Below are 288,358 nucleotides of genomic sequence, written 5' to 3' on the forward strand. Positions count from 1 at the left end.
CATGGTATGAAACTAGTATAGAAGTTTTAACACTTGGTAATGCTACCCATGATCATTCTCATACATCAAATTGATGACGCTATGCATTCAACATTTAGGTTTATTAATATTAAACCTCAGATGAATGAGTATGCCTTTGATGCGCCAATCTATTGACAGAAAATGACTGTGGGAGTATCTGACAGCAGTAAAACTGTAGGTTACAATTTGCAGCCTTCATCATCACCTCAGGGGATCGGTTGATTGCCTGTGAGACCTCGTCATAGGTTCTCTTATATCGTAAAATAGCTCATTGAGCTAATGTTTCTTGTTAGCATAATTATTTTACCTAACTTTGAATAAAGATTCTTGTATCTTATATCTTATTATAACCTTCAAATTTCCTATGGTTTGAGGTAGCTTATAGCTAGGCAAATGATTGATTGCTACATTGCTAAAAGTACATATAACTTGTTATACCTCCCTTTGCCCCTCCCCCCCCCCAACCCCAAAAAAAAAACCAAACAACACAACAACATTGAATACATGTTTTTTATATTTAATATATTTTTTCATCTGAGTAACAAATATACTGGCAGTGCAACAACCATTTTACTAGTGAAAAATGTCCCTTTAAGTAAATACAACATCAGCAGGAATCATTCTTAACCTTAGAGGACCACAACTTCTCAAAATGTCTTAGCATAACAGGTTTTAGTCTCATATTTCATTTTAATACCCTATTTACTTGCTTAGACTGGATTTTGTGGAATAAAAACAAATTTTATCATAATTTTCTGAAATATAATTTCCTTTAACACTCTCAAAATTCCGAGGAAAAAATTACACAAGTAATATCGGAAATGAAATATTAAGCACCTAGCTTGATCATGTTCCAAATTTCTAAAAACTTTTTGAAGTATTACAAGCTGAAGTATTTTAATTAGTTGAATAAGTTACTTTAAAACTTGATTTTACAAAATAAAAGATAGTTTGTTATTATCATTAAAATAATTTCCTTTAAAAGTTTCATTACTCTTCGAAATGAGAATATTAAATAAATAATACCCCAAAATAAGTGTGATCAGCTTATTCCTGTTTTAAGGGACTTATTTTGCTTAGTATTTAATATTGCATGGTTTACAATAAGCATTGCCATTTTCATGATAAAAGATAATTTCATCACTGTAAACAAACATGGTGGCAGACGGTCTTAACATTTTTTCATTACGACCTATGTATCAAATCAGAGGTTTCAAGATTTTTCTCCGATTTTTTTCACATTTTTTTGCCTGCGTCTTATATATGCTAACGACCTAGTCACATTGAATTAGGTAGTGAAATTGTTATCATGGACTTAAGATTGTTTGGGAAATTGAGGCCATAAGATAGCTGAAAAATCTGTAATTTGTATTTAATGGCTTAAAAAAGTAAAATCCAATTAATGTTTGTATTTAATGGCATGAAAAAGTAAAAAGCAATGAATATTAGAAGTTCTAAAATAATAAAACTTAACACGTAAGAATGATCAATGTTGAACTATATGTCTTTGAATAAATATATATATACAATGAATTCCCTTATTTTAGTTTTTAATATTTTTCTTTTTTCTTTTAGCTTGATTATGACGTGACACTGAAAGCTTATAGGATCAAATTTGAGTCATTTTCTTAGAAACCAGTACTGATGTCCATTTTGAAAGGCCAATGTTTCCCTTATAGGGATTAAACCCACAACCTGTCCGGTTAGCGCAGTGGTTAGCGCACTCGCTTCTCACCAAGGCGACCCGGGTTCGATTCCCGGCCCGGGCGCATGTGAGTTTGGTTAGTGGTCACCAAGCCGGACAAGTGGGTTTTCTCCGGGTTCTCCGGTTTCCCCCACAACACAAGACCACACTCTTGTGCAACATCTTGCCAACGAGAGTGACTTAGTATAAGCTATCATAGCTTATTTCACAATCGTTGTAAAATATATAATGGTTAAAGTAACCTTTTGTGTGAGAGGCAGACATATATACCACTAGACCACTCTCAACTTTCACTCAAATATAACAAATAAATCAACAATCTATGCATATATAAATTAATAAGCTTTTCCACTAATTTCAGAAATATGACAAAAGGCATTGTTGTCAATTGCTGAAAGCTTATAGAATCCCGCCTGAGTCCGTTTTCTCCGTACAAACCAGAACTGATAACCATTTTGAAAGGTCATGAAAATGTAACCCTTCTGGGGATTAAACCCACAACCTTTTGGGTGACATCTACACCACTAGACCACTCTCAACTTTCACTTCAATATAACAAATAAATCAACAATCTATGCATTTATAAATTAATAAGCTTTTTCACTAATTTCAAAACTATGAAATAAAGCATTGCTGTCAATTGCTGCTAGATTACAAAATCTCGCTCGAGTCTGTATCCTCAGTTGAATAAAGTATGGATGTCCATTTCGAAAAGCCATGAAAATCTTTCCATAGTGGGAATCAAACCCACAACTTTTTAGGTGAGAGGCAGACATCTATACCACTACACCAAAATCATCTTTCACTGAAATATAACAAAATATCAACAATCTATATATAAATCAAAATTAATAAGTAATCGTCTGCTTTTCCACTAATTTCCTGAATATGCCGTCCTGCATCGCTGTCAACTGCTCGTACGAGCCTAACTCCGCCACAGCTCCTTTGTCTAACACAGCTATCTGGTCCGCCTCTCGTATAGTGGAAAGTCTATGCGCTATAGTTATCACTGTTCGGCCAACCATAAGTCTGTGTAAGGCCTCTTTCACGTAATATTCACTCTCTGAGTCCAACGCACTGGTTGCTTCATCCAAAAGGAGAATTTTCGGATTCTGGAATTAATAAAGTTCAGTGAAATATTTTCAGTAATTTCAAGTCTTGATAATTTTTGTGGTCATTTGTTTCAAATTAAGTACACCAATATAATAGAATACTATGAATGCTGGTTAAACAGAAACATGTGTGTGTAGAAATCTTGCATTCAGTTTATTACGAGTGACCAGAAAGATGAGCCCAGAGGAGTGAAAACCAACTCTTGTCTGTTGTTTCTTTTCTTAGCTTAACAAGGGGCATAACTCAAGTAAAGCCAGAATTAAGCACCTTCCTCTACCTGTGCAATATCTCTGGAAATATGTGTACCAAGTTTCATTTGAAATCATGAATGCTTTTCAAGTTATGGCCAAGGTAAGTTGTAGCAAGAGAAGTACAATGCTAACACCACCAAAGCAGAAATACTTCAACTTTTTTTCTTTGAAAAAAAAGGGCTTTTGAAAAAGAGGATATTCTTATAAGCAAACCCTACTACATTTTATTAATTTATTGAATGGCCACATGCAATATCTATAAATATCAATTAATGGACATCATTATTTCAAACTGGATTAATTTGAAAGCCGCCATAACATCTAAATAAAGTAAATCTTGTGTTTAATTTAAATAGCATTGAGACTTAAGCTTAATTTATTTGTTTCCCACTTAATTTCTCTCTTACTTTGATTATTGCCCTTGCCAGAGCTATCCTCTGCTTCTGGCCACCTGTAAAAGACAAATCAAATAAAGTTATGAAGGACAAGGCAATCAGAAATATGATTATCAAAATATAATTACGTACACTACTTGTACAGGCAAGATATATAGGATCTGTCACAGACCATCGTCGTATAAAAAAACAATTTTACTATATCAGTGTGTGTGTACCACGTAATAAATTGCGTCAGAAATGCTACGTCGGAAGGCAATATTTTGCTTCGAATGAAGACTTTAAACAAAGATAGCTTTACCATTTATTCACCATATTTAATGAAACATAGCGAAGAGTATACCACTTACAGAACCCCGCCTTTGGTCGTTTACCAGAGTTTGAGTGAGAGTTTAGTTTCTTAGAACACTTCGACAAACCATTTTTTGCAAAACCAAAGCTTGAACGGGCACTGCTAAAACATTACTTTGGAAATAGGCTTGTCGAAGTGTTTGGACAAACTAATTAACTAATTAAACTCTGGTAATAAAAGGAAGGCTGGGCTCTTTAAGCGGCATAGACTGCCCTTTGTTTAATTTAAAATGGTGTAGAAAATGGAGTTATTTTTGTTTAAGTGTTCAATTTAAGCAAAATATTACCTTCCGACAAAGCATTTTTGTACACACTGTATATGATTTCCAAAGAGTTATAGCTTTAAAACAAATATGAAATGTAATTTTTTATCCTTTTTAAGCATTTATTAAAAAAGAAAAAAAAATTGTATCAGTGTAGGATCGCAATTTATTTCACCTCGTGAACACCTCTAGTAAATATTCCACTCATGGACATGGGTATGATACACGTGAAATATAGATTTTGGTGATCTCTCGGTGAAATATACTACAATTTTACACTGAGCAAACAATTATCCTCTTATTACACAACAAGGTAAGAATATGTGTTAGTAGGCGAGCCTTTGGAATGATGGTTATATTACGCTGGAAACTAGGTAAACAATGTGATAAAAAACAATAAAAAAACACCAATATAAATTTATTACAGTCTTAATAAAACTTTCAAAATGCTTTCATTAACACTGAATTTAATCTAACAGCAATCTACTTCTTACTAGGATCTTATCAGCCATTGACATTAAATACACATTTTTGTATGATTTTGTACTATTTTAGCTTGATAGAAAAAGTCACACCATTTTGGGGGGGTTTGACGGATTTTGGTCGGGAAAAATTGTAGCAAGCGAGCGAAATAAAAAATACAATTTTTAAATTTTGATGGAAAACAAAAGCTGTAAAAGGCAAAAACATTTTCCTTTATTAACTTATATCTATAGGAACAATTACAGCATAATTTACCCTTCTAAGAGGAAGATAAAGAAATTAATGCTATTCAACTACAGTCACAACTCGCTATGTTAAAGTCGGCCAGACCTCTAGAGAAACTATAAGATATTAAAAATTCAATATAACCGACATACAAAACATGTCTTACTTAACCCAACATATTCGAAAAAAAGTTTGCCATAACCAGATCATCGAGATAACAGAGTTCAACATATCGAGTTTCAACTGTATAAATATTTATTTTATTGGCTGCCCTTCAGATGTTCTCACAGACATAAATTCACAAGATTTTGAATTACTTTTGGCAAACATGGCTTCACAAAAGAACCTTTTTGTTATTTTTATTTTTTGGTGAAAAAAGTGGAGGTCTCCGAACTTTTTCTAAATATTTTTTTCAAAGGTTAGTAGTTGTGATGCATCTGTCAAAACAAAAATTTGATTTGATGTTGTCTAATCCTGCTGCAAATAAATATAACAATCATTAGCACAATACCTGACAGCATAAGCCCCCTCTCTCCGACTAAAGTGTCGTACTGCTGTGGAAAGTTTCGGATGAATATATCAGCAAACGCCTGTCGTGCAGCGTCTTCCACCATCTCTGATGTAACAACAGATGGGTCAGTTGCGCCATACCGGATATTGTCAGCTATTGAACATGAAAACAGGGCTGGTTCCTGAAGAAAATATTGTAACATGTATGTTTCTTATCATATCTTTTTTTTAAATGCTCAGGTGTACCATACATATAATGGTCAGCGATCAAACAAATAAAACGAGGATGGTCATAAGTCCCTTTTATATTATTTAAAATGTAAAGTATTAGACATCGATAACATTGATGAAATTTGAAATAAATCACAATATAGGTAACTTGATTGAAGTGGCTTGAACCAAATTTTCTGGATTAGGTAACATTGGGCCGATTGTTCAGAACTTTGTTAAAGTTAACAATGTTGTTAACATCATCGTTGTTAACTTTCAAATTAATATTCCTCTGTAAGTTCAACAGATACACTGATGATCTACAGTTGTCCTAACAAGTGTTGAGACAACAGTTTCAGCTGTACTTTATAATATTTCAATATCTGAGCACATCATCAAATATTTCACCCTTCAAAGTTAACAACGATATCATTAATCTCGTTGTTAACTTTAACAAAGTTCCGAACAATCGAGCCATAATCTTTTAAATTCATTTAATAGTTACAGTATATGTAACTCAATTATGTTAGTGAGGATTTAGAGGTGACTTGTAAAACCCATTGTAAAACCCATTAGCCAAGCTGAATTGGACATGGTTATATTATCCTAAGGGTGATCTTTAAAGCCGCAATCTCACAGATTGAACGATTTTACAACTTTTTCATTTTTTGTCTCAGAATAAGCTAATATTCGCATCAGTGTTTTCTAATCAGTCATATAGGATAACACACAATAGAACAGGTCTTTATTGTTTGGAAAACGGTCTAAATTATCATTTTTCTTAATGTATCAGTAATGCTTTTAGCCATAAAACATCAATATTCAAGCCTAAATATTAAAAACAGCTATCTGATCTTTTATCAGCAGTCATATATCGACGATTTTCAAACATTTCCACACAATTCGGCTCATTCCAAGGTAAAAAAATAAATAAAAAGTTGTCAAAACGATCAATCTGTGAGAGTGCAGCTTTAAAACCCTCCTTGTTTGTATAGACTTGTAATTAAAAATCCTTTAATGACATGGTAGTCAAGGTTGTATATATTCTATTTTATTTTTCTGTATTTTAATGAGATACATGTACAAGTGATTGATGTCAAAACAATTATCTTACCTGGCTTACAACCCCAATCTGGTGCCGCAGCCACTGGGGATCGATGTCTCTTATATTTACATCATCCAGGTAGATTTCCCCTGTGTTTAGGATAGAAAGACGTTTATTATTCTATAATTTATTATAAATGTCTTGGTATTGACTTGCAGATTTCAGAGAGTATGTTTCCCTTGTGTATAGAATAGAGAGTCATATATTATTCTATCAGTCATTATAAATGTCACGGAAATGACTTGCAGATTTCACAGAGTATATGAGTCTTCCGGGCCAGTCAGCTCAGTTGACAGAGTGCCTGACTTGCAAGCAGGGGGTTCTGGGTTTGATTCCCGGGCTGAGCCCATACTTTTCTTAGCCAATGACATTTGGCACCCATCAGAGGACTGTGACAGCACTGTTTGGCAGCATAATGTACTCTCAGTGTTAATTTTTTTATTTCTTAGCACTGGTGTCTTGAAATTTGATGATGAATATCCAGTTTGCAGGGGGAAATGTCTTGGTACTGACTTCCACTGGTCAATGTGTATGTGATTGATCCAGGCTGGTTAGCTCAGCTGGTAGGATGTCTGATTTGTAAGCAGGGGATCCAGGGTTTGACCACCCACTACTTTTCTGAGCCTATACAATTTACCATCAATGTATAAAATATATTTCAGAATAAACTTGGTTATATCTAAAATTTGCTGTACATGTCCAGTAGTGATTTTGAACTGATTTTGTCAATATTCAAGGTCAGTTTCAAACTTTTTTACATTAAGTCTCCTACAATACCCTGACATTTGCAGAATGGTATTAATTTTCAAACTATACCCTTGAAGGGTGCATCTTGAATCATTTTTAGTCCAGGGCCCATATTCAATAACATAATGAGTCTAAGTTAAAGACTCAGACCCAGAAAAGCTAAATTTTAATTCTGTTGAAAAAAAGGTATTTTACTGGCAAAGTTGTTTAAAAGTTATGTATGTGTTACCAATAATGTTTTCTACAATCAGTAATACACCTTTTGTCACAATTAGTTATATGATAATATTTTTGAAACATTTAAGAATTCAGTCTCCTGAGCCTGAGTCTGAAACTGAGAGTCTGAAACTGAGAGTCTGAAACTCAAGTCTGAATCTCAGAGTCTGAAACTCAGACTCAAGATGCTAGTGAATACGGACCCAGCTAAGTTTAAGTTAATAAAACAAAATAAGGAAAGATATTCGTACCTGAGTTAGGATCATAAAACCGAAGCAGAAGACTTCCCAGTGTGGATTTGCCCGAGCCACTTGCCCCCACCACTGCAGTTACAGTTCCTGGAGGCATAGTAAGGTTCAGCCTGGACAGGATAGACGACTCCTCTCGACTTGGGTACTTGAAATTCACTTCTCTGAAGTCAATCTTGCCCTGGAGGGGTTTTATTGGCACAATCCCACCTACAAAATAAATCACAACAGTTAATAATTATAATTTAAATTAGGGTCTTTGATTGGCGGAAATTCGAGGCATGGTCAAACTCAACCGGGTACTTGAAATTGTTCATTTTGCCACTGAGGGGAGCTACGAGCCTTATCCCACCATCATAAGTAAGTTTTTATTGTATCAAGCTTTTCATGGGGCATGATCAGACTCAACAGGATACTAGATACCTTGTCATGTCTTGGATACTTAAAACTAACATTCCTGTAGTCTATCTTGCCATGTTGAGGTTGAGTTTCAGTTTCGTTACCTCAACTTGAAACTGGCAAAACTGAAAATCTTTATTTCATTGTAACTTTTCTTACTAGTTGAGTTTTGATGATTAATTTTAAAGAATTTTATTAATATTCAAAATCATGCAATCTTCACATTAATATTGTAAAATGAATTGAATAAAGACGATTCTTTGTAATTCATCAAAAGTGCCAGTCTCCATTTGGGAATGATAAATGTTTCATAAATATGGCCCCAGATTTCACTATTACCCCCGGTCATAGTGGTGTTTACCGTTAGGTAATCTAGCCAGGCAAATACATTGTTAGGAAAAAGATCACTTATCTTTGTCTGTGAAACTTAGTAGCTGTGAAAGTTATGATCAATGTCCTTTGGGTGTCTGAAAATTAGGTACGCAAAATAAATTATTTTTGAAAATAATTATGGGTGTCCTAATTTTTAGAGTGTCCAAACTCTAACGTGAATTATGGTAATCCACATCTGATTCTATAAGCAAACCGGTTTACCAGTAAATGGAACTTGAGGCACTCTGTCGGTTAACTCCCAGATCCTGGTACTGGCTCCGAGACCTTTATTCAGCTCGGAGTAAAATGATGTCATGCCTGGAAGTTGAAACACAATTTTTACAGTCATATGACTAGGAAATCTAACAAAGCCTGCACTGAACCCCGTGCCAACTACGAACAGAACAAGAACAGCTTCCTGCCTCGGACCATAAGAGACTGGAACACTCTTTCTCCAGACCGGGTTCAGATCACCTTTGAAGACTGCTTCAGCACCACTCTGCAGAAGTACACAGCCTTAGCAACACAGATGTTTTTTTTAATTCTAATTGAAAATATGCCTTATATGATATAAGGCTTTTACCGCTTTGATGGCATCACTTGCTTGCTATGCTCTTATGCCCAAGGCAGTAACGAAGTAGAAGTAGACTTTGAAAATGTTTTATAACTATCTCCTTCTGCCTTTTGTTATGTCTGTCTTGATTATTATTGATTAAGTAGCATACAGAAGGAAGGCAAAGAGAAGCCCTATCTTAAACTAATGTAAAAGGTTGTATACATTCTATGTATAAAGCAACTCTTATTTTGTTTTGCTATTGAGCCAGCTTAAATAGTGACACAGTAAGGCTGTGTGTTCAATCAATTCCACACAGCAATTCCATTTCTTTGTTATAGTAAAGATTAAAGTTTTCATATGCTGACTACAACACCAAACTGGGCTAAACATTTTTCATCGAAAAACAGATGACAGTGATATACAAAAATATATGCACATTTGCGTATCAATCAAAAATAACCTTATATCACTTGAACTTATGTTCTATTTATACATTCCCTTTTTCATTTTAGAATATGAATCACCTCAGGAATTTGGCTTAAATATTCCATTTTTTTACACAAAATCACCATTCTTTTCGCGTACTATGTTTGCAAAAGCTCTCCTAACCTATGTCTATAAAAAATTGTGATGTAAACCTTGTGAAGTCTGTCTAACCTGATAATGAGATACCGATGTATGCTGCATACAGGAGGAAGGCTGAGAGCTCCCCAATGGTAAGCATCGACTCGCTCATCATGTACCCACCAGCGTAGAACACAGACAAAACAATCAGGTTCCCCGAAAACCCTGTCTGAAAAACCCACACAGGCATATAAAAACAAGTGTTGTGAATCGGACCATATTTTACTATCGATTATCGGATATAGAACAAGAGCTGTCACAGAGACAGCGCGCTCGACTAATCCGCCGCTTTTCAATGTAAGGATTGAAAAGTTTTGGCAATACATGCATGGATCACTGTTAGATTAGATTTCAATGCAATACATGGTGTGTTGAGATATTAACATAAATGTGGTTCCATGCAAAATTTTAACGAGAATTTGTAAGTCTAATAATAAAGGGCCATTATTTGCAAAATACAGTTATCTAACTTGGTTATTCAATTAAGTTGGGTGGTTGAATACCATTGTATAAAGTCTCAATGCAATACATCAAATAGTTGCTGAGATATCATCCTTTGTGTGCTAACATGCAAGACGTTAACCAGAATTTCTAAGTCGCATAATAAAGGGGCAAAAATTATATATTATAAAAAAGATAGAGTTATCTTACTTGATTAATTAGAAGGTTAAACTTATTTCTTACCGAGCCCCAGAAGACAGCACTGGCCAACGCCTGCTTGTATCCGAGACTGAGGACTTTCTGAAGAGCTTTGTTGTACGATTCCATTTCCTCTTTCTCCTTGGTGAACGATCGAACCGTGCGAATATTGCTAACCTTCTCCTCTGCGACCTAAAAAGAAGCATATGCATCTTCTGTACATAAATGTAGGGAATAATCATGCCATTGTTTTACATAACCTTAGGTCATGACTACAAAGTCTGAATCTAGACTCAGAAAAGCACTTGTATGAAATTACAAAGAATCATCTTTATTCCATTTGTTTTACCAAAATAAATGACTTTGTTAATTTGGACATATTCAGCAAATTTTATCAGCGATTCTCAAATAAAAGAAAGTTACAATAGAATAAAGATTTGCAATTCTGCCACTTGAGTCTGATCTCAGAATTGAGACTCGCCTGGATGACCTATATTCACTTACATCTCGAGTCAGATTTGAGACTGAGGCTCAGAAAAGTGAATTATAAAATATATCAAAATGTCTTTACTATTACTATGTTTGACACAATAAGTTTGCATGATTGTAAAAATAGGTTATTTGTAATAGATTTTAGCATTAAATCTCTTGTAAGTGCATATATATTAAATAATACATATGAGTTAGAAAAAGCTGCAGGTAAACGCAAAATTTTATCAAAAACCTTGGAATGCAATCTTGTGATGCTGACTGATTAAAAATACTTCTATGAAATGAATTTATTCCAAAAAACAATAACACAGACATTGCATTAAACCTAAAACATTTTGTTATAATAAACAATTTGGTAAAGCAGACTTGAAAGTTAAAGCACAATGTATGCGTACCATAACAAAACATTAGGCCTAAAAAAAAATACATTTGGTTCGGGTTACCCGACCCTACCTACGGAATAGGCGCCGACCCTAACGTTTTTATAGTCAGTTTGAAAAAAAAAATGAAAAACTAAAAAAAAAAAAAAAAAAAAAAAAAGCCTTTTTTCTTTTTTTTTTTTGCTTTTCAATATGTAGTTTAAAACCTTAATTGCTTATATAGAAGATAACTTTAACACCATTCTCCAATGATGAAAATGACATTCTTATATAAAGCCTAATAAAAAAAAAAAAATAAAAAGCCTACCTACCCTACCTATTTTTGAAAAGGATGTAACCCTAACCAAACAATTTTTTTTTTAGGCCTTATTGATAATGATTAGTAAAAACACACAAACATATATTAAAAACTGCAAGTTTTTTTTTAAAGTTTATATCTAAACATCAGTCGAACACCTTTATCAGTAGATAAAAAAAGAATCATAGATAAAAAAACAAACATATACAGGAAGTGATGGAAAAAAAGAACCATATACAGGAAGTGATGACAACGTTATACAATTTTTAATGACAGCGCATATTGTTGTTTTCATCATATTAAAAGAAACATTGTCCATTTAGTCACACTCCATCTAAGGAAAATACTTACAGAAGTAGCGGCGGCAAGGGAGTCCTGGACCTGAGTGGTGATCTTGCGTACATAGCTGCCGTAGATTTTTGACATCACCACAATAGGCGGGACGATCCCCATAGCAATCAGGGCCAGTTTCGGGGATGTGTAAACCTGCAAACAAATTAATATTTAATATTATAATTGGTTCAAAGGTTCACAAGAGCATCAATTGTTACTTGTACCAACGCTATCTAACCGACTCAAAATATGTATGATCTTTTTGTTTATCAAAGTGCAGAACTTGAATTTTCATCTTTAAGCCATAGACAAAATGTTCATAAATACAACATGTAGACCTTTAGGGTTGACTTTGTAATAAATACGGCACCAACAACCCATGTCATTGAAATTATACACAAGAGTATAATTTCAATCATGAGGATAGCAGGTGACGTAAATGATTTGTACCATGTTGTCATGAACAATGTTCTTTAAATGGAGTACTGCATAAGTGAATAGCTTGGTATTTTATCAGCACAGTTATTTGAGAGTGGTTACACTTACACCCATTTTACTTGTGTACCAGTATTCTTTCTTTATGCCTATACATTGACTGGTATAACTAGGGTTTAAGCTCTCATAGAAAGCAGCATTGGCACCCTTCTGCCTTCACAGAATGAAATTGTTAATGATAATGAAATATCAATTTTCTTTTGATTAATACTTAAACAATGATTATAAATACATACAATTTTTGATTTGGCATTTGAAATCTATTATTACCGGGGTACTTCAATTCAACAGAATTCTTTCAAATTCATAATATGTTCCAAGTTATTCTTAGTCCAATACAATGTGCCCTTTTCACCCTTAGTTCCCTGTACTTTTTCTGCAGCACCCAGCCCTTTGTAAAACCTGGCTAAAGGTCTAAGTAACAAGTAAAATGTGTGTAACATACACCCATTCTAGTTGTGACCTTTCGATATGGGAGTCAGTGCCCCAGCCTGGATTTGACAAGGGCAGGGTGCTAAAACAGAAAGGGCACTTTTAATATGCATTGAGTGAACCTTAATGGGGCACTTGCAAGGGCAATTGTTCAATTCTTATGTGTTGTAACTACTTTCAATACTTTCAATACTATTAGTTTGGTATGGATACATTAGCTGCTATCCTTACTTTTAATGAAAAAAATATGTATATTCATTATTTTTATACTTATTTTTGAAAAAAGACTCTATCAAACAAAAGGGCACAGTAGGGTCCAGTAAAAAGGCAGCAGGGTGCTGAAAAAGGGCAGTATGGTGCCCCACCCTCTTTTTAGGCCTAACTGGAGCACTTGGGAGTCAATGTGTAGATATAAAGAAAGCATACACTCTTAAAAATGGTACAAGTATTTATATATCAAATCAACAAATATCCTAGGATTATTGCAGATCGTTCTAAGGTGTACACAAACGGTTAACTAAACTGTGATTGCTATTTTAAAATCAGGGATCGAACATTAAGTGTCAACTTTGTTTCACTTTACAATGCTGAAAACCTTATATATAAAAGCTAGCAACTCAATATTAATATTTTGACAGATAATAAATTTATTTAAACTCTATCAATGTTTAGAACTTCCTTAAACTAATGACAAAAAAAATAAAATAATGGGCCAATTGTTCAGAACTTTGTTCAGGTTAACAATACTGTGAATAGCATCGTTCTTAATTTTAATTTTAATTTTTGTACCATTTTTTGCTACGCTCATTTAATTAAATACAACACATACAGCTGAAACAGGTGTCTCAAACGTTGTAAGAAATATTGAAGAGGCCGAAAAAAAAGAATTGTTTGGTTAGGGTTACATCCTTTTCAAAAATATGTAGCGTAGGTAGGGTTCTTCTTTTTTTTATAAGGCTTTATATAAGAATGTCATTTTCATCATTGGATAATGGTGTTAAAGTGATCTTCATTTAAGTTTTCAACTACAAAGTAAAAAGCAATTAAAAAAAAATAAAATGTTTTTTTAGTTTTTCATTTTTTTTTTCAATCTGACAATAAAAACGGTAGGGTCGGCGCCTATTCCGTACGTAGGGTCAGGTAACCCGAACCAAATGTATTTTATTTTTAGGCCAGATCACAAAGGTGTCTATGAAAGTTCAAGAGCAATACCAATTTGAAAGTTAACAGTGATGAGGTTAACAAAGATTAACAAAGTTGTTAACTGGCCCTTTGTTATTTAAGATAAGACAAGGTTACTAATCATACCATCATGCCCGTAGCACCAAGGGCCTGTGCCAAAGCCCTTAGACCATCAGAAATGTTGAAAGTAACAGATCGGCCAACAAGGTAAGAGTCTGTAGACAGTCGGCTTATCAGCTCTCCTGTTTTCGTCTTGTCGAAAAATCCTATATCTTGCTTCATTACTGATGAAAATAGTTTTTGACGTATTTGTTGAATAATTTTCATTGCTGAAATAAGGAAAATGGAAGTGTATTATTTTGTTTCTCAAGAAACCAACACTGTCAATTGTAACAGAGCAGTAATAAGGGGTTTTTAATAAACAAAAATTGTTTAATTTAAAATAGCAATTTATTTTGAAAACAAATTTAGAGAAAAGAAAGGTTTATTTCACATCCAATAAGCCATACGGCCCACGAGGACAATCACAATATTAACAAATATTTACAATGGAACATACACATGATGAGGAGAAGGCACACAATAATTGTTTAAATAATGCTCTGATGAAAATAATAATACTTATAATGGTAAGTTGTATAACATTGAAAATACTGTATTCAATTTTATTATTGCAGCACATGTATATGTCAGACTTGAATTTATAACAACATCATTTAAAAGGAGATATAAAATTATTAATTAAATACCTAAAACAGATGAATTACTTTATAAAACTATTCATTTTTCAGCCTACATACAATACCATTTCAGTATCAAAATCAAACACTTTATCAAGTTTTACCTGAAACGTCCATGAGATATGATCGTCCAAAGTTAGCAAGGGCACCCACAGCGAACACAACCAGGAGATATGAGCAGATGGTTGTCAGTTTCTCCATGAGGGTGCCGTCATGGGCTGACTCATTAATGATGTCTATAATCTTCCCCATGTAAAACGGGACAGCCAAGCTGACAGAACTGGAAATGACTAGAAGACAGACAGCACCTAAAAATTTAAAATAAATTATATTACCATAATGAAAATTAGCTTAAGTTACCATGTTTATAAAAGTTACATCAAAAGCACATGTATGGCTGCTATGGTGAATAAAACACAAACTTAACTCTTTCTGACTGAGGGCATATGCTCTACTGGCATAACTTTATTGGTAATATACTGAACTAACATTTAAAGGGAAGCAATCAGGTAACCACATATGTTCCACAAAGGCTAAGAACTACTATAAAAATACACAACTGTACAAAGTTGTCTCACTTAGAAAAAAACTTTCGCAACGGCTGCAGCATATCTTAAAGGCCATAATCTAGATATGCATGAGTGGATCTGGCTGGTTTAAATTTTATTAAGATACAATCAAAACTAAAGACTGTATGGCATTAACAAGCAACTGTTTACAGACGCCCACACATTCGGACAGACACTACTGCCCCATCGCATAAGCTCTTCTGACCTTTGGCCAGTAGCTTTAAAACACTACCATATGTTATGTAAGCCGAATAAATGTTACTTCTTATTATTACATTTTACAGTATATACTACACAATGAGATGTACATGACTTGTAATTGAAATTCTTATTTGTGACTAGAAGTTACATTTTACCAGCAATTTTCCATCGCTCCGGATGTGCAGCTTTCATAAGTCTTCGCAGTTCGGAAGCTTTCGGCACTGATGTGTTTTTTTTGACAATGTTACTGGTTTTACCATTTGTGCCATTTTTTGGAAATTTCACATGAGACACTGAGAAAAATCTCTTTGACACTACCGAAAAGCATTGTTTTGGCTGGGTCCTCCTCAGAAATGAATGAACAACAAAATAACATTTTGAGTTTCTATATAACACACTTGTGTTTTTCATGTTGCACCTTCCAAACAATGAGCACAACATATTGCTTGGTGTCATACGCTGAACATTAATTGATGCAATTACCTGCAAAAGTTAAACTACAAACAAATCACAATCAAACCACTTGATGTATTCAATTGTCTTGCTGCAGTGCACATACATGAATCAGCGGTAAACACATACATGTAAAAGAATACATTTAAATAAATGTACAATGTATTTTGAGAACACTGAGGTAATGAAGTCTAACTGGAAGACGAGGAGAAGTATTTCTGTAAGCCAACATGTGCTCCAGTATTCTAAAGAAGTTACATAGAATGTTGATAGCATGTGTCTCATATATGATATGATATAACATGGTCAGTCAACAAATTGAAATGCCATTAGAACCAGCTGTGAACTTGTTGACATCAGATGTTTAGTTGAACTATGGAAAGTTCATTTCAGAATTTTCACCAATTCAACAATCGAAAATATGCTTAACTAGTTTGCTAAATTTCACATATTTTTTCCTTAAATCTCGGCTATCAGATGTCCAGATGCTCCCTGAAGAGACGAAAACATGCTTTTATTTGATGACATTGCAGGACACGAGTGGCTTATGCAATGCACGGTGACATCCGAGTTCTTCCAAATGATGTTTACCTTTACTAGTTCTCAGCTGTAAGAATGACATTGGCAGAAAAAGGGGTACCATAAAGCAGTATCATTTAGACGCATGGAAACAATCGTAACAACTCGGCCATCTCCGGCAATCTTCGAGAAATAGTAGTAAGGATATACGAAAGTGCGATGCGGCTGCCGGCGATTAACACCGATTTCAATCCGCGTAAAGAAGGCCCATTGTAACAATAAGGAAATGGATTGTGTTAAATTAAATGTGCGTGTTTAAGAGAAAATATTTATTGTAACCTCAAAAAATGTTCGTTTTATGAATATTTAGATGTTTTCTTATAGTTGAAGCACTCTATTTCCTCTAGAAAAATCGTGAGCACACAGAAAATGTACTTGACAGTCATTGAAATGATCATACGGTTCATGGCATGCATGAATCATTACATCGGATTAAATGCATGCATGGACTAAATGTCAACATTTTCTCAACAGTTATAGGATTACCCTATGAAATGTAAGTTTTAAGTCATACTTTGCCGTGTTATTTTTCAAACCATGCCTTGCCATTAAAACAACATGACTCTTCTGTAAAATCATTGATTGCATTGTGCAGACTTTTATGGATTGTGGTAGGATGGGTGTGAGCTTGGCACCCAGTCAGCTTTACCAGCTGAAATCTATGCATGCTTTTACTTCAGCATTATTGGGTTTGGGCTGCAGTTTTTTTTGTGTAAACAGTTCTGTGGGGTTGAGGTGGGGCGGTGACTATCGACGCAGTAAGCTCAATTGTTAGAGTACCAATACAACGTTCATGTGGATATGCCCCAGACAATTGTAACCACGGCCTCCCCAGGTCTGGGGAATAGTGGGGACTCTGACTTTCAGTACAGCCAACCCTGGCTAAAATCCCCACCCTGCGTGGACGATCCATTGGCAAAATCCCTGCCAAATGCCCCCACACCCCAGGGACTCTAGGTAAGGTCCATTCCCCTCTATATTTTAAGCGAAGATAAAACCACCGCATTCAACCAGCAATGCAGGGCCACCTGATAGGTAAAAACACAGCCCCTTTCCCCTGGTTAACCCCAGTATTCCCCCGGACCTGGGGTGTGGGGGGTTACAATTGACTGGTGCACTAAGTTGACAGATCTCGTCTTAAAAATGTATTTGTTCAAGGCAGATCATGCTTCACTTTACCTCCTAGGCTGTGGATAAAACCCACTCATTAGAAGTTTCCTTACACATTATACTTGTCTAAATCTATAATTATTAGTCTCAATATCTTTGAGTAAATTGTCATTTTTTATTAAAAACAACAACACCAAAAGAGTAACTGATAAGATACTCAACTGATGTATTTTCTTTGTAAATAAAAGCCTTAAACAAATATTTAGCCAGGTTACTAAGCTTTTCAGCAATGTATACCAGACTTTTTTCAATAATACTTAATCTATTTTGAATAATTAGCCTTTAGATCACTCTTCACCAACTGACTCTTTTATGTCAAACTCCATAAAATGCAAACAAGAATAATTACAGTTTGGATCAACATGTCTCTTAATTTTATTTTTAATATCAGTCAAGTAATAACAGAGCCATGTGTATGCAATCCAATGTAAAACAAATGATAAATTAGGTTTTGCTCCCATTTTTACTTTCATTTCTGTGCCAAGCCCTTTTAAGTGCATTGAGTCTTTTGGGAGACTTCACAATATTTCGGGCGCTTAAACCCCATATATGGCTTTAAGTTGCCATACAAATTTAAGTCTTCATTACAAAATATACTGTATGTCTCCACTTTAACCATAAACACACAATGAGAGGACTATTTAAAGCATTACCATGTGTCAGAATTATAGATCTTTCTTTACATTTTATTTGTCTAATTGTATTACCGGTCTCTTTAGCAATATCCTTGTGCCTCTTTGAGTACTTGGCTTGACAGTTTGGTTTTTAATACATTGTTTTGAATGTTTTATTTGTACACAACAATGATGATGACACTATGCTATGCCAAAACCTTAACACATTTTCTTCAAACAAAAAAGGACAGTCATTCAGAATAACTTTTATTACATCATTTGAGAAAATAAACTCATCTTATCAACGAAATAAACATGCATCTGTAAAATCACAAGTCATGTTATGTGTTCGTTAAATTCAACTTAATAAAGAAAATAAATATTGGTTGCAGTAAGCAATGCGCATCACTTCTAATAAACATTCCAACAGACTGAAAAATAAATCAACACAAATGGAAAAACTGTTTGCAAGTCAGCTAGTATCTTATTTTATGCCTTATCAGATTGCTATGCAAGCTGGAAGCTTACAAAATCACTCTTAAGTCTGTTGCCTAAGAAGAAACAAGTATTGACATCCTTTTCCTGAGGTCAAGAGAAAGTATCTTGGAGGTCTTGAACTCACAACCTTGAATTTGGGGCTTATCCTCTAGACCACTTTCACCTTTTCACATTTTAAACAGCCCAGTTTACAATATGGCATTTGCAAGGATGTGCTCTATTAACAGATTTTCTGAAGTCTTAAAAATTGAACTGAACAAAATAGTTCTCCTATATTTGGTCTGCCGATGCCATCTGTTTCTGTTTTTGTAGTTATCTTCCCTCCATAATATAGGAAAACCACTTAAAGCGTATATAAATCCTTTACCATTTTACCCTTTTAAAATATATGTTTGGATTTATTTAATAATCACGGACCAACAGATGACTTTTTTCTTCAACTTCACATCAGTATGTAAGTCATCAAATATTTGAGATGACAAGATGTTCCACTGAACGCTTTGTTTCCATCTTGCACTAATTTTTCCAAGAAAGGTGTTGCAGTTGTGTTAAGATGATTGCATGTGCATTGCAGGTCAATCCTCATACAATGGCATTTTTGATTACATTCCGATTCCAGTGCCTGAAATAGAAAACAGAAAATACAACAATAATAGGAATTATATTTTCAGATCAATTATTTTAAAAGCCTGTACAACAACAGAAAAGTATTCACAAAACATTAAGTGCAACACCAATTTAAAGCTGCATCCTCACAGTTTTACTGTTCTGACACCTTTTTTATTTTTGTCTTTAAACAAGCCAATTGGCAATTATTGTGCAAATGTATGGAAACCAGTGATATTAGACTGCTGACATAATATCAGATCACAGTCTTTCATATACAAGTTTGAAAATTTGGTAAAAATTCCTCCAACTAGTCATATAAGGTCACACATAATAGAACAGATTTCAATTGTTTGGAAAATATTTTTTTGCTATTGCTTTAAGCCATATAATTAATTATATGTGTAAATTTAATTTAATTACTCCTTTGGGCTTTTGAAGAATGACCAAGAAGAACTGTCAATCTGTGAGAGAGCAGCTTTTAGCTCTGGATTGCTGGTTAATTAAAAAATATGAAATGAAATTGTTATCATGATTAAATTCATCTACAATGTTGATATTTTAATACTGTCAATCCTTGTTGGTTAATTGTACAAACATGCAGGTACTTTTGGGCTTAAACCAATAGGATACTTGACTGTTAAATTATTGTCCGAATTTCGAAAATAGCACAACCATTACCTCATCTGCCTTTTTTCATTAGAACAATCCGGGAATCAGAGTCAGCTGCACCCCTGGTACCATACTCTTCTCTGAAAATGACAATAAGATTAAAATTTAAATGTCTGCATTTCATTGGCACAGTAAAAATGTCAGCATTGTTCAATGTTTCTGCATCACCACCACTGGTGGATATCAAAGAATTTAGTCTTGAAAGAAATGTGTGCTGGTTTATGTGTTCAAACTCATTTTGTTAAACCAATAGAATGAAGATCTAATTTATTTAGAGAACTATATTAGTGAACAGGGCCGAGGTATTCAATTGTGCCATTACATTAAGTTGTTTGCTACCAACACTCACGGACATATAAACCATACATCCTTGGTTAAAAGAATGTAAATTTTAATTATAAAAAATTAAAGTTAATGATATGAAATGTATGAGATAAATACACTGAGAAAGAAAGTCTAATCGATCTAAGTAAAGTCAGATTCAGAATTATTTGTTATTAAAAAAAACAAATAGCGTATTTGTTTTCTTAATTTTTGCCACCGATCACTGGAGCTTCAAAATTGTTATTTACTAAATTAGAATCTGTCAAATGAAAGAAGACTTTACCCCACCCACTAGGAATTAATGACATTTCCAATTAGTTTCTCATTAGGGCTCTTTTAAAACTATTTTTATATTTTATTAAAATACAATAAGTATAAAAATAACACTTACACACAAATAAGTGGTAAAAGTTCGCTCCTCATTCTGTCTTTGGACTAACATACCTCTTGGTTGTTTGAACATCTTCTTGGTCGGCCATGATGGACTATTTTCTTACGACAAATTATGGGGTCCCTAGACTTACCGAAACACGATTATTTACCGAAAGACGGATAAAATTACCGAAATACGCATGAAAGTTACCGAAAGACGCCTTCTAATGCATTTATTTTTAAATAATCTTGTATATATAATGATTCTACACATTGTAGCCAAAAATTATAAAAAAAATAATGACTTTATTGACAAAAGAATTTCCCTTTTTTAGTCAAATACAGTTATCTCCCGTCGTCAACCGAAATACGATTTATGGATATGGTTAAACTGGAGTAAACATGATAGAAATTTACCGAAAGACGCTTGCTATTGTATTTATTTTTAATATTCATATATACTAAACAGGCTCAGACTTGCCCTGGTTTGTAAGACTTAATGACTTTCCGGACATGGCATGTTGGAGTCGGTAAGTACACAATTGTACCATTTTCACTACTTATAACGTTCTTGATATCGATATTGAAAGTTTGTTAAATGCTATTAGGTAAAATTATTAACTTTGGAATAATTTCGTAAAATAACCCGCAGGTAAATAATACGTAACGTAATAAATATTCATGTCAAAACCTCTTGTTTCACCAAACCACATATACGGTTCACGAACACACATACTACCAATACCGGTAACATAGTTCTACAATTAACATTATGGTATTTACTCAACGCGTGTCACAGAGCCAAAAAGGGTTTACCCAAATTAACACACTTTCAATAATACCAAACTGTCCCCAAAAAACGTGCCGCTACTTTGTGGGGTGTCATATACCGGGTGATAATTATGTTGTTTTAAACATCGCCTGATTTTGTGTATTTGGTGTGGTCTGGTTATTATTGTCCATAAGTAAGCTAATTTATCTGAAGATGAGAACTTCGCTGTTTAAAAACTTCCTTTTTCAATTTTCATATAAACAAAAAATTAAAATTTGAAAGCCCTGAACTATACTGTAGATCTAAGTTAGTTTAAAAGAAAATGATTTTAGCGACATTTTCGACCTATTTCAAAGGCAATGTTTCAAGTATATTCCAAAATACTTTCAAATGCTGTATATTGATCTAACATTTCCATAAAAAATATAAATGCTATTATTTGAATCCAAATTCATAATCATTTTCATAATACAACAACTAATAAGTTATTTTTACCTGCGTTAAATCGTCTTTCGGTTGGCGAAGGGAGACAACTATTTCACTGACATATTGTTTCTATTCAATTGAACAATAAGTAAATATTTTCATGAACTTTTTCATTTTTATGAGTGTGTTTTAGTTATGTGAATATTATGAGATCATCATTAATTGGAATAATTGATTATTTTGGAAGCTTTTATCTGTCTTTCGGTTGGCGAGTCAGCACGCGGAATTCGATCTCGAACACTGAAATTTCAACATGCGTCTTTCGGTAATTTTATCCGTGTTTCGGTAAATAATCGTATTTCGGTAAGTCTAGGGACCGCATGGAAAGTTCGAGTGGAAATTTCCGTTCATGTTAAGCGTCTAGAAGATTGACCTCCCAAATATACTTAGGACATAAAAAACAATATATTATCCGTTTATTACTGTTTTTCATTGGTAAGTACATATTCTTAAGACACAGTTGATATAATCGATTGATTTTGTTGCTAAAAGAACGTGAAATTTTCAGAGACATATCTGGAAAAATCGATATTTGTAGAGATATTTTGACGTCAATTATAAAATGAAGCATTCAACAGTTTTATAGAATATAATAGTTTGAGGGAGAGTTCTTTATTTCTCAGGCCTCAACCTTGAGGGTGATTTAGCTAATAGCTTTGTCGTGTGATTTTTTTAATTAGCTGTTTAATTAGAAAAAACCCATATTAATTCCAAGGTAATTCAGATGATTTTTTGCTCATTTATTAGCCTGTTGAAACCAGTGTAGTCCAGTTTTGTCAGTCACACTCCTGCTGCTATTCCTAGTACAAAGATCTTAATCAACCCCCAATAAGCCCATGGCTGAAATTTAGCAACACATTAGAAAATACTGGAATCATGGACTACTTCTACTATGTTTTGACTTTAAAAAAAAAAGCATGCGGCATATTGCTGCTTACCTCAACATGCAGGTATTTTAAGAGTGCCGCCAGACATCCAAAAACTTTAAGTCTGACGGTCCTGATCGGTAAATTTTGACTTGGTCAGTAGGGGTTTGTTACAGTCAGACCAACAGTTTTTACGTCATAATGAAAAGAGATTTATCATTTATCAAACACCGCTTCAAAGTAAGAAAAAATATTTTGTTTTATAGAAAATCCCGTTTTATCAATGATTTTATCAAATAATCATTAGTTTAGGAATTCGATGTCGTATTTGGAAGTGTTGATGATGGAATGCATGTACCACACCCATTTGGTTACTCCTAGGCCATTATCGAAAACAACCTTGGTGGTATTTGGACGGTTTACATACTCAAAAAGTGGCACGTTTAAGTCCGCTGCAAGTAGATCGCGTAGTAATTTTATTTAGAAGTTAAACTTTATGACTTTACTCGTGGGAATCTTCATGATGTTTACAATAGTTCACTTCACTGGCAATCAATTTAAACTGAGATCAATAAATACAACTCTAAAACAATACTTTTAATTAATGCTATAATTCAAAATTTTACGAACTACTTCAACTGATGTACATCGGCATACATCCGAGGTTGTTTTCGATAAAATGGCCGAGGAGTTCCGAATGGTACCACACCAAGTCAAACACCATGCAGCATTTGCCTCCCTTTGCAATAAATTACCAAATAAAGTATATTTACGTGTAGCGATGTTTTGAAACGCTAAAATGATAGACTTTTGTCAAAAATATTGGAATGTTTTAAGGATAGTTCCAAACAAAAATACTTCAGAACATGTTTAATGCATAGGTACTGGTCCTGTCCGAAAAAAAATATACATTGCAAACTTATCAACCAATCAAAATTGTTATTTCGGAGCAAACCTGGCAAAAATAACTGGTTAATATCAAGTAAAATTAGCAACAAAGGCTTTGAAGAAGAAAGTTATAAAACCAAAAATGGCGGACCGGCAAATTCTGTTTTGGACCGACAAAATATCGCAGGTTGTCGGTCAAAAAACAACAACACTTTTTCTGAACTGTCGGTATGTCTGTGTGACTTGGGTACAAAAGAAGATTGCTCACAGAATGGCTTTCATCAGATGGAGAGAGTAAACAATCTTATACAGTACACTTGAAAAGGTTCATTCTTTTTGTGCTTTGTTAGTTTTTGTTACTGTAACATTGTTAGGCTGATGTCAACTACATTTGTAAAAGCGAGGTTTCTATTAAGTGAGTTCCCTTTAAGATGCCACCCATGATAAGCCATCTTCAAATATTATATTAAATCAGTATTTAAATCATGATGAAACCATCATTAATGGATAAAACAACATTATAAATTAACATTTGCAAGCTGTAATGCTTAATATTTTGTATATGAAACCTTTTTTTCCATGAATATTGTTAAGATCTATATTTAATAAACCTAATAAGTTAGTATTGGCACAATATTGAAGAAAAACACCAGAAAATCTTAAAGGTGTATGATATGTAAGCTGATATCATTGCCCAAACATGCCTGCGGTGGGGGAGGGGGGGGGAATCCCCTTGAATTTTGATCCTTCCCTTAGTCTCCTGACTGGGGATGGAAATCCCCCAGAATAAAACATAAAAACTAAAGAGAATTTTTTTAACAGGCAATAATGACAAAGTGAAACCACAGTCTGTAAGTGAAACAGAATGTGAAGAAACAACTCCACATGGGAGAAAATGACTTAAAATGAACTACAATGATTTTTTTTTTTAATAAATGCCAATAGGAATCAAGCTTATCAACTTTTACAAGAAGTGTTTAATTTATTTGTATCGAAGGCAAACAAATATTACTATTTTGGAAATGGAAGAAATAAAGAATGTTTATAATATTTATTTGATTCACTTATTGTCTGAAAGTCATCATTTCTGATAGTAGGCAGAATTATTTTTATTGACTTTGAAGGGAGGTAACCCATTTAAATATTCTCAAAAATATATTTTTTCTACAACATATTTTGTTTTATATGTGCATTACAGCATACAGTATTTGCATATGACATGATAATGTCTCAGAAAAATTAATTTGTTCCTACTTGCGTCTAAATTAATTTTGATGTTTCACCAACTGACCGTAGACCTAAAAAAATCGACTGATTTTTTAGCCTTCCTGAATAAATCCTCAGGAAAGGTCTCAAGAAATATGTGGGGCTTCCGTTAAAGGTAATTTGGAAGTATATTACTCCCTAGAAATGGGCTAAAACTTCCAAAATTGATGCCTTGGAAGTACAAAAACTTCCATAAGTTGCAGGCTTGGAATACTAGGCAGTTGCCTAATTCTGGATTTGCCTAAATATTCGGAAATCGTTTAAAAAGCGTTTCCGCGACCGTGATCTATATAGAATGATCACAGTCTACGCAACTGACCTCCATAGCAACAGAAACAACACAAAAGTGTAGCTATTCGAGTATAACCCCAAAATAAATACCTCTAAACTTTCGCTTTCCTAAATGTCAATATTAAGTCATGAGGGAGATTACGTCACACAGCGCGAGCTTTTATATTGAGGTTCGTCAGGGTTATCTTTAAACACTAGACCTATTATACGATGTTTATGACTTATCGTCAATCAAGAAATACAATGCCAATTACATATAAAGTAAATAAATTGACGATGTCATTGTTTTGTGTTGTGCAGCATTTGATATGAAAATGAAGCAAAAATGAAGCAGATTCGTACTTTCAAAATTATGCAAATTCGGACAAATTAGTAGTTCGGATACACCGAAAATACACATACAAATACTTCAGAGAAGTATATAATTTATATACAGGTTAAACATTTAATACATGATGTTCATTTAAGTAGCATTTCAATATTTGTGTTGACTTGATAATGTTTACTTTGTTCTTTGAAAAAATCCGAATATTTAGGCACTGAATGCAGGTTTTTGGACGTCGTTTATGCCCTTATTTCGTACTGAATATTATATATTATAATTAATTGTTTTTTCTTTTATTCTTTTCCATTTTGGTTGATATAGTACCCAACAAAATTTCATGCACTTAGGTTCAGTAATTATGACAATGTTTTAAGAAAACTTCAAAATTGATCCGGAATTAGGCAACTGCCCAGTATATCAAAACCAGGTGTCAATGTTATTTTAAAGGTGACGTTTTCAAACAGCCATTGGTGACATGAATTATAATAATATAAAATTGTTGAAAAAAGTTGAGCAAATTGCTGTGTTCAAGGGACATAAACTTCCACATTTCAGTGAAAAACTTCCAATATTGATGGTAAGGAAGTTCATACTTGTAGTGGCATGTTTGGCATTGCCCCAAGTGATTACTGTAAAAGTAGTTTGATGAAAAAAAACTGTAACATTGGTTTATTTCAATACAAGTGTTTAATTCTAGTCAAAGAAATACATATATAAATAATTGATATTATCATAAATTAAAATACTGTTTAAGCATTGTTTTATCACTGCGTTATCCATTTCTTATTAAAAATCTAACTGAAATTTAAATTATCTCACCAATTTTGGACAAATGGGAGCAGTTCTCTCATTTAAAATCTTACCGTATTATATCATGTATAGGACGCTAGCATAGATAGGACGCAGGCAAAAAAATAGTTGAAAAAAACAGGTAAAACCCCTTCATATATATAAGATAGGACGCAGCGGAAAAATGTCAAAATTGGAGCCGAAAAATCGAGGTTGGTAAAGTATTTATAACATATATTGAAGTAAAGAAAAAATGTATATAAGGCATATTTCGGTAACTGTTTCGATACTTATCGGCGTATTTTGGTAATTTAGCATTTCGGTAATTTAGTGTACACAACAATGATATAAGTCTTGACATTTTGAGAACATTATAAGACTTATACAAATGCTGTAATAGTCCTGACGCCCCTTCTGACTGACAGTCAACCGTTGCAATAGTTCTGACATGCATTCTGAATGACAGTCAACCGTTGCAACCGTTGCAAAACTGTGTATTGTCAAAACTGATGATTGTTTTGATAAGGCTTGTCGCTGCGCGGAATAAAGCATGTCAGGCATAATTAATTGCACGTTGGTAATTATCCTTGCCAGCGGAAGGCACGACAGGTAAAGTGCGAACAAACAACCATACGGTATTACCATCGCAATAGTTTGTTCTATTGATGTTTTTCTAATGACACACAGCGGGTGTTTTTCACACCTTCGCACATTTGAAAAGATTTGATAGTGACAATAATGCTACTTTGCGTTATGCACATTCCTTTATCATTTTTTTAAAAACAGTAACATACAACAAAATGTTTTGTGAAATATCGAAACATTAAAATCATGAACAACGATTATTTGATATTTACCTCCTTTCCCGATTTTCCGTTGCCGTTATAACTCAATCCAGTTAAATGCTGACTCACATCAAATTTTTGTGAGTAGCGTCCCTTTTGTAAAAAAGTAAACACTCATGTTTGTTTTCAATTTATTGAGAAATAAATTATTTTAAAGTAAACATTCAATATATTTCTGCATGTGTTAACTTGCGTGATTTTACCTATGTCAGTTGTTCTCTTCGGTGACGCAGTATAGATACTTACTATTACTGCGTTCTTCCCCGGTCCGATATTTTCGACCTGAAATGGACTTGGAAAAAAACATGAAATTCTAATAGCATAGAAAGGACGCAGGCACTTTTTAAGACGAGAATTGGGGGTAAAAAAGTGCGTCCTATGCATGATATAATACGGTACATTGAATATACCCTGCTACCCTGTATCATTTAGTCGTTTGATCTGGATTATTACCATTGATCAAGATTGCTGATTGCTTGAAGTTGTATTCACAGGAGTACTTTACCGAATCCAGGACAATTTGGCACAGTTAAGTACATGTACCATGACCGCTTTCGTATTATGCCTTTTAAAGGCTGTTTGACCTTGAAAAATTGTCAGTTTTCCACCAAAGTCATAATATTTTACCCATTTGTAAGTCATAGTTTTCATGAATGAATACAAAAGCAATGTATGTCGTAAAGAAGCAAACAAGATCTTTACAAGATCAGCTCTTTTAAAGTATCATAAAATGGGGTGTATGAAAAAGTCTAAATATGTTTATTTGTTATTATGTCAGGTTTTTTGGCATGATTTTGTATTTTCGCATAGTCAGAAAACTACCTTATTGCAAGGCACAAGTGATGGATATTTTTTTTTTGAAAAGCCTGCGTCTGTCAATACTCTTCAAGTCTGTTCAAATGACTGTTTCAATCAGCCAATCCGAAACCAGGATGTATACACATCAGTTTCAAGATTGTAGCAGAGGCTTGATTTATGTGAACAGAAGTGGTTTTGAAATATTATGGATTTATTATTGTCACTAATTTAAATAAATTTTGTGATAAAAGGAATAGCGATTTTATTGAATAGCGATTTTATTGATGAAGACTGGTTAGGAATTCTTTATTGGCAATTAAAAGAAAGTGATGTATAAATTGAATTGTTTACATTGTAATGTTGTTTACCATCTTTTATAAGTTAGACCATTCAATGAATACATTGTAAGTTGAGCTATAATACTCACTCTGGTGTCAGCGTCACACCTTGATATTAAGGTTTTGCATGTAAGCACCTTTAAGTCATTATCTCAGCAAATACATCATACATTGCATTGAAACTTAAAAAGTGTGATCCCAATTATCCAACCTACTTAATTAATGAAGTTAGATAACTCTGTTATGAATATAATGCTAATTATGGTCTTTGATTATTTGAGTAATTCTTGTTAAGGTTTTGCATGAAATGTAAGCATGCATAGCTTAATATCTCAGTAACTACTTGACTTTACAACAGTACTCAACCATCCAACCTACTGTACTAACTGAGTTTGATAACAGAATATGGCCCTTTATTAATTGACTGAAAAATTCTGGGTAAGGTTTTAAAACGCTTGTAGTCGCATAAATTTAAAGTGACACTCTTATTCAAAATCAATACATACATTTAATCTAATTTTACAGTAATCCATGCATGTTTCATGCAGTGACGATATGCACATGTATGGCAAAGCCCAAAGCCCTGATTTTAATAATTGTCCTGTTATGCCATTACTTCCTCCTTAATTGAATTAAGTGGGAAAACACTTCCTCCTGAATTGAGCTGAGTGAGAAATCACTTCCACTTAAATTTAGCTGAGCGGGAAATCTCTTCCTCATTAATTGAGTTGAGTGGGAAATCACTTCCCCTAAATTGTGCTGAGTGAGAAATCACTTCCCCCTAAATTGAGTTGAGTGTGAAATCCATTCCCAATTAGTTGAGTTGAGCGGGAAATCACTCCACCTAAATCAAGCTGAGTGATAAATCATCCCCCTTTAATGAGCTGAGTGAGAAAGAGTATGTGGTTTATTAAGTTTGTTTATACATGTAATCTGGTTTGTGTATTAAGCTCTCCTGAAATGGGGCTTTTATGGGAATGAAAGTTGCATAGTCAGGTATTCATATGGCTCAATTCAGTTCAATATTTTATTGCAATATCACACATGTTTATAGCAAATACATACATGTGCAATGCATGGATATTAGACACAAATTGTTTTAATAGCAGAGCAGAACATTTTTATGGATACAAACAAGAACATATTTATTAGTTTGCAGATGCTAAGATGTTTGCATTATAATATATAAATTTGGATAGATTAATGAGAGATTTATTCAAATTGTTAGATAACACATTAATAAACTTTTGCTTTGTTGGCCATGACTTTGTGTAGTAATATCTTTCAATATATTTGGCTCGTTTGCGTATTTTGGACATATAAGTAAAAAGTGATATTCACTTTCAATCATTCTTTAGATGCAGTAGATGCATAATATTTGATGTCTTGGTGTATTAATGTGATAATCTACCACATTCAATTTGAAGATCGTGTGATGACATCCTAAATTTCGACATTGCTTTTCTAAACTTTGAATCTTTTACAACATTAAGATAGTTTTCTGTGCGAAATGTTAAAATAGACAATATGTTTCAAGACGTCTTGAGTTATTTATGGATGAATACCAGCTTTGGTGAGAATTATCTAGTATGGTTGTCTTACAGCACTAATATCGATTAGCATATTAAACTGACTTACCCAGAAATAGCCAAGCCCGTGTTCATTGAGAATCTGTAACTCTGTATGCCCAGTTATAGCCCTTATAGTTAAGTTCATTATCAGCATCGTTTTTTAGCATAAATATAAGTTTAAAATATTAAGAAGTTCTCATTTCAAGTAATTAACCTTATCCAGTACTTCATAATTAGTATTTTCTGTGTATTGACATCGGTATTTGACCATGTTCGCCATAGAGAGCTTCGCGATTGGTAGAGCATCTCACACCTTATATTTTCCGACAAAATTTCAAGTGTAAAATTTCTAGCTCTTGTCAATCATGGTAGCAATAAGCCAAAATAAATTAGCCATTCCACAGTTGTTTTTCAGAACTCTTGTATATTTACAGGAGGGAGATAAATAAGAATGTCTGAAATGTCCGAGTACATCCTTCCCCGAACAACGGGAATTTGTGTACTTGACTGTGCCGCTGCCTTTAAGGACTTGACGGATACAGAGAAACAGTATGCCCATTTCCTAACCGAGGCAGCCTGGTATGGTGGCCTTATTGTCCTTCATCAGGTAAGGCAGGCTTTCTTTTCCTACTCTTCCCTATTTTTTTTTGAGCTCCTACTTTTCCCTATTTTTTCTTGAAAAAGCCCTACTATTCTTACTTTTTTTGTAAAAATAGCTCGAGACGTAATAGAAAAGTTTAAACTAAATTGGATTATTTGAAATTATTCAAATCTTGATTTTAATTAAAAGTAATTTTTGTTGGTTAAGTTTGATTCAGAAGGTCTCCAGTGTTGCAAGAGGGGTTCTATGATGAGAATGAGTGGTGCATGTTGACAAGTCAGAGACACCATTTACAGGTTCATCTCCTCATCTTGTGAATAAATCCCTTTTGAAGCACTGGTTTCTAAGCAAAGATAACTACATGCACATTATAATTGATGGATAGGTTTAGTTGTCATTTATTTTCATCCAAAAAGGTAAGTGACCAGCCCTACTATTGCTAATTTTTGCTCTTAACCCTTAGGCTGCTGATGGCGATTTTAAAGGCTTTGCAAACAGCTTGGAACCAGACCAGGCACCGAGTAACTCGGCGCCTGGTCAGGTTCCAAGCTGTTTGCCACTCAGTCAATATATCCCCAAAGTTTTAAGTAAATTGAAAGAAATTTAGAATAAAGCAGACGATATTTTTGAGCAGACGACAATTTACCCAGCATGCAAAGGGTTAATATCCTTATTTTTCCCTACTTTTTCAAAAAAAATCTCCTACTTTTATCCCTACCTTTTTGTTATTGGTTACTTGAAAGCCTGTGTAAGGTTTAGTTTAATTTCTTATTTGTTTAACAAATTAACTTGTCTGATGTTGGTGTCATCAAGTTCATCCATTTTGTTTTTGATTCCTTATTTAAAATATAAACTTTTTTGGGATGGTTGCCTGTGCCCTTTAGAGGGGGGAGGGGGGGGGGGGATTTGAGTGTCATTTTGCAAATTTAATTTTATACAACATAAGGGTTTTAGCTTTAGTATTAGGAGGGTGCTGCACCCTGCCCATTTTTGGAGTCCAGCATTCCGTCTGCGGTCTGCCATCTTAGAATTTAAAGCTGCACTCTCACAGATTTACCATTTTTACAACTTTTTTTTATTTTTTGTCTTGGAAAGAGCAATTTTTTTTTGAAAATATCTGCAAACTAATGATAAAAGATTGCTGACAAAAGATCAGATCGCAGATTTTCATATTTCCGTAATTTTTGTCAGCAGTCTTATATAACTGGTTACTATGGATTTTCGCAAAAATTGGCTCGTTCCAAGACAAAAAATAAAAAAGTTGTCAAAACGATCAATCTGTGAGAGTGCAGCTTTAATGCTTTAGGAAAAAATGCTGAAAAGCTAATGCTATGATTTTAAATACATACAAACTTTAAGTAATTATATCTGGCAGATGAAAACTAAAACTAAGTTCTTTACGGCCAAATGCAATATGACCCTTTCAACCTCAGCAACATGTCCCTTTTCTGCAACCCTGTGACAGTTTGAAAACCTGGCTAAAACCCTACACATAATTGCAAATGTATAATCTTCATTTTTACCAACATGAAAATGTAATAAAAACAAGTTGCTAAATTGAATAAATATATTTCCATTTCAGACATCGCCAGAGGCACCAGGAATTTTTCTGCTTCTCCAGAAAATGTTTCGGTCCCAGCCGATACACGATCTGGAGAGGGCAGCCACGTCAGTCGGGCTCTCGCATCTGGAGTTTGAGGTTTATATTATGTTAACTTATAAATAAAAAAGTTATATGAGGACAATGAGGTCAAGAATATCCAAAAAAAAAAAAAAAATCCTGCAAGATTTAAATCAGATATCCTTTATATTCTTGTTTGTGGTTTAGAGGTGAATGAAGTCATTTATGTATGAATACTACCCCTGAACAAGATATTAGTTCAATTTGGATTGTCTTTTCTATGTTTTACTAACTGTAATGTTGTCAGTGTAATGTATATAACAGACCCAAAACAGGTAGGTTTAATATAGCTTTATTACATTCATACTCATACGCACACATTCTTGAATCTAATCAATAACTGAACTATCAACATACATGCAACTGTTAGCCAGAGGCGGGCTTATCATACACAGAGGCGGGTTTATCAATACTGGGCTCTGATTGGCCACTACTTCCCTCCTTTACACGGAATTGATTTTACTTATATGAAAAAAGATTAATAAATCATATAAACATATTTTCATGAATTATTCATAAAACATTGTATTATTTCTTTTTAACAGAAACTATCATTTTCTTAAATATCATTGCAATAATCAAATCACTTGCAAGTTTGCAACCATGTATTAAAATAAATAAGATTATTGTCTGTCTATAAATTAACCTCTGACCCTTTTTCCGCCAATGTAATGTTGTCAGTGTAATGTATATAACAGACCCAAAACGGGATGGTTTAATATAGCTTTATTACATTCATACTCATACGCACACGATCTTGAATCTAATCAAAAACTGAACTATCAACATACATGCAACTGTTAGCCAGAGGCGGGCTTATCATACACAGAGGCGGGTTTATCAATACTGGGCTCTGATTGGCCACTACACTAACATTACACAATGAAACCATTTCAGATAGCCAATTCTTGTTTCAGGCTGTGCTTATTTATGCTGCTGGGTTCTTCTCGAACATGGGCAACTACAAGTCGTTTGGAGGCACCAAGTTCATACCGGATCTTGACAGTGTAAAACTTTTTCTTTAATATAGATTAATTGCTTTGAGGAATAAGATCGATGTTAGACAAATAATATAAATACATACATATATATATATATATATATATATATATATATTAGGGATGCAAACGAATATTCGAATATTCGAATATTCGATCGAACGTTTGATATTCGAATGTCAAAATCGGTATTCGAATATTCGATGTTTTTTGTTTGATAACAAATAAACCTTTTGCCTACAACTGTGTTGTTGTATTTATTCACTTGTCTTTTTACAACGACTGATCCCTTATGCCAGGGGCGTGAACGCTATGACACTATACACGTGTCACATGTTAATAAGGGACATATCGTCGGCGACTATATAAACAGTACCCGTAAATTTACGAAAAATGGCTATTAGACAAGTGACATCAAACAATTATTTTCGGTAAATTTTAATGACCATGCCAATAAAAGATATACGGAAACAGCAGCCAAAGTGGTGTCATGGCTGCCAATTAAGCTGTGCAATATAGCTCAAATCGCCGTAATAATATGAATGACATGTGCTAGTTATGTGCTCTAAACTATCTTCCATGTTTCAATATGTCGCTCGTGCGATGAAATGTAACTGTATAGTATAGCGTTTTAGGATAATGTTGTACAATAAATGAGTCAAAATTCAGGGTCATTTTCGTTTTATTACTGAACTAATCCCCGATTAGGTTTGGATTTACATAGATATATTAAGTAGAGATCAATCCCAGAACGAGCCTCTCGTCCTACGGAAAGACCCTCCGTTGGTGATCACGACATTCGACCGGGAATTTACGATCATGTTTTTTTGCAAATATGAATGCTGTGGAATTGAAATTAATTTGGCTTTTTATTTGTTCAAAATATTTTGCTTTTTGTTGGATTTATCAGGGTCCGTCGCGTGTACCGGCTATGGCAAAAGCCCCGGCTATAAATGTAGAGAATAATAATAGTAGTTAACTACATTTTCTTAAATATTAATTTTGTTAATCGAATATTCGAATATTCGATCGAAAGAATAACCGAATATTCGAATATCAATTTTCCCATTCGTTTGCATCCCTAATATATATATATATATATATATATATAAAATATGTATAGTCGAAGCCCATTGGCTCGATATCCCAGGGACCAGCCAAAAAACTTTGAGCCTCGCAAATATATAGCCAAGCCGGAGAGTTTACGTAGAGTAAAAAAGAAATTGGTCCTTTACATCAAGTTTGAGCCAATGAGGAAATCTATATATTTTTAGCTTCAAGAATAAGGAGGGCTATACTAATTGCCTCATAGACAAAGATGCGTCTATGACAAAGTGGCGTATAGTCCTTGGACAGCTCTTGTAGTAATGATTATCATTCATAACCAATATCTGCATTTGCTGATGGAGTACGCTAGTATACATGCACTTATCTTGTGAATTTTAGATCAAATTTGATCTGGTTAAAATGCTGAATACATCAGTAGCTCTTGTGAATTTAAGAGCAGTTTCGCGCTGGTTTCTAGAATACATCAGTTGATCTTGTGAATTTTGGGGCAGTTTTGAGCTGGTTTCTAGAACACATCAATATTTTTTTTGAAATCAAGAGCAGTTTCTAGGTGGTTTCTAGAACACATCTAAAACCTTGTGAATTATAGAGCAGTTTCAAGATGGTTTCTAGAACTCATCAGTTAGTCTTGTGAATAATAGAGCAGTTTCTAGCTGGTTTCTAGAATACATCAGTAAATCTTGTGAATACATCATTAAATCTTGTGAATACATCTGTTCAGTACATCTTGTGAATTGAAGAGCAGTTTCTAGCTGGTTTCTGGAATACATCAGTTAATCTTGTGAATTTTAGAGCAGTTTTAAGCTAGTTTCTAGAATACATCAGTAAATCTTGTGAATTTTAGAGTTGTTTGGAGCTAGTTTCTAGAATACATCAGTAAATCTTGTGAATTTAAGAGCAGTTTCGAGATGGTTTCTAGAATACATAAGTAATTCTTGTGAATTTTAGAGCAGTTTCTAGCCGTTTTCTAGAATACGTCATTTAATCTTGTGAATTTTAGAGCAGTTTTGGACTGGTTTCTATAACACATCTGTTAATCTTGTGAATTTTAGATCAGCTTGGAGCTAGTTTCTAGAATACATCAGCTAATCTTGTGAATTTTAAAATTATTTTGAGCTGTTTTCAAGAAAACATCAGTTCATCTTGAATGTGAATTTAAGAGCAGATTTGAGCTAGTTTCTAGAATACATCAGTAAAACTTGTGAATTTAAGAGCAGTTTTGGACTGGTTTCTAGAATACATCAGTTAATCTTGTAAATTTTAGAGCAGTTTTTAGCAAATGTGCAAAAGTACTCTATGTTAAACTTCCAAATTTCAGAGCAATTTTGAGAAGCTACTGTTGGTAAGTGCAGCGGGGAAGACTGACATGACCGGAATGAAAAGTTTATGGGATTCCGTGGTTGATCGGATGTATTCGATAGAGGAGGACAAGGACAAGGCTCTCGGGCTTGGTGAAAAGGTTTGCTGATTGTGTTAAACTATTCTAATTTATTGTTGCTTGATTGTCAAGACAGCTGAATGCTGATGGGGTTAGAACCCATGACCACTTGGGTGAGAGGCTGACACCATATCCACTAGACCATACTCGATCTGATGGGGTTTGAACCCACAACCTCTTGGGCAAGAGCCAGACACCTATACCACTAGACCACTCTTAACCTGCTAAAGATCAAACCCACAACCTCTTGGGCAAGAGGGGTACACCTACACCACAAGACCATTCTAACCCTGATAGGGTTCAAACCCACAACCTCTTGGGCCAGAGGCGCACTCCTATACCACAAAAACACTTTCACCCTGGTGGGGAGCAACCCCACACCCTCTTGGGAGAGAGGCAAACACCTATTCCACAAAACCACTCTCACCCTGTTGGGGATCGAACCTACAACCTCTTGTGCAAGAGGCATGTACCTATACCACAAGACCACTCTCACCCTAGTGGGGATCGAACCCATTACCTCTTGTGCAAGAGGCGTGCACTTATACCACTAGACCCCTCTCACCCTGATGGGGATCAAACCCATAACCTCTTGTGCAAGAGGCGCCCACCTATACCACTAGACCCCTCTCACCCTGATGGGAATCAAAATCACGACCGTTTGGGCAAAAAGCCCACACATAGACCACTCTCACCCCATGCTTATTGTATTATATCAGTTAAATACTGTAGATTGGTAATATTGGGAGGCATATGTATTAGTTAGATGACATGAAGTAATATCTTAATGATGAAAAATAGGCGAAATGTGCGTAGACAGCGAACCTGTCTTAATCAGTTTGATATTACTTCAGGTCATCTAACTGACTTAGAATACAACCTCATTGGCTGACCCATTATCAACACTTAACCTTATTGAAGCATGCACAAATCCTCACAGGGTACGACCACGTATTACTCGAGCAATTGTGATATCGAGGATGCAGAAATCGCCCAGGAGTTTATCACAGCGAAGGAACTGAGTCCGTACAACACACGCCTATTCAAAACGTCCACCCCAGGGCAGCCTGTGGAGTATGAGATTAAACTGGCATCTGCGGAAACTGAATGTATGTCAAACTGTTAATTTCAAAGTTATACCCTTTTTCAACTTGAAAATACAACAACAGACAAGTGTTGTTTTTCTAGTTCCATGGTGATCTTGAATTGCTTTTTAGCTTTTCTGTATTTGGAAGTAAAAAAGGTGCGGTTTTGTCTGATATCATAGCCTTGGTCAAGTCTGCATCATGCAAAATCTTGGCCAGTAATAAAATAATAATAAAAAACTGTTGAAGTTCATCACATGTTTGCAGTGGCAATTCGCACCTGTGTAGCAATGCCAGTAATCCTGGCTTTAATGATTTTTGAGTTATGTCATTTGATAGAATGAAAAATATTAGTATTAATGATATGAATAAAACATCATATTCATGGTCATTCAATATGAGCTACAGTAATACAAATACATAATTGGTGCCGAAGAGAACAATCGATCTGGCAACTTCAAACTTTGAAAATACATTGTAAGACATTTTATAACAAACTAAAATGGAAACAACATTGATCACTTGATTTAAAACTGCGATCGCTCGAGGAAGCCCAGGCCCGAGCGATCGCAGTTTTAAATCAAGTGATCAATGTTGTTTCCATTTTAGTTTGTTATAAAATGTCTTACAATGTATTTTCAAAGTTTGAAGTTGCCAGATCGATTGTTCTCTTCGGCACCAATTATGTATTTGTTGTGGAAATAGCTCATATGTTCGAAGGCTGTTGTATACTAAATGTGAAAATGTAAAAGAAAAAGCAATAAATGAAAGAAAACAGTAGCAAAGTTTATTATTACAAAAAGCACATTTTCTTAACAACAACTTTGGAATATGACAGTGCATATTTTATAATGGCATTAGTCAGACTTAAGTTTCGCAAAAATCAAGGATGGATAACTGGTGCATCTTGTCTGTCTCACGGTACTGTTAAATCATAAGAAGGAATTCTTTCCAGAGATTCTAATGTTGGACTGTTATTGTAGTGCTTTATTACATTTCTCATACGTACATACTTGTCATTAACTTATTACCGTAATTCACCTAAGAGTTCGGACACTCTAAATATTCGGACACCCATAATTATTTTCCAAAATAATTTATTTTGCGTACCTAATTTTCGGACACCCAAAGCATGGACCTATAAACTGCTTTATAGGTCCGTGCCCAAAGGACATCAATGATAACTTTCACAGTTACCAAGTTTCACAGACGAAGATTATTGATTTTTATTTTTACAATGCTTGGCTTGATTACCTAACCGTATACACCACTGTGACAAGTTAATTAATTACTACCCATCCTAAACGATTTATTGCCTGTTGAAAAGGAAGTGTGATATATTTATTTGAGGATTAAACAAACAACAAGGGCAATCAAGGGATTAAGAAAACATCGACATGACATGTTTGTAAAACGATCTGCCAATAAGCTTTCAAACTTGTACCACACTTATAGACGGTAAGAATCAATAATCGTACAGTTATACATTAATCCTGCATAGCAATGTCCATGCTCTCCACGAGATCCTCGTGGGTATAACTGTAAGTTATGTGACGTCACACAGTGTGACTCTGATCCGAAGCCGATAGAATGTGTTTATTCAGTTCAATGCATGTATAAAATGGTGTTTTAATTAACTTGATGAAGGATTTACACTTATAGGCGTAATAAATAAGTTTATGACCATTGATTACTACGGATAAATTAATAAATGGTAAAATGCAAACATGAAGAAAAAAGGCAGGTTAAACAAACATGTAAATAAAATGTAAAAATGGTAATTTTCTATGTTTTCGGACAGCAAAAAAATAATTATTTTAAGGTGTCCGAACTCTTAGGTGAATTACGGTACTATTATTTTCTCAAATGCCCTAAACAAGCGGTCATGCGTAAACGGTGATAATCGGTTTTTCACACCTTATCAAATTTCCTTTGATCTGTCAATGCAATTGCAACTTTTTATCACCTGGCAATTTGTTTGTTTATTTTGGAACAGGCTTTCTGGAAAAAGTGTGAAATTATGACCTTGCGGTAATCATAAGGTTTTGCGCATGATTTGTGTATTTGGGACTGGCAATGGTGCTCGACTCCTCGACTTATTTAGGTTTTGATCCAGCGTCAGTATATTTTATATGAAAATAGAAGGAATATTGGTCGGGACTTAGCTTTAACCTTGACTGACAGCCAGTTCTTAAACGACCGCCTGTTCGAACGACTGCAGTTTTACTGTATAATAAACCTCTTTACCAAATTTGAAGATAACTTGTTTTTTATGTATTTTAATAAAAACTTGCTTTATACAATTTGTATATACATGGTGTTTCATTAGACCTATTCCGAATGGGGCGTTCCATGGGTAGCGGCATACATAACACCCTTTTAAAATACTATAAAACTCCGAAAATAAGCATAAAAGAAACAGAAAATTTGATTATTTCAGTGTAAGAACATATTTAATTTCACTCGTGAAAATATGTTTTTCTATGACACTCGTGAAATAAAATACGATCTTACACTGAAATAAACAAATATCCTACACTTTTACCAGATTTGTTCCAAATGACATTTTTTTCCTGTAATTATGACCTCAAGTCTGGTTGGTGCATGTCAGTATACAATATCTTTATATTCCAGCTGGCACTATACCAGGATGCGATGATGACCTTCTGGGCACACACCAGTTTACGCCCAAAGACGGGAGCCCTGTGACATTCAAAGTTACCAGGGGGGACTACTCTGGCCTTCTCAAACGCATTATAGAGAACTTGGAGAAAGCTAAGGTAACCTTTCTATTAAGTAACGGCGTTTATTCCTTAACCCTTTAGCACATAGACAAGTGGCCAGATTACACCTCCCAGTCAATAGCCATCTTACTGATAAGCAGTCCTTATCTGCATAGGTACTTTTCTGGATATTTGAAAATGAGAAAATGAATACAGCAGTATGACCTTAAAATCAATGTTACTCCAAATAATTGTGTCCAAATCTTTTTTATGTGAATTCATTTTTTATAGATAATTAAATTATCTAATAAATGGTGTCAATGATGAAATATTAAATTATTTAATTTCAGCTGTGAATGTATTTTCAAGATGGATTTGTAACATTTCTTTGAAATGTCATAATTGCATTAAATCAAAGGGTAATAAAATGCTGGGATCGATCTAATTTTTATTACCCCTATCATAAAAAAGACCCATCTGGATTAAAAAGCCGACAATTTATGTTCTTGTGTATTAATGCACAGAAATATGTCAGGAATATCCGGTGTCATCCAGCTGAGAGATCCAGTCCAAGGTGTCTGTTTAACTTTATTACCCCCTCATAAAATTGTTTACAAAAAAAGAAAGCCGATAAATGATTTTCCGGTATGAATAAAAAGATCAAGATCAAACAAAACGCTTGCACATGACCTATTTTACAGCCAAAACTATGATGGACATTATATAAGCTTCACAGAAAATTTACCCATCATTTACTAATTGTTTCTTTTGTTTGTAAACAAAATATTACCTTTAAGTAAATATAATCTCAATTGATTTTAATGGTAAACTGAACTGACGTAATATATTTAATGATTTACGCATCAATGAATTTGGGGGAAATTCCATACAGTACTTAGCTCGTGGTCTTATTACGTCACAATGGGATATCACACCTGCGATTGGGAGTATAAACACCTTCTCAATTTAGCAGACGATATTTTCAAGGGAAAATCAATACACAAAAGGTTAAACTATAATTTTATAAACATCCGGGATATTGTTTACAAAAAGAAAGATGCAAAATTGAAATATTGAAATGACCCTATTGAAATATGCGGGCCATGCGTTTACATCCAGTAATGGATAGGGTCGGCCAAATGCGTATACATCTGGTAATGAGCTATGTCGGCCTATCTCGTATACATGCGCTAAAGGGTTAAATATAACCTCAAAATTACCAAAAAATTCAGCTTGACTATTTGAAGAATAAGGAGGTTTAACTTCTACAGAAAAGGTCTGCGTTTTCGCATGTTACAGTTCCAAGTTACTCTAAAAAAATCTCTCATATATGTTACTAATATAAGGCCACTACTTTTATATAAATTGGTTTACAAAACCGGCGGGTCTAATTTTCCGAAAAGTACAAAAAAAATAAAAAATGAATTTCACTTTTTTTTTCAAAATTATTTTCCCGACCGTATTGATTTTGGTGCGAAACGAAAGAAAAACGAACAGATAAGAGTACGAATGCAGTAGATGTCGACTGGTTTGTTGTTCCGTAGCCGTATTCGCCGATTTATAGTGATAGCATGTGAGCCAGTCAATTGTTATGGCAGCGCCGTTGGCAATGGTGGAATTGACGATAGCAGTCATTCTTTGTATGAAATAATTAAGTTAAATATGCAGGAGTTGTTAAAATAACAATAGCAAAATACATTGGCAAAGTTAACAGCCGACACAAACAATAACTGTCACGTGATTGTTGTTTTTTCCCCGCAAATTTAGGTCATGAAATTATTGTTGTTTATAGATAAAATATAAGTGGCAGCGGCTGCCATCGAATAAGTAGACACAAATATCTGTAAATTATGTGTGAGAAAAATATTTTATAACATTTTATGGTTAAATATCAAATAACAGTGCACTTAGTGTGAGTGGTGAAATCGAAAGTAAAATTTCTAAGTTGACACCGGTGACCTAGTTTCACAAGTTCGGTCGGTTGTGTTTATGGATTTTAAATCACAAACTGGTTTGGAAATACTTGTCATTGAGTCAATGTAAAGCTTGTGTTTATTCTAGATTACATCTTTATTCATGTTTGGGTTAATAGTAGTGTAAAAACAATGAGAGTTGAACACATGTGTCAATGACATTTACTAATGCCAGGAGTTGTGTGCAAGACATTTTTAAGATAAAACAACACGGAAAACTATTTTGAATAAGTCCATTTTAATTTGTAATGAACTTGATATTAAACTATAAATGAGATTTGTTGTTGTAACCAAGGAATACTCTTTAAAATGAAAAATAAACAATCATGAAATATAGATGCCCTGTGAACGCATGATACACAAAATGGCGGAGTTGGGAGAAGATGAAAATATCCGATACATAATTATGGATTTCACTGTTACTATCATTGGTACATAAAGTTAAGTCACATGCTAGATTTATTATTGCTATGTGATTTTTATGTACTGATGTGGTAATTTGCTGCAATTTGAAATGGATTTGCTGAACATCGCATGGTAAATATCCCGGTCCGAAAATATCTGGACTTAGCATGGATTGGGTTACACACCACTAGGACCCCGCATGGTAAAGATTATTAAAACTCAAATCTAGGTCTAGTTTGGTTTTTAGTTTTTCAGGAATTGTTTGCACAATATTAAAGCACAATGTCTTCATACAATATTACTTCCTTATTTACAAAATTGAAAATATTTCACTTTATTGACATTTTCCAATATTGAAATAACTGAAACAATGCTTAGAAAATGTAATGTATTGTCTTAATACAGTGCATTTTTGTGTATTTTAAAGCGTAAAATTTGCCTTCCCTTTTTTCCAATTTAATATTGGTCAGTTTTTATAGGTTCTGCATTCACTTTTGCTTTAGCATACCCTTAAAGCTAAACAAATGTCCTGCTGAGTAATATTCAATGTATCTTTGATAAAAAGTGTAGTTTATACATGTAAACATGTTTTACAGTCAATTTCATTGATGTTTTATATGCACAGTATGTAAGATTTAAACTGTGTGTTTAATTAGAACTTTGAAACTTTGAGTGTATTAAAACATGCATTAATAGCAGTTTAAAAATTTAAACTGTCAAGTAAATGATATAAATTTTCAATGTTTTTATGTTGTTCTCTGATTTTCACCCTTTAAGAGTATGTTTTGTGACTTTTTTCCTTTTTTTTTTTTTTTTTTTTTCGACCACCCGGTGGACATTTTTTCCAAATGAAAATGAGTCTAAGATGAAGTTAAATTCTGGTTACATGACAGGAGGTCATAGCCAATGAAAATGAGTCTAAGATGAAGTCAAATTCTGGTTACATGACAGGAGGTCATCACCAATGAGAATGAGTCAGATTAAGTTAAATTCCATTCACATGACAGGATAGCTTATAAGAATGGGTCTTAAGATTTACTTGAATTCTGGTTTCTTGACAGGAGTTCGTAGCCAATGAAAATGAGTCTAAGATGTTGGATGAGTACATCAAGTCGTTTGAGACAGGCTCCATACCGGCGCACAAGGAGGGGTCACGATATTGGATCAGAAACAAGGGACCAGTGGTAGAAACGTGAGTTCAATGATTTAAGTTTTAGGCAAAGTAGTTTAAAGCTGCACTCTCACAGTCCATTTTTACAACTTTTTCTATTTTTTGTCTTGGAAAGAGCAAATTTTTGCATAAACATCTTCAAACCAATGATATAAGATTGCTGACAAAAAATCAGATCGTAGTTTTTCATATTTCCGTTCGAAAAATAATGTTTTTATGGCTTAAACCGTTACTAACGCTTTAAGAAAAATGCATAAAACATCAATTTTTGAACTTAAATATAAAAATCTGCAGTCAGCAGTCTCATATAATTGGTTTCCATAGATGTTCGCAAACATTGGCTCGTTCCCAGACAAAAAATAAAAATGTTGTCAAAACGTTCAATTTGTGAGATTGGCAATAATGTTAAATTTTGATGCATGGTAACCCCACATAGTTTTGGTATGTTTGCTGACTTCTTAGGCCCAAGAAATAAATGGTTGGGTGAGAGGTTACATCCGTTTCAAGAACAGGTAGGGTAGGAAGGCTTTTTATTTTTTTATTAAGCTTTATGTAAGAACTTTATCGTCATCATTGGAAAATGGTGTTACTTTAAAGGTTTTAAACTAAACATTAAAACACACGCTTAATTTTTTTATTTCATTTTTAGCTCTACTGGCCAAAGTCCAGAAAAGCTTATGCGATGGTAATGTGTACGTAGTATGTGCGTCCGTGCGTCTGTAAACAATTCCTAGTTAACACGATACAGCCTTCAGTTTTGATTGTATCTCGATAAAACTTGTACAGTTTCTACATATCCATTAGAGCTTGGTTCCTTTCGAAAACCAGCTAGATCTGCCCATGCATGCCTAGATTATGGGCCTTGAAATGATTAAATTATGGGCCTTGATAGTATAAAAAATGCTATTGTGTAAAAAATGCTTGCGAACATGATACAGTCTTCAGGTTTTGATTGTATCTCGATGAGACTTGTACAGTATTCAGATATATCCATAAGAGATTGGTTCTTTTCGAAAACAGTGATGTTGACCACACAAACCCAGCCAGTATCTGAGCATAGGCCCTTTTGGGCCTCTTGTTTTTACTGACTATAAAAACGGTAGGGTCGGTGCCTATTTCGTAGGTAGGGTAATTTGATTTTGTGATATCAGCTGAAATCCTGTGTGAAAGTACCTATTGTGCTGTCTTTAAAGGCCCAAAAAGTGTGTTCGTAACATTGTTGTTTTTGTATAAGGGTTATAGTATTCTTTTTCCAGAGTTTCACTTATTAGTACATCAAATAACTTATTGAACTTATAAAAAAGGCTTCCCAAGTTTTGAGTTAGTAAACAAATATAAATGAGTTTTAACTTGAAACCTTAGTGTTGAAAGACGCATTGAAAATGTTCTTTTGGAATAAAAATTGATAAATTTTCGAATTTTTTTTTATATAATGACAATTTAAGAAAATTACATGTATAGTCAGGGATATTATTTTACCTCAGATTTTTGATTGCTTCAAAGGGATTAAAGCCTTCGTAGATCATGTTGAATACAGTAAAAAAAAAAAAAAAATTATTTAATACCGCCTGTGCCTTGCAAATTGGGAATAAAAGTCGACTTTGGGAAAAATACAAAATCAGGCCAAAATAGATAAGATAATGGCAATTTTACATTTTTTTTGCAAGGGGAAACAGCCTAGAAGGCAGTAAATTGTACCAAAAAGAATGCAGTGTTCGACACTAACGGGGTCCCGGGATCCCGAGGACACCAATTTTTCAGGAGGGACACCTAACTTCGAAGTCCGGTATTCCGTCGGGACACTTAAATTTTTGACAGATAAACGCTAAATATCAATAAATAAGTAGCATTTAATTAATTTATTACCTAAATTCGGGCTCCCCTAAATTTCTTGACAGCACATGTCAAAACGATATTATTAATTATCATTATCGGACTCATCAAAGCGAAAGTATAGCTGACTATTTGACTATAGTTACGTCATGAATCTATAAATAAACAGGTCATTTCACATGGCGCATGCAGGTTAACGCTTCCGTTTTGTTGTTTACATTTTAAACAAGGTCAGAGCTGACAGAGATTTATTATTGGTAAAATACTTATGTGGAATTGTTTTGCTTATGTGTCAGAACCGCCCAAAAAGATGCCAACTCTGGTGTAGTCCAAATAATTGTACGTTGACGGATTTTTTTTAGATTTTTGATATGGCAAATCCTTCACGTACAAATTGTTTAGTATCAAAAGTGGGTAGTTGTTCCGATCAGGATTCCGGGTTAAAGCATATAGCGTCTGTAAAATATCATAAAAACAAAAAATATTACAAGATAATGTTATTTTATATTAGTTCCGTACACAAAAAAATAAATATCCAACTTATAATTATGAGTTTGACGGCTTTTTTTCATTTCATTCTGTCAAAACATAACGATATATACATGAAGGGCACCTGCAAGGCTTTTAGGGCACAGTTTTAAATCGCTCGGAACATTTCGGCCATGGCCGAGTTGTTACGATTGTATAACGAGGTCTATCTCGAAGCTTTGTCGGAGGAGGCCGAGCTATTACGATTGTATTGAGTTGTTCCCCTTCGCATAATTGTTGTCTGTGTCAGTCAACTTTCGTTTTATTGGAAAGGTAAACAACTTGTTTTAATGCACTTAATGCTTGTTTAGTGCAAAATAACATTTCACTTACATGGTAAAATATGAATATAACTCTTTATGATCAATTTCAACCATAAAATACTTCACTTAAAACAATTTCAATATTTTTAAAACACCCCCGTTTTTTGCACATTCCCGTTTAGACGTTAGGGATTGGAAGAATCCCGTATAACACGTCTATTATTTTAGACTAAACTCTGGTGATACCTTTTATATAATATGATACGACCTTTTGAGTATTTACAGTAACATTTACGACACAAAAGAACAGCATCCTACATTCAGCATTCTTTGTTAATTGGCATTCAACTTATCAATATTCTTTGTTTATGCTTTGATAAAAAAATAATAGAAATAAAATTTGCAGGGTTTTATTCTTTAATTCAATCAATTTATAAAATTGTATGACTTTTTGGCGCGAAAATTAACATGTATACACAATTTTTGGTCGTCTGCTCTTCCAGTATGCACTACGACTGTTGGGCAGTCTGATTGATTTATCAACAGCTCTACTAAATATTGATTGGAGTTTTCACAAGCCAGATGTAATATTCCTACAGTTTCTTAATGAAAAGCACCGACATTTGACAAGACCCTGAACCATGATGTATTTTATGCGTATTTTCCAAAAATCTAAAAATAGTAACAACATCAAGCTTTTGTTTAAGACTCTGAACCATTATGTATTTTATGCGTATTTTCCAAAAATCTAAAAATAGTAACAACATCAAGTTTTTGTTAACATTGTATCCACCTCTGTTTTTGACTGAAAACAAAAGGGACTTAGACATTCTCCCGCTTTTGAACCCAATCTACCAACTTAGAGACCAAAATATACGTCACTGCCATTCAGTGCTACTAACCTGTCATTACATGCTGCTGAAAACATGTATAATATGGTGTTGTATACTTGCATTGCAAATTGAAAAGTAAAAGGATGTTGAATTTAATATTAAAACAGGCTCAACAATGAAAAAAATGTACAAAGTGGAAGGGACGCCTAATTTCAGGAAGGGACACCTGATTTCAAATGTTGGTGTCCCTTCGGGATCCCTTGGAAAAATGGTTAGTGTCGACCCCTGGAATGACTGGAATATAAGGATGGTGAGGTTAGCATTTCAATTTTAAAGCTATATGACATTTTGTGTTTCAGGTACATTGGATTCATCGAGTCTTACAGGGACCCCTTTGGTGTAAGAGGAGAGTTTGAAGGTAAGACTTAAAGCTGCACTCTCACAGATTAAATGTTTTGATAACTTTTTTTATTTTTTGTCTTGGAAAGAGCATTTTTTTGCGTAAATATCTGCAACCCAATGATGATATAAGATTGTTGACAGAAAATCAGATCGTGAATTTTCATATTTCCGTTCAAAAATTAATGTTTTATGGCTAATAGTTTTAAGAAAAATGCATAAAACATTAATTTTTGTACTGAAATATAAAAATCTGCGATCTAATTTTTTGTCAGCAATCTTGTATCTCTCGTTTTCATGGATTTTCGCAAAATTTGGCTCGTTCCAAGACAAGAAATAAAAAAGTTGTCAAAACGTTCAATCTGTGAGAGTGCAGCTTTAAATGTTCTTTAACAAACAAAAGCCGATCATGTGGCCTATAAGTTAAGATACCTGCTGTTAAAGAGGTTCCATTGTAAGCTTTTCTGTGGGTTTTTTTGTGTGTTTTTTAAGAAGAAAAAAAGTTGTTGTCATAGCATTGGTATTGCTGTCGTCATCGGAGTGGTTGGGCAATAATTTTTACCATGGCCAAATTTATACATAAAAATGTTAAATATTCAGATGAAACTTGGTACACTTTTTGCCAAGGACAATAAGAACCTGTAAAGCAAGGCCTGTAACTAGTCTTAAATAATTGTCCAGTTATTCCCCTTGTTTGACTGACAAAAACTCAGACGGGCATTGGTGTCTGCTCTGCAGCCCTCTTCTCAATCTTCAGCTAGCTTTGTTGCCTTATCAGTTAACCTAAATTCTGACTCAGAATTAATGTTTTTTTTAATCAATTCTTGGACAGCTGTTTTTTTGCCCAGAAGGGCATTAGGCATAATAAACGTCTATAGTCAATATTTGTATGATACTGATATGAAGTTTTGAGGTTGGCTTGCTATTATAATAAACCATGCTCACATTCAGCTTTGATTCTTAACATTTCTGCAGCTTTCGTAGCAGTAGTGAACAAGGAAATGAGCGCCAAGTTTCAAAAGCTGGTTGACCAGGCAGAGCGCCTGCTGGGTCTTCTGCCGTGGCCGACAGCATACGAGAAGGACAACTTCATGCGACCAGACTTCACCTCCCTTGACGTTCTGGCTTTCGGTGGATCGGGAATTCCCGCCGGCATCAATATACCCAACTGTGAGTTTATGACGGGGGTTGTTTTCTTAAGGCAACACCGATTTAATTTTTTGTTCAACAGATTTTGGCGGGATTAATTTCTTATTTCTTAAGTGAAAAATAGGAGCAATATTTTTAAATTTATTTATTTTATTTTTTTTGAAAATTAGGTACTAATTATATTTTTTTTGGCGGGGGGGGGAGAGGAGGGGGTGGGGGGGTTCTGAATGCAGTATATCCATAATTTGAAAAAACAATTTGGTTTGGCTTAAGTAAAGCTGTGTATTGATATTGTCACTCCAGAGTAATGACCCTTGAATAGCGCAAACTGTATTAACAGTGTCAGCTCTCTAAATTTGGCTGTATGTTCAACCATTTATCACCAAACTTGGTGTCCTCAAAATAAGACGACATATTTTGGGACTGTTGTTGTTTAAAAAGTCTGAGTAACAAAACATACCTAAATCTCGCTTTATGTGTATTTGTCATCTGATACAAGAATTTGATTGGACAGTGCTCAATTATTACATTAAAGCATTGCTTGATAAAAAAAAAATGAACTATAAATGCAAACGAAGTGTACTGGGTACTGTTGCCACTAATTATGCTCCCTTCAAAGAAGAGGGGTATATTGCACATGTCGGTCGGTCCGTCGGTAGACCAAAGCTTGTCCGAGTAATAACTCAACAATTCCTGGACGTATGGTCATAAAACTTGACATGAAGGTTGGGCCTGACCTGTAGATGACCCCTTTTGATTTTAGGGCTCATTAAGTCAAAGGTCAAGGTCACAGTGACCTTTAATGATAAAATAATTTTAAAGCTTGTCGTAGTGATAACTCAACAATGCCTAGACCTATGGTCATCAAACTTGATATGGAAGTTGGGCCTGACCAGTAGAATACCCCTATTGTTTTTGGGGTCATCGGGACAAAGGTCAAGATCACAGTGACCTTGATTGGTTAAAGGTTGTCCGAGTGATGACTCTACAACGCCTGCACCCATGGCCCTCAACTTGACTTGGAGGTTGGGCCTGACCAGTAGACCCTATTGATTTTAGGGCTCATTGGGTCAAAGGTCAAGGTCACAGTGACCTTGAATGATAAAAGGTTGTCCGATTGATAACTCAACAATGCCCTCAAACCTGACTTGGAAGTTTGGCCTGACCAGTAGATGACTCCTATTGGTTTTAGGGGTCAAAGGTCAAGGTCACAGTGACCTGTATATGACCCCTCATGATTTTAGGGGGTCAAGGTCACAGTGACCTTGAACGAAAAAAGCTTGTCCATGTGATAACTTGGAATGCCTGCACCCATGACCCTCAAACTTGACATTCAGGTTTTTGGTGACCAGCTGATTACTCCTATGGATTTTGAGGTCAAAGGTCATGGTCATAACACACTCTATCCTCACACTTTGAATGGTCATAATCTTAAAACGGCATCCAATGTCAGTGACAAATCAGCTGTCATTTCGGTCCATGCATATTTCATTCAATTGTCCATATTATCCTGACAACATGGCGCTCAGGGTGTGGGGGGGGGCATAATGTTTGACAAACATCTCTTGTTATATCATACATGTGATAACGTCCCGGACGTCCGGGATTGTCCCGGAAATCGTATCTCTGTCACGGAGTCACGGAGGGTGCATGTTTGTCCCGGAAAGTCATAAAAAAAAACGAAAAAAATAAATAAATCTCGGAATCGGAATCGATTATCTTAATTTTACCAATGTAAGTCAGCTATTTTGCCTGTCCGGGACACTGGTCGTAAAACACAGGACATGTTGACACTAATCCGTTAATTGGTACGTGTGTCGTCGAGGTCATCGTCAATCACCCGATAATTGATCTATCGGCCTATTGTTGTGCTTAACGAGTGGGGAAGGGTTCTTGTATACAAATTCATTGTTTTCATATGGATTTGTTTGGTCTTATGAATGATAGCTTTTAATTGATGAATTGATATTTTTCACACATTTTACCAACAAACGAGCATGAAGGTAAGTTCAAAGAAAGTGACAAAATGAGTAAAAAAAACAAAATTAAAACACGGAAAACATCCCATATTCCTTTCAAATTTCAAAGTCGATACGTCGTTATACTTTTAACAACTTATGCGTCCATAAGGAATTTTAGTGTTTTGACCTTTTTTCCGAACTATCGTGTGTATTTTTACGCCGAAATAAAACTGACGTTATGGGGTTTACAGGTGGTTATATAGAGTGCTTTAATCACGTGACCATGGTAAGTCACGTGATCGCTTTATACAGCCGATTGTTGACACGTCTCTATCAAAATTATATGCATCTCCAAACGGAAAAAAGCTCATCGACTGGAAAATCTTCTTTATCGTCTGAAAAATATTGTGTGTCATAAATTGCAAACGTTTTAAATGTGATGAAAAAATAAATATTTTGTAACGCATGTTCTCAAAAGCGCGGGAAAACAGGTGCCCGTATAGTTGTTTATTTCCTGTTTTGATGAAACCGAAAGTAGACTGCATATCCTCCTGGTTAGCACTTCATTTAAAGCCTGGGAAAATATCTGGTGGTTTTATTTTTTTCAAGAAAATGCAGAAAAAAAAAAACAACCATGTCAAGTAAAAAATACGTCTTGGCAGTCAAAATAGGTACATTTTCCCGACGTTAAAATAGCCCCAGATATGCTATAGAATGCACCACAGACGTTCCCCATTTAAAAAAATTTCCGGGGGGGCATGCCCCCGGACCCCCCTAGTGTGCGTTGACATTACGATGGGTGTCCCGGAATCGACCCAAGAAATTATCACATGTATGTGTTATATAGTGTTTTAGCCAGGAATGAAAAAGGGTAGGGTGGGCCCAAAAAGGGGCAGGGTGCTTTCTTTCAAGGGAAAAAATGTGCAAAATATTAGCTTTGTACTGTTGTAAAACGGCCATGTACCTTATTAAAGTCCATTTTATGTTCTGTCCATGCACACATTGTAGTAATATTCCTACAGAATACTCTTAATTATTCTCCCTTGGTCATTTTCACTTAAGACACTTTTTTAACCACTTTGGATTGCTGTCACCAGGGCTCCCACTTGGCTAATTTTTTGGGGAGAAGTGTCTTCTACCTTCTGTCAAATTAGGGAGAAGTTGGGATACTTTAAGGAAAAGTGATACTTATTTTCATACCTGATACAAATACTGTCTCATACCACAAAACCTCAATTTAAATTCACGTTTACTTTGATTGCTTTTACTAGAATAAATGTTCTTAAAAATGGCTGAGCATAAGTGTGCTGGTCACCTTTGCAATATAACATAGTTTATGTCCAAAGAGCATCTAAAATGAAAACAAAAACAAAGACATTTGAAACATTTGAAACAATCGGAATGGCCTTATAAATGAGGTGTTTAAAACATTTAAGTGCAGGGGGGGCCAATCTTATTTTGGTACGATCAGGATAGGGTACAAATTTCACATTCAGCTTTCCTGTTATTTGCTTTTCTTTTGTTAAATATTTTTTGATATGCTGACATTTTAAAACCAAATAACATTTCAAATCTCTGTCCTTCATGAAAACAACTCACTAATACTTAATAGAACATTGAGAAATAAACTCTAAAAATTGTTCTGGCAAAATGGCGATCTAGCGAATCTTCAACTTTTGGACATGGTACAAATGGGGAAAAATACTGTGAGTAAACACTACATACAGCAAGAAAAAGGTTTTGTAGTAACTAAAGAATTTTTTATCATGAATATTTCACAAAAAAAACTATCAAATATTTGTCAATAAGTCATGTCTTTGATTTTCTTAGCGCCAACTTGCCAATGACAATGACCGTCTGCTTCAAAAGAAACAATGTTTAAAAAAGGTGTGCCTTGTGAACAATGCAAGTATCAATTGCTTTAAATTAACTTGTACTTGACAACATTCCTTCTATTGAATTTTAACGTACTTTAATCATTTGACCAGTGTCTTCTCTAAGTACATTCTTATTGGTTGACGTTCAATAACTCTGCCTTCTTGCGATGTTTCTATAATTGATTGATACAATTCATGTCACAAATTATCAGATTAGTAGATTATTGATTATAAATGGCGATTTGCGATGTTTTAATGTTTCATTATGAACAACAATTAGCACCCTGATTAGCGTAAATTACTGTTAATCCGACCCGCAGTGATAGAGGTTGTGTGCCTTATCACGCAATGATCTGTGACAGATTAGGAGACGGTGACATTGACCAATGAAATACTTTTAGGGCGTAAATTTGTGATAAACAGCGATCTGAAAAGACAGAAGGGTGCAAGAGGGCGGGGAAAAATATGACAGGTTGTGTAAAAAAGGGCAACGGGGCAGGTCATATAAGGGAAGGGCGGGACGCCCTTCCATACCGCATTAGCTAAAACACTACTATAAAACTTTGCAGTGATTTTATAAATGTCTGTTTTAGATGATGATATACGTCAAAATGAGGGTTTCAAGAACGTGTCACTGGGCAACATCCTCATTGCTGGCTACAAGGACACAAAAATCACCTTCCTTGGAGAAGAAGACAAGGTGATTTAAGAGTACTCTAAATTGTTTAGTTTCGCTGGCTTTTTATCAGCTCATCTATTTTTAGCTCACCTGTCACGTAGTGACAAGGTGAGCTTTTGTGATCACTCTTCGTCCGTCGTCCGTCCGTCCGTCCGTCCGTTCACAATTGCTTGTGAACACAATAGAGGTCACAATTTTGACCTAATCTTTATGAAACTTGGTCAGACTGATCATCTCTATAAAATCTAGGTCAAGTTCGATATTGGGTCATCTGGGGTCAAAAACTAGGTCACTAGGTCAATTAGTAGAAAAACCTTGTGAACACAATAGAGGTCACAATTTTAGCCTAATCTCAATGCAACTTGGTCAGAATGGTCATCTCTATAAAATCTAGGTCAAGTTCGATATTGGGTCATCCGCGGTCAATAATTAGGTCACTAGGTCAATTAGTAGAAAAACCTTGTGAACACAATAGAGGTCACAATTTTAGCCTAATCTCAATGCAACTTGGTCAGAATGATCATCTCTATAAAATGTAGGTCAAGTTCGATATTGGGTCATCCGCGGTCAACAACTAGGTCACTAGGTCAATTAGTACAAAAACCTTGTGAACACAATAGAGGTCACAATTTTAGCCTAATCTCAATGCAAGTTGGTCAGAATAATCATCTCTATAAAATCTAGGTCAAGTTCGATATTGGGTCATCCGCAGTCAATAACTAGGTCACTAGGTCAATTATTAGAAAAACCTTGTGAACACAACAGAGGTCACAATTTTGACCTAATCTTTATGAAACTTGGTCAGACTGATCATCTCTATGAAATCTAGGTCAAGTTCGATATTGGGTCATCTGGGGTCAAAAACTAGGTCAGTAGGTCAAGTAGTAGAAATACCTTGTGAACACATTAGAGGTCACAATTTTAGCCTAATCTCAATGCAACTTGGTCAGAATGATCATCTCTATAAAATCTAGGTCAAGTTCGATATTGGGTCATCCGCGGTCAATAACTAGGTCACTAGGTCAATTAGTAGAAAAACCTTGTGAACACAATAGAGGTCACAATTTTAGCCTAATCTCAATGCAAATTGGTCAGAATGATCATCGCTATAAAATGTAGGTCAAGTTTGATATTGGGTCATTCACGGTCAATAACTAGGTCACTAGGTCAATTAGTACAAAAAACCTTGTGAACACAATAGAGGTCACAATTTTAGCCTAATCTCAATGCAACTTGGTCAGAATGATCATCTCTATAAAATCTAGGTCAAGTTCGATATTGGGTCATCCGCGGTCAATAACTAGGTCACTAGGTCAATTAGTACAAAAACCTTGTGAACACAGTAGAGGTCACAATTTTAGGCTAATCTTAATGCAACTTGGTCAGAATGATCATCTCTATAAAATCTGGGTCAAGTTCGATATTGGGTCATACGCAGTCAATAACTAGGTCACTAGGTCAATTAGTAGAAAAACCTTGTGAACAAAATAGAGGTCACAATTTTAGCTTTATCTTAATGAAACTTGGTCAGAATGATCATCTTAACATAAGCTAGGTCAAGTTCCATATTGGGTCAACCCAGGTCAAAAACTAGGTCACTAGGTCAATTAGTAGAAAAACCTTGTGAACACAATAGAGGTCACAATTTTAGCCTAATCTCAATGCAACTTGGTCAGAATGATCATCTCTATAAAATGTAGGTCAAGTTCGATATTGGGTCATCTGCGGTCAACAACTAGGTCACTAGGTCAATTAGTACAAAAACCTTGTGAACACAATAGATGTCACAATTTTAGCCTAATCTCAATGCAAGTTGGTCAGAATAATCATCTCTATAAAATCTAGGTCAAGTTCGATATTGGGTCATCCGCAGTTAATAACTAGGTCACTAGGTCAATTATTAGAAAAACCTTGTGAGCACAACAGAGGTCACAATTTTGACCTAATCTTTCTGAAACTTGGTCAGACTGATCATCTCTATGAAATCTAGGTCAAGATCGATATTGTGTCATCTGGGGTCAAAAACTAGGTCAGTAGGTCAATTAGTAGAAATACCTTGTGAACACATTAGAGGTCACAATTTTAGCCTAATCTCAATGCAACTTGGTCAGAATGATCATCTCTATAAAATTTAGGTCAAGTTCGATATTGGGTCATCCGCGGTCAATAACTAGGTCACTAGGTCAATTAGTAGAAAAACCTTGTGAACACAATAGAGGTCACAATTTTAGCCTAATCTCAATGCAACTTGGTCAGAATGATCATCGCTATAAAATGTAGGTCAAGTTTGATATTGGGTCATTCACGGTCAATAACTAGGTCACTAGGTCAATTAGTACAAAAACCTTGTGAACACAATAGAGGTCACAATTTTAGCCTAATCTCAATGCAACTTGGTCAGAATGATCATCTCTATAAAATCTAGGTCAAGTTCGATATTGGGTCATCTGCGGTCAATAACTAGGTCACTAGGTCAATTAGTACAAAAACCTTGTGAACACAATAGAGGTCACAATTTTAGGCTAATCTTAATGCAACTTTGTCAGAATGATCATCTCTATAAAATCTGGGTCAAGTTCGATATTGGGTCATACGCAGTCAATAACTAGGTCACTAGGTCAATTATTAGAAAAACCTTGTGAACAAAATAGAGGTCACAATTTTAGTCTTATCTTAATGAAACTTGGTCAGAATGATCATCTTAACATAAGCTAGGTCAAGTTCCATATTGGGTCAACCCAGGTCAAAAACTAGGTCACTAGGTCAATTAGTAGAAAAACCTTGTGAGCACAATAGAGGTCACAATTTTAGGCTTAACTCAATTCAACTTGGTCAGAATGATCATCTCTAGAAAAATATAGGTCAAGTTCGATATTGGGTCATTCGCGGTCAATAACTAGGTCACTAGGTCAATTAGTATAAAAACCTTGTGAACACAATAGAGGTCACAACTTAAGCCTAATCTAAATGTAACTTGGTCAGAATGATCATCTCTATAAAATCTAGGTCAAGTTCGATATTGGGTCATTTACCGTCAATAACTAGGTCAATAGGTCAATTAGTAGAAAAACCTTGTGAACACAATAGAGGTCACAATTTTAGCCTAATGTTAATGCAACTTGGTCAGAATGATCATCTCTATAAAATCTAGGTCATGTTCGATATTGGGTCATCCGCAGTCAATAACTAGGTCAGATATTAGAAAAACCTTATGAACACAATAGAGGTCACAATTTTAGCCTAATCTTTATGAAACTTGGTCAGACTGATCATCTTTATAAAATCTAGGTCAAGTTCCACATTGGGTCATCCGCGGTCAATAACTAGGTCACTAGGTCAGATAGTAAAAAAACCTTGTGAACACAATAGAGGTCACAATTTTAGCCTAATCTTAATGAAACTTGGTCAGAATGATCATCTTAACATAAGCTAGGTCAAGTTCCATATTGGGTCAACCCAGGTCAAAAACTAGGTCACTAGGTAAATTATTAGAAAAACCTTGTGAACACAATAGAGGTCACAATTTTAGGCTTATCTCAATTCAACTTGGTCAGAATGATCATCTCTAGAACAATATAGGTCAAGTTCGATATTGGGTCATTCGCGGTCAATAACTAGGTCACTAGGTCAATTAGTAGAAATACCTTGTGAACACAACAGAGGTCACAACTTAAGCCTAATCTTAATGTTACTTGGTCAGAATGATCATCTCTATAAAATCTAGGTCAAGTTCGATATTGGGTCAATTGCCGTCAATAACTAGGTCACTAGGTCAATTAGTAGAAAAACCTTGTGAACACAATAGAGGTCACAATTTTAGCCTAATGTTAATGCAACTTGGTCAGAATGATCATCTCTATAAAATCTGGGTCATGTTCGATATTGGGTCATCCGCGGTCAATAACTAGGTCACTAGGTCAGATATTAGAAAAACCTTATGAACACAATAGAGGTCACAATTTTAGCCTAATCTTAATGCAACTTGGTCAGAATGATCATTTCTATAACATCTAGGTCAAGTTCGACATTGGTCCATCCGCGGTCAATAATTAGGTCACTAGGTCAATTAGTAAAAAAACCTTGTGAACACAATAGAGATCACAATTTTAGCCTAATCTTAATGAAACTTGGACAGAATGATCATCTTAACATATGCTAGGTCAGGTTCGATATTGGGTCAACCCGGGTCAAAAACTAGGTCACTAGGTCAATTAGTAGGGGCCATACTTTTCATTGGATCTTTATGATAATAGGTCAGAATGTTCACTTTATTTAGCAAAGCTACAGGTGAGCGATACAGGGCCATCATGGCCCTCTTGTTTTTAGGAATAACTCAAATGTTCCTAGATATTCCAATGAAACCTGGTACTCATGTTGCCACCGGGGACAATGCGCACATGTGTACCAAGACCCATAACTCTAGCTTTGATTATAGTAGAGTTATGTCTCTTATTTAATACTAAAATAACTCACATGTGCTCTTGTTAGCTCACCTGTCACGTAGTGACAAGGTGAGCTTTTGTGATCACTCTTCGTCCGTCGTCTGTCCGTCCGTTCACAATTGCTTGTGAACACAATAGAGGTCACAATTTTGACCTAATCTTTATGAAACTTGGTCAGACTGATCATCTCTATAAAATCTAGGTCAAGTTCGATATTGGGTCATCTGGGGTCAAAAACTAGGTCACTAGGTCAATTAGTAGAAAAACCTTGTGAACACAATAGAGGTCACAATTTTAGCCTAATCTCAATGCAACTTGGTCAGAATGGTCATCTCTATAAAATCTAGGTCAAGTTCGATATTGGGTCATCCGCGGTCAATAATTAGGTCACTAGGTCAATTAGTAGAAAAACCTTGTGAACACAATAGAGGTCACAATTTTAGCTAATCTCAATGCAACTTGGTCAGAATGATCATCTCTATAAAATGTAGGTCAAGTTCGATATTGGGTCATCCGCGGTCAACAACTAGGTCACTAGGTCAATTAGTACAAAAACCTTGTGAACACAATAGAGGTCACAATTTTAGCCTAATCTCAATGCAACTTGGTCAGAATAATCATCTCTATAAAATCTGGGTCAAGTTCGATATTGTGTCATCCGCAGTCAATAACTAGGTCAATTATTAGAAAAACCTTGTGAACACAACAGAGGTCACAATTTTGACCTTATCTTTATGAAACTTGGTCAGACTGATCATCTCTATGAAATCTAGGGCAAGTTCGATATTGGGTCATCTGGGGTCAAAAACTAGGTCAGTAGGTCAATTAGTAGAAATACCTTGTGAACACATTAGAGGTCACAATTTTAGCCTAATCTCAATGCAACTTGGTCAGAATGATCATCTCTATAAAATCTAGGTCAAGTTCGATATTGGGTCATCCGCGGTCAATAACTAGGTCACTAGGTCAATTAGTAGAAAAACCTTGTGAACACAATAGAGGTCACAATTTTAGCCTAATCTCAATGCAAATTGGTCAGAATGATCATCGCTGTAAAATGTAGGTCAAGTTTGATATTGGGTCATTCACGGTCAATAACTAGGTCACTAGGTCAATTAGTACAAAAACCTTGTGAACACAATAGAGGTCACAATTTTAGCCTAATCTCAATGCAACTTGGTCAGAATGATCATCTCAATAAAATCTAGGTCAAGTTCGATATTGGGTCATCCGCGGTCAATAACTAGGTCACTAGGTCAATTAGTACAAAAACCTTGTGAACACAATAGAGGTCACAATTTTAGGCTAATCTTAATGCAACTTGGTCAGAATGATCATCTCTATAAAATCTGGGTCAAGTTCGATATTGGGTCATACGCAGTCAATAACTAGGTCACTAGGTCAATTATTAGAAAAACCTTGTGAACAAAATAGAGGTCACAATTTTAGCCTTATCTTAATGAAACTTGGTCAGAATGATCATCTTAACATAAGCTAGGTCAAGTTCCATATTGGGTCAACCCAGGTCAAAAACTAGGTCACTAGGTCAATTAGTAGAAAAACCTTGTGAACACAATAGAGGTCACAATTTTAGCCTAATCTCAATGCAACTTGGTCAGAATGATCATCTCTATAAAATGTAGGTCAAGTTCGATATTGGGTCATCCGCGGTCAACAACTAGGTCACTAGGTCAATTAGTAGAAATACCTTGTGAACACAATAGAGGTCACAATTTTAGCCTAATCTCAATGCAAGTTGGTCAGAATAATCATCTCTATAAAATCTAGGTCAAGTTCGATATTGGGTCATCCGCAGTCAATAACTAGGTCACTAGGTCAATTATTAGAAAAACCTTGTGAACACAACAGAGGTCACAATTTTGACCTAATCTTTATGAAACTTGGTCAGACTGATCATCTCTATGAAATCTAGGTCAAGTTCGATATTGGGTCATCTGGGGTCAAAAACTAGGTCAGTAGGTCAATTAGTAGAAATACCTTGTGAACACATTAGAGGTCACAATTTTAGCCTAATCTCAATGCAACTTGGTCAGAATGATCATCTCTATAAAATCTAGGTCAAGTTCGATATTGGGTCATCCGCGGTCAATAACTAGGTCACTAGGTCAATTAGTAGAAAAACCTTGTGAACACAATAGAGGTCACAATTTTAGCCTAATCTCAATGCAAATTGGTCAGAATGATCATCGCTGTAAAATGTAGGTCAAGTTTGATATTGGGTCATTCACGGTCAATAACTAGGTCACTAGGTCAATTAGTACAAAAACCTTGTGAACACAATAGAGGTCACAATTTTAGCCTAATCTCAATGCAACTTGGTCAGAATGATCATCTCTATAAAATCTAGGTCAAGTTCGATATTGGGTCATCCGCGGTCAATAACTAGGTCACTAGGTCAAATAGTACAAAAACCTTGTGAACACAATAGAGGTCACAATTTTAGGCTAATCTTAATGCAACTTGGTCAGAATGATCATCTCTATAAAATCTGGGTCAAGTTTGATATTGGGTCATACGCAGTCAATAACTAGGTCACTAGGTCAATTATTAGAAAAACCTTGTGAACAAAATAGAGGTCACAATTTTAGCCTTATCTTAATGAAACTTGGTCAGAATGATCATCTTAACATAAGCTAGGTCAAGTTCCATATTGGGTCAACCCAGGTCAAAAACTAGGTCACTAGGTCAATTAGTAGAAAAACCTTGTGAACACAATAGAGGTCACAATTTTAGCCTAATCTCAATGCAACTTGGTCAGAATGATCATCTCTATAAAATGTAGGTCAAGTTCGATATTGGGTCATCCGCGGTCAATAACTAGGTCACTAGGTCAATTAGTAGAAAAACCTTGTGAACACAATAGAGGTCACAATTTTAGCCTAATCTCAATGCAACTTGGTCAGAATGATCATCGCTATAAAATGTAGGTCAAGTTTGATATTGGGTCATTCACGGTCAATAACTAGGTCACTAGGTCAATTAGTACAAAAACCTTGTGAACACAATAGAGGTCACAATTTTAGCCTAATCTCAATGCAACTTGGTCAGGGATGTTCCTTGCATGAAGCTCTACCAAAGTTGTTCAAAGACATGGATTCCATGCGAAACTCTGGTTGCCATGGTAACCGATAAGAAAAACTTAAAAAATTTTCTCCTTCAAAACCACAAGGCCTAGAGCTTTGATATTTGATATGTATCATCACCTAATGGACCTCTACCAAGATTGTTCAAATTATGCCCCTGGGGTCAAAAATGACCCCGCCCCGGGTCACGTGGTTTACATAGACTTAGATATGGAAAACTTAACAAATCTTCTCCAAAACTAGAAGTCCTAGGGCTTTGATATTTGGCATGTATAATTACTTTATGGACATCTACCAAGACTGTCTAATTATGCCTCTGGAGTGATAAGAGGCCCTGCCCGGGGGTCGCAAGTTTTACATAGGCTTATTTAGTGAAAACTTAAAATCTTGTCTAAAACCACAAGGCCTAGGCATTTGATTTATGGTACCGTATTATATCATGTATAGGACGCTAGCATAGATAGGACGCAGGCAAAAAAATAGTTGAGAAAACGGGTAAAAACCCTTAATATATAAGATAGGACGCAGCGGAAAAATGTCAAAATCGGAGCCGAAAAATTGAGGTTGGTCAAGTATTTATAACATATATATTGAAGTAAAAAACAAACAAAAAATTGTATATGAGGCATATTTTGATAACTGTCTTGTGTATTTCGATAATTATCGTCGTATTTTGGTAATTTAGCGTACACAACAATGATATATGTCTTGACATTTTGAGAACATTTACGCATATTATAAGACTTATACAAATGCCGTAATAGTCCCGACTGACAGTCAACCATTGCAACCGTTGCAATAGTCTCGACATGCCTTCTGAATGACAGTCAACAGTTGCAACCGTTGCAATCGCAACAAAACTGATGATTGTTTTGATAAGGCTTGTCGCTGTGCGGATTAAAGCATGTCAGGCATAATTAAGTGTCGGTAATTAGCCTTGCCAGCGGAAGGCACATCGGGTAAAGTGCGAACAAACAACCATAAGGTATTACCATCACAATAGTTTGTCCTATTGATGTTTTTCTAATGACAGACAGCGGGTGTTTTTCACACCTTCGCACATTTGAAAAGATTTGATAGTGACAATAATGCTACTTTGCGTTATGCACATTCCTTTATCAATTTTTTAAAACAGTTACATACAAAATGTTTTGTAAAATATCGAAACATTAAAATCATAAACAACGATTAATTGATATTTACCTCCTTTCCCGATTTCCGTTACCGTTATAACTCAATCCAGTTAAAGTGCTGACTCACATCGAGATTTTGTGAGTAGCGTCCCTTTTATAAAAAAGTAAACAAAAAAGTGTTTTTTTCAATTTATTTCTCAATAAATCATTTTAAAGTAAACATTCAATATATTTCTGCGTGTGTTCACTTGCGTGATTTTACCTATGTCAGTTGTTCTTTTCGGTGACGCAGTACAGATACTTACTATTACCGCGTTCTTCCCCGGTCCGATATTTTCGACCTGAAATGGACTTGGAAAAAAACAGATGAAATTCTAATAGCATAGAAAGGACGCAGGCAATTTTTAAGACAAGAATTGGGGGTAAAAAAGTGTGTCCTATGCATGATATAATACGGTATGTAGCTTTACCTTGTGGTTCTCTACCGAGATTATTCAAATTATGCCCCTGAAGTGATAAGAGGCCCCACCTAGGGGGTCACAAGTTTTACATAGGCTTATATAAGGAAAGTGTTTAAAAATCTTATTGACAAATTCGAGGAAATACTGTATTTGCCGATTTTAGGTCATCTGGGGTCTGTCCCTTTAAAACACACTTCCATGAGTGCACAAACAGGTGTTGCAAAAAAATCTTCCATAAAAGCATTTAAAAAACCAGTCATGCACAAAGAAGCAATTAGGATCATTTGGTGTTTTTAGTCATTATCTTTTTTAAAATGATTTAGTCAACAGAATATACAGTGAGAAAATGGGCTAGCTAAACTTCGTTATGCATGAATATTCATATTCAACTGTTAACTTCCCTTCTATTTACGTATTGGCTGAAAGGTCTTTCATGCAGCCAATCAAATGTCTAGATTTAACCATATTAATTATTCATGAGTACAAAGTGTCTGCACTTAACTTGCCCAAGGTATTCAATGGAGCTCTATGTAATGAATAGACTGGTTACCCAGGATGAATAATGTGATGCAGTTAACAAGTACAAGTACAGACAGACCAGTCCACTTGGTACAAAAGTTTATAAGGACTTGTTTACCAATTTTATGGTGGCAACATATTTTTTTAATTTGGTTGAAATAAAGATATTTTACTTACCTTTATGAACAAAGACCAAACGGCAAAATGAAGACACCCTTTTGAACATAATTAAACAAATCCAAGCCAAAAATGGTTCAATGTTTAAAAGTGTTTCTATTGCTTTTCACTAAAAATAAAAATAGAACATCTTCTGTCACTATTTTAGATTTTTAGTAATTGTAACAAGTGTTTTGTTCGCATTTCACCTGCAATAAAAAATAGCATTTCTGACCCTTTGAATCATGAGCGAGTTCCTCTATGCAAATCTCATCCTAATATTTGTTTATGAATTTACACTTCATGTAGATATTTGTTAAACACTTCATGTAGGTATTGTAAAATATGCACTTCAGGAAGATATTGCTAAATATGTCAATCAGTTATTCTTTAATAAACACTTTATATAGTGTTTTTTTGTAAAAAAAAACACTTCTTTTCAGTATTTGTTAAACACTCCTTGCAGGGATTTGTGATACACCTAATATATGTGATAAACACTTTATGTAGACATTGTAAAACCCCCACTTCATGTAAGTATATGTTAAACACTTTATGTAGGTTTTTATTAAACACTTCATGTATATGTTGCAAAGAAACAGTTCATGTAGGTACATGTAAGTATTTGTAGAGCTCTTCATGTAGACATTAGTTAATTAAACACTTCATGTAGTTATATGTTAAACACTTCATGAAGTCTTCGTAATGCTATTAATTAGACATTAGTTGATTAAACACTTCATGTAGTTATTTGTTAAACACTTCATGAAAGTATTTGTAATGCTCTTGATGTAGACATTAGTTGATTAAACACTTCATGTAGTTATTTGTTAAACACTTCATGAAAGTATTTGTAGAGCTATTAATGTAGACATTAGTTGATTAAACACTTTATGTATTGTTAAACACTTCACGAAAGTATTTGTAGAGCTCTTCATGTAGACATTTGTTAAACACTTCATGTAGATATTTTTTAAACACTTCATGAAAGTATTTGTAAAGCTCTTATGTAGACATTAGTTGATTAAACACTTCATGTAGTTTTTTGTTTAACACTTCACGGAAGTATTTGTAGAGCTCTGCATGTAGACATTTGTTAAACACTTCACGGAAGTATTTGTAGAGCTCTGCATGTAGACATTTGTTAAACACTTCATGTAGTTATTTGTTAAATGCTTCATATTGATATGTGTTGATGTTTTTTCAGGAGTTGTACACCAAATGGAAGATTGAATCTTTTGAGGTTCAAGTTGGACTGCATGAGCTTCTTGGGCACGGCAGTGGGAAGCTCTTCAACCAGGTACTATAGCAGGAACAAGTCTCACTTTATATTAAGGCCCCCCAAAAAAGAAATGCTTTCTGATTTCACTGCCCCAAAATAATATGGTAGGTAGGTCAGGATTTAATTGTGATTCTTTTTTAAGATTAAATTGTATCTGAATATCAATGTCACACTTCAAAACAGGTCTGAATTAACATTTACCAGAGAGCTCTATAAAAACAAAACTTTAAAAGCATCAACCTAATCAAGAAACTGCTGAAAAGATGTACCCAAAAGAAGAAAAAAGAACAGGCAATTTTTTTTTGGTCGGATTGCAATGAATAACTAGAAATGGGTGGAAAAAAATAGGGAAGGTCAGTAAAGCAGATCCAAACAAGTTTTTTTTGTTATACCTTAACATAAGTATATCATTATCACACCCCTCGAAACAATGAAGCAGATATGTAGGAGTCAACATACATTGTCTGTGTATAATTTGTGCATGGGGGAAATTGATAAGTTTAAAGCCTGGTATAAGTTACCGTATTATCTATAAATGATCATCCAAATGAATTGTATCATTATAATAATAATAATATTTTTTACGCCTTGGAAAAAAGTAACTGTGTTTTCCATTGATCAATTCATGATTAGGCGACTATGAATTAATTGCTATATCCATGCCTGCCACCTGACCACCGCCCCTTAATTTTTATTTTCCAATAATATTGTTAAACTTCGGTCTGTATTTGTATATCGGTCTGGGACTATCTGGGAATGGCGTTAATTCATACCTATGGTGTTGATGTGTATTAGTTATCTTTCATATTTTTAAAAATACGGAATATATTGCAAGCGAGCCGAAGGCGAGCGCAGCAATATGTTCCCTATTTTTAAAAATATGAAAGATAACTTGCTTACAGCTTGTCACGTCCGCACACCCGGCAAAACGTTGACTGACAAACGCCGACTCCACCCAAAAATTGAATGACAAGCCAGGGAAATAATCTAGTGGCGCGGCACCGGTTCTTTGATGTCACGTGATGTCTGGTGCGGTACATGCAGACCTAAGAATTAAATTGTCGCAGTCTCGTGTTGGCTTTTGTTCTAAAAAGTTAGCGTCATGGACTTTACAATTCTGGATAGTGATAATGAGTTCTTTAAAAAACTTTTTGTTTGAAGAAATGTCGAATTTTGATTCTAGTTATAATGATGTTACAGTGTCACTTAGACTATTTAATTGTGAACAAAAACATAGTACCGTAAATGACTGGGTATAAGACGATAGGGGGTATTAGACGCAGGGAAAAAAATCTGTGAAAAATCCGAGAAAAAAACTTTTAATCTATGTTTTTGGTTAAAAGACGCATAGAAAAAATGTCAAAATCGTCCGGCATTTTCAGCCACCATGTTTGTTGACAGTGACAAAAAAAAATTTTTTCGTGAAAATGGCGATGGTTATCTTTAAAACCATACAACCATACTGTCGAGAATGAAAAGTTATGTTATGCAAAAAATATTTTGACAGTGCCCAACTTTGCTTTTTTATATGTAAGTTTGATTATTGTTTAATTCAATTTATTATTCAAAATAATATTGAATACCGTAATTCACAAGAGTGCGGACACCATAAATTAATTATTTTTTTCGCTCTCCGGATACATAGAAAATTATCATTTTTACATTTTATTTACATGTTTGTTTAACCTGCCTTTTTTCTTCATGTTTGCTTTATACCACTTATTAATTTATCCGTAGTAATCAATGGTCATAAACTTATTTATTACGCCTATAAGTGTAAATCCTTCATGAAGTTAATTAAAACACCATTTTATACATGCACTGAACTGAATAAACACATTCTATCGGCTTCAGATCAAAGAGTCACACTGTGTGACGTCACATAACTTACAGTTATACCCACGAGGATCTCGTAGAGAGCATGGACATTGCTATGCAGGATTAATGTATAACTGTACGATTATTGCTTCATATAGTCTATAAGTGTGGTACAAGTTTAAAAGCTTATTGGCAGATCGTTTTACAAACATGCCATGTCGATGTTTTCTTAATCCCTTGATTGCCCTTGTTGTTTGTTTAATCCTCAAATAAATATATCACACTTCCTTTTCAACAGGCAATAAATCGTTTAGGATGGGTAGTAACTAATTAAATTGTCTCAGTGGTGTATACGGTAAGGTAATCTAGCCAGGCATTGTAAAGATAAAAATCAATAATCTTCGTCTGTGAAACTTGGTAACTATGAAAGTTATGATTGATGTCCTTTGGGTGCCCGAAAATTAGGTACGCAAAATAAATTATTTTGGGAAATAATTATTAATTTTTTTTATTTTTGTTGAAATTATAAATGTCTTACGATATACCGTATCCCGATCTTCAACTACCGTTTTAACCCGTATATACTCGATCAATATGACGCGAGTAACATCCCTTTCTACATAAATCTAAACAAACTCTCGGCTTGAAATTGACCTCAGAAAAAAGTTCAAAAAATGGATACTGGGTATTATACGCAGGCATTTTTTTGCATCAAAATCTGAGGGAAAAAAGTGCGTCTAATACCCAGTCATTTACGGTAATGTTCGAGCAATCATCGATGTTTAATTAACAGTTGTTTTGTTTTCATGTTAAAATATTGTTTTAATAAACACACAAGATATGTTGTTGATTAATTTTGGTTGCAAAATTTAATAAACACACAAGATATGTTGTTGATTAATTTTGGTTGCAAATCTAGGGGTCGGCCACTTTAGAATGCCTGTATTATGGAAAGCATCAACATTTTACAGTAAACAATACAGGCTCCGCCTACTTTCTAGAAAAGTCACGTAGGCCAAATATCACTGTATTTTCTCTGTATCGGAGTTCATATCAGGGACGAATTGCAGAATATGGGAAATATTTTTCAAATTTAAAATGAAATGCAGCAATCTCATTGGCTTTCAAAGTAGGACAAACTGTAAATAGCATTCACATGCAAAAAAGGAAAATTGTTGTGAGGTGTTCTTGGCTCGCCTGGAAACACATGTGTCCCTATATGCAATATGAAAAAACATGAACACATATTCACGGGGAAAAAGTTATTTAAGAAAAATAAAATGTCACCTCCTGCCCCCATTAAAAAAAAATTGGATGAAAATCTAGCAGTTAAGTTATATTGATTGGCCTTAAGGTAATAATAACTTTTAAGCCTCAAATAAAAGTTACTGTAAGAATCTGGGGGCCGTTTCAATGAAGGATTTTAGTTTTACCTTTAAAGCTGCACTCTCACAGATATGCAATTTTTACAACTTTTTACAATTTTTATTTTTTGTCTTGGAAAGAGCATTTTTTTTTGCATAATATCTGAAAACCAATGAAATAAGATTGCTGACAAAAAATAAGATCATACATTTTCACATTTCCGTTCGATAATTAATGTTGTATGGCTTAAACCGTTACTAACAGGTTAAGAAAAATGCATAAATTGTCATTTTTTTAACTTAAATATAAAAATCTGCGATACAATTTTTTGTCAGCAGTCTTATATAACTGGTTTTCATGGATTGACGCAAAAATTGGCTCGTTCCAAGACAAAAAATAAAAAAGTTGTTGAAACATTCAGTCTGTGAGAGTGCAGCTTTAACCATCTTAAATCCGTATAAGGTTTCAAATGGCAACATATTGATTGTTTTTTTTCAACGACATTGTTTTTTTTTTTATAATTCTTGCTACTGTTCAATTTATTCACATATGTAGCAAAATTATGAAACTATGACACTAAGAAATTGCAATTTTCAACCAAAATTGACTTAGCATCTTTATTGGAATGCCCCCCAGTAAACAACATTATTAGATTATTTTTAGACTCTTACAGTTAGAAGTAGAACTGAAGTCAACATTTTTGTTAGCACACTCGCTTCTCACCAAGGCGACCCAGGTTCGATTCCCAGCCAGGGTGCATGTGAGTTTGGTTAATGGTCACCAAGCTGAACTGGGAACTGGGTTTAGTACTCCAGTTAACCCCACAACACAAGACCACTCTCTCGCGCAACATCGTGGCCATGAGAGTGACTAAGTATAAGTTATCATAACCTTTTTTACAATCGTTGTAAAATATTTAATGTTTAAACTAAGTATACATGTCTTTTTTTCAGGATGAAGATGGCAAATTCGACTTTGATCAAAACTCTGTGAAACACACCGAAACAGGGGAAAAGGTATGTAAATACACAAAACAGTGATTTCTTTTCCATTAAAGTGACACTCGTATTTAAAATTAATACATACACATGAATAACAAACATAAATTTTGAGTGATTAACCTTTAACTACCTACTAAATAATGCATTTATGGAAAATATTAATTACTGATAACATGATTGTAACCGTGTATTTAATTGGTGAAAAGGCGGGTCCTTTAAATGATTAAATGATTGGTGGGTCCTAAAAGATTTATGGTGATCTACTTTCATCTCATAAGATAGAAATACCGTGTTTTCTGCACCTTTCTTTTAAAATAAACACGGTTTCCTGCATAAGAACCATTGTTTTCGATAACTTATTTGGGAGTAAGAGTACATCTTTAAATCTGCCGTTTATAAGCTAAGTCCTCACAAAGAGCCTTCATTTCACCATAACTATGAAAATAATATGACCCAGACATAGTTGAATAAAATTGTCTATTGGTTTAAATATATTTTAGTTCATGAAAAGGTTCAAATGAAAATGTGTATTTCAATACCAGTAGGTAAGAATTTGATCTGAAACCAAAAGCTTATAAAGTTCATCTTCCTAATATATTAATCAAGTAAACATATATTTTTTCTTTACTTTCATTTGGCATTATATTTTTACCCAACCAGAGCACAAAGTGCTCAGCTTGAGCTATTTTGATTGGTTGCTAGTCTGTCGTTAACATTTTCCTTTAGCAACGTCTCCTCCTTTACCACTAGAACAATTTCATTCAAACTTCACAGGAATGTTCCTTGGGTAGTCCTCTTCCAGATTCCTTTAAAAAAGTGGTTTCCATGCAGAACTCTGGTTGCCGTGGCATCTGAAAGAAAATCTTTTGAAAATCTTCTTATCAGAAACCGCTGGCTCGATTCCAACATAATTTCCAAAAAATATTCCTTAAAGCTGCACTCTCACAGATAAAACGTTATGATAACTTTTTAAAAAAATATCTTGGAACGAGCCAATTTTTGCGAAAATGCATGGAAACCAGTGACAAAAATTTAAAAAACATAAAATCTCCTCCTCAGAATCCACTGGCCTGATTTTAAAATAATTTAACTGAAATGTTCCTTACGTGACTATATATCAAATTTCTTCACCCCACATTGATATGTAAAAAAGCATTGCCACCAGGCACGGGGCAGGTGTTTACCATATGTCTATATGGATAACTTTACAAAATCTTCTCAGAAACTGCTAGCTCGATTTTAAAATAATTTTACAGAATTGTTCCTTAGGTGACCCTCTATCAAACTGCACCCCCTTATGCTGTTTCATAAAAAACAATGGCTGCCATTGGTGGGGCTACTTTTCAATATATGCCTACATATATGTATATGAAACCTCGAAAATCTTCTCTTCAGAAATGTTTGGCCTGCATAATAATTCAACAGAAATGTTTCGAAGGTGACCCTATATAAAATTCCTTCACCCCATGTTGATTCATAAGTAAAATGGCCGCCAGGGGCAGCGCTTTTTCACTACATGTCTATATGGAAATGTTCCTAAAGTGAGCCTGTATCAAATTCCTTTATATTCTCAGAGGAATGTTCATTAGGTGAATTTGTTTTCTTTTTTTTCATTAATATTATTTTCTATTAATGTCTTTTATAATTGTTTTAGGGTTAGGTAGGTGAACTTTAAATTTTAAATAAAAAATATTTAGTTTTTTATACATTATTATTGATTTTTTATGTTTTTAACCAGGTTTTCACATAGTGAAACCTGGTTATTAGAATGGCGAACGTCGTTGTTTGGGCTGGCGGGTGGGCCTCCGGGCGGCGTCAAACTCACCTATGAAACTGAATAACTTTAGTAAGGGTTGACATATCTTGACCAAACTTGGTCTATAGAAAGAGGTTATGGGTACTTTTCATGGGATTGCGTTTGGGGTCCCTAGGGTCAAGGTCACTGTTACTAAAAATAGAAAAACGGTTGAAACTGAATTATTTTAGTCAGGGTCTACATTTCTTGACCAAACCAGGTATAAAGGAAGAGTTTATGGATACCTTTCATGGGATTGCGTTTGGGGTCCCTAGGGTCAAGGTCAAGGTCATTGTTACTAAATATAGAAAAACGGTTGAAACTGAATAACTTTAGTTAGGGATGACATATCTTGACTAAACTTTGTCTATAGGAAGAGTTTATGGATACCTTTCATGGGATTGCGTTTGGGGTCTCGAGGGTCAAGATCAAGGTCACTGTTATTAAAAATAGAAATATGGTTGAAACTGAATAACTTTAGTTAGGGATGACATATCTTGATTAAGCTTGGTCTATAGAAAGAGTTTATGGATACCTTTCATGGGATTGGTTTGGGGTCCCTAGGTTCAAGGTCAAGGTCACTGTTACTAAAAATAGAAAAACGGTTGAAACTGAATAACTTTAGTTAGGGATGACATATCTTGACCAAACTTGGTCTTTAGGAAGAGTTTATGGAGACCTTTCATGGGATTGCGTTTGGGGTCCCTAGGGTCAAGGTCACTGTTCCTTAAAATAGAAAAATGGTTCAAACTGAATATCTTTTGTTAGGGTTGACATTTCTTGACCAAACCTGGTCTATAGGAAGAGTTTATGGATACTTTTATGGGATTGCGTTTTGGGGTCCCTAGATTCAAGGTCAAGGTCACTGTTACTAAAAATAGAAAAACAGTTGAAACTGAATTATTTTAGTCAGGGTCTACATTTCTTGACCAAACCAGGTATAAAGGAAGAGTTTATGGATACCTTTCATGGGATTGCGTTTGGGGTCCCTAGATTCACTGTTACTAAAAATAGAAAAATGGTTGAAACTGAATAACTTAAGTTGACATATCCTGACACAACTTGGTATAAAGGAAGAGTTTATGGATTGCATTTGGGGTCCCTAGGTTCAAGGTCAGTTACTAAAAATAGAAAAACAGACACCGGCTGAAGTTCTTCTGTCAATTATTAAAAACCTGGTTTTGTTGCATTGTGGTGTTTCTTGTTTTATTTTATTTTTATAATTATTTTATTGTTTTACAATCATTGAAGATTTCAACTTCAATCTTTATGAACTTATTCACAGTAACAATGTGCTGTAAGAGTTATGGCCCTTAGTAACATTTTAAACAAATTCTTATTTCATGTTTAAAAAAATGGGTCATATTATAGTTTCACCTGTGGCACAGGGGCGGGCAGCGTCCAGTATGTTGTCCGATCAATATTTTTAGAACCTTTTGTAGAACCAAGTGAGCGATATCGGGCCATCTCGGCCCACTTGTTTCCAGAAATTAGGACTTTTCCTGCTTATATTTCCAATTAGAAATCCACAGATAGTTTAAAAGATGTGCAAGGTTAAGCACTGAAAGATCTTATTCATGCACATTCATTAATAACCAGTGAGCAATTGCAGTTTAGCCAATATAATCAGACGTCGTAAATCTGTCTTTGAGACTCGGACTCGGAAAATCTTTTAGGGGCATGAATCATCTCTTGTATATTTATTTTGACAGATAATGATAAATAATAAATGATTGTTAAACATGGTATTGCAACAGATATGGCCATTATAACCATCGTTGCTCTTCTTTTAACATCTGTTCAATAAAATGATGATTCGCCGTTCTGAGTCTTGAGATTCAGACTCAGATTCAGACTCAGATTCAGACTTAAGACTGAAGTGAATATATGGCGACAGTGGATTAGTTAATAGTAGAAAACATAAAAAAAAGTGTAGGTATATGATTGGAAAAAAAGTTTATTTAAGGAAATGAAATATGTTGTACTGAGTTTTAAGGCTTGTTTGAAAAACAGTTGGAGTATTGTGACTGCCTTGGTGTCAAGACTTGGCATTGTTGTCGACGTTGCGCAAAAACTTGAACCTTAGCCATCACTTCGGAACCGTTGAAGACATTGGGATGAAACTTATATATATATAATGAAGTTTCATTCAGTATATATATATATTATATTTATATATATTGCCAGAGAAAAAATGCACATGTACAGCAAGACCCAAAACTCTAGCTCAAATAAATGTTGAATAATGAGTTAAGCTATTGTATTTACAATGTTAATGTGTAAGGATTAGATGGTTACTGTAGATGGTTTTTAATTCGTGAGGATATATTTGTGATTTTGGGGTTTGGGCTAATACCACGAAGTCTAAAATTGTCTGACCCCTTATTTAATCAACTGAAAGCAGTATTGTATGGATTATTTCGTTTTTTAAAATGGGACATCATTGATTTGTGAAAAATTGTGAAAAAACAATCTTGTGATATAAACAATATAAAGAATTTATTAAAACAGAGGGTAGCAGTGTAGCAACAGAAGACCGCTTTTATAAACAATTCTTTGAAACTGCATTTTAATTAAAAAAATCTTGAAAACTAGTTTCTGATGTTATATCTTGGAAACATTGCACTTTTTGCTTTCCAACTAATATAATTCTCTTTATCCATATTTACCCAGATCCAGAGCTGGTACAAGCCGGGTGAAAATTGGGACAACATGTTTACCACCCTCGCATCGACGTACGAGGAGTGCCGGGCGGAATGTGTGGGCCTCTACCTTTGTCTATCAACTGATGTCCTTAGGTAAGAGAGAATGAATTCATCCATTGTAATCAGACTCTTTGATCGACACTTCTAAGCCCTTCTTAGACTTCTGAATTAGGACTTGAACGCTTTTGGGCTGTGGGCCTGTGCTTATTTCAACATCACATGTGATATCTGAGATAGGGCCAGGCCCAATATCACAAAAATACTTAAGTCAAATCTCAAACTCAATCTCAACTCATTTAACTATAAAACATCAAAATTTATTGAAAAAAAATAATATGATTTTACACATAAGAAAACTACATTCTATCATTGAATATGTTGATTTAAATCTTTGGTCTAGATTCCAAGGGAAAAATATTCTACAGCCAAAAATATACTTGAGTACAATTCATTGCCTTTTAACAATTACTCAAGTATATTTTTTGCTCTAGCATTAGTTTTCTTTGAAATATTGTCAAAATCTTTCAATAACATATTCTTTGAGAAAATACATTTTCAAAAAGTATAAAAACATACAAGATTTTGAATAATACTATGCTTTTTTGTGGTAAATTGAGTTGAGACTGAGACTTAACTTGAGTATTTTCGTGATATTGGGGCCAGTTGTTAGAAAAATAAAATGTTCCCAATTACTGGACTCATATATTTCTTGTGTAAAGGTAGTTCAATCAGAGATATTTTAAAGACAAATTAACTTAAGGGAATTTTAGTAGGTGAATTATTACTCTTTTCAGCAATGCTCGATTGTCTATAAAAGGAGGTTTTGTCGTGCCTGTCAGATCAGAAAGTCTTGGTTGTGCCACATGGGTTTAAACCATGCAGATTTGCTTAACAATGAAAATGATGAAATATGGACTGAGTGTCACTATTTATCCCCTTATACTTGTAAATGCCAGGATATTTAGGCTCAAAGACAGAGATGATGTCTATGTTAATGCAGGGATGTGATTTGTCCATGGATTCGCGGAATTCCGCGGATCTAATAGCCCCAGGGAACCCCCTGCACCCCCCCCCCCCCCCCCAAAAAAAAAAAATAATAAAAAAATATTTATTTTTTTCAGCTGATTTAAAAAGTTACCAGAGTGCTTTTGGTTGTTAGAGATGATGTTCCAGTTAGCTTCAAATTTAAAGTCAAAAGAACCCTCAAAAGAGTTTCTAAAAATCCAGCTTTTCTTCTACGGCAGTGTGCTTTTGATCCCAAAAGTGCCCCGAAAACTCTTGGCCGAAATGGTTTCAGCCCTTTAGTTGCCAGGTCAATCACATCCCTGTAATGGGTTGAACATGTTCAGAGCTGGCCTTCTATCACGGGAGTTCTACTCTCCAGAAATGCAGAAAATCTTAATCAATCATTGATGTTAAAACCACCCTCCACATTGTAATTCCAGGATATTTGGGTATGAAGACGATGATGCTGATGATGTGATCTATGTCAACTGGTTGAACATGGTCAGGGCTGGCCTACTCTCTCTCGAGTTCTACTCTCCAGAAATGCAACAGTGGCGACAGGCACACATGAATGCAAGGTCAGTAGTCATCATGATAGAAGAGGTTTGATTTAAAGGTACACTCTCACAGATTGTCAGTTTTAAAACCTTTTTAAAAAATTGTCTCAGAATCAGCTGATTTTGGCATGAATCCCTTTAATTCAGCATATTAGATAATATACAAAATAACAGATCTCAATTGTTTAGTAATCTGCTGAAAATTTCATTTTTCTTAAAGCAAAGTAATGCTTTTAGCCATAAAACATCAAATTTTCAAACATAAATATGATAAACTATGATCTGTTATTTCATCAGCAATCTTATATCACTTTCTTCCAAACATTTATGCAAAAATTTTCAAAGACGAAAATTAAAAAAAGCTGTCAAAACAATCAATCTGTGAGAGTGCAGCTTTAGCTTTACAGATTTGACACTCCAAGAATAGATTACATAAGAATTTACTTGTCGCCAACTGCATCATAATTTTCAGCGTTTATTTTGCAAGTTAAAGGGAATTGAAGCGGGGCCGCTTGATAGGGGAACGATATTTTTATGATGCATAAATATTGCAACTGGTAGCACTACATGTACATGCTAAACCATTTTAAAGTTCATCATAATAATGCACCATTATGATGCATCAATAGTTCAGCTAGTAGCACTATATGTTAACCATTTAAGAAAATGTTAAAATTAGGTAGTTCTGTCTGTTTCAAAAATTTATTGCATTGTTAACTGGTGGATAGAGATTGGCTGTAGATTGATTAGGGTTATTCCATTTAAACATATAACCCACAGGGGAGAGGCAATTATTTAAATAGTGTATAGGTGGGTGTCTTTTTTCGCTAATTTGGACATCACTAGGGTAATTTTGCTTCTGTAGGGGGGTGGCATAATTTAAAAGTGTCTTCCCCCCCAGGGGTTATATGTTTAAATGGAACAGCCTTTAGCCCACTCTCAATAGTAGAAACTTCAATCATTTTGCTTATCTGAATATTTAAGTCACTGTGATCACTGTTACGTAATTTTGTACATGGTGCTTGCAGCTTTAGAACCTCAGAGAAGGTTTTAAATCTACCTTACATAGACGGTCATTGAAATATCTATGATCAGCCACACCTTGCCTTCCATGTAAAAACAGAGCATAGCAATGGGATGATTTTAGCTTTGATACAAGAATTGTAGTTGCACATTAACCTATGTTGCACTATTTTGTCAACATTATTTACTTTAATAATGAATATTTATTGAAATGGTATTTATTTCAGTTAATTATCAAATGGTGCTAATAAAGTGTTAACAGAATTTGTAATTTGGCTATTAAAGATGTTTTCTATATGTTTTGTAACCTATCTCACGTATTTACAGGTTTGTGATCCTGAGGGTGCTGTTAGAAGCTGGCGAAGATCTCGTAAAGATCAAGAAGACTACTGGTGAAGACGGGAACCCTGACATTGAGATCACCCTTGACAGATCCAAGATCAACTCTGTTGGGAAACCAGCCATTGGGGACTTTCTCAAGAAACTCCAGGTAAGAGAGAAATAATAAAATTATTAATTCCTCAGTTAACCCTCAATTAAGACTGCTTTGCAATGGCAAAAATTACAAAAATCTTGTGAGCATATTGCATCAGTTCAAAATGACGCGCTGGCAAATGGCAAGGGGAATAGTATTGTTAATGAAACCAATCCACCTAAACATGGCCAAGATTGTGACGCAAATGCTCTGGAATTCACTGTAACTATCCCTTATAAGCAAGTTTTAACTGGCCATTTTGTGATGTCGAAATTCCTGATATCAAAAACTTAGAACTTATGTCCAGGATCATATTATAAATAGTTACAAGTTACTTACCATGAAAAGTTATATTTTATTATACACCCATCATAAATCCACATGTTATACGTATCACAAAATATAGTAGTCTGTTTTCACTGTAATGCTATAAGGCTGTATTCCACTGTGCTGATGTCTTACCATAAACAAGTGTCTTTGGGCGATGCTAAAATGACGTCTTAAGACAAAATAGTGCATCATTAAAATGACAATTATGATGAAAACATGTGTCTTTTAAGTGATTTAATCAGTAATTTATATAATAAAAGGATTATTAGTTCTGGGTCGCATGTACGTAAACATTTTTCCAGATTTTGATTTTGCACAGCTAGCACCTTGTGAAATTTGAATTTGCAAATTCCACTCAAGGTCAATACATGCATTTTCATGTTTAACTCATTTGACTTCAATGATAAACGACAAAGAAAGCATATGTATAAAGATTGTTTCAATCAAAGGGACTGTACACCAGATTGGCACCATATTTTTTTTCTGTGACAAATCTCAGGACAATTATTAAATAAAATGTTTTACACTTTGACAACAATTGTTAAAAAAAATACCAAAATTAAAAAAAAAATCGCGTCCGGGTTCACCGGTGTCGCCAAAATTGCAGTCCAGTGTTGTATCCACTGTGCTACGAAGGCTTACCCTGAACAGATGTAATATTTATGCTATATACCTTACTTGGTAATATCACGTGATAACATCCACTAGCCAATCTAAAAAAAAAAATTAAAAAAAATTAATGGTCAAATAGGAAAAAACTGCGAAACATAAATTAATTGTAAACTATGGGGTACTTCAGTCAGTAAGTTTCAATGCATTGTACACATTGATACCAAGATTACGTCAGTTTTCGATATTTTTCTGGGTTTTTTTCCCGCTTTTTCATCATATGGAGTACAGTCCCTTTAAAAGTCTCCAAACTCATCAAAAGTTTTTTGCAGTTATTGCCCTTTAAAGTTCTTATTATTCCCTTTTCCATTAAGGTGTACAAGTCCACATGTGATGTGACAGAGGGCCGCAAGATGTACGAGTATTACTCTGACGTGCACGACAGCGACGATCCCCACTTCATCGACCTGCGCGAGATTGTCATGGCGCGTAAACAGCCAAGGAAAATGTTTGTCCAGCACAATACATACCTTCAGGATGGTAAGCTTTTATAGCTTTAAGATTGTCTGGTAACCGCAGTGGTTAGCACACTCACTTCTCACCAAGGTGACCCAAGATCGATTCCCGTCCTGGGCACACGATCCCAGCTTGGGCACAAGTGACCACACTTATGTGCAACATTGTGCCAACGAGAGTGACCTAGTATAAGTTATCATATTTTTTTTCACAATCGTTGTAAAATATATAATATTTAAACTAAGCTTTTAATGTCTTTGTGTTTGCAAGTCCTTGTAGTTAGATATCCATAAGAGCTTGATTATTTTTTCTATCCAGATCAGCCCATGCATGACTGGATTATGTCCCCTGAAATGGTGTAGCCTATCAAAAGTATACTTTAAAAGAGACAATTTGTTAAGAGCCTTGTATTATTATAGTGTTCAGAATAAAAAAAGTCATGCCAGTAGAGCAAAAGCCCTCCGGGGGGCCTCTTGCTTAAATTTTTTGAGTAATTCTCTGAACGGAAAAAAAAATACAATAGTGTCTCTTTTTCATTTCATCGCTTTTTACATGTTTGTTCAAAAGATTAAAGGATTTTAATAACTTGCTCCTAGTTTTTACCACTATCACTAGGAAGCATTTTCTGGCTAAATACCTTCAAGGTCCAGCTACATTTGGGGTTAATTGTCTGCTCAAATTTTACCAACAGTTTAAGGATTTTGAAAAACTTGGCACAAATGTTCACATCTTCAATCTTACATGCATAGCTCTGAAAATAAATCATATTGCAAACTGACACAATATGATAGGGTTATTGGTACTTTCTTTTGATACGGCTTGTTGTACTGGACATGAGTGGATTTTGCAGATTCTGAAAAAAAATCATGAGAGTCGAATACGACATTCTGGATCATAATGCAGTACTAATATCCTTTTAATTCTATACATTACTGGTTAAATCACTTAAAAGATACATGTTTTCATAATATGTAATATTTTAATGATGCACTATTTTGTTTTTATGATGTCATTTTAACATCGCTCGCAATGATGCATTTATGATGCGATGTCAGCAGAGTGGTATAACTAGCACATAATACGGCCGTATTCCACTGGTTTTCAACATGGATTATCATTCCTTGAAATATGAATTGCGTGTGGATCTGCAGTGATTTTTAAAAAAAATATTTTTACCGCCTGTGGCTTGCAAATTGGGAAAAAGACCAGATTGGGAAAAAATACAAAATCAGATCAAAATAGCAAATAAAATGGCAAATATACATGTTTACCTTTTTATGCATAGTTTATGTTATGAAACATAATGTGCATTTATCAAATTGGAATTTTTTTTGGGGGGGGGGGGTGGACATTTTTTTGCAAGTGGAGACAGCCTTCAGAAGGCAGTAAATTGCACCCAAAAAATCATTGATCTATGATGGGTATATTAAAAACAAAACAATTTCTTTGTTACAGATGGCACTGTTAACCTGAAGATTTACGAGGGACGTGCAGAGGACCTAATTCAGTCATGGGTAGATCGCTTCCCGACACCCGATGTTGACGGAGATATCCAAGAGATCTGGGAGAATGACAGACAGTACTTCGAATGAAGCTCCGTTTGGCATCAGCAGTGCCATATAGTTCCTTCAAAACTTGCTTTTGTCGTACATAGTGGTATTAAAATTGAGGACTTTTATTGAAGTGACCTTCTAGTACTTCAAAAACTCTTAAAGGTTTAAAGCCAATGTAATTTTTTTTTTTTATGAAATTATTTTTTGTCGACAAATGTTCTACTCATGTTGTTATATTTTTTGTGAGAGATATTTCTTTCTGAATCTCTGCTTCCAACTTTAGGCCAAAATTTCTGTGTCTGTTGCATTTACATGACAAGACCTGCATTTTCATGTTACAAGTGAAAATATGTAGAAAGTTAACTTGTGGAGATCAGAAATGAGTGTTAGATTTATGGAAAATGATAATTTATAAAAAAACAACAACAGTATTTAGAATAACTAATTTACATACTTTATCTTCATTTGCTTACTTAAGCAAATATGCTTTATTATTGTTCTAAGTGTAATATATTTTATTTCTTATAGTGAAGGTCAAAAATATAAAATGTTGTTTCTGGTTTTGCTGTCCCCTCCCAAACTTAAGTGTATAAGTCAGGTTTTCATTTATTTTATTTTATTAATATTTGTAGGTTAAGTTGTATTTAAATATCATTGTCACTCTAAAATGCAGCACCATTGGGTCTGGATACATACCATTGGGTCTGGATACATACCATTGGGTCTGGATACATACCATTGGGTCTGGATACATACCATTGGGTCTGGATACATACCATTGGGTCTGGATACATACCATTGGGTCTGGATACATACCATTGGGTCTGGATACATACCATTGGGTCTGGATACATACCATTGGGTCTGGATACATGTTTACTTGAACACTCTATGAAAACAATACATTTAGGTGATTTCCTGAATCTAGAAACTAAGAAAAAGATTTACAGCGTCAAAAAACTTCAAAAAAATTGTCAGGGGTTATTAAAAATAAAAAATAGAATCGGGTGGGAAAAAAGGGTTTGTCAGCGAGCCGGAAACAAACAATTATTTATTTATTCTTATGCTTTCTTTACATTAAATACATGGTCCATGCTGTCACTATTAATGATTTTGTGTGTGAAATTATTAAACTTTAGAAGTCAGTGTCTTCTGTCGTTAAAATGGCCATAGTAAGATACTCTGAACCACATTTAAACCTTGAGTACTTGGCTTTAGTTAAAAGAAACAGGGATGATCATTTTCAAGGGATGTTTTAATAAAGATCTACGTGGATTTTAGCAGTATGACAAGGCCACATCAGTAAGTCAAGGTTAAATTCTTGACCTACTGATGTGTCCTTGACCTACTGATGATGTGAACTTGACCTACTGATGTGTTCTTGACCTTGACCTACTGATGTTAACTTGACCTACTGATGTGTTCTTGACCTTGACCTACTGATGTGTTCTTGACCTACTGATGTGTCCTTGGTCTACTGATGTGAACCTGACCTACTGGTGTGAACTTGAACTACTAATGTGTTCTTGACCTACTTATGTGTTCTTGACCTACTGATGTGAACTTGAGCTACTGATGTGAACTTGACCTACTGATGTGTTTTTGACATACTGATCTGTCCTTGACCTATTGATGTGTTCTTGATCTGCCAATGTGAACTTGACCTACCAATGTGTTCTTGATCTACCAATGTGTTCTTGACCTACCAATGTGAACTTGACTTACTGATGTTAAGTTGACCTACTGATGTGTTCTTGACCTACCGATGTGTTCTTGACCTACCAATGTGAACTTGACCTACTGATGTTAACTTGACCTACTGATGTGTTCTTGACCTACTGATGTGTTCTTGACCTACTGATGTGTCCTTGACCCACTGATGTGTTCTTGACCCACTGATGTGTCCTTGACCCACTGATGTGTCCTTGACCCACTGATGTGTCCTTGACCCACTGATGTGTCCTTGACCCACTGATGTGTCCTTGACCCACTGATGTGTCCTTGACCCACTGATGTGTCCTTGACCCACTGATGTGTTCTTGACCCACTGATGTGTCCTTGACCCACTGATGTGTCCTTGACCCACTGATGTGTCCTTGACCCACTGATGTGTCCTTGACCCACTGATGTGTTCTTGACCCACTGATGTGTCCTTGACCCACTGATGTGTCCTTGACCCACTGATGTGTCCTTGACCCACTGATGTGTCCTTGACCCACTGATGTGTCCTTGACGTACTGATGTGTTCTTGACCTACTGATGTGTTCTTGACGTACTGATGTGTTCTTGACCTACTGATGTGTCCTTGACGTACTGATGTGTTATTGACCTACTAATGTGTTCTTGACGTACTGATGTGTTCTTGACCTACTAATGTGTCCTTGACCAACTACTGGTATGGTTTTAACATAGATCATGTAGGTAATATTATACTACATTTCATCTCATTAAATTATTGAAATATTGCAATTAAATGGTCGATCAGCAGATGTTCTTGTAATAGAGGCAGTAGAAAGAATCTATATAGTTGTAGGAACTGTGAAAAAATCATTTTCCATTCAATGTATATATTTCAAGATAATTTGAAAAAAGATTTCTTTTTAAAAAAATGCAATAACTTGTTGCCAACCATTTTTTAAGATATTTGAACTGTTTTCGATCAGTGTGTTTTGCATATGAAAATTGTGTACACTACAAACATTTAAGGGAACATGCAGACGATATGGTTTTATAGCGAAATCTCGTGCGGCAGTGCTATTCTCGGATGTATATGGACGGTTTACATAATCAGTAATCGGTATGTTTAAGCCCGCTGCAAGAAGATCGCGTAGTAAGTTTATTTAGTAGTTAAACTTAATCACTTAATGAATTCTTAGTAATGTTAATTATGTTTGCAATAATACACCACTGGCTATCGATTTAAACTTAGATCAATAAATACAACTCTAAAACACTACATTTAATAAAAGATATAAATTTAATAAATGATATAATTAAAAAATTTACGAACTACTTCTACTGATGTACCGGCATGCATCCGAGGTTGTTTTCGATAAAATGGCCGAGGAGCTCCGAATGTCTCGAAGCTTGCCGGAGATGGCCGAGTTGTTACGATTGCCGGCACCATAAGCAAAATACACGAAAGTGATTCACGCGATGCACGAAATACTTAGCGAACAGCAAAATGTATACAGAATATTTATTGTTTTACATATTTAATTTTTGAAATGATCGAATCAGGCGGATAGGCTTCATGGATTTTCGCAGGGATTTTAGAACGTTACAATGATTATAAAATCGACTATAAAACATTATCGATTAGTTCATCTCCTGAGTAATGAGACGGAACGCGCATTTTTTTCGAGTTCCATTACTTTTAAGTAGTTTATAAATAATGTTAATGAGTTTTTATATACATAATGGCGAAAAAAACATTTCGTTTCTTTTCTCCTTTCGTTTCACATGAAATGATGGGGTATTACAAAGTATCATTATATACATCGATTTAACCATTAATTATTAAATGCAAGTCACCATAAAACGTACTTTAACGAAACCATATATTATGTAGCGCCCGCAGTAGTCAAGAAAGAAAACACTCAAAAAGTATAGAGACTAAATGAATTAAAGCCTCAGTGCCACTTAGGATTAAATAAGAGAAAAGGGTGAGTAAATAACTATACAGTAAAAGTCATACCGGTCATTGAATCTATTGATAACTGTTAAAGAATCTAACCCGCAAAAAGCTATTAATATCTCATATTCATCCATAAATCATTGTTATATGTTCCTAGTGCCCATATACAGTCTTTGCATCATTTGAAAGGTGATTGCTTTCTGGTTACTATTATATAAAATAAAATGACTAACAGTGGATCATTCGTGAAGTTATTTAAGGAATGAATTGCGGGGTTGATGTCATTATCGGGGTATTAACGCAATTGGGTTGGTCAATGTGTGTGGAAATCACTTTAAAACGTAAAAATTGAAACACTTCTGGCACAAATATATTTAAAATATAATAACTAACACTTTCTAAAATGTTGATCTATATTTTACGGGACCTGCTGACACAATACACCCAATAACAAGTGCAATAGCTTTCATGTATATTGTTATGCAATGAATTACGCTCCGAATATCCGAAGATGTTGCGTCCATCGATTGATGAACGCATTGCCGCAAGGCAGTTCATTTAAGGAACGGAAGTTGAGGTGTAAATATTACAGTTTATACCTTTGCTCTATCTTTCAACTGAAATCGGCATTTGAAGGCCAACCAAACTTGTTTGTACTATCATTATACAGTTATATTTTCTGCACACACAACATTCTTTCAAATGATATTAAACTAATATGGGGTCACCAGGCATCTTAAATTCACATATTTGTGATGGGATACCATAAACCGATCATAAGTTGAAAACAGACGTCATTATTAAAAACAAAGCACTGAAATTGCTGAACGACTGAGCGATGGTTGCACCAATGGGTTACTTGTCAGTGCTGGTACACAATCCATTACAAAATGTCAGTCATTTTTCTGATGTTTGTATGTGTGGAAAGCGAGAATTTTGGACTTAAAATACATCAGTGAGAATGTTTTATCTTCCAGCGTTTTGAACAAAGTCTTAAATACGATTAGGGTTTCTTTAAAATTATCCGTTTGCTATCCTCAAATAACTAATTATGTTGTGTGTTTTTGTGAAACATTGAATAGCTTTTCGTAAAGATTACACATTTTAGGTAAGATCCTAGTGTGGCTAGGGAACGTCCATAGTTCATTTCATAGTTCATTTCCAAAAGGGTACAATTTTTTCAAAACCAAATCGTTTGATTGTTGAGAAGCATCCAAAATATCTGGGTACGAAACTTACATGAAACGAAACGTACACATTTCGCAGTTCGAATACTTTCTACTTGTAAACGTTTTCAAGCTCAACATCCAACTCAAGTTATTGTCAGTATATAATTTTTCCATTTGTATATTGTTTGCATTTGTAAACATTACTGCTCATCAGTAGGGTTTCGTCCGCGGGAGGGAACTATTTTCTCAGTGGCGGAGTCAGCCAGTTGTCAATATGAGTAATATTTAACCACCACTGCAAGACTTTTGGAAAATACTCTCTAACCTATGCCACTTTTATAATATACAGTCTACACTGAACGTTTAAACTGCATGATTTCTAAAAATGCGCATACTACTGAAGACCACCCGAGGTCTCTTTCCGTGAAGTGTTATTAAAATCCGAGTGGTTAAAGAGGAGAAGGCGGGACGACGGCCGGACGATGGAAATCGAATATCCGACCTTAAAGGTGAGCCACATTGCTATTGATATGATTTTGTGATAACAGTTGTTCAACATTAAAGATATTTTTTAGTTTAATGATGCATAAACAGGATTCAGTAATTATGAAAAGCAGTTTATATTTGTTATCAGATCAAAATGTTCCAGGTCAGTGATGCATAAACAGAGGTTGGAGAGTAAATTTCAATGGTGAACAGGGAACAGTAATTAGGAAACGCAATTTTGGATATATTTAAATGGATTATTTTTGCCTTAATTGTTAATGGACCAACATTAAAATATTGAGATGAAATATTTTCAAAATAATGATGGTAAATATATTTTTTTTAAATATATTCATCGTTATTTAGAATGGTTTTAACAATGATTTCAATGAATACTTTTATATTTTGAACAGTTATACTAGTACACTAACAAGAATGTATTTTATATGTTGAATTATTGAATTTTTCTTTAAGGTTTTTGATAAAATGTCAAAAAACATTTTTACCGAACACAAATAGAGAGGATTTTAAAACAGCAAAGACAAACATTCAAGATGCTACCTTGGAAATGGTGCCGCAAGAAAAATATTTTGCAAGAGAGAAAACATGGCAGTATTGTCCCAGTTGTCTCAAAGCAGTCGCACCACCAATCAACGGGACCGACCCAAAACTCAGATCCATTAGCAAAAAAGGCAGATATGCAGCACCGAGGCGATTATTCAGACACAGACAATTTAACGAAGGAAGAGATGAATAACCGCGATAGAAAATCAAACGCAGGCAACTCAACAGGTATCCAGCCAGTAGCACCAGAACCTTGCACAGGCGCTGTTGTGATCAGTGGGGTGTCATGTAGGCTTCCACACTCTGATAACATGCAGGAATTCAGGGATAATCTCATGACTGGAGTGGACATGGTAACTGAGGACAGCTCAAGGTGGCAGCCAGGTACTGTTAACGTGACACTCGTATTTAAAACATTCAAACATACACATGTATAACAAAAATACATTTTAAGTGATACACCTTTAAAGTGACACTCTTTTTTAAAATCAATACATGCACATGCATAACAAAAATACATTTTGAGTCATAAATCTATACTACTTATTAAATCACGCATTAATGGCAAATATTTATTATTGATCACAAGATTGTCACCGTGTATTTATTAGCTGAAAACAAATTTTAAATGACTAGTGGCTACTAAAAGATTTACAGCAACCAACTATCGTCTCATAAGGTATAAATACCGTGTTTTGTACCTTTCTTTCAAATTAAACACAGTATCCTTCATAAGAACCATTGGTTTCGCTATTTATCCATCCTTTTCGGTATATTAAAACAATTGTATTACTTGTGGTACATCTTATTTGGAAGTGAGAGTGCATCTTTTTCCATTGCCTCCAACCTTCAGCTTGACTGCATGGATTGTCCCTTCACGGACGTAAACGACTCATAATGTATTGTTCAATGTATATTCATGTAGCAGATTTATTTATGTTAAAACACACTATTTTTTACTTTATATTACCAAAGTAAATTAGTTATGAAACTGGAAGATCATATTCATTAGAAATGTATTAGAGGTTATTTGAGAAATACCCTTTATATTTGCGCTCTCACAAATCCGGAGTTTATTTATGGGACAAGAACCACTAACAGCTATTGGATTGAAAAGGGTTGGTGCATTTACACCAGCCAATATTTTGAAAATGATCTTGACGAGGTTTAAATCTTCAGCACGTAAAGTATTGGTATACCAAAGTAAAAAGATGCAGAGAATTTTAGGGGTGGGTATATAATATGTACATAATGCGATATGAAATATGTTGCAATTGAATATCATTTCTCTCTAGTATGTTTCATTTTACATGTGTTTTAATATTAGTATTAATATGGTGATGGTTAGGGTTAGTTATGCCTAGCATATACACATTGGCCTTGAAAGCTTATAATTTGTAACTTTGTAATTTGCAACAATAAGTTATATATATAAAACAACTTATGGACTTTTCAGTTTTTCTTTTCTTTTTGATATAATGATGAATGTTGAAATATTGTAAATATTACTCGACCATGGTAGTTTGGACGAGGTTGCTTGCAATGCAGTAAAATATTTACTTAACTGATTTGACTAGTTATATATCTTTATATAGGATTGTATGGTCTCCCAAAGAGAAGTGGTAAACTAAAGGATCTGTCTAAGTTTGATGCCACATTCTTCGGTGTTCATCCCAAACAAGCGGACAACATGGACCCACAGTTACGACTGCTGTTGGAGGTCACGTATGAGGCCATAGTGGATGCAGGTATGTGAATAGTCAGCGGCCAGAAGATGGCGACTTTATTTGTATTACTTTTTTCATTTTGCTCTTTGTAAAAAACAACTTCGTTCTTGAGATGATTCCAATAAAATACTTTTAATTTTCTCGATATTTATTTGTTTTAAAAAAATCAAAAAAAAAATCTATAAATTGTAATGCTATATGTCGAATAATGCTTTGGTTTCTGTAATATTTGTTATTTTCAATAGTTATTTAAAATAATCAATTACTGGTTCCTTGATATAAAACGCACAATACATAAAGATATAGTTGTGCTGATTAGATTGGCAAAGACGTAGGTAAATACACAATTATTCGATGTATCGGTCTCAAGAAGGTACGTCATAAATGTAATGTTAATGTCAATCAAAGACCTCTACAGTTATTCGCATGCACAGTTTTTTACGGCGACAGTGTTTGATGCCATGCTTCAACTTTCTCATGTTTTGGTCATTAAGGGTTCTTAAACTTCCTTGTATTACTACAAACTTAATATACAAAATCGGTATATCCATAAAAACAAATTTGTAACTCGGAAAAATACCAGCAATCGTACAGGTTCTAAAACACTCCCGTTTTAATACAAATTTAATATTTAAAATGAGCTGCAGCATAACCGTTTTTTCCATGAAAACAAATTCAAAAACTAAAATCAACAACTCAAAAGCTCAAAAGTCAATTGGTGCTAGGTTTGTCCCTTTAATGTCCTTATTCTAAACATAAATAAGGGATAAGGAACCAAATCAACACTTGTTATATGTAAATCCAGTGAAAAGTTCACTCACATGGCAGAGTTTTTCCGGCTCTTTTTTGGTCCGATTTCGGCCCCATTCCTCTCCTGAAAAAGTTTATATTTTCCCCTACCCAGGTAAAAAAAGCCTTTCCCTATCAAAGGGCCCCGTCAGTATTCCATAAAAAGTGGAAATGCACTGCATGGTGTGAATGGAAATACTGTTCTGGGTTTCTTTTGTTTTAATTTTAAGTCCGGACATATTTTTGTTTTTTGAACAGGCGTGGATCCAAACACAGTGAAGGGATCTAGGACAGGAGTTTTTATTGGAGCGAGTACCTCGGAAAGTCATGAAGCGTGGTCAACGGACCCTGAATCTACGGTTGGTTACGGCATGACGGGATGCACACGGTCAATGTTTGCTAACAGGCTGTCTTTCTTCTTTGATTTTAAAGGTTAATATTTTGTACCTCATTGCTAATGAAATGTCCTGTTATCAACAATGTCTGTTTTCACTGACTGCAAGAACTAGGCTTATGATATGCATCATGTGTTTCCGGACTTCGTTACCGGCTTACGCACGTGCCGTCGGGTCGGATATTTCGATTTGTACCGGAAACATATGATTGATATTTTTTTATGCATACCTTAAATTATCCTGGAAAAATTGACGTGGAAAAGACATTTTTTTGTACAATTCACCAAAAAGCGCGTGTAAAGTTGTTTATTGACGCCATGACGTGAAATATTAGATCGTTGTTGAAGTCAAATAGTTCTTCTAAAATCGTATTTTTTTTACGATTGTATATTTTCATTTTTTAATTAGTTGCATCTATAGGGATACATGTTTGAAAATTTCAATGGGGAGGTTAATGGATAATTTTCATTATGTAAGAATTTTTTTTTTTATTATAACACCTCTCGTGCATCTCTACTTAAGATTTGTGGCTAAAATACCCGTCAACGTCTATCCGACTTACAAGGAAATGCTATCCATACTTTTGATTATATGTCTCTTGGTACTAAATTCCACTCCATTATAAGTTCCACTTAATTCGCTCCATCTTCCAGGTCCAAGCTATGCTGTTGATACAGCCTGTTCCTCAAGCCTGCTAGCGCTAGACCACGCCCTCTACAGCATACGGTCAGGACTATGTGACGCTGCCGTTGTCGGGGGATCTAACCTATGCCTCAAACCTGCCATGGCCGTTCAGTTCATGAAACTTGGAATGTTGTCCCCCGATGGAATGTGCAAGTCCTTTGATGCAAAAGGTTTGTATGTAACACTTTATGAAGTCCTGCTTCATAAATATGTCATATTTGTTGACGCAGCCTTTTGTGAGTTATTTGAGCTACAATGCCTTTACACCAATATAAACTATAACCTCGATGGTTGTGAGTTTTGGTACAGGTATAAACAACAGGTCAAGTTGGACAATGACTGACTTAAGGATTAATGGATTTAAACACATATTTAACATTTTTAAATCATTGAAATGAAGATCGCCTTTGGCTACAAATTACCAATTTACGGAGTTAAGGGTCCTTTTAACATAGAATTTGCCAACGATGTCTGGAAAATAACTCGTGAAAAGGTTAATGGATTTAAATAACTTCTACAAATATTGAACACCATAGAAATAAAGGTTAAGTTCGAATTTGATACGAAAAAAATGTGGAGTTATGTCCGGTGTACGTATGAAAAATTATGACCTGAATAACGGATTTGAATATTTTTTGATAAATGGGTTAAGCACTATGCAAACATATCAAGTTCGACTTTGGTTACAATTCTAAAATGTTTGACGGAGTAATGATCCCTAACCAAAGAAATATTTCGTCTTTCCCGCAGCGTTGTGTGAGGGTATTTGTTACTCATGTGATAACTTTAGTTGCTTTTGCAGGAAATGGATATTGTCGTGCAGAGGGTATTGTTGCGCTTTATTTACAACAAGAATCTGTAGCAAGAAGAATATATTGCACTCTATTACACACCAAGACCAACAGTGACGGAAATAAGGTCGAAGGTAGGTATTTGTGATATTTTAATATGAATACAATAAACTTCACAAACACGTCAAGTTTATTATCTTAAACGTTTCGGCGTAACGACTTGATTTCTTAATGAAACTTTACTGTTAACAGTTTTTGTCCGTTTTTGTCCCGATGAATTTTGAAAATAACTGAAATTGTAATCTTGTAATTCAATGGAAACTACAGGTACAAGATCAGTTGCCAAAAATAAAGATAACATCGTTCAGAGGCTAAATGTTTACGGCATACGGGCACTTATGAACGCCATATATCAAAGTATCATTATGCTAAGGTTTTAGCATGTTTATGTAAAGGACAATGTGCTGCAGAAAGGGACAGCGTGCTTAAGTGAAAGGGTTACTTGATTTTAGGCTGTAAGAACTTGACTTTAACGATTTTGACAGAAACCGTTAGGAAATGTTTTTGATTGATGTAATATACGGTTTCAACAACAAAATATATATCAAGTGTGTATGCATTTATAAACATAATCAAAACCAATATATTTAATTTTCTTTATTCAAATCCATGAGGGCTGAATGGTGCAACCAAAAAGGGACAGGGTGCAGAACCCTTTCATACTCTTTACTATGCTGTTAGCCATATTCATATTCACATATCAGGTATAACATTTCCATCCGGAGAAGTGCAGAAACAGCTTCTGGCGGAGGTTTACAGCGAGGTCGGAGTAAACCCAGCCCAGGTGGCTTATGTTGAAGCCCATGGGACGGGCACCAAGGCGGGTGACCCGCAGGAAGTCAACACGATCTGTGACGTATTCTGTAACGGCCGCATTGGGGCTCTGCCGATTGGGTCAGTAAAATCCAACATGGGACATGCTGAACCTGCGTCTGGGCTCGCTGCAGTTGCTAAGGTGATCGTTGCTATGGAGGAGGGTCTTATCCCTGGCAACTTGCACTATCATGAGCCTAATCCGGAGATACCAGGTTTGATGAATGGTCATTTAAAAGTTGTAGACAAAGCTACGCCGTGGAATGGTGGAACTGTTGGAGTTAACTCATTTGGATTTGGCGGATCTAATGTTCATGCAATCCTCAGGTCCAATGAAACACCTGTTTTACCAGAAAAGGGGTGTAAAAAGAAGAGGTTGTTTGTGTATGCCGGGAGATCAGAAAATGGTCTCAAAGAAACCTTGTCCAAGGTTCAAAAGCACGAAACTAACCTCCATCTCCACAAGCTGATGCACGAGACGGCTCACATGTCAGCCAATAGTCATCCTTATAGAGGATTCACTGTGCTCAATGATAGTGATGTTGCACATGTACAGGTCAGTATGAATACAATCGAAATATGACTATGTATTTGTTTTCTTTATCAAGCATCTGGTGTTTTGTTATTCAAGAGAATTTGCAAACGTGTTATTTCATCTACATGTACTAACATAATACATGTTTCTCCAGAGGGTGACAACCGAGTCCAGGCCGGTGTGGTTTGTGTTCTCTGGAATGGGCACACAATGGCATGGTATGGGAAAGAAAATGATGGACGATGGTGTCTTTAAAGAGTCCATTTTGAGATCCGACGGTGTTTTGCAGCCGTACGGGGTCAAACTGTACGATCTGCTTATGAATGGAGATGACACCACATTTGAGAACACTGTCAACTCTTTTGTAGGCATAGCTGCTATTCAGGTATGTTTCAATAAACGTGAAGCTGTAATAAATAATGAACAAAACTGAATGTATACCATTTACAAATTAAGTCGGTTTGATAGAATAGTGCATATATAATAGCAGTATTTCTGATGCGTCTTGACTGATACGGGTCTCATGTTAGTCAATATATCACCATTCAGGTAGCCCAAGTGGATATGCTCAGAAAAATGGGCGTGTCTCCTGATGGTATAGTTGGCCACTCCGTGGGAGAGCTAGGGTGTGCCTACGCTGATGGAGGTCTGACAGCTGCGGAAACTGTACTGGCGGCCTACTGGAGGGGTCGGTGTATACAAGAAGCTAATCTCCCTTCTGGTGCAATGGCAGCTGTTGGTAGGTTTTGTATATTAACATAGTTAATATAGAGAGTAGCATTGACAAGTTATATAGAGTTTATTTTAAAGACATTTAACAATATTCCTACGCGTACATATTTGCTCTTTTTATAGTCAATGGTTATCCAAATTTCAAGTTAATTATAAGTAAATAATATTTAATAACTTATAATCTTATATAGGTCTCTATTATATCTGTAAAACGTTTACAATCTAGAACAAGTTGACACTTATCTTCGGGTACATTACACAAATTATATTTTATCTTTCTGTATATGGAATAGCTACAGGCTTATTGAAATACTTAACGAAAATATTTCTTACTTTAAGCCCGATTACTTTGTTTGGAAGTGTTACAGTATGTCTTAACACAGCCAAAGTGTTTCAAGCCCTACACAACACAAGTTTTTCAATGTAGAATAAGTTAACTAATTCAAATACCTTGTCTGAAGAAACCGCAATTAGCAGACGTAATTTGTTGCCTTCTTTAATCAATTGCAAGACGCCGGTATTCATGACACTTCTAAAGTAATTCCCTAACTTATGTCCATTTTTGAAGTAATATATCATTTGTCATATGAAATAGTTATATAATTATTTTTGAAATAGATTTTATTGAATTTATTTTTATATTTGCTTTAATGTTTTAAACACGGTGCATCGACAAAAGTCAGGAAAAGACTTCAGATGTTTTAAGAATACCGGCACAGGGCATGAATTATGGTTCAAGCGGGCCTGGTCATGCTCAGATTTGAGCATTTTGCTCGAATGTGAGGTCAAGAAGTGCCGAGGAGTCGTAACAGCATGTAACATTAAAACATCTAAAGGCACAATGCCCGTGTTAGGGTATCAAGGGGTCGTGAAAAAGTCTTTTCTAACATTTATTAAAATTATGTTTTTATAGGTCTTACGTGGATTGAGGCCCGTCAGCAGTGCCCAGAGGGAGTTGTTCCAGCTTGTCACAATTCCAGGGACACCGTCACCGTGTCAGGGCCTCTTGAGGCTGTTAGGGCGTTTGTTCAACAACTCAAGGAGAGGGATATCTTTGCCAAGGAGGTCAACACAGCAGGAGTAGCGTTCCACTCGTACTACATGAAAAACGTTGCATCCTCTCTGAAAACTGCGCTCGATGAGGTATAGAAAACATGAAATCATAACAAGTATGTACTGTTTGAACTCTGAAAGTACAACATGAAAGTCTACTTTCTTAAAAGAACACATGCAATTATATATAGTTACATGGAACATATCACACCGACAATTAAATGCAAAAAATAAGTTGTATTTTTACAATCCCGAATTTTTATTATTGCCAATAATAGTATAGTCATAACTCTTTCATCAGATTACACCACTAGTTTTAAATTTAGGTGATACCAGCCCCAAGACCCAGGACAAGCCGCTGGATAAGTTCTTCAATCCCCAGACACCTGTGGTCCTCGGAACTGGCTATGAAATGCTCAGCTGAGTACCACGTGAACAACCTAGTGAGCCCGGTGCTTTTCCAAGAGGCCCTTCAATGTGTCCCTGATAATGCTGTTGTGATTGAAATAGCTCCCCACTGTCTCTTACAGGTAAAACAAGTTTCGATAAAACTGAATCGAGTTAAAATGATAAACTAGGGTTTTAAAATATGATTTGCCTTGTTTCAATGGCTTTACAAAACTATAGCATACTTATTCTATATATAATTTATGGTCCTGTCCTCTCTATTTGAAGCCTATCTTGAAGCGATCGCTTTCGGACGAATGCTGCATTGTAGGGTTGATGAAGAGGGGTCATGAGGACAATATGATGTTTTGCCTTTCAAATCTCGGAAAGTAAGAACAAAGGGCATTATAATTTTGGTATACACACAGTCACCGTTTTTAAAACGTTTTGTTTCCCAGAAATTCATGTTTCAATTGTTATCAGCATCCTATAAAACTGCATCCCATTGGCCGAGTCAAATATGTGCCCTACCTTGAACCGGACGTGACTTCCATAATTTATAGTTATGCTTTATATTGTCACGATTCTTTCTAGGTATTACCAGCACGGTTTAAAACTGACCCTCCCCCCCTCCCGAGTTGTCATTAACAGTACCTCCCTTGATTGATTGGTTCTATGTCTAGTTTAATGTTCATATTCCAAATCCTACCTATCAATCTTGAAATACGAAATTATGTCGACGAAAACAAGCACATAATCAATAATGGTACATCTTTGAAATTGTAAAGACAAAACAATACCAGGTTCATTATCCACTAAAGTTAACTCTCTGTATGGTTTACTAGTTCCAAGCTGCTTCTATTCTCATTCCATCATTATATAAGTTCATTTTTTTTCTTTGTTATTTTTTTAAAAACTAGTTCAAGCCAATTAATGCTAACCATATACATAGTTTGGAATATACCATTTAGTTTGATGCTTTATATTGCAATGTCTGTTTCTAGGTGTTACCAGCACGGTCTTAAACTGAATCCCCTTGGTCTAGCAACAGATGTTTCCTACCCAGTGCCCAGGGGGACTCCCATGATTTCTCCCCTGGTTTCTTGGGACCACTCCCTTTCATGGAACGTACCTACTGCTGATATGTTTGCGGGATGTGGAGCCAGTACGCCATGTGGGTGTGTCCTTGACATAGATGTTTCATCTGACTCTGAGGATCACTACATGATTGATCACAAGATTGATGGGCGCGTCTTATATCCAGCAACAGGATATCTGGTTCTAATCTGGAAGCTCTTGGCCAAATCGGAATGTAGAATGTATGACGAAATGAGTGTGGAATTCAGAGACGTCACATTTCACCGAGCGACATTTTTACAGCAAAACGGTATGACAACACACAATCATGTGACAAGCTGCATTTTGAAATAATCCTTTTAGAATACATTTGTTTGTTCAAAATTGACCTTGTTCACTTGCCACTGTTTTAGGTAAACTTCAATTTGAAGTTTCACTAATGAAAGGAACTGGTGCGTTCGAAATACTCGAAGGAGGAAGTGTAGTTTGCACGGGAAATGTTATTCAAGGTCCTCAATTTACATCCCTTTTTAATACGCCTGAAATCAAAAGCAGACTCGAACTTTCCCAAGTTGATATTTATAAAGAGTTTCGACTTAGAGGTTATGAGTACGGTCCAGCGTTTCAAGGCATAGTCGCAACTGATCTCAAAGGTCAGTATGCATACATGCTTGTAAAAACATGTTATATTTAATCGCACGTGAAAGCTTTAGAAATAACTGCACTTCAACTTCTAAATTTATTAAATAAAGTTACTAAACTACATTTATTTGTATAACAATAATACAATGAAAAATACAGGGACAACCCCAGTAGTTAAAAATTAACACAAGATTCTTTAGGTAGATAGATAATTTGATTGGTATCTTGAACTGTTTTTCATTTGTAGGAACCAAAGGTCAGCTAGAGTGGACTGAAAACTGGGTAACCTTCTTGGATGCCATTGTACAAATGTGCGTGTTTCATATTGATGAAAGAAACCCGGCTTTACCAACCCGTGTAAAGAGTTTGCTGATAAATCCGTTAAAACACAACGAAGCTTTACAAGCACGTACATGCGATAAACAAGGTAGACAATTATCAAAACATTATCTTGGCTTGACATATCTTCAATTAGGCACATATGATTTTGAAATTATGTTACAAAATGCGTAAGCTTGAATATATGCTGTAATTATTTGTAGGTGTTGCTGTTGAATTTGACAAGAACACTGGTACCTGCATAGCAGGTGGCGTTGAATTGCTGAAGCTTCGCACTACACCAATTGCACGCCAAAAGGATACTCGGCACCCCGCACTTGAAGTGTACAAATTTACACCTTGCATTGATTCGACCCTAATCCCGTGTGCAGACTCCGTAGTAGTACAGTACAACGCGACGTGTGCGGCTCTTGCAAAAGACATTTTACAAAAAAAATCCTCAACAAACAAGAAGCTCAAATCACTGATTTCTGGAGGGAATGTGTTTGTCTCGCCAGGAATGAATGGTAGTGCTCAACAAGGTGTTGCAGATGCTGAATATATTGGCAATGATAAATACGCACTCTTCTCTTTGCTGAATGAGATGTACGGTGATACAACAGACACTGGTCAGGTCCAGAAGAACATAAAAATGCTCCAGAAAGATGTTCTTTTCAGACAACTTCTTGATCCGGAGACACTCCAGCCGTGTCTTGATCTAGTTATTGAAAATATGACTACTCAAAGACTCAGCATTGTGGAAGTTGGAGGTGTTCGAATGATGCAATATTTGGAACCTCTCTTGGTCAAGCGACCAAATGTAAAACACTCTTATTGTTTTACTAGTTTGGACAGCTCTTCAGAACAAGTGAGTGAAGTCGAAAACATTCATTGGAGTTTGGACGAGTGTTTACCAACATCTGTTCAGAAACCTCATTTGATCATGCTAGATAATATTCTTCACAGAGAAAAGCACATTGAAAATAGCTTAGAAAATATTTTGGAATCTATAGAAAACGACGGGTTTCTTTTGGTACACGAGCAAACAAGGAATTTCGGGCTTTCACTTGCATTAAATGTTTCTGATATGCTATGCGAGGACAGCCAAGCCAACAGAAATCTCGGTTTGTTTTGCACAGCTGACCAATTGAAACAAATGTTCTTGTCAGCTGGCTGTGAAATTATTGTTGAACGATCGGATAGATTCACATCGTCGTTATTTCTACTGAGAAAGAAACATGAGCTAGCTATTGACAAACAGCTTTTTCTTGATGTTTCTGATACAACATGCTTCTGGGTGGAAGAATTAAAGTCCACAATTGCAATTCTGCAATCAAAACCAGAAGGAGAGAATCTATGGTTGAGGGCAGACAACGATTTTACTGGCATATTGGGGTTAGTTAACTGCTTGCGAAAGGAACCGGGAGGAAAAAAGATAAGGTAAAAATAAATTCACGGTGTGCTGGCATATTACTTTCCAGGCAGGTTGACGAATTTTAACCTTCATTCAAAAGACAAAGATTTTACTGATTAATACAAACTATAATGTTATATGTTAATACATCAATCAATAACGAACAAGAATTACATTCATCTTAAGGTATCTGACTAATGAATATCTTCTTTAGATACCTGTCGATCTATATTGTTTTTGTATCAGTTGAAAGGGTATTGTGTGTACAAAAGAGAATACTTATCGAAACTATTATAACAAACAAGCTTTGTTCGACCTGCAAAGATTTCAAAATTTGTCGTTTACGTCCGATTTTAGTTAAAATAAATTGCAAATATACACACTGAAACAGCTAAATGTATGATATACTTAATATCATTTATTTTTCCTGTTTGATAATCAGTAGCCAAATACCTTTTAAATGATACCAAAAAACATATGGGTCAACATGCTTCAGTATTTAACAGTTAAGGGAGCCATCATCGAACTAGCTTATTGGTGGGTAGGAGTCTTTAAATAGTTTAATTTTTATGTATTTCCTGTGTATGTCCCTGCTGTTGAAATATACAACGAGTTATTTTTTATTCAGATGTGTTTTCACAGACGGAAGCTTGAACGATCATGACAAAAGAGAAATGTTAAAACAGTTGTTGCCGAAAGACTTGGTAATGAACGTGTACAAGAAAGGAATATGGGGGACTTACCGACATTTTGCTCTTGAAACAGGTGCAGTTATCGGTCATCTATCTTTGTTTATAATTATATATTAACGATGTTTATTTGCATAGTAAATAACGGTCAACACACTTTAATTCTTTTATTTTATGCTTCTGTTTTACCAGTACAACATTTTAATTAATTTTCCGAATGTCAATGTTTGAACCATGAAACAACTAGGCATGTTTTATTAAAGTAACACTCTTATTCAAAATCAAAACATGTATAACAAACATAATTTTGAGTGATAAACCTTTAACTACTTACTAAATAATACATTATTTTTTTTTTATTAATTACTCATAATAAGATTGTTACCGTGGTTTTTAAAGCTGAAAACGCAAAAATATGATCAATGATTGGTGAGTGCTAAAATATTTACTGTGATCTATTATCGTCTCATTAGGTAGAAATACCATAGTTTCTGCACCTTTCTATGAATTAAACTCGGTATTCTTCATAAAAACCATTGTTTTTGGCATTTATTCATCCTTTTGGTATAATAAAACAACTGTATTATGGTGAATCTTATTTGGTAGTAAGAGTGCATCTTTAAAACAAAAGCCACTAAAGGGATAAATCCGTAAGCCTAAAATATCATCAAGTCCTTTTGAAATTCCCAAAAACAAAGGCAAAACATACACTTAACGAGATACCTACATAAGGCAACAAACAAATTACATACATTTCAAAATATCTTTTTAAGTTATGTTTGGGTTTATAACAGCCTTCACACAATCATTGCAAACCTAATACGGAAGAGCTGCTCGGAGTTTAAATAGGTTAACGAGAGTTCTTCATCATACCAATTATTGCCTAAACATTTACGCCGCGCAAACTAAATGAAATAGTCTGGAAGACAATATAAAACGAATTCATGTTTGTATGTTTCAGTGCCTCTCAACGACTGCACTCATGCCTACGCCGATTTGAAGATGATAGGGGATCTTTCAAGTCTTCATTGGATCGAATCCCCCTTACGTTTCTCCACACCAGACAAAACAACTGACATTTTCACGGTCCACTTTGCATCTCTCAACTTCCGTGACATCATGTTAGCCACAGGCAAGCTGCCCTCTGACGCCATCCCCGGAGGCATTGCCAAACAAGACTGTCTATTGGGAATGGAATTTTCCGGTTTCGACTCAGCCGGAAGGAAAATTATGGGACTTTTGCCTGCCAAGGTCTAACATAAAATCGCGCACATCGACGATAATATTGTCTTAAACAATTATATTATTCCATATTCATGCGAAAAGCTACAGAAACAAGCTCAGTAGCAAAAATTTTAAACATAAATCCGGTGTAATGGCACTGGGTAAACGCCAAAGACATAAAAGATAAAAGCATGCTTTTGATTTGAATTATTTAAATAACATTTACAAAAAGGTTTTACTGACGTCAGTTAAACATGTCCATAACCATGTATCAATATCGATCTGTTAATTTTTAACAGGGCTTGGCAACGACAGTAAGTGTTCACAAGAAATTCATATGGTCTGTCCCGGATAACTGGATGCTACAAGAAGCAGCAACTATACCAGTGGTGTACGCAACAGCGTACTATGCCCTGGTTGTCAGGGGCAACATTCGCCATAATGACAAGGTGTTGATTCACTCCGGCAGTGGAGGAGTGGGTCAGGCGGCAATTGCAATTGCTCTTGACAAAGGATGTGAGGTATTTACAACTGTAGGTTCCAAACAGAAGAAGGAATATTTGCAAATGAGATTTCCGCAGTTACATAACAAACATTTCTTCAACTCCAGGGACATCTCATTTGAGAAAGGTGTTCTTACCGCAACAGAGGGAAAAGGTTTCAGTATTTACTTCTTATGAATCTTTAAACATTGTTGACATTATTTGTATAAAACATGGTCTCACATAAGCGTTACCTGTCTAAGTTTAATTATGTAATGGTATCACTCATTTTTTTCAAATGTGATGTTTATTCAAAAACAAATCAATTTTGGTAGTCTATGACATAATTATCCAAACGCATACTATTTATTGACGAAAGCTTAAGGTGAAGTTACTTTTTTATAATGTTATATTTTATGTTATTTATAGGTGTTGACATTGTATTGAATTCTCTTGCTGAACAAAAACTACAGGCAAGTGTTCGCGTGTTGGCAGACCATGGCCGGTTTCTGGAGATTGGAAAATTTGACTTTTCTATTAACTCTCAACTCGGTATGTGGATAAATGACTTAATTGACGTGAATGGTATTTTTTTCTTACATTGATTATGTATTAAACTTCATGTGTTTTCTCCATGTGCATATGTTTTCAAATATGATTTCAAGGAATGGAAGTGTTTCTGAAGAATATCAGTTTCCATGGCATTTTACTGGATTCTTTGTTTGATGATGGGAACCAAGATTGGCCAATTGTATCCGATCTGCTGGTCTCTGGCATAAAGTCAGGCGTTGTTCGGCCCCTGAAAGCAACGGTGTTTCAAAGAGATGATATGGAAAAAGCTTTCAGATTAATGGCACAAGGAAAGCACATAGGAAAAGTGATGATTCAGGTACGAATTGATTTTTTTTTGTTACGGAATCACCTGTTACTGGTTTGATCTCAAAATATTTCACTGTTGAAAGAAGTACAATAAATGAATTCGAAAATTATCAACTTCATTGTTTCATAAATTGTTAGCAACAATAATATACTGTCAAATATGCACGTATCAAGTAAACGTACGTAAAAATGACGTCACTATAAATATCAAATTTTCTTGGTACAACAAATCAAAAAGACAAACATAATCTTTGTGAACCATAAGTCATATAAAGGTGATTGAAAACAAAAGCTGACATTGAATTTTCGTACTTACTAGTATAACATAAAATGCAAATGGTAAACCCATTCGAGAGATTTCTGGCAAAAATGAAATTCTGTAACGATTGCTGTTGAAAGGACAAAGATACTTTGTATGAATAGGTCATAAGATTAGATTTCAAAGATTTTGAAGTAACTCGCAACAAATGTTCACCATATTGAGATGATGTCACACTTAGAGGTCAAAGGTCATGTGACTTTATTCAACATATTGTGACGATGTGCATATTGGGTGACATCAGTTTTTCATTAAAACGACCGTCATTTACATTTATTTTATCTACAAATCATCTATGTTCGTTTGTTTGTTTATTTCATATTTCAGAAACAGACCACACTACCTTCTTTCCCTATATGATAACCGTCTAGTTACATTTATCTTTATCTGCAAATCGCCTACTAGTATTTACATCTTTTATATCATATTTCAGAAACAGGTCTATCTACCTTTTTTTCTATATCCTAACATTGGTGAAGGTCTAAAGCATTTGGTTTAAATAATGAGTAAAACTAACTCTCTATTACTGTGCAAATCATCTTCCTATCCTCTTTGTGTCAAGGTACACAGAGATCAGCAAAAACCTTCGTCGGAGTCATCTGCAATACCCGCAGTGCCACGATTTGCTTGTGACCCGAGCAAGAGCTACATTATTACTGGCGGTCTAGGAGGATTTGGTCTTGAGCTGGCTCAGTGGCTGGCTGACCGTGGAGCTACGAGTCTGGTTCTCACTTCAAGGTCTGGGATCAGAACTGGCTATCAGGCCAGAAAGGTCCAGAAACTTAAGGTACAAACTACATCAATTTGCTGAATATCCATACAGTATGAACGCAAATGTTTGGCGCATGTAAACAACTAATCAACGCGTACGTGTTTAGGGCACAAATAGAACATGCATCGAACAACAGTGTACCGTGTTTGAAGCTGCTAGAATATTTCTCAATTCGTGACTAATTGTTTACGACAATTGTGTTTTAAGATAGTAAGTTTTAAAATTTAAGGGAATTGGCGTACACGTTATCATTTCGACACATGACGTATCGACGGAGATAGGAGCAAGACAAATCATCCAGGAAGCAAAGAAACCAGTTGGCGCGGTTTTTCATTTGGCAATGGTAAAATAGTTTTAAAGTTTCGTACCTGTAAATTTCTATTTTTATAGAAATAGTAAAAACCTAATACAATTAAACAATTAAACAACACAGGAAATCAATAATGAAAACGAAAAATAACAATATGTTTTTTTACTTCTTTATTCTTACGAACTGGAAGTCAAATTTTAAATGCATTTTCACTTGAAGATAAATAGAATCCTCAGAGAAGTGAATTCAGAGCATTTATCATTTTGTATTTATCACAACGGTTAAAAGATTTATTAAAGTTCTATTATCGTTCACATGTGTGTACACAGTGATTTTTTGGAATTATGTTTTACGCCTGTGCCTTGCAATTTGGGGAAAAAATCAAATTTGGGAAAAATACAAAATCAGGCCAAAACAGCTAATATAATGGAAAAAATGTTTTAACTTTTTTATGCATACATTATGTTGTGAAAGAAAACTTCTTGTCATTATTTTGTTTATATTTCAACAAATTCATTGTTTTTTATTCATTAACGTAATCTGCATTTGTCAAATTGGGAAAAAATTATACAATTTTGGGGAAAATGGACAGTTTTTCGCAAGGGGAAACAGCCTTTAGAAGGCAGCAAATTGCACCAAAAAAATCACTGGTACATAGTACCACAATCTATCGACAGGTGTTGAAAGACGGGTTAATTGAAAATCAAGACCAACGCAGCTTCAAGATAGTATGTGAACCGAAAGCTTTGGGTTGCATAAATCTGGACAAAGCCACGAGAGAGCTCAGTAAAACAACCTGTGATCTGTTCGTTGCTTTCTCATCTGTAAGCTGTGGACGGGGAAATGCTGGCCAGTCCAATTACGGATTTGCGAATTCCGTGATGGAGAGAGTATGTGAAAAGAGGAAAGAAGACGGATTCCATGGTATATCTTTGTTTTCGGGTATTTTTGTTTGTTTCAATTAGTTCAAAAGTGCATAAATACTATATATGTCAAATACACGAAATACACTTATACTCTTAATGTTTTTCCTTTGATTTATCATCGTGCAGGTTTGGTCATTCAGTGGGGAGCTATTGGGGATGTTGGAGTTGTTTTGGAAAACATGGGAAACAATGATACCGTGATTGGTGGAACGTTGCCTCAACGCATCTCCTCATGCTTAGCGACCCTCGACACATTTCTGAACCAGTCTGCCGTGGTCGTGTCGAGTTTTGTGCCTGCGGAAGAGGACAAAATTAAACAAGAAAAGGAAAAAGAACATCATCTGAATGCCATTTACATCATTTTAGGTACGATAAATATATAAGAATACCGTAAAGTAACTGTATTGCATTTTAAAAATCAAACTTATTTTAACAAATCTTAAATAATACATTTATCCAACGTTTTACAGGTGTCAATGATCCAACCAATATCAATAAAAGCGCTACGTTGAGTGACCTTGGTATCGATTCATTGCAAAGTGTGGAAATCGGACAGGTTTTGCGACGCGAACTTGACATCAATATGTCTGTTAATGAAATAAGACGCCTGACCTTGAATCAAGTGTCAGAAATGTCACAGGCTGTTGTCGAAGAGGAAGAAAATTATACAATTTCATTAACTGAAACAATTGAGAACAAAAACCTGACTCCGATAGAACTTATTGTTCCGTTGAATTCTGCTGCAAAATCCAAAGAAAGACTTTATATCATCCATCCAATTCAAGGTATAAATGATACGTATCTATCTATGTATGTCTGACAGTATGTCTGTATGCCTGCCTGTCTGTCTGTCCTGCCTGCCTGCCTGCCTGTCTGTCTGTCTGTCTGTCTGTCTGTCCTGCCTGCCTGCCTGCCTGTCTCTCTGTCTGTCTGTCTGTCTGTCTGTCTGTCTGTCTGTCTATTCGAGTGTTCGTACCTTTCTACGGTTCTTTAAGTTGTCAAAACACAGTAAGAGCAATTGAAGACATTATTGAAAGTGAACATCAAGCAACTTTATATACATGTATACACCTAAATTGTGAAAACGTGATATATGCAATATATTACTATGAATTATTAAAATTGAATTATATTATGGAAAATGTGTGTGTCTGATAATTTAGGGACGGTCCAGGTCCTTCAACACATGGCCTCCTTCATGAGTTGTGAAGTATTCGGCGTCCAATGTACATCTAAAGTGCCTCTTACAAGCGTGTCGGAGATGGCAAAGTTTTACTTAACTGTAAGTTAAATAATAAATTGATGAAACTAAATAAACATTCTCATTTGTAAATTTTTCTTGCTCTATTACATTGAAACATTTGAGAACAAAATATATTCAGCTTGAAACGTTGTTTTACACTTTAGTTTAAAAAAAATAAAACATGATGTCTATAAAAAAACAAACAACCATTCATTCACAGAAAATCAGAGCACACAATGGTGGTGCCCGTTTCCATCTAGCTGGGTATTCGTTTGGAGCAAGTGTTGCCATGGATATAAATATTCAACTGTTTCAACACGACTCAGGCTCGGTACTGAAGTCGTTAACCTTTATAGAAGGAAGCCATAGATCAATAGCAGTGCACATGAAGCGGTTGAGAGAGATTCATGCAACCAACGATGTCACTGCATTTGAAACTGAGCTGCTGACGAACTTAATGGACAGACTCGAAATCAAAACGCATAAAAAGGTATACTTAGTACATGTTATTTAACTATTTAGAGTTTTGGTTAAAGTGACACTCTTATTCAAAATCAATACATAAACATAAATTTTGAGTGATACACCCTTAAATTCTTCCTAAATAATGCATTTATGGAAACTATTAATTACAATTAACAATATTATAACCGTGTATTTAATAGCTGAAAACACAAAAATATTAAATGATTGGTGAATGCTAAAAGTTTTACTGCGATCTACTATGGTCTCCTAAGGTAGCAATACCTTGTTTTCTGCACAATTCTTTCAAATTAAACTCGGTTTCCTCTATAAGATCTAATGTTTTCGACATTTGTTTATCCTTTTCGGGATATCAAAACAATTGTTTTAAATGTGTTAAATCTTATTTTTGAGTAATAGTGCATCTTTAACATAAAAGATCTACAGAAAGAGGTAATATATTTTTATAATTATACTTATCTCGACAGGTGCATTCTCAGCTGCAATCGGCTAAAAACTTTGAGGAGAGACTTCAGCTAACCTCCGAAATAGTGCAAAAGTTGCGGCCCAACCTTTCTGCTTCCTCTGTCAAAGAATTTGCAAAATCGTTCTACAAAAGAATAGCAATTGGGTTAACTTACAGACCTGAAATGATAGATCTTTCCAGAAACGTACATTTGGTGTGTGCAAAGGACAGTATTGGTCTATTGAACAGCGTTGGAGCAGATTATGGGTTGAAAGAGGTTGGGTTATTATTATTATTACTATTATTATTATTGTTATTATTATTATACAATTTTTTACTGATAAACTTTTAACTTTTTAATAAATAATGCATAAATGAAAACTATTCATTACTGATAACAATATTGTAACCGTGTATATAATAGCAGAAAGTGCAAAAATATTAAATGATTGGTAAATGCTAAAAGATTTACTGTTGTCTGCTATAGTCTCATTAGGTAGAAATACCGTGTTTTATTATCATTTCTTTCAAATTTAACTCCGTATCCTTCATAATAACCATTGTTTTCGACATTTATTCATCTATTTTGGAATATTAAAACATTATTAATTGTGATAAATCTTATTTGGGAGTAAGAGTGCACCTTTTATGTCACTGAGACGAGCCGACTACAAGACAAGGGTTAAACGAACAAAATGGAACAAAAGAACACAGCACACAACAACATAATTTATCACATACTGCCATTTTTTTATTATAATGGTTTATACAATTTTATCAGTGATATACAATAGTATGTTTTGAGACAGTGCAATAAAATAACCATCACATATATGCCTGTTCTTTAGTGGCCCATTAGGGGATAAAGCGTGGACAAACCATCAATAACGTAATTCTCATTGGGTTGACGTCATCGAGAATTTAAACCGATTTTTCAATTAAATATTAATTAATATCAAGTTAAATTAGTTCAAGCAGTAAACAAAAAAATATATGTCTCATTTATTTATTTGTCTCGTTGACATAAACAAATACCCTTAGTGGCATTGTCAGTATAAACAATGAAATAATGAACTGGCGACGAACCTTGACAGTGATGGAATTCTGATAGTCAGGATTCAACCTTCTATTCGATTGAGACTAACATTCGCTCACCTTTTTAACCCTGTTGCATCGTAGCGTTTAGACTGCAGGCGATGGAACCAACTCGCACACGTCAGCTATCGTAGGCAACTGATAGCGATATTTTCAGGAATCTCTATCCGTGAAAATATAATTCAACATTCCGTTTCAGATATTTTGTGGCAAAATAGATGTCCATCAAGTTTCGGGCGATCACGAAAGCTGTGTATTTGGTGACGGCGGAAAACAAATCGCAGAAGTTCTTGACAGAATTATAAACATAGAATGACAGTACATGTATTACAAAGAACACTGGTCTTCTACTACTGCAAAGGGTGAGAGTGGTCCAGTTGTATAGATGTACGGTTCGATCCCCTCTAATATGTATATGAAAAACTACAGAAACAAGCCCAGTAGTCGAAAGTTAAACAAAAACCCCGTTCAGTGGCACAGGGTCAACGCCAATGACACAAAACAGTTCACAGACCAGAAACACGGAACAACAACACAAAAATCCACAAACAACACACTACATATATAATATATAAACAAGGGGTGTTTATTATGGTACCAAGCTTACTTGCTCATGTCCTCTCATTATGGGCACCAGAACTGCGTTTTTTTTCTCGGAAACGGACTCGAAAGTGATTTGATTAGATACCAGCTTTTGGCACTATCGAGCTTAAATAAATCATTATTATATTCCTAAATGCTTGTATCAAAACCGTGATATTGGAAATACATTTTAATAGGGAGGACAGGTATTTGAGAATTTGCATTAACCACATATCTTAGTCAGTGCTCATAATTAAATTGTATTGAATTTTGTGTACATTATGCTGCTTATGTATGATCATACGAATTATACATAGATATTTTAGATTGTTTTATTTCACTTGTCGCAGAATTTCTACATAACAACATAAACATGTATATATACACATTTTGTGCAAACCATTGTAGAATGTACCTACATGCGCCCATTCAACTCTATGTTACTGCATTGTTTTGATTTCTGGTGTAAACTTTGATGATAATGTATGAGCACAATCATCAATACATCGATTAATTTGATATTGTTTTATTTCACTAGCAACAGAAGAAATATTACACTATACAACTCGACACAGATATAAACATTTTTTCAACACAATTGTAGAATGTACTCTATATTAAACGTCTAATATTTTGTTTACTGTTTTCTTTAATTAGCCCCAACAAATGCTTAATGATATATCTAGTCAATTAAATAATACGAAAGGGTATTCGTCTGGCTGACACGTGTGTTGCATTTATATGACTTGGCCCCAATATCACGAAAACACTCCAGTCAAATCTCAATCTCACTCTCAACTCTTTTTATCAAATTACAGCATCATATGATTTAATATTTTATTTTATAGAAAAAATTTTAGAGCAAAAATTGTATTTGAGTCCAATTTATTATTTTTGAGTTTTACTCAAGTATTTTTTGTGCTGTAGAAATATTTTATTCTAGAATATTGAACTATAATGGTAATCAACATAATGCATGTGAGAATCTGCTTTTAAAAATAGTAAAACATAAGTAATTTTTAATAATGTCATATTGTAATGTGGGAAAGTAAGTTGAGATTGAGATTTGACTTAAGTATTTTCGTGATATTGGGGCCTGATTTACCCTAGAGAGCAAATGTGTGCATACATTTATATACGCTCATACCCGCGAGGACAAATTTACCCTAAGGTCAATTTTGCCACATATCTAGAGACGGGTAAGTTTGCCCCCGTTGGTATTACATGTCAAATCCACGCAACAATTGATCTTCCCCTGGGATTATTCGATTGTCGAACTGTTTGCTTTTATACTTAATATTTTACAAATAAAACAAACAAACATTAAGAAAAGAAATCGTTATGAATACAAATACAAAAGTATTTACTCTATCAAACTTGTGTTTAATTTTCTCGGGAAGCTGGTTCCTAAAAGGACTGACATGTTTAAGTTTCATATTATATTAACCATATAAAGGCAAGACCCCTCCTGATTTATTCTCTTTCGGTGTTAAAAATATCCATATGCATTACTTATTTATCACATGCATGCTATTTTTTTCATTTTTTTCATTCTGTGTTTATAACTATGAGCTGTATATGCTTAAGTTAAATAAACATTCTGTTCTGTTCTATTCTGTTCTGTTAAAACCGGTCCCTTAGTTTGACTTGTATATTGTGGTGGTGATGCCGTCAAGGAGTTAAACGTAGTTCAAATCCGACATGTTCGGATACGATAAGAGCACAGTGTATAGCGCCATTGCCACGTGATCAAGACCAGCAATTAGCCAATAGAATGCAATTATATTTCGCAGAGGCAGTTATGTTCTTCTGTAGCAATGTGTGGATACTGGCAAAAAATCTATGTAATTTGATATTACTTTAATTTTAAATGTCTTAAATATCGCTGCAATAAAAAATAGACTTAATAAACAAACACTACATTCTAATCAGGAAAACAGCAAACAGTGCGTACATGCTTATATTTTGCGATTAAATGTAAAACAGCTATTCGATATCTGAAAATGTACATTCAATACATAAAACAAATTATTTCTAATGTTGTCTGCTCGGATAATTTGTTTTTGAAACATTTCATGTTTGGTATGCAAACAATTTAAGAGAGGCCTACTGTGGTAGCAAGACTCATATTCAATTTTCCGAGCATGTTCTGGCTAAACCTAATCCTGACTTAGTGGTCAGTTGGTCTAGTAATGTTCCACACCATAGGCCCCAATATCACGGAAATACTAAAGTCAAATCTCAATCACAACTCATTTTACCACATTTAAAACCAGGTATTATTCAAAATCTTGAATGTTTAACTATTTTGTAAAAACGTTTTTCTAATAGAATTTGTTAATAAAAACTTTCTTTTTCAATTTCAAAGAAAACTAATTCTAGAGCAAAATAATATGTACTTTAATAATTGTTAAAAAACGAGTTGTATTGAAGTGCACTTTTTTCTATAGAATAATTTTTCTTTGGAAAATTGATCAAAGTTTGTAACCATTATGAGGGCACGCATTCACTTTTAAAAAGAGGAAACAACTATTATACGGTTTTCTACTTAACCATAGAATTATAACGCTTCACTTGTTTTACAAATTATTACCAGACTACAATAGGCACAGCGTATTATCCGTTGCAAAGTATATTGTAAAGGCTATTCTTTTCTGTTATATTTTGTATTATAAAATTTAACATTTATACTTTTCATAACTTTTTCACCACTATTTTGTACTTCTCTGATATTTGTACTTTGGGCCGGAAGCCTTGTACTACAATAAATATTATGTTATGCAGTTATGGTATGTTATGTTATACGATTTTGAATAACTTTTGATGTTATATGGTAAACTGAGTTGAGATGTAACTCAAGTATTTTGTATTATTGGGGCCTGAAACCTAACACACTTAAAAATGTAATTCCAATTAGACAAATAACTCATTTTAAATTTAATAAAACAAACAAAAAGCTTTTCCCGATCATGATGCTTAAAAACAATTTCCTTCAAAAGTATCAAACGTTTTTAAAGAGGACTTTTACACGTTTTATTCCAGAAGAAAAATAGTTTGTCGAGCTTGGTCCTGTTATGAGGGATTGGATTGAAACTGGGGTAAACAGGAAATTTCCAGTAATTTAGACCAGAAGCACTGAGGTGTCTGATGACGAAGACTTGGTACTTCGTGTGGACACAGACAGTGGGTCTCGAAGAAAACACAAAGAATGTCATTGATTATTAAAATCGTTGTTTACATTTTGTTTGTTAATAGACAGGTTGATCCGGCCTCAAATAATTATCTTGCAACTCACGATTCCTTGGGTGGAGCGTAATATTTGCGCAGCCATTGATGTAAAAACACACAACACAGGTATTAATTTATTATTTATATCGCTTATAACAAAAGTTATAGAATGAACCTCAAGCAGATGTTTGATTCCCAAGAAGAAGAATTCTTTGAGGGTCTTAAAGGGACCTGTTCACAGATTTGTGCGATTTCTTATAAACTTTGTTGAAATTAAGTTATTTTGCAGACATTAATTAATAAACACCAAACAGATACAGGCAGTTACCTGTTTGAACAGATTTGTTTTTAAATTAAAGCCTAAATTTATTCAATTTTCAACACACGGTTATTGGCAATATAGAGAGCATATTCTGTCACATTTTAAATGGGCTTTTTTGTATTTTTAGTGAAGTGTTATCATTGAATCAAGCAATATTACAAAAATTCTTTATTTCGAACTTAAAATCAAGAATTTTTCACATTTTACACACTATTAATTTGTTCAATGCCTGAGTCTATAAAACGTGAACTAGACCCTTTAAAGAGGCTAGTTGGCAGAGTATATACTAAGCTTTCGTAAAGCAGAAGACTTAGAAAGGTAAAACGCAACATAAAAATGAATCTCTATTACCTCTTCTTTGCAGTGTTGCTAACCTCGTGTAAAGCAGACACCAGTGTCCAAAAGTATTTCAGATACAATGGACCGGGCGTCATTTCTGGTACAATAATAAACTCTCTGACCGCACGATCAGGAATTAAATGTGCAAGTACTTGTTCGCTGACCGGCACTTCCTGTGACGCGTCCCGCTACCACGAGGCCACCAAGACATGTGAGCTCCTGTCAGGCCACCCAAACGGAGATGTTCAGTGGATAAACCATCCAGACTGGAAAATTTATACTTCGCAGGTATTTTTTTCTACTTATGATTTCAATTAATGCCGCTACACAAATGCAAAATAGAAGATTTATTACACCACTTAAGCCGCTCGCTTTTCATTATGCTGGAACACTATGACCGTACATCTTAATTTATTATACCTCTCGTGACTTTGCCTGTATACAAGAAATAGTAAGATGACATGAAGTAAAATATTAATGATAAAGAAAGGGCGGAGTTTCTCAGGTCATCTTACTTAGAATACAACCTTATTGGCTGACACATTGCCAATGCAAAGTCTAAGGCAGGGAATGTGTATCGGATGAGTGGCAGTAGGTGGACCTTTTAACACCCGCGAAATTTGAAATTCTTATGATTAGGTCTTATTCTTAATGATTGTCTTTCTGCACTCTTATTGGCTGAAAATGTAGGTTGTTTTCTCATCATTGCCACCGTGCAAATCACGTGACCATATATATTTACTGTAAAGAAACTAAATTATATTTAATTGTGAAAATGTTTTTCACCCATAGTGACAGCGTTTCGCAGACGTAACGGGCTTTATTCGTGAGGTTTTACAAAATATTTATATATTAAATTAATACCAAATCCAAAGGAGGATGATAGCTAACGCCTCGGTTGACATTGACTTTCTCGTGTATACTATCACCCTTCCTCAGTGTGTGTATACCACGTGATAAATAACGTCATGTATACTACGTCGGAAGGCAACATTTTGCTTAAAATGAATACTTAAAACAAAGATAACACTTCTTTTACTACATCATTTTAAATGAAACAAAGAGCAGTCTATGTCGCTGAAAAAGCACCGTCTTCGGTTATTTACCGGAGTTTGATAAGGTGATTAGTTTCATCAAACACTTCGACAAACCTGTTTCCAAAATGATGTTTTGACATTGCTCCGTCAGACGGCTTTTTTGTGAAAAGGTTTGTCGAAGTGTTTTAAGAAACTTAACTCTCAATCAAACACTGGTAAAAAACCGAAGGCGGGGCTCCGTAAGCGGCGTAGACTGAGCTATGTTTCATTTAAAATGGTGTAGAAATATCTTTGTTAAAACTTAAAAAGCCTTCATTCGAAGCATTATATTGCCTTCCGACGTAGCATTTCTGACGCAACTTGTCACGTGGTATACACACACTGTCACAAATGTCATAGAAACTCCTTTAGCCAGATATACTTTCTGATTCATAATTCAATAAAGGGACACAATTCATGAAAATTAAGTTGAAATTCGCAAAAAAGAAAGACTAATGTAATAGTTGTAATTGTTTTACTTTATTTGGACGGGTATTATATGGTGTCGGCTTACAACGAGATTAACTTATTTGTTATATGTAAAATTGCCAGTTCACCACTTTATGATGACCTTGCAGAAAAGATGCCAGCTTTAACACTATTTTCAAACAATATATTTACACTTTGTATGTATCTATATACATGGCCGCATCCCTGAATGCATCCAAGAAAGAGGCCCTGCAAAGTATCATTTAATGTGTTCAAATATGATATAAATCATGTTTAAACTTGAAAATAATTACAGGATTGCATTGCACACATCAACAAATGCTAAGTTACTGAAGTTGGGAGAAATATTGTTTTTAAGAACTTCTTGAAGGAATACAGCGACCAGGAAGCATTTCGTTGTGGGCCGACACCATATCCAGTATCACTTCAAAGCACATCCGAAAATATATTCAGGCATAAACAGTATTTGTCATTGCTTTACTTTTCTTTATATTTTATTTACTCTGTGATTGTCTAATCTAAATTCAACGATCATTTCGCTTCTTTCTTGTATTCAGCCGATATCCTGTGGACCAGGCTGGTATGAATATGGCTCCTCTTGCTATCTGGTGGTAACAACGGGTACCACTTGGCAGGTGGCTAGAGAAAACTGCAGCGCTATAGGCGCCCACCTCGCCGTTATAACTGATGCCTCCGAAAACGCGTTTCTCGTGGACCTACTGAACAACACGCTAAATATGGAATCAGACATTTTTTGGATCGGCGCAAATGACGCAGATGTCGAGGGCACGTTTGTTTGGGAGACGATGGAACCGTTTACCTTTACAGCTTACGCTCCTAGCCAGCCTGATAGCAGTCCAAATTTCAACTGTATGGGCATGCGTCCGATTAACGGATGGTATGACATTGTGTGTACGGCTTCCTATTACTATGTATGTGAACGTAACTCGGGTTAACAGTGAAATACTGAATGAGCATGGACGATTTTATTTATAACGCCTCGGCCTTTTTCCATCGAAAACAACACTGGGTTTATATGGAACGTTAACAATGTCAGATTTCCTAATGCTGCAAGTAGATCGCGTAGTGATTTAAATATAGCAGTTAAACTTACGGACTCTTAAGAATCTTAATTATTTATGAAATAATTTACTTCTCTGGCAATCAATTTAAACTTAGTAATACAGAATACATGTTAAAACATTACAATTAATTTATTAATTATTATTTTTATTTAAGTGGTTACGAACTACTTCTCTGAGTACCGGAATACATCCGAGGTTGTTTTCGATGGAAAATGGCCGAGGTTACCTATTAAATGTTAAAATGTCGTATTGTTCAGATGTAGAAGGAAAAGTGGCTGATTTCTGCCGGAACATGCTGGATCTACTTGATCTACTTTTTATCGTTTTCATTTGACCGCATTGTCTGTCCTCGTACACCGGATACGATAATTTTACCGGATATAGAGTGGTTTCCTTCAACCAATTTTATCTTTCTTAGAAGAAACTTTGTTCAAACATTGTTGAATATTATAACACAAGTTGAGCTTTCTCCCAATATATGGTGTTGAGGGTATTGAAGCGCTAGACAGTATTATCTTGGCAATGCGAATTGGTCAATTGACTATACAATATATAGTCAATTTATTTAGTGGTATCTGACCTTTAGAACAATTCCTTGATATCATCGCAAGGTAATGTCAATCAACCAATCACGCAACAACTAAATCGCAGAAAGCTGTTAATAACTCCATTGAAAATTGTGGTCTTCACAGACGATATTTGAGCACATATCAACATTTGTTGAACGGTTCCAGCTGTCAGTATCTGAATTTTAGCATTCCTTATGATTTGCAACACTTCATTTCGTAATAGAAAAAAGTGCATTTTACAAACCATGAGCGAGTCCCGTTTACAAATTGTAACTATTTATCCAAATCCGTCCTTTTGTTTACATATATTTTTTTCTCCGTGTACAATCGTATTCTTATTATATTAATGATTACCTTTATTGGTTTATTTACATATAATGTGAGAAAGTCCCTTTAAATCATCATACACAATTTAATTCCGAGGACATAAAAGGCATGCATATTTTTGTTCCTAAAATGGTAGAGGTTTCCTTTCACATAGACGTTATAATATTAATATCACTATCATAATTATTCATTAAATTGACGTTTTGATGCATTTTTACATTTTTGATGTCTTTGTAAAAGTTCGTAGGAAGAACATTCTGCTTGAAAGAAAAGAAGCATGATTACTATAATATTAATATACTCGTTTATCATTATTTATTGGTATCGATTCATGATACAATATACATCGTTTTTTCTATGTGTAAAATCCTAATCAGATTATATGGATGAATACCTTCATTGCTTTATTTATCTTCAAACATTATGCAACAAAAAAGGAGGGTCTAACATAAATGTCATACTAGTGATAAAATATTTATTTATGTCTATTAAGAGTAATAAAAGCAGTAAACAGAGGATATCTTTCAATGCTACAATGCATTAATTCGATATGATATGCGATAAAAAGATATCTAAGTGAAACTTAAAACGTCACCATGCATTTTTAAAGGACGATTAATGGCTATTTACAATAATTTGCACATTCTTAAACACCCAAAGCCATCACTATAAGATCAATGTACGAGTTTTGAAGCATTGTTTAAGAATTTAAGAACGTCCCCGCCCTATTCCCATTGGCCTTCAGACTGCTGGCGGTTAGTGAGATCGGTCACACCCGTGGCCTGCTGGCTTTTGAAAAAAATGATGAGTAGGATTGTGTTTCATAGGTGTACCTAGTGACAAGGTAAAGTCACATGTAAAAAGATTATACCTAATGTTCTACACATCGGGGATTTAGTTTTATATTATATATGTATTTTGTTTCTATATTGATGTAATTGACACATTTCGTAATAAAACTGCACCTATTTAACATGTTATATTTACCACGTCCGTTGAATATGTCACCCGTTATGCTAATTCACGCTCCTGAACCACGTCCCTCACTAAGGCGGCCTTGAGCTCATTCACGCTTGTTAACTTAACCACGTCCCTCACTTAGGGGACGCCTTGAGCTCAATCACGCTCGTTACCTTAACCACGTCCCTCACTTAGGCGGTCTTGAGCTCAATCACGCTCGTTAACTTAACCATGTCCCTCACTTAGGGGACGCATTGAGCTCAATCACGCGTGTACCTTAACCACGCCTCTCACTTAGGCGACGTCTTAAGCTCAATCTTGGCTCGTAAGCTAAACCACGTCCCTCACTTAGGTGACGTCTTGAGCTCAATCACGCTCATTACATTAACCACGCCCCTCACTTAGGCGACGTCTTAAGCTCAATCTTGGCTCGTTAGCTAAACCACGTCCCTCACTTAGGTGACGTCTTGAGCTCAATCACGCTCATTACATTAACCACACCCCTCACTTAGGCAACGTCTTAAGCTCAATCTTGGCTCGTTAGCTAAACCACGTCCCTCACTTAGGTGACGTCTTGAGCCCAATCACGCTCGTTACCTTAACCACGTCCTTTACTTAGGTTACGTCTTGAGCTCAGTCACGCTCGTTACCTAAACCACACCCCTCATTTAGGCGACGCCTAAAGCTCAATCACGCTCGCTAGCTAAACCACGTCACTCACTTAGGCGACGTCAAAAGCTAAATCACGCTCGTTACCTAAACCACGCCCCTCACTTAGGCGACGTCTTAAGCTCAATCTTGGCTCGTAAGCTAAACCACGTCCCTCACTTAGGTGACGTCTTGAGCTCAATCACGCTCATTACATTAACCACGCCCCTCACTTAGGCGACATCTTAAGCTCAATCTTGGCTCGTTAGCTAAACCACGTCCCTCACTTAGGTGACGTCTTGAGCCCAATCACGCTCGTTACCTTAACCACGTCCCTTACTTAGGTTACGTCTTGAGCTCAGTCACGCTCGTTACCTAAACCACACCCCTCATTTAGGCGACGCCTAAAGCTCAATCACGCTCGCTAGCTAAACCACGTCACTCACTTAGGCGACGTCAAAAGCTAAATCACGCTCGTTACCTAAACCACGCCCCTCACTTAGGCGACGTCTTAAGCTAAATCACGCTCTTTACCTAAACAACGCCCCTCACTTAGGCGGTCTTGTGCTCAATCACGCTCGTTAACATAACCATGTCCCCCACTAAGGCGACGTCTTGAGCTCAATCACGCTCGTTACCTTAACCACGTCCCTCACTTAGGCGGTCTTGTGCTCAATCACGCTCGTTAACATAACCACGTCCCTCACTTAGGCGGCCTTGAGCTCAATCACGCTCGTTAACATAACCACGTCCCTCACTTAGGCGGTCTTGAGCTCAATCACGCTCATTACCTTAACCACGTCCCTCACTTAGGCGGTCTTGTGCTCAATCACGCTCGTTAACATAACCACGTCCCTCACTTAGGCGGTCTTGTGCTCAATCACGCTCGTTACCTTAACCACGTCCCTCACTTAGGCGGTCTTGTGCTCAATCACGTTCGTTACCTTAACCACGTCCCTCACTTAGGCGGTCTTGTGCCCAATCACGCTCGTTACCTTAACCACGTCCCTCACTTAGGCGGTCTTGTGCTCAATCACGCTCGTTACCTTAACCACGTCCCTCACTTAGGCGGTCTTGTGCTCAATCACGCTCATTACCTTAACCACGTCCCTCACTTAGGCGGTCTTGTGCTCAGTCACGCTCATTACCTTAACCACGTCCCTCACTTAGGCGGTCTTGAGCTCAATCACGCTCGTTACCTTAACCACGTCCCTCACTTAGGCGGTCTTGTGCTCAATCACGCTCATTACCTTAACCACGTCCCTCACTTAGGCGGTCTTGTGCTCAATCACGCTCGTTAACATAACCACGTCCTTCACTTAGGCGGTCTTGTGCTCAATCACGCTCGTTACCTTAACCACGTCCCTCACTTAGGCGGTCTTGTGCTCAATCACGCTCGTTACCTTAACCACGTCCCTCACTTAGGCGGTCTTGAGCTCAATCACGCTCGTTACCTTAACCACGTCCCTCACTTAGGCGGTCTTGTGCTCAATCACGCTCATTACCTTAACCACGTCCCTCACTTAGGCGGTCTTGTGCTCAATCACGCTCGTTAACATAACCACGTCCTTCACTTAGGCGGTCTTGTGCTCAATCACGCTCGTTACCTTAACCACGTCCCTCACTTAGGCGGTCTTGTGCTCAATCACGCTCGTTACCTTAACCACGTCCCTCACTTAGGCGGTCTTGAGCTCAATCACGCTCGTTAACATAACCACGTCCCCCACTAAGGCGACGTCTTGAGCTCAATCACGCTGGTTAACATAACCACGTCCCTCACTTAGGCGGTCTTGAGCTCAATCACGCTCGTTACTTTAACCACGTCCCTCACTTAGGCGGTCTTGAGCTCAATCATGCTCTTTAACATAACCACGTCCCTCACTTAGGCGGTATTGTGCTCAATCACGCTCGTTAACATAACCATGCCCCCCACTAAGGCGACGTCTTGAGCTCAATCACGCTCGTTACCTTAACCACGTCCATCACTTAGTCGACGTATTAAACTCAATGACGTTGCTATATACATAATGAATTGCATTTCTACCTTATTACATTCAAAACATACGCGATTAATTTAAAACTGTATCGTAAAGTTCATTTAACCTTCTCGGAAGCTATCAGTTTATCAATTATAAATACATTGATATTAACATGCACGTGTTAAATACGGAACCCCCACACGGAAAAGTTGTATCACGATCGGAAAGGCTGACCTTTAAAGTTCAGTTCGATTGCAAAATTTTAATTAAAGTTATTGATGTGTTCTACCAAACCCGTTTTCAAATACTCATTTAGATATCCGAATTCAGCCGTGGTATTTGCCGCTCCCGTGATTCGAGTGTAATCCTGTTATTTTCAAACCCCCGTTAACCAATTAACACCATGTTACTCTATCTTTATATGAGCACGTAATCATGTTTATGGCGGAAATGAGCTATTGCGAATCATTGTTATGTTTGTGGCATCCACTTTTAGACTTTTAAATGTCTATAAACAAGTACATGTTTTCAACAGGACCTATATTTGGGTCCGGAATTTAATTCATTGCGTTCATGATCAGATGATCAGGACTCTTTTTTCGCTCTTATGTAATGGTCCTTATTCTTTTTGAACAAAAGGATACAAAAATAAAAATGCAATTCATGAAAAATGTTACAATGTCTTGAATGCGCAATTTTACAATTCAAAGTCTATGCAAAATGTCAAAATGTCATACCTCAAAGAAATTCCTCTAAATCAGCTCTTTGATATTGTATTCATTCACTCATTGTATGAATGCCAGGATTTTATTTAGAGACAAGAATTTCAGCAATGCATGTTTCCGACTTCATGTTTCATTCACAAGCGGAATTCGATATATTTTACATCAAATGCCAATTTGAATAATAGTAATTTAAACCGCCAAAACGTGCCATATTGCTGTTAGGAATAATGATGCCAAAAATAGGGTGTGTCAGCGGCTAATTGGATATTTACGATTTAATTATAAAGGAAATAAAAGCATTTCGGTGTCAGCAAATCTATATATAGTATTTAGTTAGTGTTTGTACGCGAAACAATAGTAACCGGATATTGACATTTTAAAAATAGTTTTATAGTCATCCGAAATTTGAAACAATACTCAAGTTGACACATTCCAAATAGAATAAGTATTTGCTCTCTGCCCGGAAGGACGTTTTGTTAATTTCAGGTGTCCAATGTATAAATATGTGATTATTATATTCTCAGTGACCTACGTGAAATTAATAAATTAATTACGTGGAAGGATTTTATAATAATAATAATAATACTAATAATAATAATAATAATAATAATAATAATAATAATAATAATAATAATAAAAATAATAATAATAATGATAATAATAATGATAATAATAATAATAAAAATTATACATTATAAACATGTTTTTTGGCTGTGAAATAGTGCTATATAGATCATTTTACGTCAAAGTTCAGTTGAAATAATGAACATTAATTAAAAACCGTAAATCTATATAACATAATTGTTACTTATCAGCAAGCAGTACAATTTCAAATGGTACCAAAATTTATTGAATCAGAAGACATCAAAATTGACATCAAAATTTAACATTAATTGATAATTGACAATGGTCTGATAAAATGAAAAGCTTATTAATGCATCTGATACCTTAAAATTTGGTTATTTCCGTTGTAATTCATACAGCAAAAAAATGCGACGATTCGCACGTACGTGAACTACAGATGTGTCGTGTCGGGAAATGAGTACAAATAAATGTCAAGTGTATGAAGTGCCGTAATATGATGAGGCAATCTAAGCGACCCACTTCTTCAAAAAGAAACTAAGTAGCTCCCCCTTAATGCTCTTTCAAAGGCTTACTAAGTTACTTGTGCCGTCATTTCATAACAATTGATGTTACTTTCTACTTTACGACTTTCATTTCACCAGAACTGACCGAGTTTTTTTACTCACTTTATTAAGTGTTCAACATAATGTTTTGTCTACTGGATTTATTTTAGCTTAATTGCGTTCAAAATTATGTTTTATTTACTGAATCAATAACGAAATGAATGTTGCTTTACTGAAATAAATGTTGTTTGAAGAACATGAACACACTATATGGCAAAATATAATTTAGAATAATTTTTTTTCTAAATAAAAATCAACCAGACTATTTTCGGCGGTCAAGATAGTATTACACAAGATTGCTGAGGATTACCTAAGGCTTTAAATAACATACCCGCATTTAGGCCCTCACTTTTGGGGAAATGATCGACTAGTGATATTTGTCCATTAAGAAGAAATTGATACAAAATGACATTTTTTCCAGCCATGCACACAGTGAGTTGATAATTTCTTAAAGCCAAAGGTTATAACTCAAGCAAGATTATTTGTTTGTGATGTAAACTCATTATTTATTGGCTAAGATTTTTTACAATTGTTATAACGTGACATGTCATGATATGCCATGATTCACGTTTAAATTATAAATTATAAAACAAGTTTAGCTTTATTTTAAGTCACGTTTACATATGACTTATGATTTAAAAAAAGAACTATTTCTATTTGATGTTATGTATCAGGAAATGTTTATATTTATCTGGACGTCATTTTTGACGTAAAACTGTCATTCTTTTGCTAAAAAGCTTCATATTTTGAATACTAAATAAAAGTAACCCATCCGTAGCGAAATTTGAGTAGAATGCATTATTGTCAATTGCTAGCCAACTTCTTTCATTCAGGCCTTTTTGGGGGGTTTCAACAATGTGCGAGTCATCTAATTACAGAGGTAACTTAGGTCAAGACAAAGGGTGTGGTTAAGGTAACGGGCGTGATTTAGGTCAAGGTGAAGCTTAGGGACGTGGTTTAATGTTAATGGACGTGATTAAGGTTAAAGCATGGATTACGGCATAGATGAGAGACATTTTTAGGGGAATTTGGTAAAGGTCAAGGCGCATACCAGTTGGAAATGGTTTATTTTAAATCGATTAACGTGTTTTTGGTAATTAAGTAACATAATATTATGTGACGTGGTTTTTTTTTTACTTCAGGCGTGATTGAGGCCAAGACGTATAATAGGCGGAAAAGAGGTTTATTTCACTTTGTTAATATAACTGAGATACGTGGTTTTGATAACGGACATGTCTAAGGCCAAGGCGTAGACTAACTGAGATACGTAGTTGAGGACGTGTTTAAGGCTAAGGCGTGGGTCAACTGAGATACGTAGTCTTGACAGCGGACGTGTTTAAGGCTAAGGCGTGGGTCAACTGAGATACGTAGTCTTGACAGCGGACGTGTTTAAGGCTAAGGCGTGGGTCAACTGAGATACGTAGTCTTGACAGCGGACGTGTTTAAGGCTAAGGCGTGGGTCAACTGAGATACGTAGTCTTGACAGCGGACGTGTTTAAGGCTAAGGCGTGGGTCAACTGAGATACGTAGTCTTGACAGCGGACATGTCTAAAGCCAAGGCGTAGACTAACTGAGATACGTAGTTTTGATAGCGGACGTGTTTAAGGCCAAGGCGTGGAACAACTGAGATACGTAGTTTTGATAACGGACATGTCTAAGGCCAAGGCGTAGACTAACTGAGATACGTAGTTTAGATAGCGGACGTGTTTAAGGCCAAGGCGTGGAACAACTGAGATACGTAGTCTTGACAGCGGACGTGTTTTATGTCAAGGCGTTGACCAACTGAGATACGTAGTTGAGGACGTGTTTAAGGCTAAGGCGTGGGCCAACTGAGATACGTAGTTTTGACAGCGGACGTGTTTAAGGCCAAGGCGTGGACCAACTGAGATACGTAGTTTTGACAGCGGACGTGTTTAAGGCCAATGCGTGGACCAACTGAGATACGTAGTCTTGACAGCGGACGTGTTTAAGGCCAAGGCGTGGAACAACTGAGATACGTAGTTTTGTCAGCGGACGTGTTTAAGGCCAAGGCGTGGATCAACTGAGATACGTAGTTTTGACAGCTGACGTGTTTAAGGCCAAGGCGTGGAACAACTGAGATACGTAGTTTTGACAGCGGACGTGTTTTATACCACGGCGTGGACCAACTAAGATACGTAGTTTTTACAGCGGACGTATTTTATGCCACGGCGTGAACCAACTGAGGTACGTAGTTTTGATAACGGACGTGTCTTAGGCCAAGGCGTTGACCAACTGAGATACGTAGTTTTGACAGCGGACGTGTTTAAGGCTAAGGCGTGGGCCAACTGAGATACGTAGTTTTGACAGCGGACGTGTTTAAGGCCAAGGCGTCGACCAACTGAGATACGTAGTTTTTACAGCGGACGTGTTTTATGCCACGGCGTGAACCAACTGAGGTACGTAGTTTTGATAACGGGCGTGTCTTAGGCCAAGGCGTGGACCAACTGAGATACGTAGTTTTGACAGCGGACGTGTTTAAGGCCAAGGCGTGGAACAACTGAGATACGTAGTTTTGACAGCGGACGTGTTTAAGGCCAAGGCGTGGACCAACTGAGATACGTAGTTTTGACAGCTGACGTGTTTAAGGCCAAGGCGTGGAAGAACTGAGATACGTAGTTTTGTCAGCGGACGTGTTTTATGCCAAGGCGTGAACCAACTGAGGTACGTAGTTTTGATAACGGGCGTGTCTTAGGCCAAGGCGTGGACCAACTGAGATACGTAGTTTTGACAGTGAACGTGTTTAAGGCCAAGGCGTGGAACAACTGAGATACGTAGTTTTGACAGTGAACGTGTTTAAGGCCAAGGCGTGGAACAACTGAGATACGTAGTTTTGACAGCGGACGTGTTTAAGGCCAAGGCGTGGACCAATTGAGATACGTAGTCTTGACAGCGGACGTGTTTTATGCCAAGGCGTGGACCAACTGAGATACGTAGTTTTGTCAGCGGACGTGTTTAAGGCCAAGGCGTGGACCAATTGAGATACGTAGTCTTGACAGCGGACGTGTTTTATGCCAAGGCGTGGACCAACTGAGATACGTAGTTTTGACAGCGGACGTGTTTTATGCCACGGCGTGAACTAACTGAGATACGTAGTTTTGATAACGGACGTGTCTTAGGCCAAGGCATGGACCATCTTAGATGCGTAGTTTAGATAGCGGACGTGTTTAAGACCAATGCGTGGACCAACTGAGATACGTAGTTTTGACAACGTTTACATAACGGTCGTGTCTTTAGATCTAGGCATAGACTAAGTAAGGGTCGATATTTAGATATCAGACGTATATAAGAAAAGGGGTAGACTTACTGAGAGGCTTAGTTTGGATAGCAGACGTGTATTAGGCAAAGGCTTTATTTAGATAAGGGACATGGTTTGGGTAACGCATATGCTTAACCTTTAGGCGCAGCAGAAATTCGAGACGTGGTTTAATTAACGAGTGTGATTAAGCTCATGTGGACATGGACAAGGGTATGGAGCTCAATGCGCTGCCTAAGAGAGAGGCGCGGTGTATGTAATGAGCGTTATTTTGTCCATTTTAAGAAAAGCCTATATGAGGGACGTGGTTTAGGTTAAGATTGATTGAGCTCAAGACGTAGCCCAAGTGAGGGACGTGGTTATGGTAACGAACGTGGTTGAGCTCAAGGCGTCGCCATTATGAGGGACGTGGTATATGTAACGAGCGTGATTTAGCTCAAGGCGTCGCCTAAGTGAGGGACGTGGTTTAGGTAACGAACGTGGTTAAGCTTACGGCGTCGCCTATATGAGGTTATATGACGTGGTTTAGGTAAACGAGTGTGATTGAGCTCATGGCGTCGCGTAAGTGAAGGACGTGGTTTAGGTAACGAGCGTGATTGAGCTCATGTCGTCGCCTAAGTGAGAGACGTGGTTAAGGTAACGAGCGTGATTGAGCTCAAGGCGGCGCCTAAGTGAGGGACGTGGTTCAGGTAACGAGTCTGATTGAGCTCAAGGCGTCGCCTGATTGAGGGGTGTGGTTAAGGTAACAAGCGTGATTTAGCTCAAGGCGTCACCTACGTGAGGGACGTGGTTAAGGTAACGAGCGTGATTGAGCTTAAGGCGTAGCCGAAGTGAGGGACGTGGTTCAGGTAAAGAGTGTGATTGAGCTCAAGGCGTCGCCTAAGTGAGGGACGTGGTTAAGGTAACGAGCGTGATTGAGCATAAGGCGTAGCCGAAGTGAGGGACGTGGTTCAGGTAAAGAGTGTGATTGAGCTCAAGGCGTCGCCTAAGTGAGGGACGTGGTTAAGGTAACCAGCGTGATTGAGCTCAAGGCGTCGCCTAAGTGAGGGACGTGGTTCAGGTAACGAGTGTGATTGAGCTCAAAACGTCGCCTAAGTGAGGAATGTTGGAATGAGCGGAAGTTTTGCGTTAATGTCTGATGCAGGATGCAGTTTTCATATTTACGTTCGAAAATTGATGTTTTATAGCTATAAGCGGTACTTACACTGTAAGAAAATTAGGTATTAAGGCAGTTTTCCAAAGAATAGAGATCTGTTATATTATGAATTACCTTTTATGACTAAATTTAAGGCATTGATGCCAAAATCAGCTGATATTTAGACAATTTTAAGAGAAAAGTCAAATCTGTGAAGTTGCAGCTTTCACACGCAGCATATTCAAGTGGGAGGGGTGCACGTGGTTAATGTTACATGTTAAATAGTTTCATTTCTATGATATTCTGTATCCACAAAGTCAAATGCACCAATATAAAAAATAAATAGAGCCAATTTTTGCGTTAATGTCTGGGAAACAGTAAAAATAAATTAATTCATGTTTGATATAAAATCAAAATACCCGAAGTGTAAAACCTTAAGTATAATCTGTAAACAAGTGACTTTACCTTGTCACTAGGTACACCGATGAAACACAATCCTACTCATCATTTCTCAAAAGCCAGCAGGCCACGGGTGTGACCGATCTCACTAACCGCCAGCAGTCTGAAGGCCAAGGGGAATAGGGCGGGGACGTTTTTAAATTCTTATACAATGCTTCAAAACTCGTACATTGATCTTATATTGTTGGCTTTGGGTGTCTAAGAATGTGCAAATCATTGTAAACAGCCATTAATCGTCCTTTAAAAAATGCATGGTGACGTTTTAAGTTTCACTTAGATATCTTTTTATCGCATATCATATCGAATTAATGCCTTGCAGCATTGAAAGATATCCTCTGTGTACTGTTTTTATTACTCTTAATAGACAGGAATAAATATTTTATCACTAGTATGACATTTATGTCAAACCCTCCTTTTTTGTTGCATAATGTTTGAAGATAAATAAAGCAATGAAGGTAATCATTCATATAATCTGATTAGGATTTTACACGGAGAAAAATCATGTATCATTCATCGATCCCTATAAATAATGATAAACGAGTATATTAATATTATAGTAATCATGCTTCTTTTCTTTCAAGCAGAATGTTCCTCCTACGAACTATTACAAAGACATCAAAAATGTAAAATTGCAGCAGAAACGCCCATTTAATCAATACTAATGATAGTAAAAATCAAAACGTCTACGTGAAAGGAAACCTCTACCATTTTATGAAACAAAAATATGCATGTTTTTGTGTCCTCGTTAACAAATTTTGTTTAATGGTTTAAAGGGACATTCCCAAGGTTTATGTTGGCAACATTTTTTTCTCAACTTTTTGATATCAGGTTATTCTAGTTACTTTAATGATTGAACATCAAACAGCAAACGACAGTTACTCATCTGAAAATAAATTTGAAAACCCAAGCAAAAACTTATTCAATTTCAAAAAAAAGTACTGGGGCTTTTAGCCAACCCCCCCCCCCCCTATCCCCCTATATCCGGTCACATCTTAGGTAATGGTTAAATGCTGACTGTAACCGTGGACATACAAACATAAATGATTTGATGCGACAAAGTCACATAACTATTTATCATATGTTAGTTCATACTAACACACTCAAACTGTTTTAGTGGTCTACATACTATTGTGTTAACTACCCAACAAGTGAGCCAGCCACTGTTTATATCTACCGGTTCACCTGATTACGGTCAATAACGGCTGACTGCTGATTTACTGGAAAAAAATGTATTAGCAAATTTGAAGTAAACTGCCTTCTCATTGAACAAACAAATATGGTAAGCACCAAGTACTTTAACTATAAACATGTAGCTCTAATTTGAATGATTTGATTTGATTTTATCATTGAATAAAGCATCATCAATTGTGTTGTGATGTCCGACACAAGAACACGTGATCTAGTCCCTTTAACAATACATTAAATTATACAAACATCCAATGTTCTTGGCCTGGTTTTCTTGGCCTACAATAACAGTTCTGTCAAGTCACGGTGAAGCTCGGAGGCAAATATATCTCTTGTATATTCATTGCTGTTATCTTCATGATCAAAAGCATCACCTGGTCAACGATAGCCGCTCACTGACCACTTGTTAACAGGTCACCTGGAAACAACGGTTGATAGATAAGGCCACGCCAAGTTTATCCTATGTTTGGTAGCAGGAACACAACAATGCATGACAAACATCAAGCACAATATAATTGTAGTCCACATAATAGTAGAACCCCGTTGACTCGAACTCGCTTGGCTCGAATTCCTCGTTGGCTCGAACTGAATATAAAGGACCGATTTCTTTATATTGAAGGTAAGAATTCCCGCTTGGTTCGAATTTTTCGAGACTCGATGTGTTTTCGCCGGTCCCTGGGAGTTCAAGCGAACGGGGTTCGATTGTATAGCATACCTGCTTGATATAAAACTTAAAGAGAAAACCACACACGTTCAGGTTCTATTTTTGGAAAAGAGTTTATCTAACATTTACAGATGGTGTGATCCTGTAGTTATGTCGACATTTTCAATGTTGACTTGTGTGTGATATAGCTCGCGACCTAGCAATCAGTATGTCGACATGTACTCTTATTAACTTGATACGTCGACATTATTATTGCGAAATGAGACGTTATAAATCGAAAGTCGACATTGTTTTATGTTATTTTATATTTATTGCATGTATAAATATATAATATACACCAGGCCTGGGGAATAGCGGGGACTTTGACTCGGTCCATCCAACCCAGGATAAAATCCTCGCGCTGCGGGGACAAACTGCTGGTAAAATCCCCGCTAATACCTCCGCACCCCGGGAACATCATAGGTAAGGCCCATTCCCCGCTATTTTCGAGGCAAAAACAAAACCACCGCATTCACCCGGCACTGCAGGGTCACCTGGAAGGTAGAAACACGGCCCATTTTCCCCACTATTCCCGGTATACCCCGGACCCGGCGGGGGGGGGGGGGCTGGTTACAATTGACTGGTGCATTATAGTATGAATAATTACATATCTTAAAAAATATTTTTTTTTGTTTGAATGTTTTTTTCTTTGGATTTCGAAAGCTCTGACATGCAGTAAACATATCTAATCCTAATTGGTATGGCCTGGCCAAGACTGCTTGATCATAACATGTGTATTTTCCTCAACATGACCGTTGTGTTCGAAATCCGCTGATGTTGTACAAAACATGTTATTCAGTGAGTGTTTTGTCTTTGTATATCGCAATATTTTCGAAAGCCTTGACACATGGTAAACATATTTAGTCCTATTTGGCATGGCCTGACCAACAATTATTGATCATAACATGTTTGTTTTCCTCACCATGGCCGCTGTCTCCTCTGACGCTGTATACAAAAATGTTGTTCAGTGGGTGTTTTGTTTTTGTTTATGGACCAAAGAGTTGTTTACTCAATAAGTGTATCGATGCTCTAGCCAAAATTGTTAATTGAAACTCACGGTCGACAATTAGGGTTTCCAAGAGATGGCCAATGTGTAGTAGATACAATTCATGTATTATATTTAATGATAGACAGTAGAATAATTTTATATCTATAATTTTATATATATTCATGGTACGATAAGGGACATGATTTTCAAAATATCTGCAATCTGATGCAATGTTAACACGCCAATAATGTTTTTTTCCTAGCTTTATCATGTTATTATAAAACAGTTGAAACATTATTGTTAGAAAACATGTTATATGTATTATAGGCCGAATGCCTTCACCTCAAGCATATACCCTCCATCACTTTAAGCGTAGACATTTCTTCATTTCAGCGAAAACCATCCTTCATCTTAAGCGTATACCCTCCTTCACTTTAAGTGAAGATCCTTCTTCATTTCAAGCGTAGACCCTCCTTAACCTTATGCGTAGATCCTCCTTCCTTCATCTAAAACGTAGACCCTCCTTCACCTAAAGCGTAGATCCTCCTTCCTTCACCTAAAGCGTAGACCCTGCTTCACTTCAAGCGTATACCCTATATCACCTTGAGCGTACAACCTCCTTCACCTTAAGCGTTGACCGTCCTTCACCTTGAGCATAGACAGTCCTTCACCTTGAGCGTAGACCGTCCTTCACATTGAGCGTAGACCGTCCTTCACCTTGAGCGTAGACCGTCCTTCACCTTGAGCATAGACCGTCCTTCACCTTGAGCATAGGCCTTCCTTCATCTTAAGCGTTGACCGTCCTTCACCTTGAGCATAGACCATCCTTCACCTTAAGCGTAGACCGTCCTTCACCATGAGCATAAACCGTCCTTCACATTGAGCGCAGACCGTCCTTCACCTTAAGCGTAGACCGTCATTCACCTTAAGCGTAGACCGTCCTTCACCTTAAGCATAGACCGTCCTTCACCTTGAGCATAGACCGTCCTTCATCTTGAGCATAGACCGTCCTTCACATTGAGCGTAGACCCTCCTTCACCTTAAGCGTAGACCTTCCTTCACCTTAAGCGTAGACCGTCCTTCACCTTGAGCGTAGACCGTTCTTCACATTGAGCGTAGACTCTCCTCCACCTTAAGCGTAGATCCTCCTTCATCTTAAGCATTAACCGTCCTTCGACTTGAGCGTAGACCGTCCTTCACCTTAAGTGTAGACCGTCCTTCTCCTTGAATGTAGACCGTCCTTCACCTTAAGCGTAAACCGTCATTCACTTGAAGCGTAGACCGTCCTTCACCTTAAGCTTAGACCGTCCTTCACCTTGAGCGTAGACCCTCCTTCATCTTAAGCGTAGACCGTCCTTCATCTTGAGCGTAGACCCTCCTTAACCTTAAGTGTAGACCCTCCTTCACCTTAAGCGTAAACCGTCATTCACCTGAAGCGTAGACCGTCCTTCACCTTAAGCTTAGACCGTCCTTCACCTTGAGCGTAGACCCTCCTTCACCTTAAGCGTACACCGTCCTTCACATTGAGCGTAGACCCTCCTTCACCTTGAGCGTAGACTGTCCTTCACCTTGAACGTAGACCCTCCTTCAGCTTGAGCGTAAACCGTCCTTCACCTTGAACGTAGACCCCTCTTCACCTTGAGAGTAGACCGTCCTTCACCTTGAGCGGAGAACCTCCTTCACCTTGAGCGTAGACCGTCCTTCACCTTGAGCGTAGACCGTCCTTCACCTTAAGGGTAGACCGTCCTTCACCTAAAGCGTAGACCATCCTTCACCTTGAGCGTAGACCGTCCTTCACCTTAAGGGTAGACCGTCCTTCACCTAAAGCGTAGACCGTCCTTCACCTAAAGCGTAGACCGTCCTTCACCCTGAGCGTAGACCGTCCTTCACCTTAAGGGTAGAAACTCCTTCAACTTAATCGTAAATCGTAGTGCCTCCTTCGACTGAAGGAAGTTCATCCGTTATTCGTTAGGAGATTAAGTTGGTAACATCATAATTATATATGTTTAAACATTTGAAATCAAGTGTACAAGACGATATGTATGAAACATATATCTGTTAGAAATACTTCTTTAAGGCCGTATCAGGATAAACCTAAAATAGGTTTTCCTCCTCACAGAACGTCACCGGGAATTCTCCTTTAAGACCATACAAGGGTGTACATATCTCTTTTTCAAATACCTATCGCACTTGCTCTTTTTTATTAGCATGCCTTTATGGGATGTCTTTTTTTACTTTATTTATCTTTACCATAATTATTTGTTTATACGTTTGTTTATCTCCTTAAAAGACACAGTTTATGTCCTACTTGAAATTCCCGGCCAGATGTTTGAAATATTTGCGAAGACATTGACGCGGTGATACGATGTAGTGTCAATCGTAACAATTCGGCCATCTCCGGCAAGCTTCGAGACAATTCTGTTTGATAGTGGCCGAGGTGTTCCGATTGCCCGTACCAGAGTACCCGGAAGATCCCGGAGCCCAATATTAAATATGAAAGGTCGTTAGGTAAAATATTCATCTTGGCTTGCTTGCTGACATTGCATTTTGCGAGCTTACATTAACTAGTTATTGCCGTGACCAACCATTGATTTGAAGTATTCTGTATTTCATTGATGTGGGCCCATTGGGCTATGACCTTTAAGTACTTGAAATAAAATATAAGCAACTGTGATACTATCTTACTTCCCAAGATGACCACAGACATTTCAAAAGTGTTTGATGTCATGTCATTACGTAGTGTCAAAACCATTGGGGCTGTTTTTGACATTAGAGGATGCGCAACCTTGCACGTGCGCCCATTTCCAAAAAAAAAACACCAAAGATGTTTATGGTGATGAAAGTTTACGGGTCCTTTCCCAAAAAAAATGCATACTGTTATACAATATTGAAATATTTTTCCAATGTTGATATACAAAAGTTTACATTTGACCATTTAAGGGTATCGAATACGCCCTTCTCCCCCCCTCCCCAACCCCCTACTGCTGCTACTGGACTGGTATTCAATATTCAACTGAAGTTAATATTATGGCCATACATTATTGACTTCATTTACTCCATTGTTCAGTTATTAATAACGAGTAATCCGATTAGCTACACCGTTCTAAGATCCAATTAAGACCAACATTGAATACCAGCACAGATATGCACGTTAACAACCTGAAGTTATTAATCTTATGGTCATACACTATTGACTTCATTCACTCAATGGTCAGTTATTAATAACAAGTAATCCGATTAGCTACATCTTTCTTAGATCCAATTAAGATCAACATTGAATACCAGCCCAGATAATTATGTTAACAAGCTGTAATATTTACCTTAACCATACAAAAATCATCAAAGACGTACGCTACCTATCCCGAGTACTTCATTTCCGTCTCTGATGGTCTGGATTGTGTTAAAAATGTCATGATATGTACCATCATGAAAATGCTTCACAAGTTTGAAATTCCTGTGGCCTAGGCGGTACCTACTTTAGCCTTCTGATTGTTTTCCTTTGCGCGTGAAGATATAAATCTTTCACTGAATCTTTTTATTGCTGTACTTGTGTTTAAAGCACTTTCTTCCTTGTTTAAACATAAGTAATTTGATAAGCGTGATCCTCGCCGTTTTAAATATTCTTATTTATCACGAAACATTAGATATCTGTGACTGAAGAGTACATTTAGAAAATTCAAGGTTACAGTGATTGGGTCTTATCTAATAATTATGAAAGCCAATACGAAGCTGTTTGTTATGTGCACGTAAAGTAGGTCTAGGTATTCACGTAAGCAACCATTAAAGAAACTCTCTCACATATTCTCAACTTTTGAGAAAAATGTGTTTCTGGCCTGAGTGCAAGTACAGTCGAACCCCGTTGGCTCGAAATCGATTGGCTCGAATTCATTGATGCCTCGAACTATATGTAAAGGACCGATTTCTATATACTGAAGGTAAGCATTCTCGCTTGGCTCGAATTTTCGAAGACTCGAGGTATTTTCGACGGTTCCTGGGAGTTCGAGCCAACGGGGTTCGACTGTATTGCAAAAAATACATTTGCATTTAACAGTAGAAGTAAAGCTAAGCTACTGAAATATTGCACAATGCATATACAGGGTGAGTAATCACGTGACTTTAAGGGGTTTTCACATTGGTCACCACGGGTCACAACCAATGTAAACAAAGAAGTAAGTGACGTTAACTTTTAAATAAACTTTTTTGGCAGAAAAGATACGAAAACATTTCTTAGTCTATAAAAGACTATGTTTTTTCTGCTAACCTATGTTTTTTCTGCTAATACATGTGTGAACTTTTCTAGATATGCTTTTATTTCATTTCAGTATTGCATCGTTTTACCTTTATTCCGCAAATTGAAATTTTGGCCAAGAATTGCATCATTGAAATACAAGCATATCTATAATATTTCAGAATCTTTAAGACACGTAATGCACATCTATGAAAGAGTCCGTTTAAAATAATGCAAGAAAAAACCTGTCTTCCGCCTTCCAAACTGTACAGATGCCATAGGCGACTTTTGAAATCAAAACAGATGTAACGAATTAAACATAAAGTACCCCTGGCAGCCGTACTCTCAGTAATGAGTTGCTGAACAAAGATATGAGGAAAACTCTGAGATAATCTATGGATTTTCAGAGTTGATAAAAATTCTCATATAGATAAAAGTCGTATTAAAGATGGTCTGTAATGACTAATGAAGATAGGCCGACAAACGGCTGTGTATCAGAATTTCTAATGCATTCACGTACGTCTCGTAATAGGCCAGGAATTTACCATTCAGTAAACATTTTGAATCATTTTCTTCAAAGAGCATTTCCGTCTTTTTTTTTTTTTTTATGGTTTCGGTGTGTGAAATTTTCCAATTAAAACCAGAACCGTTTTTAAACGTGAAGAGCTAAAAAAACGCCAATTCCATCATGTATGGTTTTTAAAATTAGCCCAAATGACGTTTTTCATTAATATAATCGAAAGGATGAACTATATATGGGTAAGAAAATCGTATTAAGCGTGTTATTGGAATAGCCAATTACAAAAAAACCGAACTTGAAAAAGGAATTCTTTATTTATTTGTGAACCTGAAATAGGCTTACTCATTCATGCAATCCTTTTATGGTAATCGACGCATTTTAAATTCTCCATCTCATACAAACATTCAAATACGGGTTAAACCCAGTTCTGAGCGTTAAGCGGCTTTCTTAAATGTTAAAAACATTTAACCATTTTGAAAACAAAGTAGAACCCACTATCCAGTCGTCTCGAATTCGCATCAGCGACGGCGTAAAATGCAATTGACATTTCCCAAGTTCTTTCACAAAACGATGATTTAATCCACAATAATAAGGTGTAGGAGTAAGATCTGAAGAAAAAGATAATCGAATCCACACAGGGTTCCAAAAATAGTAAGACCCGTTCCATATGTGGATCTAACGCGTTATTCATAGTTCCCTTGGTATGCGTGCGTGCCAATTATACGGGCTTGATGGCACTGAATGTCACATCGATGTAAGTATTATGCATAATTGAGTTGTCGTTATGGGACTTTGGGCTCTGTTTAGCTAACATAACAATCGTTAAGGTGCAAATAGCCAGCTGAATTGCAGACGCCACGCCGGTTTCTTAGAATTTAAAAAGGCCACAGTTACCCCGAGAAAAGTTTTATGCTAGTATTCATATAAATGAATAGCTAAATATCTACTTCTAAATCGTTTAATTCCGTGATTGTTCGTGAATGTATCGTAAGAAGGCTCAACTTAACATTAGTAAACTCGGTACACATAACAATCACAAATTTCCGTTTAAGGACATTATATAATTATGCAGTTGTCATTACCAGCCAAGGCAACATTGTCTCATTTATTGAATAAATGACGTAGGTTAGAATACATCAATACCATATTAAGTCATGGTTGTTGGAAATCCATATCTTCATTATAAGAATTGTTCCAATTTGTCATAAATTGTTGGTCTATTATACATTATCGATTAAACAAGAGTCATCTTTCACTTTCAGATTACAAATTCCTAATGTACTTCAAGTACGTAAGCTATATCATAAAACAACTATTTCTATTTCAATCCTATAAATCAGTCATACTTTCATGTAATTTTAAAATTCTTGAATGAAATTGCGTTTACCATTTTTTTCTCACAAATCATTTCTCTTCAGAAATATTTTTGACTCATCCTTTCGCTTATCAGCACTAATGATCTTAAGGCAGGATGTTTTGCAACGAGCTTTACCTCTGATGTAACATCTGTTTTCCCGACTTGAAATAATAATCTCAGACGCACAAAGCAAAATAACTCGGCTTTTTCTAACATAAAACAGATCTCAAATAAGCTAAATATAACATCGTAGTAAAGTAGTAGAATACTTGACCTCAGTGCGAAATTATCTTCGTGTCAAATGATTCTGATTGGCTACCATCGCTCCACCTATCAAGAAACCGACCAATCAACATTGAGAAGGTTGTTTTTAACCCCGTGACGTAAAATGTTCACGCCATATTTGGAAGAAACCTTGAATTAACTCAAGTTCGTTGTAACATAAACATTGTTACGCGGTATTTACAATCGCTGGAATACCACGCGATTGACGAACCGTGTTAGCCCTATTACGGGATAAAGGTATATATTAACCTGCTATGAACAGATCTTCGTCATTATTCAATATACTGCATACAGCAAACAAAGTGTCTCTGACTCTGCTTCTGTACATATTTCAGACGAGTGATATATTTCTTAGTGCGGACGGTCAAATATTGAAATAATATTACTAAAAATATTATAACTGGAAATATATTCACAATAATTATTTTTTACATTATAATTCAAAACTTTATAATCGCTGGTCATAGAGTTAAATACCAGTTGAAAAAGGCCAGCAACTATTTTAAGTGTGGGAATAACTAATTTTGTGCACTTAAACCTGGACTTATATTATCTGAATAAAAAGTAAGACATTGATGTTTTACATTTCAAAGACAGCACAAAATGTATGTTGAATACTGCTACAGTTTTCTATGCGGATGTACTGTTCTAGCGGTAAGTTCGTTATTCTTTTTATCATATTTTTCTATAAAATTAGCATTTGGTATGCTGTCCAAAATCGAATATAAAAAATAATGAGGATGAGAGAGGTTTATTTGGTATTGATGCCTGTATCTTTAGAAGAAGTCGTGGGCTCGATCCCCACTCAAGGGAACTTTTTCATGGCCTATCGAAATTCGAAAAAAAATTATACCATGGAAATGGAACCAATTCATGATTCTTTTAGCTTTTTTCACAATCGAGCTTAAAGATATTAGTATTATTAACTAAATGACAAAAAGGGTCTCTTTGTAAACGAAAGCAGTCTGATAAGCCATTTAAACAATTTATGGACATGTTTACGATATAATTATGTATTAATTTTGTATTTACTTGTGATTATATCAGTATTGTTTTAATGGTATTTACATTCATATCTTCTCAGAATGAAAGTGATATCAAGCCCATGTTAATGGACAAACAAATACTATTGTTAGATATAGTTTGCGAATAACGACGATAACGTGTACGTGTCTGTGTAGATATACGTATACGTAACAATAGAGTAAAAAAGTCGTTTGCGAAATTCAATTTCAACATTGTACGTGTCCGCTAGCTAATAATCGCCTGTGTTTTCCTTGTGCAAACTTAAGTGACGTGCTAAACGTGTGCTAAAAACACACATCTTGACGACGTAGTGCACAACAAGTAAAAGGCACGTGCACGTACTCGTACAATAACGCAACTGTTTTTCGCAACTTCCCGTCTGTAAAATAATGACAAAACGATTCACTTTAATATCAGAGAACAATTTATCATTAAACACTTATTGTGTTTGACATCCGTTATCATTTTATCAAAGTACAAATAATGCGAAACTGATACGCGGATAAAACTCTAAACTTAACAAATACTACAGGTGGTATTTAGTAGGACTCAAATGTGACGTATGAAATATTTGCGTTTAATGCTGCTTTTCAATCGAAATATTTTGTAAATATTTTGTCAACTTTAATTCGGCACTGTGGCACACTTAGCGAGATATCTTATTTGCATTAAACCGATAAATTATAACCCCTCTCATACTCTGACACTTTGGTACAGTACAGCAAATATTTTGAATAGCTAAAACATTTTAACACAGTTGGTATACAATTCGGTAGTGAAATCTCTTAAGGGACTTAAGAAACTACCTATTTGTCAAGTTTAATTTACGACATGCCTGTAAAATACCTTAAAGCACTTCCCCGTTTTAAGTTACGAAAAATAACATCGCGTCTCTGAAATTCGACGGCTATCAGACAACTCGTTGATTGCGTCGACGTTTACGTTTGAAATACTCGATAAGACATAAATTATTTTGTTTCTTAAACAGTATTGTCTTGGAGATATGAACAAAATTAGATTATAAAAAAGCGCTTTAAAAATCATTAGAAAACGTCAGAACGATGCTACCATTTTGTCTTTATCCACTGGAAAAAGGTTCGATTTTGTCTCTCAGGCCAGAAAGTCGTTGCTTCTCCGCTTTCTATATTGATGGGTTTAAAGATAGCTATAACAGACACCCCACCACTGGTTAAGATGTGTTTAAGCAGCAATAATTTTCCTATACAATGAAATGGCAATACATTGTATACTTTCATAAAATGGTAATAAGTTACCTACTTCCATGAAACGATTATTATAATTAATAGTTCAATGAACTGGTAAGCATTGTACATTTCAAATGAATTGGCAATATATTGTTAACTTCAATAAAATGGTAGTGTATTGTTAACTTTAATAAAAAGGCAAATTCGATATTATTTTATATTCTGCCTTTTAATATAGTAATAGTAATGCACCAGTCCGTTGTAACCACGGCCCCCAGGTCCCGGGGAACAGCGGGGACTTTGTCTTTCGGGCCGGCCAAGCCCGGGTCAAATCACCGCCCTGCGGGGAAGAACTGCTGGTAAAATCCCTGCCAAATGCCCCCGCACCCCATGGACCCTAAGTAAGGCCCAATCCCCGCTATTTTTGGTGCGAAGACAAAACCACCGCATTCACCCGGCACTGCGAGGCCATGTGGAAGGTAAAACACCCATTTCCCCGGCTATCCCCGGTATACCCCGGACCTGGGTGTGTGTGGATACAATTGACTGGTGCATAAATACATACGAATATACGCAAATAGAATTCCCCCTTTTCTGCTTAAAGTAACGCTGACAGCAATACGTAAGACTAATTGAATCAAACTGGAACCATCAATACAATGTATCGATAGACGATAGCCAAAAGATGATATCTGCTTCTTAATTTAATATCTCTTACACCATTTTTTTGCGTTCACCCCCTCGGTATGTCACTTTTTTGAATAGCCCATTATTAAGGCGAGGACATCTTTTGTAATCCAAAAATTTAATATGAGTCTACAGATTTTGAGACCTAGGTTGGCATCGAAGAAGAACCGTCTTTAATAGTCTTTGATACATAAGGTCACAAACGCGAGACAGATAAAACTCTGATATCTAGTCTTCTCTTGTCAAACAATCGCTGACAAGCAATCAACATGCCTATTATTTCCGTGTGTTAACTTGTATCGCTTTATCAAGATATTTCAGTTATTCAGACGAGTTTTAAATGCAAAAGTGAGCATAACATACCCCCTACCGAAGTGCATTGTATGTTATCAATGCTGAAATGGTATCATCGTGCTTACGTTTTTTGTGGAGTGCGGACCTCTTTGACATTTAAAAATACCACTGGCATTGCAGCATACCCCAGTAGCGTGCTTTTCGTGTGGCAAGGTCGCTTGAGATGTATCAAAGTGGCTTGTTTTTGAAATCACAACCGCTCTCGTATTCAAAATGTGTTGAATAACACCATTTCAGGACAATAGCGAAGGCATAAACGTCACTTCATGTTTATCTTGAAATACGTACTTTTTCATTCAAGGTTACATTTCTAATTTATAAGTGTGTATGCGCACTAAATCATATGAAACATTTACATTTCTCAAAGGAATGTAGCCATTAATTGTCTTAGTGACTGCAGACGTTGACCGTAAAATCCCGCGTTCACAATCATTTTGAGCTCCCATACGCTCTGACGAGGGCGTTTCCCCATGCCTTCTATTTGCGTACCGAGTACCAATTAATTTTCTATCCGAACCCAAATTCTATTTCACTATACTACCAAATAATGCCAAATATTGAGATTTCTGCGTACCGCGCCCTACCAATTTGAGGACCCGATAACTCCTCTAAATTTCCCTGCATACTGCATACCAAATCGGTGTAGGGTTGGGCGGAGGGGGGGGGGGGTACACTCCTCTCACGTTTTGAGTCTATGTTTCGAACTCATAACAGAACACTGCACTCTTTAATTTAACTGATAACTTGCTACGAAAGAGGGTTGATAGCGAAACTTGACAAAACCCGGTGAATATGGCAAAAACACATTCTTTCGTAGCCAGGAATATCAGTGACAATATTTACAGCACATTTCGTAAGAGTGCAATTTTTAACCGTAAATCAAATTGCAACTGCATCTGGTGACTGCATTCACGTTTTTTGTACCTAGCGTTACCGTAAGCGGTACAAACGTATACACCAGATGATACGTTGTACGGCTAAAGCGTGGACATGGCCGTTAACGTAAGCGTCAACGTCAATAAATCAACGTTCACGGCGCCGTTAACAAAGGTGACGTTCTGTTAAGGCTTACAGATAGCTTTCGGGGTAATTATAGTTAGCCTGCATTCGTATAAATAATTATGTTTTCACATGCGAATGTAAACAAATATCACTCTAAAAGGTAGTAGTTTCATAACAGAAGAAAATTATTAAAGAGGCTCGCTCACAGATTTTATGCTGGCAACGATTTATTTTTAAACTTGAGAAATATAACTTGCTATTATGAATAATAAAAAATCTGCAACTTAAGGGTACTCATTTAAAGACGCACTCTTACTCCCAAATAAGAATTATCAAAATTAATAATATTGTTTTAATATTCCAAAAAGTATGAATAAATGTCAAACACAATGGTTTTTATGAAGGATACCGAGTTTTATTTGAAAGATATGAGCATAAAAGGTTTTTCTACGTTATGAGACTATAGTAGACCACAGTAAATCTTTTAGCATTCACCAATCATTTAATAATTTTGCGATTTCTGCTATTTAATTCATGGTTACAATCTTGTTATCAGTAGTTAATATTATTCATAAATACATTACTTAGTAAGTAGTTAAAGGTTTATCAGTCAAAGTTTATGTTTGTTATACATGTGTATGTATTGATTTTGAATAAGAGTGTTACTTTAAACATTATTTTGTAATCCAAGCGTGCAATAAATCATTGTTCTGTAGCGTTACTAAAGCTTTTACACTTGTTAAATATGCATTAACAATATATCAATATTTTCATCTTTCGGTGATGTTTTCTCATTGAATCAAACGACTATTTTCACATTATTTATTAGAAATACAATTTATTGTCGTTCTGTTTCGTTTTATTATATTGTATTTACGGAATGCTAAAATTGTTTGCTATTTCATTTTTTTGTGTCTGTTACCATATAAGGTAATCGAACATTTAATATGATGTGACTAAAGTATAGCAATATATCATATTTAATGATACGACTTCTCTATTAAAGGGACTCGCTCAATGTTTTATAGAGTAATACATTTAAAACAAATTCTTGCTGATACGCCAATGATAAGACATCATCAAAAATATACTGGAGCTTTGTTGTTAACAATTCTCTATACAGTATGACCGAGAAAACGTTATTTTGCCAAAAGCTATAGTAATGCTATTTAAAATTGAATGACTTTTAGGGGCGTAGATATCTCTCTATTCATGTGGAATTTTAATTGTGCTAAGGGGGTCCAGGGACATGCCCCCCCCCACCGTCGGAAATTTTGAAACCCATGGTGAATTCTGGGTGTTCTGAGGTGCTTTATTTAGTACTGGAAACAATTTTAGGATCATGTAGTCAAGTACGCATACTGCAACGATGGCTGATTTTATTTTGTCAGAATCAAGTGGATTTAGCCACGTACTCGCGTATAGGCAGCTATACGCCTCAGTTTTAAAGCTTGGATTAACAAAATTCTGTCCAAATGAGTTTCTGCAAGTTGTTTGGTGTTTGTTCATAAAAGAAAGTGAAAAACTCATCTCGAACAAATAAAAAAAACATACATAAAATCGATGACCGAGTCACTTTAAATCACAAAAATGGGCGACCTACGCAAGGTCATTTTATCAAGCACGAATAGTAAAACCTAATCGTACCATCAGTATGAAGATGTCAATAAAACTTAGTCTTAAAAGAAAACGTAAACATTCTTTTTGACAAAACTGCCGAGTCATGTTCGCTTGTTATCATTATTTTGCCAACTCGCTCGCATCATTTTAACAAATTGGTTTATTATTGGCCACCCATCGTATTTCCAAATCAAATGAAAATATTTCACCATCGCGTTTGTCATAAAATGATTAAGTAAACTGAAGCAGAAAAAAAACAACGTCGATTAACATATTCAGCACTTGACTATATATAAATTAAGTAAGTTAATCTTATAATAATTGGGCCCATACACGAGATGATTTGAAAATTACAATAGGTCTAGGCGTATTGCATAAATAATTTGGAATAATTCTATATAGTTAGGCGTATTGCATCAGATTATTTGGAATAATTGAAAAAAACGTTAGGCGTATCCCATAAGATTATTTGAAGTATTAATCCCACTTAACGAGAGGGTTGAGAAACACGACGGGCACTTGTAGGTATGTGACACGTACACTTGTCATCATCGTTGTCGTCGTCGTCATCATCATCAGCAGCAGCAACAGCAGCAACAGCACCACCACCACCATCATCATCATCATCATCATCGTCATCGTCGTCGTCACCACCACCACCACCACCACCACCATCATCATCATCATCATCATCATCATCAATATCATCATCATCATCATCATCATCATCATCATCATCATCATCATCATAAATATCATCATTTTCATCATAATGATGGTCGTCGTCGTCGTCATCGTCACCACTACAACCACCACCACCACCACCACCACCACCATCATCATCATCATCATCATCATCATCATCATCATCATCATCATCATCATCATCACTGTATGTTGTTGGGCTTTTTTTACAACTGAGTGCCACCGAATATTTGGCATACCAATCGTGTGTACGGGCTGCACGACTTGTACTTGATAAGTTCCATTTCGATAGCGTACTTTCCATAATCGCCTTTTGAATTCCGATCAATTGGGAATTTCAATGATAAACATCACGGGGTGAAATTTCTTTAAGGTACCTTGTGAAGTATTTTGGGGGCTTTCAAATACCTATCTCAGTTGAAAAACAGCTGTGAGCTTGAGGTGGTTATGTAACGAACGCCAGATCGGAATATTTTGGGCATTCCGGCTGTGATTTATGTTTTCAATACATCAGGATTATGAATATAAATTATGGAAACATTTCAACAGGTTTGCTTATTTTGGCTCATAAAAAAAGGTTATTGGGTATAACGCATTCATTGATATATTTTCAACTTATTTATTCGATTAATCGGCCAATGTTTCCAATTCCCCATAATTTTGTTTTAATAAGCTAACAACGTTGTACACAGTATTCTTGTTGACTTTCAAATCTTAATTGCTCTGAGAGTTTCATGCACACAGTTGTGATCTGCAGTATAAATACTGAAATAACTGATTCTGCTGTGCTAATAACACTTCATTTTTGAAAACATTATTATAGTTGACCTTTAAACCACTTATGCATTCCTTTCAATATAACGATAAAAAATTTAAGAAAACAATTTAAGTTAGGAAATGATTTAAGATTCTTTAAGAAAACGGCCTCTGAACTATATATTTATATACATATTTAAGTGAGATAGTCTTTAGTCGAACCCCGTTGGCTCGAACTCCAAGGGACAGGCAAGAATACCTCGAGCCTCGAAAATTCGAGCCAAGCGGGAATGCTTATCTTCAGTATGAAGAAATCGGTCCTTTACATCTAGTTCGAGCCAACGAGGAGCTCGAGCCAAGCAAGTTCGAGCCAACGGAAATATGTTTTGATCAATAAAACAGAAAAACACAGCTATCATTTTTTTAAAGAAGGAACACCCACACGTTGGGTAAACAAAACTTCCCCGGCATGAGTTCATAAAATGATATTGTTAAATACCTTATTAGGCCTACATTTTGCGACATAATTGAGTCAAAAAATATCACTTAACACTTAAGTTAATAGGAACAATATATCACGGTTTTGTTCCAGAAATAAAATATTTTGTCGTCGTCATTCGTCCACTTAACGCAAGATGTATCGATTAACAAGACACAAACAACTTAAGTATTTGCTAAACCAGAGATGATTAGCGCCTATCAAAACCTATCGAAACACACAATCGGTGATTCATGAGAAGACCACGACAGCAAGTGTGGTCTTGGAAAAAATATATTGTCTAAAAACAGCATTATTGTGGTGATCATGATTCAACTAAGAAAAAAAATCAGAAAAACCACGATGTTTAATTGACTCGTAGTGTATACAAATAAAAAGGAGGAAGTCGAATCAATTTCGATTAAAAAATATATGCATTTTTAAAAGAAATTTTTTTTTTTATTTTCTTAAACCTTGATATGCATGGACCTTACGGTAATTGAAGGTTTCATTTGACACCTCTTTTGTTGCGAGGAATGGCGCCGCTAGGTCCTGAAAGTCAAAAATGGCATATTGAAGCCGACAGTCAAGTTTTTTTACGACTTTCAGGACCTCAATACTTAATTTACAACAAATACAAGTAGTGTTTTGCAACCTCTCACATACAAGAAGTGCTTTGCAACCGGCATATACAAGTAGTGTTTTAAAACCTCTCACATACAAGAAGTGCTTTGCAACCGGCATATACAAGTAGTGTTTTAAAACCTCTCACATACAAGAAGTGCTTTGCAACCGGCATATACAAGTGGTGTTTTGCAACCTCTCACATACAAGAAGTGCTTTGTAACCAGCATATACAAGTGGTGTTTTGCAACCTCTCACATACAAGAAGTGCTTTGCAACCAGCATATACAAGTAGTGTTTTGCAACCTCTCACATACAAGAAGTGCTTTGCAACCGGCATATACAAGTGGTGTTTTGCAACCTCTCACATACAAGAAGTGCTTTGCAACCAGCATATACAAGTAGTGTTTTGCAACCTCTCACATACAAGAAGTGCTTTGCAACCAACATATACAAGTAGTGTTTTGCAACCTCTCACATACAAGAAGTGCTTTGCAACCAGCATATACAAGTAGTGTTTTGCAACCTCTCACATACAAGAAGTGCTTTGCAACCAGCATATACAAGTAGTGTTTTGCAACCTCTCACATACAAGAAGTGCTTTGCAACCAGCATATACAAGTAGTGTTTTGCAACCTCTCACATACAAGAAGTGCTTTGCAACCAGCATATACAAGTGGTGTTTTGCAACCTCTCACATACAAGAAGTGCTTTGCAACCAGCATATACAAGTGGTGTTTTGCAACCTCTCACATACAAGAAGTGCTTTGCAACCAGCATATACAAGTAGTGTTTTGCAACCTCTCACATACAAGAAGTGCTTTGCAACCAGCATATACAAGTAGTGTTTTAAAACCTCTCACATACAACTTTATTTTATAAAATTTCACATACAAGTAGTTTACAACACGTACACGAAGTTTGTTACAACCTCTCACATGCTAGATATACTATGCAACCAACCATATACAAGTAGTGTTTTACGACCAACCATATACAAGTAGTGTTTTACGACCAACCATATACAATTAGTGTTTTACAACCAGCCATATACAAGTAGTATTTTACGACCAACCATATACAAGTAGTGTTTATCGACCAACTGTAAACAATTAGTGTTTTACGACCAACCATATACAAGTAGTGTTTAACGACCAACCGTATACAATTAGTGTTTTACAACCAGCCATATACAAGTAGTATTTTACGACCAACCATATACAAGTAGTGTTTGAGAACCAGCCATATATAAGTAGTGTTTTACGACCAACCATAAACAATTAGTGTTTTATGTCCAACCATATACAAGTAGTGTTTTACGACCAACCATATACAAGTAGTGTTTTACGACCAACCATATACAAGTAGTGTTTTGCAACCAACCATATACAAAAAGTGCCAGTTTTTCAACCCACCATATACAAGTAGTGTTTTACGACCAACCATAAACAATTAGTGTTTTACGTCCAACCATATACAAGTAGTGTTTTACGACCAACCATATACAAGTAGTGTTTTACGACCAACCATATACAAGTAGTGTTTGACAACCAATTTAATAGTATTCACTTAAATATAATCGTTTATTCAACCAAAAAGCCAATGTTATTTCATAATGAAATAATGACAGCTACGAGCGACCGAGCTAGAATTCTGCCATGCTGCAAATTAACATCTTGAGTTATTACATGCACTGTAAATGGTTAGAATAGTTTCACATGACACATTAACACACGCTGTCAGTTTTAATCCCCATCAACAAAATTGCTAGATTTATTAACCAGAATAGATGAAATTATTGCAGTTTTAATTAAAACTAAAGTGTGGTTAAACTAAATACGGTGTTGCTGTCTAAACTTTAGGGACAGGCTCTTATGATTACGTCTTTTTTGTCTTAAGTGTTTTGTTTGAGAATATGTCATCTTGTTGAAATATGTCTATTAAAAGACATAGCTTATGTTAAGAATTTGTCACATACCTGAGACAAGAGTGGTTGCAAAACATTACTTGTACGTATGCGTGTACGTGTGGGCTACTTTTTGTTCACTACGTCATCCAGGTATGTGTACGTGTCAGCTACTTTTTGTTCACTACGTCATCCAGGTATGTGTACGTGTGGGCTACTTTTTTGTGCACTACGTCACCCAGTCATGTGAGCATTGTACACGTTTAGAATGACATGTATGGAAACACAAGAAAAGCGATTTATGAGAATATCTGCAAACCTTCAAGTTCACGTTGTTTCAAGTGGAATTTTGCGAAATACTTTTTGAACTTCAACTTTGACGTTTGCATAGCTACATGTCCACGTGTCACTTCAATAATTTATCTTTAAGTGTTTTAGTGGTCTACATCATATTGTGTAAACCAACTTAGTGGGCCAGCCACTGATTTTATCTACCGATTCACCTGATTACAATCAATTATGGCTGACTTTTAATTTACTGAAATACATATTTTACAAAGCTTGAGAATTTTATAGAATTTTTATTCGACAAAATAAAATTTTGACCACTAATAACAATAAAAACTCATCACGGTTCTACCTAGAATGCTGAACGTTTGGTTAATATTTTAAACACTTGCTAGTGGCCATGAGCCCATCTGTATATTGTAGGTAAGTACGTGTTAATTTGACTTGTCAGGTGAACCAGACTCAACTCTTTTATCAGCAGTCCGGTATCTCTGAACTAATGAACTACTATTTACATGAAATAGTTTTCATTTTTGAAATGTGTCAAATGCCACATTTTATTGTTTAAATATTTACCTTGATTTCCATGAATGAACTCAGATGTTTGTAAATAATGGCTCTCAGATTACTTTAATATAGATGCAGCTCGCTTAATCGTACAATTGACATAGTTAACAGACACCACGATAAGTTGTTATGGTATGTAATAAAGTTGCCAAATAGCGATATATCGTTTCATTAACCATTATGATATACTTATAGTATTATAAAACGGTACTTACATTTTGGTATGCAAGCATAAAATAGTTATACTGTCATTATTTAGTTAAGCGTTATAAAATTTTATATTCAGAGATAAATGATTATTGTTGTCATTTTAACTATGTTCTTTACATAATATTATTAAAGGTCAAATAAGAGAACGCTAAGCCAGGGGTGGTATTTAATATGCAGCTTAAGTTAATCTTATGGTCAAACACCATTGACTTCATTTACTGTTTTGGTCAGTTATAAATAACAAGCAATCCGATTAGTTATATCGTTGTTATAAGACCAATATTGAATACCAAATGAGGTTAATATGTTAATAAGATAATTTCACTTTACTCAGATCTTTTCTAAAAAAAAAAATATTAAGAAATTAACGCCACTTACTTGTTTGTTTACATCGGTTGCGACCCGTGTTGACCAAAGTGAAAACCCCTTTGAAGTCACGTGTTTCCCCACGTGATGCTTCTCTGTGAGCATTGGAAAAATAAAACGTATAGCGTCGTTTTTCAGCGATTTTTTTTCTTTGATAAAAGACACCTTTTGATTTACAGGAGAACCCAATGTGACGTCACAAAACAGATTGTAAGACTGTAATAGCGTGTATACTCATACAATTTAATATATCTCAATCTCTTTCAGTGTGCCTTAGCGAGTCACGTGTTCAGTAATTCCATCTTGGAAACAGCGGAAGATTTGAACCGGAAACAGACGTTGAAGTGTAACAATCCCTGCCCTTTCGGCTTTAAGTCGGATGTAGAAGGGGAGCTCATGTGTGAATGTTTCGACCCATGCTCAGTAAGTGTTTGCTTAAACTCATATGTTATTTTTTTTCTTATACTACTATTATTGTTAGTTTGTAATTAGAGTATTTTAATAGTTGTCATTGTTCTGTTAGTAAGTTGTTATCAAGTCACAGTATTACAATTCATCATCGAATGTCAGTTAGTCATTTTCTATAGTGTTAGTAAGTCGTTGTCGTATGTAAGCGATCCATATTGTCGCATCTAAGTAAGCCATTGTCGTATGTAAGTGAACCATACTGTCGCATCTTAGTATGCCATTGTCGTATATGAGTGAACAATATTGTTGCATCTTAGTATGCCATTGTCGAATGTGAGTGAACAATTTTGTCGCATCTAAGAAAACCATTGTCGTATGGCAGTAAATCATATTGTCGTATCTAAGAAAACCATTATCGTAGATAAGTCTATCACTTATTGGTTAACAATCTTCATTTCATCAAACATGACCAGCCGTGAGGTGTCGTTTGTCAATTATCTTGTCTCTGAAGCTCTCCTAACGAACCTTTTCATATCATATAGTATTAGGAATCACCATAGGAGTAGTGGGTGGTTGGTGAAAGAATATCATTTTAGGTCAATGTTAGTTTAGACTAATGAACCTTAAAACAGAAATACTGTAAATGACACAAATGGGTTTCTTTTTAACTTTTAACACTTTAAAAGCAGCTAAGTATAGATTATCTCGTGTTAGGTATTATCAAAAAGACATTGCTCAAATGCCTTCGTCAATAACATATGTTTTATTAATTGTCGCAATTGACAATTAAGCCATTGTGTTGGAATTTCTAAACATAGCTTTTGACTTCTAACTTTTATGGATACAGTTCCATTAGATGATTAAAGAACGGAAGTAATCACCCACCCACAACATCCATCCATCCTTGTTAGCTGATTACCTTAAATAAGGCTTTCCTTTGTACGCTCCATTTATAGAGTTTTATATGACTTCTGTCGTTAGTAAAATCTCATATCATCATCAGAATCGAACTAGTACTTTGACAACAAACAAAATTAATGACCACTGAACTGGTTCGAAATGACACCACCTATATATAAGGATCATACAGACGCTAATTGGACTGTATGTGTTCTCTATATTAAAGTGCAATCATTTACATACTAGAACATAACACAGAAACACAATTGTGGTACACCGCTATTCCGAACACCGTTTATCCGAAATTATCGCTATTTCGAAATTATAATTCGGTCCCGATTTTATTTCTCCCTTGTTTAACTAAATTTTTAATCTATAATAACAGATTGTCAGTTATTAAGCGATAATTCAACAAACATGTATACGAAAGATCACTCAAATCGAATGTAATGTATTGGTAACATGTAACCGACCTTGTAATATTCACGACTTTATATTTCACGTCACCTATAATTCGCGACAGCTGTCATTTTCTTAATGTTATTAAAAGCTCCGATTTCTCGAAACTTTTTAAGGTTAAAAGGCTTAAGTAGCTTATTTCAACTTACATAATTACTTACATAAGCTCGATTTTGAATGATGAAAAATGGGTTTTTGTGATTATCAATAATTCAAATCCCATTTAAGTCAGCCTCTAAAAAACTCTGAGGAATGAAATATAATGCAAATTATAGATGATAAAACTACAACAATACGAACATGGAGATCTTAGTGTTATCTCTGCTGATAAGGTATTTAAAACGTATCGACACATTTTATCGATACATTTGTGCAAGGGGCATCTCATGTCATTTTCTAACTTAAGTCGATTCCTTAATAAAAAATATGGTACAGTTAAAAGAAATGCATTAATGTTTTTAACGTTAAAGTATGTTGTTGTTTTTCAAAACGGTCAATGCAAAGAACGTATTTCAGAAGTTTTTATCTTTTTATTTATTATGATAAATGAGATGAGACTTAAATTAGGAAAGTGAATTAAGTTTGGAAATGACTTAAGATGCTTTACACCAGCACTGGAGAAATATTTTACATATTTGATAGTTAATTAAAGTCTCATGCATACAATATATATACGTCACATAATAAATATACCTTAAAGCATGCATTGCTACTCAGTGTATGAGTAATAAGAGACTATAGCACACACAACATAAATTTATACATTACTTATATAACATCTAAAATCGATATATATACCCAACACAAAGTATTGCACACTTATTTGATACCATATATCTATTGACAAAAAACATTGAAAACTGCGTTGTTTATTGAAGAGTTGCTCTCGTAAATATACGAGAAACGTACACAAAGACATCTTAAGACTTTCTTAAATGTTTGAGCGATTGGCCGGAAGCAAACCCGCAGCAAAGAAATAGACGCTGTCATTTTAAAGGTTAGTGTTTCAGTAAAAACTCTGCTCCACATGGTCCTGTCGGAAAATGTTTCTTTTGAATCAACAGTAAATGTCAAATGTGAAACTGCATTATACTTAAAAGCGAGTATCATTCACGAGAATATCGAGGGCGTAAAAGAAAAGAATATTTTAAAGCTGAACTCTCACAGATTGAACGTTTTCACAACTTTTTTTAATTTTTGTCTTGGAACGAGCCAATTTATGCGAAAATGCATGGAAACCATGAAACCATGCATATAAGACTGCTGACAAAAAATAAGATCGCATAATTTTATATTTTAGTTCAAAAATTCATGTTTGATGCATTTTTCTTAAACCGTTAGTATCGGGTAAAGCCATAAAACATTATTTTTCGAACGGAAATCTGAAAATCTGTGATCAGATCTTTTGTCAGCAATATTTTATCATTAATTTGCAGATATTTACGTAATAATTTGCTCTTTCCAAGACAAAAAATAAAAAAAAGTTGTAAAAACGGTATATCTGTGAGAGTGCAGCTTTAAATAATAGATGGAACTGATCAGGTAGAATCTAAATAATTAAGGTGACGGAACAAGTGAAGAGAAAAGTTTTACCAACATTAAATATAAGTTTGGACCCCCACACAGCTCTCACAATACTGTTATGAATATTAATAATACACTGCAAATTACAGGGACAAACAAGCCTAGAAGCCAATACTCTAACGAGAACCCTATATAGAGACACAATGTGCAAGGCCTTACAAACAAAAATTATGCGAAAAACTACAGAAACAAGCTCAGTAGCAAAATGTTTAAACATAAATCCGGTTTAATCGCACTGGGTAAACGCCAAAGGCATAGAGCTTAAACACAAAAAATCACAAACAAGAAACGTTGAAAAACAGCACAAAACTCCACAAACAGCACATTGTATAGATACTATATATATATATATATATATATATATAAACTAGGTGTGTTTATCAAGGATTGTCAAGGTACCGCCTTGGAACGGTCAGTAAAATGTAAATTTACTGAGGGTTTAAACCAGTTTAAGTGCACAAACCTCACTCTTATCCCAACAATGACAACCGGACTGAATCTTTGTAATAATATTAAGAACAGAGAATCATGCGATAAGTACGAGAAACCACATTCCACATTTTGGGGGAATGATTACAATGCGATCAGAATCCTAACGTTGAGTGGATCAGTCTGTCAGGGTCATTACTTCTAAGCACAAAATTAATACGATTTCCCGATGTTGTAAAGCAACCTATATACAATACATATGGAATACAATATATAGTTTACATTCCGTCCATGATTCTAATTGCCTGGAACGTACCAACGGCGTTGTCTATTCCAATGTGACACCATTACCGTCAATACAAGTGCTGCTATTTTTGTGCCAGACACACTTTCCGGAAAAGAACGCCACTTAAGTTGATGCCAAAAACCCGTCAGCGCCGTGTAATGCCAACATGTTTGAATTGCTGGTACTTATTTATATCGTTATGTTAGATTGAGTGAGCGATGCTACCGAAGCAATTAACACGGTTAATCAACTTGCGAGGAAATATAAACGTTTTTCTCCCACCCCAGATTATAGATATCTTCCATGGCCAATGGTGTAAGATTGGTTCATCCCAACCCGAGCGTAAGCTTTTTTGTGGAAACCTGGTTTACCGAGTTTCAACAGAACACCCTGCGCTAAGGTTGGGATGAACCTTTTTCCCACCCCAGATTAGTAGACCCAAAAAATTGGCTATGCTGTAAATCCTTATCTTGCCCGGTAATCCTCGTTTAATAAAAAAAACTATGCATAGGTTTGGATGAACGTATCTTACACGAGCGGCCCTAAAAGATGTCTAGTAATCCTCGCTTCCGGAAAAAAAACAACATTCGCTCGGGTTGGGATGACCTTAACATGGAATATATTTATACTCCAACATGCTTTTCATGTAAAGGTATGTGATGCTGAATGATCTAATGGCATGTTTGATTGATCGCTGTTGTAGGAGTAAGCCACAATGTTTGAAAAGTTGCATCTTCATAAATTAAAAAAAAAACACTCTCGCAAACCGCATTGTAGTTTGTTCAACCCACGACAAAAACGAAAGAAATCTTCCAGCTGGTTGATAGAATAATATCGCCCATTTTAGCTATTTGTTTAACGTGTTCAGGATTAATTTAAACAATCCCATGCATCTGGAATTAACATCATCACAATGGCATTTCATTCAATAATACTTGTTCTGTTGAAATAAATTTAGTTCTGGCAAACACCCGATGCGTTTTATCATAAGCAATCGGCGCGAAAATAAATAGAAATAACGAGAGAAGGATTGAAACAATGGCTTGCACCTGGAATTAACACCTCTCCGTTGGCATTTCATTGTATGATACTTGTCCTGTTGAAATAAAAAAGGTCTGGTAATTACCAATGGGTCTTCTCACAAGCAATCGGCGCGAAATTGAATGGAAATAACGAGAAAAGGCGTGAACTGACAGGGTCTTATGAATGGGTGGAAATCAATTGTTACAGATTTGCTAGTCACTCAATTTCTATTACATAAATGATGAGTAAGACAGCCGACACCCCCGCTTCAATGTCTCTTAATGCTTTACCCAGTTTTTTACATCTATGAAATTATCTTGATACGAACTGGATTAAGGAAAACTTTGAAATCAATTGGCATAATTTTGATAATCAATCAATTTCTATTACATAAATGATGAGTAAATCAGCCGACACCCCCGCTTCAATGTTTCTTAATGCTTTTTCCTGTTTTGTACAGCTATGAAATTTTCTTAATACGAACTGGATTAAGGAGAACTTTGAAATCAAATGGCCAATTTTAATAATCAATTAATTTCTATTACATAAATGATGAGTAAGTCAGCCGACACCCCCGCTTTAATGTTTCTTAATGCTTTTCCCCTGTTTTGTACAGCTATGAAATTTTCTTGATACGGTCTGGGTTAAGGAAAACTTTGAAATCGATTGGCACAATTTTGCAAGAAACTAAATTTCTATTACATAAATGATGAGTAAGCCAGCCGACACCCCCGCTTCAATGTTTCTTAATGCTTTTTCCAGTTTTGTACAGCTATGAAATTCTCTTAATACTGGATTAAGGAAAACTTTATTCAAAATTGACACAGTTTCATCGACCTGAAATATGAGTTTACACTAGCGGATCCCCTTAACCTGCCTAAATCGACTTTTTATGTCATTAAAGAGTTGTAAAATGAATGCATAAATTACATCAGAATGAAACATTTTAGACCAAAGTTAGGCAAAAGAAGTTATCAAAAGTTTTTGCTATAATATCCTTGGCAAACTACCACTTTTTTCCGCTACCCAATTACATATTTGCTGAATAATTTAACGATATAAAACTTTAGGTTTTTATTTTTGAATCGTTAATAACCAAACTAAATAGAGTGGAACGTATAAACGTGGGAGAAATACACCTACGTAAGTTTATAAAAATAATTAAAAATAAATACAGCCTAATATCTATAAAAACTGATAATTTGTGCGCGGGTCACTAATTCCGCCGAAAACGGAAACATGGCTAGCCGTGTTTTCAACCCAAGAGTGGGCAATCGTAGTAAACAGAAATAAATTGGATAGTACTTGGGTCAGGTTCAAGGCTCTTTAAAGCCTATACTCCGACGCAATACAAACAGTTCTTATATATGCATCAACAGGGGAAAAATACAATTTCAGCCTTGTATTGCCAAAGCAAACACATATATTAATTTGTTTAAACTTGATTTATTTTACAACAATTGTGATGGAAGTTACTTACACTTACATTTACACTAAGTCACTCTCATTGGCACGATGTTGCGCAAGAGTGTGGTCTTGTGTTGTAGGGGAAAACTCACTTGTCTGCCTTCGTGACTACCAACCAACTATAATAATTGGTGGGAATCTCAATGCAAAATGGGTTAAGGGTCTGGCAAATGTGAGTAAAGTTGAATAAAGATAATTAAATACTTCATTGTTTTGTTCGGATTATCCGTCGCTATCAGTGTGGTTACGTTTCACGGATGTGATTTGCAAACAATCTATCTCCCGGGGGTTGCCTTGTTCTTTCTGGACTGACGATAAACTTGCGTTGACTTGTTATTGGTAATCTCATCCACCAATTGATTCATTCATAGAATCTAAAACCCCAAGGCAAACCAATTCATGAAGGATATCAATTAACAACTGAAGTTTTTGAGTTAAAGTGTAAACTTGTACTTAAATCAGGATGGTTTATCATACCTTGTGATCCCTGTAGCCAACATAAACATCCTAATGTTTTGCAGAGAGGGGATTAGATGAACACATTTGGGGAAAAGAAAACAAACATTTCGAAATCAGAGTGAAGCATATGTCTACCTGCCTGTAACATTAACTTCATGAAATAGAAAGTATTATGGTAACAAAAGTGAGTAGATGCACAATGTATATTAAGTTGATCAGCCGTTTGTTCAATTTGTTTGAAGCTTAAAGATGCATTCTAACTCCCAAATAAGATTCACTAAAATTAATACGATTGTTTTGATATACTAAAAAGGATGAATAAATGACGAAAACAGTGGTCCTTATGAAGGAAAAGGAGTTAAATTTGAAAGAAAAGTGCAAAAATATTCGTTATTTCTACCTTATGAGACTACAGTAAATCGTTTAGTACTCATCAATCATTTAATAGGTTTGCGTTTTTAGCTATTAAATCAATCTTGTTATCAGTAATTAATATTTTCAATAAATGCATTTTTAGTTAGTAATTAAAGGTGTATCTCTCAAAATGTATGTTTGTTATACATGTGTTTGTTCTGATTTTGAAGTGTCACTTTAAGTCGATTCAGATGACTTTACAGATATAAGTGATAGGACACTACAGGGCCAAGGCCTGTAGCCAATAATCGAACAAATACCCCTTTACTTGAGGCACAATGTGCAAGGTTTAACATTGGACAATGAACGGCAACCGGACTCAGTCAATACAAGCGGACTCCATCTCTGTATAGCTGAGAATTATCACAGGACTTTATCTCTGTATGGCTGAGACTTATAACCGGACTTTCTCTCTGTATGGCTGAAAATTATCACAGGACTTTATCTCTGTATGGCTGAAAATTATCACAGGACTTTATCTCTGTATGGCTGAGACTTATAACCGGACTTTATCTCTGTATGGCTGAAAATTATCACAGGACTTTATCTCTATATGGCTGAGAATTATAACCGGACTTTATCTCTGTATGGCTGAGAATTATCACAGGACTTTATCTCTGTATGGCTGAGACTTATAACCGGACTTTATCTCTGTATGGCTGAAAATTATCACAGGACTTTATTCTGTATGGCTGAGAATTATAACCGGACTTTATCTCTGTATGGCTGAGAATTATCACAGGACTTTATCTCTGTATGGCTGAGACTTATAACCGGACTTTATCTCTGTATGGCTGAGAATTATCACAGGACTTTATCTCTGCATGGCTGAGACTTATAACCGGACTTTATCTCTGCATGGCTGAGACTTATAACCGGACTTTATCTCTGTATGGCTGAAAATTATAACCGGACTTTATCTCTGTATGACTGAAAATTATCACAGGACTTTATCTCTATATAGCTGAGAATTATCACAGGACTTTATCTCTGTATGGCTGAGAATTATCACAGGACTTTATCTCTGTATGGCTGAGAATTATCACAGGACTTTATCTCTGTATGGCTGAGACTTATAACCGGACTTTATCTCTGTATGGCTGAAAATTATAACAGGACTTTATCTCTGTATGGCTGAGAATTATCACAGGACTTTATCTCTGTATGGCTGAGAATTATAACAGGACTTTATCTCTGTATGGCTGAGACTTATAACCGGACTTTATCTCTGTATGGCTGAAAAATATCACAGGACTTTATCTCTATATGGCTGAGAATTATAACCGGACTTTATCTCTGTATGGCTGAGAATTATCACAGGACTTTATCTCTGTATGGCTGAGAATTATAACAGGACTTTATCTCTGTATGGCTGAGAATTATAACCGGACTTTATCTCTGTATGGCTGAGAATTATAACAGGACTTTATCTCTATATGGCTGAGAATTATAACCGGACTTTATCTCTGCATGGCTGAGAATTTTAACCGGACTTTATCTCTGCATGGCTGAGAATTATAACCGGACTTTATCTCTGCATGGCTGAGAATTATAACCGGACGTTATCTCTGTATGGCTGAGAATTATCACAAGACTTTATCTCCGCAAGGCTGAGACTTATAACCGGACTCAATATATGTAAGGCTATAGGCTGCGACAAGGCTCAGTAGCCAATAAGAACATGCAAATAATAAAGGAAACATAACTCATAAGTCTTAGGGAAAGATCTTTCTCCCACCTCAGATAAGTAGATCCAATAATTTAACCATGCTAGATATTCTTATCTTGCCTACGGGCGAAGATAAAATGCCCGTATGGAACTCCTTTTTATTGGTCACCATATTGTAATTACCTCCCTTGTTGAAGACTGTCGTCAGTAACATCAAGGAAATCTTGTCTTATGGTAATATTTAGAACGCTAATTAATTATTTCTCGCTTCAAATGTCACCATAAAACAGTTTTCACGCACCATTCAAGAAATAATGCTTCATTCTCCTTAGAACTATTTAAAAAGACCGATTTGACTATTAACATTAACTGGATCACTGCGCGCATATCCATGACAACCACGTGCTATCGCATATCCATACACAATTATTTTCACTAAGCAAAAAGAGTTCCAGCAAAAAAACATTTTTACTTACTTTTGTTTAACTGAGGTTGGAGAAAAAGCATCTACCATAGCCACTCGTGTAAGATAGGTTCACCCTGACACTCGCACAGGGTGTTTTGCGGAAACTCGGTAAACCTCGTTTCCGCAAAACACCCTAAGCTCGGGTCGGAATGAACCTATCTTACACCCTCGGCCATGGAAGATACTTATATTCTCGGTCAGACGTAACTTTATTTGTATGTGGACTAACGCCAGTCTTTTTCTGAGCAAGTGTAGCCGTGTCTGCATTAAGTTTCCAATGCATTTGTTGGTGTTGAATCGGTGGGTGGAGGTGTCATAAAAAATATGTCTTTGTTTTCCACTAATGGATCCTCCGACGGAAATATTTTAAATGACGTACTGTTGTTAGGCTTTAAAAGCTGCTTAAATTTCATGCTCCAATATTGCCTAAATGACGTCATTACTGAAATTGTGTAGGATATGGTGTTGAAGACGAAGTAAAAACACTTCTGTAGAAAACCTAAGGCTTTTAACATAAAATGAAACGGTTCCATTAGAATATTGGACACCTTTTCTCATTAGCTCATTGCAAGATCTCCATTTATAGTGTTTTATTTTTCTGCTTGTCTTAGAATGAAGTGTTAGACATACTCCTACTATAGCGAGAGCCCATTTCTCTAGAGGCAAAACGGCTATAAACGCGAATAATGACTACTGAATTGGGCACTGATTTGTACTTTGAAATGTCGCCAACGACATGTGATACGCAAGTTTTTAAGTAAAATAGTATATGTCTCCTATCAACGGTAATTAAAATGAATTGGGTTCATACTTGTAGTTCGAAATGTCACCCACAATATGTAACACTCAAGCTTTAAGTAAAATAGAAAATGACTATTATCGACGGTAATCAAAATGTATGTGTCTGTCTTAAAATAATTGCTAGAAAGGTTTAAAAAGCCTCTTAGACTTTCTAAAAGGTTTGAGCGGTTGACCGTAAGCAAACCTTCAGCAAGAAAAAACGTAAGGTAAAGTTTAACATATTTTTTGGGGGTTAAGCTTAGTACAGGTTAGTGTGCCGGTAAAGTTAAGTGTGTCAGTAAAAGTTCTGCTTTTTCCAACGGTCACTGCATGTTCCTAACGAAAAACACCTTTTAGAATCACAATTTAATGTCAGATAAAATAGTTTGTCGGGTTAACAAAGCGAATTGGTCAGTACACTTGCTTCTCGCAAAGCCGGGTTCGGTTCCCGACTGGGGCGCATGTTAGTTTGGTTGGTGGTTACCAAGGCGCTGACAAGTGGGTATTCTCCGGGTTCTCCGGTTTCCCTCATAACATAATATCACACTTTCGCGCAACATTATGCTAATGAGAATGATTTAGCATAAAATAATATAACTTTTTACGCAATCGTTGTAACATCGATAAAAAAAGAAGAACATTATCAGCAACACAAGCAACATCAACCGCGACAACAGCAACAATAATATTATCATGTCATATTGGGCCAAAAAAATAATTGTTTGTTTAGGGTAATCTTCCCAAAATTTCTATTTTTTCAAAATCTGTCGTAAGTTCAGAGTGTTATCTTGCACATGGCAGTCTTTCCTACATAACTGTCATTGCCTGACTTTGTTGTATCAGATAAACAATAATTCTGATTAAAATCATCATTTATCCGCCCTTCGTAACTCTCTATTCGCCAACGAATATTTTTTTGCTCAGAAACGGAAAAAAATAGTTAGGGTCGGCGCATTTTTATAGGTAGGGTCGGGTTACCCGAAGCAGACATTTTTTTTAGGCCTTGGCACTATCAAGATAACACATTTTACCACTACATATGAATCAAAACAACAAATCAGCAAAGAAAAACTACATATACCATCCGAAATAAGGTGAAATCAGTTATTCGTGGCGTTGTGTCAAAAGTACAAATCACCTTAGTAGGTTAAACTTAATCTGACAACAGCTAGAGTACAAATCATATTCCAAAAGCTAATGAACTGAAACCCACGATTTCTTTGCTGTGCCAATGTAGCACTACTGCCGGCAGTACAAGTGCCGTTATTCTTATGCCAGAAAACTACTCTAGAGTAAATCTTACTCTTGGATGTCGCCAAAATCGTGCCCGCGTCGATTTATGTCATCTAAATGTCATATGTATGTTTCTTAATATCGATGCTATCCAATAAACATGATTATAGACCCCCCATAATAGAAACAGACCTTAAACTTCAGTTTAACATTCAAAAACATTATAAACCATGAAATATGTCAAAATATGCCTTGATCATTAACGAGTAATACAGAACAGAACAAAACAGAAAAGAACATAAACTTCAGTTTAAACATTCATAAAAATCTCATACAATGAAATAGTTCCAAATGACCCTAAATTATTTACATAAAATTTATCACTTAAGTACACACTATGGCATATTGTAATAAAACATATTTTAGATTCTTAAAAAAATACATGTAAAACAGACATTGATAGTTATTACGTTTTCAAAAGACATTCAAATCTTCTTTAAATTTCGGATATACTCGAAATAACAAGCTGGTTAAAAATAAACTTTTACCGAATGAGTTTATTATTAATAACTCTGCGTTGGAATTTTGCAATTTTCACTCAACGATGCGCAAGTAGATAATTTCCTGTTTCCTTCCGAAGACCTATTTGTGATTAATAGCTGTTGTAGGAGGGTACCAAAATATTTGAAATGTTGCATGTTTAGTTATTAAAAAGATACAAACTGTCTCTTTATTTAGCTCAACCCATGATAAAAGCAAATAACTATATTCCGTCGGGTCGTAAGAAACCATCCCACCCACTCTGGTTATTTGTTTTAGCTGTCAGAAATTAATGGAAACGCTTTCTTTCACGTGGAAATAATACCTGTCTGTACAGCTCAGTGTATTGGCATCTCATTCTGTAACACTTGTCCTGTTGCAATAAACAATGTCCTGGCAAATTCACAATGAGTCTTACCATGGGAATTCGGGGCGAAAATAAATAGAAATGACTAGAACTAGGTGTTAGCTGACCTATAGACTATCAGGAAAGGGTGAAACATTCATCGACAAATTGTTGATAATATGATGTGTTTACCAGCCGACTCCCCCACATATCTAACACGTTCAAGGTTCGTCTGCGGTCCTGTCGAATATATCTATCTCTATGTCTGTCCAATTTGGCCAACATATGTATTTTAATACAGAAAGCTGAACCAACGCGACCTTCACACACCTTCCAAGAGGTATATGCAACATTTAGCAATTAACTACAGTACCACATGCCTATTTGCATATGTTGTTGCAACTTAATGATTGCAGGTTAATAAAAACTTTTTTTCAAATTTAAGTTTTTATTTGCCATTATCGCCAAATCATAAGCAGAGAACAAAAAACAATAAAATAAGATGTTCACAAGATTTCAAGGTGACAGGAACAAAATACTTTCGACATGTACTGTACTTAAACATACAAAAACTAAATATTTTGTAAACTATTTCACATTGGAATTCTAAAATTGCTTTTGCGTACTGCGTGAACCTTTTAGTCCGCGTTCAATAACATATAGCCATTGTTTGCGAAATTACTTAACAATGCTGAACTAATAATAGTTTTCAATAATGTTAAATCGAGCATGGGAGCAAAGGCACCTGTTAACAATAGTAACATTAAAGACTATCTCTCATATTAAAGAATATCTATAATTCATTCCGAGATTTTCACAGATAGGTTGTGCACAAGTCAATAGTTCCACTGTAAACAAAAACATGGCTAACCTCCTTTTCACCCCACGACCGTTGTTAACAGATGCAGATACGATGGTTCATGGTCAGGTTCATGATTAGTCTACGTTTATTACGTCCGCTTGTAATGTCTATAACCAAGGACGCATTGATGCTCCACCGGAGTTTCAGTTGTTGAAAGCAACAAGGGCTTATCAGCAAGCTTATCACCTTATTTAATGCCGTTACTCATGCGATCATATTGGTTCTAAAATATACAACTTGTTCAGGTACCCGACCATACCCACGTAATAGGCGCCGACCCTATCGGTTCTATAGTCAGTCGGTATTTTTTTAAAAAGTAAAATAAAAATAAGTGTACATTTTGATATTTATTTAAGACCGTTATAGCTTTATACACAATATAACTTTAACAACATTATTCAATTATGACAATAATGTTCTAACTTTACGACTAATTTTCTTTCTTCTTCATTTATCATGTTTTCTATACCTTATCTCTAAAATATTTAGGTTCTGTGTCGAACTTTTGAATCTCCGTAAGTAACATCCTCATTGCAAGTGTTACAAAAAGAAACAATTGAAACATTTTGCAAAGTTCAGTTTAAAAATCTCTCTAAAAATATGTGAAATCATCCATGATGTTCCGCTTTAAAGGCACGAAACCTTGGGGGAAAAAAACCCGGCACCTTTTTCTCCATAGGACTCAATTTCACTGACGACGTCACATTATAAACCCAAGGACCACATAGTTCATGAAGTGTATCAATTAACAACTGAACTATTTAAATGAAAGTGTAAACCTGTGCTTAAAACAGAATGATTTATCATGCCTTGTGATCCCTGTAGCCAACATAAACATCCTTATGGTTTGCTGGAGGATTAGATGAACACATTTAGGGAAAAGAAAACAAACATTTCGAAATCAAAGTAAAGCCTGTGTTTATTTGAATCAAATTTTGCATGCGGAAGAAACTATTATGGTAACCAAAGAAAGTAAAAACATTGGATGAGAGTAGATTTAAAGACTAATTGCATGTTGTGACAAGAAATAAGTCCCGATGGATTAGCTGCATTTTTCCATTCGTAATGAGTCTAAATGATTAAGCCTTGTACTTAACGAGTGCTTGTCTGCAACTGCATTGGATGGATGTAGATTGTATTTTAAGAGATGGTTTGTCCGGCTTTCCTTTACTTTCCAATGGTCATGTTCAGTAGTTTGATGTTGAAATAGGTTTATCAACAAAAACATTCAATTGGGAGCTCATGGACTTTGCCGCAATTAAGAGCATGAAACTTGTTTACCTAAAAGTAAAATCTTGATAAAACTAATCTCAGTGCGATTTGTATGTTACGGTCGAGTCCAAAAACATCAGATAATGCAAACAAATGCTTAGAAATTCATAGATTAGTCTAACAAATATGCAGATACTTAAATTCTCAACAAGTATTTTAAATACAATGTCTCAAGTAGATACAAGCAGATGTCTCAAAACCTGATACAGGGCAAACTGGCTTTCTCCGAGTTTCTGACTGTAGTTCTTTCATTCTGAGCAATAATAATCTGACATAATTCTACCTGAGTTGTTTTCTTGGTTAATATAAATGTTTCCGTGTCAAAACTAGCTCAGAGCTTAATTCGTTGTACACGAGTTTCTAATGGGTCTGCACCTCATTAACCCAGACTTTATCCGTCATTGCCAGAATCGTACTGTTGTCTTGGCGAATTTTCCGGATGATGTACAAATTATGACAGCATAAAAACATGTTCTGTTTCAGCAAACAAGTCAGCGTTTTTTTCTGCCATGTTCACATGGAAAACGTTCAAAATTAAGACATGCTTTGGCGACTGATGGATAGTAATTTTACGTCATGTTATGGTCAATTTAACTTAATGTCCTTTTTGTAAGGTAAACAGAATTTTTGAGGTTTAAAATTGTGGCTGTAAACATTCCGTGGATAATTTTCATCAATTTAAGTAATTTTAGGCAATGAAAGTGAATATATTGCAGACTGTCTTTCATTGAAGAGGACGCCAGAGCAATATGCAATACATAATGCAATATTCGAGTTCAAAATTGCTGAAATAGGAATTTAGTGCTAACAGAACGAAATATATTTTTCATTTCGACTTTTACAATGCATATTATCATGGTTATCATATTAACAATATATAGTAAATGAGCCTTGCCATGCGAAAATGTGACTTCGGTGATATTATGACATTTTTATCTGCAGTTGATGTTTTTGGACAGAACTCACAATAATCTTCCGTTTTACCATTACTATTAGGCGATATTGTTACATTTTCACACTTATTATTATTGTTTAACAGAAAAAGTGTTGTACTTCAACATTCCAAGAGTCTGCTCCTAGCAGTCCACTGTAACTACAAGGTGATAATAGCAGGGCCATAAATGGTTTTACTCTGACCTGGCCAGATTTTAATTAATCGATTTGACGGGATACTTTATTGGATGCGGTCTTAATTCACGTACCATATAGCCAGCTGTTACCATGTATGAACCTGTTCATTTGATCAGAAATGTCAAATATGCAAACATTTATCCAATAACCCAACGGTAATTATTGGGGTCAGGTCATTTGAAGAAAGACTGAAATACTCAATAATGTGTATAACACCTGGACCGCCATGTCTTGAAACCTTTGATGAATACAAATTAGACGACATTGGGAAGTAAATCACTACCCCTAGGTGATAATGTAAGAACATGCATTGTGTCATAGTGTTTAGCACTTCAGTAATTGATCGTAAAAATTGTTCTTGATAAGATCATTTGGAGAGTGAATCAATTATTCTTTCTTAAATGCACGTGCAGATGGCGATTAGGGAGATTTATAAGTTTGTAATCGCTACAATCCTGAAGTGATTGTACACTTATTAAAACTGCGTTTACCCCACTCAGTTGATGAACCCATACCTCTCATATCTAAAGCCTACGCTGTTGTTTGGGAAACAGAGCTTAGAAAATGCGATATTTTACATCCGACTTTTAAAATCTAGTGTATAGGAACTCCTTTACATATTTTCTGTTGGCAATCATTTTTTCAAACATTTTTGAATTTGCATTACTCACTTGAATGAGAACATACACACAACTGGTAGATTGTCATTTAAACATAAATCCAAGCCAAATTCAACACCGTTTCTTACACTTTTCGTTAGAATAAAGCATTTTCTGTACTATGTTTAAATACATATTTACAATAGAGCTCTTATTTGAACTTTTGATGGTGTTTACGCATTTAAACAAGCATTTAGTTCACATTTTACACTGACATTATTTATGTCTAACCTGAAATTGCGTAAACGAGTCCCTTTAAAAAAAAATGCATGGGCTATCTGTTTGGTTTAAAGTGACTACATGTAAAATTGAGAAATGTAAAATTGAGAACCTAATTTTAAAATCTTTCTGCTTTATTGACACAACGTTTGTATTACTATTTTGCAAAAGGCAACCACGAATTATCTTAATTTAATGCTAAGTTTCATAAACATCTTTGTTTTAAAGTAATGCAAACTCTCTGCAGCTGACATGAACAAAATGATTTTAGGTGAAGAGAAAACAATGGACAAACAATGAAAAGTTTTAAAAAGGGCATGCGTTTTAGGCTATTTCTGGATTCCTTTCAGCACAGAGTATAGTTCAAGCACCGAGGTCACATTTAAGTTTACATATTATGTGTTTTATGACACTTTTATGGGTTTTTAAACGCTTAAGCCAGGGCTGGTTTCGCATGAAGTGACCATATTAAAGTTCATATTTAAATGTAACCAAAGGTGAAACTCATAAAAAAAGTTCATGAGTGTAGGTTATTCATGATAACTAATTACAGATTAAATCTTCGTTGACATTTCAAATTTACACCTCGAAAACATTGCATTAAGTAAAGTAGACATCGCATTGGTAAAACACTTTTGTAATAAGCTGATATTATAGCATGTAATGTTAAACCGGTATTCTCAAGCCATATCAAGATTAAAGTTATGGTATATCTTAATGCCGTCTGCCAAGTATAGACATAAATGGTATCAAAAATCAAGTTCATTCGCAACTACATGAAAAAAACACTTTATAAAAAAATGCTTCACAGTTGGTAACGTTCATGGCCCCAAGAAGTCCATGTCATCAGACAAGGCAAAGCAATGACTCTACGGAATACGAGCGACAGGGATTAGCCCAATAATCGACTAGAATTCCTCGACCTATTATGTCAATAAAGAATGTTTTGTAGAGATTGCATGATCCAATGTATGCTCAGGTTAGAGAGCGGACATGCAAGTATAACGCGAACGACGAAGATGACAGACGACGGTGAATGAAAACATCATACCTTGCACAACGATATTAAAGCTGAACACTCTTGCTCTCAGTGGTCAGAAATTGGCTCATGGAGAGCAATATTTGATAAACATATTGAGAGCTGATATTTCTACCTTTTGTACCCAGTGCGTAGAGGTGTAAAAGGCGAACAAACAAGACGAATTAGGCGGCAAAAAGACGTGCCAATGAAAGCTATTTAGCTATATAATTTATTATACCTTGTTTTATCATACCATTCCTTGTCTTGTTTCAGTACATAATGTGTCTACAAGGCACCGTCTGCGTAGCGGAGATGCCGAAAAGCTGCCAAAGCGGGGCATGCAAAGCAGAAACTAGATGTGAAAGTGGGTATATTGTTTTATAATCTAATAATATTTTATTGCATGAGAACACATTTAACAATAATAATATCAATGCATAGATTCAAATTATTCTTTAACCGATATTAAAAAATCAAGCATGCAAAGGGATTGGGCTACGAGTTTTGCCAACATCAGTTACGGCCCTCTCCTGAGTATCTTGTTCTGGTCTTACTGAAAATTGACCTGCAAGGGTGTGGCGGAAACGTTTTGCAAGGCCCGAATTACGGGCTTTAGTCTTCCGATATTAGAAAATATTTTTTTTATAATAAAACAATCTATCTCTTTCCGCTGTCGATAATTCGTATTTTAGATAAATACATAAAGTTATAACATTCAATTATCTCAGTAGTGTAATACATCATACTGCAAAAGAGCGATATGTCCTATATAATTTAAAACGTAAACATTGAGTTATTTACATTTTCTTTACATTAATAACATATTAAAAGGTAATGAGCAGCGCACAAGAAGGATGAATTTGACGATAATCTGATCGTATTTATAACAGCAAGGAAGCTAAAATTAAATCAACACCACTGAGATATCATCATTGTAACATTAATGCATTCAAAAGATCTTTGTTGACCTGGTGAATGCATTTGAGTTATAATAACGCTCATCACACAAATCTAATACGAGAAAGGTCGCTGCATTGTGTTAATTCAATACCGGATTTTGTCAAGGTATACGCTGTATTAAAGTTTCATAGCTTGTTATTCATTTCATTAGCAAAGAAATCTGTCTACATTAGGGTTCCCGCAAGGCGTCATTTTTCTTCCGCTATCTTACAACTAATTTGATACTGCGAACGTTAACTTCACTTATAACAGATCCTGTGAATGATTACGCAATTATTGAACAATTCTGATGTGTGCTTTGGTGTACTTATAAACAAATGCAGGTGTTTTAAGGGCGAAAATGATAATTGAAGAAAACGAAAGTCATCGTTAAATGCAAAAAATAAAATGATCTTACGTTTTCAACCACAACCACTTTAATGTATTGGGCAAAGTCGTTTGATATCTCTTGAGGGTTTTTATATTATCAAAAGAAATAAAAAAAAATATCCTATCCAAAAAGAGACATGAGTGACAGTTACACGATATGTATTTCAAATACAAACGATGGCCCAAAATATGAGATTGTTTACATATCATATCAAACAAAGAGCCAGTCTTTGGAACCCATAAATTACCATTACTGACAAAATGTACACACTTATGGGGTGAAAATTGAATCTATGAAAACGTGTTCTATACCGAAGTAAATAATGTTATTTGAATCGCGGTACTCAGTGCACTTAATGATATAATCTTGAAAAATATTGTATAGAAACAACCGACCATTATTCTTTGGGTAGTTTTTGCAGTTGCTGTCCCAAGTTTCGGGTTAACCCGTAAATGATACTCAACAGGAGGTGTTTGTTTAGCCACCCGGCCGTCTGAAGCACCGGGGTCTCGTTAGGTTTTAATCACTATAATATCACTGAAAATCGTCTTTTAAACTTCTTTCCGATGTTTATTTAGGTGTACATTAGATTATCTCATGATTGTAACCTTAAAATCTAAAAAGTGTTTAACATAGGATCAGTAATCAGCCTACTATGTGGCTATATTGATATTACTTCCACCTTGATAGGCGGTTTGTTGAATGATTGAAGAGAATTAAGAGGTAATATCACTTCTTGTTTGTTTGTAATCGACATTCGATCCCCCGCACTTGACTTGATCGTCTTTTGAAATAACATCTAAAGCAAGATAAATCAACCATCGACAAAAGAAGTGACAACCGCCTGTTTGTTCGTAAGAGACAAGAATTCAGCGCTCTAAGATGGTATAATGGAAAGCACTGGCCACATGCTAAGAACGGAGGAAATAAAACTCACGGAGAGTAGCATGTCAACGACTTTCCATTTCAAATTCCACGCATACATTTAATTTCAATGTATATAATTAGATTTGTTTTCACACCCGGGGTGTTTTAACTGTTTTTCTTTAAAGGCGTCTTAAATTTTTCGAGTATCAATTTGCATTGGCGAAAGAAAACAAGTAGGTCCAATACCTTAACAAACAAGGAGATGCAATGGTGAACTTTGCTATTAAAGTCAATTTAACTTCTAAAAACTGACACTAACGGTTTAATCATTATTACGGCAGTCGACCTTGGTTGCAGTATAAAGTTACTAATAGGAAAATAGTATGTTTTGGTCATAAAGTGGAAACACCCAATGGCATTTTGATGGCGAATTTAATTAAGACAACCAAAATACCTTTATATTTTTCTGCAATGTCATTCAGATTGTTAAAATCAAGGTCTAATTCAGTCATTTAAGATTTTCTTATGAATGTTTTAATAAAGAATGTATTCCATTTTCTTTACAATAGGGTCACATGCCTCATTTCAGTTTTGTTTATTCATAATTATATAAGTAAGATGGAATGTTCAGATATTGAATTAGTTAAAAACTTGAAAATGTATTTTACTACATGCTTTCTCGTGACTGTTCACATAATCATTTGTCAACATTATTCACATGAATATGTTAGTTAAGTTAAGTTAAAACATATTTATTTTACAACGATTGTGAAACGAGTTATTACAACATATTAATCATTCCGTTGACCCGATTTTACGCGGTAGTGTGGTCTTGTGTTGTGGGGGAAACTGGAGAACCCGGAGGAAACCCACTTGTCCGGCTTAGTGACCATGAAACTAACTCACCATGAATATATTAGTTACCCACCTAAATATATTCATAAACATTGTTTAAAAAGTCTACCATTTAAGTATCGCAAAGCTTCATTTCATATTTCTTTTTACCATGCGTGGTTAATAAATAATATAGACTGTAAACCGACTTCAAAGTTTAACTTAAACGTACGTAGAAGCATAAGCTACTGATCCCCTGGTTTGTAGAATCACCCTCTCAATTTCAACAACGTAAAACTCTGGTTTCAAAACAATAATGACTGCATCTAATTCATTCAAACCCTGTATACAAGACACTGTAACATTATTAGTGCAAAGCGTCTCATGTTTTGATGTGACCTACATTCGTCAATCAACACATCCATTTATGAATGCAAATCAGTTGTGGCTTGATCGAGTATTACACCGGGAGGTTGGTCCAGCGTCTAGTAGGCTCCTTCAAGCTACCCCCAGCGTCGGCGCACAATCTCCAGATATGATAACAATCGCCCTTTAAGTCTACTCATTGCCAACTATTTAGAAGTCAAAACAAAGGATGAAATAACCTTGTTTCACATTGAAACGCGGTGCAGCATTGCCAAGTTTTGTGTTAAAGTGTTGACAAAGCTAATAATCAATCGAAGCCATCTCAAAAATGCAAGAATTGAATAAAAAATAGTCAAACGAACAAGTTTATCGTGGGATTTACCCGACCTTTGTCCACAGCGCATTGATTTTGTATTTTGGACCTTTGATACCATTATGTAAATGGTCATAGTGATCGGTTATTTTCTTTCAAATAGAATACCGCTTGAACAGTCGGTGCTCGGGGTCATTGACAGCATTTCTCTCATTTGGAAAACCTCGGCCTTTTCCCATCGAAAGCAACCTCGGATGTAGTTTAGTTTAAACGTATTTATTTTACAACAATTGTGAAACAAGTTATTAACTTTATATTAATCATTCTCGTTGGCACGATTTTACGCTAAAATATGATCTTGTGTTGTGGAGGAAACCGGAGATCCCGATGAAAACCCACTTGTCCGTCTTGGTGACAACGAACCAAACTCACATGCGCCCAAGCCGGGAAACGAACCCGGGTCGCATAGGTGAAAAGCGAGTGCTCTAACCACGGCGCTAACTGGACAACCAAATGGACAGTTTATCGAACCCGTTTTATACAATTGGCAGCTGTTGTCTTATAATAAGAAAAGTATAAATATAAATTAACATGGCCAAATGAGGAAAGAAACGGGTTTTTTTATCTTTCAGACCGGAAGGAAATCGTACAAGAGAAAATAAAGAACGAGATCTACCAGAACTGGGAAGATATAGCCGGAAGTCTACCGCGGGACGACCCTTTTGGAGGCGACGTGTGTTCCCAGATCCTCCCCACTGAGGCTGTAATGTGTTCCCAGCAAAAACCCCGATGGCATTTTAATCCCATGACCGGAAAATGCGTGCGTTTCAGCGGTTGTCCGACCGCGGGAAATAACTTTGCACGAAAATATTACTGCAAGCAACAGTGCCGCTACAAACATTTGGGCATTGATACAGTGAACCGATTTCCATCACAAGAAGACGAATTCTGCTCGCAAACTTTGACTGAAGAAGCATTTACATGTGAAACAAAAACGAAAAGATGGTTCTACAGCGTGAGAACTGGCAGATGTGAAAAGTTTATGGGCTGCAAAACTAGCGGAAACAATTTCTCAAGAAAGATATCGTGTAAAGCCAAGTGTCTCAGAAAAAGAACATATACCAATGTTTACAAAGGTATGTATTTGCCGGAATTAGACAATTACGTTATTTTTAGAGAGTGATTAAGAACAAGAAAAAGACTGGAGAATATTGCAAGAATTAATGGTTTCTATTTTCGTTGATCACTCAGTTTATTACAGTTTTCGGAAAAGCTGTTGTTAATGTAATGAATAAATAATGAAGTACTTAATAGTAGGAATTACTCGTTAAAATATTTTTCCACCATTTTCCGCCGAAAGACATATTAGTCAATTTAGTTTATTTGTTTTTGCACTGTATATACTCACGAAATTCACATTTCTAAGAAATTTTGCCCATGAACTGGTTGTACTAAAACTAAATATCAGAGCACATTATTTAGCTCACCGAAAATTGGTTAGAAAAATCAACAAAAACAGAATGCTCCTTAAGAAAAAACAGTTTCTGTTTTATGATTAAGTGTTGTGTTGTTTTAACTCTAGGCCTTTCATCAATATTTTATATGCCTCTGTTTGTTTTAATTATCAAGTCCTGGCATCAACATATTGTTAGGGTCTGTTTGTTTAAATTACCTAGTCCTATACTTTTTTATTTTCAGATTTCCATTCAACAGACACGGTGGCTAGGTAAAGTTCGACCCGTGCATTTAATCCAGAGCATTCTGTGATACACACTAGCGATCTTGGCCAGTATTGCGACCGCTCGTCTCTGACGTCATCCAATTGCGTCACAAGATCATGTGCTTAAAACATGCAGGACATCGTGTCACCTGACCACAACACCTCCCTCACTGTGTCTTGGTCAGACTGTTGAGTGCTACCGACTGTGGACGTTAAAACAATGTCCACGACGTTTTGGAACGTTTCCAATTGTGTTTTGTAGTGTCAACGATGGTAACGTGTTCCGTTACTTTAACACAGTGATCATTTACAGTGTCGCTTTGTAGAAACGCGCATGCTCTTTCTGACTTGTGCTCAGAGAAAAATGCTGAGCATGGAAAAGCATGCCAAGTGTTATTGCCGGTAACTGTTTGACTTTATATCTGTTCTTTTATACGACAAAGGCCAATTGTTCTTTTGAAAAACAAACAACGCTATATGGTTTCTCATCTTCTTACGCAATTGGAACACCTCAGCCATTTTCAATCGAAAACAACCTCTTATGCCGGTGCATTAGTTAAAGTAGTTCGTAAATTTAATAATTTACAGTGTTTTAACTTGTATATTTTTACTACAAACTTCATATTGATTCCCCATGAAGTGCATTATTGCATAAATAATTAATAATAAAGATTCCTAATAGCAAAGACCTTAGGCTTAACTACTTAATTGAAATTACTACGCACTCTACTTGGTGCGTAGTTAAATGTAAAGAATGCTGACGTCTTAAACCGTCCAAATACGTTCGAGGTTGGTTTTGATGAAAAATCGCCGAGGTGCTCCGATTGCATCTTATATGACCATACGTAGAGAGTTGCATAACTATGTGTGCTAAACACATAACTCAGTTGTTATCATAAAACAACAGCGTTTCCTGACGCTTTAGCATTTACAATTTTGAGCATATGATGCAAAATAGTTCGTCTATCATGTTAGTTTATATTACTTTCAAAAGAAGTTGTCAGTCTAACTTCTCATATTTCCTGTGACTTTCGCGCATTTAGTAGATGTATCGGTCAGTCTAATAGTCTGCATCAGTACGTCGAAGACCAAATCTTATATACTAGGAATCAAAGTAGCCCTGAAATATACTCCAATTTTCACATTCCATAATTATGCATAGGTTTCCATAGAGAGCTACATGTAGTATTAACTTGTTTGGCAAGCTTTTGCAAATATTTAAACTAATTTATGATTCTTTAACAACAACGACAAAAAGAATGGAAATTGTTTTTTTTTTAAACCATATAACAACATAAGACGCCTTAAATTGTATGTGTTCGAGTCGGTGTAAAACACTTAAATCTATTCCAAATCAAAATTCATCCTAACGATCTCCTTGTTTTGGAGAGAATGCTTCATCAAATTGATTTTTCCACTGCAGTGAAAATAACAGCAGTGAAAATAACATGCTATTTCACCAAAAAAGCATAAACGAAACTGTATTCATTGACACGTATCATGATAACTGTTATAATAAGTCTATATTATAACTACTCTGTGGTGTTAAAATAACATGCTATTTCACAGAAAAGCATTCAAGAAACTGTTTTCATTCACAAGTATCATGATAACTGTTATAATAAGCTTATATTATAACTTCTCTGTGGTGTAAACTAATTTGTGAGGGGAACAATTATGTTATAATGTGTGTTTCTTCTATGTATTAACACGTATGTGTATGTGCAATTCTCTTGTTGTTTTAAATTTTGTGTACATACATGATTTCAATTTCTCCGACACTAAATTTTTAGTCCAAATATTTGGTAATGCTGTAAATCCTTTTCTCCCACCCCAAGTAAGTACGTTCAAATATTCAACCATGCTGAAAGTCCTTATCTTGCACACGGGCAAAGAAAAAGGACCCATATGTAAAAACAATGAATTGAAATACATTTTTCTACATTTTGTTAAACTGAGGTGGAAGAAAAGGCATCTACCATGGCTGCCCGTGTAAGATAGGTTCATCCAAACCCACGCGCAGAGTGTTCTTCGGAAACTTGATAAACCTCTTTTCCACAAAACACCCTACACTCGGGTTGGGATGAAATTATCTTACCCCTCTCGGCCATGAAAATACTTAAACTATTCTTGTTTTATAGAACTCACAATTGTTTATTAAATGTTTTACTTCGTCATCATGATTCCATTCTCAGTTTTTCTCATATGACCTACTTTACAAAAAGACAAAGCACTCACGAATTTAGCAGATGTGTCACATTTATGCAAATCAGTTACTATTTATATCTTATGTGTTCTTACATGTTTAGCAGTTTAAAACCGTTAAGTACATATCAACAACATCAATAAACATTCATCATGTATGGAATGCTGTTAGGAAAATCGCAGTCATCATGCAAAAAAGTAAAAGTGTTCACTGTCTTGAAATTAGAGACTATTGGTCTATTATTATTGGATTATTGGACTATTGCTAAGTTGGTAGCATAGAATTAATGAACAATTGATATATCGAGAATATACAAACAATTTGTTTGTGAATTTGAATAGTGTCAACTTTACATAGAATTGGGGACAATGTGTCCAAACATCTATACATTCAAATGTAAGCAAATTAAAAGCTACTTTTATATAAATGTAGAAACTATTCTTTAGATGTAAAAAATGCATTTTTTAAACGTAATTTTTTTTCATTTAAATCATTCATGTTAGGTCAGTTTATCTTAAATTCAATTTCTATGAAAAAGATGTTTGTATATGCTTTAATAATATGGTTTATATGAGTTTATGCATTTTGCTTTCACGTTTCTAGGTATTTACGGCATAATTCCGATTAAACAATAGTTGCCATACCTTTATTAAATGAACACCTTATTATGGATAATTATGAAATAGTACAAGTTTACATTTTAGTTTTAATCATGCTAGCTTGAAATAAACACCGCATTCATCATTGTTCATACTCATTTATTTATTTCTTGCAATGAACTTGTGAGTAACAGATGTGTAAAATAACAAAATTACATTTTCTAATAAATTTGAAAAAAAAAATCAATTTTTCTTACCTTTGTAACGTGCGAAGCCTTCAAGGTCAACAGATCCCTTCAGAGAAAAGCATGCTCAACCATGAAGGGGTCGAATGGTCTTTATATACATAGTATATTCTCCATCCACTCGGTGACAGGGATATGCCAATTTGCATATTACCCAACAAGTACTTCAACGTACTATGAACGCACTTCCGCATATAACGGAACATAACACTATGAACGTTACATTACCCACCGAGAATACTTGTTCCGAGTCTTAGCAAGGGGAACTCTTTGGTAAGGCAACTCCGGTTCGGCAGTTGCCAACACCCCACCGCTGCCACCATTTGTAACGCGCAAAGCTTTCAAGACAAACAAATCCCTTTAGAGAAAAGCTTGGAGATTTGGATATGCCAATTTGTGGATATCACCAACCAAGTACATCAACGTACTAGGAACGCACTTCAACCTACAACGGAACATTTCACTATGAACTATTAACGTTACGCATTCTTTCATATTCTATGCAAACTATGTTTTCATCAATTGATTGAAATTACTAATCAATTGTCTGTTTGTAACGGGACAAAATGTCAAACAGTCACAAATTAGACTGTTTTGAAAGACGCTGTATGAAATGAACAAACTGAGAACCAATGACAGCGTATAAGACATACATATACTTGACCTGAACTTACATAATTACTAAGTCAACTGAGTGTATGTATGGGTTAAATATCTATGGATTATTAACGACTTTCAAGGCTGTCCATTGGTATAGATAGGCCAAATAACGAAATTGAATTGTTCTTACGCTTGAGAACCCTGAAGCACCAGGGAAATCTTTTAAGCTTGACAAGCAACATAAACTGAGAATCTGATACCCACATAGGCATCGACTCGAGTGGGAGGTTCAGTCTTTTTAAATCTCCGGAAACACTGCACCGACATGATGCACTTCTGATAAGAGCTGTACCCCTGTACCCCTGTTCTTTGAAATGCCCCGGCGTACGTCACAGACACTCAGAACCTCGTTCAACGTCCCACTCTCGGAAGAAGTTGCTTTTGAGGAGAGAGTTTAAACCTACGATCTCTGATCGATTTCCCAAATTATGATCTAAATGGATTATCTTTAAACAAAGAAAACTCGTTCGAAGTGCTTAATTATAACTGGGTAAACTACACTTACACGAATAGAGTTCATAATCTTACTAATAAAGGCGTTGCATCGGCGAACTGTGCTACCAAAATCAATTTAATTTTTCAAATATGACACTAAAGGTTTACGTATTATAATTATAGTCTACAAGGTCTTCTTGAAGTGTAGTGTTACTATTAGAAACTGTTTTTTTCTGGGTTATGGATTTGAAGTACAGTGGCATTCTTGGACAAGCAACTGAAAGAAAAGTTATTCAAGAAAAAAATCGTCTTTTTGACGACGACGCTATCGTACTATCAATATGGGCGTCGAGGCAACCTTTCCTTCGAGATCTTAGGACAGGATGTTACTTGTTAGAGCTACCACAGTCCGGGCGTGTAACACCGACAATATGAACCTCAGTTTAACGCCCATCCTCCTCGAAAGGTGGGAAGTAGCTTTAGTGGTGAGGCGATGTAAACTGCTCAATTGCTACAGGATAAACTAACACGTACATGTATAGATAACCATAATCTTACAAATAAAGGTGTTGGAGAAGTAAACTGTGCTACCAATATACCTTTTAACTTTTCAAATCTTACACTAAAGGCTTTCTCATTATAATTGCAGTCTACAGAGTCTGCCAGCAGTATATTGTTACTAATAGGATAATGTTTTGTTTAAGAGTACAACGGCAATGATCTTTTAAGTTGGACAAGGAAAAGAAAGTATAATGTGTTCAATCATGATCGGTAATTATATTCTGAGATGACGCTATCGGACTATCTAAATGGGCGTCAACCACAGTGGGATGTTAAGCAGCCTTTTAGGTCGTGGGATACGTATAGTGCACATACAGGATATACTTGTTTTTAGAGCTACCTCCTTTCTGTGACCTGCCCCAGCGTATATCACTTAATTACTACAGGTGTACGAACACATACATGAATAGATGACCATTATCTTCAATAAAGGAGAATTATGTTGCTTATCGGAAAATGTTTTGTTTGGGTTTATGTTTTGAAGCATCGACAGACATAATCTCCGTTTAACGTCCTTTCTCTCGGAACACGGTTGGTAAATTTAGTAGTGGGAAGAGAGCTTGAACCCTGTCATGCAGTTTATCATGAAACATTGTTCTGCTTTGACCGTATTGAAACTTTTAGAACCACATACAAAATGCCACCAATTTTCAAGGAAGTAATAGAGACATTATACTTTTAAGAATATAATTGATGCTGATGATCAATGCATCACTGATCGATTTAAATTATCATGATCAAAATAGATTATCTTAAAAAAATCGTGCAAAGTGCTTAATTACTACTGGATAAACTGTCACATACATACTCAGATGAACGTAACCTTTCCAATTAAGGGGTTGCGGCGGCGACTTGTGCTACTAAACTGACACTTAAGGTTAAATCATTATAATTACAGTCTACAAGGTCCGCTTGCCGTATATTGTTACTAATAGGGAAATGTTATATTTGGGTTAAGATGGTCAAGGCCAACGGCATCTTTTAATTTTAACAAGCAACGGGAACAGAAAATGTTTCATCATAAGTATACCTATTTGACGACGACCCTATCGGACTACCCATATTGGTGTCGATTTAACCCTTTTAGGTCCGGAATAAATTGCACAGACACTATTTTCTCTGGTATTAAAAGAGCTATTTGTGTTCTTTGCAATGCAATAGCGTATAGCACCGTTAGTTAGAAACTCGGTTTATCACCTCCTCTTGAAAGACGGTAAGTATTTAAATGAAATAACCCAAACTCTTTCATCTGTGTAATCTAAATTGATTATCTTTTAAAAGCTCATGTAAAATGCCTCATTAGTCTTGGGTAAACTAACACGTACATGAATAGATGATCATGATTTCACCAATAAAGGAGTTTATCGGCGACTTGTGCTACCAAAATTATATTTACTTCAATCAAATTCGACACTTATGGTAAGCTCATTTTAATTACAGTCTACATGGTCTGCTTGCCGTATTCTGTTACTAATAGGAAAATGATTTGTCTTGAGTAAGAAGGAAACTAACAGTGCTATCAAAGTCAATTTTACTTTTCAAATCTGACACTAAATGTTTAATCACTTTTATTGCAGTCTACACGGACAGCTTGTCGTATAGTGTCTACTTAGGAAAATGTTTTTTTTTTTAAATCTGACACTAAAGGTTAACACATTATTAATACAGTTCACAGGGACTGTTAGCAGTTTATTGTTACTAATAGGAAAATGATTTGTTTTTATAATGGTTTTAAGGTTCAACGGCAGTGACCTTTTAAGTTTGGCAAGCAAAGAAAATGTAAAGTGCTCATGTTCAGTATGTCTATTTAACGACGACGCTATGGGACTATCTAAAAGGGCATCGAACACGGTGGGATGTTCAGTCATTCAGGTCGTGGTATATTGTGTACCGACAGGATGTTCTTATTGTTAGAGCTACTTATGTTCAGTAACATGCCCTAGCGTATATCACTTGAATACTACTTGGTAGACGAACACATGCATAGTATATAATCATAATCTTAACAATAAGATAGTATAATGTTGCTAATCGAAAAATGTTTTGTTTTGGTTGAGGTTTTAAGTACAGCGGCAACCTTTTAAGCTGGGCCCGCAGCAGAAACTGAATATTTTTTATGATATGTACGTCTTTTTACGACGGCGCCTTCGGGCTATCCATATAGGCGTCGACAAATGTGATAAATTCAGCTTAACGTCTCTGGACACAGTACACACACATGCTATTCTGGTTTCAGCTACCCCGATTCTTTGACATGCCGCAGCGTATAGCACCGACATTCAAAACCTCCGTTTTACGTTCCCTTAGTAGCTTAAGTGGTGGGAAAGGAGTTTGAACCTGCAACTCCATGGCATGTTATAGCAATACATCATAAAAAGCTTCAAAACCTACAGAACCACATACAAAAAGTCACCAATTGTCAAGAAGTGATAGTGAAATTATACTTCAAAGAATATAACTGATTCTGATAGAGAGTACAACTCTGATCGATTACCCCAATAATGATCTAAATGGATTATCTTTAAAAAAAGTCATGTAAAGTGCTTAATCACTACTAGGTAAACTAACACGTACATGAATAGGTGATCTAATCTGACCAATAAAGAAGTTGCATCGGCGAACTATGCTACCAAAAGCATTTTAACGTTTCAAATCGGGCTCTAAAAGTTAACTCATAATAATTACAGTCTTCAGGGTCTGCTAGCAGTGTACTGTTATTTATAGGAAAGTGTTTTGTTTTTATAAAGGTTTTACGTACAATCCCAATCTTTGAAGTTGGACAAAATAAACTGTGAAGTGTCCATGATCATAACGTCTATTTTACAACGACGCTTTGGGCTAAACCTATTGGCGTTGACCAATGCGGGATGTTCGGGCTTTTATGAAGCGGGATAAAGTGCAGAGGCAGGATGTACTTGTTGTTAGAGCTACCTCTGTTCAGTGGCATGCGCAAGTGTAGCGTATCGACACTCAGAACCTCCGTTAACGCCACCTCCCTCGGAAAAAAGGAAAGTATTTGAGTGGTGATGTAGGAACCCGAGCCTGCTACAGCTGTATGGAGAGTCATGTATTTTACAATTTATTCATAGTTCTGTTTCAAGCAACCGAAACCTAAAATAAAACAAATGCAAAGCCATTGTCAAGCAAAAATATTATTGATTCTACAAAGATCGATTTCCTCAATTGTGATTTAAATGGTGTATCTGTATAAAGTCGTGCAAAGTGCTTGACATACCACTGGGTGAACTACAACATGGGTAGATGATCACATGTTGTCGATTATGAGTTGGAGCGCAAACTGTTTTACTAAAACATTTTTAATTTTAAGACGAGAAACTGTATTTTTAAATGCAATTGTTGCTTTTTATTGTGTACTCAAGCAATTGCAATAACTATTCATTTCGCCGCTTTTGTATAAACATTCTACCGAAATATAATAATAATCTTTGTTATAAAACACCTTCCAATTGTTGTGAGTGAAAGTCGAATGATGCAGTTTCCTTTCAGATCTCGTTAAAGTGAATACATTACCTTGACTGTTGAGATGCTACCGAAGACTACCCAAAACAACTTATGCATTCAGTGATACATAAATTAAGTGGCAGGAAATCTGTACTGTTCCGCATCTGTAGTGTACTGTACTGTCTCTGCATTTCGATATTACAAAAGGCTGGTTTCAAAATAGTATAGACTCTGCATGTCTAGCTCATTCAAACAGAACACCATAAAATCATGCTTGAATTCTGCTCACTTTTGATGTTCCAAGGCATTCGCTAATGAATCTATTTCGATTCATGTGTGGTATGTATGTGGTGTTTTGTTTGTGGTATGTCTGTGTTGTTTCTGTGTCTCTTGTTTTGTGTCTGTAGGGGTTTGATCTTGTGCCTTTAAACAAAGTTATCATCACTCGTTTGGCTACTGGGTTTGTCCTTGTCTTTCTAAATGTATTATTGATATGACTTTTAGACAAAAATCAACATATCAGTTTTTGAATGCGTTCCGTTATACCTTGTTCAAGTGGTCCAGCATCTTGTAGGCTCCATCCAGCTACTCCCATCCTTCCAGCTACCCCAATCATCGTTCGCCTTTTAAAGCTGTATTCTCACGGATTTACCGTTTTGACAACTTTTTTATTTTTTGTCTTGGAAAGAGCAAATTTTTGCGTAATTATCTGCAAACCAATGATTTAAGACTGCTGACAAAAAATCAGTTCGCAGATTTTTATATTTCCGTTCGAAAATAAACTACTTTTGTTAAGGTATACGCGGTCATGAAAATGCCACCTTCACAAAGTAAAAAACATTGGCACCTAAAACTAGTCACTTTTTCTGCTTTGAGTTCAAAGGATTTTGAGTTCAAATATATTAGAATATTTCTTTGTTAAGTTTGATCCGCTATTCAACTCTCATACACAAATACCCTGCTTGCTAAAGTTTGCACCTGAAAAAAACAATGCACTTGATTATTTGAAACGTTTTGGTCCTTAAAACCCGGTTTTGCTTTTGTGAAACAGCCATTGCAAACTACCGAATAACTATCACGTACCAACATAGAGGTCATAATAAGGACAATCAAGGACATGACAATCAAGGAAAATTGAGGAGGCGCAGCAGCGAAATTGGTCACACACATCAACTTAGCTTTTCAAATTTGACAACAAATAAAAAGGCGGAATATATGGCATTAAATCTAATGTAAGTAACAGGGAAATGATGTGTTTAGTTTATGAAATAGACTCTTATTAATGTGGCGAATTAAATTTAGACGACTTAATGAAGCTAACTGTTTTTCTTTCTACTCTGTCATTTAGTTTATTGTACATAACACTTTATTTAAGTATGATTGTGTTGAAAACTAACGGCTTATTTCAAATCACACTTGAGTCAGCTTCCTCGATCAAACTTTAAGTACTGGGTGTCCATTTGAGAGGACATAAGAACCGCTTGGTTGTAAGGCAGGCGGACATTCTTCCTCTGAGCCATCCGACACTGTCATTGACATTTTATTGTGAGAGCTTTCTGTAATTATGTAACACAATATGAACGCTAAATGCTTCTGCATTATGAAAACTGATATCAAAATGTCATCTAGAAAAGAATAACTTTGTCAGCATATTTTAAAAGAAAGAAACTCATATCCGTTTCAATGTAAATTCATAAATTCGTGATTTCTTATGCAAAAAAAAATGCACAACGGGACTTGACACATAGCGTTGCGGAAAAAAGCTTATAATGAATGTCAGTAATTACACTAAGAGGATTGTATCACAACAACCTCCTGATGTAATTATTATTGTTACCAGTTAAAGACGAAAAGCTATACATAGCTACACTTACTATTTTTGCTTTAAATTGTTTCTATTCTTATCTGCCGGAATGACAATTCCATTGCTTACTTTGAATGAAAATGAGTTTGTTGTATATCTTCTTTAAAAGCGTCGTCGCCTAATGCAAACAAGCATAAAAAACACATCTTTAACAAACTTCTGACTCTTAGTTTAAGGCTGTTCCTCAACGGCCTACTGACTTAAGTAACGCAAATAAAAATCAGGTATCGTCAGACCTACTTTTTGAATGACGTGATGAAACAATTAATACGCCGCGGTTACAAAATGGCGACTTAATGACTTAATGTCAAATGTGAATTTGTAAACAAGCCCGAGATTCTTTAATAGATCTTGGCGAGGAAACAATGGGAGAATATAATTACAGATAAGTACATAGAGAATGGAAAGGTGCTGGCTAAAACACCTTGCCTTTTTTTACTTATTATAAATATTCAAAACGTTCTTAGGCAATAACGAGTTCATTTAATTACTTTACACTACCAATGAAGTTTCGAGATGAAAGCATTTTCATAGTACATATTGGTTTATTATATACTGTTATGGAACTAGCTAATTGTGTTAAAGATTCATTAATAAACATTACTTATTCTTATGACAAGCGCGTACCGGTAACAGTTTGGGACCGCTCAATTTTTTTCGATCTGATTGTTGTTGCCTGTACATTCAAGTATATTCACGCTTGTTGGGCCTACAGCCTTTCAACGCCTTTGGCACGTTCATGGCATTTGGTATGATAATGGATTCGCGCAAGCGCTTCTTAGGAAATTTGCCAAATCGCCACCGAGCGTATGAATGTAAGCACGAAATGAACAAATCAATTTGTATGTTTACAAATTCTCTGTCTGTTGTATTTGTTTTATTATCAAGATTGGAAGAATCTCAGGTAAAATTATGAACAGAAATCTGTTATCGGTTTATAACATATAATATATGGAACTGAGGATATTTGGAACGTCGTGAACCATTGGGGAAATTTCGTTGTGCGTGCCCAATCAAAATGCAGCAACGATAACAACAGTGCCATATCCACGCCGATGATGTCGTTCAAAGTAAACGTCAATTTTTCTCTTTAGGAAAGACTAGGATAGTGTAATTATATAAAAGTATACATGACAAGAGGCCCAAAAGGGCTTATGCTCTACTGGAATGGCTCTTATGGTCATTTTCAATCCAGAGCATGTACGATTGAGTAATAGGCAACAAATATATAGTTCACTTTTTGTGTTTGAGTTAGCTGAAAACGCTGCACGTTCAACATCTGAGGACAGGAAGTGTTGTAAGCAGATTAGTTACATAAACTATTTTAATATGTGCCAAGTAAAGGTAATCTGAGGGTAAAACATATTTGCTTTCAAAACTGTACTCATGGTCAAAATTTCATTTCTGTAGCTTTAAAAATAAAAAGTCGGTCAAAGGTCAATGTCAAGGACATCCGAGGACAACATTAATGCTTGTTTGCAAAACTGTTCACATGGTCAAAATTTCATTACTGTAGCTTTAAAAATTAAAAAGTAAGTCAAAAGGGTGGGGCCAGCTTTTGCCCAAGGGGCATTATTTCAAATGTTTTCAAATGCACCATATGATGCTCCACAACAAATATCAAAGGTATGGGCCTTGTGGTTTGAAACAAGAAGATTTTGAAAATATTTCTTAAATAAGTCTCTAGGAAAATTGTGACACCCAGGGCAGTGCCAGTTTTGACCCAAGGGGCATAATTTGAACAGCCATGGTAGTGGACCACTAAATAAAGCCTTGTTCAAAATAGCAAGGATTTGCATAGTGGTTTCAGATAAAAAGGTTTAACATTTCCCAATTTAAGGGGGGGGGGGGGGGGGGAGTCCGTCCCTTACAAAGAAAAGAGAATTCTTCCCCGGGCCTCCGCCAACGTCGCCGAGATCGTTTGTGTTGCCACACTGGTCCCTTACGGGACGATCTCCGTGGGAGGGGGGGGGGGGGGGCAGTAATGACCCCAGGGGCATAATTTGAACAAACCTTCACAAGCAATTTTATACTTTCACGACCCATACTCCGGGCATGCATGGGCAGATCTGGCTGGTTTTCAAAAGGAACCGAGTTCCAAAGGATATCTAAATACTGTACAAGTTTCATCGAGATACAATCAAAACTGAAGACTGTATCATGTTCATAAGCAATTGTTTACAGACGAACTGATTTTTTATACTTTCAAGGCCCACTATCTAGGCATGGGCGGATCTGGCTGGTTTTCATTAGGAACCGAGCTCTTATGGATATATAAATACTGTACAAATGTCATTTAAATACAATCAAAACTGAAGACTGTATCGTGTTCACAAGCTAGTGTTTACACAATAGCATTTTTTATACTATCAAAGGCAATAATCTAGGCATGCATGGGCGGATCTGGCTAGTTTTCGATAGGAACCGAGCTCTAATGGATATCTAAATACTGTACAAGTTTCATCGAGATACAATCAAAAATGAAGCCTGTATCGTGTTCACATCCAATTGTTTACACAATAACATTTTTTTTTACTATCAAGGCCTATAATCTAGGCATGCATGGGCGGATCTGGCTGGTTTTCAAAAGGAACCGAGCTCTAATGGATATCTAGATACTGTACAAGTTTCATCGAGATACAATTAAAAATGAAGACTGTATCGTGTTCACAAGCAATTATTTACAGACGCACGGACGTACGAACGCACAGACGCACATACTACGTACACATTACCATCGCATAAGCTCTTCTGGCCTTTGGCCAGTAGAGCTAAAAACGCTTCACACATCAGCCTCGTGCAGTGAAATGTTCATTTTTTTCGAAAATAAATGGTATGTTGGTCCCTTTGTAAACATATTCTGGGAGAGAGCTACATCAGAAGCACAAATTGTATCCTATGTCTGAACACTTCAGTCTTGATTTGCTTGAAACTGTTCATTGGCAGTAATGAAAGAACAAGATTGGCCACATCCTTTACTCGGGCTAGCAGACAAAGTAGGTTACCATGAACTATATTAAAGATATATTCATTTGCTCAATGCATGAAATTACTATGATTTTATCATAGTATATCGTTTTGATAACTATTAAACAATACAAACTACTGGAACAGGCCACAACACGAAAACTACTGGAACAGGCCACAACACGAAAACTACTGGAACAAGCCACAACACGAAAACTACTGGAACAGGCCACAACACGAAAACTACTGGAACAAGCCACAACACGAAAACTACTGGAACAGGCTACAACACGAAAACTACTGGAACAAGCCACAACACGAAAACTACTGGAACAAGCCACAACACGAAAACTACTGGAACAAGCCACAACACGAATTCTACTGGAACAAGCCACAACACGAAAACTACTGGAACAAGCCACAACACGAAAACTACTGGAACAAGCCACAACACGAAAACTACTGGAACAAGCCACAACACGAAAACTACTGGAACAGGCCACAACACGAAAACTACTGGAACAGGCCACATCACGAAAACTACTGGAACAAGCCACAACACGAAAACTACTGGAACAAGCCACAACACGAAAACTACTGGAACAAACCACAACACGAAAACTACTGGAACAGGCCACAACACGAAAACTACTGGAACAAGCCACAACACGAAAACTACTGGAACAAGCCACAACAATATAAACTACTGGAACAGGCCACAACACGAAAACTACTGGAACAGGCCACAACACGAAAACTACTGGAACAAGCCACAACACAAAAACTACTGGAACAGGCCACAACACGAAAACTACTGGAACAGGCCACAACACGAAAACAACTGGAACAAGCCACAACACGAAAACTACTGGAACAAGCCACAACACGAAAACTACTGGAACAGGCCACAACACGAAAACTACTGGAACAGGCCACAACACGAAAACTACTGGAACAAGCCACAACACGAAAACTACTGGAACAAGCCACAACACGAAAACAACTGGAACAGGCCACAACACGAAAACTACTGGAACAAGCCACAACACGAAATCTACTGGAACAGGCCACAACACGAAAACTACTGGAACAGGCCACAACACGAAAACTACTGGAACAGGCCACAACACTAAAACTACTGGAACAAGCCACAACACGAAAACTACTGGAACAAGCCACAACACGAAAACTACTGGAACAGGCCACAACACGAAAACTACTGTAACAAGCCACAACACGGAAACAACTGGAACAAGCCACAACACGAAAACTACTGGAACAAGCCACAACACGAATTCTACTGGAACAGGCCACAACACGAAAACTACTGGAACAAGCCACAACACGAAAACTACTGGAACAGGCCACAACACAAAAACTACTGAAACAAGCCACAACACGAAAACTTCTGGAACAGGCCACAACACGAAAACTACTGGATCAAGCCACAACACGAAAACTACTGGAACAGTCCACAACACGAAAACTACTGGAACAAGCCACATCACGAAAACTACTGGAACAGGCCACAACACGAAAACTACTGGAACAGGCCACAACACGAAAACTACTGGAACAGGCCACAACACGAAAACTACTGGAACAGGCCACAACACGAAAACTACTGGAACAGGCTACAACACAAAAACTAATTGAACAAGCCACAACACGAAAACTACTGGAACAAGCCACAACACAAAAACTACTGGAACAAGCCACGACACAAAAACTACTGGAACAAGCCACAACACGAAAACTACTGGAACAAGCCACAACACGAAAACTACTGGAACAGGCCACAACACGAAAACTACTGGAACAGGCCACATCACGAAAACTACTGGAACAGGCCACAACACGAAAACTACTGGAACAAGCCACAACACGAAAACTACTGGAACAGGCCACAACACGGAAACTACTGGAACAAGCCATAACACGAAAACTATTGGAACAAGCCACAACACGAAAACTACTGGAACAAACCACAACACGAAAACTACTGGAACAAGCCACAACACGAAAACTACTGGAACAGGCCACAACACGAAAACTACTGGAACAAGCCACAACCCGAGAACTACTGGAACAAGCCACATCACGAAAACTACTGGAACAGGCCACAACACGAAAACTACTGTAACAAGCCACAACACGAAAACTACTGGAACAAGCCACAACACGAAAACTACTGGAACAAGCCACAACACGAAAACTACTGGAACAAGCCACAACACGAAAACTACTGGAACAAGCCACAACACGAAAACTACTGGAACAAGCCACAACACGAAAACAACTGGAACAGGCCACAACACGAAAACTACTGTAACAAGCCACAACACGAAAACTACTGGAACAAGCCACAACACGAAAACTACTGGAACAAGCCACACTACAGAGTTAAGCCACATAACGAAAAGTAGTTGGGCAAGCTACAACACGATGGAGAATTCAGCCTAAGTATTCACGAAAAGAATGGAACGGGAGCGTTCAGATTCGAGAACAAAAATGTTTATTTAAAAAGGATGTTCTTTCATTATCCCAATCAATGCTGTGCAAGGAATGAGCAGTATTAAAAAGTCGGTTTATTGTTTATTGCAGTGAAATGTGTCAATGGAAAATGTCAATTTGTCAATATCAAGACATCGTTAACGACTTTCACGACCTTACGATGCCATTCTTAGAAACAAAAGGGTTCCGATTAAAAGGTATAAATAACGCGCATTCCGTAATATTATAATAATATTATACATAATTGTATGGATTGAAGAAAAAATCATGGATATTTTGTTTAAATTTATTTTTTGCTCGAAATTGAGCCCACCTGCTCCATTATTTTCGTGAATACTGATGCTCAATTATCCATTAAGACAAATGTATTCTCACTAACTATAGAGACTGTATACAATTAAGCATAGTAATTTAAAAACCGTACAGCTTTTTAACACTGCGTCTCATGTTTTGATAGGAGTATACAAACGCTAATATAAATGTTAAGATATCAGACCAGTGATAAAATACATAATCAAAAACACCTTTAAGCATTGGAAATATTTGAACCCTAGCAGATAAAACAGTTTCAAATCGCCCGACGTCATTTAATATATGCAACACATATAAAAATATGTTTAAAAACACAGACATATTGAATATTTACACCAGTCATAGCACACATGCACTCGTTGTTTGTTGAAAAATCCGTCCAAAAAACTTTGAGTATAAGGACAGAGAAACAGGAAAAAACAGGCTGGTAATTTTTATTTATTTGAAGTTTTTTTTCTTACTATTTTCCGATTTTCATTCGAGAGATATATTGGTAAGGTAGATATAGTTTCGTTCATTCCGTTATACATTAGCACGTTTCTTTGCAGAACAGACGTCATCAAAATATGTCAAGAGATCTCGTGCTAACATCGAGTGGGAAATTGTGTTACAAGAAACAATTGGTTTCACCATCTCTATGACAGACTCTTGGGTGTCAAATCGACTGTTAAACATATCATATTTTGTTCGAACGTTTAGAAGGTTGTTTTATGGTGTTAACAATGATGACGTAGATTTGCGTCATTCTGATAAAGCGATTTTACAGGTTCGCCAAGGAGACATTTCCACATATGTTCCGGGAAAAAACAGATGCCACAAACTGTAATACAGCAACGGAAATCTACACATCTACAGCAAATTGTCATTTTAAAGAAATTTAATGATATCTGCATACTGCTCAAACGACCAATCGCAAAGCGTTATACACATTTATGCGCGAAAATACATACGCTAATAGTTGCTGGTGACATTGTTGCTTCATTGTCAAGCAAAAGCAAATTAACATCATGCCCTAGACTATTATACATACAATACAAACAATTTATATATAAAGCAATTTGATTCAATGACATATTACTGCTGTCGTTATCAATGTTTCAAATGGCATTTAGAATCAAATGAATAAATCTGTATAATGGTGCGTTTTAAAGTTCTCGTTTGCAGACGGAAGGAAACGAGCACCCAGTGTATATTGGCAGTTATTTCATATAGCAATGGAGAGTACAGAGAAAGTTCAGTAGCCTGAAACAGCGCTTCAAGACAAGATTTAAAACCTGATCAAACCTGTCATTATGGGTCTTTTAAAAACCAAGCGTTACGAAGAGGAACCGTTAGAAACTATTTGAAGATAGAAACCCTGTGGCGAAGATCATGCAATTACCTTATTAGTAATTTCTACTTCCTCGTCTGAAATTTTAAACCAATGGCTAATAAACCAATCTTATGTCATGTTTTTACTTCCTTTTGTTTACGTAATAGTTCCTTCCGCAAAAAAAAGTAATCTAAGCAAATTATTAACAAAATTGTCAGTTTTGAAATGTTTTTATCTGCAAATGAGGTTACATAAATGCATATGCTAAATAGCATAGGGACTGTACACCAGATTAGCACCAAAAAGTTTTTTCCTGTAACGAATCATAGGACAATTATTTAATGAAATGTTTTACTCTTTGATATCATAATTGTAAAAAAACATACCAAAATGTAAAAAAAAATGGAGTCGGAGTCAAATTGGATAAAGCTTTTATTTTAAACGCCCCAAATCACAAAGACAAAAACAGCTCCTAGTAGAGATGGGGTCAAGTGGTCATTTTTCAGCTTTGGTAAATTTGTTCCACTGATAAGCCTGAGCATCAGCTTGATGCTCAGGAAGGGCATAAACTGAAGGACTTTGTAGGAACCGGGAACGCTTTAAATGTGCGGGGAAGTCGACTAGTAACACATCATATCTATTGTCCGTGGTCAATTATCCAGCAACACCGTGCCGATGGATTTCCATCCATTCATAAAAGTCTACACGTATCATCATTTACCGCGTGATTCTCGTTATTTCTATTTATTTTTTAACCAGTTGCTTATAATGAAACGCATTGTGTTTGAGCCAGAACTCTTCCAATTATAGAATAAGATGGCATTGAAAAGTGTTGTTCACATGTTTTATTTCCATGTGCAAGTGTTTATTTTATTCCCTGACAGCTGACAACAATTAACCGAATTATTAACAGCCAGTCTCATGATAACATTTTGTCTTCGCTTTTTTCGAAAATTGAACAAACTACAAAACGGTTGGCTGTTTCATTTCTTTTTGAATTAATGCACAAGCAATATTTCAAACATTGTGGTAAACTCCAACAACAGCGATCAATCATACACAGTTTGGAAAGGAAACAGGAAATTAGATCATTGTGCATTGCAGAGCTTTACATACCAAACGTGTTGGGTAGACGTTATTATTTTCCCGCGTGTTGATTATTCATGTTATTAAATCATTTGAAATGATACTCCGATGACCAATTCGAACACCCATCCTTTTATTCGACTTTAAAAATAGAAAAACGCACTAGAAACTGCAACAAGACGCATGCCAAATGTAAAACAACCTCCTCTAGCCCAATGAATTATTTTCCCTAGCTGTATGTGTTTACTTATATTGCTTACTGCAATAGTGCTAGAAAACATGAACTTTACTTTGACTTCAGTTTTTATTTTTGGAATTGACACGGATGTAAGACGCAAAACTTATCCAGTGAGCATACTTCAATGTTCATTTATTAATACACAACTGTTATTATTCAACTTATTTGCTTATGTTTTTTCACTAAACATTATATATTTGAGTAAACGGATAACGTTGAATACACGTAACTGACAGTTCATGAATGTTGCGAAGTTCCGAATCGCGGCATCAAAGTTCTCATGAAACTCCTAAAGTAAACTAATATTTCAGATACAATGAATTCATGTCTTGGAATAAATCCAATTCATCGAAAGAAATTATCAGACCCTGACTATTCATAATGGGTAAAACATTTCGGAGCCTTGAACGCTTCAAATTTGCGTGGGAGTCGGGATATCTGTTTTTCCCATACACTAAGAAGTATTGAGTGACTAGCAACAGTGTCCGGTTGTATTTCAAACCATTCTTAATAGCCCAAACGTATCATCAGCTAACGCCTTTTTTGTTATTTTAATTTATGTTTGCGCCTATTCCTTATGATAAGACGCATTGTGTTCGCTAGATCCCTGGTAATTAAAGAATAAGATGGCATTGGAATGTGCTGTACAAATGTATTAGGTCCATTTGCAAGAATTTCTTATAATTATTCCTTGACAGCTTTTACACTGAATTTCTAACAAAAACCTGTAGGTTTTACTTTTTCTTGTTCATATGTCGAACAAAATGTCAATGAGGTTTTCCGTTGTTTCTTTTTAAATTAATGCACAAGTGATTAATTAAACAAATTTTGAAAAGGAAACAGGAAATTATAGCATTTTGCATAGCAAACTTAAAAAAGTAAGACGTTTACATTTTACTGCGTGTTGATTAATCATGTAAATTCGGTAGCTTAATGTCATGTGATATTTAAATACGTACTTCCAATACATTGGCATCGAGCGGACTCGGTTTAAGCAACAATTTACAAAGTGTTCTATCATTACTAGCTCATGTGGGAAGAATGTCAGATCGGTTCACCTCGCATGAAGTGGACTCTCAGCGAAGTATACTGTATGCCTATTGCTATCCATTTAATGATAGACAAACACAGATACAAAACGTTACGAAGGGAAACCCAAAAATAGGCTTTCAAGAATAAAAGTACAATTGTGGGCGAGTAATTACCCTTACCCTTTAATTTTCTAATGGAACTGTATCCATACACGTTAAAATTCCAGAGCCCTGTAAAAGAGGACATAATTAGTTCATCATCAAAGTTCTTTAGAGTGTTTTCATAAATGATGCCGCCAATTCTTGGAGTCCATTTTGCTAAATGATGCCACCTAAACAATATTAAATATGTTATTTTTAAGGCAGCTTTTATATTTAAAAGTCTAAAAATATAACAGGCTTTATATGGATTAAAGGGTGTTTCTTTTTGTTTTATATAAAAAATCAAAGACCCGTTTGAAATAACAACCAATTGACCCATTGCTCCATTTGAACACCCATCCCCTCCCATTCACCTATTTGAACACCCATCCCTTCCCATTCACCATTTTGAACACCTATCACTTCCCGTCCACAGAAATGAACACCCATTCCTTTCATTGACCTATTTGAAGAACAATACATTCTCATTCGCTCAATTGAAAACAGATCACTTCCTATAGACCCATTTGAAAATCGAACCCATTCTATAGACTCATTTGAACATAGATCCCTTCCTATAAACCCATTTGAAAACCGACCCCTTCCTATAGACCCATTTGAACATCGATCCCTTCCTTTTGACCCAATTGAACATCGATCCCTTCCTATAGACCAATTTGAACACCGATCACTTCCCATTCACCCATTTGTACACTTATCTCTTCCCCATCCCATCGCCCATTTGAACACCCATCCCTTCCCATTTACATATATAAACACCAATCCCTTCCCATTCACCTATATGAACACTCATCCCTCCCCATTCACCTAAATGAACACACATCCCTTCCCATTCACCCATTTGAACACCCATCCCTTACCATTTACCCATTTGAACACCCAATCCTTCCCATTCACCAAATTGACCAAATTAAATACTCATCCCTTTCACTGACACATTTAAAAATCCATCCTATTGCATTTGAATTACAATTCCTTCCTTATCACCCAATTGAACACCTATCCCTTCCTATAGAACCATATGAAATGATATCCAATTTACCCAATGCTCCAACTGAACACCGATCCCTTTTCCATCCCTCATCAACTTGTGGGAAAACAGATGATCAAACTATTTTAATTTTATGTTTTACTTGTATTTCTTTAGACATTGCGGTCAAAATAACTATTTTTTGCTAACCGTAACAGTACAAGAAAACATAGACTTTACTGATTTAAAATGTTGTTGTGAGCCGAATGCAGCACGCCAAGGCTATCTTGTGATCACCGATAGTTAATGTGTGTTGCGACAATCCAAATAGTGGCATCAAAGTTCTCATCAAACTCTTAAAGTACACTAATATTTCAAATGCAATGAATTCGTGTCTTGGAATAAATTCAATTCACCATAAGGGAATTTTCAGACCTCTACCAGTTTACATTGGATAAGGCGTTTAAGAACATTGAAAGCTTCAAATGTGCGGGGGAGTCGGCTTGATACTCATCATATCTGTTTCCTCGTGATAGATAAATTGAGTTACCAGCAGTGTGCCGTGGGATTTCTACTCATTCATTATAGCCTATTACTTATCATCAGCTGTTGCCCTGTTGTTTTATGTATTTTCGCACAAATTGCTTACGATTAGACGTATTATGTATTTGCCGGAACTCTTTTAATTAAAGAATATAAGATGTCATTGAAATGTGCTGTACAAAAGCATTAGTTCCAGGTGCAAGAGATTGTTTTAACTAGGTCTTGACCATTATTTTAAATAACTGAATTGCTAACAACCAGTATGAAGAATTGTCTTCGCCTTAACATATTGCATTGTAATTTGCCGTTTGTTTGTGTGTGTTTTTTAAATTCACAAGCAGTATACCAACCATGTAAGTTAATTCCTTCAATAGCTATCAATCAAACACAGTTGGGAAAGGAAACAGAAACTAAGATAAATTGTGCATCACAGACCTTTAATAAGCGTGTTGGATAGACGTTTATTTATTCCCGTGAGTAGCTTAATCACCTTAATTGAACTTAATTATGTAACATCGCACTCTAAATATAACATAAAACTATAAATAAATACCAGCGATTCAAATAAACTGCCATCAAACGAAGCGGACGCGGTTGTGGCAACAATCAACGCAGTGTTCTATTTCTGAAAGCATTAATCGGAACACCTCAGCCAACATGACCTTAGGGAAGAGAAGTAGTGACATTATACCGGTCATACTAGATCATTATTTTTTTCTCCAAAGCTAGATTTAGACACTTATATAAACTAAAATAATCTATTTCAGTGCATTGTTCAAGATATCGAATATGTCCACTAAGCGTAATGATAATTGATAAATGATAATTAATTAAATTGGCTTCATCACATTTTCTTACATCATAAAGACTATTTGAGTTCTATCCCGGGGGTTGTCGGAGATGACCGAGTTGTTACGATTGTGAAAGTGTGTCTGTCTCAAGGTTAAACAAAACTTGTATTGACGGTAGTGATGTCACATTGGCACAGAACAGCCAATATAATTTGGAACTAATATGTATGGTCAAAGTACGCTTCAATTACTTCACATCTTTTAAGTAGTACTAATTGTAAACTGACCACGTCTGCCTTGTTTTGACTGTCGTCAAGATAGAAAAGCGCCCTTTTGCATACTGAAGGGTTACCTAATTCTGATAATAACCGATCAATCTAAAAAGTTATTTCTTATTATCATCGAAACGAACAGGTTGTTCACTGATCTTATCATCGCCGCATGTGTGAACAAATACCATGTCTTATACTTCGGACATTCGTCTTTTCAGTTTCCATCGAATATTTGAGAAACTAAACCGAAACTGCTTCTTTAACTTCTTAGCTATACATCAGGAGAATGTTTTAAGGAAGAAAATTGCAGACTATTAATGATCATTACAAGTTCCTGTTGCACGAATTACAGATAATTTCACCTCGCAAGAAGCGGACTCTTGGCATAGTGTTTGCGTGTGTCTAGCAGACAAGCGGGCAACAATAGACAAGCCTGTGTCAAGAACGCTAGAAAGAGAAACCTTAAAATAGGCTAACGAGAATAACTGTATAATTTGGGGCGAGTGATTACTTTTATCCTTGATTTTTAATGGAACTGTATCCATCTATGTTGGAAGTCCAATTCTCCGTTTACTAGTATGTTATTTATTATTCAACACAATAGTCAACGGCCAGTTCTTGGAACGCAAAATTATTTAACGTAGTCAATGTGCAACAGAAACAACCTTTCTTCTTTTTAGGCATTTTAATATGTAAAGTCCTTAAAATGAAACCCACCATTGTATATGGATGTAAATGAGTTTTAGCTTCTATTTCAGATTCATTTGACACCTTGGAAAATGGCTGATCAGACTCATGTAACAATTCGATTGCCGTTAAAGAAACAAGCAAGCATAGGCTTTACTTTTATTTCAATATGCTTTTATTTCGGAAGCAGATGCTTGTAGTACACAAAGGTAATCTATGCAAACTTCAAAAGTATTTAATGAATATATTTATAATGTTCAAACTTTTTCATATGCTTCATTATTGTTGGACAAGTGCAAAAGATATTGAAGAGAATACATATTTATAGATCATCTCTTAACGTATACTAATATTTCAGTTGCAATGAATCCACGTCACAAAATCGGAATAAATCCACTCCATCTTAGGATAATTTTAAGTCCTCAGACTGTTAAAATTGGATAAGCTTTTAATGTGATGGGGGTCGGCTGCATGGGTATGTCACATCTGTTTTCCCTGCATTTAGAGAAGTTGAGAGACTAGCATCATTGTGCTGTTGGATTTCCACCCATTAATAATGAACTATAAGACAGTTAATATCTTCTCTCGTTATTTCTCGTTATTTCTATTTATTTTCAGGCAGATTGTTAATGATAAGACGCATTGTGAATTTCTCAGAAACTTGTGTTCATATCAACAGCACAAGTATTTTAGAATGAAATGCCAAAGAAATGAGTTGTACTTGCAAGAGATTGTTTCCATTTTTCCTTGACAGCTATAACAAATAACAAAAAATGGGTGGTATTTTTTCCTAATAACCAGCTGGAAGATATTTCCAACTTTATTGTGGGTAGAACTAGTTTGCGGGTGCTTTTTTGATAAATGGTCGTGCTGTATATCAAACAATGCGATAAGTCCTATAACAGCTATCTATGAAAGATACACTGGAAAGGAAGCAGGTAATTAGCTCATTATAAATCACATACCTTTAAATAGCAAACTTGTCGGGTATACGTTTATCTTTCATCGCGTGGTACTGAATCATGTTAATTGAATTGCATTGCGCACATACATGTAACATAAATATTAAATTAAGTACCAGCAGTTCAAATATAATGGCAGCAAAGAGCGAGGTCTGGGTTATGGCAACAGTTTCGACGTGTTTTATTACGTGTCTGGCTCAAGATAAACAGCACTTGTATTGGTGACGGAAGTGGTGTCACATTGGCACAGTACACAGGTTATTTTCAGGCATATGTAATTTGGGAAATAACTTGCAATATGTTTGGTAAGAGTACGCTTTGCAAACCTAACACTTAAAAGGTTGTCGATCTTACATGGAACATTATAATCCCGTATGTGAGAATAGCAAAATGGTATGTACATGTTTAATGTTGAGTAAAGCCATCCCAAAATGATGGCAATTAAATTTGAGCGGCCCTACTAGCTTACTTTGTGTATTCTGTATTGCAAGTTATATTATAAATATAAAGGCCAATTACGTTGATTTCATATAAACTATCTTACAAACTGTTCTACATTAACTTCATACAGCTTTGTTATAAATGTTATGTGTAAGTTGTTCTATTCAATTTGTTCATTCATAAATTTGTAAATTCAAAACCGACGAATTGAAGGCCGGAATGATGTGTTATGCCAAAATAGCGTAACGGAAAAAGAAATGAATTAATGTTAAAAAACACGTTTTGAGGATTAAATTAATGCCTTCCTGACGTTATGTATTTTCACACAGATTGCTTACGATTAGACGTATTATGTATTTGCCGGAACTCTTTTACTTAAAGAATATAAGATGTCATTGAAATGTGCTGTTTTTCCCATACACTAAGAAGTATTGAGTGACTAGCAACAGTGTCCGGTTGTATTTCAAACCATTCTTAATAGCCCAAACGTATCATCAGCTAACGCCTTTTTTTGTTATTTTAATTTATGTTTGCGCCTATTCCTTATGATAAGACGCATTGTGTTCGCCAGATCCATGGTAATTAAAGAATAAGATGGCATTGGAATGTGCTGTACAAATGTATTAGGTCCATTTGCAAGAATTTCTTATAATTATTCCTTGACAGCTTTTACACTGAATTTCTAACAAAAACCTGCAGGTTTTACTTTTTCTTGTTCATATGTCGAACAAAATGTCAATGAGGTTTTCCGTTGTTTCTTTGTAAATTAATGCACAAGTGATCAATTAAACAAATTTTGAAAAGGAAACAGGAAATTATAGCATTTTGCATAGCAAACTTAAAAAGTAAGACGTTTACATTTTACCGCGTGTTGATTAATCATGTAAATTCGGTAGCGTCGCACACTTATGTAATATTTAAATACGTACTTCCAATACATTGGCATCGAGCAGACTCGGTTTAAGCAACAATTTACGAAGTGTTCTATCATTACTAGCTCATGTGGGAAGAATGTCAGATAGGTTCACCTCGCATGAAGTGGACTCTCAGCGAAGTATACTGTATGCCTATTGCTATCCATTTAAGGATAGACAAACACAGATACAAAACGTTACGAAGGGAAACCCCAAAATAGGCTTTCAAGAATAAAAGTACAATTGTGGGCGAGTGATTACCCTTACCCTTTAATTTTCTAATGGAACTGTATCCATACACGTTAAAATTCCAGAGCCCTGTAAAAGAGGACATAATTCGTTCATCATCAAAGTTCTTTAGAGCGTTTTCATAAATGATGCCGCCAATTCTTGGAGTCCATTTTCCTAAATGATGCCACCTAAACAAAATTAAATATGTTATTTTTAAGGCAGCTTTTATATTTAAAAGTCTGAAAATATAACAGGCTTTATATGGATTAAAGTGTGTTTCTTGCTTTTTGTTTTATATAAAAAATCAAAGACCCGTTTGAAATAACAACCAATTGACCCATTGCTCCATTTGAACACCCATCCCCTCCCATTCACCTATTTGAACACCCATCCCTTCCCATTCACCATTTTGAACACCCATCCCTTCCCGTCAACAGAAATGAACACCCATTCCTTTCATTGACCTATTTGAAGAACAATACATTCTCATTCGCTCAATTGAAAACAGATCACTTCCTATAGACCCATTTGAAAATCGAACCTTTTCTATAGACTCATTTGAACATAGATCCCTTCCTATAAACCCATTTGAAAACCGACCCCTTCCTATAGACCCATTTGAACATCGATCCCTTCCTTTTGACCCAATTGAACATCGATCCCTTCCTATAGACCAATTTGAACACCGATCACTTCCCATTCACCCATTTGAACACTTATCTCTTCCCCATCCCATCGCCCATTTGAACACCCATCCCTTCCCTTGATTTTTAATGGAACTGTATCCATCTTTGTTGGAAGTCCAATTCTCCGTTTACTAGTATGTTATTTATTATTCAACACAATAGTCAACGGCCAGTTCTTGGAACGCAAGATTATTTAACGTAGTCAATGTGCAACAGAAACAACCTTTCTTCTTTTTAGGCATTTTAATATGTAAAGTCCTTAAAATGAAACCCACCATTGTATATGGATGTAAATGAGTTTCTAACTTCTATTTCAGATTCATTTGACACCTTGGAAAATGGCTGATCAGACTCATGTACCAATTCGATTGCCGTTAAAGAAACAAGCAAGCATAGGCTTTACTTTTATTTCAATATGCTTTTATTTCGGAAGCAGATGCTTGTAGTACACAAAGGTAATCTATGCAAACTTCAAAAGTATTTAATGAGTATATTTATAACGTTCAAACTTTTTCATATGCTTCATTATTGTTGGACAAGTGCAAAAGATATTGAAGAGAATACATATTTATAGATCATCTCTTAACGTATACTAATATTTCAGTTGCAATGAATCCATGTCACAAAATCGGAATAAATCCACTCCATCTTAAGAGAATTTTAAGTCCTCAGACTGTTAAAATTGGATAAGCTTTTAATGTGATGGGGGTCGGCTGCATGGGTATGTCACATCTGTTTCCCCTGCATTTAGAGAAGTTGAGAGACTAGCATCATTGTGCTGTTGGATTTCCACCCATTAATAATGAACTATAAGACAGTTAATATCTTCTCTCGTTATTTCTCGTTATTTCCATTTATTTTCAGGCGGATTGTTAATGATAAGACGCATTGTGAATTTCTCAGAAACTTGTGTTTATATCAACAGCACAAGTATTTTAGAATGAAATGCCATAGAAATGAGTTGTACTTGCAAGAGATTGTTTCCATTTTTCCTTGACAGCTATAACAAATAACAAAAAATGGGTGGTATTTTTTCCTAATAACCAGCTGGAAGATTTTTCCAACTTTATTGTGGGTAGAACTAGTTTGCGGGTGCTTTTTTGATAAATGGTCGTGCAGTATATCAAACAATGCGATAAGTCCTATAACAGCTATCTATGAAAGATACATAGGAAAGGAAGCAGGTAATTAGCTCATTATAAATCACATACCTTTAAATAGCAAACTTGTCGGGTATACGTTTATCTTTCCTCGCGTGGTACTGAATCATGTTAATTGAATTGCATTGCGCACATACATGTAACATAAATATTAAATTAAGTACCAGCAGTTCAAATATAATGGCAGCAAAGGACGAGGTCTGGGTTATGGCAACAGTTTCGACGTGTTTTATTACGTGTCTGGCTCAAGATAAACAGCACTTGTATTGGTGACGGAAGTAGTGTCACATTGACACAGTACACTGGTTATTTTCAGGCATATGTAATTTGGGAAATAACTTGTATTATGTTTGGTAAGAGTACGCTTTGCAAACCTATCACTTAAAAGGTTGTCGATCTTACATGGAACATTATAATCCCGTATGTGAGAATAGCAAAATGGTATATACATGTTGAGTAAAGCCATCCCAAAATGATGGCAATTAAATTTGAGCGGCCCTACTAGCTTACTTTGTGTATTCTGTATTGCAAGTTATATTATAAATATAAAGGCCAATTACGTTGATTTCATATAAACTATCTTACAAACTGTTCAACATTAACTTCATACAGCTTTGTTATAAATGTTATGTGTAAGTTGTTCTATTCAATTTGTTCATTCATAAATTTGTAAATTCAAAACCGACGAATTGAAGGCCGGAATGATGTGTTATGCCAAAATAGCGTAACGGAAAAAGAAATGAATTAATGTTAGAAAACACGTTTTGAGGATTAAATTAATGCCTTCCTGACGTTATGTATTTTCGCGCAGATTTCTTATAAGAAGACGAATTATGTATTTGCCGGAACTCTTTTAATAAAAGAATATAAGATGAAATGAGATGTACAAATGTATAAATTTCATGTGCAAGAGATTGTTTTAATTAGGCCTTGACAATTATTGTAAATAACTGAATTGTTAACAACCAATATGAAGAATTGTCTTCGCCTTAAGATATTGCATTGTAATTTGCCGTTTGTTTGTGGGTTTTATTTAATTAATTCACATGCAGTATACCAACCATGTAAGTAATCTCCTTCAATAGCTTTCAATCAAACACAGTTGGGAAAGGAAACAGGAAATAAGATAAATTGTGCATCACAGACCTTTAATTAGCGTGTTGGATAGACGTTTATTTATTCCCGCGAGTAGCTTAATCACCTTAATTGAACTTAATTCTGTAACATCGCACTCTAAATATAACATAAAACTATAAATAAATACCAGCGATTCAAATATACTGCCATCAAACGAAGCGGACGCGGTTATGGCAACAATCAACGCAGTGTTCTATTTCTGAAAGCGTTAATCGGAACACCTCGGCCAACATGACCTTAGGAAAAAGAAGTAGTGACATTATACCGGTCATACTAGATCATTATTTTTTTCTCCAAAGCTAGATTTAGACACTTATATAAACTAAAATAATCTATTTCAGTGCATTGTTCAAGATATCCAATGGGTCTACTAAGCGTAATGATAATTGATAAATGATAATTAATTAAATTGGCTTCATCACATTTTCTTATATCTTAAAGACAATTTATGAGTTCGATCCCGGGGGTTGTCGGAGATGACCGAGATGTTACGATTGTGAAAGCGTGCCTGTCTCAAGGTTAAACAACACTTGTATTGACGGTAGTGATGTCACATTGGCACAAAACTGGCAATTTTAATTTGGAACCAGTATGTATGGTCAAAGTACGCTTCCATTACTTCACAACTTTTAAGAAGTACTAATTGTAAATTAACCACGTCTGTCTTGTTTTAACTGTCGTCATGAAAGAAAAGCACCTTTTTGTATACTGAAGTGTAACATATGATAATCAACGATCAATCTAAAAGGTTATTTCTTTTTATCATCGGAACAAACAGGTTGTTTACTGATCCTTACATCACCGCAAGTGTGAACAAATACCTATACTTTGGACATACGTCTTTTTAGTTCCAATCGAATATTTGAGAAACTAAGTCGACACTGCTTCTTTAACTGCTTAGCTATACATCAGGAGAATGTTTTAAGGAAGAAAATTCCATAGACTATTAATTATCAGTACAAGTTCCTGTTGCACGAATTACAGATAATTTCACCTCGCAAGAAGCGGACTCTTGGCATAGTGTTTGCGTGTGTCTAGCAGACAAGCAGACAACAATTTACAAGCCTGTGTCAAGAACGCTAGAAAGGGAAACCTTAAAATAGGCTAAAGAGAATAACTGTATAATTGGGGCGAGTGATTACATTTATCCTTGATTTTTTATGGAACTGTATCCATCTACGATCAATGTCCAAATCTCTGTTTACTAGTATGTTATTTATTATTCAACACATCGGCCAGTTCTTGTAACGCAAGATTATGTAACGTATTTAATGTGCAACAGAAACAATCATACTTCTTTCTAGGCATTTTAAAACTTTAAAATGAAACCGACCATTATATATGGATGTAAATATGTTTCTAACTTCTATTTCAGGTTCATTTGACACCTTGGAAAATAGCTAATCAGACTCATGCAACAATTCGCTTGCCGTTAAAGAAACAAACAGTAGTAGGCTTAACTTTTATTTCAATATGCTTTTATTTCGGAGGCAGATGCTTGTAGTACGCACAGGTAATCTATGCAAACTTCAAAAGTATTAAATTAATAAAATTTTAACGTTCAAACTTTTTCATTTGCTTCATTATTGTTGGACAAGTGCAAAAGATATTGAAGTAAATACATCTTTATAGATAATCTCCTAACGTAAACTAATAATTCAGGTGCAATGAATCAATGTCACAAAAGCGGAATAAATCCACTCCATCTTAAGATCATTTTAAGTCCTCAGACTGTTAAAATTAGATAAGCTTTAAATGTAATGGGGAGTCGGCTGCAAAGGTATGTCACATCTGTTTTCCCTGCATGTAGAGAAGTTGAGTGACTAGCAACATTGTGCTGATATATTTCCACCCATTGATAATAAACTACATGACAGTTAATGCCTTCTCTCGTTATTTCTCGATACTTCTATTTATTTTCAGGCAGATTGTTAATGATAAGACGCATTGTGAATTTCTAAGTACTTTAGAATGAAATGCCAAAGAAATGAGTTGTACTTGCAAGAGATTGTTTCCATTATTCCTTGACAGCTATAACAAATAACAAAAAATGGGTGGTATTTTTTCCTAATAACCAGTTGAAAGATTTTATTGTGGGTAGAACTTGTTTGCGGGTGCTTTTTCGATAAATGCACATGCAGGATATCAAACAATCCGGTAAGTCCTACAACAGCTATCTATCAAAGATACACTAGAAAGGAAGCAGGTAATTAGCTCATTATAAATCACATACCTTTAAATAGCAAACTTGTCGGGTATACGTTTATCTTTCCTCGCGTGGTACTGAATCATGTTAATTGAATTGCATTGCGCACATACATGTAACATAAATATTAAATTAAGTACCAGCAGTTCAAATATATTGGCAGTAAAGAGCGAGGACTGGGTTTCGGCATCATTTTCGAAGTGTTTAATTACTGAAAACGTGTCTGGCTCAAGATAAACAACACTTGTAGTGGTGACTGAAGTGGTGTCAAATTTGCACAGTACACAGGTAATTTTCAGGCAAAAGTAATTTGGGAAATAATTTGTGATATGCATGGTCAGAGCAAACCTAACACTTTAACGATTGTGGATCTTACATGAAACATTCTCATTATGTGAGAATAGCAAAATGGCATGTACATATTTAATGCCGAGTAAAGCCATCCCAAAATGATTGCAATTAAATTCGAGCGCCCGACTAACATTCTAAGTATATTCTGTATTGCCAGCTATATTATAAATATAAAGTCCAAGTACGTTGATTACATACAAAACATCTTACAAACTGTTCTGCATTTACTTCATACATTTTTGCTATAAATGCTATGTGTAAGTTGTTCTATTCAATTTGTTCATTCATACATTTGTACATTAAAAACCGACGAATTGAAGGCCGGAATGATGTGTTATGCCAAAATGCGTAAAGGTATCTGCCAAAATAGCGTAACGGAAAAAGAAATGAATTAATGTTAGAAAACACGTTTTGAGGATTAAATTAATGTCTTCCTGATGTTACTATTAATAACAGATGGAAGCTTTATTTTACGCCAGGTTTTGTTGTTAACTGCTCTTGTAATCGTCTGCCAATACAATCATTCCACTCTTTCCTCACAGAAAGGCTAATCACATACTTTTACGGATGAGCTTTTGTTCAAAATCCTTTTCTTATTGTGCGCGAAATATAAATAATACCGCAGACCTTCCATCAAATGTGAACAGATTGAACAGAATCATGTCAGGTCAGACAATGAGTTTAAGGAACATTTTCCTTGGTATTGTCATTCCCTTCTACATTTCATGAAACTTGCAAGTTTTTAGCCAGTTTTTATTACAGAATATATTGAACAAGGTAAATAAGCGTTTGAGCTACAGAAATAATGCACAGCATACATACAAAATAAGGAGTGGTGAAATGCATATACAGTGAGTAAATCACAGAAGTGAGAATCAACCATAATTGGTTTTTCTAAGTATCTCTTCTATTTCATTGTAAGAGGTATGGTGAGTACAAATAATTGAAAAACGTATTTCAGAAATTGTTTGATACACTACTGCTGGAAAGTGATAGAAATATACAAAAAAATAACTGGCACAATATTAGTATTACGCCAATTTTTGGTAGGATGCTATAATTATAAAAATACGATTTCTTACAAAAGATGATTGAGAACATGATACACTTTGTCTGTGGGGGGGAGTCGGGGGCTGATAGTAATGAAAGGAAAAGGGAAAGGAGAGGAGAAGGAAAGGGGGTGGGGTGTAGTCACCAAGATAACGCAGAGATTGAATGTGGGAATGTTTGTAAGTTGTATATGTCAGCGCTTAAAACGATTTGTACTAGATATGTATGTGTGTACATGTTGGAAAATAGTCTTGTTTACATCTTATGAGGCAATTTATCGCCAAATAGCAAAAGTTGCAAAGTGACGAAAAATTGAGGTCTGAGGCTAGTAAGCAATGTAATTCTCTGGTCGGCAGATATAGGACAACTGAAAAATAGTGATATGAATCTTCGATTTCTCCACAGATACATGTGTATACATGTGATACATACTGTAAATGATATTCTTTAAAAACAGATGTCCATGTAAAGAACTACACTGCATGCGAAGTGTGTTTTATTTTGATACCATGAATGAAATCATTAAAATACACTGTTTTCACCTTGTATATTTTAGATCTATATTTTATACGATTTACTTATTTAGTAAGATTTTAACTATAAATAAACACAGTGTTTTAGTAAAAACTTATATTTCTGAAAACTTCACATTCATTACCGTGTTGTAAACCATGCAAAAACTTAAGAAATAAGTTTTGTTTTTATTATCAACAATTCTTTGTTTCTATATGAAATAAAGAACGGTCTCTTCTGACACTGACACCGCATTGATATAACTGACTGATGGGGGGTGGGGGTAAGCTTATTTATACTCACACTCGGGTCTTACCCATTCGGCGAGTGCTCCCTTAAGATTGTTAGTCATTTCAGGTTTTTGGAGCATAGTGCACAGACAGAATGTAACCCTGGTTAGAGCTACCCTGGTTTTTTAACGTGCACCAGTTTTTAGCACTGTCACACGGGACTCCAATTTTACGTCCCTCCCGGAAGACGATTTTATTGATGCGATGGGGAATCGAACCTGCGACCCCTGGTTTGATAATCAAGTGTGTTACCATTAGACCACGGATCCGCCATATGATGGGGGGGGGGGCAAAGTAGGTATTTAACATTTGTTACCTTGACTATGTAAACCGCTTGTTAGTCGTACTTTCTTACACAATTACTGAATTAAAGCGATATACATTCGGAATACCTCGGCCATTTTCCATCGTCATTATTTTTAAAAGTATTAATTAACTGTAGTGTTTTACGTGTATTTTTTTTAGTTTAAATTGAATTCCAGTGAAGTGAATAATTGCATAAACTAAGATTCCGAAGACTTTTGTCATTAAATTAACTGCTCAATTAAAATTACTACGCGATCTACTTACTAGTTAAATGTAAAGATTTCTGACATTGTAAAACTTCCATTTACATCCAAGGTTGTTTTCGATTGAAAATGGTCGAGGTCTTCCGAACGACAGATATAAGAACTTCATGTTTACCTATATATAAAACAATGGAAACTTGAGTGACGAGCCCAGTTTTCAGTATTTCAATATGAGCTTGTTTGAGGTTACACGCTACCATTACATTTTCCTATTCATTTGTATATCAAAAAGATATCTTAACTCAAATGTATGATATTTTTGAGCAAATGCAGATATTGACAACCAAAACATTACATTGAGAAGTAAAATCTTACCTACATTTAAAGCCTAAAGGGGGAGTCGTGTGATTGCTACTTAACCTATCTGAAATATCTTCTTCTTTTGCTGCACTCTCAACATCACAGGTACAATTCCTACAAACATAATGACCTTTCAAATTCACATTCTTCATGTGATAGTATGTCAACGTTTAACAACAATGACACCACCAACAATAAACTACTTGGCTTTGATTGCCTTGTTCGAATTTTCATTATATAAAATCTTATTAAGATAAAGCTTAAGAGACATGTCAGACCCGATTACTTTAAAACAATGGCCCTGCGTTATCCGCTTTCTATTTTTTTTTAAAAGACTATGTTAGCGACCATAGAATATAGTGCGGATATGCTAACTATGTATTGTCGAAATTATATATACTTGTCAACTTATTTACTCGATAGGTTTGTGTGTGTGTGTGTGTGTGTGTGTTTGGTAAAAAAAACGCTAAACGTGTAATTTTAGCCTCGTTTGTAAATCGTAGCAACTGTAATTCAAAGCTCACTGACTCTGCCCAAACCGCAAGATTGACAGGAAACTGTTTTTGACATTTGTTCATAATCCCTAGACGCTTAAACCTGACCTTTTGTACTTAAAGTAAGCTCCTGAGAGATTTGATCTTCAGGTTGCAGGCAACAGTTAGAGAGTGGTAGTTTCGAATTGGAATATCAAATATCAAATTGCAGAATGGAGGTCTATTGGGCATCGTTTTCTTTACACAAGTTATAAAGCTAATCACCCATTCATGCGTTCGTCTGCACCATTTGCATCTAATTTGATTGACAACCGCCTAGGTTTGGTGATTATGGGAACATTTACTTTCCTCAAACTTACTTTCAACCCGAGGATCGGATACACCGCAATGGTAATGATATGTTGGTGTAAATGGTATGCTTACTTCCTTTTGAAGATTCTATTACGGAGGCTGAAAAAGAACCTAACATTGTTTCAAAATTTTTGCTTTCAGATGATCACTAAATCGGACAATCTGAACAAAACTATTTATTGAAACACTGTCGGAATACCCCATAAGCAATCGCAATTAAAATCTGAAAAAAGCAAATACTAGTACGTACTAGTAATTATCAGCGGAATAGAATCAAACAAAGGACCACAACCACTCAAATAGCCATGCGAAGCATAGCGGTCTTTCAAGAGTGTCGGACAACGCGCTCTCGTCTGTGTTTAATGTGACTATTGGTGGCACATGTCCTGTATTGGGAACGAAAGAGTTCGGCGACTATGCCATTAGTGACCTTCCACGGTACTTCAATACCTGTTGCTCACTGTACTGAACATCCTAAAAGAGACTGAAGACTGCAACTCTTCCCTCAACACCAGTTGCATGCCGAACAGCACGTGTTCTAGTTATCTTTTTGATTAACTGTGTCAAATACAAATATGAACCCATTACTTAACCCTGTGGCAATAACAGATGACTCCTCCATGAGTATGTCACACGCCATACTTCGTTCTGTATATAACCCTAAAACTTTTTCGTCTCCTAAAGCCAGAAGAATCACAAAACAGAATAGAAAGAGTAAAACACTACGTTTTCTGTGCATCAATTTCGGAGCGCTATGTCGTAAAACGAATGAGTAAATAAGCGGTTCCATTAAACACAAACTTACAAGAAGATAATACAAGGCTCTTACTACCGCCAGCCATCAAACACTGATGAATCCTACCTCCAAGACACCGTATCCGATATTATGAAGCTACAGCACGATGACAAGAGGGCAGTGTTTGTTCTTGGTGGAGACTTCAACCGAACTGACATTTTTTAGAAAAAAATGAACTTAAGTCATTAGGCAAAAAAGTCAACCAGCATTAATTAAGCCTCCGATAACATCCACTATCTAAAACATATCAGATGTACGTGGTATAGAAATGATCTTCTTTCATGTACATGGTTGGTCAGGGTAAGTGGTGAGATTTGGTTGTATTTTGCATTGAATTTTTGGAAGAGTTTATTATATAAATATAACTTTACTCAAAAAAGCTAATAAATGAACAATTCGACATTCATTTGTCAAAAAACGCTTCCATATATGAACTGTTCATATTGGGTTCCTTTCCGCCGATCAGTTAAATTGTATTTTTAAATAACGCTTAAAGAACTACGCGGTGGCGAACGCATTTGTCCATTTCACTCCGAATTCTATCGATCGGTAACGAAAATCGACAGACGCTATCCGAGCACAAGGTCGTCCGGCCAATAATTTCCTTGCAAAAATCATGCAAAGGACGCCCAAAATAGACTTACAACTGTAAACAAAATTGGCGGTTTGAACGCATGTAATTATGACCCCCCCCCCTTCAGAAATAACTGTCTAAATGACTTGCGCATGCCAATATGGTAGAAAATGATGTATGCTTAAATTACGCCGAAATGACTTTTCAGACTCATGTAAGCCAAAACGATTTTAGGGAAGGACCCCCAAAGACACCTGACAATATGAAGAGCCTAGCCTTCTTTTTCTGTGGAAGGGGGCCCTCCTCCAAAACTGCGTCTCTTAATTGCGCCCCTATAATGTCCAAATTTGGATCTGCTCTGCATATTAAAAGAAATCAACAACGTAAAAGTTCAATCGACAATTATATAATGTAATAAAATTATATCAGTTTCAAAATTAAATCAACAACAAATTACCTAGACCTTTTGCTGTTATGATATTAGCTTCTAGAAAAAGTGCGGGGAATGTTGATGATATTAGGTTAGAAGCTGACACTTATTTGTTTTATTCAATTCTTTACGATCACTTTCAATTTGGTAGTAAATAACAAGAATATATTTGTGTTGCGTTTAAATCAAATTAGAAATGTTTTTTATAATGACTTTGTTGATATGTTATTTTAACAAACGCAGTTATACTCAGTCAGTGCAAAATTGGGCGAGCTGCTTATTCTATATCCTCTTCAAAAAGTATTTAGACTTGTGTGACTGCACGCAATACCCGATTGTTTGTGTTGCTATATGCGTTCCGGTTGTTGATTTAGATTTCTGAAATGACGTAACGCTCGCCTACAATTTGAAACTATTTTCTGATAAACTACAGTTAACTGTCATGCTCTGTTCTTAAATAGGCATATACAAAGGAGTTTTGTTCTGTTTCGGTCCAACGCTCATTAAAACTACATCACCTGGCGCGTCCCAATACGGAACTATAGTGTACGGTCCCGTGATACATTTAAATGGTGCCGATGCGATGAATAGGATTCGGATACGATAAAAAATGAATTCATATTTATAATTATGTAATGTTATCAGGTACTTTGTACCTGTTGCCAATTATAAGTTCATACTTTAACGTGGATCCTTAATCTTTTAGATTGATAAAAATAGTAGGTTTACTTTTATTCCTTCCACAGATAAAACATAATTGAAAAGGATTTAATTAAAAAAGTATATTTTTGAAATTACCTTATACGGTAGTGCCAGACATATTAGTGTATTTTTATTAGTTTTTTTCTTTATGGTTTCAATCTTATCTTAAAAGAAGGACAGCCGTCTTCCCTTTTTTAAATGTGCAAACATGGCATTTTTTATCATTTGCTATATTTAATCATTTTTAAGTGCTGCGTCAAGGGATTTCAGCTTTTTTTTAGACTCGGTTTTGAGATACAGTTCCACTCAATATATATACATTTATTTGGCTTCAATCACATTCTATGGCAAAAGAACGTTAATACTTTTAAACGAAAGACAGCCGTCTTCATTTTTCTAAATTTACAGACATGGCATTTTTGATCATTTGTTATATTTAATTATTATTCAAGTACCGCGACAAGGTATTTCAGCCAAACGTTTTAATACTCGGTTTTGAGATACCAATCATGTAAAACTCTAAATACATATATCGCCGAGTAAAGTCCAATTAAAAAAGACCAGTGATGCTCCAAAAAATTACGCTGATTATAAATTAGCGTCAACGATTCGATAGTTGCGGTTTTATCTACACCGAACCTTAAGTGCCGTTATATCATGTGCCACAATGTCAATCGTATATAGAAAACAATTCCTTCGAACGACATCTCCTAAATCAATATATAAAATCAATTTTTCAGATTCTTTCAAAGGACACGGTCCACTTTTGACACATACATTTGATACCGCAAATGTTTATTAAGAAATAATAGGTCTGTGATAATATCAACACAATTATATTAATCAGGGTCGTCGTCAACTTAAAGTTAAATAATTGAAAAATATATGACTGGATATTAGTAGGGATGGCCGAGATGTCTAATGCGCTGCGTTCAGGACGCAGTCTGGTTCTCCAGGAGTGGGTACGAAACCCACTTTTGACAGAAGTTTGATTGCAATTTTATCTGCGATTTACTGTCAATACCGCGGTACAGTAATGCAGCCAAATCGTAAGATTTTCGATTGTGAAACGACACATTGTCTACCCTAAAAGAATGATATAAAAGTGACATGTAATTGTCGTTTGCATAAAAGACTAATTGCTTTAATTAAAACATCGTATCTTAACTCATAATTTACAAATACCAACATCGTGTGACTGGGCTAAGTTCTATGTATACCATACTACATCGAGTCTTCATACTAGAAAGGCATGCTTGAAACCACAACAAAGTTCGATGGACTCTGTTTAAACTTGAATATAACCCTTAGCTTGTGACTTATTTGGTACCGAAAAGGTTTGATATTGAAGATATTCTTTGAATTATTTGGCACTTTATTGACTTAAGAAAACCCTAGTCGTGATAGCATGGACGATGAATGGGTTTACTCGTAGCCCGAATATATAATTCCCCACTTAATAGGCTTTATAATAGCAGACATGTGTTATTAACACTAACTGATACAGATGTGTTTGTTTTAATGATAATTATAGGTTTGTTGGGGTAAGCCTTTTACGGTATGGATATCAAGTCAGGATGGCCGAGCGGTCTAAGGCGCTGCGTTCAGGTCGCAGTCTGGTTCTCCAGGCGTGGGTTCGAATCCCACTTCTGACACATTCTTTTGATTTGGACAAACACTATCACAAAAAGTTTAAACCTCAAACATTTTTATGTTGTTGTTGTTGTTTTGATATTAGAGAAGCATCAAATCATTTTTTTGTCTAACTAATATTTTTCTTCTTTTTAGAAATGCAAATAATTTTACATCACTCGCGGATAAAACATTGAAATTGAATTATAATAATTGTTCTTATTAAATATAATGCTTTGTAAAATACAGTTAAAATTACTTGTTTTGCAATGGTTTGACATTAGTTTGAATTAAATAGTTTAAGAAAAAAACAACATGGTTGGATAGAAATATAAACCATTACCCATGATTACGTTTATCAAAATGCCATGCAGTCGTTTGCAATGACCAAAGAACTAACTAATTAGTATAAAACTACTAAATTGTCCAAAATAAATTATCAAAAATATAAATACTGTATTATTTCCCACTATTAATGCAACGTTTTCTGTTACAAGAACTTCTTGTCATTTTCAGATAAAAAAGATAAAAAATAAAACCTCATCGTTCTACCTTAAGCAGTTGTAATATCATATACTATGTCGTTTTAGTTTGCTTAAGGACTTCAAATTAAGCCTAATTGTGCTGTCTGATTTGTAAGACTATACTCACTTATTGTGTTCATCATTTATGATTTATTGTTCTTACAATATTTAACTATTTCCTTAAAAACAAGACAATTTTAGTCTATTGAGGTTCATTAATGTTAAAAACAGATAATATTTTCTGAAGGCTGAATTAATTTGTTTTACAATTTGAATGGCAAATTTGATGATGTGTGAATTTTGTGGGAAAACATCAACCTTTTCTGGTTCAATTCAGAGGTCAAAGGTACTAACAGCTGATTGTTGTTAATCCTGAAAAATAGCCGGGATTTGTTTAATTATCAAGATGAAGAATCTTAGATCCCTTTTAAAAAAATCTCAAAAGTCATGTATATTCGTTTCGAGGTATTTCCTCCTGTTGTTGATGCAGTGGTACGGCGAAATTGAAATCTTTAGTCTTGTTTTAATTGGACTGTAATTATGTTGTCTATTGTGTCTGTTGTTGCTTGTTTGATAAGGTTTTGGCCTTTAATCCCAATCGCATTAAAGCAACACTGTCGGCTTTGGCCAGACAGTGTATGTGTTTTGTATATATTCACGAATAAAGTAACATTACTCCTTTCAAGAATGTCTCTTACTAACGAAGATGCCTTATATAGCAAAGTGTCCACATAAATAATAACATGATCAATTTGCTCCGGCTCGCGTGAAATGATAACGCTCAAATAGTTTTAACTACCTTCTGTTTTCAAATTTGTGGTGAACGTCCCAGTTAAAATTGAGCTTCGTTCGCGGAAACAATTTAGTGCCTTTCACTGATAAATGTATATGTTCAATTGATAATTCATGGATTTTGTTTTTCTCTTGCAGGTTTTACAAAGGCACCATGATAGTAATATTGCAAATCATTTTGAATATAGCTAAATGCACAAACATATGATTATAAACCTAAAGACGCATATCTCAATAGAATAATTTTGATAATTCCTTTTTTTCACTATGGTTTTGATGAATAATGATTATGGAAGCACGATTCAGCCATGTTTGTTTAGATTCTCACTTGACTTGAGGTGAGACCATTAAAAGCCAGTAAAATACTGACCATTGAGTTGCTTCGAAATGTCCTCTTTATAGAAACTAAACCAGAATAATAGTTTTTCGTGATTTTGATACATAATCGTACATAATCCTTTTAAAATGTGGCTTATTGACTTAATCATTCAAAATTATCAGCATAAATCTCAATTGTGAAAGAAGTTTACCTTAAAATTGTCCCAGGTGCAAATCCAATATCAGTGGATAATTTTATTGAAAGGGAGGTAACTTTTCGTTATGATTTCAGGTTAAGGACAGATACAACCACAAATTAACTGCCTCATTTTCTGGATCACATTTATACATTCTCTACAGAAGCTTCAGAAATGCGTTTGTAAACTAAATCGAAACTGAAGTTCTTTGAAACGTCAATGTTTGTGATCAGTGTCAAACAATTATATTACTACGCCATTAACTACGGCATATCTTTGTTCAAAAGTTGTAAATAATATCATTTTCACTGCCAAAGCAGTTTGAATCCATTCATTTAGGCGATTGTAAAATTTAAAATAAGTATCAATAAAGATTTATTGACCGGTTGTGTGGTTAAACACACGTACATCCCTCACATAGTGTTGGTAAATCGGAACACCTCCGACATTATTCAAAAGGTATGACCTCGGAAGTAATAGGGGTCTTTAAAAATAGTCCATTATGGCGGGCCCCATATTGAAAAGGTATTGTATATTTATTTCAGCCGTCAAGGGACATATAAGATTGAACGCATGGCGGAGAGTATCAAGCTGTTTTTCTCTTAATTTGAATCTTATTTCAAGTTTATACAAAGCGTTATAAAGACATGCATCAAAACCATCGTTTCAGTTATACATTGTTGACGTTGTCGAAAATGGATATGCTTAGCATAATTGATCGTAGTTAATCGCCGGTGACATGGTCACATTTTCGTATATATTGAAGCCTATTTAGAGGTACATCTCGACGATTGGCTGAGATTGCCGAGTTGTTACGATTAGTGTCGGAATCTTGGTCGGCGTCATGTAAAACCTTAACCTTAACCATATCTTAAAATTCGTTCAAAGTATTCAAAAGACAATACGCATATCTATCTGGCTTTAAAATCATTTAGTTATGCTCTTTTCACCAAATGACAGACGAGAATTTGCGTACGCTCTGCGGCGCTCGGGTTTAGTAAATGGCTTCGATGTCATTTAAATAAGAGAAATGATGCTACTCACCTTCTGAGTGTAGTCTCCTTTCATTATTTAGAGTGAGATTTCCCAATATCTAATGTATTTTTCAGGTCTAAGATACTATTTATTACCTTCTCATGGCAGTATTTCTTGGCACCATCTAAATTATAGCATTTTTCGTTAATAATTATACAAGTCTATGTATTACTTTCATTAAAAGGTATACTAATAAGACATATTAAATAGACAATTTAATACTATAAACACCATTTGTATGAACTAAGGCCATAAACTGTCTGTGTAGTATAATGACGAGATAGACTTTAGATGCTAATCAGGGTAGAAACACAAAAAGTGTTGACAAGAATTTCAAGGAAAATAGAATCAAATATCCTTTGTTTCCAAACGACTTTTCTGCCACTGAGCATCTCGAAACTAATACTATTTAACGAACTATTGATGACCATGACTAGTTTCGATCGTAACAACCCGTCTATCTATGTCAAGCTTCGTCATATTTGTTGGATAATGGCCAATGTGTTCCGATTGGAATAGTCTCAGTCGAATTGGATATGGACACTTGTGTGCCTCCGAAGACTAACTCCGCCATAAGTATTAAAGGCAGAAAATCATGCTAAGAGAATGTCATCATACGAATAAACATGGATAAAATATGTGACGACACCTGTTGAAAGGGTACGGAAGGCGGAAAATCACAATTTAAGATTTGATTTAAACCCGGAGCAGTACTATCTTTTGAGCACTCCAGTGAGCAAAAAGGTCAGAATCCCTCAAACTTTGGCGTTGCTATGGCAATTTACCCTACACTAAGGTATATGAAAAAACCCAATAAAATTGATAGAGAATTTGGGTCTTTTTTTAAAAAAAAAAGTCAAATGATGTTTCAAATCTAATTAAGAATAAATTAAAAACACACTCACACGTTTAAAGGATAACAATATTAAAAAGTGTCAGGACAAAAAAAAATCATCAATGAAAATATTTGATTTGTAAAACCATTGATGATGATGATGATGATGATGTTGATGATGATGATGATGATGATCATCATCATCATCATCATCATCATCATATTTGCATCTCAATGTATTCGTAATTGCACTTCATTGCCCTTTTTTAAAACAATATTTTCTGAACACAATTAACGGTAAATTAAAGTTAATTAAAGTTTTAAATATTTATGATATGGAAAATAAACTGCATAAATCTACTTGCCTTTTTTGTATCAATTGCATTCGATTTTGACAATATATCTTCACCATAATAAAAATAAATAATGCCGTTCACTGAAAAACAATAATTGAATTTGAATAGCTTAATAGCTGAACGTTTGACTTTGTTTGAAATTCTTAAGGAACATTGCATTACCAAATTGAATAAATCATATAAAGATACCATGAAACGATAGACACTTAATTTAATTCCCGTTAAACAATGGTCAAATGTTTTGTGAAAAGCCCAATACAGCTTAAATGGTTAAATATATATCATATCATATATATATATAAGTGGACTAAACAAATATAACAAAACACTGGGGATATATGAGAAACTTTAATCTTAATTATTCCAAAATTATTTAAAAAGCTAGGTATGAAACTATTTTGTTTATATTTCATTAAATTTAATAAAAAGGACCCCTTTTTATTCATTGTAAAGAACATAAATAAAGAAATTATGTCATAGTTTAGGCAAATTATTTTAACGCACATTAAACCATTTCAATAGCGAAAACTGCCGACGATAATTTCGTTTTAATGACCGAAGTTCGAAGATAAGACGATTCACAGCGTTAAAAATATTTTCAAACAATAATTGTAACAAATACTCTTAAGTTTATGAGAGGGCGAATCGGAACAAATTTAATTTTTAAATAACTCCTCTGGCATTATCTTTGTGTGTTATCTTGTGCAATTACTAAAAAATGTTAAATAAAATAAAACGATGCACCCCACCCACCAATTTAAGTGCAATTGAAAACATTTTATTTAAGATACGCATGAATACATAGAACGGTTTCTCATAATATTGTTGACATAATTGTTAACACTAATTCTTCCCAACAAAAATTGACACATAATAGACTATATACATGGATACCAAAAGCTTCCTCGATTAACTTATTATAAAGGTTTTACTTATTATATGAACCATGGATAGATAAACACTCGTAAAAATAAATGATGGGACAAGGAAATTAGCCTTTATTTAAAGTCTACATTCTGTAATCTAACGTATTTAAGTGAATTGAATACAAACGGCAATTTATTCCCTAAAACTTATAAAGGCTCGAAACACATTTATATACAAATGTTCTGTCCCAGATCATTGATTTCATAAAGACAGAGTCAATGCAATTTAATTTCTGCTTCAAGTATTGGAATTCTACATGAAATGCTCTTCTGTTATAAACAAGGTATGTATTTTAATATTTCAATACTGTTATCGTCCCTTTAGTTTGTATTGTATTATTACTATGCAAGAAATGCGACATGCAATTACCTGTTGCAAAAAAATGAAATGGTGGCACCTAGGATGTAATGTGATTTTAAAATCCATGGTATATTTAAGTTAGTAAACACTTCTTTAACTTGAATAACATAATTGATATTTGAAATTTTAGCCATACCACAAACTCTTTATTTTTGGGAAACCGACCTAAGAGATTTATTTTGATATATGCCAATGCAATTAAGATACAAGATAATTTCAAGGGGAATTTATGTTTTTGTCCATCAACGCATGGCAATAGGTCAAACGTTTTAAACGCGATTTGTTTCAGTAACAATCCGAATCAATGTCATTTTAATCTGGATGACATTTTTGCGCGTCACAGCAAGAGCAACCTATTCCCCCAAGAACTGTCACTTACTATACCAACTAATGGATCGACTTCCGGGAGACAACGTTTATTACAAATGTTGAACTTTAAGCGTGTGTAACTTGATATATATTTTTAACATTTGATACAATTATTCCCCGACCCCCTCGCGCTGATTGCAACACGATACACAAGGCATTAGTACTAAAAACCGTTTCCAAAAGACAATACAGAAGCGCAACCCGATGTTATATTGTACAACCGAGGAAAGGCAAGAAATACAATGTGTGTGCTGAAACCAAGAGATACAAGAAGTGATGAGACTCAGAAATACAAATTGTAAGGAGAATCAGAGAAGCAAGGTGTACTGAACCTCAGAAGTACACGGAGTGCTGATATCTAGAAATATAAAGTGTGCTGAAACCCGGAGGTACACAGAGTGCTGATATCTTGAAATATAACGTGTGCTGAAACCCGGAGGTACAAGGAGTGCTGAGGTCTAGAAATATTACATGTGCTGAAACCCGGAGGTACACAGAGTGCTGATATCTTGAAATATAAAGTGTGCTGAAACCCGGAGGTACAAGGAGTGCTGAGGTCTAGAAATATTACATGTGCTGAAACCCGGAGGTACACGGAGTGCTGATATCTAGAAATTTAAAATGTGCTGAAACCCGGAGGTACACGGAGTGCTGAGGTATAGAAATATAACATGTGCTGAAACCCGGAGGTACACGGAGTGCTGATATCTAGAAATATGACATGTGCTGAAACCCGGAGGTACACGGAGTGCTGATATCTAGAAATATAAAGTGTGCTGAACCCCGGAGGTACACGGAGTTCTGAGGTCTAAAAATATAACATGTGCTGAAACCCGGAGGTATAAGGAGTTCTGAGATCCAGAAATGTAACATGTGTTGAAACCCGGAGGTACACGGAGTGCTGATATCTAGAAATATAAAGTGTGCTGAAACCCGGAGGTACACGGATTGCTGTTATCTAAAAATATAAAGTATGGTGAAACCCGGAGGTACACGGAGTGCTGTTATCTTGAAATATAAAGTGTGCTGAAACCCGGAGGTACACGGAGTGCTGATATCTAGAGATATAAAGTGTGCTGAAACCCGGAGGTACACGGAGTGCTAATATCTATAAATATAAAGTGTGCTGAAACCCGGAGGTACACGGAGTGCTGTTATCTAGAAATATAAAGTGTGCTGAAACCCGGAGGTACACGGAATGCTGATATCTAGAAATATAACATGTGCTGAAACCCGGTGAAATATGGTGAATACCTCCTTTTTGCCTTTTACAATTGTCACTGTAGTTTTCATTGTAGGATTGCAGATGAATGTATGTCTCATTTTACTACTCGGCTTGGTTCTGTTGGTAAAGTGCAGTATTTATTCTCTCGTAAATTATTTCCATTCAATGCATACCTTAAATAACCATATCAAAGCATACTTTTGTAAACTTTCACACACTTCTTTATATTTGCATCACAATATTATGTATGTAATTGCACTTCATTGCCTCTTCTTGAAACACGATTACACTTTTAAAATATTTATGCCATTAAAAAAACACACACTTTTTTGTATAAATTACATTCAATTTAAAGCTGCACTCTCAAAGGTTGACCATTTTAACAACTTTTTTTTATTTTTTTGTCTAAATGAAATGTTCTTCTATTATAATACTGTGCTTGTTCCTGCAGTTTGCATTATATTGTTACTATATTGTTATGCAAGAAATATGACATCAAAATGTCCTATTGCTAATAATGGAATATAAATTTTTGTATGATAATTATGCGTAAAGCTACAGAAACAAGCTCAGTAGCAAAACGTTTAAACATAAACCCGGTTTAATGGCACTGGGTAAACGCCAAAGACATAGAACATAGAATTACAAACAAGAAACATGGAAGAACAGCACAAAACTCCACAAGCAGCACAGTGCATACATACTATATATATAAAAAAACTAGGTATGTTAATCAAGGATTGTTAGGTACCGCCATGGAACGGTCAGTAAAACGTAAATTTACTGGGGGTTTAAACCAGTTTGTGTGCACAACCTCACTCTTATCCCAACAATCCTGAATAAAATAAAAACGTAAAAGGTAAAAGGTAAATCTGATCAAAGTTTGCATAAACTTGAGGAAACATAAACTCCGTGTAATTGCACATGGTAAACGCCAAAGAAAAAGAACACTAAAACAAGCAATCATGACCCTTCTGTTGATCTTTCAACTATTATCCATACCACAAACTCTTTATTTTTGGGAAACTGACATAATGATTTTGATATGTGAAAATGAAATTCTACGTTATCGTACTGCCCACAAGATAATTTCTGAACGCATTTTTGTTTTGTCAATCAACGCATTACAATAGGTCAAACGTTTTGAAAGCGATTTGTTTCAGTAACAATTCGAATCAAAGCCATGTTATTCTGGATGACATTATTGCGCGTTGCAGCGGCAAGAGCAACCTATTTCGCAAGAACTGTCACTTACTCTGGCACATAATGTATATATCTCCGAAAGACAGCGTTAAATTATGAATGCTGACCTTTAAGAAAGTGTAACTATATGTATTTTGAAAATCTGATAATTATTCCCCGACTCCCCCGCGCTTATTATTTTAACCGAATACACAAGGGATGTGTATTAGTACTGACAACCGTATCCAATTTAAAGGACAATACAGAAGCGCAGCCCGCTATTATATTGTACAACCGAGGAAAAGAAGAATTATGTGAGGGATTTGTTGAGCCGATGGACGGCTCATATCGTTTAGTTATTAATAATTGAAGCGAATTAAGAAATACGACTCGACGTTTTGTTGTTTGATGGTTGAATAGGGACAATACAAGTCAATTTCTCTCTTGGTCTTAAGACACCCTTACCTTTCAGAACATAAAGTAAAACATGCACATTCAGCACTTCTTCTATAGAGAACGTGAATTTAACCATAAATGGTTTACTATCTTGGAATGTTTTCATTCGCGTTTAAAGATATGAGTGAACATTATATTTAATATAACGTATGTGCTGAGACCCAGAAACACGAGTCGTGCTAAGACTCCGAAACACATGGTTTGCTTAAATGACGAAATACAAGCTGTTGCTATGTCCCCGAAAAATAAAGTGTGGTGGACTCAGAAACATAAGGTGTGCCAAGACTCAGAAACGCACACTATGCTGAGACCCGGAAAACAAGGAGTGCTAAAATGTCGGCACAGAAATACAAGGCGTGCTGAGACACAGAAACACAACATGCGCTTATACTCAGAAATACTAGATGTAACGAAAGTTGTGCAGAGGCCTAGACAAACAAGGAGTGCTGAGACCAAGAAATACAAAGAGTTTTGAGACCAAGAAATACAAGGAGTGCTAGGATCTCAGCACATAAATATAAGAAGTGCTGATTTTTGAAATACATGGAATGCTGAGACCCAAACATACAAAGGGTAATTAGACCAAGAAATACACGGAGTGCTTAGATCAACACATACAAGGAGTACTGATGCCTAGAAATACAAGGTATGATGTGACCCAGAAATTCAAAGTGTGCTGAGACCACAAATACAAAGAGGGTTGAAACCAAAAAAAAATAGGCGTGGTGAGAACCACAAATAACTTAAAATTAAACGTAATGTATTTTTAATATGTTGATTCGTGTTAGACCTTAGTATGTCTCAAAGATAAGAGTCGTCATGTATATATTAATATAAATTTATAAAAACCAGCCTGATAATCATTTGTATGACTATCAACAAGCGGTTTTAATTGGATAAAGCATTTAGGAACCCGGAAGGCTTTAAATGTGTTAGGGAAGGGGGTCGGCTAGTTATCTCATCATATATGTTTTCCCATGCACTGCCAACCACCGAGGGAGAGATGGCGTCAACGCGGGAAATCGCGGCGATATATTCCGCGGTATCAAAGGGATCAAACTATGTTTTGGTACAAACCAAGATTTTTAGATCACGGATCGAGGTGGCTCGACGCGGTGGGCATTATGCTTCAATCGCCGCGTATAGTGAAAATTAGATAAAAAAGATAACGTCCGCGGTTAGGAGAAAATTGCGGCGATGTGCGAAATGTGCAAAAAAGCGTGGTTGGTAGTGTACTCCCTCGAGTGGCTTAATGATGCTTATTCGTTAGCATCGCACTCTCAATGTAACATAAGCATCAGCAGTTCATATATTTTTGAAGCGGATGCGTTTGGGTAAGTCTATCCATCTGTTGTCACATTGACACAGAACATTAGCTCAGGCTATTATAATCTGGAACTAACATGTATAGTATGAGCATGCTTAACAAAATGGTGTTTATTCATTTCACATCTACTGTTGTTAGTTGTAAGTTGACCGCGTTTGTCTTGCTTTTACTATCATCAAGATAGTAGAATGCCTAGTATCTGTATACTGCAGTGTTACACATGACATTCACTAATGAATCTAAAAAGGTATATCTTTTGATCATCGGAGAGAGCAGATTGATAGCAAATGCTGCTATTACTTTTTAGCAGTACATCAAGAGAAACCTTTAAGAAAGACATGTCCATTATAATTATCTTCGATGGGAATCATTTTGATATGTAACTTTAATGTTATAAATGACATTTCGAGCTATGGGTTCAGGTCAAGTTCAAAGACAACTAGTTGTCATTGCTAGTTCATGTTGCAGAAATTACAAATAAATTCATCACGCAAGAAGAGGTCGACTCTCAGCATATTATAATTGTATACGTGTGTATAGCACTTTGACAACAGACAAGCAGGGGTAAAAAACGCTATGAAGGGAAACCTTTAAAAAGACTAACGAGGATAAATGTACAAATGTGGGCGAGTGATTGTCTTTATCCATTATATTTCTAATGAAAATGTATCAATCGATGTTAAAAGTTTAAATCTCTGTTCATCAGATTGTTGTATGTTTACAGACACTATGGATAACCGCCAATTATTTGAACTCTTTCTTCCTACAATATTGAACTGAATCAATGTGCAACTTAAACAAGCAATTGAATCCTAAAAGAATGTTCTCACTCGTTAGCTCGCCCGTTGTGTTCACTATTTAATATGTCTCTCTCAATCTGTAGATTTCCAAAACCGTGGAAAGATGCTAATGTGTGTGCAGTTTGCAAAAAGGGTGATACTTCCTGTTAACTATCGTCCTATCGCCCTACTTAATACAGTGGAAAAGGTGTTTGAAAGGGCAATATATAAACACTTCTTTAACCACCTTCGTGACATAAACTTTTTTACCCCGTTCCAGTCAGGCTTTCGGCCAGGCGATTCTACTGTTAATCAGCTTGCATACCTTTACAACACATTTTGTAAGGTATTAGATGATGGCCTTGAGGTTAGAGCAGTATTCTTTGATATCAGTAAGGCATTTGATAAAGTTTTGCACAAGGGCTTGATTGTGAAGCTACAAGAAACTGATGTCGATAGAAAACGCCTACCGCGTATTTATCCAGATTTGTCCATGTATGGTCAACAAATCGCAGAAATCAATTTGCATAAACATCTTGGTTTGGTTCTTTCCAGTGACTGTACATGGCATGAACACTTTGAGTACATCAGAAGTAAAGCCATTAAGAGAATATGCATCATGCGAACGCTCAAGTTCCGTCTAGACTTAAAATGTCTAGAAACTATTTATTTTTCGTACATCCGTCCGATTCTTGAATATGCTAATATTGTCTGGGATAATTGTACGAACTAAGAAACAAAACGAACTGCAAAAGATACAAAATGAAGCCGGTAGAATAGTCTGTGAGGCTACTAAGTTAATTTCGATTAATGTTCTCCATGCGGAGCTATGTTGGCCTACTCTGTCAGAAAGACGCATTAATCACAAATTATGTCTCTTTTACAAAATGAAAAACGGCCTTGCCCCAAAATATCTGTCATTCCTTGCACCTAAATGTCAGTACACAGAATTATCCACTATGTCACGCACAGATTCTTATTTTTCCTCTTTCTTACCTTCAACTATACGTGCCTGGAATGAACTTCCTGGACAGAATGTACGGGATTGCCGTTCATTTGCATCCTTTAAGTATGCACTTCGTAGTCGATTGCCAGTCTTCCCGCTTTACTATTATTACAATAACCGCCGATTGCATGCACGTCACACTCGACTGCGTATTAGTTACAGTGGTCTTAACTATGACCTTTATTGTAAAAAATATTATCAGCTCTCCTCTTTGGGAGTGTGGTGAAGCTGAAAGTAGTATCCACTATTTTATGCATTGTACTTTATATACCGACTCTCGAAAAACTTTCTTTCGTGATATGTCAATTATCACAGAAATTAACATTGGTTTCATTATCTATGGCAATCCAACCCTAATCAACGAGAACAACTCCAAAATAGTTGATACTGTTCATAAATTCATACAAGACTCGAAACGTTTCTGATCTTTACCTGACTAGCAAAGTTTCCCCAATATGGTATGTACCTAACTTCTATTCTTCCTAAATATCTGTCCACACCCTATTTATCTATCCTTTATACAATCACTTGTGCTTATTTTGTATCTATTATATATCGTGTTTGAACTATCAAACCTATATCTAAACATACACTCCTTAGTTCTATAATTTAGCATTAGTAACATATTTTCTCGCATAAAACATATACATCGTCTAATCGTCAATCATACGCATTTTTCTGGTAAATGAGTAATTTAATTCCTACGGAGAAGAACTCTTTAAGCTATGCTTTCGTTCAAATCCATTTCAATAGTATAGACAATTTGTGTATGTGTGCAAATTCTGTGTAGTTTGTTTGTATGTTGAATAAAATATGTTTAAATCAAACAAGCATAATTCTTCAAAGGCATAATTATATTCAAAGTCCTAAAAAAAGAAAACCGCCATTATTTATATGTAAAAGTGTTTCTAGCTTATGATTCAGATGTTATTGAGACCATGATAATTGGCTGATCAAAAACAATGTAGCTTCATGTTTTTGATTATTTCGCTTACCGTTATAGTACAAAAAGCCTTAGACTTTTCTTCGAATTCAATATATGTGTTGTTGTTGTTGTTTTGAAAACGGATACATGTAGCACTCAAAGGTAAACTATGAATATAAATTTCAACGTTAAACATTTAAAGTTGCTGCAATAATGTTGGACAAGTTATATATAAACTCCTTAAGTAAACTAATATTTCAGGTGTAGTGATTCCGTGTCACAAAATAATTAACTCGGAATTAATCCAATCCATCCATCTTTATGTAATAGATACAGTCCTCAGACAGTTACAATTGAATCAGGCATTACATGTGCGGGGGAGTCGGCTGGATAACTCGTCAACACTTAGAGGAATTGAGTGACTAGCAACATTGAGCTGATGGATTTCCACCCGTTGATAATGAACTATATGAAAGTTAACGCCTGTTCTCGTTATTTCTCGTTATTTCTATTTATTTTCGCGCAGATTGCTAATGAAAGGACGCATTGTGAATTTCCCAGAAACCCAGTGTTAATTTCAACAGGACAAGTATTTGAGAATGAAATGCCAATGAAATGAGTTGTACTTGCAAGAGATTGTTTCCATTATTCAGCTAAAACAAATAACAAAAATGGGTGGGATTTTTTTCTAATAACCAGCTGGAAGATTTTTCCGACTTTATTGCGGGTTGAACTAGTTTGCGGGTGTTTTTTTAAATGCACATGCAGTATATCAAACAAAGCGGTTACCCTTACAACAGCTATCAATCAAAAATACCTTGGAAAAGAAGCATGTAATTTGCTTATTATAAATCACATATCTTAAAGTAGTAAACTTGTCGGGTATACGTTTATATTTCCTCGCCGGGTACTCAATCATGTTAATTGGGTTGCATTGCGCACATACATGTTACATATTTTTAAATTAAGTAAGAGCAATTCAAATATATTAGATGCAAACGATAAGGTCGGGGTTTTGGCAACAATTTCGAAGTGGTTTATTACTGAAATCGTGTCTTGCTCAGGATAAACAACACTTATATTGGGCCATATTGGTGTCACATTGGAGAAGTTAACAAATTATTTTCAGGCAATTTTAATTTTGGACATATTTTGTTATGTGTATGGTCAGAGAACGCTGTAAAAATCGACCACTTTAACGACTGTTGATTTTTTATGAAACATAATTCGTTAATGTAAAGTAAAGCTTTTCCAAATTGATGCAATTTAATTCAAACGTCCTGACATTTCTTAGAAAGTGTCAGTACACAAATCATTACGCAAAGAAAGTCAACCAGCACTAATTAAGCCCCCCAAAACATCCACTTTCTTATATCTCAAATCATGTATGTCAAAAGGCTGTACTTTCAGTCTTGCCAGTTTCATTGCTTCAGTTAAGGATGCATCATGCGGTTCAAAGAAGTTCTTTCTATGTTAATATGTAATAGAATCACTGTGTGAAGCTTGAGATGCATTGTGTTCAATTGGCTATGTATTGCATTTGGTGAAGTTTTGGAAAAAAAATCTCTATATTTACATAATTTCACTCAAATCAGCGAATAAATGATCGAGTCAACATACATTTGACAATCAGGCATCCATATATGTACAGCTTATATTGGCTTCCTTTCTGCCGATCAATTAAATTGTAGCTACTACTATAACAACGCAGTGACAAACGCATTATTATTATTTGTTTTATAGTTAAGTTTCCTCAAGTTAATGCATTTTTGATAAGATTTACCGCGTTTTTTCTTTATTTAGGACGTTTGTGATAAGAGTGAGGTTTGTGCACTTAAACTGGTTTAAACCCCCTGTAAATTTACATTTTACTGACCGTTCTAAGGCGGTACCTAACAATCCTTGATGCACTGTGCTGTTTGTGGAGTTTTGAGCTGTTCTTCCATGTTTCTTGTTTGTGATTTTTTGTTTTTATGTTCTATGTCTTTGGCGTTGCCCAGTGCCATTAAACCGGGTTTATGTTTAAACCTTTCGCTACTGAGCTTGTTTTTGTAGTTTTTCGCATAAATATTAGTCCATTTTACGTCGTTTTTGTGGAACGGGGCATATGTCCAAAACTGCGTCTCTAAATTGAGCCCCCTAGAATGTTCAAACCTGGAGCTGCTCTCCATACAAAAAATTCAACGTAAAAGTTCAACTGATATTTATATAATGTAATACAGTTTTTTTAGTTTCAAAATTAAATCACAAACAAATTACCTAGTCCGGTTGCTGTTATGTTACTAGCTTATAGAAAAAAGTGCGTGAAATGTTGATGATATAAGGTAAGCAGCTGACACTTATCTGTTTTATTAAATCCTTTACGATCACTTTCAATTTGGTAGCAAATAACAAGAATATATAAAATTTACGATTAAAAATGAACTTAAAAATGTTTTCTATAATGACTATAATATGTTGATATGTTATTATAACAAACGCAGTAATACTCAGCCAGTACAATATTTAACGGGCCGCTTATTCTATATCATCTTCAAAAAGTATATATTCTTGTGTTACTGCACGCAATACCGGAAGTTGATAAAAAAAATCCGGAATAACGTAACGTTCGCATACAATATGGCACCTTTTCCTGATAAATTACAATAAATTGTCATTTGTTCTTCTTTTAAGACATGTAATGAGAACGTTTGTTTTGTAACGGAGTAAGATAGCGATATAGTTTACCTCGGAAAAAAGGGAGGAGTTGAGTTATGGTTATTTCATTCCTTAACTACGATTAATTAAAAGAATACAGTGCATTTGGCTATATTCAGTATGTGCAGTGTCACTATTTTAGCGAAGCTAGCGGAGTCCCAAAGAAAAACATAATTCATGAATGAAGAAATAAAATAATCGTCAATAATAAGTTTTTGATCATTGAAACACTAAATTTGTTTCCGCACTTTTTTGTAAAAAATTGTTAAATATTATCATTTCATTCCAGCCAGAGTGACATGCCCTCCTGTTATGATATATCACGAAACGAAATCGAATCACATACAGGCGTTCCCATCAGGAATCATAGTGTACGATCACGTGATACAATTGAATGGTGCCGATTAGATTAATCAAAAATGTAAACACACATAGTTATATATACTGTTATCAGGTACTTCGTACGTTTTGCCAATGTTATACCGTAATGAGTATCAGTTATCGTTTAGATTGATAAAAAAGTAGCTGTACTTTTTTCCTTCCGTAGAAGTGATATTATTCACCAAATTTTAATCATTTTTTCTCTAATATTTGGAAATAACCACAACCGGTAATGCCAGACATATTAGTTTATGTTTTTTAGTTCTTTCTGTATTTGGCTTCAATCTTATGCAATGACAAAAGAAAATAATTATTTTTAAACGAAGGACAGCCGTCTTAAGTTTTTTTAAATTTGCAGACATTTGTTATATTTAATCACTATTCAAGTGTCGCGTCAAGGGATTTCAGCTCAACGTTTTAAGACTCGGTTTTGAGATACAGATCACGTTCCACTCAGCATATATATATCGCCGAGGAAAATCCAATTAACAAAAATCCAGTGATGCTCCACCAAATTTTCACTGACAATAAATAAGCGTTACCTTTTTTCTGTATTAACATCCGGATCTTGGTCAACGGGGGGCAGATAACTGTGGTATTGAGCCATATCAGGCTCAATACCACAGTTATCTGCCTCCCATTGACCAAGATCCGGATGTGAATACAGAAAAAGAGTGCTTGTGTTCTAGTATAAATATTTTATTAAAGTTGAATGAAAGAGAAGAAACGGGTAGCCTTTTTGCATAGAGCTTAACATAATTTGACACTGTATTGCAAAAAAGATAGTTTTCAGTCTATAAATTGGAAATATCATTGCCTGTGGAACTATGTAAATTGGTTGTTTGTAGCCTTATTCCGCCTTGACCTCAGAGTCATGTATTACTACTCAATTTTGTGAGACAACGCATTGGTCAACCCTATGTTTTCTTGTGATTAAATTTTGTGTCTTGGATTGTTCTACAGCAGCCAGTTACTTGTTTTTCTGCTAGATAACCCATATTCGAACTTGAGCTAGAAATCAACGAAACAAACTTTCTGACAAATTTCCAGTATATTTGGAATGAAAAAGTAGCCTCTAGAGTGTGAACAAGATTTTTCAATTAATTTAATAATATTTTATTGCATAATTATAAACATTATTACAATTGTCAAAATATTTACATACATGTTTATAGAAAAGTTTGAAATAAATGTTATCAAAGTTGTATGCAAAAGGGTCGGGCCACAAGTTATCAACAACATTAGTTACGGCCCTCCCCTTATAGTTTCGTTAGAGTTAACAAGATGATTGGTATGTAAAGTAGTATATGCTAAAAAGAGCATAATGCATAATATGCTAAAAGTATATAATGTATTTAATTTGTGAATTTGCGTGTATAAGTAATATTCGTTATATTATTAGAAAAAAGAGAAGAAAAACAACATAGTATCATGAAGAATTGATATAGAAGAAGAAAAAGAAACTGACGAGAGAAAAAAAAAGGACAGAGAAAAAACATATAAAGGAGACAAAAGCACACACCCCAACCACAACCATCACATAGCGTTACATCAAATGTTACAGCGCTTATGCTTCCACATGGCTATTTACTATTTCGTATACTCGCTTAGGTAGTTTGCTGGTGAAATCTTCCTGTATGTTTAATATAGGCTTGGACTTGTTGAAAGAGTTTACTATTATCGTCATCAGTTAAACTGTCTATACCATTCAGGAGTTTATCAGGACTTAAAGGGTGATAGGGTCTAGTTTTTGTAAATAAAGTTAATCTCGCATTTTCATACAAAGGACATCTGAAGAAATAATATACCAGCTCGTAGATATGTATAATCAAATTTGTAAATCGTTTGACGATAAAAAGTCAACATGTATTGTATTCTGTGATATTAGTAAAGCATTTGATAGAGTATGGCATAAAGGTTTATTATTTAAATTAAGAAAATACGGTATCAATGGTGATGTTTTAAATTGGCTTTCAAGTTACCTTCAAGGTAGATCTCAAAGGGTTTTTGTAAAATCATCATTCTCTCAAAAAATGTCAATAAATGCTGGAGTCCCTCAAGGGTCCGTGTTAGGCCCTTTATTGTTCCTTATATATATTAACGATATAGCTGATCCGTTATTAAGTATAACACGCCTTTTCGCTGACGATAGCTCGCTAGCTGTTACTTCAACTGATGTTAATTACATTGAACGTACATTGAATCATGATCTTGATAAAATACATCGTTGGGCAGAGCAATGGCTCATAACTTTTAACTCTGCTAAAACGCAAGTTATGTTCTTCTCAAGAACCAATGATAACCGTCCAACTCTTATTTTCAATAACAGCCAACTCAACTTTGTTGAACACCATAAACATCTCGGAGTAACACTTAGTGAGAATGGAAAATGGCATGAACATATTAACTCTATAATTAATTCTGCAGGCAAAGTATTGGGCTCTATGAGACTACTTAAATATAAACTGAAGCGGAACACTATTAACCAAATATATATTTCATACCTTCGTCCAATTCTAGAATATGGGTCAGTAGTCTGGGACAATTGCACTAAATATGAGAAAGACATGTTAGATTTTTCAATTTTTGGGTCATGTGACCTAGTTTTTCATCTCGATGACCCATATTCGAACTCGTCCGAATAATTACTGGGACAAATATCCTTACAAAGTTTCGTGACAATTGAAGCAAAAATGTGACCACTAGTTAACAAACTAAGTGTGGACGGACGACGGACGGCAGACGACATACGACGGACGACGGACATTTATCGATCCTAATAGCTCACCCTCAGCCTACGGCTAAGGTGAGCTAAACAAAATATATGCCTGGATATAAGTCAGGATGGCTCTTAGCTCAGAGGTCTAATGCGCTGCGTCCAAGTCGCAGTCTGATTCTTTAGACGTGGGTTGGAATCCCAATTCTGACAGAAGTTTTGACTGCATTTTGATATGCAATTTACTGTTAATACTGTAGTACAGTAATGCACTGTCTTCAAAAAGCGTAACTTGGTTGTTGAATTGAAGGCAGCCAATTGGATAGATTTTCGATTGGTAACGGCACATTATCTTATCAAAATCATGATATAATAGTAACGTTTAATTGTCGTATGCATAATAAATTAAATGCGTTAAATAAAAAAAAACTCGTATCTTAATTTATAGTTTACAAATACTAACATTGTGCGACTGGGCTAAATTCTATGTATACAATACTACATGGGGTCTTCGTACTAGAAAGGCATGCTTGAAACCACAATAAGGTTCGATGGACTCTGGGTAGGCTTGAATATAACCCTTAGCTTGTGATTTATTTGGTACCGAAAAGGTTTGATATTGAAGACATTCTTTGAATTATTTGGCACTTTATTGACTTTAAAATACCCTATTCGTGATAGCATGGACGATGAATGGGTTTCTCGTAGCCCGAATATATAATTCCCCACTTAATAGGCTTTATAATAGCAGACATGTGTTATTAACACAATGTGTTAGTTAAATGATATTTATAGGTTTGTTGGGTTACGCTTTTTATGGTTTTAAGAATGGATATCAAGTCAGGATGGCCAAGCGGTCTAAGGCGCTGCGTTCAGGTCGCTAATCTGGTTCTCCAGGCGTGGGTTCGAATCCCTCTTCTGACACATACTTTTGTTTGGACAAACAATATCACAAAAGGTTTTAACCTCAACGCTTATATGTTTTTTTTTCTGTTAGAAATATCCGAACTCATTACACCATTTTGTTTATAGAGAAGCATCAAATCATGTTTTGCCTAACTCTTTAATGATTCTTCTTATTAGAAATGCAAATAATTATTTTAATGCCGAGGAAAAAATATAGCAAAAGTAATATACTTTCGCATTACTCGCGGATAAAGACTTGGAATTAAATTATAATATTTTTTCCTAATAAGTATAATACACTGTAAAATAATGTTAAAATGACTTGTTACGCTATGGTTATGCCATTAGTTAGAATTAAATAGTTTAAGAATGAAACATGGTTGAATAGAAATATAAAACATCACCCATGTTTACGTATATTAAAATGTCATGCAGTCGTTTGCAATGACCAAAGAATTAACATATTAGTATAAAACCTCTAAATTAATCAAAATAAATTATCAAAAATTTAAATACTGTGTTATTACCAATATAAAGGCAAATTTTCTGTTACAAGCACTTCTTAAATTTTCAGATAAAAAAATAGGAAAATAAAACCTCATCGCCGATGTCTACCTAAAGCAGTTGTAATATCATATTCTATGTCGTTTTAGTTTGCTTAAAGACTTCAAATTAAGCTTAATTGTGCTGTCTGGTTTGTAAGTCTATACACACTTATTGTGTTCATCATTTATGAAATAATACGTGTATCCTTGACATTTACTAGTAAAAGGTTCTTACAATATTTAACTATTTCCTTAAAAACAAGACAATTTTAGTCTATTGAGGTTTATTAATATAAAAAACAGAAAACAGTTTATATTTTCTGAAGGTAGAATTAATTTGTTTTGCAATTTGTATTGCAAAGTTTATAATGTGTGAATTGTGTTGACCCCCCCCCCCCCCACACCCTCCCCAACCTTTTCTGGTTTAATTCCAGAGGTCAGAGGTATAACAGCTAACTGTTGTCAATCCCGAAACATAGCCCGGGATTTGTTTCATGTAGGAGGGACTCATTCCCAAGGCAGGGTGTAGAATTTTAGACCCCTTTTAAAATTGTTTCAAAAGTAATGTAAGTTCGTTTGGAGGTACTTCCTTCTGTTGTTGATGCAATGGTACGACCAAAATGAAATCTTGAGTCTTGTTTTAATTCGACTGTAATTATGTTGTCTATTGTGTCTGTTGTTTCTTGTTTGATAAGACTTTGGCCTTTGATCCCCATCTCATTAAAGCAACACTGTCAGCTTTGGCTAGACAGTGTATGTGTTTTGTTTATATTCACGAATAAAGGAACATAACACCTTGAATGTTTCTTACTAACGAAGATGCCTTATAACAAAGTGTCCACATGACTGATAACTTGCTCATTTTGCTCCGGCTCGCGTGAAATGATAACGCTCAAATATATTTAACTACCTTCTGTTTTCAAATTTGTGGTGAACATCCCAGTTACAACTGATTAAATTGAGCTTTATGTGCGGAAACAATTTAGAGCCTTTCAATGATAAATATATGTTCAATTGATAAAAAAACACTGTAACATTAGCCTACCTTATTGCAGAAGCATGTTCAATTGATACAAAAACAACAACACTGTAACATTAGCCTACCTTATTGCAGAAGCATGTTCAATTGATAAAAAAAAACACTGTAACATTAGACTACCTTATTGCAGAAGCATGTTCAATTGATAAAAACAACAACACTGTAACATTAGTCTACCTTATTGCTGAAGCATGTTCAATTGATAAAAACAACAACACTGTAACATTAGCCTACCTTATTGCTTAAGCATGTTCAATTGATAAAAACAACAACACTGTAACATTAGCCTACCTTATTGCTTAAGTAATCATGGATTCCGTTTTTTCTCTTGAACTACGCAGGTTTTATATATGCATCCATGATAGTAACAATGTACATACTTTTGAAAATAACCAAAAAATATATAAGCCTAAAGATGGCTAACTATATGTATTTATTTGTTTGTTTTTTTTAGTTTGCACTTAGTTTTTGATGAATAATGATTATAGTAGCTTGATTCAGCATTGTTTGTTTAGTTTCTCACTTTAAAGCCCATTTAAGCAAATAAAAATAATGACCACTGTACTGGTTCAAAATGCTATCTTCAACGGAGCTAAACCAGTTTGAATAGTTTTCGTGTTTTTGTTATATTCGTACGCAATACTTGCAAATTTTGACTGAATGACTAGTAGTTTTTCACATAAGTATAAATAATTCGTTGAAAATTATCAGCATAAACCCCAATTGTTAAAAGGTTTACCTTAAAATTGTCGCATGTGCAAATCCGTTCTCGGTGGATAATTTTATTCAAAGGGAAGTAACTTTTCGAAATGATAGTAGGTTAAGGACAGATACAACCATAAATCAACTGCCTTATTCTCTGAAATGCACTTATGCATTCTCCAAAGAACTTTCAGAAATGTTAACTGAATCGAAACTGAATGTGTCGTTGAATGTTGAAATGTTAATATTTGTGTTCAGTGTTAAACAAATATATTACTACGCCATTAACTGTGACATATCTTTGTTCAAAAAAGGTAAATATAATCGTTTTCACTGCCAGAACAGTTTAGGTCCATACATTTCGGCGATTTTACTTATTTAATTAGTTTCAATAACGATTGATTGCCCGGTTGCATCGTAAATTACAACTATAGGCCTCACATATGCTGTTCAATCGGAACAGTGTGCCATTATCCAAAACATATGAACTCGGAAGTAATACGGGTGCCCATATTGAAAACGTGTAGTATGTGTTTTCAACCTTCAAGGAACAAGTTAATTTGAACACATGGCGAAGAGTATCAATCTGTTTTTCTTTCAATTTGAATCTTATTTCAAATTTCTAATGAGCGTTATTAAGACATGCATCAAAACCATTCATTTCAGTAGATTATTTACGTTATCGAATGGGTCTGCTTAGCGTATGTCAGTTTATCGCCGGAGACCTCATCACAGTTTCGTATATCGTAAAGCCTGTTAACGAGATCTATCCCGAGATATTGCCGGAGATGGCCGAGTTGTTTCGATATGTGTCGGGAACGTGGTCGGCGTCGTGAAATACGTTAACATTTGCTATAACTCAAAATCACTTTTAAATATTCAAAGCCATTTGTTAAAGATTATTTAGTTATGGCCTTTTTTTTAAAAGACGAAAGTTTGTGTTCGCTTTGCGGTGCTACTGTCAAATACATGGTATTGGTTTCATTAAATTAATAGAAATGATGCTGCTCACAAAGTTAGTGAAGTCTCCTTTTGTTATTTAGAGTAACATTATTTATTTTTCTTGTTGCAAACAAGTTTTTTCCAGTCTATCAAACTCTAGATGTTGTGTTTTCCGGTACTTTAATATAATTACAATACTATAATATTATATTTCCCATTATCTAATGCAATTTGTGCAGGTCTTTAATATTGTTTATGACCTTCTCATGGCATTATTTCCTAGCACCAACTAAATTTTAGCATTTTTTGTTAAAAATTATAGTAGTCTATGTTCTACTTCCATTGTACTGATACTAATGAGAAATATTAGATAGACAATTTAATACTATAAACATCATTTGTACGAATTAAGGCCATAAACTGTCTGTGTAGTATATGTTATGTTATGTATAACGACGAGAAAGACTTTAAATCTAATCAGGGTAGTAGCACAAAATGTTTTGACAAGAAGTTCAAGGAAATAATCCAAACAATTATCCGTTGTTTCCAAACGACTTTTCTGACACGGAGAACCTCGAATCTAATATTACTTTACGAACCATTGATGACAATGACTAGTCTCGATCGTAACAACTCGGTCATCTGCATCAACATCATATCTGTTGGAAATTTGCCCATGTGTTCCGATTGGAATAGTCTCAGTCGAACTGGATAAGGACAAGTTTGTGCTTCCGAAGGCTCTCTCCGCCAAATAGTATTAAACGCAGAAAATCACGCGAAAAGTATGTTATCATACAAATTTAAATGGATAAAATATGTGACGACGCCTGTTAAAAGGGCACGAAAGGCAGAAAAATCACAGTTTCAGTTTAAAATTGAACCCGAAGCAGTTTCATATAGGGAGCATTTCGGTGAGCTAAACAAAGCAGAATCTCTCATCGTTTGGCGGTGCTAGTGAAATTTGCGCTCCACTACGACATAGGAAAAATACATTTAATTGCTAAAGAATGTATGTTTTTATATTAAACAAAAAAGTTACTTATTCTAACTTTATATTTACATCTCAAAAATCTAAAAAAGTCGACTACACAAATATAACAAAATAAAATGAGAAACTGTATCCTTCATTATTTTAACTGCAATCATAAAGCTAAATATAAAACTATTGTGTTTTCAATTCAATCTTAGTTGAAAAAGGCATCCTTTTGTCGTTGTAAAGTTCATAAATATATTGTGTCATAGTTTAGGCAAATTAATTTAAACGCTCATTAAAACATTTCAAAAGCGAAAACTTAATTATGTTTTAATAACCGAAGTTCGAAGACAGGACGTTTCACAGTGTGAAACTATATTTCAACAGAAATTGTAACAAAGAGTCTTTACTTTATGAGAAGATGATTGAGGACAAAAATAATTACTGAATAACACCTCTGTCTATTGTCATATTCTTTGTGTTTTATCTTGTGAAATTATTGAAAAATGTTGAATGAAATAAAACCCACCCACCAATTTAAATGCAATTGAAAACATTCAATTTAAGATACGCATGAAAACATAAAAGTTTCTCATAATATGTTTGACACACTTGTAAACACTAATTATCCTCACCAAAAATTGACACATAACAGACTGTATAAATAAATATCAAAAGCTTCCTCGATTGACTTATCAGGATTTATAAAATATATGAACCATGGAAAGATAAACACTCATAAAAATAAATGAAGGGACAATTACATAAGGCTTTATTTAAAGTATAAATTTTGTTATCTAATGTATTTAATTGAATTGAATACATACGGCAAAATATTTCTTAAAAATCCAATTAGGTTCGAAATACATTTTGTGTCCTAGATCATTGATTCTATAAAGATAGAGTCCGTGTAATTCTTACCTCTGCTTCAAGCATTGGCATTCTAAATAAAATGCTCTCCTGATACAAACAAGGTAAATATTTGAATATTTCATTACTTTTCTTGTCCCTTCAATTTGCATTGTATTATTATTATGCAAGAAATATTACATCAAAGTTACATGTTGCTTAAATGAAATAGCGGCACCCATTGTGTGAGTTGATTTTAAACTTCATGGTATATTTAAGTTAAATGAAAACCCTTTATTTTATATCATGCCTTAAGATGTTAATTCAAACATTTCGTGCAAGACCCGTCTGTTGATATTTGAACAAATAACCATACAACGCACTCTTTGTTATTGGGAAATAGACCATTGTCAGTGATTTTGATATGTGCGATACTACATTAGGTTGTTTCAGTAATCTAGATGACATTATTGCGCCTTACGGCAAGAGCACCCTATTTCCCGAAGAACTATCACTTACTATAGCAACTAATTGACAGACTTCCGACTGACAACGTTTAATTATAAATGTAGACCTTTCAGCAAGTGGAACTTAAATGTATTTTGAAAATCTGATACAATAATTCCCCGACTCCCCCTCACTTATTTCAACAGAATATACAAGGAATAGGTATTCGTACTGACAACCGTTTCCAATTTAAAGAACAAAACAGAAGCGCAGCCCGCTGTTATATTGTAATACCCGGGGAAATAATTAAAATGCGAGGGAGTTGTTGAGCCGGTGGACGGCTCATATTGTTTAGTTATTAATAATTGAAGCGAATTGAGACATACGATTTGACGTTATGTTGTTTAATGGTTGAATAGGGACAATAAAAGTCAATTTCTCTCTTGGTCTTAAGACACCCCTACCCTTCAGAACATAAAGTAAAACATGCACATTCAGCACTTCTTCTAAGGAGAACATGTATCTAACCATTAATGGTTTACTTTCTTGGAATGTTTTCATTCGCGTTTAAAGATATAAGTATACATCATATTTAATTTTAGGTTGTGCTGAGACCCAAAAACAGAAGTCGTGCTAAGACTCCAAAACACATGGTTTGCTGAAACACGAAATACTAACTGTGCTGAGACCCCGAAAAACAAGGTGTGCAAAGACTCAGAAACGCACACTAAGGAGAGCTTAAATGTCGGCGTGTTAAGACCCAGAAACACAACATGTGCTTAGACTCAGAAATACCAGATGTGCTGAGACCAAGAAACGAAAATTGTGCCAAGTCCAAAAAGAAACAAGGAGTGCTAAGACCAAGAAAAAAATACAAGAAGTGCCGAGGTCTATAAATACAAGGTATGATGTGACCCAGAAATACAAGGAGTGCTGAGACCTAGAAATACAAGGAGTGCTGATATCTCAGCACAGAAATATATGAAGGGTTGACTCCTAGAAACACAAGGAATGCTGTTACCCAGAATACAAATGGTTCTGAGTTTTAGAAATACACGGAGTGCTTAGACCGACACATACAAGGAGTGCTGATGCCTAGAAATACAAGGAGTGATGAGACCTAGAAATTCAAGGTGTGCTGAGACCCAGACAGGCGTGGAGAGAACCACAAATGGTAGGAGTGCTGAAACCAAACAATTCAAGGCGTGGTGAGAACAACAAATAAAAGGAGTGCTGAGACGCAGAAATACAATGAGTTCTTAGACATTAGACCTGCTAAAACCCGTTCACTACCACTATAAAGCAATTGTTTCATGCACTTTGAGTGTTTAACCAATAGTCTCAATACAGTATTCACCGCAAAGGTAAGCATGAGTCATAGAAAAAAAGTAAAAGAAATGAATAATCGCTTTAATCCAGTGATTTATAGCTTAAACAAACTTTAAGAACATATTTCTTCTTTAGTGCTGCTTTTTTTCAAATCATTCAACTGGTACTCACTGTAAAATATTAAAGTAAATGACAGAAAAATGCTAAAGATCGTATATACCATTGAGACAGATATCCGACCGTCGCCACTAGACATGAGACGGACAGATAACTGTGTAGACCAAACTATGTTTGTCTTACTGACAAAGTCTTGCTGCACCTTTCACCTCATTATTGATCTCTTCACATTACCAAAGTTCGCACCCATTCTTATAAAAATCTTCCAATTGATTAGTTTGAATATCGTTTTTATATCGAATATATTCACCATTGTTTAAAAGTTTGACTCAAAATTGTACTACTATAATTAGCGATCATTACATGATAATCACAGATGATATCTGTAATAATGACATTAATGCTACCTTATCGACTAAAGTGACAAAGCAAAGACTGATAGTCAGGATTTAATGATGCAATATTATACCGGACCCGTAAACAGTCCTTTTGACCGAAAAAAACATAAAGTTATACGTAATTTATTTTTAATTCGTTGATTAATCAACCATCCAGAAGGTCGTGTTAAACCTTAGTATGTCTCAAAGATAGGAATCGCCCGTTAAATGGTAATATTAAACCATTAAACAGCCTGATGAATCATTATCATGACTATCAACAAGCGGTTTTAAAAATATATTGGCTGTTATTGTTATTTTCATACACAGTGATATCCCTTGACGAGCAAGAGATCTCCGCCTCCACATACAAAAAAACTGAATGTTTTTAGTACACGTATTTATGCCAAATTTATAGAAGTTCTATGAAATTACGTCGTTTTACAAGGTAAAAAATTGAAACTATTAACTTTTTCAATTTCGTCACCTGATTACGATCATCATCACACAAGATCTGTGCGATGGCAGTTATTACTGTACTTTAAAGGGGAATAACCCGATGCGTGGAGCATTTTCTATTTTAAGATTTTTGTGGTGAATTATTTTTCATCGCACTCTAAATGTAACATATGGACCAGCAATTCAAATTTACTGACTTCAAACGAATCGGACGCGGTTTTGGAAACACCTTTTTCTGAATGCGTGTATGGCTCAAGATAAACAACAAGACGGTATTATTTTCACATTGGCACAGAATGATCATTTCAGGCAATTCTAATAATGATGAACTACCATGTAAAGTATGAGCATGCTAAACAACATAGTGTTCAATTATTTTACATAGTTAAAGCAATACTTATGTTAGTTGTAAGTTGACCGCTGTCTTTCTTTTATTATCATCAAGATAAAAGAATGCCTAGTATCTGTATACTGCAATGATATATATGACATTCATTAATGAATCTTAAAAAGTCAGGAGAAACCTTTTAGAAAGACATGTCCATTCTAATTATCGTCGATTGGAATCATTATGATATGTCACTGGAATGTTATTGGTGACATTTCGAATTACGGGTTCAGGTCAAGTTCAAAGACTTCAAGTTGTCATTACTAGTTTATGTTGTAGGAATTACAGATAAATTTATCACGCAAGAAGAGGGCTCTCAGCATATTATAACTGTATGCGTGTGTCTAGCACTTTGACAACAGCCAAGAAGAGGTAAAAAATGCAAAAAAGGAAAACCTTAAAATAGGTTAACGAGGATTAATGTACACATTTGGGCGAGTGATTGTCTTTATGCATTATATTACTAATTAAAATGTCTCAATCGATGTCAAAAGTTCAAATCTCTATGCTTCAGGTTGTTGTATGTTTATAGACACAATGGATGAACGACAACTCTTTCTTCCTACAATATTGAACTTAATTAATGTGCAACAGTTCTTTAAAGACATAATGATATTCAAAGTCCTAAGTAAGTGACTCACTATTATATACGGATGTAAAAGTGTTCCAAGCTTATGTTTCTGATCCATTTGACACCATCATAATTGGCTGATCAAACCCATGTAACTTCGGGTTTTTAATTATTTGCTTACCGTTATGGTGCAAATGGCTTCAGATTTTACTTTGATTTAAACATTTTTGTTGTTGCTGTTTCGGAAAATTACTTTTAGTACGCAAAAGTAATCTACGGAAACTTAAAAAAGTATTTAATAATATAATTTTGCAACGTTCAAACGTTTGCATCTGCTTCAATAGTGTCGGACAAGTGCAAAATATATTTAAGTATATATATATATTACTTCTAAAGTAAAAAAAATCAGATGCAATAACTCCGTGTCACAAAATAATTAACTCGGAAAAAACCCGATCCATCTTTAAATAATGTTCAGTCCTCAGACAGTTAAAATTGGATCAAGCTTTGAATGTGCGGGGGAGTCGGCTGGATGAGTTATCCACTTAGAGGAATTGAGTGACTAGCAACATTGTGCTGACTGATTTTCACCCATTGATAATGACCTAGTATATGAAAGTTAACGCCTTTTCTCGTTATTTCTCGTTATTTCTAAAATAAATTCGCGCAGATTGCTAATGAAAGGACGCATTGTGAATTTACCAGAACCTTGTTAATTTAAGCAGGACAAGTATTTTAGAATGAAATGCCGAATGAAATGAATTGTACTTGCAAGAGATTGTTTCCATTATTCCATGACAGCTATAACATTTTTTTCCTAATAAAGCGTTTGCGGATGTGTTTTAAAAAATGCACATGCAATATATCAAACACTGCGGTTACTCCTACAACAGCTATTAATCAAAGATACCTTGGAAAGGAAGCAGATAATTACCTCATCATAAACCACAGATATTTAAATAGCAAACCTGTTAATTATACGTTTATATTCCCAGCGTGGTACTTACTCATGTTAATTGGGCTGCACTACGAACATACATGTAACATACAGTACAGATTAAAATAAGTACTAGCGATTCAAATACATTAGTAGCAAACAACATGAACTAAGGTTTGGCAACACTTTCGAAGTGTTCTATTACTGAAATCGTGTCTGACTCAAAATAAACAACACTTGTCGGTTGTGGTGTCATATTGGCACAGAACACAGATAATTTTTAAGGCAAATGTAATTTGGGACATAAGTTGTAATGTGTATGGTCATAAAACGCAGCACAAATCGAACACTTGAACTATTTTTTATCATTCATGAAACATTATAATTCATTATGTGAGTAATAGCAAAATGAGCCGCATCGCGCGAATTTGAGCTTCGGGCATTTATTTGCTATTATAATGTTTTAAGTTATTTAAATTAAATGACATTTCAGGGAGTAATTCTGAAAATGTCATAATGATACCCCTTAAATTGCGTAATAATAATAATAATAATAATAATAATAATAATAATAATAATAATAATAATAATAATAATAATAATTATTATAATAATAATAATAATAATAATAATAATAATAATAATAATAATAATAATAATAATAATAATAATAATAATTATAATAATGATAATGATAATAATAATAATAACTTTATTTAAAGAAGGTAACACATTAAGACATAGGCATCATATTATAAACAAACATATTACACGACTTATTTACAATGTGGCCTTCTGAAAGAACATACACACGCACACACACATATAAATGCTTAAAATGAAAACGTAAGCATACATTTATGTTATTTCAAAAGGGTACGTATTAAAATGTTTTACGAAAACATAAAGAAACATGAATATAATACATTAATTATAACATCAATGCCGAACAATACATCAATTTGTACCTAAAGGTTAACAAATCGTATCATTAAAATGTATTAACTGAGTAAGAAGGACAGTCACACATGTATTTAACACCTTACTCGAGATATATATAATGCAAAAACAATAGTCATGAAATTATGCGTACAATTCTTACAACGGTTTTTGCAATTGATGAAACGTTAGATACGTGAGACCATATATTGCGCATTTTGAATACGAAATTTGACGTCATTCACATTCACGTCGTAACGCAAAAACATTCTTCACATGACGTGCAAAATTAACGTATCAATATTACAACTAGCTTATGAATAGGACACCAGAAAAGCGTTTTATCGTAATATTCCATTTATTATATATCTGCCGATTCAATTATTCCTTTTTATTTTTCGGTTTCAATTTGACAAATGCGCGTATGAATTAGAATGTGTTACGTAGTTTTGTGTAGTGTAAGTCAAGGGAGGCTACTACAGCGAAACGGAGTCAGAAGTTACAGAATTCACTTTATTGAACAAAATAAGAACAACATATCTTATGTTTAGGCAAAGTTAACAAATTGCTAATACAAAAAGAATTATTAAATGTCACAGTACAAAAAAAAAAAAAAAAACAATAACAAAAAAGTGGTACTTATTTTACGAGTATACACTAATCGTCATTTCCTGTAGACGTAACGCGGCCATTTTAAACAAGGCAAATACTCGTGGGATTTTTTGACGATCATAATATGCAGAAGTGAGGGAAGTTCATGAGTCAATCAGTATTTCTATCGATGTCGCGAATTCGCCTTCTTATTTGTATTGGCGAGCTGCTCATATTTATGATAATAAACATGGATAATGCAACAAATTATGAAGTTTGAAATGGCAAACAACTGAAGCACTGAAGCATGTGTGAAGTAGTTGTCTAGATAGATTGAAAGTGTTCTCTTCTTCGTGCTTATCCTCGTGGTTCTTTGAAGAACATGAGAACCATGTTCCTGAAAATATAACATGCTTCTGGAGCGTAAGTAAAGTTAGTAAATTTAAAAGTTGACAGGTTTAACCAGCTTTTTTTGTCACGCTATTTTCAGCAACGCGGATGTAGTTCCGAGATTACACACGGTACTCGCATGATACGGAATCAGAAAACGACAGTATCATGATACGGAATTTTCAATACGGCGTGCTGTATTTTCACTGTTGGATATGGTAAAGGAATTTGATAGGCATATAATAATTTAAATTATTTTCTTTACACATAATCTTTAAGATACATACATTTAGAAAAAAATGATTCATTTTTGAATTTTTAATACCTTGTGCCAATGTAAACACAGACTATGAATGTAGTCAAAATAAGTCGGGACGAACTCTTTGGTTGCTATGGACACATGAGTAAACCAATAGTCATAAATCGTCGAGAAAATGATGCACTAATGACAACCTTTAAAAGAAAGAAGTTTGTAAGAAGTTGATACACATAGAAAAAATCAGTATTTTTGGCATTTTTATTAATGATTATTTCATTTGTGATATTTGTGCCCGAAGGCCCAAATTCGCTCGATGCGGCTCAAATGATATGTCCATGTTTAATGTTGAGTAAAGCTAACCCAGAATGGTGGTTCTTTAATTCGAACAGCCCTACTAACCGACTGTGTATATTTTGTATTGCCAGTAATATTATTAATATAAAGGCCAGTGATTACATGTAAAATATCCTGCAAATTGTTCTACATATACTGCATACATTTTTGTCAGAAATGATATGTGGAAGGTGTTCCAATCAATTTGTTTATTCATAAATTTATTAATTCAAAACGGACAATTAAAAGGCCTAAATGATGTGTTATGCTAACATGCGTAACGGGTTTTGCAAAAATAGAGTAACGGAGTGACAATATGTCAACATTAAACAACAAAAACGACAACAACGACAACAATAAACTACTTGGCTTTGATTTGCTTGTTTGAATTTACATTATATAAAATCTGATTAAGATAAAACTTTAAAGACATGAGAAACCCGATTACTTTAAAAAAAATAAGATCAGCGTTATCCGCTTTCTAAATTAACGAAAACCTCATTTGCCAATCTTAACAACTCAGTGATCTCCAGCAAGTTTCGGGATATACTTCGTGAATAGGCTCTATGATAAACGAAAACTTGATGAGGCGATTAACCCACTTATCATTACGCTAGCTAGACATATTCGATTACGTAAACAATGAACAGAAATGAATGATTTTGATTCGTGTCTTAATAACAGTTTTAGAAAAAAAAGAGATAAAAGATCTCCCAGGATTGGTATAATATCACTTTTTCTCCTACCTTAAACATTAAATATGTCCTTTGACGGTTGCAAACACATACAACACCTTTTCAATACGTGCGCCGCCATGTTGGACTATTTTTAAAGGCCCATATTATCTCCGAGGTCATATCTGTTGGATAATGGCTGAACTATTACATTTGCTCATTTGCAGTAAACTCCACATGGTATGCTTAACTAGTTTTTTCGACAAAACAAATCGACATATCCAATGTTCGTCTGTGCACACACTGGAGAACGTTGATATTTTGGCGGCTTTTGACAAATAAATGTTTGTTCTTACCTTAGAATATTCTATGTCGACATTTTCTTTGTTTCAACATCATATTGTAATTCAAAGCCTGCTGGTTCTTGACGGGAAACCGTTTTTGACATTTGTTCCTAATTCCTAGACGCTTTAACCTGACCCAAATAGCCATGCGATGCATAGCGGGCTGTCAAGACTGTCGGACAGCGAGCTCTCAACTGTGACTTATGTAACCATTGGTGTCACATGTACTGTCTTGAGATCAAAAGAGCAGAGTCTGGCGACTACGCCGTTAGTGATCATCATGGAATTTCAATTCCTGTGGCTCGCTGTAATGAAACTTCAACCAGAGACTGAAGACTCCAACACTTCACTGAACACGAATTGCATGACGAAGAGCACGTGTTCCAGTTCTCTGTCTGAACCGTTTAGCTCTGATGTAATCACAGATGACTCCTCACCGAGTCAAACGCCATACTAAGATCTATTTGTAGCCCTTAAACTGTTTTTCTCCTCAACCTAGTAGAATAACAAATTACAACATAAACAGTAAACCACATCGTTTCCTGTGCATCAATGTTTAGAAGGCTAGGAAGAAGAGTAGAGACACAGTATGTAATTCCTGGCATATAAATCATAGCTTTACGAAATAAGTCTTTGACAAAAACCTTAGAGTTGATGAACGCAGGCATGAATATTCAACACTCTGAATGGGGGAACTACTTGCAGTGAAGAGAGATCTGAACATCAGAGTTGTTTATTGTCTTAAAATCACCGAGTCTATCAGCAGTGCCATTTAGAATGAACTAATAAGGTGACAAAAGGCTCTTACCACCGTCCGCCATCCAAAAGTGATGAATTTTACCCACAAGACACCGTATCCAATTTAATGAAGCTACTACACGATAACAAGAGAGAAATCTGTGATCTTGGCGGAGACTTAAACCAAACAGACATTTCTTAGAAAGATGTTAGAACTCAAGTCATCACGCAAACAAAGTAAACCAGCACTGATTTAGCCTCCAAACTAGCCTTTCGGAAATTGGTCACATCCCATCTCCTGATAAAAAATATCATCCACTATATTATGTCTCAAAGAAAATCAGATGTACATGTATGTGACCTAGAAAGTATCTCCCTTGAATTATTTCCTTTCATGTACAAAGTTGTTCAGGGTAAGTGTTGTAATATGGCTGTATTTTTAGTCTTGCCAGTTTCATTGTTTTAGTTTAGGATGTATGATGGTGTTTAAAATAGTTTTTCTACGATGGTTTGTATTGGCATCAATATCGGAGTTTTGAGAAGCATTGTGTTGTATTGGCTATGTATTTTAATTTTGGTGAAGTTATGTAAAAACCTTCATATTAATATAACATTACCCAAAACAGCTAATAAATAAACAAGTCGACATACATTTGTCAGAAAAGGCTTTCATATATATACAGTTTATATTGGCTTCCTTTCCGCATATCAATTAAAATTTAGCTTTTATATTTAACTTTTGAAGAAGTAGGCGGTAGCGAACTCATTTGTCAATTTCTCTCCGAATTTTACCGACCTGTCACGAAAATCGACGGACGCTTTCCGAGCACTCGGTCGTTTAACAAAACCAATCCTGACAGAAAATCATGTAAACGGACGCCCAAGATAGACCTACAACTGTAAACAAAATTGTGTAATGAAAGTTGTAACGCATGTTATTATGTCCCACTCAAAAAACCCGTCCAAATGATTTAGCTAGTCAATATGGTAGAAAAAGATAAATTACGCAAAAATTCATTTCATACTTTTGGACCCCAAAGACCCCTGACAATATGAAGAGCCTAGTTTATGGGTTTTTGTGGAAGGGGGCCCACATCCACAGTTGCGTCTCTAAATTGCACCTCCTCAAATGTCCAAACTTGGAGCTGTACCTGCATAAGCACACTTAAATCAACAACGAAACACTTCAATTGACATTTATTTAATGTAACACAGTTATACAATTTTCAAAATTAAATCACCAACAAATTACTTCGAACTTTCGCTTTTATGTTATAAGCTCATATAATAACGTGCGGAAAATGTTGATGAAATAAGTTAGCAGCTGACACTTTCCCGTTTTAATCAATCCTTTACGACCCCTTTCAATTTGGTAGCAAATAAAAAGAATATATTAATGTTACGTTTCAAATCAACTTAAAAATGTTTTCGATAATGATTATGTTGAAATGTCATTTGAACAAACGCAGAAATACTCGGCCAGTGCAATGTTAGGCGAGCCGCTTATTCTATCTTCCTTAAAAAGTATATGAACTTGTGTGACTGCACGCAATACCCAATTGGTTGTATTGCTATATGTTTTCCGGATGTTGATAAAGATTTCCGAAATGATGTAACGTTCGCATACAATTTGGCACTTTTTCCTCGTAGTTTACATTAAATGTCGTTTTTTGTTCTTTTAAGGCATATGACAAGAACGTTTTTGTTTTTTTGTAACGGTGTACGTTAACAATACATTTTACCTCGGGAACATCAAAACTAAATATAGTTATTGGTAGGCAACTCATGAACTATAGCTGTTCGTGCTTACTCGGTAAAATATATAGAGGATATGTATTGAATTCAGTGTTAGATCGTATTCTTTTTCACGAGCGGTCATAGAAAATATTATTTTCAATGACCACGAGCGAAATTAAATTCAATCACGCACTGATATATTTCATGCATTTATCGTGTTTTCTCAATTTCTTTCCCCGCTTGCTTGGTTGACGACAGACCCTGTGGGAGGCCTCCGTACGAATGGCGGGCAGTAGGTCTATTACATAAACTAGTTCCACGCTCATCAAAGTATATGTTTAAAATAGTTTTTTTAATTGTATTTAATAGAATCCACAATGGTAACGAATAAATACCTTTTCTGGCGGTAAAACTAATATATTTGAAGTTTGAAAGAAATACAAGGCACTTTTTCCAGTCAAATAATCGTAATTCCGAATTGTTTTTTGACAACGAAAAAAGGGAGCAGTTGAGTTATGGTTATTTCAGTCCTTAACTATGATTTATTAAAAGAATTCAGTTCATTTGGCTTTATTCTTAAGTCTGTACAGTGTCCCTAAAGCGGAACTAGCGAAGTCCCAAAGAAAAACAGAATTCATGAATAAAGAAATAAAATAATCGTCAATAATAATTTTTTTATCAAATGTGTTTGGCATCGAAACAATAAATTTGTTTCCGCACATTTTTTAAAATAATTAAATGTTATATTTTCATTCCAGCCAGAGTGACGTTCCCTCTTGTTATGATATATCACGTAACAAAAACGAATCACATACAGGCGAGCCCATAAGGAATCATAGTGTACGATCACATGATACAATTGAATGGTGCCGATTAGATGAATACAATTTGTATACGAACATAGTTATTTGTACTGTATCAGGTACTTCGTACGTTTTGCCAATGTTATACCGTTATGAGTATCAGTGATCTTTTAGATTGATAATAATAATAATAGTTGTACTTTTATTCCTTACGCAGAAAAGATATTATTGAACACATTTTAAATATTTTCTTATAATACTTTGGAAATAACCATAAACGGTAATGCGAGACATATTAGTTTATTTTGATTAGTTTGATTAGTTTTTTTTTATTTGGCTTCAATCTTATCTTAAACGAAGGACAGCGGTCTCCATGTTTTAAATTTGCAGATATGGCATTTTATATCATTTGTTATATTTAATCATTATTCAAGTGTCGCGTCAAGGGCGTTCAGCTAAACGCTTGAAGATTCGGTTTTGAGATACAAATCACTTTCATCTCAAAAAGTAATATATATCGCCGAGGAAAAGCCAATTAACAAAAATCCAGTGATGCTCCGCAAAATTTACACTGACAATAAATTAGCGTCACCAATTCGATAGTTGCCGTTATATCTATACCAAACCTAAAGTGCCGTTAAATCCTGAGCCTCAGTTTAGTCCACCATATGTAAAACATACATTTTTTTCAACGACTTTTATCTACTAAATCAATAGTTAAAAATCAACTTTCTTATTCCTTTAAAAGAAACGGTACACTTTTGACACAGTCTTTTGATACCGGAAATGTGTTTTAAGACAAAAAAGGTCCGTGATACTATCCACAAAAGCAAAGTAATCAGCGGTGTGGTCAACTTACAATAATTGAAAAAAACAACATATGCCTGGATATAAGTCAGGATAGCCGAGCTGTCTAAGGCACTGCATTGCGTTCAGGTCGCAGCCTGGTTGATTTTTGAATTCAATGCAGCCAATTCGTAAGATTTTCGATTGTAAAACGACACATTGTGTTTTGCAAAAGAATGAGATACTAGTAACGTGTAATTGTCGTATACTTAATAGATTAAATGCGTTAAAATCGTATCTAACACATAGTTTACGAATAACAACATCGTGCGAATGGCCTAAATTCTATGTATACCGTACTACATGGGGTCTTCGTACTAGAAAGGCATGCTCGTAGCCACAATAAATTTCGGTGGAGTTTTAGCTTGAATATTTACCTCGGCTTGTGTTGTATTTGATATCGGAAAAGCTTGGTATTGTAGACATACTAAGAATTTTTCGGCATCTTATTGGTTTATAAGGAAACCCCATTTATTATAACATGGACACTACATGGGTTTACTTGTAGCCAGAATGCATAACTCTGCACTATATGGGCTGTGTAATAGCCATTCTTAGACATGTGTTATTTACACTTACTGATACAGAAGTCAGTGTGTTAGTTTTAATGATAATCATAGGTTTGTTGGGTATAGCTTGTAACGGTTTTTAATAAGGCTATGAAGTCAGGATGGCCGAGCGGTCTAAGGCGCTGCGTTCAGGTCGCAGTCTGGTTCTCCAGGCGTGGGTTCGAATCCCACTTCTGACACACACTTTTTGACATAAATAAAAATAATCGCATTGTGGTCAAAATTCTAAATTTTAGACGGTTTCTCCTATTAGAAATACCTAAAATCATTACACCATTTCGTTTCTAGAGAAATGTGCAAAACAACAAAAGTTTGTTGACGGTGATGCCGGCCAGATTGTTCTGCATGGAGTGTGATTATTAATAGATTGGTCAGTAGTCATTTTTTTTAAATCCCATATGGGTAATGAACACAATTAGATTACAAAGGCTTTGTTTTGGCTTAATAATGATTATTGTAGCTCGCTTCAGCAATGTTTGTTTAGTGTTTCACTGTAAAGCCTATATAAAGTAATTAAAAATAATGACCACTGTACTGGTTCAAATTGTTATCTACAACGTAACTAAAACAGTATGAATAGAGTTCGTGCTTTTGTTATATTCGTACACAATACTTAATAAGTTTTGCTGAATGACTAGTAGTTTTTCACGTAAGTATTAATCATTCGTTCAAAATTATCAACATAAACCACAATTTTTAAAAAGTTTACCTTAAAATTGTCTTATGTGCAAATCCAATATCAGTGGATAAATTAATCCAAAGGGAAGTAACGATTTGTAATGATATTAGGTTAAGGACAGATTCAACATTAAATTAACTGCCTAATTCTCTGAAACGCACTCATACAGAGTTTCAGAAATGTTAACTGGATCGAAACAAAGTATGTCGTTAAAATGTCAATGTTTGTGTTCTATGTTAAACAGATATATAACCACACCATTAACTATGTCATATCTTTGTTCAAATATTGTAAATATAATCGTTTTTACTGCCAGAATATGTTGGTGCCTATTAATAATTTCGACGATTTTACAAATTAAAGATTGGTTGGCCGGTTTCGTCGAACACCTTAAGGCCTCACTTTCTCTTGGTCAATTGAAACATCCGCCATTATCCAAAAGATATGAACTCGCAAGTAATACGGATGCCCATATTTAAAATCTGTTGTATGTGATTTTAACCGTCAATGGAAAAATATTCCCAATAGGATAAGCATGACAGACACTCTATTGATTTAACTCGTTCTTGCAATAGATATCATCATTTAGCTAATATATGCCAGGAATGTAATGAGGTAATATGTTCATGCAGTTTTTTTAGGCAAGTTATGTGTGTTGACCAAATTGAAACGTGTAAAAACATCGAAAGTATACATTCTGAGCAAACATACGACGTCTGGCAAAATGAGAATAGATCTAGCACAAATTGTATCGAAAATAATGTTGCGTTATACGGTCACGTCAACTCGCTAGGAACCGATATTAAATCTGATAAAATTATTACCGATACCGATAACAACGTAAGCACCATAATAAGCCCAAAATGCTGTCAACTAAATTGCACGAGTGTGTTGGGCGGTAGTCATAATTCGCAGTGTATTAATACAAATATGGAAACAAATGGAAACACATATACTCCAGCAGCCTCTTCTCAAGGTGACACTGTGTTCATGTTTGATAAGAAGGGTGTTCGGTGTGCACACTTAAACGTATGTCATTTGCTTCCGAAACTTGAGGAAATTAAATACCACCTTTGTCAATCGTATTCGCCAAATATATTAGGTTTATGTGAAACTTTTTTACACGCAGATATCAATGACAATATGCTGCAAGTTAAGAATTACACGTTTGAAAGGAAAGACCGAGAACATAAAAAGGGAGGGGGTATTCTTGTTTACGTGAACAATAATATACAGTACCGTAGACGTCTAGATCTCGAGGTAAATGACATTGAATCGATTTGGCTTGAAATTAATGGTCTATATTGCAAATCGTTCTTAATCAATTTCATTTATCGACCTCCGAACTCCCAACAAAAATGGATTGACTTATATGATAAGCAGTTAGAAATAGCTGATAGTTCTAATATTGGGTTTCATTTAATTGGAGATTTTAATATCAATTATTCGCCGGAAAGTGGCAAATATAACAACACTAAATGGGCAGATCTTACCACGAAGTATGGCTTGGAACAATTAATCAAATCACCAACAAGAATTTCAAAAAATAACTCTACTATAATAGATCATTTATATACGAATATGAGTAATCATGTAACTGAATGGTGTGTGTCTCACTTATCACTAAGTGACCACTTTCCCGTTTGTTTCACACATTCTATTACAGACAAATTACCAAAATTGGCCCCTAATAGCCATACAGTTATACAATATAGATCTTTTAAGAAATTTGAAAAAGAAGCTTTTCAGGCAGAATTGATGTTTTCAGGACTGGATGAAATAGACTCATTGTCAAATTCCAATGATGCACTGAAAAGATTTTATGAAATTCTAAATGGCATTTTATCTAAACATGCCCCAGTCAAAGATAAACGTGTGAAACGCGAGAATCAGCCTGATTGGTTTACTGAGGAAATTATATCTATAATAAATCACAGGGATAAATGCCGAAAAACTGGCAACATAGACCAGTATAAAATACTTAGAAATAAAGTAACTTCTATGATAAAGAAAAGTAAAAAGAATTTTTTCAACAATGCAATAAAAGACAATAAAAATCCGACATATTTATGGAAAAATCTAAAAGATATTTCACATTTGAATCAATCAACTGTGACAGCATTACCTCATAAAATGACATTTAATGAATTTCCGGTTGAAGATCCGTCAAATATTGTAAACGAATTAAACAGTCATTTTGTAAGCATTTCAAACATTATAAATAAAACAAAGTTTTTGAATACAAATTTTAGAAACTTAAAACATATTCTAGATACAAAACTAGGTACAAATTGGTTTGAGATTAAACATATTACCCCTTATGAAGTCCATACTATTATTGATAAATTAAATGTTGGAAAGGCCACAGGCATAGATGGAGTAGGCCCCAAAATTTTGAAGCAATGTGGTGATACTATTACACCTTGTATAGCATCAATTATCAACAGTAGTATAGCGCATGGAGTTTTCCCTGATAAACTGAAAGAAGCACGAGTAATACCAATTTTCAAGTCGGGCAACAAAGAGGACCCCAATAATTACCGCCCCATTTCAATACTCCCAACTATATCAAAAATCTTTGAAAGGCATATAGCGACACAGGTACAGTTGTACTTTGAGAAAACCGATGTCATACACAAAACACAATCTGGATTTAGAAAACACCATTCATGTAACACTGCTCTAATAAGACTTATAGATACTTGGCTTAAAGATGTTGACAGTGGTAAACTAGTTGGTGCGATATTTTTGGATTTGAGAAAAGCTTTCGATTTAGTTGATCATGAAATTCTTCTTTATAAATTGAAACTGTATCATTTTTCTGAAATAGCATTGAATTTGTTTAAATCATATCTTGAAAATAGAAACCAAATTGTAAAGATTGGCAAAATTAAATCGCAAAAACTCACTGTTACATCTGGGGTACCCCAGGGTTCCATACTGGGACCCTTGCTTTTTATTTTATACATAAATGATATTGCAGTTATGCATCCAACATTAAATATAGATCTATATGCAGATGACTCAACACTTTATGAATCTGGATATCAGTTGACGGATATTCAAAATAAATTACAACATCATTTAAATTATGTTAATAAGTGGTGTCAACTAAATAATATGTCATTGCATCCTTCCAAGACTAAATGCATGTTAATAGGGTCTGCAAATACATTAAAAAACACTGGGAATCTTGAACTTTGTATTAATGATGTTCAAATAGTTAATGTTGTTGTGCAAAAGTTATTAGGGTTGTATATAGATAATACACTAAACTGGCATGTGCAAATCGATTATGTTTGTAAAAATCTGAATAAGAAAATTGCACTTCTAAAAAATATAATATATTTCCTCACACCTGATACAAAACGAATGTTTTACAATGCATATATTCTGCCAAATTTTGATTACGGCTGCTTGGTCTGGGCAAGGGAACCAATTCATATGTGAATAAAATAAATAACTTACAAAAACGAATTGCAAAAATCATACTTGGTAAATCTAAACGAGATTCATCAACAAATCTATTTAAAGAACTAAAATGGCTAAACTTCTCGGATAGATGTAAATACCACGCAGCAGTATTAGTTTACAAGACGTTGAATAGCATGGCTCCATCATATATGTCAGAATTAGTAACAGTTTCAGACAATAATGTATATATGCTAAGATCAATGGCACACAAAGATATTGTTTTGCAAACTAGACCTCGTACTAATTATATGAAAGCATCGTTTACATATTACAGCAGAATTGTTTGGAATAATATACCTTTGGAAATACGAGAATCAAAAAACTTTAATACGTATAAAATAAAGGTCAAACAGTACCTCATAGGAAACTTGTGATTATACAAATTGTGATGTTTTATTCATAATTATATTTAACTGAGAGTATCTGTCTAATATTGATTCAACATCATCATCATGTCATCATATGCATCATTATCGTCAGCATCAACAGCATACTTATAATCATCATCATCATCGTCATCGTTGTTAGCATCGTCTTCATGTTTGTCTTATGATTATTTGCCATATTTTCATTCTGTTTCAGAGGGCCATATCGAAAATAAGATTCTGTAGTTTTGTACATGATCTTAATATGTCACCTTCTTAAAATAAAGATATTATTATTATTATTATTATTATAATGGACAAATTAATTTGAACACATGGCGAAGAGTATCAAGCTGGTTTTCGTTAAATTTGAATCTTATTTCAAATTTCTACAAAGTCTATGAAACTCTAGATGTTGAGTTTTCTGGTACTTTAATAAAATGACAATACTATCTTTATATTTCCCAATATCTTATGCAATTTTCAAGTTTTAGGTACTGTTTATGAACTTGCCATGACAATATTTCCTGCCACCATCTAAATTTTAGCATTTTTCGTTAATAATTATGCTAGTCTATGTTCTACTTCCATTGTTAGGTGTACTAATTAGACATATAAGATAGACAATTAAATAATATGGACATCTTTAAAACGACATAAGGACATAAGCTGTCTGTGTAGTATAGCGACGAGATAGAATTTAGATGCTTATCAGAGTAGTAGCACAACATGTGTTGACAAGAAGTTCAAGGAAATAATCCAATCCAATATCCTTTGTTTCCAAACGACTTTTCTCGAATCTTCTACTTTACGAACCATTGATGACAATGACTAGTCTCAAGCGTAACAACTCGGCTATCTCCTTCAAGCTTCGTCATATCAGTTGGATAATGGCCTAGGTGTTCCCATTTGAATAGTCTCAAAGGCTCTTCGAAGGGTCTCTCTGCCAGAGAGTATTAAAGGCAGAAAACACACTTTTAATGTACTTAAAATATGTTATCATACGAAATGATAATATGACAAAAATAAAACAACTCCTATTGAAAATCACTATTTAAGTTTGAAATTGAACCCGGAGCAGTACTATCTTGGGAGCATTTCAGTGGAAAAACAACAGAATATCTCAACATTTGGCGTTGCTATGGAAATTTGCGCACCACTAAGGCATAGGAAAAAAGACATTAAATTGCTAAAGGATTGATGTCTTTATAAACAAAAAGTTAAATGATGTTTCATATTTAATTAAAAACAAATTAAAACAAATACGCAGTTTTGAAGAAAATTAATATTAAAAAGTGTCGGGACAAAAAAAATCAATGAAAAGATGTTGTTACGGCAACTGATTTCTAAAACTATTCTTTGTTGTTGATGATGATGATGATGATGATGATGATGGTGATGATGACGACGACGACGATGATGATGATAAATAACTAAATACATTCCTTCAATTTAAAGCATATCTAACCCATATCAAAGCATTCTTTTCTTAATTATCACACACTTGTTAATACTAATATAACCTTCATATTTGCATCTCAATAACTATTTGCACTTCATTGCCTCTTCTTTTCTTGTTTTAAAGTTTCCTTATAAGAAAACCAGCGATAAAATGAAGTCATTTAAACTATCAAATATTCATGATATGGAAAATAAATTGCAATTTTACCATATATCCTCAATATAATAACAAATATAATGTCGTTCCTGAAAAAAAAAATAGTTTGAATAATGCTGAAAGTGTGTTTGTTTGAAATTCTAAAGGACCATTGTGTTATCAAATTGACTAAAATGAAATACTGATCCATTGAAGATATAAACACTAAAATTAATTTCTATTTAACAATATTCAAATGTTTTGTAAAAACGCCAAAATACTCCTTTAATAATTAGTTGGTAACATATATCATCTAAAAAAAAGTGGACTACAGAAACATAACAAAATAAAATGAAAAACTTTATCCTTATTTATTTTAACCGCATTATAGTGCTAGATATACAACTATTGTGTTTACATTCCAATCTTAATTAAATGAAAGGGCCTCTTTTTGTCGTTGTAAAGAACATAATAAAGAAATTATGTCATAGTTTAGGCAAATCGTTTTAAACGCACATTAAACCATTTCAACAGCGAAAAATGCCGACGATAATTTCGTTTTAATGACCGAAGCTTGTAGATAGGACGATTAACAGTGTGCAAATATTCTTCAAACAATAAAAAGTAACAAATAGGCTTTAGTTCATGAGAGGACGATTGAGGAAAACAATTATTATTTAATAACACCCCTGCCTCTTGTCATTCTCTTCGTGTTTACCCTGTGCAATTATAAGACAAACTGTTAAATTAGATAAAACGATGCACCCCACCCACAAATTTAAATGCAATTGAATACATTTAGTTGAAAATACGCATGGATACATGAAGAGGTTTTCTCATGATTTGGTTGACACACTTGTAAAGGATTTACTAGATATATGAACCATAGATAGATAAACACTCATAAAAATAAATGATTGGGACAAAATTACATTAGGCTTTATTTATAGTATATATTCTTTAATGTAACGTATTTAACTGAATTTAATACAAACGGCAATTTATTTCCTCAAACTTTATATAGGTACGAAATATATCTTTATACAAATGTTCTGTCCCAGATAATAGATTTCATATAGACAGAGTCAATGCAATTCTTACTACAGCTTCAAGCATTGGCAATATCAATGAAATGCTCTTCTGTTATAAACAAGGTATATATTTTAATATTTCAATACTGTTCTTGTCCCTTTTGTTCGCATTGTATTATTTTTTATGCAGGAAATGTGACATGAAAATTACCTGTTGCAAAAAATGGAATGGTGGCACCCATGGTATAATGTGATTTTAAACTCCATGGTTTAGATAAGTTAGTGAAAACTTCCTTAACTTTAATAACGTATTTTATATCATGCCCTAAAATGATTATTCAAACATTTTACAGAAAACCCGTCTGTTGATATTTTAGCCATACCATAAACTCTTTATTTTTGGGAAACAGACCTAAGAGATTGATTTTGATATATGCCAATACAATTCTACATTATGCAACGTACTGCTTTAAAGATAATTTGTGAGATCATTTATGTTTTTGTTCATCAATGCCTGGCAATAGGTCAAACGTTTTAAACGCGATTTGTTTCAGTAACAATCCGAATCAATGTCATTTTAATCTGGATGACATTTTTGCGCGTCACAGCAAGAGCACCCTATTCCCCAAAGAACTGTCACTCACTATAGCAACTAATGGAATTACTTCCGGGAGACAACTTTTAGTTACAAATGTTGACCTTTAAGCGAGTGGAAATATATTTTAAAATTTTGATGCAATTATTCCCCGACCCCCTCGCGCTGATTGTAACAAGATACACAAGGTATTAGTACTGACAACCGTATCCAAAAGACAATTTTACAGAAGCGCAACCCGATGTTATATTGTACAACCGAAGAAAGGCAAGAAATACAATTTGTCTGCTGAAAACAAGAGATACAAGAAGTGCTGAAACTCAGAAATACAAATTGTAAGGAGAATCAGATAAGCAAGGTGTACTGAACCCCAGAAGTACACGGAGTGCTGATATCTAGAAATATAACTTGTGCTGAAACCCGGAGGTACACGGAGTGCTGATATCTAGAAATATAACGTGTACTAAAACCCGGAAGTACACGGAGTGCTGATATCTAGAAAAATAACGTGTGCTGAAACCCGGACGTACACGGAGTGCTGATATCTAAAAATATAAAGTATGCTGAAACCCGGAGGTACACGGAGTGCTGAGGTCTAGAACTATAACGTGTGCTGAACCCCGGAGGTACACGGAGTGCTGAGGTCTAGAAATATAATGTGTGCTGAAACCCGGAGGTACACGGAGTGCTGAGGTCTAGAAATATAACGTGTGCTGAAACCCGGAGGTACACGGAGTGCTGAGGTCTAGAAATATAACGTGTGCTGAAACCCGGAGGTACACGGAGTGCTGTGGTCTAGAAATATAACGTGTGCTGAAACCCGGAGGTACACGGAGTGCTGAGGTCTAGAAATATAAAGTGTGCTGAAACCCGGAGGTACACGGAGTGCTGAGGTCTAGAAATATAACGTGTGCTGAAACCCGGAGGTACACGGAATGCTGATGTCTAGAAATATAAAGTGTGCTGAAACCCGGAGGTACACGGGAGTGCTGAGGTCTAGAAATATAAAAGTGTGCTGAAACCCGGAGGTACACGGAAGTGCTGATGTCTAGAAATATAACGTGTGCTGAAACCCGGAGGTACACGGAGTGCTGATGTCTAGAAATATAACGTGTGCTGAACCCCGGAGGTACACGGAGTGCTGAGGTCTAGAAATATAACGTGTGCTGAACCCCGGAGGTACACGGAGTGCTGAGGTCTAGAAATATAAAGTGTGCTGAACCCCGGAGGTACACGGAGTGCTGAGGTCTAGAAATATAAAGTGTGCTGAAACCCGGAGGTACACGGAGTGCTGAGGTCTAGAAATATAAAGTGTGCTGAAACCCGGAGGTACACGGAGTGCTGAGGTCTAGAAATATAACGTGTGCTGAAACCCGGAGGTACACGGAGTGCTGAGGTCTAGAAATATAACGTGTGCTGAAACCCGGAGGTACACGGAGTGCTGAGGTCTAGAAATATAACGTGTGCTGAAACCCGGAGGTACACGGAGTGCTACGGTCTAGAAATATAACGTGTGCTGAAACCCGGAGGTACACGGAGTGCTATGTCTAGAAATATAACGTGTGCTGAAACCCGGAGGTACACGGAGTGCTGAGGTCTAGAAATATAACGTGTGCTGAAACCCGGAGGTACACGGAGTGCTGATGTCTAGAAATATAACGTGTGCTGAACCCCGGAGGTACACGGAGTGCTGAGGTCTAGAAATATAACGTGTGCTGAACCCGGAGGTACACGGAGTGCTGAGGTCTAGAAATATAACGTGTGCTGAAACCCGGAGGTACACGGAGTGCTGAGGTCTAGAAATATAACGTGTGCTGAACCCCGGAGGTACACGGAGTGCTGAGGTCTAGAAATATAACGTGTGCTGAACCCGGAGGTACACGGAGTGCTGAGGTCTAGAAATATAACGTGTGCTGAAACCCGGAGGTACACGGAGTGCTGAGGTCTAGAAATATAACGTGTGCTGAAACCCGGAGGTACACGGAGTGCTGAGGTCTAGAAATATAACGTGTGCTGAAACCAGGTGGTACACGGAGTGCTACGGTCTAGAAATATAACGTGTGCTGAAACCCGGAGGTACACGGAGTGCTATGTTCTAGAAATATAACGTGTGCTGAAACCCGGAGGTACACGGAGTGCTGAGGTCTAGAAATATAACGTGTGCTGAAACCCGGAGGTACACGGAGTGCTAATATCTAGAAATATAACGTGTGCTGAACCCCGGAGGTACACGGAGTGCTGAGGTTAAGAAATATAACGTGTGCTGAAACCCGGAGGTACACGGAGTGCTGAGGTCTAGAAATATAACGTGTGCTGAAACCCGGAGGTACACGGAGTGCTGAGGTCTAGAAATATAATGTGTGCTGAACCCCGGAGGTACACGGAGTGCTGATATCTAGAAATATAACGTGTGCTGAACCCGGAGGTACACGGAGTGCTGAGGATCTAGAAATATAACGTGTGCTGAAACCCGGAGGTACACGGAGTGCTGAGGTCTAGAAATATAACGTGTGCTGAAACCCGGAGGTACACGGGAGTGCTAAGGTCTAGAAATATAACGTGTGCTGAAACCCGGAGGTACACGGAGTGCTGAGGTCTAGAAATATAACGTGTGCTGAAACCCGGAGGTACACGGAGTGCTGAGGATCTAGAAATATAACGTGTGCTGAACCCGGAGGTACACGGAGTGCTGATGTCTAGAAATATAACGTGTGCTGAACCCCGGAGGTACACGGAGTGCTGATAGTCTAGAAATATAACGTGTGCTGAACCCCGGAGGTACACGGAGTGCTGATGTCTAGAAATATAACGTGTGCTGAAACCCGGAGGTACACGGAGTGCTGATATCTAGAAATATAACGTGTGCTGAAACCCGGAGGTACACGGAGTGCTGATATCTAGAAATATAACGTGTGCTGAAACCCGGAGGTACACGGAGTGCTGAGGATCTAGAAATATAATGTGTGCTGAACCCCGGAGGTACACGGAGTGCTGATGTCTAGAAATATAACGTGTGTTGGAACCCGGAGGTACACGGAGTGCTGATATCTAGAAATATAACGTGTGCTGAAACCCGGAGGTACACGGAGTGCTAAGGTCTAGAAATATAACGTGTGCTGAACCCCGGAGGTACACGGAGTGCTGATGTCTAGAAATATAACGTGTGCTGAAACCCGGAGGTACACGGAGTGCTGATATCTAGAAATATAATGTGTGCTGAAACCCGGAGGTACACGGAGTGCTGATATCTAGAAATATAACGTGTGCTGAAACCCGGAGGTACACGGAGTGCTGATGTCTAGAAATATAACGTGTGCTGAAACCCGGAGGTACACGGGAGTGCTGAGATCTAGAAATATAACGTGTGCTGAAACCCGGAGGTACACGGAGTGCTGATATCTAGAAATATAACGTGTGCTGAACCCCGGAGGTACACGGAGTGCTGAGGTCTAGAAATATAACGTGTGCTGAACCCCGGAGGTACACGGAGTGCTGAGGTCTAGAAATATAACGTGTGCTGAACCCCGGAGGTACACGGAGTGCTGATATCTAGAAATATAACGTGTGCTGAAACCCGGAGGTACACGGAGTGCTGAGGTCTAGAAATATAACGTGTGCTGAACCCGGAGGTACACGGAGTGCTGAGGTCTAGAAATATAACGTGTGCTGAAACCCGGAGGTACACGGAGTGCTGATATCTAGAAATATAACGTGTGCTGAAACCCGGAGGTACACGGAGTGCTGATGTCTAGAAATATAACGTGTGCTGAAACCCGGAGGTACAGGGGGTGCTAAGGTCTAGAAATATAACGTGTGCTGAAACCCGGAGGTACACGGAGTGCTGAGGTCTAGAAATATAACGTGTGCTGAAACCCGGAGGTACACGGAGTGCTGAGATCTAGAAATATAAAGTGTGCTGAAACCCGGAGGTACACGGAGTGCTGATATCTAGAAATATAACGTGTGCTGAAACCCGGAGGTACACGGAGTGCTGATGTCTATAAATATAACGTGTGCTGAAACCCGGAGGTACACGGGGTGCTGAGGTCTAGAAATATAACGTGTGCTGAAACCCGGAGGTACACGGAGTGCTGAGAGTCTAGAAATATAACGTGTGCTGAACCCGGAGGTACACGGAGTGCTGAGGTCTAGAAATATAACGTGTGCTGAACCCCGGAGGTACACGGAGTGCTGAGGTCTAGAAATATAACGTGTGCTGAACCCCGGAGGTACACGGAGTGCTGATATCTAGAAATATAACGTGTGCTGAAACCCGGAGGTACACGGAGTGCTGAGGTCTAGAAATATAACGTGTGCTGAACCCCGGAGGTACACGGAGTGCTGATATCTAGAAATATAACGTGTGCTGAAACCCGGAGGTACACGGAGTGCTGATATCTAGAAATATAACGTGTGCTGAAACCCGGAGGTACACGGAGTGCTGATGTCTATAAATATAACGTGTGCTGAAACCCGGAGGTACAGGGGGTGCTAAGGTCTAGAAATATAACGTGTGCTGAAACCTGGAGGTACACGGAGTGCTGAGGTCTAGAAATATAACGTGTGCTGAAACCCGGAGGTACAGGGGGTGCTAAGGTCTAGAAATATAACGTGTGCTGAACCCCGGAGGTACACGGAGTGCTGAGGTCTAGAAATATAACGTGTGCTGAAACCCGGAGGTACACGGAGTGCTGAGGTCTAGAAATATAACGTGTGCTGAAACCAGGAGGTACACGGAGTGCTGATGTCTAGAAATATAACGTGTGCTGAAACCCGGAGGTACACGGAGTGCTGAGGTCTAGAAATATAACGTGTGCTGAAACCCGGAGGTACACGGAGTGCTGAGGTCTAGAAATATAACGTGTGCTGAAACCCAGAGGTACACGGAGTGCTGATGTCTATAAATATAACGTGTGCTGAAACCCGGAGGTACAGGGGGTGCTAAGGTCTAGAAATATAACGTGTGCTGAAACCTGGAGGTACACGGAGTGCTGAGGTCTAGAAATATAACGTGTGCTGAAACCCTGGAGGTACACGGAGTGCTAAGGTCTAGAAATATAACGTGTGCTGAAACCCGGAGGTACACGGAGTGCTGAGGTCTAGAAATATAACGTGTGCTGAAACCCAGGAGGTACACGGAGTGCTGATGTCTATAAATATAACGTGTGCTGAAACCCGGAGGTACAGGGAGTGCTAAGGTCTAGAAATATAACGTGTGCTGAAACCCGGAGGTACACGGAGTGCTAAGGTCTAGAAATATAACGTGTGCTGAAACCCTGGAGGTACACGGAGTGCTGAGGTCTAGAAATATAACGTGTGCTGAAACCAGGAGGTACACGGAGTGCTAAGGTCTAGAAATATAACGTGTGCTGAAACCAGGAGGTACACGGAGTGCTGAGGTCTAGAAATATAACGTGTGCTGAAACCCGGAGGTACACGGAGTGCTGAGGTCTAGAAATATAACGTGTGCTGAAACCCGGAGGTACACGGAGTGCTGAGGTCTAGAAATATAACGTGTGCTGAAACCCGGAGGTACACGGAGTGCTGAGGTCTAGAAATATAACGTGTGCTGAAACCCGGAGGTACACGGAGTGCTGAGGTCTAGAAATATAACGTGTGCTGAAACCCGGAGGTACAGGGGGTGCTAAGGTCTAGAAATATAAAGTGTGCTGAAACCCGGAGGTACACGGAGTGCTGAGGTCTAGAAATATAACGTGTGCTGAAACCCGGAGGTACACGGAGTGCTGAGGTCTAGAAATATAACGTGTGCTGAAACCCGGAGGTACACGGAGTGCTGAGGTCTAGAAATATAACGTGTGCTGAAACCAGGAGGTACACGGAGTGCTGAGGTCTATAAATATAACGTGTGCTGAACCCCAGAGGTACACGGAGTGCTGAGGTCTAGAAATATAACGTGTGCTGAAACCCGGGGGTACAGGGAGAGCTAAGGTCTAGAAATATAACGTGTGCTGAAACCCGGAGGTACACGGAGTACTGAGGTCTAGAAATATAACGTGTGCTGAACCCCAGAGGTACACGGAGTGCTGAGGTCTAGAAATATAACGTGTGCTGAAACCCGGAGGTACACGGAGTGCTGAGGTCTAGAAATATAACGTGTGCTGAAACCAGGAGGTACACGGAGTGCTGAGGTCTAGAAATATAACGTGTGCTGAAACCAGGAGGTACACGGAGTGCTGAGGTCTAGAAATATAACGTGTGCTGAAACCCGGAGGTACACGGAGTGCTACGGTCTAGAACTATAACGTGTGCTGAAACCCGGAGGTACACGGAGTGCTAAGGTCTAGAAATATAACGTGTGCTGAAACCCGGGGGTACAGGGGGTGCTGAGGTCTAGAAATATAACGTGTGCTGAAACCCGGAGGTACACGGAGTGCTACGGTCTAGAACTATAACGTGTGCTGAAACCCGGAGGTACACGGAGTGCTAAGGTCTAGAAATATAACGTGTGCTGAAACCCGGGGGTACAGGGGGTGCTAAGGTCTAGAAATATAACGTGTGCTGAAACCCGGAGGTACACGGAGTGCTGAGGTCTAGAAATATAACGTGTGCTGAAACCAGGTGGTACACGGAGTGCTAAGGTCTAGAAATATAACGTGTGCTGAAACCCGGAGGTACACGGAGTGCTGAGGTCTAGAAATATAACGTGTGCTGAACCCCGGAGGTACACGGAATGCTGAGGTCTAGAAATATAACGTGTGCTGAAACCCGGAGGTACACGGAGTGCTACGGTCTAGAACTATAACGTGTGCTGAAACCAGGAGGTACACGGAATGCTGAGGTCTAGAACTATAACGTGTGCTGAAACCCGGAGGTACACGGAGTGCTGATGTCTATAAATATAACGTGTGCTGAAACCCGGAGGTACACGGAGTGCTGATGTCTATAAATATAACGTGTGCTGAAACCCAGAGGTACACGGAATGCTGAGGTCTAGAACTATAACGTGTGCTGAAACCCGGGGGTACAGGGAGAGCTAAGGTCTAGAAATATAAAGTGTGCTGAACCCCGGAGGTACACGGTGTGCTGATGTCTAGAAATATAACTTGTGCTGAAACCCGGAGGTACACGGAGTGCTGAGATCTAGGAATATAACGTTTGCTGAAACCCGGAGGTACACGGAGAGCTAAGGTCTAGAAATATAACGTGTGCTGAAACCCGGAGGTACACGGTGTGCTGAGGTCTAGAAATATAACGTGTGCTGAAACCCGGAGGTACACGGAGTGCTGAGGTCTAGAAATATAACGTGTGCTGAAACCCAGAGGTACACGGAGTGCTGAGGTCTAGAAATATAACGTGTGCTGAAACCCGGAGGTACACGGAGTCTAGAACTATAACGTGTGCTGAAACCCGGAGGTACACGGAGTGCTGAGATCTAGAAATATAACGTGTGCTGAAACCCGGAGGTACACGGAGTGCTGAGATCTAGAAATATAACGTGTGCTGAAACCCGGAGGTACAGGGGGTGCTAAGGTCTAGAAATATAAAGTGTGCTGAAACCCGGAGGTACACGGAGTGCTGAGGTCTAGAAATATAACGTGTGCTGAAACCCGGAGGTACACGGAGTGCTGAGGTCTAGAAATATAACGTGTGCTGAAACCCGGAGGTACACGGAGTGCTGAGGTCTAGAAATATAACGTGTGCTGAAACCCGGAGGTACACGGAGTGCTAAGGTCTAGAAATATAACGTGTGCTGAACCCCGGAGGTACACGGAATGCTGAGGTCTAGAAATATAACGTGTGCTGAACCCCGGAGGTACACGGAGTGCTGATGTCTATAAATATAACGTGTGCTGAAACCCGGAGGTACACGGAGTGCTGAGGTCTAGAAATATAACGTGTGCTGAAACCCGGAGGTACACGGAGTGCTGATGTCTATAAATATAACGTGTGCTGAAACCCAGAGGTACACGGAATGCTGATGTCTAGAACTATAACGTGTGCTGAAACCCGGAGGTACACGGAGTGCTGAGGTCTAGAAATATAACGTGTGCTGAACCCCGGAGGTACACGGAGTGCTGAGATCTAGAAATATAACGTGTGCTGAAACCCGGAGGTACACGGAGTGGTGATGTCTATAAATATAACGTGTGCTGAAACCCAGAGGTACACGGAATGCTGATGTCTAGAACTATAACGTGTGCTGAAACCCGGAGGTACACGGAGTGCTGAGATCTAGGAATATAACGTGTGCTGAAACCTGGAGGTACACGGAGAGCTAAGGTCTAGAAATATAAAGTGTGCTGAACCCCAGAGGTACACGGAGTGCTGAGATCTAGGAATATAACGTGTGCTGAACCCCAGAGGTACACGGAGTGCTGAGATCTAGGAATATAACGTGTGCTGAAACCCGGAGGTACACGGTGTGCTGATGTCTAGAAATATAACTTGTGCTGAAACCCGGAGGTACACGGAGTGCTGAGATCTAGGAATATAACGTGTGCTGAAACCTGGAGGTACACGGAGTGCTGAGGTCTAGAAATATAACGTGTACTGAAACCCGGAGGTACACGGAGTGCTGAGATCTAGAAATATAACATGTGCTGAAACCCAGAAGTGCAAGGAGTGCTAAGATCCAGAAATGTAACATGTGTTGAAACTCAGAAGTAAAAGGAGTGATGAAATCTAGAAATATAACGTGTGCTGAAACCCAGAAGTACAAAAAGTGCTGAAATCCATAAAAATAACGTGTGCCGAAACCAAGGAGTAAACGGATGCAGGAAAATAACGTGTGCTGAAATCCAGAAAAATAATGTGTGCTGAAACAAAGAAGTACAAAGAGTGCTGGGATCCAGGAAAATAACGTGTGCTGACACCCAGAAGTACAAGGAGTGCTGGGGTCCATGAAGTTAACGTGTGCTTAAACCCAGAAGTACAAAGAGTGCTGAAATCCAGAAATATCATGTGTGCCGAAACCCAGAAGTACAAGGAGTGCTGGAACAAGACATACAAAGGGTGCTTGGGACGCAGGAATACAAGATGTGCTGAAACCCAGACATACAGGGTGTGCTGAAATTATCAAATACAAGGTGTGCTGAGACCCAGAAATGTAAGGTGTACTGAGAGCAACAAACAAGATGTGCTTCGACCCAAGAAGTATTGAGACCTAGAAATGCAATGCTGGGGTCGTACCTTGAACCTTTAAACATGGTTTATACCTTCCTTTTGCCCTTCTGCAATTGTCACATTAAAGAATTGCATATGAATTTATGTCTCATTTCACTACTCGGTTCGGTTCTGTTGGTAAAGCGCAGTATTTATTCTCTTGTAAATTATTTCCATTCAATGCATACCTGAAATAACCATATTAAAGCATACTTTTGTAAACTTTCTCACATTTCTTTATAATTGCATTTTAATATGTATGTAATTGTACTTCATTGCCTCTTCTCGAAACACGATTGTCTTTATAATGCACCAAAGGTTAATTAAGTCATTAAACTTTTAAAATATTTATGCTATGAAAAATAAATTACACGTTTTTATTAATTACAGTCAATTCTAACGATATTTCTTTAATTTAATCTTTAAATATTGCCGTTTACCGTCAAACAGTATTAGTTATTATGTAAAGCTAAAGGTTTTACTTTGTTTGCAATTCTAGGAGAGCATATGGACGTACTAATTACGTTATCAAATTGAATAAATTGATAAATAAATACCATCAAATTATACTGATTATATACTATACACTCAATATAAAGGTAGATCCAAAACAGTATCATACTTGTTTCAATACAGTACATTATCATGTTTAACTCATTTGACGGTAATGATATAAATCAAAAAAATATATGATTTAGGTATAGAAAAACAAATACAATTATAAATGTTTCTTAATTGATAGTTACGTGGCCACATATTTCCCAGTTAAAACATGCCAAAATATCTCTAATATTTTTTATCTGTACCTTAATAATATGTCTATTTTGTTTGGGTCATTTAAAGTCAAATGAGAATGCATTTAATTAAAGAAATGCACCAACCAGGCAATATTCAAAATGTTATAATAAAGCCAATTATGCCTAAACCATTTGGTAAAATAATTGGACTACATAAGTCGATTATATAAGTGGACTATATGAGTATATTACATAAGTGAGCTATATAAGTGGTCTACATAAGTGGACTTCATAAGCGGGCTATATAAGTGGTCTACATAAGTGTACTACATAAGTATATAAGTGGGCTACATAAGTGGGCTATATAAGTGGTCTAAATAATTGGGCTATATAAGTGGTCTACATAACTACATAAGTGGGCTACATAAGTGGACTATAGAGGTAGTCTACATAAGTGTACTACATAACTACATAAGTGGGCTATATAAGTGGGCTACATAGGTGTACCTCATAAGTGGGCTATATAAGTGGTCTAAATAAGTGGACTACATAAGTGGGCTATATCAGTGGTCTACATAAGTGTACTACATAACTACATAAGTGGGCTATAAAAGTGGTTTACATAGGTATACTTCATAAGTGGGCTATATAAGTGGTCTACATAAGTGGACTTCATAAGTGGGCTATATAAGTGGTCTACATAAGTGTACTACATAAGTGGTTGATATAAGTGGACTACATAAGTGGGCTATACAAGTCGACTACATAAGTGGATTACATAAGTGGACTACTTAAGTGAACTACATAAGTGGGCTTTATAAGTAGTCTACATAAGTGGACTTAAGTAACATAAGTGGACTACAAAAGTGGACTTCATAAGTGGACTACAAAATTAGTCATCATAAGTGTACTACATAAGTGACTCTTTTGTCATTGTAAAGAGAAGTATGTCATAGTTCAGGCAAATAATCTTAACCGTACATTGAAACATTTCAAACGCGTTAAATGTAGACGATAATTTCGTTTTAATGACCCGAGTTCGAGGATTGTTACAAAAACCGTAGTTATTGTGAGACAGATTAAGAACAAAAGTAACTTTGAATTTCACTGCTTATTGTCATTCTCTTTGTTATTTTACTTTTAGCAATTATTGAAAAAAAGATAAATATAATAGGCGATGAAACCCAACCACTAATTGAAATGCTATTGAAAATATTTTTTAACAATTCAAGACATTAAATCGTTTTACCTTGTCTATGCCTGAATAAATAGAAAAGTTCTTTATCGTTTGACTGAAACACTTGTAAACATTATTTCTTCCACATAACATACTAAATTCATGAATATGACAACTTCCTCGATGCACTGATTGTAGAAGAGTTATTAAATGTATGAACCATGGATATATAAACACTCTTTAACAAAAAATAAATGGTGGGACAATAACATTAGGCTTTATCTTTAGTATACATTCTGTAATCAATCTAAGGTATTTCATTTAATTAAATGCAAAAGGCTACATTTTTCCTTTAGAATTATATAGATTCGAAACACAAATATATACAAATTTTCTGTCCCAGAGCATTGATTTTATATACACAGATATAGACAGAGTCAATGCAACTATTACTTCAGCTTCAAGCTCTGGCACTCTAAATCACTTTATTTTAATACAGTGCTTGTCCCTGCAGTTTGCATTATGGAGATTCTTCGAGAGACAACGTTAAATTATGAATGCTGACTTTTAGAAAGTGGAACGTGCAATTTTTCCCCGACTCCCCCGCGCTTATTTCAACAGGATACACAAGGGATATTTATTAGTACTGACAACCGTATCCAATTTAAAGGACAATACAGAAGCGCAGCCGCTGTTATATTGTACAACCGAGGAAAAGAATAATTATGCGAGGGAGTTGATGAGCCGGTGGACGGCTCATATTGTTTAGTTATTAATAATTGAAGCAAATTAAGAAATACGATTTGACGTTATGTTGTTTGATGGTTGAATAGGGAAAATTAAAGTCAATTTCACTCTTGTCTTAAGACACCCCTACCTTTCAGAACATAAAGAACGTGCACATTCAACACTTCTTCTAAGGAGAACTCTACCATCAATTGCTTACTATCTTGGATTGTTTTCATTCGCGTTCAAAGACATAAGTGAACATTATATTTAATTTAACGTGTGTGCTGAGACCAAGACACACAAGTCGAGCTGAGACTCCGAAACACATTGTTTGCTGAAACCAAGAAATACAAGCTGTGCTGAGACCGCGATAAATAAGGTGTGCTAAGACTCAGAAACTCAAGCTGTGCTGAGACCTAGAAAAACACGGAGTGCTGAGACCCAGAACAACAAGGAGTGCTGAGGCCTAGAAATACAAGTGCTAAAATCTCGGCATAGAAATACATGGCGTGCTGAGACCCGGTAATACTAGTTGTGCAGAGACCAAGAAACGAAAGTAGTGTTGAGACCAAGAAACGAAAGTTGTGTTCAGACCAAGAAAACCAAGGAGTGCTAATACCACGAAATACAAGGAGTTCTGATGACTAGAAATACAAGGAGTGCTAAGACCAAAAAATACAAGGAGTGCTGATGACTAGAAATACAAGGAGTGCTGAGACCCAAAAATACAAGGAGTGTTGATGACTAGAAATACAAGGAGTGATGAGACCCAGAAATACAAGGAGTGCAGATGACTAGAAATACAAGGAGTGCTGAGACCCAGAAATACAAGGAGTGATAAAATCCAGAAATAAAATGAGAGCTAAGACCTTAGACCTGCTAAAACCCGTTCACTACCACTATAAACCAATTCTTGTATGCACGCTGAGTGTTTAGCCGATGGTCTCAATACACTATTCACGACTAAGTAAAGCATGAGTTATGGGACAAATAAAAAAAAATGAAGAATCACTTTATTTCAATGATTTGTAGCTTAAACAATCTTAAAAAGCATATTCTATTGTTTGGTGCTGCCTTTTCATAATCAAATCATTTAACTGGTACGCACTGTAACATATATTAAATTAAATGACAGAACAATACTATAAATTTTATATCCCATATTGAAACAGATATCCGGCTGTCGCCACTAGACATGATACGGACAGATAAATATGTAGACCAAGCTCTGTTTATCTTACTTCAAATCTTGATGGCACTTTTTACCTAATCTCTTCACTTTACCAAAGTTCGCACCCATTGTTGTTAAAATCGTCCCATTGAGTTTAAATATCGTTTTAATATCGAATATATTCACCATTGTTTAAAGCTTGACTCATAATTGTACTACTATAATTAGCGTTAATTACATGACAATCACAGATGATATCTGTAATAATGACATTAATGCTACCTTTTCGATTAGAGTGACAAAGCAAAGAATGATGGTCATGATTTAATAGTGCAATATTATACTGGATCCGTAAACAGTTCTTTTTGACCGAAATATTATAAGAGTATGCATAATGTATTTTAATTCGTTGAATAATCAACAATCTCGAAGGTCGTTTTAGACCTAAGTATGTCTGAAAGATTAGAATCGTCCGTTGTAACAATATAAATTCATTAAACCAGCCTGATGAATCATTCTCATTCAACAAGCGGTTTTAATAAATATGTTGGCTGCTATTGTCATTTTCCTTCACAGTGATATTCCCTTGACGAGCAGAGAAGATCTCCACCACATTATACAAAATTAGCTGAATAGTTTTTTGTTCAAGTATTTATGCGATATTTATAGAAGTTCCATGAAATATCTTCAAAGTTAAAAATATAAAAAAATGAAAGAAACTTTTAACTTTTTCGATTACGTCCCGTGATTATGATCACCAACACACAACATATGTGCGATTGCAGTTATTACTGTTCGTTAAAGAGAAGAACCCAATATGTGGAGTATCTTCTATTTTATGTTGTGTTTTTTTTCCGGTGAATTGCATCGCACTCTAAATGTAACGTCAGCAATTCCAATATACTGGCTTCAAACGAATCGGACGCGGTTATTTTCCTGAATGCGTGTCATGATCAAGATAAACAATACTTGTTTTGACGGAAGAGTTGTCACATTGGCACAGAACATGAATTGCAATTGTTATTTGGAAATACTATGTATAGTATGAGCATGCTTAACAACATGGTGTTCAATTATGTTAGTTGTAAGGTGACCGGAGTTGTCTTTCTGTTACTATCATCAAGATAGTAGAATGCCTAGTATCTGTATACTGCAGTGTCATATATGACATTCACTAATAAACCTAAAATATATATCTTTTGATCATCGGAAAGAGCAAAATGATAGCAAATGCTGCTGAAAAACTTTCTATCAGTACATCCGGAAAAACCTTTAAGAATGACATGTCCATTATAATTATCGTCGATGGGAATAATTATGATATGTTCCTGGAATGTTATTGGTGACATTTCGAATTCGAATTACGGGTTCAGGTCAAGTTCAACGACTACTAGTTGTCATTACTAGTTTATGTTGCAGGAATTACAGATAAATTTATCACGCAGGAAGAGGAAGACTCTCAGCATATTATAATTGTATGCGTGTGTCTAGCTCTTTGACAACAGACAAGGAGGGGTAAAAACGCTAAACATGGAAACCTTAAAATAGGCTAACGAGGATAAATGTACAATTGTGGGCGATTGATTCTCTTTAACCTTTAGATGTTTATTGAAAATGTATCCATCTATGTTGAACGTTCAAATCTCTGTTCATTAGGTTGTTGTTTGTTTATAGACACTATGGGTAACCGCCAATTCTTTGAAGTTATTTTTCTTACAATATTCAACTTAGTCAATGTGCAAACTAAACAAGCATAGTTCTTTAGAGGCAGAATAATATCCTTAGTCCTAAATAAGTACTATTAAGTATTATATATGGATGTAAACATGTTTTAGATCCATTTGACACCATCATACATGGCTGATCGAACACATGTAACTTCATGTATTTTATTTTTTTGCTTACCGTTTTAGTGCAAGTTGCCGTAGACTTTACTTTGATTTCAATATATTTGTTGTTGTTGTTTCGGAAAAGGATACATATAGCACACAAATGTAAACTATGCAAACTTCATTAGTATTTATCAAAAATATACACGTTATTCTTTGCTTCAGTATTCTTGGACAAGTGCAAAAGATATTTCAGTAAATATACATTTATATATAAACTCCTTAAGTAAAATTATATTTCAGGTGCAGTTAATCCGTGTCATAAAATAATAAACTCGGAATAAATCCAATCAATCTTTATATAAGTTTCAGTCCTCAGACAGTTACAATTTGATCAAGCGTTAAATGTGCGGGGGAGTCGGCTGGATAACTCGTCTGCACTAAAAGGAATTGAGTGACTAGCAACATTGTGCTGATGGATTTCTTCCACCCATTGATAATGACTTATATGACAGTCAACGCCTTTTCTCGTTATTTCTCGTTATACCTTTTTATTTTTGGCGCAGATGGCTAATGATAAGACGCATTGTGAATTTACCAGAACCTTGTTCATTTCAACAGAATAAGTATTTCAAAATGAAATGCCAGTGAAATGTGTTGTACTTGCAAGAGATTATTCCATTATTCCTTGACAGGTAACAAACACATAACAAGAATGGGTGGGATTTTTTCTTATAACTAGTTTGCGGGTGTTTTTATAAATGCACATGCATTATATCAAACAATGCGGTTTCTCTTACAACAGCTGGATACCTTGGAAAGGAAGCAGGTAATTACCTCATTATGACCCACAGATCTATTAATAGCAAACGTGTTAAGTACACGATTATATTTTCTCGCGTGGTTATAAATCATGTTAATTGGATTGCATTGCGCACATACATGTAACTTATAGATTAAAATCAGTACTATCAATTCAAATATATCGGCATCAAACGAAGAGGACGGGGTTTGGGCAACAGTTTCCAAGTATTACTGAAATCATGTCTGGCTCAAGATAAACAACACTTGTATTGACGGTAGTAGTGTCACATTGGCACAGTACACAGGTAATTTCAGGCAAACGTAGTTTGGGACATATAAATGTGTTATATGTATGGTCAGAGAACGCAGTGCAAATCGAACACTTGAACGAGTTTTGATCTGTCATAAAACAATATAATTCATTATGTGAGTAATAGGAAAATGATATGTCCATATTTAATGTTAAGTAAAGCTATCCAAGAATGATGGTTAATTTAATTCGAACAGCCCCCACTAACTAACTGTGTATATTCTGTATTGCCAGTAATATTATTAATAAAAAGGCCAGTTACAGTGATTACATGTAAAATATCTTACAGATTGTTCTACATATTCTGCATACATTACTTGTCAGAAATGATATGTGGAAGGTGTTCCAATACATTTGTTTATTCATAAATTTGTAAATTCAAAACGGACAATTAAAAGGCCTAAGTGATGTGTTGTGCTAACATGCGTATTGGGTTTTGCATAAATAGAGTAACGGATTGACACTATGTCAACACTTAACAACAAAAACGACAAGAACAACAACTATAAACTACTTTGCTTTGATTGGCTTGTTCGAATTTACATTATATGAAATCTGATTAAGATAAAACTTTAGGGACATGACAAACCCTATTACTTAAAAAAATAGACCAGCGTTATCCGCTTTCTAAATTGTTTAACAAAAATATGAAAGCGGCCATTGAGCATACTATGGATATGATAATGGAGTCTTGTCGAAATAGTATACACTTGTCAACTTATTTACTCGATATGTGTGTTGTTATGTCAAATAACATTAAAAGCGTAACGTAAACCTCATTTGCCAATCTAAACAACTCAGTCATTTCCAGCAAGTCTCGGGATATACTTTGTGAATGGGCTTTATGATATACGAAAACTTGATGAGGCGATTAAATCACATATCATTAAGCTAAGTAGACATATTCGATATAAACGTTATCAATGAACAGAAATGAATGATTTTGATTCGTGCCTTAATAACAGTTTTAGAGAAACGTATAAAACATCTCCCAGGACCGGTATAATATCACTACTTCTCCTACCTTAAATATTAAATATGTCCTTTGACGGTTGCAAACACATACAACACCTTTTCAATACGTGCGCCACCATGTTGGACTATTTTTAAAGACCCGTATTATCTCCGAGGTCATATCTGTTGGATAATGGCTAAACTGTTTCATTTGCTCATTTGCAGTAAACTCCACATAGTGCTTAACTAGTTTTTTTTGACAAAATAAATCGACATATCCAATGTTCGTCTGTGCACACACTGGAGGGCGTTGACAATTTGGTGGCTTTTGACAAATAAATATTTTGTTCTTACCTAAGAATATTCGATCTCGACATTTTCTTTGTTTCTACATTATATCGTAATTCAAAGCCTACTGGTTCTCGACGGGTAACCGTTTTGACATTTGTTCATAATCCCTTGACGCTTAATCCTGACTCTTTTACTTAAAATAAGCTCCTGAGAGATTAGATCTTCAAGTAGCAGGCAACAGTTAAGAGTGTGGTAGTTTCGAATTTAAATATCAAATTAGAGACTAGAGGTCAATCTGGGCATCATTTTCTTTAAACATGTTATAAAGCTAATCCTCCATGCATGCGTTTGTCTGTCTGCATCATTTGCATTCAATTTCGTTGACAGGAAGATAAGTTAAAATTGATCGTGACAAGTTATTCCTTGATAAACATACCTTGTTTTTTGATATATTATGTATTCACTGTGCTGCTTGTGGAGTTTCGTACTGTTCGTCCATGTTTCTTGTTTGTGATTTTATGTTCTATGTCTTTGGCGTTTACCCAGTGCCATTAAACCGGGTTTATGTTTAAACTTTTTGCTACTGAGCTTGTTTCTGTAGCTTTTCGCATCAATATTTATTTAAACTTTTTATTGAAATAACCATGTGTGGTGATGCCATACTAATTAGTTTATTTATATTAGTTATTCTTTATTTGGCCTCACTCTTATCTTAAACCAACGGCAGTGTTGTTCTTTTTTTTAATTTTCATACATGGCATTTCTTATCATTTGTTATATTTCATCGTTATTCAAGTGTCGCGTCAAGGGCTTTCAGCCAAACGCTTTAAGACTCGGTTTTGAGATAGAAATCACTTTCATCTAAAAAAATAATTAAATAGCCGAGGAAAATCCAATTAACAAAAACCAGTGATGCTCCGCAAAATTTATACTGACTATAAATTAGCATTACCGATTCGATAGTTACCGTTTTGTGCCGTTATATCATGTGCCGCAATTTTGAATATCCTATGTAAAAAAAACGACATCTCCTAAATCAATTGATAAAAATCAACTTTTCTGATTCCTTCAGAGGAAACGGTCCACTTTTGATACATACTTTTGAGACCGCAAATTAGCGTTTCAGAAAAAATAGGTCCGTGATAATATCAACACACACATCAAAATCAGCGAATTCGTAAACTTAAAGGTAAACTATTAAAACATATGCCTGGATATTAGTCAGGATGGCTGAGCGGTCTAAGGCGCTGCGTTCAGGTTTTCCAGGCGTTGGCTCGAATCCCACTTCTGACAAAAGTTTTGATTTCATTTGTTACGCGATTTATTCTTCAAATAGCGTAACTTGATTTTTGATTCCAATGCAGCCAAAAGGGAAGATTTTCGATTGTGAAACGACACATTGTCTTTTTGTAAAGAATGATATAATAGTAACGTGTAATTGTTATATGCATAAAAGATTAAATGCGTAAATTAAAAACCGTAGTAACTCATAGTTCACATATACCAACATCGTGCACCTGGCCTAAAATATCTATGTATAGCGTACAACATGGGGTCTTCGTTCTTAAAAGGCATGCTTTAATTCACAATAAAATTCGATGTTCTTTAGTTTTAACTTGAATATAGACCTCGGTTTGTGTTGTAACTGATGTCGGAAAGGCTTGGTATTGTAGACATACTAAATATAATTCGGCTCCTTTTTGGCTTATAAGAAAACCCCAACATGGACACTGAATGGGCTAACTCGTACCCTTAAAATATAACTATGCGTTATTAACACTTACTAATACAGAAGTTAATGTGTTAGCTTCAATGGTATTCATAGGTTTGTTCGGCCTAGCCTGAAATGGTTTAACGCATGGATATCAAGTCAGGATGGCCGAGCGGTCTAAGGCGCTGCGTTCAGGTCGCAGTCTGGTTCTCCAGGCGTGGGTTCGAATCCCACTTCTGACACATACTTTTTGGTTTGACTTCTTTAACAATGTTACAAAGTGTTTAAATCCAACATTTATATTGTGTGTTTTTTGTCTGTTATCCGAACTAATTACATCATTTTGTTTTAAGGGAAGCGACAAATCAAGTTTTCTAAAATGATTCTTCTTACCAAAAATGCAAATAGGTATATTCATTGCAGAAAAAAATATCGCACACGTGATATACGTTCGCATTCCTCGCAGAAAAAGACCTTCAAATAAAACGAATGTTTTTTGTAACTAGTATAAAATACTCAAAACTAAAGTTAAAATGACTTGTTTCGCCATCGTTATGACATTATATTGAATTAAATAGTTTTAGAAAAAGGAACATGGTTGAATAGAATTATAAACCATCAACTTTTTACGTATATAAAAATGCCGTCGTTTGCAATGACAAAAGAATTAACATATTATTTTAAAACAACTAAATTGTTCAATATTTTTTCTCAAAAATATGAGTACTACGTTTTGTCCTATTATTAAGACAAGGTTATTTGTTACTAGAACTTTGATATTTGCTAAACGAAAATTCTTCAATTTTCAGATAAAAAAATCCAACAATAAAACCTCATGGTCGCGGTCTGCCTTAAGCATTTTCAATTTCCTGTTTTACGTCGTTTTAGTCCGCTTAAAGACTTCACATTAAGTATAATGGTGCTGTCTGATTTGTAAGTATATAAACACTTTTCCTCATCATTTTTATGGGATATAGTTGACATTTACTAATGACAAGTTCAAGACTAGTTAACGTCCATTGAAGTTCATTAATTTAAAAAAAAAATCTGAAGGTTGAATTTCTTTTTTTCTTGCAGAATGAAAGGCGAACTTGAGAAAGGGTTGATTAGTGAAAAAACAACAACGTGTTTTTAATTCAATTTAAACTAATATATTACTACGCCATTTACTATGCCATATCTTTGTTAAAAATGTATATATGATCGCTTTCACTCCTCAAAACAGTTTGAATTTATTAATTTCGGCGATTTTATTAATTCAAATTCGTTTAGGATTGATTGGCCGTTGGCGTCGTAAAATACAAGTACATCCCTCACAATGTGTTGGTCAAACGGTACATTTTCCACAATCTGCAATTATCCAAAAGATGTGGCCCCGGAAATAATACGGGTCTTTACAAATAGTCCATTATGGTGGCGCCCATAATGAAAACGTGTTTTACCTGTTTTCCACCGTCATTGGGCATATTAACACATAACGAAGAGTATCAAGCTTTTTTTTCTTTTAATTTTCTTTAACTTACTCCCATTTTCTCAAAAGCGAAATTAAGACATGCATCAAAACCTTTCATTGCAGTACATTGTTTGCGTTATCGAATAGGTCTTTTAAGTGTAATTGAGTTAATCGTCGGAGGCATCATCACATGTTCGTATATCTTGAATCCTCTCAAAGAGTTCTATGATCCCAACACTTGCCGGAGATTTCCGATTTAGTACGATTGGTGTTGGAAACAGGTTCGTTGTCGTGTAAATTGTTTGCGTTACCGAATGGGCCTTCTTAGTATAATTGAGTTAATCGTCGGCGACCTCATCATACATTTGTATATTTTGAATCTTATTAACGATATTTAGCCCAAAGATTGCCGGAGATGGGCGATTTGGTACGATTGGTGTCGGAAACGTGGTTGACGTCGTGTAAATAAGTTAACCGTGGACACATCTCAAAATCCGTTCAAAGGATTCAAAAGACAATACGTCTAAGTTCTCTGGCATTGAAATTATTTAGTTATGCCCATTTTACAAATAAGAAAACCGTTTGCGCTTGTTTAGCGATGCTCCAGTTTTGTACATGGTATCGGTTTCATTTAGTTCAGAGAAATGTTGTTGTTGACCTTGTTAGTGAAGTCTCCTTTTATTATTTAGAGCGAAATTATTTTTTTTTCTTAAAAGTTTCTCGTTTGTCGAACTCTAGTAGGTGTGTTTCCCGGTTTTTATAAGTACAATACTATCATTATATTATATCTCCAATTATTAAATGTAAATTTTCAGGTCTTAAATACTGTGTATGACCTTCTCATGACTGTATTTCCTGGCACCATCTAAATTCTAGAAATCTTCATTAATATTTCTACTTGTCTCAGTTCTTACTTTAATGGGTAGGTAAATTAATGAGACATATTGGATTGAAAATCTAATACTATAAAAACATTTTGTATGAACTAAGACCATAAACTGTCCGTGTAGAATAACGACTAGACATCCTTTATCCGCTTTTCAGTGTAGTAGCACAAATAGTGTTGACAAGAAGTTGATGTAAATAATCCAATCAAATATCCTTTGTTTTCAAATCATTGTTTCTGACGCAGATCACCTCAAATATAATACAGTGTATAATGGCCGAGGAGTTCCGATTTGAATAGTCTCACTGGAACTCAATAAGGTTTACTGTGTGCTCCCAAGGTTCTCTCCGCCAGAGAGTATAAAAGGCAGAAAAACACGCTTTCAGTGGGCTCAAAGTATGTTCCCATAGGAATAAAATGGATAAAATATATGACGACGCCTCCTTAAAATGCATGGAAAGCGGAAGTTTACAATTTATGTTTTAAATTGAAACCCACGCCATACTATCTTTGGATCATTTCACTAAGCAAAAATCAGATTCTCAACGATTGCCGTTGTTATGGAAAGTTTCGATCAAATAGGGTAATTTAAAAAAAAATTGAAACAATTCAATTGCTCATTAGGAATAACGAGTTCATTTTGTTCGATTTCGCTAAATTTCACATATTGCAAATAACATTTTTTATTTCTCGTAATTATATCAACACCACCGACTTTATCAGTGTCGTCGTCGACTTAAAGCTAAATAATTGAAAAACATAGGAAAGGATATATGTCAGGATGGCCGAGTTTTGATTGAAATTTAATTAGCAACTTACTGAAAGTATTTTGGTACAGTAAGGCACTATATTAGACAAGCGTATTTTTTTGATCTTGTAAGAGTAACACACATTGTCTTTTTCAAAAGAATGGTATTATAGTAACTTGTTATTGTTGTATGCATCAAAGATTAACTATTTTAAATTAAAAAAAAATCGTTTTTTTACTCATAATTTACGAATACCAACATGGTGCGCCTTGGCTTAACTCTGTGTATACCATACTATATGGGGTCTTCGTGCTATAAAGGCATGCTGGTAGCCACAATAAGTTTCGATGGACGCTGGTTAGGATTTAATATAACCCTCGGATTTTGTTGTAATTGTTATCGAAAAGGCTTGATATTGAGGACATACCTTGAATCATTTGGCACCTTATTGACTTAAGAAAACCAAATTTGTGAGAGCCTGCACGTTGAATGGGATTCCTCGCAGCCCGAATATATAACGCCGCACTAAATAGGCTTTATTATAGTCATTCTAAGACATGTTTTCCTAACACAGAAGTCAATGTGTTAGCTTTGGTTCAAAATATTAATTTGCTTTTTACACGATTACGTTTTTCTATGCAGATGGTTTGTCGTTGTCTCACTCGAATCGAAACATGCGACCTAGAGGTGAACATAATCCGTCTGTCTGTAATCCCATTTTATCATAAACATCATACAAGTACTAAAGTACACATTTCGTTGTTTTCCTGTCAAGCATACAATTTGTTGATTCTACATTTTGCTTATGCGTAAATAATCGTAGACTTGTTTTGATTGGGATATTGTGATGATGTCTTTTGTGTCTTTTGTTGCTTGTTGGATAAGACGTTTGCCTTTGATCTCCACCTCATTAAAGCACACGAATAAAGAAACATTACTTCAAACATTGAATGTTTCTTATTAATGTAGATGCGTAATAGAAAAGTATCGACATTCGTGAATGACAACTTGATCATTTTTCTCCGGCTTGCGTGAAATTATATCGTTCAAATAGTTTTAACTACCTCATACCTGTTTTCATATATGTGGTGAACGTCCCAGTCATCCCAGTTAAAAGTGATCAAATCGATGCTCGTGTGCGGAAACAGTTCAAAGCCTTTCGATGATAAAAATATATATACAATTGATAAAAAAGCGCATTGTAACATAAGCCTAATTATTGCTGAAGCTAATACATGGAATATGTTTTTTTCTTCATGGACTGTGCATCTTTTACAAATACATCCATGATACCTGCAATGCACATACTTTTGAAAATAGCCAAATGCACAAAAAAATATAAGCCTAAGGATGCCTAACTGTATATATTTATTTGGTTAATCCTTTTAGTTTGCACTTAGTTTTTGATGAATAATGATTATTGTAGCTCGATTCAGCAATGTTCGCTTAGTTTCTCACTCTAAAGCCTATTTAAAGCAAGTAAAAATAATGACCATTGTACTGGTTCAAACAGTTATCTACAACGTAATTTAAGAGTATGAAGAGTTTTCGTGTTTCTGTTATATTCGTATACAATACTTACAAAGTTTGGCTGAAGGACTAATAGTTTTTCACATAAGTATTAATCATTCGTTCAAAATTATCAGCAAAAACCTCAATTTCTAAAAAGTTTACATTAAAATTGTCTTATGTGCAAATCCGTTATCAGTGGATAATTTTATTCAAAGGGAAGTAACTTTTCGTAATGAAAAGGACAGATTCTATCAAAAATTAACTGCCACATTCTCGGAAACGCAGTTATACATTCTCCAAAGAAGTTTAAGAAATGTTAACTGGATCGAAACAAAATATGCCGTTAAAATGTCAATGTTTTTGTTCTTTGTTAAACAGATATATAATTACATCATTAACTTTGTCATATCTTTGTTCAAAAATTGTTAATATAATCGTTTCTACTGGCAGAACATTTTGGTGCCAATTAATAATTTCGACAATTTTACAAATTAAAGACTGGTTGGTCGATTTTGTCGGAATATACACCTTAAGGCCTCACTTTCAGTTGGTCAATTGGAACACTTCGCCATTATCCAAAAGATATGAACTCGGAAGTAATACGGGTGCCCATATTGAAAATCTGTTGTATGTGTTTTTAACCGTCAAGCGATAAATTAATTTGATCACAAAGAGTATCAAGCTGGTTTTCTTTAAATTTGAATCTTATTTCAAATTTCTACAAAGTCTATCAAACTCTAGATGTTGAGTTTTCTGGTACTTTAATAAAATGACAATACTATCATTATATTTCCCAATATCTTATGCAATTTTCAAGTTTTAGGTACTGTTTATGAACTTGTCATGACAATATTTCCAGCCACCATCTAAAATTTAGCATTTTTCGTTAATAATTATGCTAGTCTATGTTCTATATCCTGTGTTAGGTCTACTAATTAGACATATTAGATAGACAATTTAATAATATGGACATCATTTAAACGAAGTAAGTCCATAAACTTTCTGTGAAGTATAACGACGAGATAGAATTTAGATGCTAATCAGGCTAAAAAAATTTGACAAGAAGTTCAAGAAAATAATCCAATCAAATATCCTTTGTTTCCAAACGATTTCTTTCGAATCTACTACTACTGTACAAACCATTGATGACAATGGCCATCTCCGTCGAGCTTCTTCATATCTGGATTGGATAATGGCCGAGGTGTTCCGATTTGAATAGTCTCAAAGGCTCTTCGACGGCTCTCTCTGCCAGAGAGTATTAAAAGCAGAAAAGCACACTTTCAATGTACTTAAAGTATGTTATCATACGAAATGATAATATAAAAAAACGCCTATCAAAAGGGCACGAAAGGCAGGAAATCACTATATTTAAGTTTGAAATTGAACCCGGAGCATTACTATATTGCGAGCATTTCAGTGGAAAAACAACAGAATCTCTCAACATTTGGCGTTGCTATGGAAATTAGCGCACCACTAAGGCATAGGAAAAAAAGACATTAAATTGCTAAAGGATTTATATTTTATAAACAAAAAGCTAAATGATGTTTCATATTTAATTAAAAATAAATTAAAAACAAATATACACTTTTAAAGGAAATTATTATTAAAAAATGCCGGGACAAAAAAAAAATCAATGGAAAGATGTGCTACTGCAACTGATTTCTAAAACTTTTTTTTTGTTGAAGAAGAAGAAGATGATGATGATAATGATGATGATGATGATAATGATGATGATGATGATGATGATGGATGATGATGATGATGATGATGATGACGTTGATGATGATGATGGTAACGACGACGACGATGATGATGATAATTAACTTATTACTTTTCTTCAATTTAAAGCATATCTAACTTATATCAAAACATTATTTTTTTAATTATCACACACTTTTTTATACTAATATAACCTTCATATTTGCATCTCAATAACTTTTGGCACTTCATTGCCTCTTATTTATAAATTTCTTTATAACACAACAAGTGATAAAATAAAGTCACTTAAACTATCAAATAATTATGATGTGGACAATGAATTGCACTTTTTTGTATAAATTGCATTCAATTTTTACCATTCATCTTCAATATAATAACAAAAATAATGTCGTTATTGAAAAACAAATAATTGAGTTTGAATTATGATAAAAGTGTGTTTGTTTGAAATTCATTGTGCTATCAAATTGACTTAAATGATATACTGATCCATTGAAGTTATACACACTAAAATTAATTCCTACTTAACAATATTCAAATGTTTTGTAAAAAAGCCACAATTCTCTTTTAATAATTAGTTGGTAACATATATCATTTCAAAAAGTGGACTACACAAATATTACAAAATAATATGAGAAACTTTATCCTTAATTATTTTAACCGTATTCATAAAGCTAGATATAAAACTATTATGTTTACATTAGATGAAAGGGCGTCGTTTTATTATTGTAAAGAACACAAATAAAGGAATTGTGTCATAGTTTAGGTAAATTATTTTAAACGCTCATTAAACCATTTAAACAGCGAAAAATACCGACGATTATTTCGTTTTAATGACCGAAGTTCGAAGATAAGACGCTTCACAGTATGCAAATATTTTTCGAACAATAATTGTAACAAAGAGGCTTTAGTTTATGGGAGAACGATTGAGGACAACAATTATTTATAAATAACAACTCTGACTTTTGCCATTTACTTCGTGTTTTACCGTGTGCAATTATTAAACAAACTGTTTAATTAGATCAAACGATGCACCCCACCCTACAATTTAAATGCAATTGAAAACATTTAGTTGAAAATACGCATGGATACATGGAGAAGTTTTTTCATAATTTGGTTGACAGACTTGTAAACACTAAATCTTCCCACAAACAATTGACACATGACAGCTCATATAAATGAATACAAAAAGCTTCCTCGATTGACTTATTATAAAGGATGTACTAGATATATGAACCATGGATAGATAAAGACTCATACAAATAAATTATGGGACAAAATTACATAAGGCTTTATTTATAGTAAACACTCTGCAATCTAACGGTTTTAACTGAATGTAATACAAACGGCAATTTATTTCCTAAACATTTGTATGGGTTCGAAATATACCTATATACAAATGTTTTGTCCGAGATTTTTTATTTGATAGAGTCAATACACATTTTACCTGTTCAGTACTTATTTGAAAAATAACAGACTCAAGCTCAGTAGCCAGAAGTTTAAACATAAACACCGTTTAATGGCACAGTGTAAACGCCAAAGACAAAAAAAACACAATAACAAACAAAAATCACAAACACGAATCAAGCATTTGCAATCTCAATGAAATGCTCTTTTGTTATAAACAAGTTAATATATATTTGAATATTTCAAAACTGTTCGTGTCCCTATAATTTGCATTGTATAATTATTATGCAAAAAATATGACATCAAAATTACATCTTTCTAAATATGAAATAGCGGCACCCATGGTGTGATGTGATTTTTAAACTCCATGGTATATTTAAGTACGTTAACACTTCTTTATCATGAATAACATGCTATGAAATGATAATTCAAACATTGTTTGCATGACCCGTCTAATGATATTTGGCTTCTAACCATACCACAAACATATATTATATTTATATTTGAGAAACTAACATAATGACATTGACATTGATATTTATACGTGCAAATGCATTTCTACATTGTGCATCATACTGCTTTAAAGATAATTTCAGAGCGCATTTTTAGTTAAGTCCAACAACGCATTGCAGAAGGTCAAACGTTTTCAAAGCGATTTGTTTCATTAACAATTGGCATCAATGTCATGTTAATCAAGATGGCATTATTGCGCGCTACGACAAGAGGACCCTATATCCCGAAGAACGGTCACTTAAAATAGCAACTGATTGACAGACCTCCGAGAGACAATGTTTAATTATAAATGTTGACCTTAAGGCAAGTGGAACTTAATGTATTTTAAAAGCTAGATACAATTATTCCCCGACTCCCACGCGCTTATATCAACAGTATACATAAGGGATGTTTATTAGTTTTGACAGCCGTATCCAATTTAAAGGACAATACAGAAGCGCAGCCCGCTGTTATATAGTGCAACCGAGGAAAAATATCGTCATGCGTGGGAGAAGATGCTGGGACCAAGGAATACAAGATGTGCTGAGTCTCAGATATACAAGGTTTGCTGAACGTCACAAATAGAAGGTGTGCTTGAACCCAGAAATGTAAAGGGTACTGAGATCCAGAAACAAGGTGTGCTGGGTTCCAAAAATGCAAGAAATGTTGAGACATAGACTTACATTGCTGGGGTCATACCTTGAATCTTAAGACATGGTTTATATCTACTTTTGCCTTCTGCAAGTGTCTCTGTAGTTTAATTGTATCATTGCAATTTATGTCTCATTTTACTAATCTGCTTGGTTATTTTGTTAAAGTGCAATATTTATTCTCTCGTAAATTATTTCCATTCAATGAGTACCTGACTTAACCATACCAAAGCATACTTTTTCAATTTTCACACACTTATTACTTATGATCTTCATATTTGCATCTCAATATGTATGTAGTTGCACTTGATCGCATTTTTTTAAACAAAATAATGGCCATATATCTGTCTTTATAACTTAACTAATAGTAGAAAAAGGTGTTTAAACATTGAAATGATTATCCTATGGATAATAATTTTGCATTTTTTGTATGAATTATATTCGATTTTGACAATATTTCAAAAAGAATGTCATTCACCGCAAAACAATAATTGAGTTTATGTAAAGATGAACATCTACTTTGTGTATACTAGCATATATTAGCCCAATACGCCTACATAAGATATTAGAACAAGTGGACTTCAAAAGTAACCTATACACATATTAATAGTACTAGGACTAGATGATGAACTTTCTCCTTAATAAAGTTAACTGCATTTACTAAGCTAGATATAAAACAATTGTGTTGACATTGTATTCTTTATTAAAAGAACGTAACTCTTTTGTCATTGTGAAGAACATAAATAAAGAAATTATGTCAAAGTTTAGGCAAATAATTTCAAGTGCACATTTAACCATTTCAAAAGCGTTAACTGCAGACGATAATTTCGTTTTAATGACCGAAGTTCGAAGATTCACCGTGTGAAAATATTTCTCAAACAATAATTGTTTCATAACATCTTACACACATGAAGTAAGACAGATTGAGAACAAAAGTTATTTACAATTTCAATTTTCATTGTCATTCACTTTGTTATTTTACTTCGTGCAATTATTCAAAAATGTTAATATAATAAAGCGATGCACCAATACATCAATTGTAATGCCATTACAAATATTTTATAATAATTGAAGGCATTGAAACGTTTTATCTTGTCTATGCCTGAATAAATAGAGACTTTAGTTATCGTTTGATTGACACACTTGTAAACGCTTAATCTTCCTAAGGAACATTGACACCTAGCAGTATAAACAGATAAATCTTCAGTTAATATATGCACCTTGAATAGATACATAATCCTACAAATAAATGGTGGGACAATTATTTTAGGCGTTATCTATCGTAATCAATCTGTAATCTAAGGTATCTTAATTAATTGAATACAAACGGCAACTTATTTCCTTAAAAGTCAAAGGTTCGAGAAACATTTTATATACATTTTTGTCAGTCCCAGCTGATTTATTTTATATAGACAGAGCCAAGCAGTTTTTACTCCAGCTTAAAGCATTGGCATTTAAAAAAATATTTTGCCATTATAAATATACTATATTTGAGTTATTGAAAACTGGCCCCAATTCCTCGAAACTTCTTAAGTACCTTATAACAGGATCAAGCTAATCACACTATTTTTGTTTTACTATGATTTGTTTAGTATTTACTACTTTAAGAGTTTTAAACTTTAATAATGACCTATATTTATGATATTAACAATAAGCCATTTTTAATTTATCAAAATCCAATTGAAGCATGTATTTTGGCTGATTGAAATAAGCAACTTAAGTCTGTTAAGCCTAAGATGTTTCAAATAATTGGTAAACCTTGTTTCCGCAAAACACCCTGCGCGAGGGTCGCGATGAACCTACTACACGAGCGGCTATGGTAGATGCTTTTTCTCCCACCTCAGATAAACAAAATTAAGTAAAAATGTATTTTTACTGGAACTCTTTTGTGAAAATATTAGCGTATGGATACGCGATAATTCGTGGTTCGTGGTCATGGATATGCGCGCAGTGATTAAGATTATATTAATAATTAATAGTCAAACCGGTCTTTAAATAGTTCTAAGGAGAATGAAGCATTATCTCTCAAAAGGTGCGTGAAAACTGTTTTATGGTGACATTTGAAGCGAGAAATAATCAGCGTTCAAAATATTGCCACAATACAAGGTTTCCATGATGCCACAGACGACAGTCTTTAGCAAGGGAGGTAATTACACTGTGGTGACCATTAAAAGGAGTTCCATATGGGCATTTTATCTTCGCCCGTGGGCAAGAATTTCTAGCATGGATAATTTATTGGATAAACTAACCTGAGCTGGGAGAATATAAAGCCCGTGATATATTTAAGTTAGTTCAAACTTCGTTAACATGAATATCATATATTTAATGATACCGAATAAAACAGATAATGCAAATTTTAATTGGAAGACCAATCTGTTGATCCTTGCACTATTGACAACATCACAAAATATTTCTTTTTGGGAGATTGACAGAATGTCATCAACATTGATTTTTATATGCGCCAATGTATTCAACTCATGCATCGTACAGCTTTAAAAATAATCTCTGAACGCATTTAAGTTATTGCCAATCAACGCATTGCAATAGGTTAAACGTTTTGAAATCGGTTTGTTTCAGTAACAATCCGAATCAATGTCATGTTAATCTGGATGACATTATTGCGCGTTGCGGCAAGAGCACCCTATTTCCCCAAGAACTGTCACTTACTATAGCAACTAATGGATAGACTTCCGAGAGACAACATTTAATTATGAATGTTGACCTTTAGGCAAATGGAACCTAATGTATTTTGAAAACTTGATACAATAATTCCCCGACTCCCCCAACTAATTTCAACAGGATACACAAGGGATGTGTATTGGTACTGACAACAGTGTCCAATTTAAAGAACAATACAGAAGCGCAGCCCGTCGTTATATTGTAATACCGAGGAAAAAAGTAATCATACGTGGGAGTTGCTGCGCCAGTAGACGGCTTAAATTGCTGAGTTATCAATAAATGAAGAGAAGTAACGGATACTATTTGACGTTGTCTTGTTTGATGATTGGATTGGGACAAAAAAAGTCATATCCTCTCTGTTAAAACAACCATATCTACAAAGGAAAAAGGGACAAATTCAGATTTTCTTTTAAAACGAAAGTGTTTTTTACTATAAATGGTTTACTTTTTGGGATTGTTTAAAGTGCTAAGGCTCAGACATGCGAGGTGTGTTGTGACCCAAGAAAACACAAGGCGTGCAAGGGGTTAGAAATACAAGTGTATGTGTACTGAGACACAGACAAACAACGTGTTTCGATACCCAGAAATACTTGGTGTGTTGAGACCAATCAATACAAGTGGTGCTGAAACACAGAGATACATGGTGTGCTTTGACCACGAAATACAAGGAGTGCTGAGACCCCGAAATACAAGGAGTGCTAAGACCCCGAAATACAAGGAGTGCTAAGACCATGAAATACAAGGAGTGCTGAGACCTAGAAATACAAGGAGTGCTGAGACCACGAAATACAAGGAGTGCTGATGCCCAGAATAACAAGGTGTTCTGAGACCTAGAATTACAAGGAGTGCTGAGACCACGAAATACAAGGAGTGCTGAGACCACGAAATACAAGGCGTCCTGAGACGGAAAAATACAAGGTGTGCTGAGATCCCGAAATACAAGGAGTTCTGAGACCCAGAATAACAATGTGTCCTGAGACCTAGAAATACAAGATGTGCTGGGACCCAGAAATAGAAGGTATACTGTGACCCGTAAATACAAAGTGTGTAGAGACACATAAATACATGGTGTGTTGAGACACAGAAATACAAGGTGTACTGAGACCAATAATATATAGTGTGCTGAGACCAATTATCGCAAATTGTGCAAAGACTCAGAAATACAAGGTGAACTGAGATCCATGCACAGAAGCTGTGCTAAGACTCAGAAAAACAAGGTGTGCTGAGACTCAGAAACACAAAGCAATAAAGAAATAAAATGAATGCTGAATCCCCGAAATACAAAGTGTGTTGAGACCAATAATAGAAGGTGTGCTATGACCCAGAAATACGAGTTGTGCTGTGACCCAGAAATACTATATGTGCTAAGACTTAGACTCGGAAATGCAATGATTGCTAAAATTCAGAAATTCAAGGTGTGTTGAGACCTCGAACTACAAGAATTGCTGAGGCTAGGAAAAACAAGGTGTCTGTAATAATTGGTGAGGCCAAAAAATACAAGATATGATTCAACCCAAAACTTCACCTATTCAGAGCATGACATCTCGTGGACCACCTTCAAAGATACTCACTTAGAAACATATACCTCAGAAAACTATCAGCGCAGCATAGAAAACTCATGGGTCATAGGTCAATAAAACATTAAGACCAATGATGCGAAGGAAAAAATATGTCTTAACGAAGCAAAATGCAATAATGATAACTACTGACATTGCTTAATATATTAAATTTGTCAACAGCGGACACAACAGCAAGGCGGGGAAACAGACAATATTCAGGGCATATATTTAATCCTTGAAGAATGACAACAACGAGACTTCCACTAACGTGCCAACACCCATCAAGGCCAGCCACCAAGGTGAGGTTACTGAAACTCCTTCAGAAACTGAATCAAAAGAAATTATGTTTACCAGACATGATCACCACTCGCCTACATTGTGATCTAGCCACATATTTAGCCACACTCCTAGTGGCAATCTTCCTAAGAAGTCTGGTTAGTGGCAGACTCCCTGGTGACTGGAGGAAGGCAAATGTCTCGACTATCTTAAAAAAATCAGGAACACATATTGACAAGCAACATCATGCCCAGCAAGTCTAGGAAGAAAATTCAGTTTGAATACAGGTTTAAGGGATCCATTCTTCAGGTAACATCAACCTCTAAGAACTTGAGTTTAGATATATCTGTCTTGGAATATCCATATTGAACATATAGTCATGAAGGGCAAAAACATGCTCTGCTTTCTACACGGGAACCTAAGGTTCAGAAGTGAGGATACTAAATCCCAGGCATACTTCACGATGGTACGTTTCTACCTAGAGAACTGCGCTATCGGTCTGGAGCCCCTATACCAACTATCCACATGAATACTAGATATGATGCAACGCATATCTGCTCGGCACACCTGTACCCGGTACAGAAACACCAGAAGCGTTACAGACATGCTCAAAAAACTTGAATAGGAGTTGTTACAGTCCGGACGCACCAAATCCAGCTCACTATGATGTACCGAAAACTGAATGATCTGATTTACATCAAGTAAGCAGTACTTTTGGAACCTGCATCTATGGGTACAAAAACACAACACTCTGCCAAACTTAGACAACTCGCAACTAGAACTGACAACTACTAATTACAGTTTCTTCCCTCGCACCATCCGTTCTCAACGGGCAGCAATCGCCGAGGCTCCTGATTTGGTACACTTCAAACAGGAACTTGTTTAAATGAAATTCTAAGGCAACTTTCTCCCCAGATTGCTTAAGGGTGAATTCCCATAAGGCACGCTTGCCGGGTTGGTCTGACGATAAGGAACTTGCGCAGCCTACTCTCTCTTTTCCACTCTTTCTGTTTACTGCTTCTTTTATCTATTCTGCCACTTCTTATGCTTATTTCTTTTAAGCTTTTAACTTTTTCTTGCCACTGGTCAAAACGAAATGGTCAATGATGACAATGTTTCGTACGATGTTAGTGTACAGAAATTCACCTAGGACATATCTATATAAAACCACACGAAATATTAGTTTTGTAACCGTTTACAACACACATCAAAAACCTTTAAAAAAACATATCCATTTAGTTCGGTCTAGCTTTTCATCACAATCGATATCACACACTTTGTACTATTAAATTAAATGGCAAAAAACAATGCTATAAATCATAAATGCTATATTAATACAGACATCCCGCCGTCGCCACCAGACATGATAAGGACAGATACCTATATGGACCAAGCTTTGTTTGTTTTACTTCAAAGTCCAGACCTTTCAACTCATTATTGATATCTTCACGTTACCAAAGTTCGCACTCATTGTTCTTTAATCGTCCCATTGATAAGTCTTAATATCGTTTTTATATCGAATATCATCACCATTGTTTAAAAGTTCGATTCATTAATGCATTACTATAATCAACGTTAATAACATGACGCGCGCAGATGATATCATGAATAACGACATTAATGTGACCTTTCTCGACTTTAGTGACAAAGCAAAGTCTGATGGTCTGGATTAAATGGTGGAATTATGTACGGGACCCGTAAACATTCCTTTTGACCGAGATAAATGTCGCAAATAACTTGAACAGAACATAATGTATTTTTAATTCGTAGATTAATCAAGAATCTCGAAGGTCGAGTTAGACTCGTCTGTTGTGTCGTTGTTAATATAAATTTATTAAATCAGCCTGATGAATCATTTTCAAAACTAACAACAACCGGTTTTTAATAAATATATTGGCCGTTCCTTGAAAGTCAAAAAAATGTAAAGCTTTATTGTCCATATTTTACATAGTGATCTCCCTTGACGAGCATAAGAAAGTCTAAATAAAATCCAGGGCACCGTTTCAGGTAAGATCGTCAAGCAAACGATGGAAAATTTCCAGGCGTGACCTCGCTTTTGGCGTAAACTACGGTTCAACGAAAATATCGTCAGAACATTTTTCGCATGGATTTTACCAGTACTTTTACGGGTGTACCTCAGCACTATTAGGCGTTTTGGTTGGTAATAAACTTGTTTTGTTTTAATGTTGGTTTCGAGAACTGTGTATTTGTTGTGACAGTTTCAAATGAATGATACCCTGTTTTATCTACTGCGCGTCCGTTACGCAAATACAGTTGTCGCTACGTCCATACAACGCTACATAAGACCTCATAAAGCGAATGCTTCTTTCGTGGCACGTCTATGGTACGACCATGAAGTTTATATCATCCCCACAGTGCTTCCAAACACCGACATACATACGTTCATACTACATCTATGCGAAAAGTTTAAAGGTGCACTCTTATTTCCACATAAGATTTACCACAATTAATACTATTGTTTGATATTCAAAAAGGATCAATATATGTCGAAAACAATGGTTTTTATGAAGGATACCGAGTTTAATTTGAAAGAAATGTGCATAAAACACGGTATTTCTACGTTATGAGACTATAATAGATCACAGTAAATCTTTTAGCATTCACCAATCATTTAATATTTTTGCGTATTAAATACACGGTTACAATCTTGTTATCGGTAATTAATATTTTCCATAAATGCATTATTTAGTAAGTAGTTAAAGGTTTCTCACTTAAAATTTATGTTTGTTATCCATGTGTATTTATTGATTTTGAATAAGAGTGTCACTTTAAATACCATGCGCACAGACATCATGTGCTTATTATTCTCCAACAAATAGAAGCAAATGATACTGCTGGTAATGATGAGAAAACGGAAAAAAGTAGCCAACGAAGATCTTGCTGGGTCTGTCCTTGGCTGCATGTCGAAAAAAGACTTCCCGGTGGCAATTATGACCGACTGCTGACTGAGCTTAGAAAGGAAGATATGCAGTCATTCCGAATGCAAAATGTGTCAACTTGAAGGACCATTTACAGTGACGCTGCGTACGCAGTACAGACGTAAATACAACGAGTTTACAATCTGAACGGGCGTAGCGAGAATGTAGTAGGAACCCATCTGATGACGAAATCACGTAGCGTACTCGTCCATTCAACTTAGTCGGTATCCCAACAATGCAACATGAACGTAGCAAGTGTTTCGTTTTTCCCGCTGAATGCGGCAATGCCTTGATTCGATGAAATTGATATTGTCTTGAAACTAAAAACCTCGAAACAATTTGTTCAAATGGCGACATCAGAATTTCAAATTTGCGATAACATGTGAATATTGACTGAGTAAGACAATGGCACGGGTAAACTAGCCAACCTGATTAGTACTCATATTTACATTAACGACCCCAGCAGGCACAACGCCGTTGGCTAGCCATTCTTCATCGTTGAAACTTCTGTGTATTATGTTTGGTCTCAAAATTTTCTGACGTTGAGATTTCAATGTGAACAAATTGGAAAGTTTGTTGTTTCTTAAACTTTAGTCTTAGGCTTACAGAAGAGGATGAGTATAAATAAGTATCTAAGTCATTTTGGTCAAGTAGGAAATCTTGCAAATAAGATTTATAATCTCTTTCGCATGTAGTTAAGTTCAACGATGACGATGAACAGTGTTATGTATAGATTTTTATTAACATTAATAGAATGTAGAAAACACGCACAAAATGTTGAAAACTCATTTCAAATGATTTTTAAAAAAAAATAAAACATATTTTTTAAGGAAATTTGTCACGTATTAATTACCTATTTAAAGCGACAGGATGTAAAAAACGATGTCACTATTTCAAAGTTGAGACCATTTTGCCTTTAATACATTGACTGTTTTTAAACGTAGTTTTGACGTTTTTACAACTTTCGAAGCCGCGACAACGTTCGATTTTGATGGTGAAATGTTGTTTGTCGCGCCAGTCCCACTTTCATATTTCAAAAAAAAAGGGATAAAATAGCTCTATATCGCTCACGTGACCAACAAGTCATTGATTACAAAGGATATTGCTGCTTGCCTAGAGTGGTTGCCGAGTAATTTGATGGTTGATATTAGTATTTTTAGAGAAGACAAGACATTGTCAGCTAGATGTTCCCAGGATGGCAAAGAAATTCGACTGATATCGAAGTCAATGGTTGCCAAGAAGATCATTGGTTGATGTGGATATAATTAGTTGCGAAGAAATGAATAAGTTGCTAAAGAAGAAAAGTAAGTATTTAGTTGCTCAGAAAGTAACTGGTTGCTAAGGAAGTCATTGGTCCCTATTGATGTAGCAAGTTGCTATGGAAAACATTTGTTGCTAACAGAGTCACTGATGTCTATAGGGTGTCATTGGTTGCTATGGATGAAGGTAGTTGGTAGGGAAGTCATGGTTGCAAAGGTAGTCATTGGTTGACTAGGAAGTAAGGGGATGCTCAGGAAGTCAAACTTTAAAAAAATCATTGATTAGTAAGAAGATCAGTGGATGTTAGGGAATTATCTGGTGACTGAGGAAATCATTGATTGCCAGGGAAGTCATTTGTTGCCATAAATATAGGTAGTTGTGAATGTTATCACGTGTTTCTAAAAAAACTATTGGTTGCTATGACTGTAGAATGCTGTTAAGTAAGTAAGTGTTTGCCAAGGAAGTGATTTTTGGTTAGAAAGTAAGTTGTTGCCAAGTCAATCAATGTTTGCCAAGGCGGTCATTGGTTGTTAACGAAGTAAAGTGGTTGCTAAGGAAGAATGTGGTTGCTAAGGAGGTAAATGCCTGCTAAGGAAGAAAGTGGTTGCTAAGGAAAGCATTTGTTGCTTAGTTAGTTGGTAGTTGATAAGGAAGTGATTGGGTGCTAAAGAGGTCATTGGCTGCTCAGGAAGAAAGTGGTTGGTGAGGAAAGCACTGGCTACATATGAAATCATCGGTTGCTTTGTAAGTATGTGGTTGATTAGGAAGTATTTTGTTGCTAGGGAAGTCATTGGTGTCCAAGGAGGCAGCTGTTTGCTGAATAAGAAAGCGACTGCTAAGGAAGTCATTAGATGCTTAAGAGGTCGCTAGTTGTTGAAGAAGAAAGTGGTTGATAAGAAAGTCATTGGTTGCTAAGAGAGTTATTGCTTGCTAAGGATTGGGGTGGTTACTAAGCACTGAATCAGCCTATAAAACAAGGGTTTTGCCTTGAGGATGATATTCAAAGATTTTACTATTTAACTATACAGAAAATCAGGGACCCCCCGGTGCTCATTTTCTAAACAATCTGGGTAACTACATGAGGCTGCATAT

At 35.5% G+C, this 288,358-nt stretch overlaps 5 protein-coding genes, 1 long non-coding RNA gene and 3 other non-coding genes across 11 annotated transcripts; 7 read left to right on the forward strand and 2 right to left on the reverse strand.

Annotated features, from left to right (window-relative positions):
* Positions 1 to 522: 522 nt before the first annotated feature.
* Positions 523 to 16,573, reverse strand: LOC128209660 (ATP-binding cassette sub-family B member 10, mitochondrial-like). Of its 2 annotated transcripts, none has more exons than XM_052913796.1 (12): positions 15,711 to 16,573; positions 14,890 to 15,093; positions 14,172 to 14,374; positions 11,955 to 12,089; positions 10,479 to 10,625; positions 9,828 to 9,963; positions 8,837 to 8,932; positions 7,847 to 8,053; positions 6,642 to 6,721; positions 5,319 to 5,499; positions 3,498 to 3,541; positions 523 to 2,838 (listed from the first exon to the last, which is right to left on the reverse strand). In XM_052913796.1, exons 1-12 carry the CDS (start codon positions 16,009 to 16,011, stop codon positions 2,575 to 2,577), a joined length of 1,998 nt encoding a protein of 665 aa, XP_052769756.1. In that variant the 5' UTR covers positions 16,012 to 16,573; the 3' UTR covers positions 523 to 2,574. The 2 variants fall into 2 exon arrangements, with proteins under 2 accessions (XP_052769756.1, XP_052769757.1); XM_052913797.1 differs by having other exon boundaries at positions 15,704 to 15,787.
* Positions 16,574 to 18,641: 2,068 nt separating this feature from the next.
* LOC128209962 (uncharacterized) lies at positions 18,642 to 20,964 on the reverse strand. The gene is made up of 3 exons (XR_008257089.1): positions 20,863 to 20,964; positions 20,157 to 20,227; positions 18,642 to 19,491 (listed from the first exon to the last, which is right to left on the reverse strand). It is a non-coding gene; the product is annotated as an uncharacterized LOC128209962 (long non-coding RNA).
* A 1,446-nt stretch (positions 20,965 to 22,410) lies between these two features.
* LOC128207886 (dipeptidyl peptidase 3-like) lies at positions 22,411 to 79,738 on the forward strand. Of its 2 annotated transcripts, none has more exons than XM_052911067.1 (18): positions 22,411 to 22,536; positions 30,513 to 30,685; positions 32,262 to 32,378; positions 33,278 to 33,367; positions 35,745 to 35,885; positions 36,805 to 36,973; positions 39,584 to 39,729; positions 43,112 to 43,242; positions 47,038 to 47,096; positions 48,053 to 48,247; positions 52,658 to 52,764; positions 63,766 to 63,858; positions 67,977 to 68,039; positions 72,493 to 72,617; positions 73,970 to 74,107; positions 75,437 to 75,599; positions 76,898 to 77,063; positions 78,495 to 79,738. In XM_052911067.1, exons 2-18 carry the CDS (start codon positions 30,530 to 30,532, stop codon positions 78,629 to 78,631), a joined length of 2,196 nt encoding a protein of 731 aa, XP_052767027.1. In that variant the 5' UTR covers positions 22,411 to 22,536; positions 30,513 to 30,529; the 3' UTR covers positions 78,632 to 79,738. The 2 variants fall into 2 exon arrangements, with proteins under 2 accessions (XP_052767027.1, XP_052767028.1); XM_052911068.1 differs by lacking the exon at positions 22,411 to 22,536 and adding an exon at positions 28,357 to 28,463.
* Positions 79,739 to 84,438: 4,700 nt separating this feature from the next.
* Positions 84,439 to 105,048, forward strand: LOC128208532 (fatty acid synthase-like). Its single transcript, XM_052912090.1, has 29 exons — positions 84,439 to 84,832; positions 86,044 to 86,196; positions 87,223 to 87,396; positions 88,013 to 88,213; positions 88,846 to 88,968; positions 89,599 to 90,263; positions 90,397 to 90,627; positions 90,792 to 90,981; positions 91,888 to 92,117; positions 92,354 to 92,557; positions 92,703 to 92,803; positions 93,419 to 93,801; positions 93,905 to 94,144; positions 94,381 to 94,560; positions 94,676 to 95,891; positions 96,494 to 96,630; positions 97,516 to 97,805; positions 98,078 to 98,435; positions 98,690 to 98,812; positions 98,926 to 99,149; positions 100,036 to 100,245; positions 100,460 to 100,573; positions 101,218 to 101,464; positions 101,593 to 101,832; positions 101,937 to 102,251; positions 102,630 to 102,748; positions 102,930 to 103,199; positions 103,660 to 103,914; positions 104,932 to 105,048. Exons 1-29 carry the CDS (start codon positions 84,439 to 84,441, stop codon positions 105,046 to 105,048), a joined length of 7,704 nt encoding a protein of 2,567 aa, XP_052768050.1.
* A 4,152-nt stretch (positions 105,049 to 109,200) lies between these two features.
* On the forward strand, positions 109,201 to 123,200 carry LOC128208533 (secretory phospholipase A2 receptor-like). Its single transcript, XM_052912091.1, has 3 exons — positions 109,201 to 109,491; positions 111,287 to 111,627; positions 123,095 to 123,200. Exons 1-3 carry the CDS (start codon positions 109,201 to 109,203, stop codon positions 123,198 to 123,200), a joined length of 738 nt encoding a protein of 245 aa, XP_052768051.1.
* Positions 123,201 to 132,608: 9,408 nt separating this feature from the next.
* Positions 132,609 to 170,233, forward strand: LOC128209977 (BPTI/Kunitz domain-containing protein 4-like). The gene is made up of 5 exons (XM_052914260.1): positions 132,609 to 132,997; positions 144,405 to 144,560; positions 162,038 to 162,128; positions 166,107 to 166,610; positions 167,173 to 170,233. The coding sequence occupies exons 1-5, from the start codon at positions 132,947 to 132,949 to the stop codon at positions 167,202 to 167,204; spliced, it is 834 nt and encodes a 277-aa protein (XP_052770220.1). The 5' UTR covers positions 132,609 to 132,946; the 3' UTR covers positions 167,205 to 170,233.
* Positions 170,234 to 205,839: 35,606 nt separating this feature from the next.
* On the forward strand, positions 205,840 to 205,923 carry Trnal-cag (transfer RNA leucine (anticodon CAG)). The gene has a single exon. It is a non-coding gene; the product is annotated as a tRNA-Leu (tRNA).
* A 37,283-nt stretch (positions 205,924 to 243,206) lies between these two features.
* On the forward strand, positions 243,207 to 243,290 carry Trnal-cag (transfer RNA leucine (anticodon CAG)). The gene has a single exon. It is a non-coding gene; the product is annotated as a tRNA-Leu (tRNA).
* A 26,556-nt stretch (positions 243,291 to 269,846) lies between these two features.
* Trnal-cag (transfer RNA leucine (anticodon CAG)) lies at positions 269,847 to 269,930 on the forward strand. Its single transcript has one exon. It is a non-coding gene; the product is annotated as a tRNA-Leu (tRNA).
* The last annotated feature ends 18,428 nt before the right edge of the window (positions 269,931 to 288,358 follow it).

The sequence above is a fragment of the Mya arenaria genome, chromosome 11 (genome assembly GCF_026914265.1).
Source record: "Mya arenaria isolate MELC-2E11 chromosome 11, ASM2691426v1".
In the NCBI taxonomy this organism is placed as follows: domain Eukaryota; kingdom Metazoa; phylum Mollusca; class Bivalvia; order Myida; family Myidae; genus Mya; species Mya arenaria.

Bases quoted from the DNA above. Each gene is read 5' to 3' on its own strand.
- LOC128209660 (XM_052913796.1), bottom strand. From the start codon at position 16,011: ATGACACCAAGCAATATGTTGTGCTCATTGTTTGGAAGGTGCAACATG. The intron at 10,626-11,954 runs GTAAGTATTTTC...GCTTCTTTTTAG, and splicing joins CCCTTGCCGCCGCTACTTCT to GTCGCAGAGGAGAAGGTTAG. The intron at 6,722-7,846 runs GTACGAATATCT...TCCTAAACACAG, and splicing joins GTTTTATGATCCTAACTCAG to GGGAAATCTACCTGGATGAT.
- LOC128207886 (XM_052911067.1), top strand. From the start codon at position 30,530: ATGTCTGAAATGTCCGAGTACATCCTTCCCCGAACAACGGGAATTTGT. The intron at 48,248-52,657 runs GTGAGTTTATGA...TGTCTGTTTTAG, and splicing joins CGGCATCAATATACCCAACT to ATGATGATATACGTCAAAAT. The intron at 63,859-67,976 runs GTACTATAGCAG...TCTTTTTTTCAG, and splicing joins GTGGGAAGCTCTTCAACCAG to GATGAAGATGGCAAATTCGA.
- LOC128208532 (XM_052912090.1), top strand. From the start codon at position 84,439: ATGCTACCTTGGAAATGGTGCCGCAAGAAAAATATTTTGCAAGAGAGA. The intron at 102,252-102,629 runs GTATAAATGATA...CTGATAATTTAG, and splicing joins TATCATCCATCCAATTCAAG to GGACGGTCCAGGTCCTTCAA. The intron at 102,749-102,929 runs GTAAGTTAAATA...ATTCATTCACAG, and splicing joins TGGCAAAGTTTTACTTAACT to AAAATCAGAGCACACAATGG.
- LOC128208533 (XM_052912091.1), top strand. From the start codon at position 109,201: ATGAATCTCTATTACCTCTTCTTTGCAGTGTTGCTAACCTCGTGTAAA. The intron at 109,492-111,286 runs GTATTTTTTTCT...TCTTGTATTCAG, and splicing joins GGAAAATTTATACTTCGCAG to CCGATATCCTGTGGACCAGG. The intron at 111,628-123,094 runs GTATGACATTGT...CCTTGTCACTAG, and splicing joins ATGCGTCCGATTAACGGATG to GTACACCGATGAAACACAAT.
- LOC128209977 (XM_052914260.1), top strand. From the start codon at position 132,947: ATGTATGTTGAATACTGCTACAGTTTTCTATGCGGATGTACTGTTCTA. The intron at 144,561-162,037 runs GTAAGTGTTTGC...GTCTTGTTTCAG, and splicing joins AATGTTTCGACCCATGCTCA to TACATAATGTGTCTACAAGG. The intron at 162,129-166,106 runs GTGGGTATATTG...TTTATCTTTCAG, and splicing joins AGCAGAAACTAGATGTGAAA to ACCGGAAGGAAATCGTACAA.